This window comes from Culex pipiens, chromosome 2 (assembly GCF_016801865.2).
Source record: "Culex pipiens pallens isolate TS chromosome 2, TS_CPP_V2, whole genome shotgun sequence".
Lineage (NCBI taxonomy): Eukaryota > Metazoa > Arthropoda > Insecta > Diptera > Culicidae > Culex > Culex pipiens.
In genome coordinates this window covers 106,565,791-106,854,148 of record NC_068938.1, presented here as the reverse complement: position 1 = coordinate 106,854,148, position 288,358 = coordinate 106,565,791, and the positions used below count along the sequence as shown (strand labels likewise).

Sequence of the window (288,358 nt, the reverse complement as noted above, 5' to 3'; positions counted from 1 at the left end):
CAGACATAAAAAAGTTGCATCAGAATTCCAAAAGTTTGTTCACCTAAAGTACACCCTTAACTTCATTTGTATTCACCGGGTATTCCCGACAAGTTCTCCATCCCCACCTAATATAGACCTGGAGCGTGTGGAACTTTTGGCTTGCGTGTGTAGGAGTCCTCCCCTAATTGGCTGGTTGATGATTTTATCGGGCTCTCCATCAATCTCAGGAACGATTGCGTTACCATGCCGAAGGAAGGAGGTAGAACAACTATTTCGGAACTCGTAACTCAATTCCGGACCCGGTAGTCCATGAACAACATGAAACATTCATGCAGCGTCGGTGTTGCCGGACATATTGAAATTTAGAACCTCGACTAGGCAAAAGTACCCCAATTCGCACACATCCTTGCATCATTTACTCGGGGCTATTTATAAATACGGTACCCATCATATAGCACGAGACGGACACCCCGGTAGAAATGACCGGAGGCAGCAACGTAACAAGGAAAATTGGAATTTCTAGCCGGGATCCGGTGGAACTGACTTTTTGCCACCACCCGGTTGCTCGGTGTGAACGGTGCCAGTGTGATGGAACTCTTGGGCTCGCCAAACTGGGGAGGATGATGGACGCACCTTCACCAAGGACATCGAACCTGGTGGGGGAGGAGTAAGTCACTTGAAATGTTTAAAACTTTCTAATAAAACGTTGGGAACATAATTAAACAGTTATCAATGCACAGAAAAAAAAAACATGGTAATATTACATCTGGAAAGGGGTACATCTTTTATGTCAGAAAAAATGTGTAATTTTACCTCTGAAAATTTTGTAATTTTACCACTATTCTGGTATAATGTCGCATTTTCAGTCTAAATTCGAGGAAAAATTACTTTATAAAAGAGGTAATATTCAATAAAATTACACCTTCCAAATTTATACTTTTTTTTTGCTTTGTGTACAATAGGGTGCCCAGAAAAAATGACCCCCTGCTTCACAAGCGGAAAACAGTTTTTTGGGTTATTTTAAGCATCTGTGCCAATTTTGAGCGAAATTGGTTGAGATTAATCCATTGGTACCCGAGCCTAAAGTTGGTTAAAAAAATGTTTTTTATGCAAAAATGACTTTTTTAAATCACTAATAACTTTTCAGAATCAAGTTTTACAGCTTTGGTATGTTCTACAAAGTTGTAGAATCTCACTTTTGGGAATATTTTGATGGAAAAAGCGCACCGTGCAGACCAAACCGTAAGAAAATTGGGTTTTCCATACATTTTTTCGATTTTTCCCATACAAACTTCACCTTCGAGTATCAATGGGTAAATGTTGACCGATTTTGCTCATATTTGGCCCAGAGTCCTAAAATAGCTCAAGGAACAATATTCACCTTGTGGAGCGAGGTTTTGAGAAAAGTCCCATATTCTGGGCACCCTAGTGTACACCCAAAACTGGGTAGCGCTAGTGGTACCATTTACGGACACAGAGAACTCAGCTCGAGATGAGTGAAAGAATTATTCTCGCGAGGTTCATTTGCAAAAAAAGTTCATCCGTCAAGCAAAAAACCAAAAGTGTCAAATACGGAAATCGAACCCAAGATCTTTGGCAGACTAACCCAATGACTTAACTGCCTCGGCCACCACAGCTTGGCCAAAAAGGAGTGGTCAGTTGTCGTTGTATGACACTTGTTGGAGATTTATTGTTCTAATTAACGAATGAACTAAATTGTTATGGTGGTGTGAGTTGGGAGCATTATTCTCTCGATTTTGGCGCTGAGCCCTCAATAAATTTTGAGGGAACGATTCTCTCGACTCGGAATTTTGGGTGTAGAATGTATCATTCACCTTTCCAAAAAAAACCCGTCCAACTCCAAGCGAAACTTAATTTAAGATACCGTGGAGATTTTTCCTTATCCTTGTTGAAAAAGTGTAGCATCAACAATTCCCGTCTTCCAAATCTCCTATCCTTGTCCCTGGTGAAGATGGGAGCGGCCGCCAATGGACGGATGTCATGGTGTTCAGAATCTGGTTCAGGTGCACTCAAAATTCCGAGTTGAGAGAATCGTTCCCTCAAAATTTATTGAGGGCTAAGCGCCAAATAACAAATGAGTTCATTCGTTAATTAAAACAAGAAAAATCCAACAAGTGTCATACATCGACAACTGACAACTCCTTTTTGGCCAAGCTGTGGTGGCCGAGGTAGAGGGTGACGAGCCGGAAATGCCGGGAAAATTTTCCTGGGAAATCGACTATTTTTGGACCTCTCGATTCCCGGGAAATTCGTTCGAGACTCCCGGGAAATTTTATACTTATAAATATCTCAGATGGATTTTCGGCTTGCAGTCGTTCAAAGCAGCTCAAACACTTATTTGTGTACTTTATCCAACGTTTCGATTTTTATTAAATCATCTTCAGGGAAACTAAAAATTTGGTTTTTGATTTTTCCGTTAATTTTTGTGTGTTATTGTGTGCTCCGAACAACAACGACCAAAAATAGTTAGAAACGACATCTAGGCGAAAAAGAGAATCCCCAAAAGCATTACCAAACCAATACAGTAAGTCTCCACAACACAAATCCTCACACTCCCGATCAAAAATATCGACCAATGAACAAACATTCAATTTTTATAGTTTTCTCGACGCCACAAAACCGACATTTTACAAATTTTACAAAACTGAACCAAGACAACCGAACACCTACGTACGAGTAAGTACACAAACAAACACACAAAAATTAACGGAAAAACCAAAAACCAAATTTTTAGTTTCCCTGAAGATGATTTATTAAAAATCGAAACGTTGGATAAAGTACACAAATAAGTGTTTGAGCTGCTTTGAACGACTGCAAGCCGAAAATCCATCTAAAATTAATAAACACAGTCGAAAAAGTCACATTTTCTTATAAATATCGAAGCAAAATTATATAAACTAATCATAAAATAATTAAAAAAAAATATATTTAAAACATTGGAAGTTAATGTTCGCTGTCCAAGTTCGTATAAACCAATGCATTGCAATGCTTTTCTGATCTTCTTATTCAGAAAGTTTAAAATTTAACTAGGCAAAAATTCCAAAAACTATAATTTAGGGAAGCCAAACAAATTGGACCCCAAAATTTATCTTGATGCATACTTAGCAGTTAAACCCCAGAAATGAAATCTAAAGTTTTTTAAAATTATTTTTATTTATTATTTCTTTTTCAAAATAAGTTCAATTTTCATATCCTCTATCGAGCATACTGCCCATAATTGAAAATTCGGCTATTATGCCAAATCAAGTATTCCGAGAAAAACGCGTTTTAGTGTTTGTCACCAAATCTCCTTCAAGGCAATTTCCCATAAGATTGGCATATTAGCCGTTTGGTTTTTCGCATCGGCAGCCAAGTCTAAACACTATTTCAGTGAAATTCATGTTTCAGAAGATGTGTTGGAACATCCTCTACCACCTTGTGCTAATAACTCGTTTTTGCCAAAAGTGGATATTAGCCGTTTTTTCAATGGTGGGCAGCATAGCGACCCTCATAATCTGTTTTTTTAAAGTCCCTTGGGTAATTTCGCTGTATCAAGGTAATTTTCTTTTTTGATGACAATAAGTCATTTTGTGTTTCAATTATATTTTGGAAAAAAACACTCTGTCAAATTCTCTCGTTTCGAGGCCATTTTTCTCTCGGACTAGCGCTGCCCAGATTTGGGTGTGGAGTTGGTTCTACCCAAATCATCAATTATCAGGCAATTTGAACTTGCATAATCATCGCATAAACATGACGAAATTCAGTATGCAATTCGCTTAAATCACCGTCTCCAAGCGAATTCTTTGCTCTCAATATATCTTTCTGTACAGCAAATAGATAACACCACTTATCCATCCCCGCCTTAATAGAGAATTGAGTTTTCCTGAAATTAAGTCCAGCTGATTTGCTCCCACACTGGTTTGGAGGGGAAACCCCATCACACGCCCGCAGGACTATGTTTGCTTTACCGTTCAACGTGGCTTTCAACGGCTTCAACTCGTCGTTCGTCCGCAGGGTACACAAAACACATCTCGGCTGATCCTTCTGGCTTCTGAAAGGTCGGTCGGTGTTGGTCGGTCTAACCCCTAACCTAACCGGGCCCCCCATTTTTTGCGAGCTAAAATTAGCAGCGTTGTTCTTGGCTGAGACTCACAGTATGGGATGAGTCGAAAGGGAGGAAAACACCACACTTCCAAGTGGAGCTGCCGTTTCGTTGTTTTCTGTGTTTAATTAAGGGATTATTTGGTATTTTTGCTTCACGTTCCCTTCGGGAACAGACAGCTTCAATTTTGGAGCTTTTCAAGAAGCAGCTATTTTTTTCTTGTGGGGGGAGCTTTCGCGTTAAGACTTTTCCTGTTGGTTTGTGGCATGCTATAACAAGCAATTTTGGAAACGATTTCTTTTCGACAACGGAGGGATAGGACGAAACGAAATATGGAGCTTCAAGTCCTGACTAGACACGCTGCGAGATGGACGTGTCGAATGGGGTGGAAAATGGTTGCGAAAATTATGCGAGCAATGTTGTGATTGGTTCCTTAAGTGAGCCACTTTTTAGGGAAAAGGAAGGGATCGTGCCGGCACGCAGCTGAGAGAAAAAAAAGTTGCATGAATTATGATGAAGGAATTTCGATAGAAGACGAGATCCTTCGCAGAATTGGCCGCGCACTGCGTGATTAATCGGTTGAGGCAACATTAATAAAGCTCGGCTAAGGATACTTTTTTGCGTTTCAGGTTACTCTTTTTTGTAGTCCTTTTATCAACGTTTGATAGACTGTGTTGATTAACATTAATTATTTCCTACTTTCTGGGATCTGATATATATTTTCTTGAAATATTGAGATTTGTGATTAATAAATTGGTAAATTTCTTATACTTTGCCATCCCAATCAATAATTTCCTAACATAAAAAATAAGAAGCTGCTTTTTTCTGGTGTCATCAAGTATCCTTGGAAACGAATTTAATTTTCAATAAGGCCGTTGCAAATATTTTTCAAAGTTTATGGGTCTCGTGGCGCAGGGGTAGCGGCTTCGGCTGCCGATCCCGATGATGCTATGAGACGCGGGTTCGATTCCCGCCTTATCCACTGAGCTTCTATCGGATGGTGAAGTAAAACGTCGGTCCCGGTTTCTCCTGTCTCGTCAGAGGCGCTGGAGCAGAAATCCCACGTTAGAGGAAGGCCATGCCCCGGGGGGCGTAGTGCCAATAGTTTCGTTTAGTTTCGTTTTTCGTCGCCCCCCCTTCAAAATTGGTCTGAAAAATCAGGGGGCAAAAAAAATATTTTTCCAAAAAACTTCAAAATTTTCATGAAAATAGAAGTCTAATCAACTGAAAACAATCTAAAATGCATTTTTCTGCATTGATAATCATATTTAGCATGTTTGGGCTTGTTTAAAAATGTTTTGAATTTTTATGAAATTCCAATGAAGAGCACCGCAAAAATTTTATTTTTCGCAAAAAATAAAATTTTCGTCAATACTTAGATATTTTGGAAACTAATGATGGCAAAACATATGAACAGGTGTATAATGCATTTTAAAACACTTTTTTCATTAAAATGTTGAAACCATGGCTCGTAATTTAAATTTTTATACTTTTTAATTTTTTTGCCCCCCCCCTCGACTTTGGTCAGAGTCGAGGGACATAAACTTCAAAAAATATTTGCAACTGCCTAAATGTGAATCTTTCATTTTTTAAAGGGTGAAAATGGATGAAAATAAACATTTTAGTGCACGTTTCTACTGTGAAATTGCCTCAGGAATACGAATATGATAAAATTAACACCAGAAAATGGGATATAAGGGGTCTCCCGAGCAAAAATTTACAACCAAAAAATTCACTAAAAGTAAAAGTGTCTATTTAATATGTTGAACTGCCTTACCCAAATCGTTCTCAGTCTCAGATGGTAGTCCCAGATGTCCCCTACAAGCTGCTGGTCGAATCGAGTTGATATCTGGATGGAACACTTTTTTTATTTGAGTTTGAAAATTATGCTATTTATTCACTAAAATGCCAATAACTCCCTTTAGATTTAACCAATTGGGATGCTTCTCCCTGCATTTTGTTGCATTTTTAAGCCCTTTCAGATGCATTTTGAATTTTGAAATTAAATTAAATTTTGCTTGAGTTACAGCCTTTTTAAGATTTTTGACGTTTTTGAATCATACAACTTTGTGTCTCGATTTGTCCCACTTCCCGTTGACCTAGAGTGCTCATATTTTGGCCAGATGCTAGTTTTAAATGTAAAAACAACCCCTGAATACTTCAGGTAGATTGGTGAGATCCAAACGAAGTCCCATACAAAGGGGTATGCCCTGTTCGTGGATTCACTCTTAATTATTTACTACTTTTTGGGATCTTATATATATTTTCTAGTGACTTTAAATATTGAGGTTTGTGATGAATAAATTGATAAATTTTTTATACTTTGCCATCACCAATCAAGAGTTGCCTAACATTTGCTGTTTCAAGAAGTTGATTTGCATTACGATCTTTCATCAAGATCGAGTAAGATTTAAAATGCATTTTGATTGCTAGATTTCCGAACTCCGTAGAATCGATTTCTACAAATTCTCTGAAATTACCTGGCATATCCTTTAAGAAGATTTGAATCTTTACGATTTTTTTTAGTTTTTGCATAAGAAATGTTAATATATTTATTAGGGTGGTTCAATTTGCATTTACACCTTCCATTACAGGTGCTATCTAATCCATTTTCATGTGATATTGTATGGGAGCAATTCTCCACCAAAACCGGAAATAGTTTTTAATTTTTTTTTATTTGGTTTGCGGTGTTTTTTTTCCATTTTTTTATCTTTAAATTTTTTTTGATGTATTTTAGGGGACAAAACCCGCAACTTTTGAGCCAAAGGGAAGTTTGGACGAAATTTGACCGCCGAGTTATGATTTTTTGAGTTTTTTGGAAAAAATAAAAATGCAGTTAAAAAAAAATACTGTAGTATTAGGGTGCCCAGAAAAAATGACCCCCTGCTTCACACGTGGAAAACGGTTTTTTGGGTTATTTTAAGCCTCTGGCAAATTTTGAGCGTAATTGGTTGAGATTAACCCATTGATACCCGAGCCTAAATATGGTGAAATTTTTTTTTCATACAAAAATGACTTTTTTTTTAATCGTTAACAACTTTTCAGGATCGAGTTTTACAGCTTTAATATGTTTTACAAAGTTGTAGAGCATTAAATTTCCAATGAGAATCTCACTTTTGGGAAAATTTGGATGGAATATCGCACCGTGCAGACCAAACCGTAAGCAAATTGGGTTTTCCATACATTTTTTCGATTTTTCCCATACAAACACCTTCGAGTATCAATGGGTAAATGTTGACCGATTTTGCTCATATTTGGCCCAGAGTCCTAAATTAGGTCATGGAACAATATTCAGCTTGTGGATCGAGGTTTTGAAAAAAGTCCCATATTCTGGACACCCTACTTTAGTATTTGATGTAAAATCAAATTGGCAATCGAAAAGTACTTAGGGAGCGTTCTTTTATTACGTAACGCAAAACTCGGGATTTTGGACCCACCACATTACCATATTTTTTTAAATTTTGTATGGAGCGTAGCACAGCACGACCACCCCCCCCCCTTACCACCAAAGTGCGTTACGTAATAAAAGAACGCTCCATTTACAGATTTTTTGATAAACTGCGCTGTTTTCAAGATATAGCCACTTAAAGCTTTATTGTAACTGAAAATTTCCCATTTTTCGATTTTTTTAAAATAGTGTCCATGATTGTCCTTTCGTGAAAATATTCTTTTTGGAATAGTTTATTTCCAATGAATTGGACCTCTGGTTGCTGAAAAACAGCGAATAAAAGAAAAAGAAACAAGCTAATTGAAGTTTTTGAAGTCTCATCCAAACATTCCCACATTTTCTAATGCCAATGTCTCAGCAACGAATGGTCCAATTTTCAATGTTGACAAATGAAAAATTTGTGAAATTGTATGATCTTTTCGAAAAAAATGTTTTGAAAATTTTGGAATTAAGACTAACATTTCAAATGGGCCTTATTTTGAATTTTTGGCCCTTATGAAATTAAGGACCAAATTTGGGATGGTCTCTTGAAATTTGATCTTTGAAAATGAACAAACATTTATGCGAACATTGAATGCAAAGTAATTGATAAATATCTGCAAATCAATTTTCAAGTTATGTTTTAACATTTTCTTCAAATTACTGTTTTATCAATTTACAAACTTGGTCAATACAATTTCTTTACTGCACAAATCCAAAGTTGGCAGTTCTTGTTCGTAATGAAAAATCTAAGATGATCAAGTGTGTCCAAAAAAAGAAATTATTGATGATAACTTGAAGTGTTTGTATTCATTGAAATTCATATGAAGTGTAATATTTTCATTCAAAATCATCATTACCATAATTTGAAACTAATTATGTCGTTTTCATAAAGTTTTTCACTTCAAATTCTAGAAGTAATAAAATATATGTTAAGAAAAGCTTAATCACGTTTACTTCAATACTAGGACAGCGCTCAACTTTTCTCGTAAAGTTCACACTTTCACTTTCAATCGGCTGTGTGCTCATGCATAAGTAAGTCGTTATTCTTCCCCCATCCAAAGACATCAGTCAAAGTTGGGAGCTGATAAAAAAAAGACTCGAAAGTTGTTTCGAAGTTCACACGTGTGCTCTTTTAGGGTGGTGCTTCATTGAAATTTGTTTTTTTAATACAGTTATTTTTTTTCAAATCAAAAGTCTGTTAAAAACAATCAAAATAGTTGACTGAAAGATAAAAAGATTTTTTTTCTGAAATCCTTTGGAAAGGTTCACCACCCTATCATTTATAACACGAATCATTGACGCGATGACGTGCGTCCGCCAGTAGGTATAAGCTACTACCGGCCGTAGGAAAGAAATGTAAAAGATCCATTTGATTTATGGTCCCACTTGTCCCGAGAGCAGTCAGTATCGTGAGACGCGCGTGAGACTCTTTTGGCCGGATTGGGTCGTGCGAGAAATCATCTGCTGCCACGAGGAAAAGCCAGGTGGATGGGGGGAAAACTTCTCGTGCTCAGAAAGGGGGGAGGTCGGTTGTAATCGAAACGTGCGACGGTGGCACACAATTCGAGTGGGATTCCGAGTTGTTGGGGTTGGGAGCTTACGGGATCTAAGTGGAGAATGTAATCAGACTGGAATTGTGACGGATTTTGAATCGTGATGTGACCTTGAAGGAATGTCGAAAAAAGGAAAGAAAAATGTTACAATAAAGAACTCCTTAAAATAAAAAGGAGTTTCAGCAAAAGTTTTTTATTTCTATAGAACAGGAATACAATACATGAACATGTCGAATTTCAAGTTTCAAACACATCCAGAAATGACAAGCTTCCGTATACTCAACAAAAAAGCTTAAGGTTCCTCCCACGGAAAAGAGCAGGGAACGCTGAAGCGCTTCCCTAATTAAGGAAATATTCATAAGGCGACGGCATATGACGACGGTCCTACAGCAACATCAGACAGTTGAGGCTTTTCTCCGGCGTTGTGGGTGCTGAAGTCGGGGGTTGATCGACCTTTATTCGATCAGTTTGCTTCAATTTGGACATTGTTTGCAAATAAAAAGGTTCGTGGAAAACTTTTTTATTGAACGCAAAATTGCAATTTTCCTTATCATCTCTGGTACATAACCCACGTTATGTGCTTTATGAAATTCTCCGCCGAACGCCCCAAAAAAGGACGAAAACTCCTGGTGTATTAACATTTTCCCGCTTTTCCTCCGCGCGGCCGTCAAGTGTGGTGGGGGGTTTTGCTGAGAATTGAGAGTGATGGTGCTATTTTTAGCATCCTCGTATATTTTGCCCTGAAGAGGAGCTAGTCAGTTTCATACTCACACAAGAAGACCAAAAAATGTGAGTATCTGGTTTGAAAAAAAAGAAAAGAGAAACACTACCACAAAGGGGCAGGAAAAAAAGTTGAGGAAAAGTTGTTCCAAGAGGGATAAATTCTCCAACTGCAGATCCTTCTTTACCTTACCCCATTTTGTTAAAGCTGTGTTGTTGTGGCTTCGAGTATAGGAGTTTTGTGAAAGTATGTTATTTTATCCAAAAATTACTGTAAAAACTGACTCTGAAAAATGTTTAATCTCAAAGTACAATTAAATGCACCATGAGAAATAATAGTGGCCCAAAATTGGCACCTTTCCCCCTCCATTTGTGTATCTTTTACAAGAGTACCCTTCACGTGCCAGTCGGTATCAGCTGGTTGTGGGCTCGTCCTTACACAGAAGGATTTACTCGAGGCAAATACCAGCTATTACTCTTGAGAAATGTAAAGAGAGACGTGAAAATCTTGAAGGGACGGATGCTCGCAAGTAACGCAAAAAAAAAAAATCAGGAATCTGATCACAAAATATTCAAATGACAACAACAAAAATATACAATTAGTTATTTGTGGTATAAATAAAAATAAAGTTTTTTTTTGTAGCTCATATCCACAATGTTTTGAAATTTCACATGAGCAATTCCATGCCAAAAACTTTTTTTTTAACTAGTCCCGTGGTATGATAAAGACCGATTTTCAAAAAGCTTGTTAAAAAAAAGATAAAAATATTGTTATAGTTTTTCATATAAAAAAAAACAATATATATTATAAAAAATAAAATTTCAAAATCGGGCTTCGGGATATGTCTTGAGAGTCTTCACTCCAAATTTCAGGCAATTTGGTCCATCCAATCACGAGATATCGTGGCACCCGTAAATCAACCTAGTGTTTCGAGAAAACGCTCAGAAAGTTGTCAGTTCGCTTTGCGCATGGCAAAAATTCAAGCTTAAATTGTCTGTTACTTACTTTCATCATGAAATATCTTCATGAAACTTTCAGGATTGATTGGAAATCGAATGTTAGTGGATCTGATAAATTAAGTGTAAAATTAAATTTTGTGAGTTTCTTTATGTATGTAACCTCTTAAAGTTATCTTGCAACCTCTTAAAGTTATCTTGCAAAATTTGGCTGAAATTATCTTGCAGAAAGTTATCTAACAAAAACTGACCTGAATATAATATGAAGAAATCAAACTGAAGTTATCTTGCAAAAAAATGACGTGAAGGTATCTTGCCGAAATTGAGCTGAAGTTAGCTTTCAAGAATTTATGTCGAGAAAACGAACTGAAATTATCCTGCAGAAAGTTATGTTACAAAAACTGACTTAAAGTTATCTTGCAATAATTGAGTTGAAGTTATCTCAAAAAGGGTTATCTGACAAACACTGACAATCGAGCTGAAGTTATCTTGCAAGAAGCTATTTCTCAGAAATCGAGCTGAAGTAATCTTGTAGATTCGATGATTTTAGAAAAAAACATCGTTGCAAGATAACTTTTTTTTTATTTACTAAATAGTTATGTTTTTTAAGTACTTGCAAGATAACTTTTTAGAACATTGCCATATAACTTCGAAAGATCGTCAAGTTGTCAAATCGACAAATCGCCAATCGTCAAGTCGAAGCTTAAACGCGCTTGCGTGATTTGCTGGCTTATTGTCAGGTGACGGCAATATTTTTCATTGATGGATTGTAATGGTTTTAGTGAATCATAGATTTGCAATATAGACGCTACACTCTTTTATGATCACCAAAAAATGGGATTAATTCACTCAAACTTTATTTGTCCTTCTCAAATATATTTAACAGCTGTAAGAAAAGTTGTTTTTCCAAGATAGGTTCAACAAAGGATTACAGTACAAGTTTTCAAAAAATAATCATTTGTTCATCTTAATTTACTTTCCATTTTGTAAGAAGGGCTCTTTCTCACTTGAAGGTGTATTCATTCAGTTTCCAGTCCCCTAAAGCATAAAAACAAATAATGTTTTTGGGAATTTGAATCTTTTCATTTTTATAAAATTAAGATAATGGGTAAATTTCGATTTAATCTATCACCAAATTGATCAGAAAATTCTTTCCGAAGATAATGATTTTTGAATATTTTTTAGACCCACCAAGTTTTAGCCAAATAAAAAAAAGTGTAGAATAGTTCCGAATTTGGGGAGGGTTGTTCTATGTCAAAATAATAACGACCGAGATGGCTTGGAATCATATTAAACTTGAGAGATAACTTAAGTTTATCAAAAAGAAGTGTTATTTTTTAAATGTTGAAAATTTTGTTAGCTAGAATTACGAAAGATTTTTAAAGAATATTAATACGAGTACATTTTTACCTCACAATTTTTTTGTAAATATATCTTTTGAACTGGATAGTTCCCATTTTTCGGTCTAAATTGAGGCAATCTTACACTATAAAAGAGGTAATATTACACCTTCCAAAAAATGCCAAAAATAGAAATCTTAATTGTGACAAAGTGGAGTTTTACTGGTTTATAACACATACTTAGAATGCATTCGCAATAAAAAGTTTATTGAATAATTTTCACATACTTTTTTCTATCCAGGAAATCTTTCACTCCCAATTACGCTTGCACAGATCATAAATTTGCCAAAAATATCCTCCCGAAATGGCACATTGCACACGTGTGAAATGAAAGTTGAAAATGAGCCAAACATCGATTTGGCATCAGAAAAAAAAAATATACACCATTCCACCAACAAATGACGCACTTAGTCCAAGGCGCTAACATTGTCTTTTTTTTCGCTCTCGTGCTGCTGCTGCTAATCATACAAGGGTGAATTTGTCAAGAAATTTGCTTCGAGTCGCGGTTCAATCGAGAGGTGTTGAAAGATGACTTTTGACTAATATTTGTTGGGTGATGGAAGTGGCAGATGGTTGGTTTGAGGATTTTTGGGAAACCGGTTTGTCAGATTTATGTAAAATTGGTAGAAGAATAAACATAAAAAATGTCAAGTCTCAATTAGCAATTATTCAGTGCAAAGTGTCGCAATTCCACAGCAAGTGCCCCTAATTGTTGGTCACAACAAGTCAGCTGAAACGAAAGTCAGGCCCAGACCCGTAATTGCGGGAGTAGCGACTCGGAAAAAGACATCATCCTGGAAGCAACAACTCGGAAAACTTCCATTAGGCTTACCCAACCCGCCCACCCACACGCGTCTTCGAACTCACGGCCCTTGTTTATAATATCTTCGTTTATACACATAGTCCCACAGAAACACATGCACCCTTCACATGCCAGAATCTGTTAGAGTTTGTACTGTTTATAGGGTAGGTGACCCCATTGTTGGAACACTTGTTTTGATTGCTATCATTTTCAGACTTTTGCAAACTCATTCAAGAAAGAAAAAGAGAAAATCTCACAATGAACTTAATTTAAATCAGAAAATAAGACGCCTTGGCGAACTTTACAAGAGTTCACATCCAGAGCAGCCGGGAGTTTGTGGTGCGTGGGTGGCTTTTCCCTTACCCGTTCATGGTTGAGCTTCTTCGGGTCTGGTCTACTACAGTCTGGACCGGATGATGTCGCAAGTCCCGAGCAGGGGTAAATAACACGGGAATTTTTGAATTACTTGGGCAAATAACAGGGACCAAAATGTGCCCTTGGTTGCCCAGTAATAGATGGTAAAATACCATGAAATCATACCAAAGTCTTGTATGTGGAAGGGCACAACAATACCAAACCATGTTATTCCAAGGGTAAAATAATACCTCAAAATAAAACCATTTCAATACCAAGTTGAGGTCTTCTGGATTTTTGAACATTGCTTGAATACCAAAACTTGGTATTGCCATGGTTTTATAATTAGGTATTCCCCGCACCCTTGGAAAATCAGATTTTGGAAATTTTCCTTAAATACCATTACCTTAAATTGGTATGATACCACATTTTGCTCTTGCATAATCCTTAAGACAAATTTTAAAGGGTCCAGGAATACCAAAATTTGGTATTGATACCAGAGAAAGGTATTATTACGCATTTCCCTTGTTATTTACCCATGCTCGGGGTGAGCTTTTCCGCTTTCTGTTGCCGCGGTGAGCGAGCTGTCGTGGAAAGTTCTGCTTCGGTGCGTTGATTTGCACAAATTGACGATGTCAGCGACACTGCTGCAGTGCTTTATTTTTGAACAAATCGGGGTTGGAACTTGTAACTTTCAAACGAAATGGTGCACCGATTGGTCTTCTTTAAGGGTTTATTGAATTCCTTATGATGAAGATTTTATGAGTTTGGAGAAAAACATAGTTATGTGGCATCCCCTTTCTGGCAACATGAAGTGATTTTTATGTTCCCAAAACAGGAATGTTTCCGCAATCGTGATTTTTTTTAAATTTTTTTCGAAAATTTTTTTTTTATACTTGTGTGAGAAACATCCATAAACAACGTAAAAAATCAGAATGGTGGCTAAGCGTATGCAAAATGATGATTTTTCCACAAACAAAAAAAAATTGAATGAAGTGTATTTTTCTTGAGTTTCAATTTTTTTAAATTTATAATATTGCTAAATGTTTCATGAAAGTTAAGTTTTTAATTTTGAAAATCGAACCAATAGTTTCCGATATATCGCAAGTTGAATACTGAGATTTTTTTTAAATAACTTTAAGAGCCCAGCAGTCTGATCAACAAAGTCATAAAAACTAAAATTGGAGGAAAATTTCCCAGTTTTGAAAAAAATAGTTTTTTAAATTACTATTGAGGCCGTTGCAAATCTGTTTCACAGTTTATGCCCCCCCAGAGCATACACGTGTTCACCGTCTGCCATGTGGCGTCGTGGTTTTCACCTAGCCGTCATAGCATACCAAGGACAATGCGATGCTTTTGAAGGATGAATCGTTGATTTTGGAGACACCGGACGTCGATCCAATGCGCGCTTTGGGGACAGAACGGACAACCCTAATTCCTTCTGAAATGTGTTCATTGGACCATCCCCTACACACCTGTCTTTATTCCGAGTGAATCCATGTTGTCCCCAGACATGTAGGAACGATTGAACGAAAAGCACAAAAATCCCATAGTAAATTCCATGTAAAATTTAAACCGCTGGGGACAGGCCAATTCTCAACCAAATGAGCTTATATTTGGCATGAGAGTCCCTATGGGCCCGCCCGTGTGGATCAATCGGACCGCGCACTGGACTCACAATCCAGAGATCGACGGTTCGAATCCCGCGGCGGGCGCTCTAAAATTCTTTGTGTAAATATATGGGTATTCGGCGCCGTCGCTCCGTGCCATACTTTCATACACTTAGGAGCCCAGGGCGGCGAAGTCCTTGTTATCTATAAAAAAAGGAAGACACTAGTGGTTGGTACTAGCAATGGTGGCCGACAGCTATAAAGTCAACTTCGTTTTTTTTTAAACACCCTATTATAAAATATGCAAAACATTGAAAAAAATATTATAAGATCATAAGAAGCAAAATCCTTAATTTTCTCTAAATGCATGTTCTTTGAAATGCTGAAATTGTATAGATCATATTTGTTTTCTTTTAAAAAGTCGCGAATATTTAAGTTTCAGAATTTTCATTTTTCGCCAACCTATATTGTAATTTTGCAAAATTTTATATTTCAAATAAACCGCAATTTGTAAAACAAATAGGTACTTTGTACACATTTGTCTTATCAACCCTTTTTAACCCCTCCAAAATTGTTTCATTATCATGACTGTTGAACAACTAAATTAAATGTTACAATATTCAATACCAATCCATGAGACCTAAAACTGAACCGAATGAAACAAATTCGGTCAAATTTCGTTCAACCATAGCCGAGAAAATCAAGTGCATAGAATTGATCACACCCCACGCAATTGATTCTGAGTCGATACGTATACGTGAAATCAAGTTTAGGAGGAGTTCATTTCTACGGTTTTTTTTTTGAAAAGGTCCTATAAGCTATGGGATTTGCTATGTTTATAGAATCTTTTCTAATAAAACTCTTTTTTTTCGGATATTTTATAGAAAGGTGAGGAAGGCAGTTAAATACCAAAAATTTCGTTTTTTTAAAATAGGATATTCTGCGTCTTTCTAAATGACTTTTGATATCCCAATTTATGTTAAACTTGTTATGTGCTTCAAAACCTTCTTAGTCACCCACACCATATCACTCGGCTTCCCATATCAGCAGACAATTATCTCCAAAGTTTATTTTCCACTCGCAATGTAATTTGATAGATGTTCCGTTTGCTTTCATTAAACAGATCCCGTGTGTGACAAATAAATCATAACGTACGCAACACACATGAAAAGCAAGGCAGAACTCGAAGCCTACACCATCTCAAGCATGAAATTATCTTAATTAATCCCGTCACACGTGCTAAATGGAAATTTGTTCTCGGAGATGGTGCTTCGAATGTCTCCGAGCTTGAACTCCGACCAAGTGACTCACTAATTGTGTAAAGAGAGTCTGTAAGCCTTCTCATCTTGTTCGAATGACAAATGAGTGTTTAATCTATTCGCCAACCCCCTTTTGAAAACGATCTGCTCTGGTTCGACCATCAGAGGCATCAATTTGTGCGGTAAGGAATTTTAATTGGACCAACGTCGAACGTTGTGAGCAAATCCTAGATATACACCTAAAACTATTTGCAAAGCCGTCTCGGCCTGATCCATTTCAGAATTTGTCATAATAAACATTTTCAAATCATGGCACACGAAACGTGATCAAGTAAATCAACAGTCAGTTTCGTCAATAAACTACCGAGCTGACGTCAAACCGCGTCACCCCACGAGTCGCGAATAATTACGTCGTGAATTTGCGCGAATTAATAACAAACTAATTTCTAATTTTGCACAACACACCTTCCGCCAAACGCCCGATTTCATCACAGCTCAACCCGGTGATGAAAAGGCTACATCGGTACACCATATTCTTGATTTACACAACGAAATGGGGGTGTTTAATTCGAGAATCGTTTAAAAAAAGAATGTCCATGACTTAAATTGAGAATATGACTTAAATTAAGAATCTTTGGGATTTCGTAATTTGTCGGAGAATTTTCAAAATGTATCAATAGTATTTTGTTTAGTTATGTTATTAAAACATTTTAGCATGGTTTTGGAACACCTGGGATGTTCTAGTCCATCCGAAACTTCCGGAAATTTTGTGCAGCAGGCTAACCGAAGAAACAAGCTGAAACTTCAAAATTTTGACAACGGATCCTACCCAGACTGCTTCAGTGAGTGCGGTAGGCTACATTGCATTGTTGTAACAACTTATTTGGATGATCTGGGACATCCAAGGACTCCCTGGAGTAAAGATCTGTGGGTCTACCACTGTAACAAGCAAGAGGTCGACGGATTTTGACCCCGGAATATACCCGCATAGCTTCAGTGAGCATTGTAGACTACTTTGCTGATCTGTTGGGCTGTCTTGGGTCATCCAAGGACTCCCTGGAGTTAAGATCTGTGGGTCTACCACCGTAACAAGCAAGAGATCGACTTATTTTGACTCCGGGACATACCCGCATAGCTTCAGTGAGTATGGTAGACTACTTTGCTGATGTTCTAGGATGTTCTAGGTCGTCCAAGGACTACCTGATGTTAAGATCTGAGGGTCTACCGCCGTAACAAGCAAGAGGTCGTCGGTTTTTGACCTCGGGACATACCCGCATAGCTTCAGTGAGTATGGTAGACTACTTTGCTGATGTTCTAGGATGTTCTAAGTCGTCCAAGGACTCCCTGATGTTAAGATCTGAGGGTCTACCGCCGTAACAAGCAAGAGGTCGTCGGTTTTTGACCTCGGGACATACCCGCATAGCTTCAGTGAGTATGGTAGACTAATTTGCTGATGTGTTGAGATGTTCTGGGTCATCCAAGGACTCCCTGGAGTTAAGATCTGGTGGTCTATCATATCTCCAGGGAGTCCTTGAATGACCCAGAACATCTCAACACATCAGCAAAGAAGTCTACCATACTCTCTGAAGCTATGCGGGTATATTCCGGGGTAAAAATCCGACGACCTCTTGCTTGTTACGGTGGTAGACTCACAGATCTTAACTCTAGGGAGTCCTTGGATGACCCAGGACATCCCTACACATCAGCAAAGTAGTCTACCATACTCACTGAAGCTATGCGGGTATATTCTGGGGTCAATTTCCGTCGACCTCTTGCTTGTTACGGTGGTAGACCCACAGATCTTAACTCCAGGGAGTCCTTGGATGACCCAGGACATCCCTACACATCAGCAAAGTAGTCTACCATACTCACTGAAGCTATGCGGATATGTTCCGGGGTCAAAATCCGTCGACCTCTTGCTTGTTACGGCGGTAGACCCACAGATCTTAACTCCAGGGAGTCCTTGGATGTCCCAGATCATCCCAATAAGTTGTTACAACAATGCACTGTAGCCTACCGCACTCACTGAAGCAGTCTGGGTAGGATCCGTTGTCAAAATTTTGAAGTTTCAGCTTGTTTCTTCGGTTAGCCTGCTGCACAATATTTCCGGAAGTTTCGGATGGACTAGAACATCCCAGGTGTTCCAAAACCATGCTAAAATGTTTTAATAACATAACTAAACAAAATACTATTGATACATTTTGAAAATTCTCCGACAAATTACGAAATCCCAAAGATTCTTAATTTAAGTCATATTCTCAATTTAAGTCATGGACATTCTCATTTTAAGTCATGACTTAAAAAAAGTTGCGTAAATCGAGAATCGTTTAAAAAAAGGTGACTTAAAAAAAGAATATGGTGTAAAACAATTATCTTCTACTCTAATTCGACTGACTGACTGAATTGGACCTTCGCAGCGCACACAACATTGTTAGAACTGCGATGTGGTAACTCGCCGGGGAAATTAATGAAAAGCTCAATTTAAACTTTAGAACCCAAATGTGTCGGAAACAATCAGAATTGCAAAAGCTATTACTGCTGCCGGTTGTGTGTGTGTTTGGGTGTGGTTTAGAGTTCGGGATGGGGGGTCGTAATTGGATTTTGACCATTGTTGTTAATGGACAATTGCGATGAAAGAGACGTTTAGCCGTAATGAGTTTACCAATGATGGACATTTTAGAAAATCTGGTTTATTGTAAGTTGTTGGGACTTGCGATACAAATCACAGAACAATAAATGGAAAGGGGTGCATTTTGACTTACAATATGGACAAAACACATATTTTAGGCTATACGGGTAATTTTCTACCAACTCACACGAAATCGGGAAAATTTACCCCGACCCTTCTTCGATTTCTTGAAATATATCTCGTGACAGAGAGGTGGTACGACCCCTTTCACTTTTGAACATTCGAAAAAAACTTTTTTTTTTCAGTTATTTGCAGCCTGAAACGGTGATGAGATGGAAATTTGCAAGAGGGTGCTGTGTCCTATCCCTCGCCTGCTCCAGACCAAAATTCATGATAGAGCTGTCAGACCAAATCTGTCAGACCAAGACTGTCAGACCAAACAGTAAAAAGTAAACAATCTTGGTTGTAGACATAGGTGCACAGAAATCAAGAAAAAATAATACGAAGCCAATTTTTTTTTAAAATTTATTAGCTGGTTTTGGGCTGCAAAATTATGTGTACGTCAGAAAATGATGAAATGATTCGGCGTCGTGTCAACAAACAATTAATTAAGCAGTTAAAAGCTTTATTCGACCACTTTAATTTATGATCGCGCTTTCGGTGTTCACCTGACTAATCTTGAAATTGGTTATGTGGATTTGTGATAGCTCCAGCTCCATAATTTCCTTGGAAATTTGGTGTCAAAACGACTTTTATGTAAAATTTGACGTCGATTTGATGGCGTACTAAAAACTCACTTAATCCACATATGTGGTTGATGCCTTCCTCACTCTTTACCAACAATTGGCGATTCGATGGGATTGGACAAAATTTTTATCTAGTTTTTTTTTAGGATTAGCAATAAAAAAGTGCATAAAATCACTTAAGTAACCAAAACTTGAGACAGGATTGCTAGGGCTCGTTGGAGAGGTCTTTTGATTACCTAACCAACGGTGGATCGGATGATGGATTCGGACATAGTTTTAATACATTTAAGGGAGATCCGGCTTCGAAAAAGTGCATAAATATCACTTAAGTGGCCATATCTTGAGACAGGGTTGCCAGATTCTCAATGTTTTGAACGCGTTGGAAAGGTCTTTCGATTACCTAACCAACCATGTATAACATGATGGTATTTGAGTTGATTTCCAATCACTTATCTAACACCCGGTAAATACAAAAAAAAAACACATTTTTATACATAACTTTTGAACTACTTATCGAAACTTTATAAAAATCAATAGGTACGTATGGGACCTCAAACCAAATCGAATGCAACTGGTTTGACCAAAATCGGATCAGCCAGTGCTGAGAAAACTCAGTGAGAATTTTGGTCACATACACACACACACACACACACATACACACACACATACATACACACAGACATTTGTTCAGTTTTCGATTCTGAGTCGATAGGTATACATGAAGGTGGGTCTAAAAGCTTTCTGAGAAAAGTTCATTTTTAGAGCAGGATTTTAGCCTTACCTCAGTGAGGAAGGCAAAATTCCGAAAAAAAAAACATATTTTTCACAAAATAAGTTTTCAAAACTTGTTACCGTAAACCGGGGTGACTTTGATAGGATTTCAATTTATTTTTGGAATATTTCCCAACTGGAAAGGTTTTTCTCAAGATTATTATTTTTAAAACATGTACTGGAGTAGGCCACACAAAGTTCATGCACTATTTCTGGAAAAAGTTATTTTTCTTTAATGCTCAGAAAAATATTTAAGTTAAAAATTCTCATTTTAAATTCCGGAGTGACTTTGATAGTCAAAGTTTTTCTTGTTAAAATCAGATTATAGGTGTTCAAACTTCATTTTTACGTTAAATGAACCATCACCAAGGTTGATGGTATAGTTTTCAAGAAAAAAAAATCAATGTTTATATTAAGTTAACTAAGTTTTAAGGCTTTTTAACAAAATACATATAAATTTTAGGTAAAGTTGCTAAAAAGTCGGAATTTTGCCTGAAATTCGTTAAATCTAGTATTGTTCATAAAATTATCGAGTTATATTACATTTTAAACTGAATTCGTAGCACGAATCACAAGTTTTCACATTTCATATGAAATTTGTTTAACTGAAATTGCCTATAAAATTTGGAGATTTTTTTGAATTATGTTTCAAAAACACATATTATTTAAGGGGTTACATACATGTAGAAAATCAAAAAATGTTATATTACAGAATATTTGTTAAATTCACTCAAAAGATGCTTATAAATCACTCCTGAAAGTTTCATGAAGATATTTCATGATTAAACTGAGTAACAGACGATTTAAGCTCAAAATTTTGCCATGCGCAAGGCGGGCTGTCAAACTTTGTTGGCGTTTTTCTCTTTTTTGAGCCAATTTGGTCAAGACAGTGTTGAGATATCGTGGCACCCGTTTTTTGAAACTGCTAACTTAAAATTGCCATATCTCGGTAATGATGCAACCAAATATCTTCACATTTGTATTGTTAGTAGGTGAAAATATGTATTTTAATGCCCTGAAAAAAGAATTTGAAAAAAAGCTGAAGTATGCGCTCATACTAACCTCTGACTTTTTTGCCGATATACATGTATGTAACCCCTTAATATTTACAAAATTAGTTTACCTTCTCCAAGTGGAAAATTGTCCAAAGAATCCGAAAATGTATTCCATTTTCCGATTCAAAATCATGTTCATGTTGAGAAAATCATGACACTTTGAGAAGTTTGAAATAATGCCTTTCATCAACATTTTCTTAATAACAGTTAACTAACTTTTTAAACCTTTCAAAATGTTATGAAAAGTTCTTCTTGAGGTACTTTGAGTACTTCTCTACCATGGTCAGTATGGTTCCAAACCATTCCGTATGTATTTAATTTGTACTCTTCATTTTGCGGAAAAATCTCAAACCTATCAAAGTCACCCCGGCTATCAAAGTCACCCCGTTTTACGGTACTTGAATGTAATTTTTTTTGAGCATGTAATTTATAGAAAACAAGCCTTACCCGGCAAACTTCGTCCTGCCCTTTTAGGTTTCTTGACGTTTTTAGCTTGTTTGCTTATTCAGCCTCCTGTGATCAAAATTTGATTTTACGTAACTTTTACCATAGAATCTGCAGATTTTCCGGAATCGGTTGCAGAGTGGCCAAAGTTGTAACTTTTGGCGTAAGAACCTTCCTTGGACTTATACGGACCCAACGCAACAAAGAGCACCTCGATCCGACATTCCGTGTTGAATTGATTCGCGTTCGTACAAAACCGTCGAAATTTTTTATATATATATATATAGAGAAGATTTAATGTTCTTTTCGAATCAACATTCTACATAATCATTTAAAACAAAAAAAATCATTTTAAAATGTTTTTTTTTCTAACTTTGCAGTGTTATTTTTTAGAGTATACACGAGTTATCGCGATTTTACGAAAAAAAAGTCCGTCACAAGATATCAAAATACTGACCTTGGATTCGTGATCAGGGGCAAAAGTTACCTCTTGAACCCAATTTTACGCATATCGAAGAGGGGTCGGGGCAACTGCTGTGTGAGTTGGCGGAATAAACGTTTTTATGGAATTTCAAACCCAAGTAGTATCAAATTGATTCTTACCCTCTAATGCTTTACGCTTCTTCAACCACCGTCCCTTCCTGCCTCCAGCAATTTCAAATGCAAATGCACAACCAAAGCACAGACCAAGGAGGGTCAGTTCCGTTCGAAAGTCCATTAAAACTCAATAATAATTCTACCCACAATAAAGTTCCATAAAACAGCACTTAGCCGAAAGGGTAAATAAAATCAAAGTGAGAGAGAAATAGAAAGACCCCCCCTCCCTCTCGTCTTTTACAACCACTCTTTCAACAGTTGTAGTACCATCTCGTAGTAGAATACCAAGAATACTATCATCAAGGGGGGCAGTGTGTGGGTGGGCACAGTTGAAAGTGCCGACGAGAGAAAGCGACCAAGAAAGGGAAAATCAGGACATCTGTTGGATGCTTGTAATGAAACTCTGCCACCAGAATCAGCTCACAGCTCAGCTCCACTTCTATCGATTTGTTTGACTGTGTGTGTGTGTGCGGTGGGGGCGTCTAAAAATAGACTCCACTTACAGGTCTATTTTAGCTTCATTTATTCAAACATTGCCCCTCTCTCGAGTACACTTGTAGAGACCAGGCTGGTTCTCGGCTGGTTTGACTCTGAAATCCATCCAGGACGTGCGAGAGCAGCATCAGGGTTGGGGTAAATTTATCAGCTTTGTGCAAAGGATGGAATTGAAAAGGGTTGAAACTGTTTAAATAAACTTTCTTTAAAATAAAATAACAAGATTTTAATGAAAATGATCTAAATTTTGAACAACTGCATCTTTTCAACAAAGTATCTTTCAGAAACCATGCACCTCCATCAAACCAACTTCATCACAACCCGCATAAAATGTCAGCAAAACCGCCCAGGTGTGTTAATTTTCAAAAGTGAAACGTTGACCACCCTGAAACCACGTGCAATCCCACGGTATGCTGTCCACAACAAAAGAGTGGCCATCATCACTCCGGTCAACGAGAGTGAACAATTTTGAAGTGCACTTCAACCTCCGGCCACCGGGGTAGGTCGGAGGGGTCCATGTACCACACTTTCTCATAAAAGATACACGTGGACGGAAATGGGACAACCCCGTGTTGTAACCGACCCTCGCTCGATGATCGCTGGATGGCGCAACATATGAGCAATTTCACCTCGGCAGGAATGTTGCTGAATGTATGTTGTGACCGGATAAAAGCTGGGGATTTCCGGGATTCCGATGGCTGGTAAAGAGGGAAGAAAAGAGGGAGTATGGGTAACTGTGGGCCATTTTGTGGTTGATGAATCTATTGGCCACTTTGTTTGGAAAACTCTGGTACATGACATGTGCTATTGGGTGGTTTGTGACCTAAAGTGATCGAAACATTCTGGTTTTTTTCTAAGGGATCAATAATTTAATACGCTTGTAACTGGCTCCATGGGTTAATGGTTGCGACTTCTATCCCACGAGCAGAAGGTTCAGAGATCAAAACCCTGCCAGAAACTTGGAATTTGGACTTTAAGAATTGATATGATGTTATCTTCTTTTTTTAGAAAACGCAGTAAATAATTTAAGACATTTATTTGTTAATTATATATTGAGTGATTGCTCAGCCATCATTTGGCAACATTTTTATTTCTTTGGAACTCTTTTGAGATATTTTGAGCCCTACAAAGTATCCTGGAAAAAAGAGCATGAGGTAACAACAACAGTTAATTGTTGACAAATCACCAAATAGACATCCTTGACTGATTATAAAAATAATTTGGGTTGAATATAAAGTTTACTAACTACTTAGTTCAAAGGTTTATATAACTCTGGAAATTCTATATAAAACTTATCTGAACTCAATTTTGCAAACTTTTAATGTATCTAAATGTCAACATATTACCATAGAATTGCTAAATAAACATTTTGGGGTAGATATAACACCGTTTTAGGGGTCTTTGTATAGATAGAGTAGATTTTTCGTTTTAATTTCGTACCAACCTGGAATTACATCGTCGGAAAATCCGCCGATATCCGACTCGATCCTCGTTACACAAGTCATGCTATATGCCTATATGCCCAAACATCTAGCTTTTCTATAAAACCCACGTTTTTAAATATAGAAATTGTTACTATTGAAAAGAGCAGACAATTTTACAAAAGTGTCATTTTTTATATTGAAAATCGAATTGATAGTTTCCGAGATATAAAGATGCCAACTCACACAGCAGTTGCCCCGACCCCTCTTCGATTTGCGTGAAACTTTGTCCTAAGGGGTAACTTTTGTCCCTGATCACGAATCCGAGGTCCGTTTTTTTATATCTCGTGACGGAGGGGCGGTACGACCCCTTCCATTTTTGAACATGCGAAAAAAGAGGTGTTTTTCAATAATTTGCAGCCTGAAACGGTGATGAGATAGAAATTTGGTGTCAAAGGGACTTTTATGTAAAATTAGACGCCCAATTTGATGGCGTACTCAGAATTTCGAAAAAACGTATTTTTCATCGAAAAAAACACTAAAAAAGTTTTAAAAATTCTCCCATTTTCCGTTACTTGACTGTAAAAATTTTTGGAACATGTCATTTTATGGAAAATTTAATGTACTTTTCGAATCTACATTGACCCAGAAGGGTCATTTTTTCATTTAGAACAAAAATTTTCATTTTAAAATTTCGTGTTTTTTCTAACTTTGCAGGGTTATTTTTTAGAGTGTAACAATGTTGTACAAAGTTGTAGAGCAGACAATTACAAAAATTTTGATATTTAGACATAAGGGGTTTGCTTATAAATATCACGAGTTATCGCGATTTTACGAAAAAAAGTTTTGAAAAAGTTGGTCGTCATCGATCATGGCCGTTCATGGCCACCCGTGACAGACACGGACGAAGAAACAAAGAGAAACGCAAAAAGTAACTTTTTCAAAACTTTTTTTCGTAAAATCGCGATAACTCGTGATGTTTATAAGCAAACCCCTTATGTCTACAAATCAAAATTTTTGTAATTGTCTGCTCTACAACTTTGTACAACATTGTTACACTCTAAAAAATAACCCTGCAAAGTTAGAAAAAACACGAAATTTTAAAATGAAAAATTTTGTTCTAAATGAAAAAATGACCCTTCTGGGTCAATGAAGATTCAAAAAGAACATTAAATTTCCCATAAAATGACATGTTCCAAAATTTTTGACAGTCGAGTAATGGAAAATGGGAGAATTTTTAAAACTTTTTTAGTGTTTTTTTGATGAAAATTACGTTTTTTCGGAATTCTGAGTCCGCCATCAAATTGGGCGTCTAATTTTACATAAAAGTCCCTTTGACATCAAATTTCTATCTCATCACCGTTTCAGGCTGCAAATTATTAAAAAACACCTCTATTTTCGCATGTTCAAAAATGGAAGGGGTCGTACCGCCCCTCCGTCACGAGATATCAAAAAACGGACCTCGGATTCGTATTCAGGGACAAAAGTTACCCCTTAGGACAAAGTTTCACGCAAATCGAAGAGGGGTCGGGGCAACTTTTCCCGATTTCGTGTGAGTTGGTAGAGAATTACCCAGATATGAAAAGTGAAGGCTTATTAAATGACACTGAGAAAAACTTTTTTTTCACAAAATATAAACTTTAAGAGGGTATTAACTCAAAAATCAAAGTTAAAAAATAATATTGTATTTAATTGTGTATTCAAACTTCCCAGTCTTTCAAAAATATGTTTTGTAATGCTTAAAAACGGTGCACTTTATCAAAAAATAGTGTGTATGTTTAATAATATTGTGATTTCAAAATCACCATTTAAAAAAAATATGTCTACAGTACTAGGTTTTGCACAAGAAGCCTTTATTAGTCCACTATTTGAAAAATTCTAAAATAAAAAAAATCTACTTTGGGGGTTCAAGTCTTAGTATTAAAAGGACAAATAAAAATTTGAAATTTTTCCGTGTACCTTTTTCTTTGAGTTTTAATCATAACCTACAACTTTGCCTTGATCTGAAAATTCCTTTCCAAGATACAGACTGCCAAATATTAACATAATTGTATGGAGCCTTGTATGGGAAAACTAACGAATCATTTTTTTTTTATTTGGAGAGGGGAGTGCAAGGACAAAATTTCATCGAAACGAAAAAAAAATCTCAGAGAAAATTGTGAAATTCTAGAGAATTACACTAATGTCAAACCTAAACTGCTGTCGAATAAACTTTGTAAACAATGGAAGAAGATGGCTGAGGCAGAGAAGAAAGGTTCAGAGTTTTCGATGCCAGGAATTTTTATTGACATTTTATGGGAATTATTAATAGATAATTTCTTGATCTTGTCTTAAAATAACACCCTTTACTTTTTTATTAAGATGTTTTTCCGATCAATCCAATTATATACAAGACGAAGGCCGATTTTCAAAAAAATTATTTGACAAAAGATAAAAATATTTATATGTTTTTCATATAAACAATCTTCAGTTTTAGTTATTTGTATTTTTTTTTATACAAAACTTCAAAATCGTTCTTCGTCATGCACACGGGATATGTCTTGAGAGTCTTCACCTCAAATTTCAGCCAATTTTATGCATCCCATCTCCAGATATCGTGGCTCGCGTAAATCAACTCGATGTTACGAGAAAAACGCTCAGAAAGTTTGACAGTTCACTTTGCGCATGGCAAAATTCCAAACTTAAATCGTCTGTTACTTACTTTAATCATGAAATATCTTCATGAAACTTTCAGGAGTGATGGAAAATCATTTATAGAGTTCTGAATTTTCTGTAATATGAAATTTTGTGATTTTCTACATGTATGTAAGTAACCCCTTAGGCAAATTAAAATATTGAATCTTTGGAGCTTCAAAAGACCCAGACATAATTTAAACTTTGAACCAGTCTAGCTCACTTATACCAGCAAAGCCATTGCTAGCTGTGTTTGTGATGGTAAACTTTCGGATGAACGAATGCAAATAGAGTCGCGCTCGTATCACACGACAATCTCTCCTGGCCGGGGAAGCTTTGTTTGCACTGATGGGACTGAAACGGAAGCTGTGGTTGAGTTTATTCGTAAGCGTGTGTATGTGTTTATGTTCATACAATCCAGAAACAACAACAACAACGATGAACGGTTTGTGGAGCTTTTCCCAGAACTCAACTCTTGTTTTTGTGAATGGGCATTGACGCGCGAGTCCCTGGCCTGGATTGTCGTGGGTTGAGTTGAATGGAACGGTATTTCCAACCTCTATCCTGCCTGCTGAACGAGGATAATAATTTTGGACCACAAGGCCACACTAATGGAGAGTGTGGTCATTAGCGATATTATGTTGCGAGGGGTTTGTGGTTGGTTTATGTGGGGCTGTTCATGGAAGATAAATGATGAAAAAGATTGTGGGCGACATTTTTGAAATAACACGATCAATGACACAATAATTGATATTTTTTTGCCTTTTTAATTGAATGTGGGATATAATCTATTAGTTTGTAAGTAAGAACTTCTAAATACCAAACAATTTGAAGAAATGTCAAAGACTGTAATTACTGCCAGTCACGGACTAGTACCCTCCAAGAAGGTGGGAACTCAAGTCTTTCGGAGACGAGGAGTCTCCACAATCCACCCACCAACTTCAAACACCTGCGTGTCGTCTTCACAGAGTACAAATCCCTCGTTGCCTTTTACGTGCGAAGCAATTATTTGGAAGCATGCAAGGAACGTAAAATTTTCGAGCACATCGCCGAGAATAATGACACTGTTTGTAGGTGCAATGCGGATCCATTTGTATGTTTTTGTGTGTTTGTAAGTGTGCGAGTGTGAATGTGTGTGTGCACTTGAATTGTTGGATCTCGTTAGAGGGTAATAAAAACAAAATTATAGCATTGTTTAATTTGCACGGTTGTTCACACTCACCCACGATTGTGGGCTAAAGTGAGACACCGTTTTGTTGCAGATTTTGAAAGATTTATCGTGTGTACACATACTAATGTCAGTGGTGCTGCCACAATAAACATGTTGTGCTAAGTGAGGGGAAATGGAACTGTTTAGCAGAATTTTATTTGAAATACCGTCAGTGGGGGTGACATTTGGTCTAAGGGGTTGAGATTGGGTCAAAGTGATTTTTTACGGATTTTAACATTTCTCAGGTTCTTTTCAATGCATCTTAAGATGACTTAGCTGAAAAATCTCGCTAATAGAACGAATTCTGCCATTTTGGCAGCTATGTGTTATTGGCCAAAAAATCAACTTTTTAATATTTTTGTGGGAATTGCTCGAAAAGAACCCAAATGTTTAAAAAAAAAAATTCAAACATTGTAGCATGTCAATTCGATTCCCTCGAACAAGAAACACTGTTGGATGTATCTTTGTATATGAGCATCATTTTAGTTTAATTTGACCCAATGTCACCCCCTCTAGGGGGTGAGATTGGGTAAATTTTTAAACGATTGGCATTTTAGGTAGAGTTCATCAAATTCCACTATGTTAGTAAATTATCTAAGAACAATTCTACGTTAAAATCTATACGTTAATTTTTCTTTTATTTTCAGGTATGCATCAAAACTGAGCCATTCTGTTATGAGTGAGTACAATATAATTATGAAACCGTAATCTGTTATAAAAAAAAAACGAAACTTAAGGCTCTGAAAGCCATCATTTCCGTTTGGCGGCCATGTTTGTTTTGGAAAAACATTCTTATCTTGATTCAGAATGTATCAATCAAAAAATGGGTTTCTTTGTGTTTGTAAAAGCATTTAACATATAGTGATTACTTTTTCACTCTTATTTACAATTTTTTTTTGCAAGTTTTTTTTTTCTTTTGCATATATTTGCAAGATAATTACAATAATGGCGTAAATTTTCCTACATTTTACATTTATTAGATCAATAAAACAAAGTTCTATTTGACGATTAAATACAACCAAACTCACCAATTTAAACTAAAAATCTTAATAGCTTCAGTTACCTTGGAATACAATTAAATTAGTTTGATTCTTCCTGACCGTTGGTTCAAAACGAATTGAATACTTTTAAATTTCAGTCAAAAAAGCTTTAAGCTAGCTGTCACTGAACACCAAATACCAAATTTTAGGTACTTCACGGAATTAAAAGCTGTTCCCAAAGTTGTCCCCTGAGATTAAATGTAGAAAAGAAATAAAAAAGTTAAAAAAGTTTATATTGGTGTTATTTATGTTCGATGCGCGTACGACATTTTCAAAAGCCACGCGCCTAAAACTTGGTTCGATCTTGGTCCGATTTCGTGTATTTTTATTTATTTTTAAGTACTTTTTGATTGTTAATTTGATTTTAGCTTTAAAACTGATGTCATACAAAATTTGACGCCATTTTTTATACTTCTGTATTGTTCAAAAGTGGCGAGTTTTTGTCCTTTAAAAAATATACTTTTTTCAAATTTAGAATACAAATTTTGGGAAATTGATTTTCCATGAAAATAAAAAAATGGGATTTTCCGTGTACTATTTTATAATTAGTTCTGATCAATACCTGCAAGTTTGCCGAAGACACCAAATCGATCAGAAAATTTCTGTACTGTACAGATTTTCGAATATTTAGTACCATTTTTGTATGGACAGCTATCAAAATTGTATTGTAATTGTACCAATGACATAAATTGGTTTGTTTGGTCACAAGGAAGGTCTTCACAAACATTTTAACCAAAAAAAAAAAAACCATTTCCGGGATCTGGGGGAAACTGCACTCATTTGAAAAGAAAAAATAATAATTATAGGGACAGCATGTTTTAGAGCAGTTGAAAGTTCCAAATTTGGATATGTATGTACAAATTTTGTAGCTCTGAATCTGGTCTAACTGAAACCGCCCAAAATTATCGACAATTTGGTTTAAAATAGCTGTCCTAATTCGCCCCATGTGTCCCGATTCACCCCAGAATACGATAAATATTTTGAAAACATCCGATTTTTAAAAATGTTCCATGAATTTCCATTGAATTTTTGTTCAAATATTACGTACAGAGATTTTCGGGATTTCATCTAATACCCCATTCACCCGAACCACTGATAGCCGGTTTTAAAATGTAAACAAGAATATAACTCATACAACTTCGACAGTTGAGGTTTTAAAAACGGTTATATCCGGATATAACTCGCCCGTGCGAATGGGGTATAAAGGAGGTATTAGACTGTGACAAACAAACAAACTCGCCATTTTTTGACAGTTTTCCTACGTTTTTCGTTTGCTTGTAAGAAACGTCAGCATGCATTCATTTTGCTTTGTTTGCGAATTTGACAAACTGTCAAACACGAAATAGGGCCACTTTCACGGTGCTCAAAATACCGTTATTATGAAAAAAAAAATGCAATCCGAGATTTTGGTGTCTATCGATTCCTTACACCATAACGCACCTCTGAGCAAAAAATGAAAACATTCGCTGATGTATTTTCGAAGTACAGCCCTTTTAAGATGTTACATCCGATTTTCAATATGAAAACCAAAACAATCTTTAAAGCACTTTAAAGATAATGCATTTCGAGATAATGATAAATTTTGCTTCATATGACTGTCAAGTATCTCTGGGCAAAGTTTCAGAAGGTTTGCTGATGTAGTTCTCGAGATACAGCCATTTTATTATTATTATTATTATTTGTTTATTTATTCATGTAATATAAGGCACGTGCCTTTTAATTCATTACATTGTGGCGGGAATTCACTTAGTGATGGAGTTATTCAATTTCACTTAACTTAAATAAATTAATGCTAATTTTCTCAAATTTACTACACATTTTCTCAAATGTATCACTGATTCGGGTTGTTGAGTTCGGCCAGGAGTTTGCGCTTGAAATAAGGTATAGACATACTTGTTTTGATATTTAAAGGTAATAGATTCCAGGTTGAAATGCCTCTAACGAATAATGATTGACTATAATAAGTAGAATAATGTTGAGGTATTAGGAATTGTTTAGATCTGGATGATCTTAGAGGAATTATATTGGAACTAAGATAATTAGGTTCACCTGTGTGCATTACTCTAAATAGTGTGAGACATGATCTGTACTTGTAAAAGTCAGAGAAACTGCAGCCAATTAAATTTTTCTGTAAATGTGATACTCGGTGATATCGAGATAAATTGTAAACATATCTGACACAGGAATTTAGAGCCACTTTGAGTTTATTTAGGGACTCAACAGTTGCGTTAGGATATATAAAATCACCAAAAATGAAGTGTGGGTATAACAGAGATTTAAACAGTTTAAGTTTAGTATGTGAATTAAGAAATCTTGTAGTTAAATTCAATTGTTTCAGAGAGCCATAAATTTTTCCAATTTGAGAATTAATTTGCTTGTCCCAATCTAGGTTATTTCTAAAGATGACGCCAAGATTACAAGCATGATCGACAAATTCGAGCAGTTCGTTTTTGAGGAAAAGCTCTGGAGGATTTGGGGGTGTTTTGAGACGACTTATTAATAAGGCTTTAGTTTTTGCGGGATTTATTGCTAACAAGTTCTTTTCTGACCAGCTCTGTACTTTTAGTAAATCGCTATTTATTTTTCTTTGCATATCAGCAATGTTAATATTTGCATCAGAACAAAGATAAATTTGCACATCATCAGCAAAGAGGTGCACAGAACAAAATTTTAAAACTGGAGGTAAATCATTTATAAACAACGAGAAAAGTAAAGGTCCGAGTACTGAACCTTGCGGAACACCGGAAAGAATATCAACAAAAGAAGAATGAAACCCATTAAGAAAAACAGATTGAGATCGATCTCTTAGATAAGATTCGATTAGCAACACGGCAGGTCGGGAAAGTCCAAATGATGTGGCCAATTTGTTTAAGAGCTTAGTGTGGGATACTCGATCAAAAGCTTTAGAAAAATCAATAAGAAGAAGAACAGCAACGCCTCGTCTATCAATACAACGTGCTACATCATTATGTACCTTAATCAAAGCAGTTTCTGTACTATGACCTTTTCTAAATCCAGACTGCAATGGATGAAGAAGATCATACCTATTAACATGTTCAGTAAGCTGATATTTAATTATCTTTTCAAATGCTTTAGAAAGTGAGCTTAACAAACTGATAGGCCTTAAATTAGTAACATCACAGGACGATGATTTTTTCTTAATTGGAATTACTTTAATCTTTTTCCAGTCCCGAGGAAAAATACAAGTTGTAATAATTGTGTTGAATAGATGTTTGACTATTGGTAGAATGAGTGGAAGCATAAGATTAATAAATCGTATTGGAATGTTGTCTAATCCAGTAGCATTAGAAGTAATTGAAGAGATTGCATTCACTATTTCATAGTCTTCAACAGCGCGGAAATGAAAACCATCCACAGCAGCTAAATTAGAGTTAAAATCACCTTGAGAAGGCGAAAAGTTTGAAGAGAAATATTGGTTAATATTTTCAACTGAGCTGTTGCAGACAACTGGAGATTTAGTTTTACTTGCTATTCCTAAGTTTTTAATATTACTCCATAGTTTTTTACTTGGAACATTTGTGTTGAGAATACGATTGCTATGATCAGATTTAGCTTTTTCGATTAAAGAGTTTACTCTATTTCTTAAAATTTTGAAATGATTTTTGTCTTCAATGGCTTTGCTACGTTTCCAGTTCCTATAGGATAGATCTCTATCAATCATGGCCTTTTCAATGACTGCATTGAACCATGGATTTTTGCGTACTTTGAACTCCTTTAAAGGAACAAATTGCGTAAATAGATTTAGCATATTTACATTGAAAAATTCTAAAAGTATATCTGGCTCAGCACAATTCAAAAAGTTTGCCCAATTTATTCTGCTGAAGGCTTCATTTAATTCAGCATAATTAATATTATTATAGTCATGATAATAAGAACGATTTTCAGGTATGGTAAAAGAAAATTCAAGTGAAGCTAGGATTAGATCATGATGAGAAATGCCTGGCATGGAGACTTGGTTGAATTTAGAAATTTGATTTGGGGAATCAGTTAATAGTAGATCAAGAAGAGAGCATCCTGTTTGATAGAAATATGTTGGTTCCCTATTAGCAAAATGAAAAGCTAGTCCACTTAAAACATCATTGAAGCGCTTTGATTTCGCGCCAGATCTATTTGGATCGGTGTTAAAATCTCCTATTAGGAAGCAAGCTTTATATTTCATTGAGTATTTTGAAATTTGTGCAGAAAGAATTTCAGAGCAATCAACAGTTGGGGGATTGTAATAGACTCCCATTAACAATTTATCATTAAGACATTCAATTTCAAGTGACATAAAATGTTATGTCCGACTTTTTCTAAGAAAATCTATAAAATCAATACAATTTCAGCATTTCAAAGAATATGCATTTTGAGATAATGATGAATTTTGCTTCATATGACATTGTTATCCGAGCATTCGTTGGAGAAGGTTGTCTGATTCAACATGACTCGTCGCGTCCCGGCGCAAAACGCCGGCAATATCGCCCTACCTGCGGCTCAAGCAGGCAAAAAAGTGGGAATTTCCAAAAGGAAGGTTGAGGCCTCAACTGATGGCCAAAAACCGGGGATTTCCAAGAGGAAGGTGCTTTTGGAAGTGACATCGAACAGCAAAAAGACGAAAAAGAGCGACGGTACTGTACCGATGGATGAGGAGGAGGAGAACTCTTCGTCGCACGAGGAGCAGCTTTTGAAGAACAACAAGTTCGCTGGACTGCCTGACGAGGACCAGGTAGCGGAAGCAAAGGAGAATGAAGTGAAACAGCGAAAGGAGAAACTGCCTCCTTTTTATGTGCGGCAATCAGCAGCAACGATCGACTTTCGAGCGGGGCTGGTTGAACTCATCAAGTCTGGGAAAGTCCAAGGCAACATTCGTCTGTGTCAGGACGGATTTAAGGTGCTGGTGCAATCCAGGCAGCACTATCAACTGGTCAAGGATTACTTGACCGAAAACGAGGCGGAGTACTTTACCCATGATGTCGCCATGGATAAGCCGTACAAAATCGTCGTCAGAGGTCTGTACGACATGCCAGTGGAGGAATTAGCTGCCGAGCTAAAAGTTTTGAAACTGGATGTGTTGGCCGTGCACAAAATGAGCCGACGCAACAAAGACATCAAGTACCGTGACCAGCTCTACCTGCTGCATTTGGCTAAGGGATCGACGACGCTTCCTGAGCTGAAGGCAATCCGAGCGGTTTTCAACATTATCGTGTCGTGGGAGCGATACCGACCAGTGCACCGTGACGTCACACAATGCTTCAACTGCCTGGGTTTCGGGCACGGAGGTAAGAACTGCCACCTAAAGCGTCGTTGCGCCAAATGTGGTACCGATGCGCACATCACATCCCAGTGCATCCAAGATTCGCTGGTTAAGTGCCTCAACTGCAACGGTGAGCACTCGTCAACCGACCGAAAGTGCCCCAAGAGAGCTGAGTTCGTGAAAATTCGGCAGCAAGCATCGACGAAGAATCAGCCTCAGCGTCGTAGAACTCCTCCAGCCCTGGTGGAGCAAAACTTTCCACCTCTTCAACCGCGACGCCAGGTCCCGAACTTGGCACCGTTGCCGTTGGATCCCAGGAAGAGAGCTGAGATGAATCAACCGCGGCCGGGTTCCAGCCAGGAGCCGAGACCGTCACCACCGGGCTTCAGCCAGGAGCCAAGACCAGCCCAAGAACCAGCAGTTGAGGAAAATGGTAATGATCTTTACACCTCAACCGAACTCCTCAATATTTTCAAACAGATGTCCACTGCACTGCGTGGATGCAAAACCAAGACCCAGCAGATTGAAGTGCTGACCTCGTTCGTCATCCAGTATGGATCGTAGGTCCCTCAAGCTGCTGAATTGGAACGCTTGCTCCATTAGGAGGAAGAACTTAGAGCTGGTGGATTTTCTTCGCGAGAAGGAGATCGACGTAGCTGCCATCACGGAAACTCATCTGAAGCCCGGTGAAAAAGTTTATCTGCAAAACTACAAGATCGCGACGCAGCTCGACAGGACCACCTCTGGAGGAGGAGGTGTGCTTGTCGCTGTTCATCGTGATCTCAAGCCACGCCGGCTGCCACACTTCAAGCTGGACATCATCGAGGCCGTTGGGGTGGAAATTCCCACTTCGGTTGGCCCAGTACTCTTCATTGCTGCATACTGCCCACGTCAGGTGAATTCCAGAGATGGTTCAGCAGCAAAACTGAAGAGCGATATCCAGAAGCTGACACGGCGGAGCGCAAAGTACATCATCGCTGGTGACCTCAACGCGAAGCATGAAGTTTGGGGCAACAGCAGGAGGAATCGGAACGGAGTGATTCTGCACAACGATCTGCAAAACGGATACTACAACGTTGTGAGTCCAGATCGTCCAACGAGGGTGGCTCGGTCTGGGAATCACTCAATCATCGACTTCTTCATTACCAATATGGCTGAGAACGTGGCTCATCCTGAGGTGTTTGAAGAGTTGAGTTCTGATCACTATCCGGTGGTTGTGGAGGTTGGAGCATCCGTTACTCCGCAGCGGCAACCAACCCGGAAAGATTACCACAACGTTGACTGGCAGCGGTTTCAGCAAGTGGTCGACAGCAACATCGACTATGATCAACACCCGGAAACTTCTGCCGATATTGATCGTTCGCTGGAGGTGATCCAGCAGGCTATCAACCAAGCAGAGGCTGCCAACGTTCGGGAGGTTCCTGTTAATTTTAAGGTAACTGATATTGACGTAGATACTAAACACTTGATAAGACTAAGGAATGTTTATAGGAGACAATATCAACGGACTGGGGACTATGACAAAAAGATTTCAGTGAACAATTTGAACAAAATCATACAAGACCGACTTGACAATATCAGAAATCAAGAATTTTCAAAACATGTAAGCCAGCTTGGGAATTATTCAAAACCATTTTGGAAACTTTCTAAAGTTCTTAAAAACAAACCAAAGCCTATTCCTCCTCTTATTGTTGAGGATTCTCCCTTGATTACATCCGAGGAAAAGGCAAATGCACTTGGGCTTCATTTTGTTAGTTCTCATAATCTTGGCGCTTCCATGACCAGCCGTAAAGAAACATCAGTTGCCAATAGTATTTCAACAATTAATAACTCTACCTTTGAATTTTCTGCAGATTCCCATGTTTCTGGTGAGGAAGTCAAAGTTGCAGTAAAACAAATGAAAAATATGAAAGCTCCTGGCTTTGATAACATTTTTAATCTAGTGTTGAAAAAACAGAGTGATCAGTTCTTTCAACATCTAGCCAATATATTCAATAAATGTTTGCAACTTGGTTACTTCCCCACCAATTGGAAACTGGGCAAAGTCATACCAATTTTGAAGCCTCAAAAAGATCCAACATCGCCAACAAGTTATCGTCCCATTAGTCTTTTGAGTAGTCTGTCCAAACTCTTTGAGAAGGTCATCTATTCAAGGCTTTTGGATTTTACCAACGATAATAATATAATTTTGAATGAGCAGTTTGGCTTCCGAAAGGGACATAATACTGCTCATCAGCTTACGAGAGTAACCAAAATCATCAAGCAGAACAAGCTTGAGTCTAAATCAACTGCTATGGCTTTGTTGGATGTTGAGAAGGCTTTTGACAATGTTTGGCATGATGGTTTGATACATAAACTGTATTTGTACGGTTTTCCAATGTATCTTATCAAAATTATCCAGCACTATCTTTCGGAGAGATCGTTCAGGGTTTTTCTGAATGGGATTGCTTCTGGATTATTCAACATTGATGCTGGGGTTCCCCAAGGAAGTATTCTTGGCCCACTTCTGTACAATATTTTTACATCTGATTTGCCTACTCTTCCTGGTAATGGTGTGTTGTCACTTTTTGCTGATGACACTGCCGTTATTTATAAGGGTAAAATAACCAGATATTTAGTTGGCCGTCTTCAGAAGGGTCTTGACGTTCTTTCCGAATACTTTAGCGACTGGAAAATTCGTATAAATGCAGCAAAAACTCAAACCATCATTTTTCCTCTTTCCAAATCGGCCAGATTTGTCCCAAAGGATGATGTTTTGATAAAAATGAATGATGTTTCGATACCCTGGTCAAAGGAAGTTGTCTACTTAGGTCTCATACTTGACTCGAAACTTTTGTTTCGGCAGCATGTAAACAAAATATTGAACAAGTGCAGCATTCTCATCAGGTGCTTGTACCCTTTAATTAACAGAAAATCAAAGCTTTCTTTGAAAAATAAGCTAGCAGTTTACAAACAAATAATTTACCCCGTTATTGAGTATGCAGTACCTGTTTGGGAGTGTTGCGCTAGAACTCATAAATTGAAGCTCCAGCGTGTCCAAAACAAGGTACTCAAAATGGTTTTGAATGTTCCTGGCTGGACAAGATCAAGTGAGGTTCATGAATTAGCAGAAGTAAAAATGTTGGATCAGAAGATTCAAGAAAAATGTTTGAAATTCAGGGAAAAATGTGCTATTTCTGAATACCCCTTGATTCAAGGATTGGTTTAGTTTATTGTAAGTTTAAGTTAGTTTGAGGTTAGGTTATGTTTTCTTAACATTTTTTTTTTCCTCATTGTACCTAGTGTTACAAAAATGATAAATCATATATTTTTAAAGTTATGAAAATGAACAGTGTTTAAATCACGAAAAGCAAATTAAAGCTGAAGAGCCACAGCTGACCACTTATTATGTAAACCAAATGTAATTATTATAAGAAAGATTCAATAAAGTAAATTTAATTCAAAAAAAAAAAAAAAAAAATGCTTCATATGACTGTCAAGTATCTCTGGGCAATGTTTCAGAAGGTTTGCTGATGTAGTTCTCGAGATACAGCCATTTTAAAATGTTGTTTCCAACCTTTTCTAAGAAAATCTGTAAAATCAATACAATTTCAGCATTTCAAAGAATATGCATTTCGAGATAATGATGAATTTTGCTTCATATGACTGTCAAGTATCTCTGGGCAAAGTTTCAGAAGGTTTGCTGATGTAGTTCTCGAGATACAGCCATTTTAAAATGTTATGTCCGACTTTTTCTAAGAAAATCTAAGAAAATATGCAATCCGAGATTTTGGTGTCTATCGATTTCTTACACCATAACGCACCTCTGAGCAAAAATTGAAAACATTCGCTGATGTAGTTTTCGAGATACAGCCCTTTTAAGATGTTACATCCGATTTTCAATATGAAAACCAAAACAATCTATACAATTTCAGCACTTTAAAGAAAATGTATTTCGAGATAATGATAAATTTTGCTTCATATGACTATCAAGTATCTCTGGGCAAAGTTTCAGAAGGTTTGCTGATGTAGTTCTCGAGATACAGCCATTTTAAAATGTTATTTCCGACTTTTTCTAAGAAAATCTATAAAATCAATACAATTTCAGCATTTCAAAGAATATGCATTTCGAGATAATGATGAATTTTGCTTCATATGACTGTCAAGTATCTCTGGGCAAAGTTTCAGAAGGTTTGCTGATGTAGTTCTCGAGATACAGCCATTTTAAAATGTTATTTCCGACTTTTTCAAAGAAAATCTATTTAATCGGCGTTAAAAGTCGGAAATAGCATCTTAATTCGGCTGTATCTCAAAAATAACATCAGCAAACCTTCTGAAACTTGGCCTAGAAATACTTGACAGTCATATAAAGCAAAATCAATCATTATCTTGAAATGCATATTCTTTGAAATGCTGAAATTGTATTGATTTTATAGATTTTCTTAGAAAAAGTCGAAAATAACATTTTAAAATGGCTATATCTCGAGAAATTCATCAGCAAACCTTCTGAAACTTTGCCCAGCGATACTTGACAGTCATATGAAGCAAAATTTATCATTATCTCGAAATGCATTGTCTTTAAAGTGCTGAAATTGTATAGATTGTTTTGGTTTTCTTATTGAAAATCGGATGTAACATCTTAAAAGGGCTGTATCTCGAAAACTACATCAGCGAATGTTTTCATTTTTTGCTCAGAGGTGCGTTATGGTGTAAGGAATCGATAGACACCAAAATCTCGGATTGCATATTTTTTTTTTTCATAATAACGGTATTTTGAGCACCGTGACTTTGTTTGTGTGTTATAGTCTAGTACATCCTTAAATAGTTTTTGTAACCTAATTTAAACGACTTTATCAAACTTTTTGATTTTCAATACCAAGTTTTATCGGCTGATGATATATTGGCTGGAGGTTGGCAATGTCCACAGCCCGTAGCTCTGCGTGGTGATTAATCGTCCCAGCTGTTTCTGGTTCATTTGGCACGAGATTCGGAATACTGACCGGACCAGTGATCCGAAACATTGTGTCCGGTCTGGCAAACCCCGGGGTGGATTTGCGTCAAAAGGCAGTCACGTACTACGTCTCAACTCTTGCCAGTGATGGAATTCTAATCGAAATGCCGAAGCTGCTGCTCGAGTTGATAGACTTATTGGGAAGTGGTTGTGAAGGATAGTACTTCTGGGAAGGATCATTAGAGTTGAACGTAGGTTAGAGCAATTCGATTGAAAGCACCAATCGAATCAAATGAAATAGTTCGGTGTTTGACAATGGATCTTGATAGCGTGTTTAAAACACATTATTGCCGCTCTGGAGAATACAGTTTTAAATTTATATTAAATTAGCATGCAAATTCATTTCCAGCCATTAACTAATTATGCATTTCATTTTACTAAAAGCTTTCACTGACCTTCGAGCAGCCACAATGCCAACAAAAAATATTCAATCCATAAGACGCTGCCCAAAGTTTTTCCGAGACCATAATTACTTTATCAAATTACAGGCTCATCATCGTCGACGTCGTCGTTAATCGGTTCCCCCTGGAGGCGGGACTCGCCCACATCTCTCCCCACCCTTAGATTGTATTGAATTAAACCGATTTTGATGAAGTCATTTCGTCTGAGACACCCACCACACCGATAAACTAATTACTTTGTAGCCGGTGAAGATGAGTTGAGGGCTTGACAGCAGCTATGGTCTGTCATTCTCGTTTGTATCCCAGAAGAAGGGGGATGAGTGAAACTTTCACCACGAAAAAGTTTCACTCATCCATCCCAAAATATTTAGCCCACGCTAAAAATAGCATCAGATCAATAATTTTCCCATTTCCGCCTGCCTGGAGGGTGGTTATTGGTCGTTTTAACCGAAACCGCTAACGCAATGTAACGAAGTTGATGAATATCATAAATGGATTATGTTCTCACTTGGCTGTATCAATATCAATATGTATTTTTTTCAAGCCTGATTTGGTCTAAAAACATCCGTGAAGGAATTTTTGTAATCTTTATTTATAAAATCAATTTGATAACAAATTGTTACTGATGAGCTCGTATTAAAGTAACAAACTAGTTCCCTTTTAAATCCCCAACGTTTGTCTTCATCAATCTACTAAGCTCGCTCTCGTGTATCACATGGAAGTTAGCCTTCCGCCAACGTTCCAAAGCACGTGGGATTGCACCAGCACCAGCAAGCTAGAGCTTAGTCCTTCCTGCAGCCTCATTTCACTTTAACAACCCACGTCGTAGTACTTAATCCCGCGTGACAAACGGTATCATCCAGATCAGTTACTCTCACTCCATCTCTCCAACGTCAAGCAAACGCTTGTTAAATCTCAACTATGATAAGCTTCCTCCCCGGCGGTGGTAGTTTCGTGTCCTGTGACAAATGGACCCGTTTGCTCCAAAAGGTCATCTGTTGAATAATTTCACTGCCCACGCGCGCTCGCTCGGGAAAATCCTGGTGGGGGTGGCAATTTCCCTCGTCCTGGGATTTTCCAGGATTCTACAACTCAGTCAACGTTTGTTCTGATGAATTGGTAAACCCCACAGCTCGGTACATAATGTTGTCACAGCTCGAGCTTAAATTCAGACAACACGTCGGGTCAACCAGGGTAGCTTTTGGATAGAGGGTGACGATTCTCGAGATTTTCAATTTCCCGGGAATCGAGAGTTGAATTTGGCTATTTCCCGGGAATTCCCGGGACCCGGGAGATTTTTTTTACTACGCCAACAGTGTCAAAAATTTTAAATGAAAAGTAATAAATTTGTTTCTTTTAAATGAATTCAGTTACTGTTAATTCTTACTAATTCTATGAAACGTTAATTTGAGCAGCCTCATTGTTTTGAGGAACTATATAAAACTTTTGATTTTTTTTTCTGAATCTGCAAAAACACAATCGTTTCTTGAGTTTTTTTTTAAGACTCAAAATTGTAGTTTAAAATATTTACGAATCTTAATTCGCACTGAGTGATTTTTCAAAAGGTTCACAAACTTGTTATTAGATTTTTGTAAAAAAAATAATTGATATAGTTTATACATAATTTCCCATTTTATCGGGAATTTTGCAATATGATAAACAACGACTCAAGACAACAAATTAAATTGTTTTTTTTTGTAATTTTTAAGTTCAACATTAAATATTCATTGAAAAATATTTACAGTTATCAGGAAAACCCAAATGTTCACAAGAAACTAAATTGGATTGCTATGTTCAAGAGAAGATATGGAAATTGAACTTAACATGAAAAAGCTTTTCCCTTTTACAAATAATTAGAAAAAATAATATTTGAAAATAAAACATTTGATTCCATATCAAGGGTGTAACTGCTTAATAATTTTTAAGGTAAATTTTGGGGTCCACCCGTGGGTCCACCTTTTTTTGGCTTCTCTAAATTATAGTTATTGGAATTTTTGACAAGTTAAAATATACACTTTCTGAATAAGAAGATTAGAGAAACATTGGTTTATTCGAACTTGAATATCGAACAATGGACATTCAATGTTCTTAACAATTTTGAATTTTTCAAATGTTTTTCTGATTAGTTTATATAATTTTGCGTCGATATTTATAAGTTTAAATTTCCCGGGAGTCTCGACCGAATTTCCCGGGAATCGAGAGGTCCAAAAATGGTCAATTTCCCGGGAAATTTTTCCCGGGAATTCCCGCTCGTCACCCTCTACTTTTGGACTAAAAATAATTTTTATTTATGGTGCCAATTAATCTTCATTTTCTCACCCCAAAACCGGCACCGAATCCATGCAAATAGGTTGCCATTTGCCATTCGAACGACTCCCTGCTCCGTTCCCGGAGGAGGAGAGAGCGAGCGTTGCAGTTTGTGGGTTTTATTCTGGGAGTTCAGTCAAGATCGGTTTGAAAGTGCAGCATGGCGTAGCACGTGGAGTTTAGTGGTCCCCCTTAACCTTTTGTGATCTGATTTAATTAAGTATACAATCATCACACAGCAGTTGCCCCAACCCCTCTTCGTTTTGCGTGAAACTTTGTCCTAAGGGTAACTTTTGTCCCTGATCACGAATCTGAGGTCCGTTTTTTGATATCTCGTGATGGAAGGGCGGTCAACCCCTTCCATTTTTGAACATGCGAAAAAAGAGGTATTTTTCAATAATTTGCAGCCTGAAACGGCGATGAGAAAGAAATTTGGTGTCAAAGGGACTTTTGAGTAAAATTGTACGCCCGATTTGATGGCGTAAAAAAAAATTAAAAAAAAGCTATTTTTCATTGAAAAAAACTTTAAAAAAGTTTTAAAAACTCGGCAATTTCCCGTTACTCAGCTGTAATTTTTTTGGAACATGTCATTTTAAGGAAAATTTATTGTACTTTTCGAATCTACGTCAACCTTGAAGAGTTATTTTTTCATTTAGAACAACAATTTTCATTTTAAAATTTCGTGTTTTTTTCTAACTTTGCAGGGTTATTTTTTAGAGTGTAACAATGTTCTACAAAGTTGTAGAGCGGACAATTACAAAAAAAAAGAAATTTATACATAAAGGGTTTGCGTATGAACATCACGAGTTATCGTGATTTTAGGAAAAAATAGTTTTGAAAAAGTAACTTTTTGCGTTTCTTTTTGTTTCGTCGTCCGTATCTGTCACGGGTGACCTTGAACGGCCATGATCATCGACGACCAACTTCCAACAATCGCGATAACTCGTGATGTTTATAAGCAAACCCCTTATGCTTATGCATCAAAATTTTTGTAATTGTCTGCTCTACAACTTTGTAGAACATTGTTACACTCTTAAAAAATAACCCTGCAAAGTTAGAAAAACACGAAATTTTAAAATGAAAAGTTTTGTTTTAAATGAAAAAAACTGAGACTTCTGGGTTAATGTAGATTCGAAAAGTACATTAAATTTAACTTAAAATGGCATGTTCCAAAATCTTTTATAGTTGAGTAACGGAAAATGGCAGAGCTTGTCTGGATGACACTATCGGTGGTTCAAGAATATACGTAAAAAACAAAAGTATTTTATTTCGTTTGAAAGTTTCACTAAACCCGATTTAATTTTCTCATCCAAAAGATTTCATATAAGTTTGATCCGGGGAATAAAATATCGCAAAGCGCTAGGAATCGGTCTCGAAAAGAGACAAGATAATTTTTGAGCACGTTTAAAAAATTTGCCAAAAAAAAAAAAACTTCAAAAAACATCCTGTATCAGTTCCTAGCACTTTCCGATATTACGTTTATTGATCAAATGGTGGCACTTGGAAGCCCTGACAATTTTGTAAATATTTTATCATTGAACGGATAAAAGTAGTTGATCATAACGAATAAAATATTTTTCTGCAAATTTTCGAAAAAAGTAATAAGATCGATGCAAATATTTTTCATTGTTTTTGAATGTTGGGGGCCGCAAATACTTTTAAAAAGATTTGTACCAGCCTAATTGGAGTTGATATATGACTTTTATTTAAATTCAATCTATAAACATCCCAAAGGGTTTAAATGCCCAAAATATGACCAAAAATTGATATTTTGATACATTGGCTCAATTTTGAGGGCAGATTCAGATTCAGCGGGCAAAATTACAAGGTAAAGCATATAGTTGAACACATTTTGAATTTTGTTAGGGTGGTCCCATACACTTTTCTCTTGAAAATTAGACATTTTCAAATGAAGATATCCCAAGTTTAAAGAATAACACCCCTGAAATTTTTTCAGTGAATGTGGTTCTGGATCTTCTCTTTCGAATGTAGTTTTAATTATGCATTTTTTTACCTGTAAATAGCTGAAGTCTAAATTGACATGTTAAAAACAAAACTGTTTGTTTTTATAGCTCTAAAAGTGCCACGAATAACAATTTTCTCTAAAGCTTTACCCTGAATTGCTACGTTCAAAAAACTGAGTTTTGATGGTTTGCTCAGATGCTTTCTCTAAATTTGGTCGTTGAAGGCGTAGATTACGCGATCAAATTTTGGCGTCTTCGACAAAGTTGTTTGGATCGACATGCCCAACAAGTTTTTAGAAGACTACAAAATTCTCAAAAATATTCCTAAAACGTTATATTTTCAAAATTACCCTAATAGTGAACCATCCTAATTTTCAACCAATCTAAAAACTACCTCTTCTCATTTGTAACAACTCTTCTAAAGACTTCAAAGCTACAGAACTTTACCATTTTTTAGAAAATCAATTTTCCACTTTATTTTGCGATCTGGACCACTGTGCAATGAGAGCATATCATTTAAAATTTATTTTTTAAGTATCTTTAATAAGCAAAATTTAATTAATTAACGAGGTTCACCGGCCGGGACCATGGTGTAACGGTAAGCGTGATTGCCTCTCACCCAGTCGGCCTGGGTTCGATCCCAGACGGTCCCGGTGGCATTTTTCGAGACGAGATTTGTCTGATCCGCCTTCCGCTGTTAGGCAGTTGGACAAACAATCCAAAGGTCGTCAGTTCGGATCCCGAGGTGGATGGAAGCTAAGGTGTAAAAAGAGGTTTGCAATTGCCTCAACAATCAAGCCTTCGAACACCTAAGGGCTTTTGTTAATTTGATTTGGTTAACCGCGGTAGATTTTCTTGAAATAATTCGAACTGTCAAAAATCCACCAAAGCATCTACCGGTGGATACTTTTCTACCACAGATTTTTGTGCGATCAATGTGGTAGATGCTTTGGTGGATTTTTGACAGTTCGAATTATTTCAAGAAAATCTACCGCAGTTAACCAAATCAAATTAACAAAAGCCCTCTAGTTTCAAGTAGGAATCTCGCAATCGAGAACGCCAAGGCAATGCTGTAGAGCGAATAATTTTATTTTTTTTTGTTCACCGAGATGCTTATATATGACGAGTGCTAAAAAAATCAAAAACTTTTTTTGGAATTCCGAAAAAAAAAAGTCATTGAAACGTATTACTTTTCGATACAAGTGCTGAAAATTTCAACACAATTCAGTGCTGAATAGTAGAAATTATAAGCCCTTGGATCGAAAAGTATTACTCTAAGTTTTTGTTATTTGAAAGGAAAATTACCGTGAACTGGGGCGAATCAAGACTACAGTCTGGAAAGGGACAGCAGTTTCAGAGCACATAAAAGCTTGAAATTTGGAAAGCGATGCACGATCGCCCCAGATGACGGTAAGTTGTTTCACGACGGAATTGCATAAAATACATTTTTGTTTCCCGCTTCCATTTTTCAGACAGATATGGGGCTAAAAAACATAAAATCATACAAAAAATACATATTTAGTGAACTGTTTTTTTTTATGTTTCTGGTCAAATGGGGCAGCTTAAAAAAAAGATTATAGGATCACAGATCGGATAAGATGAAAAACTTGCGGCAAAAGAATGTTTTCGTGATTTTTTAGATAACTTGCATTTTTATCACAGTAGCTTGTTTGCTACGTGACACGTCCTATTTTTTTTACAGTAGAATTATCTCAAGATTGCCTAAAGCATTTGGTTATTCTTTTTGTTTTAGAATGATGATATTTAACCAGAAAATTTATAATTTTAAGTCTAGAGCCAGGGAACAAAAACTTTCAACAAAACTTGTAATGGAATAATTTTAAATACCGATTAAATAAACAATCATAGCTGATTTATTTATTTCAAAATCATTGTTACAGAACATATCCAAACAAGATTGTCCGTTAAAATAGTGTATAGTTTTAAGTGCATTTAGAGGTTGACAAATCCTGAGAAGATTGAGTCAGCTTCGGCTTATTTTGAAAACATTGTTAACAGAAAAAAATAGTGGTAATACTACACACTAAAACATTGTACAGTCACAGTCGGTTTTGCACGCCTCGGTTTTGCACTGACCCGGTTTTGCACCGTTCAGCTGCCTCGGTTAAGCACGGCCCAGTGCTTAACTGAAGCACAGAGCTTATGGGTTTTTGGCTATATGGGAGACATTGGCTTTAATCGTATGAAAAATCATGCAAATATCAAAAAAATATAGTGTTTTGGAATCGGGATGATGTCAGTTATCCATTCAAATTATTATTTCATGAAAATTTTCGCAAAAATACGTATTTTTCCTGTATTTTGAAAATGCATTTTTTTTTCTCTAAAGAAACCAAAAATATATTGTTATTACAATATGGGTATCAAATGATCAGATTTTTTTCATACATTTTGGATGTAATAACAACATTTTTAGAAAATACTCAAAATTTTCACAAAACTACGTCTTTTTGAAAAAAAAAACTCCAAATTTCAATTTTTACAATATGGGTATCAAACGATCGGGATTTTTTCATACATTTCGAATGTAATAACAACATTTTTAGAAAATACTCAAAATTTTCACAAAACTACGTATTTTCGAATAAAATTGACACCCACATCGTAAAACGGAAATTTTGAGTATTTTTTTTAGAAAATACGTAGTTTTGTGAAAATTTGGAGTATTTTCAAAAAATGTTGTTATTACATTCGAAATGTATGAAAAAATCCCGATCGTTTGATACCAACATTGTAAAAACGGAAATTTTGAGTATTTTTTTTCGGAAATACGTAGTTTTGTGAAAATTTGGAGTATTTTCAAAAAATATTGTTATTACATTCGAAATGTATGAAAAAATCCCGATCGTTCGATACCCACATTGTAAAAACGGAAATTTTGAGTATTTTATTCGAAAATACGTAGTTTTGTGAAAATTTTGAGTAATTCTAAAAATGTTGTTATTACATTTGAAATGTATGAAAAAATCCCGATCGTTCGTTACCCACATTGTAAAAATTGAAATGTGAAGTTTTTTTTTTCAAAAAGACGTAGTTTTGTGAAAATTTTGAGTATTTTCTAAAAAAATTGTTATTACATCCAAAATGTATGAAAAAAACCTGATCATTTGATACCCATATTTCAATATCAATGTATTTTTGGTTTCTTTAGAGAAAAAAGAATGCATTTTCGAAATATAGGAAAAATACGTATTTTTGTGAAAATTTTCATAAAATAATAATTTTAATGGATAGCTGACATCATCCCGATTCCAAAACACTATATTTTTTTTGATGTTTGCATGATTTTTCATACGATTAAAGCCAATGTCTCCCATATAGCCAAAATCCCATAAGCTCTGTGCCTCGGTTATGCACGCCTCGGTTTTGCATCCCCCATATGCGGTGCTAAACCGAGGCATGACTGTACAAAGTTTGGAAGCTGTAAATTTGAAAGGTTGAATATTACCTCTTTAATATTGTAATTTTACTTCAAATAAGACTGAAAAAATGACATAACACAAAAAAGTGGTTGAATTACACATTTTCAAAGGTAAAATTGTACATTTTTTCTAACATAAAAATGTACCCATTCCCAGATGTAATATTACCAAGATGTTTTTTTAACTGTGTACATTATTGAATATTGGCAAAATGTTTCAATGTTTAACCGTAAACAACAAAATAGAAACAAAGCAAGAAAACCGACAAATTTGTACATAAAAGTTGCGTTCTCACAAGACAGTCGAGTGACGTGCCCTTTACCCAAATCGAAAACATCCCCATCACCGTTCTGTCCCGTTGCTACTATTCCACTTGCAGAAGGAGAAAAGTGGAACCACGGTTGGCACCGGCACTCGCGTCTTCAAGGGATTTAGTGTAAATCAATCAAAAATAATTCCATCTGACACGGCTCGTCTGTTTTGTGTTACACAGTTTCCATACACACAAACACACATGCAACTATTAGATTTTCTGCAAATAGATCCAAGTTTCGCGCCGTTTCTTCACCGTTTCAATTGGCGAATGTCCACTGTCTGGTGAAATCTTTTTATTTATTTTTTGTTATATTCGGATTTGTATAACGTTTGAAGTTTTTAGAAATCAAGTAAGTCATCCAGTGCAATTTTTTAATAAGTTTATACGTCATTTTTGAATAACCCTCCAACACGCTCGCCAAATGTGCTAATTGACACACAAGGGTGACAGGAAAATCGACTTGAAAAACTTTTAAATAAAATCCTATAAAACCACAGCTACAACCACACATTCACTTTCCACTTTCCTTGGCAAATTCGGCGCTGGTCGTGTGTGTGGCGAAAATGTGTTCCGCTGGCTGGAGTGAATTTGACCACGACGCGAGATCATTTTTCACGCATTGGTGACAGATTTTCCATCAGACACGATGACTCAGAGGATATTTTTTGCTCGTCTCCACTTCGTGTTTTTTTTTAAAGAGATCTTTGATGAGATGGAACGATTCACAAGTGCGCGGAGAATGTTGGGAGATTTTTTACATCAAGATTTTTCAGGGCATTTGAAACATTTTAACATTTTTTAAATCTAAAATTAGAGAAAGCAATAAAATACGATCAAATTAAACGGAACTATATGTTGCACAGCAATCAATCTTTCAATAAATCCCTCCAACTTATTCAACACATGCTTCCTTCAAAACTTCCAAGTGACACCAGGTGCGTGAAGAATCCTTCATCCTTAACCTTCCTTTTCGGGCTTCCTTTTTATACACCCACCACTGTCAAAGTTTACCCACGCGTCACATAATTCATCCTTTCTAAAGGACTCATTTCACTTGGGGGAAGTGCGACCCGAAACGTTTATCCTCCCACGCGTGTCGTGCTTCAAAGTGAAACTGCTAGAACCTAGACCAAGTGCAGATCTGAAGCATACTAAATCACACCGAAAGAGTGAAACTGAGTTCTTTTTTTCTCTTTCCAATGACTAACTGCCTATTTGTCTGTTTAGGGTAGAGTTTTGATGGTTTGGATTGTACATTGCTTGCAGTCCCACCATGACCAACCTACCCTTTAACGTAGTGCTAAATTTACGACTTTCCAAATGGTTTACTCTGGGCGCAATAAAATCCGCTGTTTGCAACGAAAATAAATTGCAGCGAATTTTATTGGGCCGTAATCGGATCAAAACTCAATTAATTTTGGATAAACAATAAATTATTATTAGATCCACACCCACGGGATTTCGCTGCACGTGGGTTAAACCAATTCCACTTTTATAACTTTAGTAGGTGCGGTTTGAATATCAAACTAACTTTCGATTAAAATAGGATTTTGATTTGTTTGGGCAATGCCATGCGTTTACTCGTCTATAAATATTTCCATTCATTTGCAAGGAAGGCAAATAATATCAGCGATTATTTTTGGAGCAAAGAAGCTTAAACTGCTGGTATCATTAATGGCATGATGTTCTGCTCCTGTTTCTGTTACCCTGGAAATGACGGAACCAAATTGTGTTGACATATTTTATGAAATGCCATCCAACTTGAAACGGTTTCTGTGGCAACGAAACCTTGTAATTGAGATAGGAAAATATCGTTACTATTTGAAGAAATCGCGCTGTAAGACGTTGGAATTTTCGCTAATAAGCTTAAGTATCTCTGCACCAAGAATAGATAATAAATCAATGTATGACAAATGTAAAATCTGAATAACTTGAGACTTGAAGATTTGATGAACTGTAAAAAAATAAATACATCAATTAAATTTTGAATTTTGTCACGTTCGTCCAACGAACCTGATCCATATCACTGTAAACATCCCAAAAAAAAACAAGGAAGTCCACCACATTCTTTTTTGTTAAATTGTAGCAATTTCCCGGTGTCACCACGAGAATCTCTCGCCGTCCATCATTCAACCACCCCGCCAAACTGCCCTCATCTTGGTCAGCCGGTTGAATGCACGTGAGACAACCTCGAAATCCTCCCGCGGCTTCCCCCCACCTGGGGCACAACACTGTCCAAGAGTGGCACTCTGGACGATTGGCCGCGACGCGACCGACCGACCGGCCAGTGGTGTTTGTTACCCTTGACAGCGAACCGGTGACGTCAATGCGCGACTTGGTGGGAAATCTGCGCCAGATAGTGGGAAAAGGTCTTTGCGTTGAAGATCTGGCATTATTTTTGTAAGTAATAAGCACTTAATCAAACTGTTAAAACTTACCAGTCTGATTTTTTTTCATTTATTTACTATTTTTAAACAAATTGATAAAATAATCCTGCACATCAATAAATCGTCTGTTGTGTGCTATCTTGTGACAACGACCATTTAGTACTTTTCGAGAAAATCGATTTTTAAAGTTTGATGGTAAATAATTTCAAAACTATCAATGAAGAAGTCAAACTTTTTGAATCAGTCCGGGAAACTTAACTTTACTCATTTTCGATCAAATTGGTCGTTGTCACAAGATAGCACACAGCCAGTGTTGCGATCCTCACGCGCTCACGCGCTCGTGAGCGCTCATTTTTCGCTCATTCGTGAGGAGGAGCGCTGCGCGAGCTAGCTCACGTTTGCCCGCGCTCACGTTTGCTCCGATTTTTTCAGCTCGCGTTTGCCCCACGCTCGCGCTCGCGCTCATTTTTCGCTCACGGAGCGCTCACTTTGGTAGTATCGCGAATCGTTTTACGTTTTTGAGAATGTTTTTGTTTTTCAATCCTAGTTAGATTTTTTGCTTAAGGCGCAGCATGTCAGTGGAAACATCACTTAGGAACAATTTTTATATATTAATTGGAATAGCTTATTTTCATTGACTATGTTTTTGAATAATAAATTGGATTCGCAAGGGTCAAATCATATTGGAGACCTACAGTCAGAGTTGAAAATTTAAATATTTTCGAATTAATCGGGCTTACCTTAAAAATAGTTAAGGTAAGCAGAGACAATTGCTGGGGCAAGGGTATGAGCACGTGAACAAAAAAGACTGAAACCCTTAGAAAAACTTACAAAACAATGAATTAATTCAAGATGATTTAGGCTGTGGTTAGTTCGATTCAATTTCATAAGCTTGGTTGATTAAAATATAACATTAAACTGTTTTATGTACCTAAACAGTTTGTTGACTACTTTTCCAGCGTGCGGGTCAGAATGAGCAGCCATTAAAAAAAGTCATTCCGTTTAATAAATCATTCAGTGCTTGGAAACGACTGATCATTTTTATAAAGTTAATCTTTCTCATTTTAGAAAATGAGGTAAAATTGATGAAACAGTTCTCTTTTTACATTAAAGCCTCCAAATTGCTAGTGTTTGAAATAACCCATTTGAATGAAATAATATAAATTGTCATTATTTTGTTTTACCACATAAAGGGTGGCTCCTCTTCCCCCAAGTTAATTATATTTAACACTTCCGCTACCAAGCTCCTGATAATGTTCATTTATAGATTCAATAAATGATTTTTTTGAAAATGGACATTCTGTAAAATGTTCCAAATATGGGAGATGATTATAACTTTTATAAAACTTACTGCTGAGTTTTTATAAACAATTTTTTTTTGTGTTTTTAAAACCGCCTTGAGTCAAAACTCCACATTCTAGAAACTTAAAATAAACATAATCGATTATTTCCTTCCTTGGTTTATTTGAAATCATCTGACCCGGTGGTCTCAATGAAGTTTGGTTGCTTAAAACTAATAAGAACTTTACAAACATAAATATAGTCAAGTTATCAAAACATAAATTTAAACAAAACATGATTTAACGGCTAGATCTTCTTGTTCTTGATGCACGTTGTTGCGGGTTTTCAGCAGGACGAGATGAACGAGAACGATCTCGGAGTTCAGTTCGAAGTCTTTCCAAAAATCGGCTCACAGGTTCGTGGAAGTCGAACAGATGGTAGAACTCGTTGAAAGCTGTGGCCAGCGTACGAATAGGGGAGTTTTCCGCATAAACCGTACGGACCAACGGGCGTGAGAGGAATCCAGGGGTTGGGCGTAGATTCCTTGGCTGCACTCTGGCATTTAACTGGAAAAGAAGATTAGGGGAGTCGATTTCAGAGGTAATAACTTTCGCAGCGAATACAGCCCTTGAGATTGTTCGCCGGTTTTGGAGCGTCTCTATTCCAAGCAGGTTGCACCGAGTTTCGTAGCTTGGTAACTGAGCAGGATTATTCCACTGGAGGCGTCTCAGAGCAAACCAGACGAATTTCCTTTGTACACGTTCAATGAGATCGATCCAATTCTGGTGATAGGGTGCCCAGACAACTGCTGACGTCTCAAGGTGCGATCTCACAAGAGCACAGTACAATGTCCTAAGACATAACGGATCGTCAAATTCTTGAGCAGCCTTGAACATAAAACCAAGTTTCCGGTTGGCTTTGTCAATTACGGAAGATAGTTGCAGGTGAAAATCCAATTTCAGGTCAAGAAGTACACCCAAATCTTTGACAACTTCTAGGCGTTCCAGCACGTGAGAACCGAGATGGTAATCGAATGTGAACAATTCTCGACTTTGTTTCCGGTTGAAGGATATGACGTAGCATTTTGCGGAGCTGAGTTCCAGGCGGTTGTGCCCGCACCACTCCGAGAATTTGTCCAGCCTTGATTGTAGCACGTAACAGTCGGCCAACGAGTCGATAGGGATGAACAGCTTGAAGTCGTCAGCGTAGGATAGCTTACAGTTTCCGCTAAACAGGAAATTGGCGTCGTTGAAGAACCCGGAAAAAAACTAACTAAAAAACAAACCGTACGTACATTTGGTGTTATGCTTTTTTTAAATAAACATAATTTGTCAATTAATTCAATTGTTTGTACATATCAATGCATCTCTTTACGTCAATATATTTTTACATTAAGAATGAGTTAGCTTTTTGTTAGCTCACTCAAAAGTGAATCATTCTGCCCCTTGGCTAATTCTGAATTTAAAATAGTACGTTTATTTCAGTTCGCCGACTAAATCCATTTCATTGCTTACTTTTGTTCATTTGACCACTTTCTTGTTTGTTTTTGCTGCCTGTTCTGAGATAGTTGTAGAAACTTCGTTTCAAACAGGCAGATGCTTAAACAGGGGAAAACAACTACCTTCTTTGGCTCACCAGCTCACGTGAGCGCAAAACGCTCCGGTGAGCGTGAGCGAGCACGAGCTACCTGATAAAAACTTACGCTCCAGCTGCCTTCCGTGAGCGCTCGCGCATTCGCAACCCTGCACACAGCAGACGAGATGATATTTGGAAAATTCAGAGGAGCTGGCAACACTATTCCTTGTATTATAAGTAGAAAATGTTATAAAATAAACTCCAGTTGGATGTTGTTGGTTTAGATGAAAGTTCAGAATTCTCCATTTTGTACATCACTGGATCGGTATTTCGGTAAGGTGGGACAAATTTGCCTTTTTAAGTATTTTTGAATATTCTATTTTCAGGGGAAGGGGGGGGGGGGGGGTGGGTGGTGGTGTTTCAGAGCTCAGAGTTCTGTTGTTTATAAATTCAATTTTATTCTCAGGATAGTTATTTTAAGTCGACGAAAGTATATGAATATCAAATAACCTGCAAAATTGTATGAGTAAAATAAGACATTATGCAGGGTATTTTACTTCAATTAAAGAAAACTCACTTTTATTTGAAAAGAAACTTATTGTTCATGCAACGCTTGCGTCTAAACAATGGTTCGAAATCAACGTTATTATTTTTTTTGATATTTTTGATTAAACATGTTTTCAAAACATTGAACATGTTTTCGAAATATGTCATTGTTTGTCGTTTAGAAATCTAATCTAATCTAATCTAATCAGACCCTAGCGCAGCCAATCTTTCGAAGGGATCCTGGAGAGTGCCTTAGGTTAGATGACGCCTTGCACTCTTCTTGTCATTTATTAACATTTGTAGTGCGCCATTGCATTAGAATGCATTGAAACATCACAAGCGTTAAACCGGCCAGGCCTACTGCGTAAAGCCGTATCGCAGAGATGACTCGTAATTGGGTTGAGTTTGAACACAGAGTGTTCGAACAACAACACAATTCTGAATCGACAGGGGAGGAAGAAGCGTGGGGACACACCACCATACGCTCCGAGATTTTGGTTGTATTCGTTGGGAGCGCCATGCTAAGAAGGTTTGGTTCTCCGGGACCCTCTGGGATGGGACATTGTATTTCCACGAATGCCCTGGACACTATTTGCCGTGGTTATAGCGCCACAACTCGCTCTCTGTAACAGTATTCCTAATTCCAGTCCACGCTCACCAAGTCGTCATGGCCTAGTGGTTAGCATTTTTGCTTACCAATCCAAAGGATCGAACCCCGCCTCGAGCGACTCATTGTTTGTCGTTTAGAAAAAGTAAAAAAGTAAATGTAACGAATTTGGAAATTTTCTGTTTTATTTTATAGTAAAATTATCATGTTGCTAAGCAACGTTTATTCATTACAGTTGAGTTTTTGTCTTCTCCAAAACAAGTAGAAAAAATAGAGATTTTCTGCATAAACACAAAAACACATACTTTTTAAAGCAATGTTTCGATCTAACCCAGTGTTTCTCAACCGGTGAGGAATTCTCCCTTGGAGGGGGGGGGGGGGGGGGGGAATTTGGCCATTCTTGAGGGGGAATGACGATGCAATAGAAATCCAATGCGTTTTTGTAAAAATATATATCTTTATAGGGCAGCGAATGACCAAGAAGGTTAAAGCTGCCAGAAATAAATGAATTAACAACAACAACATATATCTTTATTTGTATGTTTTTTTTTTAAATATATTTGAAATATATGTGAATTTCTTTGATAAGATAACACATCACATATTTACTTATACACTAAATCCCCTAAATACGCTCCCCCCGATTGCGCCTCCCCCGTTTTGCGCCCCCCGAATTGCGCTCAAACCCCGAAATAACGCTCCCCCCAAATAACGCTCTAATTGGCGCAAATCGGGGGAGCGTTATTGCGGGGTTTTGGCGTAAAATGGGGTTTTCTTTTTAAATGTACTTTATTTATATATAAATGAAACATTTGTATAAGGGGTCATCCACAAAACATGGATAAGGGGCCATCCACAAATCTGGGTATCCAAGAACTCCCGGAAGTCATGCCCTAGATATCTACTTGATCAACGAGGGTCTTTATGGTGAACTTACCATCGGTATAGCTTCAGGTAGCTTCAGTGAACCACGATGGGTATTCTGGGTTACGTTGGATTGTTATGGGTCCTCCAGGAACTCCCGGGAGTTATGACCTAATGATCTACCTGATCAACGGGGGTCTATATGGGTGTATTATCCATCGGTATAGCTTCCGGTAGCTTCAGTGAACCACGATGGATATTCTGGGTTACGTTGGATTGTTATGGGTCCTCCAGGAACTCCCGGAAGTTATGACCTGATGATCTACCTGATCAACGGGGGTCAATATGGGTGTATTATCCATCGGTATAGCTTCCGGTAGCTTCAGTGAACCACGATGGATACCCTTCGCCATGTTGGATTGTTATGGGTCCTCCAGGAACTCCAGGGAGTTATGACCTGATGATCTACCTGATCAACGGGGGTCTATATGGGTGTATTAACCATCGGTATAGCTTCCGGTAGCTTCAGTGAACCACGATGGATATTCTGGGTTACGTTGGATTGTTATGGGTCCTCCAGGAACTCCAGGGAGTTATGACCTGATGATCTACCTGATCAACGGGGGTCTATATGGGTGTATTATCCATCGGTATAGCTTCCGGTTACTTAAGTGAACCACGATGGATATTCTGGGGTACTTTGGATTGTTATGGGTCCTCCAGGAACTCTTCACTGAAGTTACCTGAAGCTATACCGATGATCAATTCATCCATATGAACCTCCATTCATCTGGTAGATTTCCTATAACAATCCAACGTACCTCAGAGTATCCTTCGTGGTTCAGTGAAGCTACCTGAAACTATACCGATGGTTAATACACCCATATAGACTCTCGTTGATCAGGTAGATCATTAAGTCATCACTTTCGGGAGTTCTTGGATGACTCATAACAATCCAACGTACCCCAGAGTTTCCATCGTGGTTCAGTGAAGCTACCTGAAGCTATACTGATGGTTAATGTATCCATATAGACCCCCGTCGGTCAGGTAGATCATTAGGTCATAACTCCCGGGAGTTCCTGGAGGACCCATAACAATCCAAAGTACCCCAGAATATCCATCGTGGTTCACTTAAGTAACCGGAAGCTATACCGATGGTTAATACACCCATATAGACCCCCGTTGATCAGGTAGATCATCAGGTCATAACTCCCTGGAGTTCCTGGAGGACCCATAACAATCCAACATGGCGAAGGGTATCCATCGTGGTTCACTGAAGCTACCTGAAGCTATACCGATGGATAATACACCCGTATAGACCCCCGTTGATCAGGTAGATCATCAGGTCATAACTCCCGGGAGTTCCTGGAGGACTCATAACAATCCAACGTAACCCAGAATATCCATCGTGGTTCACTGAAGCTACCGGAAGCTATACCGATGGATAATACACCCATATAGACCCCCGTTGATCAGGTAGATCATCAGGTCATAACTTCCTGGAGTTCCTGGAGGACCCATAACAATCCAACATGACGAAGGGTATCCATCGTGGTTCACTGAAGCTACCGGAAGCTATACCGATGGATAATACACCCATATAGACCCCCGTTGATCAGGTAGATCATCAGGTCATAACTTCCGGGAGTTCCTGGAGGACCAATAACAATCCAACGTATCCCAGAATATCCATCGTGGTTCACTGAAGCTACCGGAAGCTATACCGATGGATAATACACCCATATAGACCCCCGTTGATCAGGTAGATCATCAGGTCATAACTCCCTGGAGTTCCTGGAGGACCCATAACAATCCAACATGGCGAAGGGTATCCATCGTGGTTCACTGAAGCTACCGGAAGCTATACCGATGGATAATACACCCATATAGACCCCCGTTGATCAGGTAGATCATCAGGTCATAACTTCCGGGAGTTCCTGGAGGACCAATAACAATCCAACGTATCCCAGAATATCCATCGTGGTTCACTGAAGCTACCGGAAGCTATACCGATGGATAATACACCCATATTGACCCCCGTTGATCAGGTAGATCATCAGGTCATAACTCCCGGGAGTTCCTGGAGGACCCATAACAATAAAACATGGCGAAGGGTATCCATCGTGATTCACTGGAGCTACCTGAAGCTATACCGATGGTTAGTTCACCCGTATAGACCCCCGTTGATCAAGTAGATATCTAGGGCATGACTTCCGGGAGTTCTTGGATACCCAGATTTGTGGATGGCCCCTTATCCGTGTTTTGTGGATGACCCCTTATACAAATGTTTCATTTACACTAAATCCCCTAAATACGCTCCCCCCGATTGCGCATCCCCCGTTTTGCGCCCCCCGATTTGCGCTCAAACCCCGAAATAACGCTCCCCCCAAATAACGCTCTAATTGGCGCAAATCGGGGGAGCGTTATTGCGGGGTTTGGGCGTAAAATGGGGTTTTCTTTTTAAGTGTACTTTATTTACATATAAATGAAACATTTGTATAAGGGGTTGCCACAAAATACGGATAAGGGGCCATCCACAAATCTGGGTATCCAAGAACTCCCGGAAGTCATGCCCTAGATATCTACCTGATCCTTGGGGGTCTATATGGGTGTATTAACCATCGGTATAGCTTCAGGTAGCTTCAGTGAACCACGATGGATTATCTGGGTTACGTTGGATTGTTATGGGTCCTTCAGGAACTCCCAGAAGTTATGACCTGACGATCTACCTGATCAACGGGGGTCTATATGGGTATATAAACCATCGGTATAGCTTGAGGTAACTTCAGTGAACCACGATGGATATTCTGAGTTACGTTGGATTGTTATGGGTCCTCCAGAAACTCCCAGGAGTTATGACCTGATGATCTACCTGATCAACGGGGGTCTATATGGCTGTACTAACCATCGGTATTGCTTCAGGAAGCTCCAGTGAACCACGATGGATATTCTGGGTAACGTTGGATTGTTATGGGTCCTCCAGGAACTCCCGGGAGTTATGACCTGGTGATCTACCTGATCAACGGGGGTCTATATGGGTGTATTAACCATCGGTATAGCTTCAGGTACCTTCAATAAACCACGATGGATACCCTTCAACATGTTGGATTGTTATGGGTCCTCTAGGAACTCCCGGGAGTTATGACGTGATGATCTACCTGATCAACGGGGGTCTATATGGATACATTAACCGTAGGTATAGCTTCCGTTAGCTTCACTGAGCCACGATGGATACTCTGAAGTATGTTGGATTGTTATGAGTCATCCAAGAACTCCCGAAAGTGATGACCTAATGATCTACCTGATCAACGAGAGTCTATATGGGTGTATTAACCATCGGTATAGCTTCAGGTAGCTTCACTGAACCACGAAGGATACTCTGAGGTACGTTGGATTGTTATAGCTCGTCCAGGAACTCCTGGCAGTCATGACCTGGATATCTACCAGATCAACGGAGGTTTATATGGATGAATTTATCATCGGTATAGCTTCAGGTAACTTCATTGAACTACGATGGATACCCTGCGCCATGTTGAATTGTTCTAGGTCATCCAGAAAGTCCTTTAAGGCATAGTCTGGTTTAAGTAGACACCCAGGCCATGACTTCCTGAATTTCTGGAAACCCCTAAACATTCCAACAAGCTGCAGAGTTTACATCGTTGTCCACTAAAGTTACCTTAAGCTATACCGATGGTAATACACCCATGTAGACCCCCGTCAATCATGTAGATCATCTGGTCATCACTTCCAGGAGTTCTTGGATGACCTATAACATTCCAACGAACTCCAGAGCATCCATCGTGGTTCAGTGGAGCTACCTGAAGCTATACCGATTTTTAATACAACCATATAGACCCCGGTTGATCAGGTAGATCATCAGGTCATAACTCCCGGGAGTTCCTGGAGGACCCATAACAATCCAAAATGGCGAAGGGTATCCATCGTGGTTTACTGAAGCTACCTGAAGCTATACCGATGGTTAATACACCCATATAGACCCCCGTTGATCAGGTAGATCATCAGGTCATAACTCCCGGGAGTTCTTGGAGGACCCATAACAATCCAACGTAACCCAGAATATCCATTGTGGTTTACTGAAGCTACCTGAAGCTATACAGATGGTTAATACACCCATATAGACCCCCGTTGATCAGGTAGAACAGCAGGTCATAACTCCCGGGAGTTCCTGGAGGACCCATAACAATCCAAAATGGCGAAGGATATCCATCGTGGTTCATTGAAGCTACCTGAAGCTATACCGATGGTCATTACACCCATATAGACCCCCGTTGATCAGGTAGATCATCAGGTCATAACTCCCGGGAGTTCCTGGAGGACCCATAACAATCCAAAATTGCGAAGGGTATCCATCGTGGTTTACTGAAGCTACCGGAAGCTATACCGATGGTCAATACACCCATATAGACCCCCGTTGATCAGGTAGAACATCAGGTCATAACTCCCGGGAGTTCCTGGAGGACCCATAACAATCCAACGTAACCCAGAATATCCACCGTGGTTCACTGAAGCTACCTGAAGCTACACCGATGGTTAGTTCACCTATATAGACCCCCGTTGATCAAGTAGATATCTAGGGCAAAACTTCTGGGAGTTCTTGGATACCCAGATTTGTTTATGGTACCTTACCCGTGTTTTGTGAATGACCCCTGATATAAATATTTCATTTATATGTAAAAAAAGTACATTATAAAATAAAACCCCATTTTACGCCAAAAACCCGCAATAACGCTCCCCCGATTTGCGCTCAAACCCCGAAATAACGCTCCCCCCGTTTGCGCTCAAACCCCGAAATAACGCTCCCCCGAATTGCGCTCTCACCCGGTGTGCGCCCCCCCAAAAAGAGCGCACATGGGGGATTTAGTGTATATGTAAATAAAGTACACTAAATCCCCCAAGTGCGCTCTTTTTGGGGGGGCGCACACCGGGGGAGAGCGCAATTCGGGGGAGCGTTATTTCGGGGTTTGAGCGCAAACGGGGGGAGCGTTATTTCGGGGTTTGAGCGCAAACGGGGGGAGCGTTATTTCGGGATTTTGGCGTAAAATGGGGTTTTCTTTTTTAATGTACTTTATTTACAAATAAATTAAATAATTATATAAGGGGTCATCCACAAAACACGGGTAAGGGACCATCCACAAATCTGGGTATCCAAGAACTCCCGGAAGTCATGCCCTAGATATCTACTTGATCATCGAGGGTCTATATGGTTGAACTAACCATCGGTATAGCTTCAGGTAGCTTCAGTGAACCACGATGGATACCCTTCGCAATGTTGGATTGTTATGGGTCCTTCAGGAACTCTATTGAGTTATGACCTGATGATCTACCTGATCAACGGGGGTCTATATTGGTATATTAACCATCGGTATAGCTTCAGGTAGCTTCAGTGAACCACCATGGATATTCTGGGCTACGTTGGATTGTTATGGGTCCTCCAGGAACTCCCGGGAGTTATGACCTGATGATCTACCTGATCAACGGGTGTCTATATTGGTATATTAACCATCGGTATAACTTCCGGTAGCTCCAGTGAACCACGATGGATATTCTGCGTTACGTTGGATTGTTATGGGCCCTCCAGGAACTCCCGGGAGTTATGACCTGATGATCTACCTGATCAACGGGGGTCTATATGGATGTATTAACCATCGGTATAGCTTCAGGTAGCTTCAGTGAACCACGATGGATATCCTTGGCCATGTTGGATTGATATGGGTCCTCAAGGAACTCCCGGGAGTTATGACCTGATGATCTACCTGATCAACGGGTGTCTATATTGGTATATTAACCATCGGTATAGCTTCCGGTAGCTCCAGTGAACCACGATGGATATTCTGCGTTACGTTGGATTGTTATGGGCCCTCCAGGAACTCCCGGTAGTTATGACCTGGTGATCTACCTGATCAACGGGGGTCTATATGGATGTATTAACCATCGGTATAGCTTCAGGTAGCTTCAGTGAACCACGATGGATACCCTTCGCCATGTTGGATTGATATGGGTCCTCCAGGAACTCTATTGAGTTATGACCTGATGTCCTACCTGATCAACGGGGGTCTATATTGGTATATTAACCATCGGTATAGCTTCAGGTAGCTTCAGTGAACCACCATGGATATTCTGGGCTACGTTGGATTGTTATGGGTCCTCCAGGAACTCCCGGGAGTTATGACCTGATGATCTACCTGATCAACGGAGTCTATATGGGTGTATAAATCATCGGTATAGCTTCAGGTAGCTTCACTGCACCACGATGGATGCTCTGGAGTTCGTTGGATTGTTGGACCCATATAGACCAACCCTCGTTGATCAGGTAGATCATCAGGTCATAACTCCCGGGAGTTCCTGGAGGACCCATAACAATCCAACGTACCTCAGAATGTCCAAGGTGGTTCACTGAAGCTACCTGAAGCTATACCGATGGTTAATATACCAATATAGACCCCCGTTGATCAGGTAGATCATCAGGTCATAACTCCTTGGAATTCCTGGAGGACCGATAACGATCCAACGTACCCCAGAGTATCCATCGTAGTTTACTGAAGCTACCTGAAGCTATACCGATGGTTAATAGACCCATATAGACCCTCGATGATCAGGTAGATATCTAGGGCATGACTTCCGGGAGTTCTTGGATACTCAGATTTGTGGATGGCCTTTTATCCGTGTTTTGTGGATGACCCCTTATACAAATGTTTCATTTATATGTAAATAAAGTACATTAAAAAAGAAAACCCCATTTTACGCCAAAACCCCGAAATAACGCTCCCCCGATTTGCGCCAATTAGAGCGTTATTTGGGGGGAGCGTTATTTCGGGGTTTGAGCGCAATTCGGGGGGCGCAAAACGGGGGAGGCGCAATCGGGGGGAGCGTATTTAGGGGATTTAGTGTACATTTAAAAAGAAAACCCCATTTTACGCCAAAACCCCGCAATAACGCTCCCCCGATTTGCGCTCAAACCCCGAAATAACGCTCCCCCCGTTTGCGCTCAAACCCCGAAATAACGCTCCCCCGAATTGCGCTCTCCCCCGGTGTGCGCCCCCCCCCAAAAAGAGCGCACATGGGGGATTTAGTGTATTTCATTTTGCAGGTGTTTTAAAAATATAGCTGACAAAAACTAATATTCAAAAATGTTATTAAAAAGAATGGAAAGGTCCGTGATTTTTTTCTGAATAATACCATAAAATAAAAAAAAAGTTATGGACATATTTGCGTTCTCTCAAACATACGCAGTTTTTGAAGAATAGATTTTCATAAATCAATTTCAGTGAATTTTCACATTATTGAAACATGGACATATTTTGTTACAATTTATTTGCTGTACTTATTATTTCTTTATATAAATTCAAGCTAGGTTTATTTTTTTAAATGATCAGTTTTCGAAAAAAAATTATTTTATATCAGTTTTTTTTTTGGTTTTTTAGAGTTAGGTAATTTGAGAAAATAAAACTAAATCTTAATTCATTTAAAACTGGACAACCTTTGAAAAAATATATTTGTGACGTTTTGCGTTGATTCGGTTTTTTGCGAAAATTATTAATTTCTGGGAGTTTGCGCATCTTTTTGAGCAAAGTCCTATTAGTTTGAAAAATATCCGAGTATCAAATAATACTTTTTGTAAAAGATTTTTCATAACTTTTTTGAAAAAATATCAGTCAAGATTTTTCATGAGGTTTTGCATTCCATTGAATATAAGCAGGTAATGAAAATTCTAAAAAATGCTGCAAGTCCTTGTAAATTGTTGCGAGCGAAGAAAAAAAATATTGGTATGAAAAATTTAAACTTTCTAAAAACATTGATGCCAAAGCTATGATATTTGTGCAATGATACATATTAGTTGGATATTAAAGGGGGGGAATGAAGTTCTTGAAATTCAGCCAAGGGGGGAATGGATCAATAAAGGTTGAGAAACACTGATCTAACCGATGTAGAATAGAGAGCCTATATAATGTTACTCTCCGGATTCCAATCGAGCGACAAGACCTTGCTAGACTCAGGTTGGGATCACTTTGAAAAGAACAAAAGAAGTCTTGCATCCAGGGTTGCCAGATAAATCTGGAAATACCAGATTTTTCAAATTTCAGCCAGAATAAAGATTCATCCTTCTCTGTGCCAGACATTGACAGATTTTGCAAGATTTTTCACTTTATGCCAATTTTGAACAAATTTTTTATTAAAAAAAAATGTTGGAAAATTTCAAAAATATCTTACGTATTTCGTAAAGAAAATTTAAATTCAATATTTTAAGGCCACAACATCAGTTAAGCAATCTGAATTTTACAAACTTTTAAATTGTTTCATATCGTCTCTTCCCTTCATCATGCAGAATTGTTAGATTTTCGTCTGCCAGATTTCCCCAGATTTTTATTCGATATTTTGCCAGATTTTTCATATTTTGACCTAGTAACCCTGGATGTAGGTATTGCTTAGAACTTCTAAGAAAAAATGAATACACTCATAAAAATAACGCGTTTTTTATTCAACTTTTCTTAAAGTCTTAAAAAATTGGTGACACTTAAAAATGATTCAAGCTTAAAACCCTCTGAAAATAGGGGAACTATACCCTTTCTCAGCCTATTTCTATTATCGGCCTATCAGCACTTTGATCATGAATTACAGCTTTCAAAAAAGTGTTTTCGACTGTTCCAAAGTAATAAATAGCTCAAACAAAAGCGAGCAAGCAACTCTTCATTGTTGATACATCTGAAAATGTTGATTTAATAGCGGAAAACGGCAAAAGTGATGAGAATTGGTCGAACGGCTTAGAGTGATTAAAATGGGCATATTTCCCCTATGTAGGTTTGATTTGAAAATTTTCAAAAAATTGTAAATGAAAGTTTGTAAAATTTCACGATGTTTTCATTTTTAACATTGCAAATCAGACGCACAGTAGCTGAGTTATCGTTCTCAAAATTTGACGAATTTTCTGTTCCTGTGGAAAACAATATTTTCTGATGTGGTCATCCTTGGTTTTGACCACTGTAGGCAGCGATGAAAGAATCTTCACCAAAAGAAAATATTTTGACACTCATCAAGAGAAAAAATCTGTTCCCTTCCGATTTTTTCTCTTGATGGCACGAAAAGTCGATTTGTTGTTGAAGCCTTGAAATCAAGTGTATTGTAGTGTATATAAAAGTGCTAGTTAGTGATTCAGACTTTTGTTTAGTGTTTAGTGTTATTAAAATATAGAATTGTACTCCGGATTCATGATCAGGATCCAATCAAGAACTGGGTTTTTTCAGACCATTTGTTTTGTTTTGACCACAATTCAGCCTTCAAAATCTCCCACTGTGCACTTCAAACCGTACTCCAATACGATGCGGTCTGGCTTTGACTGCAAAACATATGAGCGTGTACCTTTCTCCACCTCCTCGGTCACTGCGGGTGTGACCGCGCGCGGAGGAGAGAGGTATCTGTTCTTAAAATAACACACCCCAAACCCAGAGTTGTAACCTCCACTTCAAAATCACTAGCGATGCTGTTCTCCATCCAACGACGCGTTGACTGGCAGACTTTGGTGATTGGTCGCTCTGAGAGAAAGAGTCGAAGTCGGAAGATGAACTTTAGATCCCTTTGGGGTGAGACGTTTTTTCTTGGCATGTTTTCCTCAAACATAACAAGATTTTGATACATGGAATATTAATTAACTTTCTCGACTTGGGCGCACGTCACCAGGCCAAGGTTGCCAGTGACGGATGGATTTGAGGTTAGATTTTAATTTATTAGTTTATTGGTTAAATGTTTGATGTAAGTTTTTCGAGCTTCATTAAGGCCGTTACGCTAATGAACTCGTAAACGTTTTCAAAGTATCAAGTGGCGATGAACTTGATTGGGATGAAGTTGTTGTGTGCCACTTTGCAAGTTAAAGTTTTTTTTTCTCTCCAGGCCAGATGCTGATCATCCCACAGCGTGTAACCAAAATAGAAGTCTGTGGCATACTAAAATAGTACCGCGCCGCGGGAGGGAAATTCTATTATTAGTGTCTGTTGAAGTACACGCACCAACGCGCCACGCGTCCCGCACGTGTGTCACGCACGAGAGTTTACGAGGTCACCTGCCAAGCCAGGCCAGGACAGGCCAGGCCAGTGTTGTTTGTACTTGACAGCTGTAAATTAACCCACCGCGCGGAAAGATTTTCGGGATGATGATTTGTGGTGAGCCCTTCGCCGTTGCTGACGTCAAAGGAGGGAGTACGGACAGATATTGATGGGTTTCTGACAGCACACGAGAGTTGGTGTGTTTACACGTCCTTGCGGTAGACAACTACCTGAATCTGTGTGGATAGTATTCAAGCTGAAGCTCCTTCCGATTAACGTCATCGTTGAAAGACATAATTTAATCTACCTGTATTAAAAAAAAACTTTGAAATTTGATAATGATGATGGCCCCTAATGTAAAGTTTCACATTCACTTTTGACACAGTAGTTATGTTTGGACAATATCTATTGATTAGGTTATCGAATTCTAAAGCAACGCATCAAAAGACACAATCACAAGGAAATGGGTTTATCGAGCAATAACCGTCAGATAATCGCACAAAAGGTGTTCAAAGTGATTGAAATCTGCTCGAGATTATCTCGTCACAGCAAAACCATTTTATTAATAGCAAAACCCCTCACACACCCACACCCAAAATAAACCAGATTGTTCCAATACATCACCAGCGCAACATAATCTAATCCAACCCACGGCTTCGAGACCCGGACCGCAAAAGCGCCAGGTCAGGTCAATAAAATCCGAACTCGTGGCCAGCTGACCAAGGTTTCTGCTGCTGCTGTTACTTCTGGCTGGGGCGGCATCGTAAATCTTCATCGACGTATTAACAGATTTTATGGTGGTGCCATTCTTCATTTGTTGCTGTTGCTGAGCGCCGAGGACGATTTTTAGCTCAGCGCAGCTGGCGTTAACCTCACACCCCCCATTGGTGGTGGAGGCGCCTGGTTTGGGAGTGTCTTGGGGTCGTGAACACTCCTACTTGAGTTATTTCTACCAGAATAAAAAATCTTTATTTTCTTTTTGAGTGCAGATTTTTTGGTTAAGGTCGTGTGGGGTGTCATTCACTCTTTGAGCAATTACTGTTAATGATGGTTCTGAATTCTGGGTCCAGAACGCAATCAATCGCATTATAGCCGGCAAAAAAATCTTGTTGAAAATTGGAAATGTCCAAGTATCATCAAGATGTAATAAAATTAATTAATTTTAAGAGAATGCATGCAGCATATATTTTTCTAACACATTTTTACCAGAATTTTAAAGTTAAAATGACTTGTTATGCTTCGAATTCCGGACACTCGTTTTAGTTTATAAATCGCTCATATTTGGAATAATATTTTAGTGAACGGAATTTTTAGGGCAACAAAACAATGGATAAGTTTCTGCTTTGCTTTCCCGTTGTTTAGGACGCCTATTAAAAGTTCCAGTAAATATTTTACGTATTAAGCACACTCATTTAATTTTATTTTTTGAATGTTTTTGGCCTTGACTATAGCCTCAAAGTAAATTTGTAATGAAAGTTAATGTAAAATTTCAACAAATAACATAGTTATGACAATTTTTATGCGAAGTAATGTCAAATGATTGTTAAAACTAGATGGGGCGTCCAGGAATTCTAAGCAAGACGTTAGTAAATTGAAATTATCGATTCGTTAAATTATTCTACAAACAACATGAAGAGAACTATTTTTTGATTGATGCATTAGGGTAGAATCAAAATAGCACCATATTTTTTTGTTTTTTTTTTCAGGGATTCAAAACAACCTCCCAAAATTTGGTACTTTATAGAGTTTTTGATATAGTGCACCGTTTTCAAGATATGGCCACTTACAGTTTAATTTGAACTTAAAACTTGCAGTTTTCCATTTTTTTAACAGTTCTCATGAGTGTCCAATGGCCAAATCGTCGAATGTACCATCGGCTAAGGTAGCTGATATAGTTATTAATCACTCTTCATATTTAGTTAACTAACTAGTGGAAATTTGTCCGAACAATCCGAAAATGCATTCCGTTTTCCGATTTGAAGTCTTGTTCATTGAGAAAATCATGACACTTTGAGAATATGAAAATAATGCTATTCATCAACGTTTTTTAAATTATAGTAAACTCACTTTTAAAACTTTTCAAAATTTAATGAAAACTTCTTCTAGAAGTACCTTGAACCTTTCTCTACCCCGGTCAATATGATTCCATACAATTCCGTACGTATTTTATTTGTACTCTTCATTTTGTGAAAAAATTTCAAACCTATCAAAGTCACCCCGTTTTATAGTAAAAGAAATGTAAAACATCTCGAAACACTACATATAATTAGGCTTTTTAACAAATAATTAGAATATACTTGAGCCACCATGCGCCTCCTCCCATGGTATTTTATATCGGAAAACATTTTTTCTGAAAAGCGCAATTTTCACCGATAAAATATTTTCAATCGAACATATTCTTGATCAGGAAGGTAAAACACATCTTTCTACGTATAAATCTTCCATGGGTGTTCTCGGTTTATAATATTTTGTTACCTCCTTACAGTGACAGCGGATAAAATACAAACATACAGGAAAATTTAAGTGTTTAAAGTCTCTCCATATCAGCAAGCAACCAATTTTCCAAATAAACAATTGTGCAACTTTCTAATCTGCTCGAAAAAAAAATATTTCGAATATTTTGGAATCAAGATTATCATTTTTAAAGGACGAAATATTTAAAAAATAATAAAAAAGTTACACTTTAAAATGCTGTTTTTATTACAGATGAGTTCATTCATAGTTTTGATATTATTTATCACAAAACATGAGCTTTCAAAAATAATTATTTTGCAATTATTTTTTTTGTATAACAAAGTGACATTAAAATGAGTAAATTGTTTACGATCTGCATTTGTTAAAATGAGTAAGTTAAGCAAAATCTAACTTATTCTCCATAAATTCTTGTCACGAATACAGTCCAGAAGGTTTTTGCATACCGTAAACCGGGGTGACTTTGATAGGATTTCAATTTGTTTTTAGAATATTTTCCAACAGGTAAGGTTTTTCTCAAGATTATTATTTTTAAAACATGTACTGGGGTAGACCACACAAAGTCCATGTACTATTTCGGAAAAAAAGTTTTTTCAATAATGTTTAGAAAAATAGTTACGTTAAAAATTCTTAGTTTGAATTCCGGGGTGACTTTGATAGTCATAGTTTTTCTTGTTAAATCATATTTAAGATGTTCAAACTTCATTTGTACGTTAAATGTACCATCACTAAAGTAGCTGATATAGTTTTTTAGAAAAAAAAAATCAATGTTTATATTTAGTTAACTAAGTGTACAAGTTTTTAAGCAAAATACATATAAATTTTAGGTAAAATTGTTAAAAAGTCGGAGTTTTGCCTGAAATTTGTTAAAACTAGTTTTGTTTATAAAATTATCGATTTATATTGCATTTTATACTGAATTCGAAGCACGAATCACAAGTTTTCACATTTTACATGAAATTTGTTCAACTTAAATTGCCTATAAATTTAGAAAGTTTCTATAATTGTGTTTCAAAAACACATATTATTTATTTTTTACAATTTTTTTTAACCTTCTCCTAGTGGAAAATTGTCCAAGGAATCCGAGGAATTCCAATTAAAAATCATGTTCATTGAGAAAATCATGACACTTTGAGAAGTTTAAAATAATGACTTTCATCAACATTTTCTTAACTATAGTTAACTAACTTTTTAAACTTGTCAAATTGAAATACTTGATTGCCTATTAAATTACGGAACGTCATTTTGACCGCCATCTCGGATCTAAAAAAATAAATCTGTTTAGAGTATTTTAGGTGTGCTTAAAAGCTCTACAATAAAATATAAGACAACAACAGCAGTTATTTTAACCCTTTTTATGAATGTTGTAAATGTTTTAATTCTGTCTGTGTCAAATTTACCAACGGAATGTCCAAACTTAGCTTTAAAAGTAGAATTAAGGGTATAGATTAAATTCAGTCTGTGGATATTTTTTGTATCAAAGACGGTGTGACTAAATAAATAAATAAACAAATATTTTTTCTCGTGATTCGATTTTCCGTAGGTTCTATTATCCGTGATTTTTTTCCAGGGCCTTCGGACAATCGAGAATAAAATTCAACAATAACTTTTCAACTGTTAAAAATTCAACTTATTTTTGCTGTTTATACCAACTTCGTCCGTTCAAGAGATTTTCACGTTATGTAGAACCTTTTACCTAAAAAACTTTCTATTAAACAATTTTAAGTATTAGTTTCACACTTGTGACATAGACCATTTTATCATCAAAATGATCTTGCACATTTGATTTATGTTTCAATGCATTCCGATGCAATGGCGCACTACTAATGTTAGTAAATGACAAGAAGAGTGCTAGGCGTCATCTAGCCTAAGGCACTCTCCAGGATCCCTTCAAAAGATTGGCTGCGTTAAGGTCTGGTTTGATTAGATTAGATCAGATGATCGTGCACACTTGATTTGGTACTTATTTTTTTAAAAGTTGTTGCTTATTTTTTTAAAGCAATTCCATCTTTTGTTTTTGAAAATATACTAATTAAGACGATTGAACCATTGAGTTGAGCTTATTTTAGTTTGTATGAGAACTCTGTGCACACTTGTCACACGTACACTCAAAAAAATGAGTTCGTGTAAACGTGAACAGATTTCATGCCAACGGGAACCAGGAAGAAAACTGTTCACTTTCATGGTGCAATGCACTACAAAAGTTGAACAGTTTTCTTCCTGGTTGCCGGTGGCATGAACTCTGTTCACGTTTACGCGAACAAATTTTCTTGAGTGTAGTACAATTTTACTTTCAAAAAACTCTTGTGACACGTGCTTTTCAGTTTTTTGTTTACATAATTTATTGTATCTTTTAACTGGTGTAACCAAATAAATTGAAACTAGGAGCATTTGTTTAGCGATAGTATACGAACCGATTGCTTTAAATAGTTTGACTCCATCATTCCTAGTTTTGATATTATTTACCATCAAACTTTAAAAATCGATTTTCTCGAAAAGTACTAAATGGTCGTTGTCACAAGATAGCACACAACAGACGAAATGTTTACAGTAGTCTAGCTTGTACATGCGTCAAACGCATTCTGACACGAAATCCCTTTTGACGCACTTACAATTTTCATATGAAAAATGACAACAATGCACCGAGTTCTTTCTAGTATTATTGAATATCTCAGGGCTGAAATCGAATTTTGAAGATCTGTAAAGGCCAAAAGGTGAGGCATTGTGATCTGCACAAAATGGCGTTCTTAAATCAATTTGGCCCGAAATGCACGTGCGACATGTTAGCACGATAGCGACAAAGAGCCATTCTATCGTTTTATTTGGATATTTTTGTTAACTTCTGAATAAAACAAACTTGACTGAATCATTATATAAAACTAAAAAAATCTCTCTAATCTCTAGAGAGTCTCACCATTCTACATCGACTCAAAAACCAATAATTCTCCTAAACATTTTATGTTCCTCGCATCCAGTGCTGCCAGCGAAGCGCGAAATTGTAAGCCAAATCCGAACAGTCTCGAAAAGTTTCTCGATGCGGCCCATTTGTTACCGCCAAACAGCAGCCAGCAGCGATCAGCCGGCAGGATTCCATGAAGGCAAGCGGCAAAAAAAAAAACCGCAAAAGTAGCGGCGGCGGCTGCGGCAAAGGTCGTCCGAGAGAGAGAGCGAGTCTATTTTAACGGGCGCTATTATTAAACAAGTCTAGAGTTTTTTTTGATTAGGTCCTATAAACATATGAAAGACAATAGTTTATTGGTCCTTTTCAAAAAAAACTCTGGAAGTGCTTTATTTTTAAAATGTGCGCGTTCTTTTTTCTTCTTGGCTTCTTCTTGAAGAAGTGAGGGGTTGCACCCTTTCGACACTTGGCCGATGATGCTGCGGCGGCAGTGGTGTGGCGATGGATAGTTATGATCCGACAAAATTTGAACGCCTATTTTTAGCGCGTGCCAGCCTTCGGGCAATCCATTGGTAAACAAATGAGGAAAATCGATTTTTCGCACCTTTGCCAGCGCAAATGAAATTCGGTCAATTTGCCCATCATCTGGCACATCGTCTCGTGTGGGGTGAACGCAGTGATGCCAAACTTTAAGAAAGCGATTCTTGAAATTGTAGAAACGCTGGCAACACTGGACCAGCTCACAAATGGCCACCCACGTGTCAATCAGCGTCCAGACGCAACAGGTTTACACAAGGTAGTTAGGTCTCGGGTTTCAAGGAGTGTACACAGAACACACCTTCAAGGTAGGGTAAACTTGGGTGGATGCTTCTTGAAGAGAGGAAGGGTTATAATTTCCGTCATGTTTTTGTTTGTTTTGCTAGATTTTGATTTTGTTGATACAGATTTTAAGCTGCAGGTGTTCCCAAGCCACCCAACTGTAAATACAAAAATGGTATCTAAATTTTCCAGAATCTGAATCTTGAGAACGGAATTTCTGGTGAAATAGGTGTCTCCGGCAAAATAGTTGGTATAGGAAAGGAGTTTAGGAAAATGTTTATCTCAGCCCTCTAATTCCTTTTTTTCTCCTGTGAAGAAAGTCATTTTGAGCAACTTTTGTTCTACGAAAAACTTTACTTCTGTTCCATTTTTACTTTTTTTATTTGTGTTTATCTTGTTTAGTTTACGTTTGTTTCTGATAGAATTTGGCTTGTTCTACCATCTCTTATAATTACTTTCCTAGTTTTCAATGTATTTACAGTCACTTTTTTTATTTTTTTTTTTTTGCTGTTTTCACACTTTCTACTAATGAATGGTATGGCATTCAAATGGTAAAAAAAAAGGCGTAAAGGCATAGCCTGGGACAAAACAAAATTTACTGCATACCGTCAGGGTGACTATGGGTCAAAAAACGATACACCTCTCGTAATCGTAATTTCTTAATAACAAAAACAATTTAAATAACATCGAAAATCTTTCAACGTAGATTTGTTTTTAGATAGTTTACAAACATTTTCCCAAAATAAGGTGGATTTTGATACCTGGGTGAAGTTATCCTGGACGGTTATCCTACGGCCGCTAACGGTAGCCATCTTTATGGCATCCAGGATAACTTCTGGTTATCCTACGGCCGATTTTGAAAATAAAAATGATTAAAGGAAGTAAACATTATTTAAACAATTGCAAGGTTCAGTGTTAAAAAAATATAAAAATGAAAAATGAATAAAAATTAATGATGCAAAATTCAAATTTACAAAAAAAAATCTGAAAAACCTAAACGCTCCCAAAAAGAAAAATGAATGAATGAAAATAAAAATTCAAATCCTCGTTGGGCCAGCTATAAGGGGTTAATACAATTATTTTAATAATGCAGAACATTATTACCTAGTTCTAGAAGCATGTTTTTCAATTCGGCATGCTGGCCAAGTAATTTTAAAAATGTTTTCTGAACATATTATAATAAAATTTGGAATAAATTCAAAGAAATTCTCAAAGAACCTCGTAGGGCCAGCCATGGGGAGTTGATAAAATTATTTCCAAGTCCTACAAGCATGTTTTTCAATTCGGCATGCTTGCCAAGTAATTTTAAAAATGTTTTCAGAACATATTATAATAAAATTTGGAATAAATTCAAAGAAATTCTCAAAGAACCTCGTAGGGCCAGCCATGGGGAGTTGATAAAATTATTCTAAGAATGTAGAACATTATTTCCAAGTCCTACAAGCATGTTTTTCAATTCGGCATGCTTGCCAAGTAATTTTAAAAATGTTTTCAGAACATATTATAATAAAATTTGGAATTAATTCAAAGAAATTCTCAAAGAACCTCGTAGGGCCAGCCATGGGAAGTTGATAAAATTATTCTAAAAATGTAGAACATTATTTCCAAGTCCTACAAGCATGTTTTTCAATTCAGCATGCTTGCCAAGTAATTTTAAAAATGTTTTCAGAACATATTATAGGTAATAAAATTTGGAATAAATTCAAAGAAATTCTCAAAGAACCTCGTAGGGCCAGCCATGGGGAGTTGATAATATTATTCTAAAAATGTAGAACAACTCCCCATAGCTGGCCCTACGAGGTTCTTTGAGAATTTGTTTGAATTTATTCCAAATTTTATTATAATATGTTCAGGAAACATTTTTAAAATTACATGGCAAGCATTCCGAATTGAAAAACATGCTTGTAGGACTTGGAAATAATGTTCTACATTTTTAGAATAATGTTATCAACTCCCGATAGCTGACCCTAGGAGGTTTTGACTGTTTAGTTAAATCCTTTCATTTATTTCTGAGGAGCCTTGGGATTTTTTCAGAATGTTTGAATTTATTTAATTTTGAATCCGTTATTCAAATTATTCACCTTTTATAAGATTTTGGAAAACCAATCTATGTTATTGTTTAAACAGTGCTTAATTTCTTGAATCATACTTATTTTTCATAATCTGCCGTAGGATGACCTAAAGTTATCCTTGATGCCATAAAGATGGCCGCCGTTTTTAGCCGTAGGATACACAGTAAAAAAAAACATGGTAAAATTACATCTAAAAAGGAGTACATCTTTTATGTCAGAAAATAGCTTTAATTTTACCTCTTATAATGTGTAAATTTACATCTGGCAGACGCTAGGAAAAAATATCTGCAATCCTAAAAAAATATCAAACCGGCGATAGTTATATCTAGCTTACTAAGTCCGCGCCCCAACCCGCACGGCTAACTCGCCGCTGTGAAAACTGGACGATCAAAGCCAATATAGCTCTATGTGCTCCGTACATTGTATACTGTATTTACTGCATATACGGTACATAGAGGTACATTGGCTTTGATCGTTCAGTTTTAACAGCGGCGAGTTAGCCGTGCGGGTTGGGGCGCGGACTTAGTAAGCTAGATATAACTATCGCCGGTTTGATATTTTTTTAGGATTACAGATATTTTTTCCTAGCGTCTGCCAGATGTAAATTTACACATTATAAGAGGTAAAATTAAAGCTTTTTTCTGACATAAAAGATGTACTCCTTTTTAGATGTAATTTTACCATGTTTTTTTTTACTGTGTAACCTCCCAGGATAACTTCCCATCTAAGAGGAAGATGGGAAGTTATCCTTTGACAGTTATCCTACGGCCTGCGGCCGCCATCTTTATGGCGTCCAGGATAACTTCTCCGGGATAACTTCCATGATCTGATTTTGATGAACACTACCTTAAATGCCAATTGTTTGAAAATTGACCCAATCTCACCCCTTAGAGGGGGTGACATTGGGTCAAATGAAACTAAAATGATGCTCAAATACAACGATATGGTAAAAACAAGTCATCCAACAGTATTTCTTGTTCGACGGAATCGTATTGACACGCTACAATGTTTGAAGTGGAGATTTTCAAACATTTGGGTAGTTTTCGAGCATATCTAGCAAAAATATTAGAAAAAAATATTTTTCGAGAGGTAATTTTTGGCCAAAAATGTACCTCAACTTTAGACAGCTGCCAAAATAACAGGATTTGTTCTAGGAACGAGATATTTTCAGCGAAGTCATCTTAAGATGTCCCCTACACAACCCTTTTAACAGAATTCAGTTTCATTGAGAAGAACCTGAGAAATGGTAAAATCCGTAAAAAATCACTTTGACCCAATCTCACCCCCAGACCCAATGTCACCCCCACGGATGGTTCTTGTTTTCACATAAAAAAAAGAATATTTTTGTAAAAAACACAGTCATTTGACATTTTTCAAAACATTGGCAAAATCATATAAAACAAGTCAAACTTCCACAAATTTTCGTAAATTTTTCTTAAATTATCGAAGTTCCATGGTTTTTCAAAGATCAAAAAAATGAAACCCGCCTAGAGGTTGGGTTGTATAGGGGTATAAAACACAGCAAGGGCCTGATATATTTGGCGTAGCAATTTAAAAAAAAAAAAAATCTTATGTTTTGGAATACCTTGAAAAAAAAAATATCGCAAGATAGTTTTGATTCATTTTAAGATGCAAAATTGAATTTTATATCAATATGTACTTTACAGAAATTGTTTTATCTGACAAGCATTGAAGATTTAGTTGCTCTACAGCCACACATATAAAAGCAACAGGAAATTTTTGGTTTGTTATTACTAAAATAGCACTTAATTTCCGAATGCAGATATCTCAGCACCTATTGATTAATTTTTCAATGTCAGAAAATGAATTATGCGTCAAACTTCCTGATAATTCCGATAAAAATGTAATTTTAAACTCAAGACTAGGAATTTAAAAGGGTTTAAAAGATGTAAAATAAAGCATGATTTTTCTATAAACTAGAAAATAGAAAACTTTATGGTTCAAACAATCCAACTTCCAAAATTGACCAATGGTACAACTTCCGCTAAATTTGAATCAGGCCTAATAATTGATCCAAATCGAAAAGCACTGATTTTTGTCATATTTTCAGGATTATGTGGGTTAAAATGATTATGCGACATCAAGCCAGAGGACGTAGGTTCGAATCTCGTGACGGACGCAAAAATGCGAAGTGTTGAACCCCAAGAGTCTTGGGAGAAGATTTTTTTAACTTTGTGTGTCCTTTTTATCTATGACAAATTAGTCATTATGCACATTTTTTTCGTGCATACAAATCTCTATACAATTTTGGTATTTATTTGTATTTATTTAATTTATCTTATACGGAGTTAGACTTTAGACTCAATCTTCCTCCAACTACCACTGCTTCCCAATATCATTACTAGAACGCTGACCTCCACCGCCTTTTTGTGGCCCAAACATCGCAAAATGTGTGAACCGAATTCGAACGAGGTAAATGGCGTTTACTCTCATAATAGTTCGATAAACTGCGACGTAGTATAGCACCTACTATAACGTCCAGTATATAACCGACCGGTATTTAAGAGCCGCTCCACCAAGTGACCATCACCATTGGTGAGCTGAACTGAACCATTGAATGGAAAATCAATTTCGCTTCCGAATTACGACGTCGTCAGCGTCAGCGTATCGTCGTCTTTGGTTGTTTATTTTTGGCGGTAGGAAGGAAGGACTTTTTCTGCCGGAATAATCGTGGGCGGTTGGAGGTGAAAGCAGCTTCCGGATGATGGAGCGTAAATATTAAATGAATCGTTTTTTGGTTGAGATGTTTTGCAGAAGTTTTTGGATGGATAGTTTTGAATTTTCTCTCTTTTGAAGTAATTTCAATCAATTCTCGCTAATTAATATCACTTTGTCTGCCATCTTTATCCATAAAGTTGCACAAAGTCAACCTGTTTCTAGCTTCCTTTGAAAAGTTCTTACAAACTCCCATTGCTGGAAAAGTTTTCAGCTTTATTACACGCAAGACGGAAAGTCCCCTTCTTAACGTCTAATCTCCCGGCACAAGGCGCGCTCGCGCTCAAAGTTTCTCCTTGGGAAAATCCAATTTTCAGCTTGAATAGACTGCACCAACTTTTGCACTCTCTAGTTGATTCTGCACAAGCATGTAAACTTGTGCTGACTAACTATCCCCTAATGGATTGCAAAGCTTTCTTTAATCTGTTTCAGCCAGCGTGCACTCAACCTTTGATGCATAACGAGACTTGAGAATTTGTGGCGGTTGTTCGGTCAAGAAGCAGGTAGGTGAAGTTTAATTGCATGGTCCGGACACGACGACGATGCTGGCATGGCAAGATATTGAATTATAATCACGGCAGCGTGAAGGATTCAATTGCACGTGGATGCTTCAGGTGTTGGTAAGGTTTCTATCTGAGCAATAAGGGAGATTGGGGATTGTGGGTCAGTTTTAGAACAGAACTTATAAACTTATGATTATCTGGTCTTACTCGGGACTGTTCACAGAAAAGTGATATGAAAACACTCCAAAATCTGTATCTCGAGAAGGGATTTTCTTTGACAAAAGTGTTGGTAACGATTAAAACTATTCAGAAGAAAATAGTCCTTGAGGGACTATTTACTTTTTTTTTAATAACTATTTACCACAAAAACTGAATTTGACTAAATTCACCCCCTTCGATGAGTGTTTATTTAAAAGTATCGATGATGCACACAAAAAAAATAATCAAATAATCATTTAAAAATTTTAAATTGATTTCTAAATCAGAGCTGTTCTAAAGATTTTTCAAACCACGACATATATTTCAATAGGGCCAAAAAATATGCCAAAAATATGACCTTTTTGAAATGTAGTCGTGATTTCAAAAATCTAAAAATATTTTCTCCTGAAATTTTCAGAAAAAAATTGCACAAGGTTACTAATCAATATCATCTTTTGAATATTGTAGAGAATTATCTCAGTTATTTGAATATATTGTTTTCAAAAATGGAAAAGGGTGGGAACTGTTTTTAAAAATCAAAAAACTAAATTAGGTTGATTAAATTTATCCCTAAATTTTCTATAACTCAAAAACAGTGCACTTTGTCAAAATTTTACTAAAAGTACTTTTCGATTTAAACCTCATCTACAATCAAACTTACGCAAACTCTTGTGTAAAGAATCTTCAAGTTGATCCGGATGTCAGTCGAGTATCGTGAGATTGGGTCAAAAGGTTCTCAGGTCCTTCTCAATAAAACTAAATTCTGTTAAAAGGGTTGTGATGACTTATCTGAAAAAATCTCGTTGCCTAAAAAAATCCTGTCATCTTGGTAGCTGTCCAAAGTTGACCTACGTTATTGGGCAAAAATGACCCCAAATGTTTGAAAATTTCTACTTCAACCATTGTAGCATGTCAATACGATATCCTCGAATAAGAAACACTGTTGGATGACTCGTTTTTACCATAACTTTTAGTTTCAATTGACCCAATGTCACCCCCTCTAAGGGGTGAGATTGGGTCAATTTTCAAACGATTGGCATTTAAGGTAGAGTTCATCAAATTCCACCATATTTTGGGAAAATGTTAGTAAACTTTCTAAGAACAATTCTACGTTAAAAGATTTTTGATGTTTTTTGCCTTTCTTACTAAAGCAAGGTATAGGTTTTACTTTAAGGCTGGACGTCATTTCCATCTTCGTAATTATGTCGATTCACCTTGACAGAACTCGTCTATCTCCAATCCTCGAATTTTGAGAAAATAAATTCCGTGGAGGTCGAGTGATGTTCGTATGTGGTAAAATTTTGCAAAATTTTGTGTCGCGTCGTTCTCAGCTCCCATATATCCGATTTCGATTCTTCTGAATGCAGAAGAAAGCTAGTGTGCTGAACCTGGGCGAGTTGCCGCAAAATTTCGAAATATCCATCTGTTTTCGGATGCGGCCAGACTTTTCAACAAAATACACAGTTTTCAAATGAAAATATGGTAAATTTTTTTCATTTTCATATCTTTTATTAATCTCAAAAATTGCATTTTTCGAGCTCTACAACCTCCAAAATTTTCATCCAGATTCATAATACGGTTCTGGAGTTAGAGCCGTTTGATTAACCTACCAAAAGAAAAAAAATCCCTAAAAAAAGGTAAAAGCCCTCCTGGTGACCTTCGCCAACATTTTTCATTTCTGATTTTATTCGAAATTTCTTCCTACATTCATAGTACAGACCATGAGTGAGCATCTGAAACAAATTCGACATCTATCGGCAATCCGGATCAATTTTTAGAACGATTTACTTTTTGCCTTTCTTACTAAAGAAAGGTATAGGTTTTACTTTAAGACAGGACGTCATTTCCATCTTCGTAAATATGTCGATTCTGCATGAATTTTAATCGGAAAAATCGACAAAAATCACACTGTATCGATTTTTGACGCTTCGTCGCCATGTCGACAAGTTGTCAAGTTGAGCTTCGAATACTGGCGCGAGAATGCTGGCGCATATTTTTTGTGGTTCGACTTATACTCATTTTGTAGTAGCTTGTCTACCGATGTTTCCTTCAATATGTAAGATATCGTAGCTTTTCGGTTTCTTTTGCCCTGTCCGTTTTTGCATAACTGTCCAATGTTTATGCAAAAAGCTTTGTGACATAGGACATTCATCCGGCTACAATCAATTTGTTTCCCGTGCGCTCCTAAAATCGCCTAAATGTAGACTTCATTTTCGTAAGTTTATTTAACAGGGTTCATTGGATTCCAATAGGAGCTTTCTAAGCTTTTCATCGTTTATATCGTTTTCAAAGTTATCAATGCTGGCGACGCCAATGGCTTTCTACCTAAGGTTCTCGCGATTGAGTGTGTAGTGGTGCGGTTGTTAAAAATAGCTATCTCTGACTCTGTCACTTTCGTAGAAACTGAATGGCTAGCTTCCCTGCACCGTCCGGCACACGCGGTTCACTTGTACCTCGGTTTTGCTTGGCTTGGTGCGCTGGAACGATGATTCAAAATATTGCGCGTATTCCTGTCAAAGACACGCGGCATACCAGCCTCGACGCGCCGCACTTTCGGCAAATGCGCGCTGTCAAATCCCATACTGCGCGTTTTGTTTTTGTTGATCTTCTTCTTCGATTTACATGGCATTGTTGCCGGGTATGTTTTTTATTGCACCAAAAGTGCAAAAAATCGCTGGCAACAGTGTCTGCGGCACATTCTGAAATGCCGCGCGGCATGTACCTTTGAAAGAAACGAACAATACCAACTCACAAAAGGGCTCGTACCGAAGCTAAAAACCCAAAACCGCGGTGTGCGTTTTTATTGTTTTTGTTATTAAGAAATTATGAGAGGTGTATCGTTTTTTGACCCATAGTGGGGGCTGTCCAAAAAAAAAACAATATTAAAAAATATCGGAAAGCCGTTGCAAATATTTTTCAAAATCTATGTCATATTAATTGCACCTCCTGCCTACAGCGGAAAAACGATTTTTTGGGTTGTTTTAATCTCCTGCGCCAATTTTTGGTCAAGATTAACCCATTGATACCCGAGCCTAAAGTTATTGAAAAAAATATTTTTTATTTATGCAAAAATGACTTTTTTTGAATAGTTAATAACTTTTCAAGATAGAGTTTAACAGCTTTGACATGTTAGACAAAGTTGTAGAGCATTAAATTTACAAGTGAAATCTCACTTTTGAGAGTTACGGGGTGGATGTAGCGCAGCCTGCAAGCGTAAGCTAAAATAATTTGGGGTTTCATTCATTTTTTTCTGGTTTTGCCTTCCTCACTGAGGCAAGGCTAAAGTCCTTCTCTAAAAATGAACTTTTTTCATTGAATTCTCGTAGACCCGGAATCATATATACCTATCGACTCAGAATCGAAAACTGAACAAATGTCTGTGTGTTGTGTGTGTGTGTATACGTACCTATTGATTTTTGTAAAGTTAAGATAAATAATTAGTTCAAAAGTTTTATACACGCAGAAAAATAAGGCATATTTGAATCAACAAAACGTTTTGTTGATTTGAAAATCAAGATTTTTGTTGAATCAACGCTAAACGTCAAAGCAACTTTTTCAAAACAACAAGAGATTTTTGTGGAATTGAGAAAATCAAGGTTTGTTTCAACGCAAAATCGGCGTTGATTATATTCAATAAAAATTTTGTTGAATTTAACCTCGTACAGGCTGATTCTACAAAATATTTTTCTGCGTGTATAAAAATGTATGTTGGCCAATATTCGGGTGTTAGATAAATGACCAGAAATTGATTCAAATACCATCATGTTATACATCTCTGGATAGGTAATCGAAATACCTTCCAAGCGAGTCCAATTGTTCGAAGATCTGGCAACTTTGTCTCAAGTTATGTCCACTTGATAGTAATATTTAGGTTCTTTTTTGAAGCCGGATCACTCCTATTTTTATGTAAATGCATCATTCAACCTGTTGTTGAATGGGTATTCGAATCTTCGCAAATCTGGCGACCCTGTCTCAAGTTATGACCACTTAAGTGATATGAATGTACTTTTTTGATGCCGGAACTCACTTATCTGTATGTTAACTTTATCAGGATCCCTCATTCTACCTATTGTTGTATTCTTTAATCACCAAACACAAGGGTGGGTTAAACTAGTTTTTCTCATACAAGCTTCATCTTTGAGTATGGGTAAATGTTGACCGATTTTGCTCATATTTGGATTAGAGTCCTAAAATAGCTCAAGAAACAATAATCAGCTTGTGATGCGAGGTTTTGAAAAAACTATCATATTCTGTGTACCCTAATATGCACATAGCATTAATTGCGTCGGAATTTTACGAGCAATTATTTTAGTGAAATCGAAATTTCTGCCTAAATCTTGAAACTCAATCGTTAATCTTTCTAAAAAGAATGAAAAATGACGGAGTTTCAATTATATTCTCTTGATAAAGGTATTTCCTTCCGTTTTTAATGTTACGGGTTTCGCCCACTCACTGGGAATTCTGACCGGTAGGAGATGGGTTTCAACTTGCGGCGTACTGGATTTCCAATCCAGAGTCGTGAGTTCGATTCTCGTACCGGGATGATGAAAATTAAAAAAAAAATGTAAAAATAGAAATTCAGAAGTATTATTCGGCATATTTGTTCGCTATGTTAAACATTTAATATATATTTCCAGAACTATACAAAAGTTTGTTAAAACAAGCCAAATATTTATCTCATTGTCTCTAACCTTCCCTACAAAGATGCGACGACAGTCACTCAATGCACTTGTTCAAAAAGGCAAGATAAAAATAAAGATTTCTGCAAAGAGACCGTCGTCGCACGTTTCAGAGGCGAATCAATAAGCGTTTAAGGGCAAACAGCAGCAGCAGCAGCCGGTAGAGCATACCCACTTCCGGACACGATATGGCCCGTCCTGTCCTCGTGTGCACGAAGAAGATAATTCAATATCGTACTACCGGGATGTTGTACGCCATTGAACCTTTTGCATTAAGTGAAGTTCACATCACAGACAAGGGGAGCTAACAAGATGAAGTTTATTGCTCAATTAAGCCGATTAGATAAAGTTAATTTGCTTGTGTGATTGATTTCACTTTAAACTTCTTATCTAATGAAAACTCACTTTATCCATTGGGTCCAGGGAAGAAAGGAATGGGATCCTCTCCGTCTTTATAATACATTGAATAAGCACTTGAGGGTGGAACGAGCGTGCTTTCTTTCTTCTTCAGTTCAGACCTGCGAATATGTACTGCCATGACCATGGTGGGCAGGGTGATTATGCCGCACCGGGTACGACACGGTGGCGATGATGATGATGAGGCGAGATTTTCTCTGCATTCACTCGAATTAGCATTTTTATTCAATAGGACAGGAAGGCCCTTGAGCTATAAATGGGAGGCGCTAGCTTTTTTCAGTCTCTCGCTCGTTGAAGAACAGGAAGTGTGATCGGGACTTGCGTTGGAGACTTATCAGTCAAGGTTTTTATAGAGTGCAGAAATGGCCTTTAAAATAAGGAGTTTTCTTATCAAATTCTGATCATACAATATAGGGTTTGAGTAGTTCAATACATTGAAGCAAAATGATTCTATTTTTTTCCATTTTCTTTTAATGTGAAGTTTAATAACTATTCTAAAAGAATTCCTACGAAAAGTTAATAAGTTTTTTTTTTCTCTTTTTCCTCTTACAGATGAGAAATATACCGAAAAGCATCGCGATGAAGCTATCCGAGAGCAAGTCCGACACGTCGATCATTGCCAACCTGTACAAATCGATCAACAACAACTACCGGCGGCTGTCGAACACGAGCAGTCTGCTGCACCGGATCCCGGACATGGAGATCCCGGCGATGAACATCGCGGACGAGTACGACATCGAGAAGACGATCGCGGAGGGTTGCTTCGCGAAGATCTTCCTGGCGCACCACCGGCCGACGGGGACGACGGTCGTGCTAAAGGCAATACACACCGAGTTGACCACGTTGAAGGAGTTTATCAAGGAGTTTCACTACAACTACCAGCTCAGCCACCATCCGAACATTCTCAGCTGCTACCAGGTCAAGTTCCAGACGAGCGAGTATTACGTGTACGCGCAGGAGCACGCACCGTTTGGCGATTTGGCGGCGAACGTGGGCGCGAACGGACTGCAGGAGTCGAGCTGTAAGAAGATCGCGGAGCAGTTGAGTTCGGCGTTAGGGTTCATGCACCTGAAGGGACTGGTTCACAGGGATCTGAAGCTGGAGAACATTCTGGTGTTTACGCCGGACTTTTCGCGGATAAAGCTGTGCGACTTTGGGACGACCACCCGGGAGGGCATTTTAGTGAGTAAGAACAACAAAACGTGGATATCATTCCTACCGCCAGAAGTATTAGAGGTTGTGAAGAACGAACGGTTCATCTGCAAGGCGTCGTCCGACTCGTGGCAGTTCGGGATGGTGCTGTACGTGTGCTTGATCGGATCTACGCCGTGGAAGTCGGCGGACTGGGTGCGGGACGCCAAGTACGCTGCCTTCATGAAGTACCAGAAGCGGGAAACGACCAAAATTCCGGACAACTTCCGACGGTTCTCGCCGCGCCTGTTGCGAGCATTCCGGCGATTCTTCGACCACATCGAGGAAGATCGGGCCAAAGTGAGTGATATCAACAAGTACATGAAGAATCGGTGGGTCGACACGAAGATAACCACGTCCAAGTCCACGTCAAACATCGCGACCAACCTCCAACCCCAGGCGTACTCCGACCAGGACTCGGTCAAGTACATCAACCACCGCGAGAGTCGGAACTCGTTCGACGGCCGACTCCGTGCCCGGCGGATGACCAGCGTCGGCGGCCTCACCCCCGAACCAACGCCCGTGTTCACCGGTGTCGACCCGGAAACGGCACGGAACAAGGTGTGGGATTGGCTCGAGTCCAACGATCTGAACCGCCACGACAGCCAGGACGACGTGGTCGATTTCTCGTTCTGGAGCAAAAGTGAGTCCAAGACGTACCAGTACGCCAAGCGGGAATCGATAATCGGAGCGACCTCGACGACGACGGCCAGTTTGGCGGTCACGAGGGAAGCCAGCAACGCCAGCAGTGTCCAGCGGTATAAATAAATCCCGAAGAAGCTCCAATTACAGTCCCAACCGCGTTTCCCCAAAGAACCACGCTGATCCAGTAACCTCGAAACGTACCTCGTGTCGTGTCGTGTAGACCAACTAGCATCACCTCCATCATCATAATCACCACCACCAAGAGAGGCAGAGATGTCGATACCTCTGTATCTGTTCCTCAACTATACACACCCACAGAACAAGAAAGAAAAAAACAGGTCCCACTTCAGTCGTCTTCGTCGTCGTCGTCCGGTAGAACATAGGTAGTACATGTGATTATATTAATTATATGTGTGATAAAAGTGAGATGAACAAAAAATAAAAGTTATGTCTGCGCGAGAGGAAGAAAAAAGAAGCGAAAGTATCAGCCGAGTAGATTAGAGAAGAGGGAGAAAGTGATGATGGTACAACCAGAGATAATATAGTTTGTTAGTCTTTTAGCAGGTGATAAAACAAGTGTTTAGGAGAGGTACACATATATACATATATTTATAGACTCACACACACAAACTCAAATCGTAGTCGGAAGTGGAGGGGAAGAGAAAAAAAAACGGCAAAAAGATTGAAGAAGGAACGCAACGTTCGACGTGTAATAATTGTTTCCATTAAATGTTACGTTGGTATACATGTGGCGAAAGGATAATACAATGTTATGTAAACTAGAGATATTATTATTATTTGTAAACGTCTTTGAATTATACAGAGAACTAGATTTTTGATGCGCATTAGAATTGTTTATAATAAAATGAGAAAAATTAGTACTTGAATATAAAACCGTCTTTTAATGAGATTTGAAAGAAATAAACCTTATCCCAACCAATCCTAGTGCAATTTGTATAAGAAAGATATAACTCGATGTCTCCCCATCCTGTTTACTCCCCAGCAACAATACATCTTCAAAGAAACCCCTATTTATCCCCGGTCATCCGTGAAAAGAGTTGTTGAACCTCCCCCAAACAATGTCCCAAGCAGTATCCCGACCCGGAGATAACTCTCAATCGTTTGATCCGAAGGTATACCGTCATCAGTCTTCCACGTGCGTCATCCAGCAAACAAACAACTCCACATCTTCAAATTCCAATCAAACTTTCACGAAACGCACTCTCGACTCTGTGCGGATTGGCGATTTGATTGTTGTTTAACTGCACGTATAATTTTATTTCGCTTCGCTTGGGTCGAGATCGAGTCCCACCTCCCACCCAAGCACAAACACAAGCGTTTGAATAGAATGTGGAAGCTGTTCGGGAGAAGAAAGGAGTGGACTCTTGAACAGTTTTGCAAATATTGATTTCGTTTATTCCTGTTCGGTGGACCCAGTGAGCTGTTGTTGGCTTTGATGTGTCCTGAGAGGGTGGAAGCGAATAAATTGATACAATTTCAAATCTCTACACGGAGAAAAATCGGATCCCAAAATCTTAAAAAAGCCTCAAATTCCATGGCACGTTTTTCAAAAAATCTATTTCAAATTTTGAGGACTGATTTCAATGCTCTTCACGACAGTCAAGAACAGAAAACTAATAAAGTCGGAAAGCGTTAGGTATCTGTTAAGGTTTTAAACCTTAAGGTTATAGCGGAATAAGGCTTTCTAGCCTTATTTTAATATACAAATTTCGGATTCGGGCATTACAAGCTTTCGGGCTATTGAACAAATTTCTCTAAACTAATGTGGGGTCCCCAGAAACACGTGCACTTTGAATTTTTCAAAAATATTTAGACAGTGTCGAATGGTTTTTCTCCAAAGTTTGTATGGGGAATTAGTGCTGTTCGCTACTCCCACATATTGCTTGCAATTTTTGGGTTGTATGCAAGAGTGACGAACTGCCCTAATTGTCCATACAAACTTTGGAGAAAAACCATTCGGCCCTGTCTAAATTTTTATGAAAGATTCAAAGTGCGCGTGTTTCTGGGGACCCCAAAACTTCATGCTTCCCCTCGAGTTGAGCCTGCGTAGTCATTTTTGTAATTTTTTGTAGGTGAGCAGTTCTCTACGGAATTGGTCTTTTTTCTTTAATTTTAATTTATTTATTTTTTAATACGGCTGAAACTTTTTTGGTGCCTTCGGTATGCCTAAAGAAGCCATTTTGCATCATTAGTTTGTCCATATAATTTTCCATACAAATTTGGCAGCTGTCCATACAAAAATGATATGTGGAAATTCAAAAATCTGTATCATTTGAATGAACTTTTTGATCGATTTGGTGTCTTCGGCAAAAATGTAGGTATGGATATGGACTACACTGAAAAAAAATGATACACGGTAAAAAAAATAGTGATTTTTTATTTAACTTTTTTTCACTAAAACTTGATTTGCAAAAAAACGCTATTTTTAATTTTTTTATTTTTTGATATGTTTTAAAGGACATCAAATGCCAACTTTTCAGAAATTTCCAGAACGGGCAAAAAATCTTTGACCGAGTTATGATTTTCTTTATCAATACACTTTTTTTCAAAAAATCGAAAAATTGGTCGCAATTTTTTTTCAATTTCATTTTTTGATGTAAAATTGAATTTGCTGTCAAAAAGTACTTTGTGAAATTTTGATAAAGTGCACCGTTTTCAAGTTATAGCCATTTTTATGTAACTTTTTTCAAAATAGTCACAGTTATTGATTTTTTAACAATAGTGCCCATGTTTGCCCACTTTTGAAAAAATATTTTTGAAAAGCTGAGAAAATTCTCTATATTTTGCTTTTTCGGACTTAGTTGATACGACCCTTAGTTGCTGAGATATTGCCATGCAAAGGTTAAAAAACAGGAAAATTGATGTTTTCTAAGTCTCACCCAAACAACCCACCATTTTCTAATGTCGATATCTCAGCAACTAATGGTCCGATTTACAATGTTAAAATATGAAACATTCGTGAAATTTTCTTATCTTTTCGAAAAAAATATTTTCAAAAATTTTAAATCAAGTGTTATTTATACAATTTTCAGAGGCCGGATCTCAGATATTTTAATGAAAACGTTGTTCGGATCTGTCATGCGACCCATCGTTGAATGGAAAATCAAAAGACCTTTCCAACGCGTCCAAAAGATTGAAGATCTGACAACCATATCAAAAGTTATATGCACATAAGTGTTCATTATACAATATTTTTGAAGTCGAATCTCAGATATTTTTATGAATATGATGTTCTTATCAATCATGCGGCCCATCGTTAGGTGTGTAATCAAAAGACCTTTCCAATGAGTGCAATAGGGTGAAAATCTGACAACCCTATCAAGAGTTTATTAATGTGAGTAAGGCATAAACCACCTTAAGGGGGATTAGGCAAGGTTTTTTTTCATAAATTATTTTTATCAGGTCCTTTTCGGTACTGGGACCTGGTTAGGGCCGAGTCGGCTTTTGTAATTACATTTTTGTTCAAGCTAAGAGTAATTACAGAGTATCATGTACCAGCAAAATCTTTGCTGAATAGCTGAATGGATCCTGGATCCGTGAATATTCATTCAATTATACACATAAATCTATTTTTCTTCGATTTCTCTACAAGTAATTGCAACCCATTAGCCAAACAAAAGTCCCGCGCTTTTCTTCAGATCTTGACTTCAAACAAATATGGCGCATTTAGTGCAAACAAAAGCAAGGAAAATGACGCTTCCCAACGACGACGATCATTGCCAGAGACGTATTATGACTGGGTTGGCTCAATAGCTCGGCCAGCCCCTGTGACGCACTCTGAAAGAAAAACAATGAAAAAAAGAACAAAGCTGGCAACAATCGCCCCCAACAACAACAACCCAGTCAGTGCCGCCCACCGAAAGGAAAAGCTCCCTTTAGAAAAAAAAATCGTTGCTCGCGGTTTGGGGGGAAAAATATCGCCAATAATAAGTTATGGCCCGTCTGATGGTGACTCGAAAATAAACAAACCGGTGCCAAAACAAACGCCAAACAATTTGTTTTCCCCGCTGCCCGAACAGCGTTTCTTTTTTTTCACCAACTTTGAAAAGCGCCAAAAAGAGTACAACTTGTTCCCAGAGCCCCGATGGGGCGGGGGCAGGGGAAATCGGTGAAAAATCTGTACGTAATAGTTGTTTATGCTAGCCTGACTGGGCGGCTTATTTTGCTCAGCACACAACACATTGCACATCACACACAACAACCGACCGACTGCTAAATTTTCCTACTCTTGATTCGGCCAATCAGTCTTACCACTCTAGAAGCTATCTCGTTCTTGCTTTCTACGGTGAATGGTGCACCCCGATCGTCATCGAAGAGTATTGATATTTTTAAATAAGAGATATAGAAAAGTTGATCACTTTTGAATAAGCAACAAGAGGGGGTTTGGCTGGGTAAAAATAAGTTTGAGCACATTTCCATGTGCGGATATTTCGCTCGATGCGGTAACAAGTTTTGGGAAGCTCGTGATTAGGCGAGTTTTCGTCAAACTATGAGGTTTTGTTTATTTTTAATTCATATTAAATTTGTAACTCCACTAATACGCAGAATGTTAGGAGGAAGACAATATTTTTTTCAATTTCTCAGATTCAAATCTCTTAAACATAACTCTGTTCAAAATGTTGGTTTGTAGCATGTCAATACGATTCCCTTGAATAAGTTACACTGCCGGATGACTTGTTGCGACCCTACCTTTGTATTTGAGCATCATTTAAGTTTCACTCGACCCAATTTCACTCCCTCTATGAGATGAGACTGGGTAAATTTTCAAGTTTCACCACACGTTGCCAAATTTTGGGTAGACAGCATAGCACAGCATAGCATTGGTGTCAACCCGCAGTTGCTACTCCGTTATTGACCAGGACTTCCAAAAATTGATCCATGGACCATTAGGGTGTAATAACAAAATCGATTTTCCAGCACAGCAATTTTTCAGTTCATTTTGAGGTCCTAAACAACTTCCCAAAGTTTGAGAACGATTGGTTCAGTCCTCACTTTGCGCAAAGCGATTCAATTTTCGATATAAATTTGTATGGGAAATATTCGGATGCTCTGGAATGTGATCTACAACTTTCCCGAAGAGAGTATGGTGCTAACTTGCTCCTGAAAGAAGATACAGCGTCCTCACAACTCGTCTAAAACGTGTATTTCGAGCAAAACACATGTTAGACGAGTTTTGAACACGCTGTATCTTTTTATAGGAGCAAGTTAGCTTCATACTCTCTTGGGGAAAGTTGTAGAGCCACTTTCAGAGTATTCGAATATGAATCCGGTTTAAGTACAGCGTGATGCGAGAAATTTATAAATATCAAAATCCAAAAAAAAAATGGTTTTCCCCATACAAAATCCCATAGAAAATTGAATCGCTTTGCGCAAAGTGAGGGCTAAACCAATCGGTCCCAAACTTTGGGGAGTTGTTTAGGACCCCAAAAGGAACTAAAAAGTTGCTGTGCTCATTAGATTTAGACAATTTTACGTTTTTCCATACAACCATATTACACCCTAATGGACCATAGGTTAAAAGGAAGAACCAATCATCTACACTTCACAACTTTAAAAAAGCCCCTATCATGCTGATCAATAACGGCGACGGCCACGACCAGTGGTAAGACACGGGAAAGTGGATGGGAATGTTAGTCCGACACTTTAGCAACCGCGAGGTCCCGCTACTAGCAATCTAATCCGAGAGCGTTACAAAATAAATAAAAGAAACGAAAATGAGCATTCAAAAATGAGACTTCTCGTCCTCGTGGCCAGCGAACGAAGTTGACTTTAAAGCTGTCGGCCACCGTTGCTAGTACCAACCACTAGTGTCTTCCTTTTAACTACAAGGACTTTGCCGCCCTGGGCTCCTAAGTGTTTGAGTACGGCACGGAGCGACGGCGCCGGATACCCATATTTACACAAAGAATTTTAGAGCGCCCGTTACACACAACCCTCGATGGTTAATCACTTTTTCGTTTGACATTTTCTGATTTGTACCCCGTTGTATTGACAAAGTTAAACTAAAAAGTGACGAAACGTCACTTTTTATGCCCAGGAGCTTTGTGTAAAGAGAGTATCAATTTAAAAAGTGACTCCGTTTCCGTTTGTTTCACATCAAACATCGGAGTTTCAGTGTATTGAAAAGTAAATCCTCCGTGTAAGCACGAGAGCAAGCAGCAGTCAAGTGCTCAGTGCTCCATCGTTTTTTCGATTTTTTTTTCGCCGTAAATTACCGTGATTACCCGCGAGTTTGCTCCTGCAGCATGCCAAAGGCCGGCCGTGGCCGTGGCAGTTCGAGTGCGGCCTCGAAAAACCCGCGAAGTTCGTCTACCGGCCGTGTGCAAAAAGGTAAACAAACCAACGCCGTGTCGACCGCCATCGCGCAGGGGAGCGTGAGCGCAGAAGGCATCGACAAAAAGTTACTACATCCCGGATATGTTCCGAGATCACCAGTGCGAGCCCGTTCAGGTACTTCCGGTGCCACGACCAACACGTCAACATCCGCCAACATTCCCATCAGGAACGAGTTCCAGATGCTGAGCGACGACGAAGAAAACAACAACAACAACACCGACGGTAGCAGCACTACCGACGACGAACGACGACGATCGTCGTGCACGGAAAAAAGTGCCGACGCCAAAAACGAACAATTCTCCAAAGGAACGTAGACCACCTCCAATTTTTGTTTTGGACACGATGGTGGACGATATTGACGAGTTGCTGGAAGGCCTCGGATATTGTCTGAAAATCGGTAAGTCGTCAGTGCAAGTCTACACATTTGACAACAAGAACTTCGACCTGGTTGTGGAGAAATTGAAGAGTAAAAACTTCAAGTTCTACACATTCGACCCCGTGCAGAAGACAGCCGTTAAGGTCGTCTTGCAGGGGTACCAAGACCGCCCGATCTCCGACCTCAAGAAGGACCTCTCGGGTGCTGGAATAACGCCACGTGACATAAAAGTCCTCTCGCGGAAGACAACAGTCACAGGTACACACACACTGTACCTGTTGTACTTCGACCGCGGCACCGTCAAGATTCAAGACCTGCGACGAACTAAGGCGTTGGACGGGTTTTGGGTAAACTGGCGGTTCTACTCAAAGAACCCGTCGGACGCAGCATAATGCCACCGTTGCCAGAAATTCGGCCATGGCTCGCGGAACTGCAACCTCCCGCCCCGCTGTGTGAAGTGCGGTGAAACACACCTCTCTGAGGCGTGTGCACTGCCGTGCAAGGCGGACCTGGGGAACAAGGCAGAGCAAACCAAGGCGCGCATCAAGTGCGCCAACTGTGGAGGTAACCATACCAGCAACTACCGTGGATGCAGTGCACGAAAAAATTACCTCGAGGAGCAGGAAAAGAGGAAGAAGAAAGCAGCAGCGTCCCACCCTCCTTAGCGAAGTACGAGCGTAACCGTGCCGGCTGCTGGGCAGCGTACGGTTCCCGCGGACAACTCAGCATTCCCCCCTGGCTGGGGGCGATCGTTTGCCAGCGTGGTTGCTGCCGGTAGCGGCAATGCGGCCCAGCAAGAAGTCACCGGGGAAGATCTCTTCACTCTGCCAGAGTTCTTTGCTCTCGCGGGGGAGATGATGTCGAGGTTTCGGACCTGCCGTAACAAGGCGGAGCAATTTCTAGCCCTTGGGGAGCTGATGATCAAGGACATCTACAAAGGATAAAATACTGTGATTTAGTTGTAAGATTTTTCTCTTTCTTTCCCCTTTCCTTTGCAATTTTAGCAAGTTTTTTTTTTAATTTTTCTTGCTATTGTTAGTGCCATAGTTATGGAAATAATTGTTCCAAAATGGATTATGATGCAACACACAGCTGAAAGGAACTCCAAAACTCTGTTATGAATTGCAAAAGAACTGATTGTATCTTGATTATTCACCAATAAAACCGAATTGAATTGAATTGGAATTGAAAAGTAAAACCATTTTCATAGAATTCTTCTCATGAATACTTTTCCGTACAAAAAAAAAGTCAAAGTAGTTATGTCACAGACATAACCGGAATGGCGTAGACTACGTAAAGTTTTGAGATGTGGACATAGAGTTTTCCATAACTTAATTTTGAAGAATTAGCTAGATACTTGAAATACATTAACGGAATAAAATCGTAAATGGGAGATGGACCCCCCAACAAGACAGAACTTACACACTCCAGTCAACTCAATCGGACCGCAACTGCCATGTTACCATACTTTGAATGTGTTGGTAAATCTTTGACTAGAAAGCCTTATTTAAACAATGGAAACATCGAATGGAGGAGAGAAGAACGAAAAACGATTTTTTCGCGAACCGAATGAAAGTTTGGTAGCATAATGTGGGGGTGAGAGGGGTTGGGGGGGAGCAGCCTCAGAAAGCTGTGCAATCCGTCACCCCCGAAGACCAACACTAGTTCCTGAAAGACATTTCACCGACTCATCACGGGTTGGACGAGGGACGGGGGGTGAGGCAACTCAGAAGAGTTGGGAAATCCTCACCCCCTACCACGAAAGATCCAAACGGTCCGGCCATCGAGAGGCAACTGGCTGACGGTGACGACGAGAAGGCGATGCGCGCTTCTTTTGCAGTTCTGGTCCCTCTCTCTCCTTTTGTTCCTGTTGCTCTGGTCTCTCTCCTGCTGCTGCTGCTCTGGTCTCTCTCCTGCTGCTGCTGCTCTGGGCTGAACTTTCCTGCTGCTGCTGCCGGTCCGACGTCTGAGACGTGAATGATGGTCTGAAATCTGGCGCAGTTTCTTATATATGTTTTCGGCCCGCTACTTCCCCTCCTTTTTAGCGACCGGTACCGGTCGCGCTGCTTGTGTGATTTTCCCCTCAAAATAGGTATTTGACCTTCCCGTCCGTGAACGGGAAGCGCTCATTTTGCTTGCAAAATCTCTGAATTTTGAAAACATTTTAAAACATTGAGTTGTTACAATAGTAAAACTATTTTGCCAACATTGAAAATATAATAGCAAATTGCTGAATAATTTTCGAATCGAATGGAACCAAAATCGTGCCGATTTGATTTGAGGGAAGGAAGATATAAGCGATTGACGGATGACGCAATATTCCAGGGCCTTCGGCCCGGGTTTTTTGGAATGGCACCCCAGTACCTTCGACAAAGACGTAAGTCTACGTCAATACGTCCATGAAAAGGGGGAGGGAGGGGGGTCTGAGGTTTGTGAGAGCCCATGTTAAAGGTATAGGAAAAGTGCGTGACAGGGGTGAGGGGAGTGGGGGTCTGAAATCCCGAAAATCTCTGGACGTAATATTTGAACAAACCCAAACCACAAAATCATTCAGAAAACCATACCTCAAGATACTGTTTTTTGAACATTTTGATCGCATTTATAAATTTATTTGCTAGCCAAAAGCACCATGCTCCTCCAAAAAAAATGATACAAAATTTACTTTGATGAGTACGCTTTGTGTTTTAAGTTCGATAAAAGTGGAGTAATTCTCCGGAATTTCAGCATCCTGTTTTATCCGGCCTAATGTATGTGGATGCCTTCTTTGTGTCCAAAGAAGCCATTTTGCATAATTAAATCGTCCATCGAAGTCACAAATTTTAAAGCTGACTTGTTGCATAAATAATGAAAAATTGGTCTTATCTGTCATCAGAGTTTTAAATCAATTTGGTGTCTGTTAAATAATAATTGAAAAAAGCATGTTTTGCTTAAAACAACACAAATATGTCTTTAGCATGTTATTTTCAAAGATATATGTTGTTCAGGCATAGCCCTTAAAATGGTCACTTAATTTCCCACGAAACCGTTAATTACGGTGAAAAAAAGAACTGCTCATTCTGCTTGCCACATTGGCTAGGTATTTTATGAACAACTCTTTCACCAGCATGATTTGTGTGCTTTCGTTCGCACGCCGAACTGTTTGTTTTGATTTTGATTTTTCCCTCTTCCATTTCCCGACACAATATGAATTTTTCCTACATACTCATAAACGCACCGACAGCTGGCCTGGTCTTATAACAGTCAGCTCTCTTTGAGTGCATGTTATTAAAAATTTTATCAAGGATTGAATTTTCTAGTACAAAATTTATTATTTTTGACTACAAACCTGTCAAAGATAATGTAACAGTAACAATAGAAAATTATTATTCCTCATTTAAAAAGTTCCACTGTCACTCTCGAACCCAATACGTTTGTTCAAGCTGCGACTTGTCGATGATGCAAATATAGAAAATCTGCTTTCATCTTGAGTGTGAGTGTGTGTGTTTCTATTTTTCACCGAAGCATATAATTGCCGATGCGGTGTTACCCGCGTTGAAAAAGTGGACTATTATTAGCCACCCACACTCCCTACCCCCTCGTGTAAATCGTATCGTTTCCAGCTGTTTCCGAAGGGGCTCATAAATCAATCGCGGTGTTTTCTGTCCTGAAGTTGTTGCTGTTTCTGGATTTGCGCGCTTTCTTTCATTATTTTTATTATTCTAGCAAATATTATTGCTCCGCGAGAAATATGTTACGCCAGGAGAGATAAACACCGTCCAACCAGAACCATGGGAGATAGAGGGAGAGGTAGGGTGGGGTGGTAGAACATGAGCCGACAGCTCGTCAAACGATTTTATACTTTTTGTACGGCGGCAGAAAGTGGTTGTACTTTTGCTGCTTTACGCTACATAAACGATTGGATTTGTTTTTTAGCTTCCTCAAGTCATGTGATGAGGACCACCTTTTCGTCACTCATCTGTTGATTATTGCAAATTTTGATGGTTTTTTCCTAATGATTAAGGCCGTTGCAAATATTTTTGAAGTTTATGTCCCTCGACTCTGGCCCTTCTCAAATTTTATATTATAAACCATGGTGAATAAAAAAGTGTAAAAAAAAACAAAATTTTACTCTAGTCCACTAGTTTTATCGACGTTTTTTGTGTTATAAACGCCGGAAAATGCATTTAAAACTGATTTCAGTTAATTTCACTTATTTTTTCATTTTTTTTTCAAGTTTTTCGGACATTTTTTACGCTCTCTGGATTTTAAGCGAATTAGGTCTTTGTATTTTTGTATTTTTGTATTTTTGTATTTTTGTATTTTTGTATTTTTGTATTTTTGTATTTTTGTATTTTTGTATTTTTGTATTTTTGTATTTTTGTATTTTTGTATTTTTGTATTTTTGTATTTTTGTATTTTTGTATTTTTGTATTTTTGTATTTTTGCATTTTTGTATTTTTGTATTTTTGTATTTTTGTATTTTTGTATTTTTGTATTTTTGTATTTTTGTATTTTTGTATTTTTGTATTTTTGTATTTTTGTATTTTTGTATTTTTGTATTTTTGTATTTTTGTATTTTTGTATTTTTGAATTTTTGTATTTTTGTATTTTTGTATTTTTGTATTTTTGTATTTTTGTATTTTTGTATTTTTGTATTTTTGTATTTTTGTATTTTTGTATTTTTGTATTTTTGTATTTTTGTATTTTTGTATTTTTGTATTTTTGTATTTTTGTATTTTTGTATTTTTGTATTTTTGTATTTTTGTATTTTTGTATTTTTGTATTTTTGTATTTTTGTATTTTTGTATTTTTGTATTTTTGTATTTTTGTATTTTTGTATTTTTGTATTTTTGTATTTTTGTATTTTTGTATTTTTGTATTTTTGTATTTTTGTATTTTTGTATTTTTGTATTTTTGTATTTTTGTATTTTTGTATTTTTGTTTTTTTGTATTTTTGTATTTTACTACTATTTCAGAACTTAATTTCCCCTTTTTAATAAGTGGCTGTTTTGTTGCTCCAGAAAGACATGGAAAGTAGGTCAATACAAAACAGATTGCCAAATCAAAATTTGGTATTAAGATTTATTATTATTACAGAGATGAAGTGAGAATGTGAGCAATTTTTTGTTCAACGGATGTTAAAGTATTTAAAAGTTAAAATAAATTTGTTCGCTCATCGTATCGCAATTCAAGTAGCCAACAAAAAATGTTCCAATTTTCTGATAAATGGTCTGACGTGCATAGAAAGCATAATAATTAATTTATCACATCTTCGTCTCGCCATAACGATAACCATCTTCACTGAATTGATAGACTGTATTTTTCTAGCACTACTTCGATTGATTAGTCTGTTGGAGCAAAAAGCAGCTTCCAGCTATGTGATACCGCTTGATTGAACGTGCTTCCCAGCCGGTTTCATCGAATCCACCCACGCACGTTTTTCGCCAATAGTTAACTTATGTTTTGCCTTACTCACGACATTTCCATTGAAAAGGGAAGCCGTTGACAACAAAGGATAGGCAAAAATATAGTCTATCAATGAAAGACAATTGAAACACAATGATCATATTCGTTGATTTTAATCATAATTATTTGTCGCAACAAATAAAATTTCAAAATGCCATGCGTCTCCATAATTTTGGTGTGCAGCAATCTCAATCCCGAGATATTCAAAGTAGCCATGCTGCCGATCAATCAGCTTTCCTCCCATTTACTAACGGCCATTGATTACGAGCAATTTGCACAGCAAAACTGCGTGGGAAAAGGATCAATTTACACGTGATTTTGCTTTGTCTGGGGCGTCACAACTGCCGTCATCATCAACGTGCTTTTCCTTTCCTTTTGCAAGATTTAGCTTCTTTTGTAGCCATGCTGTTACTGCAAATGAGCAGCCATCAGGAGAAGAGAGAAAAAAATATCCAGAAAAAAGCCATTAATATCGATACATTCACGGCCGTGACTGGGTTATGACGCACTAGCGAGCCACCTGTTGTCTTTTTGGGGGGAGTTTAGGCACGTTTAAACATAGCAACGCTTTTTCTGTATTGGAAATTTCATTGAACTTGAAATGCATTCAAAATTTTATACCTACTAATATTTTATCAGTTTAATCTGCTAAAATCTAGAGAAATATACTCTTCTTATACATTGTAGTATTAATGGAGACACCTGGTATTAGCCGTTAGAATAAACCTTAAGCCAATCGCATTGGTTTATGTTCGAGGAGGAATGCAGGCCGAAGCACTATTTATTGTTTTGGATATTTCTTGGATCAGAGGAAAAACAAATAAAGCACTCTTAGGTATTTGGAAACCGACAAATGAAAAAAAAAATCCCCGTACGATACAACTCACATGTGCTCACTAAACCCTTCCGAACATTTCTTTAATTAATGCTTACAATTTAATCAACTGCCCTCGTGCAAGTAGTGCGCACAAACTCCACCTCCCCCGACATCCGCTCAATTTACGGCGATAAATTACGCATGCAATTAGATTAAATCTTAATCTTGCATAATTTCACATCCCCGGAGCCGGAGCTCACTTTGAAAGAGCGGCAATTATGATGGAACAGCAGCTGCTACTAGAGTTGAACTAAAATCATCTCCTGCCACTTTGCTAGTTGCAGTCACTAACGGATGGGGTCTCCGCTGGCCCTGGACTCTTCGGTTGGTCTGCCGGTGGTGGTGCTGGTGGTCATTAATAATAAACTTTTTGCCTTAATTAAATTTTGCATCGGCTTTGGGGCCTGCTGGTTCACTTCACCATTATCATCGGTTCAGTGCTAAGTTAGGCACAGCTAACAGTTTTAATCTTTTCTGGGTGGTGTTTGATGTATCATAATTTCTGATAATTTGATTAACTATATATAAACCAAACAATACATTTAATTGAACATAATCATGTTGAGTTTGTTCATTTAGTATTTTTTCAGAGCAATTTAAAAAAAAGTTCCAGAAATTTAAGAAAAAGTATACTTCCGCTTGAATTTCGGGAGTTCTTGGGAAATTTACAAATTTCCCGGGAAACGTGAAATATTTTTTTTCGGGGAATCCCGAGAATTCGGGAAATTTGACGCTTCAGTCGACAAGTAGATAATTTTTCCTCATTTCAGAGCTCAGACCAAATTTTAATATTTTAAAATAATTTTTATTGAAAAAAAATCAAATTTAACAAAAGCTTATTTTTTTTTGAAAATCGAATCAATTGTTTTTGAGATATCTTGGAGGTATCGTCAGTTGAAAATTACTGGCATAGAAATCGTTTTTTTTTCCTCAAAGGTGTTATTCGGAACGGTATATGTTTTGACAAACAAATTGTAAAGTACTTTTAGATCTGGCAATTTATTTTTGAATACAAAAATTGAAATTACAAGACATACTTTCAACATTTTAATGAAAAACGTGTTTAAAATGCATTATACACCAGTCCCGTTTTTTTGAAAGTTTTCAAAAAAATCTAAGTGTTGACGATTTTTTTTCGCGGAAATTTTTTTTTGTGTGGTTCTGTACATTGGAATTCTACAAAAATTCCAAATATTTTTAAACGTGCCCAAACATTCTAAATATGACTATAAACGCAAGAAAAGTTGTTAAAGTTGTTTACATTGGATCAGACTTTTATTTCCTTAAAAAAAATCAGCTCCTAAAAAAAGGGAGGAGGGTGACATACACTTCGAAAAATATTTGCAACGGCCTTTTTGTGACAAAAAGTAAATAAAAAAAATGCAGGCCAAGGGTGAATGATACTGATGATACCTCTTCAGTTGACGCTCAGGCGAGGAACATCCTGGAAGGAGCGTCACTGACTATGTCCGTAGTCCTGTTAGATCATTCTTGATCAGGACAGTATAGCTCTGGTTCCTTGCAAGTGTCCTATTTTCTTACCTCCACGTTGGCTTGGTTTTCATGATGACCTAGCTGGTGGCCTGCGGAAACGGATCGTAAACCTTTGACCAGCGAGGGTCAAAGTCGAGACGGCTAAAAGAAAGGGGCGCGACAATGTGTGAAAGGGAAGTAATTTGTGATTGTAGACGGTATTGTTTTGATTCGCAGTATGTTGAGTCAACTGCTGTGGATGTACCTGAAACATCGCACAACGGGGTTTCTCTCCTTTCCATTTCCAGCTACCATCTATCTCCTGTTTTCATTTGCTCTACTGATTCGTACTTCTTCACTAATTCTTCTGTTTACCATTTGGTTTTGATTTTATTAACTCTTGATTCTCGTATCTCTCAATGCTTGTCACTCTTTTTTTTCCAAATAATGCTGCTTTAACAAACTGTGTGTTTTCTTTAAAATAAACCTTCCCCTAATGTACTAGTAATACCAAGTCTATTTATCATTTGCTTATTCTTTGTTGATTTACTTCTTTATTTATTTATTTGAATATTTGTTTTATCTTGCCCATCATAACACTAATCTAAGCTTATTTGTTATCTCTATTAATTAACTTATGCCTATTTCTACATCTACTACATCAAGCTTATACTTTTTATTTTTTAACATACAATTATGATTCTTTTGCTATTGATTCTTTATAAAGTATATTCTCCTTTACTGTCTATTGTTTTCTAACAAGTGAGGTTCGAGCCCTTACTCAATTTATGGAATGATTGAAGGATTAACACAAATACTACTAATACTTTTGGTAAACTTTTGAATAACATGCTTAGGTCCAAAAAAATGTAACAAAACACCGCGACATAAGAAATATCAACAGATAAACACGACTTAACATTAGGGAATATTTCAGGAGAAAACAATACACAGTAAAATAACAATTAGTTTTTGAATTCAAACTAAAATAAAACAGTTTTTGCTTTAATGAAAATTGATAGGCACACTATAAATGGTTAGGCGCTTATACTTACATCAAACCCTACGCAATGTACCACCCCCGGCCGAGTTAAAATGCGTAACCGGAAAAGAAGGTGTGCATGCCTGGCACGAACACTCAAAGCGTGTTCTAGCGTGCTGCTCGTACTGACTCAGAGCAAGGGTGAGATGTAGGTGTAAGGGCAGTGCGTGTTCGTCGGGAACCTGGTGCATAAGATCGGTCAAGGCCCGTTCTTACACTGAAAATTGCGAATTGCGAAAAAGTAAATAAAAAAAATCGGCAATTTTTATCCATGTACCTTTTTTCCAAAATGTCCTAATCATAACCTATAACTTTGCCGAAGACACCAAATCGATCAGAAACTCTCCTTCCCAGAAATTCTTCTATTTACACACCCATTTAGTATGACAAGCCCCAATAATCACTCCAAATCATAATGAGGGGTCCAACAAATAATGTTCTGTATTAATATTGAGCCGGGACCGTGGTGTAGGGGTAAGCGTGGTTGCCTCTCACCCAGTCGGCCTGGGTTCGATCCCAGACGGTCCCGGTAGCATTTTTCGAGACGAGATTTGTCTGATCACGCCTTCCGTCGGACGGGAAGTAAATGTTGGCCCGGTCTAACCTAAAATAAAGGTTAGGTCGTTAGCTCAGTCCAGGTGTAGGAGTCGTCTCCCTGGGTCCTGCCTCGGTGGAGTCGCTGGTAGGCAGTTGGACTAATAATCCAAAGGTCGTCAGTTCGAATCCCGGGGTGGATGGAAGCTAAGTGTAAAAAGAGGTTTGCAATTGCCTCAACAATCAAGCCTTCGGACACCTAGTTTCGAGTAGGAATCTCGCAATCGAGAACGCCAAGGCAATGCTGTAAAACGAATAATTTGATTTTGAGTTTTGATTCATATTGATCCGAGAAGTCGTAATTTTTCATTGGCAGTATGTTAAAGTTAGAAAAATGAAATTTTATGGCTGAAATTTGAACAAATTTCTCAAAAAAAAAAACATTTAAAACATTGTTTTATAACAGCAACAGCGAAGATTTTGGTTATAAATTGTTGGTTTAAAACAATGCATTTTTTGTAATCGAAAGACGCATTTTTTAGTACCCAAACCTGTATAGGTCATCGCTCAAACTTAAAAGTTATCGCAGTTTTAGTTAAAATAGTGGATTTTTTCGTGTTTTCATCATTTTACCGTTTTCACGCGCGGCGCGTCGAAAAAACGGTTTTTGTTTTCAAATTTCGGAATATTGAAAACATAACTTCACCTTTTTTTGATAAGTTATGTAACATTTTTCAGAAAACCCGATAAAAAATCATTCGACCTTTTCAAATGTTAGGCTAGATACAGTCCACACTCGATTATCCGAATCCTCGATAATCCGAAGTATCGATTATCCGAATTTCGATTATCCGAAGGTTTGTAAGGGACTTCGGATAATCGAATCACGAACAAAAAAATGTTTGTTTCGTTTTCGTATTTTTTTAATTTTCTTGTTTTCAACATAAGTCAAATAGTCAAATTTGAGTTATTGATTGCCTATTAAAAAATAAAATGCATTTTTTCAATGTTGCATCACCACCATTTTGGCCGCATCTTGGATTTGAAAATTCTAAATCATATTAGCGTAGTTTAGGGGTCATACCTACACAGCAAACTCTGATGTTCGTTTTCAGTTAATATTTTCTGAAAACTGCACTACTGAAATTTTCAGTTAGTTTTTCGCTGAACTTCAGTTGAAATTTGTATGGAGCTGTCGAAGTTTGCTGAAAATTCAGCAAGTTTTCATTTACTGAAAATTTCAGTAGTGCAGATTTCAGTAAATTTAACTGAATTCAGTAATGAAAAATTGGTGTGTAGGCTCTACAATCAAAAATATGACAGCGAAATTTTTTTTTGTGATTTTTCGAGACCATCGGATAATTCGTTTGTGTCCAAGGTAGCTAAAATCGGTTGAAATGACGGAGAGTTATGATTTTTTGAGAAAATCGACGAAAATTGCCATTTTTCGAACCACACTAACACGGCGTAGGTCATTCAAATGGCCAATCAAAAAATACGGGTCTTATTACTTCGGCCAAGGAACCCACAGAAAACCCCCAAAAAAACCCTCAGAAAACATTTTTTTTTTCGGATCATGCAGTTTTCGTGGGGAATTGCTGTATATATGTGTAAAGATCACCTACTATACTGCCGTTCTACGCATAATTGTCCCATGTCAGTTTTGGACGATTTTGACTTTATGGCATTTTTAAGTTTAGTCTGATGTGTACTTTAAGAAAAACACATAAAATCTGGTACTTTGTTCGGAAACTCATTAAAAACAACACCAAGTCTGTTTGTCCCATCGTTACACTTCTACTCATAATTGTCCCACCAAGTATTTTCTCATACGGAATCAATAGTTTTATGAAGCATTATGTCTTGCTTACCTGTTGTATAACAAGAGAATAACAAATAAGAGTGATAAACTGCTAACTGGGGCGATTAGGGACACATAGGGTGATTAGGGACCCACGGGACAATTATGTGTCGAAACACAGAAATCGGTCGAAAAATTTCAATCGCGTTTTTCTCAGTTGGACTTTTTTGAACATGGGACAATTATGCGTAGAACGGCAGTATACTGCTTGTTCTTTTCCACCACCCAAAATTAGATTTCCACAAAAAATCTCCACCAAAGTGCAAAAATTTAACAATATACTGAAAGCTTCCAAGTGAACACAATCGACGCCATTCTCGACGACTCCATCAACCCGGAGAATGCTTGTGTCCAGTGTTCACCCGAAAACGGTGGTGGTGCAATGAAAGCCCATCACTGCACATAATAGGCTGCTGTCTGCCACTTGTTATGCTGTTGCTGCTTCTCCTCTTGCACCATCAGAATTGTGTTGAAACAGTGTAAAGTCAGTTGACAAGCGTTGACAAAATCGGATTCCAAAAGGACGTCGTTCCAGGACGATCCAATTGTTGCTCTCGTCCAAGCTGTACCTATATCGGCGGTAAAGTGAGTTTCATTTATGAATTGAATTTCCTCCATTTCCCTTGTCAGTGAGAAAAGCTAGCTTAGCTCTGCTCGTGCTGGCAACATCACACTTCCTGGCACTACTGGAAGTGCTGATGGAAGTGACAGCAGGATGAGGAGAGTCTTGCTGGACTCTGCACCGGTTTGTACGGGAATGGAAATTTCATGCACTTTTGTTTGCCAGTTGCTATTTTGGTTTCTTTATACGATTTGATGGCATCAGGATGAGAGAGAGTGACTAAAGCCGGATGCTGAGCATGATTCCATTTAAGTATTTGATTCAGGGAAGTGATGAGTGCAAAATTGATCTGTGAGGTCTGATATTATTTAGTAGAGGTTTGATAAATTATTATCTACATTTATTTATGAAGGGACAAACATTTTGCGGTCTAACTGCCATTTAAAAATAAAACTTGATTCGCTCACATCGTCATGCCCTTTGAAATTTTCTCCGTCCCCATCATCAGACTTTCCCCAAACTTTCCTCCAAGAATCAATACAGTCCCTTCACTGCAGCCCTCTAATTAACGCGATTCAGCAGCCATAAATCGCCGATTGGCGTTTCCGATGGGTATTGATTTTGGCTTCGTGCTCGAGTCAAGAAATTAGAAAAAAAATCGACCAGACAAAATGTCACACCAAAGTGATGTAAAGTTCTCGAGTGCGCTCGATTGCTTAATTTTAGCAATTTTCGGGTTGATTTATGTAACCGGTTCTCCGTGAATCGCGGTGTGACCAGGCCAATCGCGCAATTAAACGTCAGATTGACCGCGAATTGGCGCTGCTCAACCGACGCGCAACGGTCATTACGAAGCTCTGACCTTTGATATTAGCGTGCTGGCCAGAATTTGGTGGACCAACGTCAGTGCGATTGTCCCGAATTAGGCCGAATGACGAATTCTAGTTGCATCATTTAAAAACTTTTGATTCATGTTGTCGAACAATCTCCAAAAATAGTTAATTTTTCAGCAAATTGCATTACAAAACACCAAATTATCATTCTGCGGAAACATGTCCTCGTGCAAAGCGCCAGTCCCGGAAAAGTCCATTTCAACAACCCACCCTCGGTGAACGGACGAACTCAATCGGCTCGATCGAGCTGCGAATAGATTTTCTATTATAAACTCATAAACACCAGCCAGCCAGGCCAGGCCAGCGTCCGTGATTCGTCATGATGGGAAAAGGGTAAACAATCGCAGGAGCAGCGTGGCCGTACCCACCCACACACGTGGTGCGTTTTTCGTACGGTTGTTTGTAAACTGCATCGATGATTTCGGTTTATTCAGTGCAAATAAATACTATCAAATGCAGAGCTGTGGTTCTGATATAAATTGTATTGTTCACTTAAATGAAATATAATCTGTTGTTTAATTGGTAAGGGTTTATCCATGGGTGGGTCTCGTGGCGCAGGGGTAGCGGCTTCGGCTGCCGATCCCGATGATGCTATGAGACGCGGGTTCGATTCCCGCCTTATCCACTGAGCTTCTATCGGATGGTGAAGTAAAACGTCGGTCCCGGTTTCTCCTGTCTCGTCAGAGGCGCTGGAGCAGAAATCCCACGTTAGAGGAAGGCCATGCCCCGGGGGGCGTAGTGCCAATAGTTTCGTTTTTTTCCATAAACCACGTGGACACCCCCCTTCCCCTCTCGTGGACAATTTCCATATAAAAACAAACTTTTTTGGTGATAAGTTTGTGTTTCAAGGAAAAATAATTTGAAGCCTGAATAAACCAGCCAAACTTTGAAAAAGTCGAATGAAAAATTAAAATGGCGATTTGAGCGTGTCTGGATCAAAGAGTCATGTCAGGAAATATTTTTATCGAAAAATTTCACATTTTGTCAAATAATTGGAGATGTTGACCCGTACATTCGAGAGATATAATTTTTTTTTTTCAATATAAACTGAGTTTTTTTACGCTCCACGTGCAAAACAGGCGCAAACAAAAAAAACGACGTTTTCCACTGAAACTGCGATAACTCGAAAATTTCAGCGATGATGTTTGGATACCAAAAGTTGCGTATTTTAATTACAAAACAATTGGTAATCAAACACACGGCGTGGCTGAAGCAAAGAGCCTATATCTGAAAATATTTTTAACGGATTCCTCGGACAAGCTCTTTGGTCCAAACACCGTCACAACGGCATTTGAAGTTTTCATAAGACTTTTTCAAATGTTAGGCTAGATTTATGACACTTTAAACAATATTTTCTTGAAAGTCAAACTTATCATCTGTCATTTGCTTCGAAAACAGCTAAAATCAATTAAAATGGAGCAAAGTTATGTTTTTTGAAAAAAGCGGTTTTTGTGAAAATCGACAAAATTTGCCATTTTACGGACCATCCTAACTCGTTCCGAGACCGAGCCACGTAGCCTAGTTGTAACGCTTCCGCCTTGTAAGCGGTAGATCGGGGTTCAAATCCCGGCTCGGACCAACACAACTGGTAATCTTTTCCCTTCTGGATTCGATTGCTTAGTAAAGGGAAGGTAGTGTATCGTCACAAACTGGACCTTATCAAGACACCTTAGGAAGACAACCTATGGAATGTTAACATTAACCCAAACATGTTAACATTAAGTTGATTAATGAACTGTCACTGAATCCGCTTTGTAAATGCCGGCCCCGATACTCTTCATGGGTGTTCCCCTCAGGAACAGGGAAAGATTTTTTTGTTTTACTAACTCGTTCTAGCTCATCCTTAAGGCCAAACAAAACACAAAAAAAGGCTCAACTCGAGGGGAAGCATGATATTGAAAAGGCTGCGATTCTGCTCTGTCAATCACCATAAACTAGACTTTTTCATGTTTTTTAAATTAATATCGACTGCTGAATTTAACACCATTAATATTGGTTTTTGAAAAAAGTAAAGCTGTTTTTTTGTACTCGCACTACATTTCTTGACGTTACAACGTAGACTTTTACAAAAATGTTTGTTTCCCTGCGTTTTAACGTCACGAAAATTCTCAATACTGTATCTTTGCAAAAAAATTGACCAATTTCGACCTGCCCAATCGCATGCGACGGATTTTTTTTTTAGAATATGATTAGCTTTTGAAAAATGGATCCTGGCCACCGAATATTTTGTAGAAATTGGAAAAAAACTATACTTGCGCAAAATGTGGAGATAATAATTCTTTTAAAGTTTGTTCAAGTTGGATTTAAAAGCCATTAACTATGTAAAATCCAGGGCTGTGGAGTCGGAGCTGGAGTCGGTGGAGTCGGGTCTTTTTGGGGACCTGGAGTCGGAGTCATCAAAACTTGGAGTCGGAATCGGAGCCGAAAATTTCTGATAACCCGGAGTTGGAGTCGGAGTCGGAGTTATCCTAAATTCAACAAAAATTATGTTTTTTTTTTATATTTTTCAGTATTTGTTATAATGCAGGTTAATTCATAAAACTTCTTCTAAAAACAATATTAGTTTTGTAGTCAGAATTAATTGATTCTTGACTGCTTCCTGTTGCCTATATTATAAAGCTAAAAATTAATAATCACTATTTATGGAAATCGGAAAAAAAATCACTGACAGTATAACTCTTCCAACAAATAATCAACGATTATTACAATCTATTACTTGGAACTCAACATGCACAATTTTTTTATATTAATTTATTTAATTCATTATTTCTTATGATTTTTTATTTATTTATTATTATTTTTTTATAATTAATCATTGGGTATGTTAAATATATCGATTATTTTAATGTTAACTATTTCTCTACTAAAAACTGAGAATGTTGATTCTTTGGCAAAATATTTCGATTTTGTCGCATATTATCGTTGAACAAATCTTAAGATTTCAGGATAGGATAGAATTTCAAGATAAAAAAATGTTTAGAAAAATGATAGGATTTTAATTTATGTTTCAAATATTATTCAAAATAATCAAATTCAAAATATTATTCAACCAGTAAGAATTTTTTCATAATATTTGTCCCACGTCCATATCACGGAAAGTGATTATCATTGCAACTAAATGCACCTTAATTTTTTTTTCTTGGAATGGTAGTTTAAGGATCTTTTTGTAATATCCGTGAAAATATTTTACTTGTGGATTTTGTTTATCCAATTTTTAGTTTTTTTCATATATTTTGATGGAGGCGCGACCATTTTTTTGTTAAAAATAAATGTAGCTTTACAAAATAGTTTCGTTTAAAATTGTTATTTAAAAAAACAAAACAAGGTGCAAGGTGACTTTGATTGTCACTGTGCTTTTTATAAATGTCAACCTAAAAGTGAGCAAATTAAATTTATATGTTAAATTGATCATTATAAAGGCCAGCATTCTTTTAATGATCATTCAGAAAATAACAATTTAATATTTTAGCTTTTAATAAATTTAACGAAAATTTGAGGTTAAGTAAATAAATTCAAATTTACTTACCAAACTTGTTTTATGAAAATACCTTCAAAACTGGAACGATTTCTGTTTGAATAACGTATAACACTAATAGAACTAGAAACTTTTTTTCCGTGTTTTTTTTCCACTACGAGAGTTTTTAAATAATTTTATTTATCAATGTTTTCGAAATAATAGTTAACTACCCGGGCAGACGGTAATAACAAAATCAATAATATTTCAATAACAAATCCTGTTAAAATAACAAAAAGTGTTATTATTTTATCCTGAAGTTCAACATAAAGAAGAACAAATAATAACAGTTTCTGATAAAATAACAAAATTTGGTATTGAAGTGATATTATATTGAAAATGTTTAATAACACGCTAATAAGAGGAAATGTTATACATTTCAAAAAATCTCCTAATAACAAAATTTGTTATTCGTTCGGTATACTGACTTAGGAATTAAATTACCATAAATCGCACAAATGGAAAAGTTTCTAAGTGTCCATAACACAATCTGTTATTATTTTTTCTTTTGTTAAAAATGTTTAGATCTTTGGGATAATTTTGTCTAATTTCGTCGGGGTCATTATCTTGGCCATGAAATGGGGTCCTAAGCTAAAATTATTCTAAAAAGTTGAAATTTTGAAAGTTGATTTTTTTAATTATTTGATATACCCCCTAAAGGACTTTGTTTAAAATGGTTAGAACTATGGGATAATTTTGACAAATTTCGTCAGGGCCATTATTTTGGCCATGAAATGGGGTCCTTAAGCTAAAATTATTCTAAAAAGTTGAAATTTTGAGAGTTGATTTTTTTATTTATTTGATATACCCCCTAAGGGACTTTGCTAAAATTGGCTAGAACTATGAAATAATTTTGACCAATTTCATCGGGGTCATTTATTTCACCATGAAATGGGGTTTCAAGCTAAAATTAATCCGATAAAATTAACTTTTGAGAGTTAATTTTTTTTTAAATTTTGTTATATTCCCTAACGGAATTGATTTATTTATTGAGAATTTTTGAAGTGTGAACAACAAAAACTGTTATTATTTTCACAGAGCCAGGAAGTCGGAGCTGACGTTGAAGTTCGAGCTGGAGTGAGACCTCGGAGACTGCATCGGATTCAGCAAATTTTCAGCAACTTTTACTTGGAGTCGGAGTCTCTGAAGTCGGGTATTTTTGGAGAGCTGAAGTCGTCGTTGACGTCATATCCTGCATCCAGAGTCGGAGTTGTCTTCAAGTATGGATTCAAAGTCGCTTGGAGGTACCCAACTCTGCAGCCCTGACTAGTACAGAGGAGTTATGGCAACTGCAGGTTTATTTGCAAATTACAAATAAACCAAAACAATAACTTTTTTTGTTATGGAGACAAACCAGTTCAATAACATTTTTTGTTATTATGCTGCTCCACCTCTCCGCACAAAATAACAAATCTTGTTATTCCTTCATGATTCCTTCTGTGTTATTGGTTTGTTATTGCAATAACAACATAATAACAGTTTAAGTTATTCTTCGAACAAATCTTTGTTATTGATTTTTGTTATTTTAACAACTAATCCGATCATCCCAATAACATATTTCGATCTTCTCACAATATCAAAAACTGACCTTCCCAAGTTATTTCCGTCTGCTCGGGATAACTTTTGAAACATTTAAAAATATGTGGAGTCGGAGTCGGAGTCGGAGTCGAAGCCAACCATTTTTTGAAAGCTGGAGTCGGAGTCGGAGTCGGCTAGAGCTGGTAGGCCGGAGTTGGAGTCGGAGTCGGAGTCGGTTGGAGCTGAAAGCCGGAGCCGGAGTCAGAGTCGGAGTCTGCTAATCTCAGAAAGCCGGAGTCGGAGTCGCTTGAAATATGACCCGACTCCACAGCCCTGGTAAAATCCAATCAGAACACCCATTTTGCCATGAAATTTAGTTTTAAAATTATCCTGCTGGTATACCAGCCCGGAGAATGTGCCCTATCCGTTTAATTTCTAAATTGAAAAGTTGGCACACTAAATTTTACTTTAGAAATTGACATGGGCAAAATTAAAGTAATTTAAAAACATTAATTCACATAGAAAACATTTAAATTTAGTTCTTGGAAAAAATATCGAAGCTAAACCGTCTGATGATTGTTCAAAACATGAAATAACTGAATGTAACTTTCAGAAATAATAAAAATTCCATTTTACAGTCAAGAACGACGAATTCAAAACAAATTTCAATCAATTATATAACACAAAATTAGTTCTGAAAGTTAAATGGCAAAGAACAGTTTGTCGCTGTCGTGCTAACTTGTCGCAGTGCATTTTGGGACAAATTGAATTAAGAACGCCATTTAGTGCAGCTCACAATGCCTCACCTTTTGACCTTCATAGATAAAAATTCGATTTCCCGACTAAGATATTCAATAAAAACCGCAAAAACTCCGTGCATTGTTGTCATTCTTCATATGAAAGAAGATTCAATCTTTTCGTGCCATCTTGATACACCTTGAAGATTGATGTTAGTGCGACAACTGGCCAAAGGGATTTCAGGGCAGAACGCGTTTGACACAAGTACGAGCTCGACTACCGTAAACATTTGTGATTATAACTCGGGACTCCAGCAACCAAATTCTATCAAACTTCGGGACAATGCACAGAATGGTCAACCAAACAAAACGTGTTTGTTGTTGTTTACATTTCGTGTTCTCGTTTTTGTTTATTTAAGGTTACACATTAAAACGCATTTTTCTCGGAACGTCAAAAATCGACAAACGATAGCACGATAGTGTCGATTTACTAGTTTGTCTGTACAAGCAGTCATGGGAGACCCTACACGACAGTCCAATTAAACCGTCAATCATGGGCACAATGCATCTGGTCCTTTTCTGTCTCTAACAATATTCATTCCTACTTTTCTTAGATTTTAATGGCAAATGCCACACACATTCCTGCACATTCCTAAACCTCGCCTTTGAAAAATGAAGGAACTGCCCCATTCCAACACCGAACAAACAATTTAAATGAGCAAAACTATTCCCATAAATACTTTCACTCGTGATGACACATCGACGTCAAAAGGGGGGTGGTCTTCTTCTTCTTTCTCATTAACCCTCACCAGCCAGTAGTGCCAATTTGTACCATGACGGCGGTGGTGCTTGCATTGCAGCTCTGGACCAGCTCAGCAATGTCCATTTTCTGCCAACATTTATTTATAAAATGTTCGCAATTTGCCTCACCACATTTGGTCGCTTCTGTCGATGGCCTGGTCACAGACAATAAGGGCAAATCATTTCTGGGATGTTCAATTTATTTATCTTTAAGAGTTTCGAGTCCACTTGTCTCGGGCTTGGCGGTTGTCCCTTTTTTGAGGTGTTCTGGGGCAGGGCAGGAGGGACGCTCACTGGTGACAACGATGAGTTGTTGATGGTGGTCGAAGTGGCTGTGTCGATGCTTAGTGATCAGATTTGTTAAATCCAGTCCAATTAAATTAATTGCCAGTGATGGGCTTGGCTATGGCTGTAATGGTGGCGGCCACAACGGCCACAAGTGTGATGGCGAAAGAGCCGACCCCCAGAATCACCGTTGCACCATAACCGTGAATTATGGAATAGTTTAGGGGGAGGAATTTCACTGTGGTAATTCCGTCAGAAATGTCCGGGTTTGGTAAATACTTTCACTTTATGTGTTTAATGGTAAACAATGTTTTAAATCAAATTAATTGAAAATGATCCCGCGAGAAATACCATACAGGAAAATTTAAAAATAGCAAATCGAGAGGAAGCATTATTGTTGGAACAATCCCGTCATAAAACAGAAGTTTGTTTGTTTGCATTTCAATTTACTACTTTGTCTGCGCATGATTATTAGGATGTAACCAAAATGAGCATTCAGGTGCTTGTTCCGGTGGGCGTACAGAGCCCAAATCTCAAATATGAACATGATTGGACGTAACAGGCGCTTCGCATTTGAATTTTAAATGGGATTTGACCTCTAAAAATATTTTTATTTTTTTCAAAAATGCCATTTTTAAGGCACTTTGGTCACACTGACCTACAAAATTTGACAAAAATGACTGCGCAGGCTCAACTCGAGGGGAAGCATGAACTTCGACATATTTAAACCGATTTAAACTATTTTCAAAAATGTTTGTTTTGTTAAGTGAAATTTTCATAAAAGTGATCAAACTTCATGGCTGCCTAAGATTTAAAATTTTCAACCGATAAACAAAATGCTCATGGTCACATCAATGCCACTCGTGAATTCTGACCTCATACCCATCTACTAACCCCCTCAAAACTCATGTGATACTTTGTCGGAGAAGCAGTCGATTGGGCGGTCTCTATCACTCAAGTATCGGACTAACATTCCCATCCACTTCCCCGTGACCCTACCACTGGTCGTGGCCGGCGCCGGTATTGATCAGCATTATAGGGGCCTTTGAGAAGTTGCGAAGCGAGGAAAGATAGCACTCACTCATCTTCCACGGCTCGTGAATGTAACTTCTGGAGGTCCTGGTCAATAACGGAGTAGCAACTGCGGGTGGGCACCTATGCTTATGCTCATGGAAACTATGTTGGAAAGGTCCTTCAAGTCATTTCTTATCATCCATTAACGTTGTATTAGACGAAATGGCTTGTTTTCTAAGGTGGCCCATTCTGCCCCGCAGGGTGGTTCATCCTGCCCCGCACCCTGGAAAGGTAGTCGAAAAAACAGTTTTTTAAAAGTGGCTCAAAAACAGTTTTAAGAAAAAAAATTCATCAACCACGTATACAACATTAAAGGGAACATTCCAAAGCAGAAGCCTACTACACTGAATTCATAAATGTGTATGTATTTCTATGGTTTTTGGCGCATTTTACTTAGGCGGGCCATTCTGCCCCCCATGCCCTTATGGAACATTAACCCTCTACAACCTAACCCCGCCTTTAGACGGGCTTCGATATAAAAAATAGTCAAAAATCAATTATCCAACCGATTTTTGATCTTTAAAAAGCATTGGAAAGAAGAACTCTCAAAATTTTAGAAAATTTCAGGGTTGGAAGTTTAACTTGTTTTATGTGACGTTGCCAGTGTTTTTAAAAATGTCATTTTTTTAGGGGTCAACTTTGGCTGTATTTTTTATTAACGTTTCCTATATTGTCAGTAAGGCCGTTGCAAATAAATTCCCGGACGCTTTGAAACCCAGACACCTCATCTTGTTTTATCAATTATTTGGATATAAGTTCGCATTATGAATGTCAACACTGTGTTATTTGATGGATTCTGACATCAACTTTCATTTAAAGTTTGTTTGAACGCTATAGTTAATGTCAAAACAATTAGATAAAATAAAATTATAAGATTACCAAAAATGCGAAACATTTCACGCGAAATATTTCATAGGCGTTCGAAGCACCAGGAAGGCAAAGCAGAAATTTATGGTTTTGATTTCCATAAATTCAAGCAATTTTTTATATAAAAAATCAATTGTTTTGATGTTAACAGCTTATTTGAGACCTAAAGAATGCCATTCACTTACATTTCAGTCCAAATTTGTGCGATTCATTAGCAAAAACGAGTGTCCGGAATTCGAAGCAAAAGTGTCCGGATTTCAAATCAGCTTTTATCAGTGTCCGGGATTCGAAGCACAACAAGTCATAGTTATTTTAAAATTCTGATGAAAAATTGTTAGAAAAGACATATTTTGCATGCATTCTCTTAAAACTGACTGTTAAAACTACATCCTGATGATATTTCTTCATTTCCAACTTATAACATGATTTTTTGTCAGCTATAACAAAAATGATATGCTACTAAGTGTCCGGATTTCGAATCATGACGTTATTGACGAAAATTTTATTTTTTGCGAAAAATATTTTTTTTGCGGTGCTGTACATTGGAATTTTATAAAAATTCAAAACATTTTTAAACAAGCCCAAACTTGCTTAATATGATTATGAATGCAGAAAAATGCATTTTAGATTGTTTTCAGTTGATTAGACTTCTATTTTCATGGAAATTTTGAAGTTTTTCGGAAAAATATTTTTTTTGCCCCCTGACTTTTCAGACCTATTTTGAAGGGGGGGCGACATAAACTTTGAAAAATATTTGCAACGGCCTAAAAAGAAGTATGCAGTAATTTTTGTAGTGTCCCAGACTATGCCTCTATGCATTTTTTTGCAATTTAAATGATGACCATCAATAGCAGAAAATGTGAAAAACATGCAAAAAATTGAAAAAGTGACTGTAAAAACGTGAAAAAATTAGATAGGCAAAATGTAATTAAATTAGGTGGTAGAATAGGTCAAATACTACCAAAAACAAACATAAACTGAACAAGATAAATGCAAATCAAAATACTAAAAATAAAACAAGAAAAACATAAAACAAGAGAAGTCAAGTTTTTCGTAGAACAAAAGTGGCTCAAAATGACCTCCTGAACAAGGGAAAAATATTTTTTTCGAAAAAAAAATTTGGGCAGTAGAGGGTTAATCAATTTACAATGGTGAATTGTAACTTTTTACATCTTCTTATATAAAATTTCAAAAAACTCTGTCAAATTTTCCTATTCTTAATCTTGTTATATGTTTTGATCCTGGGAACAATTTTGTAGAACATCGCAAAGCGCTAGGAATTGATTTCGAAAAGATACAGGATGTTTTTTGGAGTTTACTTTTTTTCGGGAAAATTTCAAAACATTTTCAGAAAATCAACCTGTATCTTTTCTCGATCAATTCCTAGCGCTTTGCGATGTTCTACAAAGTTGTTCCCCGGATAAAAAATTATAAGAAATCTTTTAAATGATAAAATTTTATCGAGTTGAGGAAATCTTTCTAGAAGAAGAGTTAAAAGGTGAAAAATAAATCAATTAAATTGATTGATATTCCATTCTAACTTCAGATCAAAACTGGAGCAACTAAACCTTAAGAGCGAGTTTTTCACCAATGTGTAACAGGTCGTATCGAGATGGTCCGATTTCGATGAAACTTTCAGCGTTTGTTTGTCTATACATGAGATAAACTCATGCCAAATATGAGCCCTCTACGACAAAGGGAAGTGGGGTAAAACGGGCTTTGAAGTTTGAGGTCAAAAAAACATAAAAAATCTTAAAATTACTCGCATTTCCGTAAAACTTCATCAATTCCAACTCTCTTAGATGCATTCGAAAGGTCTTTTGAAGCCCTTTAAAATGTGCCATAGACATCCAGGATTGGTTTGACTTTTTCTCTTAGCTTTTGCAAATTACTGTCAAAAATTAATTTTTTTAAAACCTTAATATCTTTTTGCAACAGCCTCCAACACCCATACTCCTACAGGTCAAAAGATAGGTAATTTCATGGACTATAAGCCTATGGTATTATCTTTTTGGCCAATCGCAGTTTTTCTCATAGTTTTTAGGTTTTTCTATAACAAACATTTTACAACATTAGTTTTTGCCTTGTAGTCCGCCATAGCGGCACTTTGTTGTCTCAATTTTGTCATATTCGGAATCCTCGGACAATTTCACGTAAGTTAGAGGTCACGAGTTATCGCGATTTTTTTGAAAAAGTTACTTTTTGCGTTTCTCTTTGTTTCGTCGTCCGTGTCTGTTGCGGGTGACCATGAACGGCCATGATAGATGACGACCAACTTTTTCAAAACGTAAAATCGCGATAAATCGTGATGTTTATCAGCAATCGCCTTATGTCTATATATCATTTTTTTTGTAATTGTCTGCTCTACAACTTTGTAGAACATTGTTACACTCTAAAAAATAACCCTGCAAAGTTAGAAAAAACACGAAATTTTAAAATGAAAATTACCCTTCTGGGTCAATGTAGATTCGAAATGTACATTAAATTTCCCATAAAATTACATGTTCCAAAAAATTTTACAGTCGAGTAACGGAAAATGGGAGAATTTTTAAAACTTTTTTAGTGTTTTTTTCGATGAAAAATACGTTTTTTCGGAATTCTGAGTACGCCATCAAATAGGGCGTCTAATTTTACATAAAAGTCCCTTTGACACCAAATTTCTATCTCATCACCGTTTCAGGCTGCAAATTATTGAAAAACACCTCTTTTTTCGCATGTTCAAAAATGGAAGGGGTCGTACCGCCCCTCCATCACGAGATATCAAAAAACGGACCTCGGATTCGTGATCAGGGACAAAAGTTACCCCTTAGGACAAAGTTTCACGCAAATCGAAGAGGGATCGGGGCAACTGCTGTGTGAGTTGGCGGAGAATTACCCATTAAGGTTTTAAAAAAAATCCATTTTTGAAAGTAATTTGCAAAAGCTAAGAGAAAAAGTCAGACCAATCCTGGATGTCTATGGCACATTTTAAAGGGCTTCTAAAGACCTTTCGAATGCATCTAAGAGAGTTGGAATTGATGAAGTTTTACGGAAATGCGAGCAATTTTAAGATATTTTATGTTTTTAAACCTCAAACTTCAAAGCCCGTTTTACCCCACTTCCCTTTGTCGTATAGGGCTCATATTTGGCATGAGTTCATCTCATGTATAGACAAAAAAAACGCTGAAAGTTTCATTCAAATCGGAGCACCTCGATACGACCTCTAGAACAAACCGAGCAATATTTACAAATACTGCCTCTTAACCAAATAAGCTCAAATTTTCAGGCTAGCTTCTGGGGTCATAGTACTTTAAAATTCCATTTGATGCAAACGAAATTGAACACATTTGTCTTTTTCATATAACCGTTAACACCCTAATGCACATTGGTCCGAAACGGAAATCTAGCATGACAAAATTGATAGCTGCACCAGGTTCGGAACTAGCGCTTTGATGTCTTCGGAACACATGATCAGGGTTGATAGAAGCATCTTTTGGTATGATGGACTTTAGGGTGGTCTAATTTTTAGGGTGTTTCAGATTTTTTATCTCCGCGGGATGGCGAGATTGCCTTTCGATGTCTTCTAAAAGGTGTAGGGCATGCCATTTTGAGCAACTTTGCAAAAGCAAGCAAAGCACACTTCCCCTCCCTTCAACCACATACAGCCTTCAACCTCGATCATGTCCGAGGGACAAATGCTATAAATTGAATTAGTGATTGCCAATAATAAGCCTTAGAAATTACAAATATTGTCATCATCACATCCATATAAAGCTAACAAAAATAATTCAATTCAATTCATGTTTATTTCTTGTACTAAGCATAATACATTTTGTTCTAACATATAAACTAGTTTAGAGTTATGGAGATCCTTGCAGCTACAGCATTATCAATAATCATTGGATTAAATTAATTTGTTATACTTGGTGAGATTTAACGAAAGCAGAAAAATTCAATTACAAAAAAAAACTGCTAAAATTGCTAATAGGTGGATAGAGGAAGAAAACTTAAAACTATATCACAAAGGGATAAATGTCAGATTTATTCTGACGTCGAAAAGCTAATTCACATCGTGGTTTTCAGACCTAGGCAGTCCCCAGGTACTTCGCCATCAGCTCTTGCAGCGCACAGAACTGCTCAAGCTTAGATTGGCAGGAACTGAGACGGCTAAACATATCCCTCGCCAGCGAGAGAAATTCTGTGAGGGTGAAGAGGCCACCATCACTCGTGTTGTCCGGAGCCGGACCGTTTCCGTTGGCCGCCACGCTGGCGTAAGTGCGGCTAAATCCTGGCGGGTTCGGGTTACCGGTCGAGGGACGACCAGTCGAAGTCCTAGGAGGCTGATGCGTCGCTGGGGTTTTCCGCTTCTCCAGCGCCTCAAGGTACGTCTTCCGCGCGGTGCACCCGCGGTAGTTTGCCGTGTGGTTGCCATCGCAGTTCGCAAACTTTACTTTTTCCTTCTGCTGCTCAGCGGTCTTATCTTGTCCAGAAACTCCTTACGGGGAAGCGCACAGCTCGCCGTGAGGTGAGCGTCACCGCACTTGACGCATTTTGGCGCCAAGGTACAAAACCGGGACCCGTGTCCGAAGCGTTGACACCGGTGGCATTGTGCTGCGTCAGTCGGCCGCTTGGTGAAGTACCTCCACCCGACCAGAAAACCTTCAACAGCCTTCACTTTGCGGAGATCTTGGATTTTCACCGATCCCCGGTCGAAGTACAACAGCCACAGGAAATGATTCCCTGTGACAGTTTTCTTGCGCGAGAGCACCTTGGCCTCTCGAGGGTTAACGTTTTGCTCTTTGAGGGACTTTTTGAGCTCCTCCGGCGTGCTTGGTATGTTGTACCCGCTAAGCACTACTTTGACTGCCGATTGGTCAGCCGGCTCGTGCGTGTAGTAAGGAATGCCAGCTTTCGCCAACGCTTCCATCGATTTCTCAAACATTGGTCGACCAAAAGTGTAAACCTTGACCGACGTTCTGAGAATTCGCATCGCAAATTCGCAATCACCATCCATCAAAACTTTATCAATTTTTGCAGCAGGAAGGTCGAGAACACTGATGGGTGGGTTACGCTTTAGCTTCGGCGTGGTTTTACCTTGCGCTGGTATTGGTGTGTTAGTTGACGATTGTTTATCATCGTCTCCTTCATCGTCGTCATCGTTGTCGGACAATAGCTCGAAATCGTTTGAGGTTGGAACTGTTAACGTGGAAGTTCCCGGGTTGCTGGTGGATTGACCACCTCCAGATTGCTGCTGCTGCTTGTTCCGGTTGGCCATCTGCCTGGTCACGATCGAGCTCGGAACGGTGACGCTCGAAGTTGACTTACTCGAATCAACTGCCGCAGTAAGTACGATGCTGGGGCGTCTTGGGTCGGGCGAGGAGGACTTCTTGGTGCGGTGTAAAGAACCATTTTGGCCGCGTCCCCGAAGTGAACTCGAGTTGCCACGGCCACGACCGTTCTTTCCCATCGCGGGGAAGTTAACTCGCGGGTAATTTGTTGCACTTTAACCGTGAAAACGAACGATATCCGCGGAGCACCAAAACACTTGCTGTTGGTGGCTGCAGTGTTACCAGCTCGATGCAAACAAAAATAACCGCACAATTTTTTTTACAATCAAACGACCGGCTAAAAATCCGCACAGAGGGCATACTAATCTATTCGATAAGGATCCGTACAGTTGGTAACCTCTTGAAACATGCGTAGTGGGTACATTTTCAACCGATATGGAAAATGCTTGAAAACTCTTGACTTTATATCTGACAAACCATGCGTCTCCATCAAACGACATTCCAACGCACGAACAAACGACCTTGCGTCTCCACCAAAACCAAAGCCACAGGTTGCTAAGATTTCCATCATGCAAGAGGGGTAGAAGAAGGGAAAGTTTCTTTCGTCGCAAATAAATCACTCCCGAGCAAACATTTTTCATTAACATTCCTTCATCAGATTTTATTCTAAATCAGCTGTGTTGCGCCAGTGTTATTTTTCTTCTTTCTTCTTACTCAAAGCTCTCCCCCGCGAGAGAGAGTATCGTCACCACCTTCGGAAAGTCACTTTCTGGCTGCTGGTTCTTATCTATAAATCTCTCTGTTTTTCGGACAGCCCGGGACAGCCCAAAGCTTCTCCCATTCCTCCCCTCAAAGTTCCTAAGCACGACGATGACGTCTTAGGGGTTGTTCTTCTAGCCAAAACGTGACGGTATGTGCGCCCTTTACGAAGTGGAGAGTTCTGCTATTAACTTTTTTCTTCTTTTTACTTTTGTGTGTTTGTGATTTATTATTTACATGGCAAGCAGCAAGTTGGGTGGCGAAAAATAAGTTTTTGCTTCCCTCTCCACGCGAGTACGTGTTTGTGCGCGAGCTTTTGTTGGTAAATTTATTTCCTGTCGTGCTATTTTCATAACTCTTTAGGGGGAGGGAAGGATTGTCCTTATCTTATCATCTCTCGGGGAGGGTGTCGCTCGGATCGTAAACAAAAATCTCGTTAGCTGGTGTTTGTTTGTGGTTTTACGTAAAGAGCTTATCGTAACTACATTAAAACTGAAAAAGGTGAAACTCTTTCGGCGTGTGACCCTTCGCGGTAATCCCTACTTACAAATGTTGGCACTTTAGAATCCTCATAGAATCAAAAAAAAGCTTCTATAGAGTGTGTGAGTTGATTATGATTATGTGTTTGTGAGTGTGTATAATTTGTGTGTTTGTGTTGGTGGTTTTCCTTACTCGAATAATCAGTTTGTGAAGAGTTTCTTCCCTTAATCCGTAAAAAGTTAGAACCGTAACTAGTACACTTACATCAGTCATAGTACTTTAAATCCTTGCATTAACTTATTTTTGTGGTTGTTGCATTTAATACACACACCGCGTCGATAGATCTCTAACAGTTATAATATTAATAATAATATGGTAAATATATAAGGGCTTAATCCTTGTGGGTGTATGCAGAAAAAAAAACTTACAAACTACGATAAAACCTAAAACAAATGCTATCGTTGAAAGCTTAAGCGATTAAAGGTGTGTGCTTACGTTTAATAACCTGTGGTTGAAGTTGCTTCATGTGTGTATTTGTGTGTGTGTATGTGTTTTTCAAATGGAAGACCTGTAGCACGTGCATTAACGGATTGCGATTAAAATTGTGGTTGGAACATCATTGTAGTATAGTGAAATTATTTGCAAGTTAAATGAAGTTATTGTTTAAGTTATTCCTTTAAATTTATCCTACAGAAATGAACTATTTGTTGAGTACGCTTTAAATATTCTAGAAATAGAAATATTCCCCGGTATACAACAGTTAACGCAAGTTAACAAGTTAACGGAGAACAACAGTTAACGCGAATTAATTTTTGAGATCCCTTCTGCATAAGATTGTTTCGAGAAAAAAAGCACCCTACAAGAATAAATTGTATACTTTGCCCTGAGAGTATCATAAATACTCTGCAGGACACTTTTAAAAATTACTTCTCAAGGTCTAAAACATTCAAAATAAAACTAACACAATCTCTTTTACAGGACTCAAAAACAATAGAGACAAACAATAATCAAGACAACCCATGAAAGGGCCCACCGAGGCATTGATGAGAATCATACCAGCATCATCCGAAAATTCTATTTTCCTCAAATGAAGAAAATGATTACATCTCACATAAATCTTTGTGAAACTTGTCTTGAAAACAAGTATGAGAGAAACCCGTACAAGATCAAGTTCGCCAATACTTTATTCCCAAAAAAACTCTCGATATAGTTCATATTGATGTTTTTGAAGCTAGACCAAACCTTTTCCTATCCGCCGTAGATAAACTATCCAGATTTGCTATCATTATCCCAAAAGAATCCCGGATCTTAAAAAAGCTATCTTGAAGCTTATCACATCGTACAGAATTTCATGCATGTTAGTTAGCGATAACGAACCTGCATTGAGATCTACGGAGATCAGAGGCCTTCTGCAACGGTTAAATTGTGAAACACACCCAGTGACAAGTAAATGGGATTGTCGAAATTTCCATAGAACACTTTCAGAAATATTCCTCTGTATGAAACAGAAATCTGAAGATCTCTCAGATAAAGAGATCTACAAATTAGCAACATCATTATACAACACAACGATTTATTCCGTAACAAAACTTAAACCGATGAGGTTTTTTTTTGGAATTAAAGAAAAGGAAGAGGAACCCCTGAATTTAGAAAGAATATTAGAAAATAGGAATGCAATTTTTGATGAGTTGATTTTGAAACTAGAACAACAACAAAAGAAAACTAACGTTTATCGCAATAAAAGTAGAGAGCATGAACCACATTTAGACACAAATGAATCAGTGTACAACAAACTTAAAGGGATTAGAAACAAAAAACGCCAAAAATACAAAAATAGACTATAGACACATAAAACTTCATAAATCCAAATTATAAAGGAAGCAAAAACCCTAATAATACCCTGTTTTACAGATGTACTACCCAATCTCGATTTTCATCAACTTCACTCTCATCGTGGTTCTTGTCACTACTTCTCATTTGACGATAAGAAAATTGAATGTGGATCCGATTCTCTTAACGGAACATAGAAATTGCAAAATACAAAGTGGCACTTTAAAAATTGGACACCCCATCAATCTCTCAGCTATCCAAGAATCAGTGGATTATCTAGCTACAACATTTTAAAGCAGTTCAGCTACCAGGAACCCTTTATGGAAAATAGCTAAACAAAAATTTAAAATATTATACAACAACTTAATGCAAATCAAACCTGTAGGAAAGCACAGGCAAAAGAGATGGGACAGCTTAGGTACGGCATGGAAATGGCTCACTGGCTCACCGGACGCCCAGGATCTTCGCATTATCAACAGCACCATGAACGAGCTGATTACTGAAAACAATACCAAGTCGACGTTAGCAACCGATTCAACAAAAAGATTGCTGAAAAATCACATCCAGCATCTCCCAAATCATTGATACACTGGCAACAAACGAAGTAGAGAACGAGATTTCTCGTCACCATCACAAATATCGACATGATGAACAAAGTACTGGAGGACATTCAGGATGCATAATTCTTTAAAAGATTTTCTATAATCGCAAACAGACTGTTAAACCCCCAAGAGTTAACATTTATCCGATCCTTACTGATAGAAGAGGGTATCAACTCGGACCTTCCAGATGAAGCCCTCCAGCATGTGACCCCGAAATTTGCTGTCAACAAGGAATTGTTGCTATACATCCTTCACGTTCCCCGACTATTCAGCAAACTCAATAATTCAAGTCTACCCATTGGCCCACAAAAACCAAATCATCTTTGGATACCCAGAATTTTTCATCAAAGACGGCTCCACACTATACACAACAAACCATCCAGACGAGTTTGTTCAAAAACTAACGTATCTTGAAAAAATACAAGACACTTGCATTTATCCGCTGATATTTGGAACACAGTCCAGATGTAATGCGACATGTTTCAATGATACAACAAATTTGACGGCAATAAAAAACAGCACAACGCATGGCTTTCGAATGTCGAAACAACACTTCAGCAACCTTGGGGATCATCAAGATCTAACATTTTACAAATGTCAGTTATGGCAACATGTGAAAACACAGAATACAACGTTATACAGCCATTATAATAATATCAAAGAGACAATTCAAATAATTAAGAATTTATCACAGCAAGACCCCGAATATAGAGCGGCTTGGAACGCGATGAACAAATCCATAGAACAGGATGCTCTTGGTGCATTTTTAGCAGGGCTACCGAAAGATATGTTTGGCCATGCTATAGCAGCCAAACCGGTAAATATAGAGGAAGCTTACGCTTTTGTTTGTTAGTTCAGAAGTTCTGAGAACCTTGCTAACAACATAAATAACAAATCATTTCAGAAAACTGAGGTAAAAGTTGAACCTAAACCACAAAAATATAAGAAAAACGCGCAATATCAGCAAAACAACAATCAAGCTCAGCAGATTAAAAATGATGCACAAGTAAATGAACCGATGGAAATCGGGTCAACTAATAGCACTAAATCGGAGACAATTTAACAATAACGAACTCCCCGACGACAACTCTTCTGAATCTTAAGAAGAAGGCGTGGATTTGAATTTTTGCTGGGTAATAGAAACTCAGGTAAAAACCTTTTTTTAACATATATAAAAGGTATAAATAATTTGAAGTTTTTAATTGATACAGGTGCAAATAAAAATGTAATTAAACCTGGTATACTATGCAATAGACAGGACACCAAAGAGACAATCATTAGAAATCTTTCTGGTGATCACACAATTAAACTTAAAGGACAAGAAAATTTAATTAAACTTAAAGGACAAGAAAATTTAATAGGATTTGATCTTAAGCCTCAGCCTAAAATTCCACGATTTTTTCGATGTAATCATTGGTTCTGAATTTTTAGCCAAAAACAATGCCGAAATTGATTACGGCAAAAACTGTATTAAATTTGGCACAATTCAAATAAGTTTTGATAAATATTTTCCTGCAAAACGAATTTTTCATACTGTCCAGATAAAAACCACAAAAATGGCGACTGGTATGTGGGTAATTCTCCGCCAACTCACACAGCAGTTACCCCGACCCCTCTTCGATTTGCGTGAAACTTTGTCATAAGGGGTAACTTTTGTCCCTGATCACGAATCCGAGGTCCGTTTTTTGATATCTCGTGACTTCCATTTTTGAACATGCGAAAAAAGAGGTGTTTTTCAATAATTTGCAGCCTGAAACGGGGATGAGATAGAAATTTGGTGTCAAAGGGACTTTTATGTAAAATTAGACGCCCGATTTGATGGCGTACTCAGAATTCCGAAAAAACGTATTTTTCATCGAAAAAAACACTAAAAAAGTTTTAAAAATTCTCCCATTTTCCGTTACTCGACTGTAAAATTTTTTGGAACATGTCATTTTATGGGAAATTTAATGTACTTTTCGAATCTACATTGACCCAGAAGGGTCATTTTTCCATTTAGAACAAAATTTTTCATTTTAAAATATCGTGTTTTTTCTAACTTTGCAGGGTTATTTTTAAGAGTGTAACAATGTTCTACAAAGTTGTAGAGCAAACAATTACTAAAATTTTGATATATAGACATATGGGGTTTGCTTATAAACATCACGAGTTATCACGATTTTACGAATTTTTTTTTTGAAAAAGTAGCTTTTTGCGTTTCTCTTTGATTCGTCGTCCGTGTCTGTCGCGGGTGACCATGAACGGCCATGATCGATGACGACCAACTTTTTCAAAACTTTTTTTCGTAAAATCGTGATAACTCGTGATGTTTATAAGGGTCGTACCGCCCCTCCGTCACGAGATATCAAAAAACGGACATCGGATTCATGATCAGGGACAAAAGTTACCCCTTGGGACAAAGTTTCACGCAAATCGAAGAGGGGTCGGGGCAACTTTTCCCGATTTCGTGTGAGTTGGTAGAGAATTACCCATGTGCCAAAGCACAAAAAGTTTTCGAAAAATTCAATAATTGAGCCTGGACTTTACAGATCACAAAATAATTCAACCACAGTACGGCTTTTGTCCCTACACAACAAACCTCCAGTAATTACAAACCAACTTAAACTAAAAGTAAACAACTTCGAAACGATCACACCGACAGATACTTTCACAGCTGATAAGAACTAATCACCTCTCGAGGATGGAGAAAGAAACTCTCCTTGAAACTTTACTTAATCACCAAGGAGTTCTCCTTAAATCCAACGAAAAATTAACAGCTACTTCAGCTATTCAACACCAAATTAAAACAACTGATGAGCAGCCTGTTTACACTAAATCATATAGATACTCGCAGGCATTTAAAATAGATGTCGAAGAACAAGTTAAAGAACTTTTGGAAAACGATATCATATATCATTCTACCAGTCCATACTCTTCTCCCATATGGGTTGTGGCAAAAAAGGCAGACGCTTCTGGAAAGAAGAAAGTACGTGTAGTCATAGACTACACGATAATGATAAAACCATCAATGACAAATTTCCGATCCCGCAAATTGAAGAAATTTTGGACAGTCTTGGAAAATCAGTCTGCTTTACTACATTAGATCTGAAATCTGGATTTCATCGAATAGGGATGGATTCAGAACATAAATTAAAGACAGCGTTTTCAACCGCACTGGGTCACTTCGAATTTAACAGAATGCCCTTCGGCTTGAAAAATGCCCCGGCTACATTTCAAAGAGGAATGAACAACATCCTCGGAGAATTCATTGGCACAATTTGTTTCGTCTATTTAGATGATATAATAATTGTGAGGAAAATTTGAAAAACCACACGGAAAACCTGAGTAAAGTTTTACAAAGGTTAGAAAAGTACAACTTAAAAATTCAGCTAGACAAGTGTGAATTCATGAAGAGAGAAACACAAGACGGCATAAAACCAGATCCAGGTAAAATTGAAAAAAATCTGGACTGGAAATTACCTGAAACAAAAAAAGAAATTAAACAATTTTTGGGCCTTTCTGGCTATTACCGACGGTTTATAAAAGATTACTCAAAAATCACAAAATCGATGACTAAATACTTACATAAATCTGAAAAATCGATCGATCTTAAAGACGCAAGTTATAAATCAGCATTCGAGAAACTGAAAAAAAAAAATTGCCTCAGACCAAGTCTTGGCATACCCAGATTTTGATAAGCCTTTCATCTTAACTACTGACGCAAGCAACTTCGCTTTGGGAGCAGTTCAAACCAATTGCATTTGCAAGCAGAACACTTACCAAATGTGAAACAAGATACAGTACAATTGAGAAGGAAGCACCGGCCGTGGGCGGTTCAAAAATTCAGACCCTACATCTATGGTAATGAGTGTACATTGTACACTGATCATAAACCACTTCAATACATCAAAACATGTAACAAAAATCAAAGAATTTTAGCATGGCGAGATGAATTGGAGAATTACAAATTAAACTTCCTCTATAAACCAGGAAAGGCTAACGTCGTCGCCGACGCGCTTTGTAGAAAAATAGAGACAAAGGATGATGAAGATAACTTTGAAGTAAACGCTAATGACATTCTTTCAATTTCAGAGCACTCGTCAGATGATTTAGATTTATCAACACAATCAGATGATGACACAATCCACTCCGCGGAGGACTCAGCGGAAGACTATATTCACTTTGTGAGTCGACCTGTTGATTATTACAGGAACCAAATTGTTTTTAAAATTGCACACGAATCTTCCACGAATCTCCCTTCACAGACTACCATAGACACACTATCATTCAACCGAATTTTTCGAAGAATGAAGTGATAGATTTCTTTAAAAAGTATCACAATGGAAACCAAACAGCAATCATTGCCCCTGAAAATATAATACAAATAATTCAAGACGAATACAAAGAAAATTTTAATAACAAAGGACATTTCGTTCTTACCCAACTTATCGTGGAAGATGTTTGTAACCACGACAGACAAAATGTAATAATTTCCAAAGAACACGAAAGAGCCCATCGTGGAATTAACGAGGTAGAAGCCCAAATTAAAAAAAGCATACTTCTTACCGGAGATGAGAAATTTGATCAAAATGCATATTAATTCATGCCATATTTGTTACACCCATAAATATGAAAGGAAACCTTACAACATAAAAATTTCTCCAAGACCAGTGACAGAAAAACCATTCACAAGAGTTCACATGGACATTTTCATTACCCAAGTAACCACAAGCACTAAATTGAAGTATTTATTCAGTACTAAATCAGCACTCGAATGCTTTGAAGTAGTAAATAAGCTTTGCGAATGCCTCAAAGTACCAAAACTTTGCAGCATTACAACTGGCATTAAATCACCATTAACGACCTTGAAAATGTGCTTCAAAGCATTTGATGTTTATCAACAAAGTAACCCATCCATACGGGAAACATTTCAGCCAGTCACGCTCTTATTGACTTTTATCCTTCTCCCGTCATACTGTTCCAATAAGCGTGCGGGCTAAGGCGCATTTCCCTCAGTGTGCAACAGTTTTATTTTTGCGTGAACTGGGTTCAATTCCCGCTGACTGAAGTGTTTTTTTTTGTTTATTTTTTTTTTGTGGAAAACTGCAGCCTGTAATTAAGCCAAATTTTTCAAAACATATGCCCATAGCACAAAGGACAAAAGTTCTCTGGTAAATTGAATGACTTTTCTCGCAAGCAAAAAGCTGCTTTCCGGAAGTCTGATACACTTTGTGAAATTTTGCCAACCGTGGACCAAGCACTCCTCGGAAAAACAGTTTAGGTTAGCCGTTAGCCATTACTTGTCCCTATTAACCCCAAGCCTTCCGTAATTGATTGCACTTCACTTGACTGGCTGGCCGCAATTTGCTGAGTGACTCGTCTTTAATTTCCGTCCAACGAAATGACAACGAGTTTTTCTCATGAACCAGAAACTCGAAACAGCAGAAAGAAAGTCTTCATTAATGTTCGATGCATCAACCACATCGATTAAAACTTTCAAAACAAACACTCATTTCAGAATACATCAGTTGGCTGGTGCGCATCCTGGAGATCGACGAGAAAAATGCAAGAATAACATCAAAGTGTCACACAAAAAGGTGGCCCACCACCAAGTGTGTGGAGCAGCTAGCTGTCCTTTTTTTCCCCCAGCCTTGACGTCGATAAAGCAGTTTTTTTGTTCGAGCTTTCGGTGAGGCATTAAATCGGCATCACTGTGCGCCACTTGAAATATTTCTCAAGGGAAAAGTGCTGATTTAATGTTTTGAAGCATTATTTGCTGGTATTAAATGCCAATATAATGCTGATTTAATGCCGCTATTTAGTGCCTCGCGGTTACCCAAGTAACCGCGAGGCACTAAATAGCGGCATTAAATCAGCATTATATTGGCATTTAATACCAGCAAATAATGCTTCAAAACATTAAATCAGCACTTTTCCCTTGAGAAATATTTCAAGTGGCGCACAGTGATGCCGATTTAATGCCTCACCGAAAGCTCGAACAAAAAAACTGCTTTATCGACGTCAAGGCTGGGGGAAAAAAAGGACAGCTAGCTGCTCCACACACTTGGTGGTGGGCCTCCTTTGTTTTTTTTTCTCCTGTTGCGTTTCATGTGTGAGTGTGACACTTTGATGTTATTCTTGCATTTTTCTCGTCGATCTCCAGGATGCGCGCCAGCCAACTGATGTATTCTGAAATTAGTGTTTGTTTTGAAAGTTTTAATCGATGTGGTTGATGCATCGAACATTAAGGAAGACTTTTTTTCTGCTGTTTCGAGTTTCTGGTTCATGAGAAAAACTCGTTGTCATTTCGTTGGACGGAAATTAAAGACGAGTCACTCAGCAAATTGCGGCCAGCCAGTCAAGTGAAGTGCAATCAATTACGGAAGGCTTGGGGTTAATAGGGACAAGTAATGGCTAACGGCTAACCTAAACTGTTTTTCCGAGGAGTGCTTGGTCCACGGTTGGCAAAATTTCACAAAGTGTATCAGACTTCCGGAAAGCAGCTTTTTGCTTGCGAGAAAAGTCATTCAATTTACCAGAGAACTTTTGTCCTTTGTGCTATGGGCATATGTTTTGAAAAATTTGGCTTAATTACAGGCTGCAGTTTTCCACAAAAAAAAAATAAACAAAAAAAAACACTTCAGTCAGCGGGAATTGAACCCAGTTCACGCAAAAATAAAACTGTTGCACACTGAGGGAAATGCGCCTTAGCCCGCACGCTTATTGGAACAGTATGACGGGAGAAGGATAAAAGTCAATAAGAGCGTGACTGGCTGAAATGTTTCCCGTATGGATGGGTTACTTTGTTGATAAACATCAAATGCTTTGAAGCACATTTTCAAGGTCGTTAATGGTGATTTAATGCCAGTTGTAATGCTGCAAAGTTTTGGTACTTTGAGGCATTCGCAAAGCTTATTTACTACTTCAAAGCATTCGAGTGCTGATTTAGTACTGAATAAATACTTCAATTTAGTGCTTGTGGTTACTTGGGTACTTGGGTATCAATAACAATAGTTTTCTTTCATTAGTGGATAGTTTTTCGAAACATCTACAAATGTATTTCATCAAACACAAAAATTTAGTACAAGTGCAAAAGGCACTAGCCAAATATTTCACTTCATTTGGATTCCCAAACGAAATTGTCACTGATCACGAAACTACTTTTCGATCTATACAACTTAAAAATTATTTGGCACAGTTAGGCGTCGAATTTGAATATGCATCTTCTTCGGAATCGAATGGCCAAGTAGAAAGGACCCATCTTTCCATAGCAGAAATCTTCAACACCAACAAACACAAATTTGTAGGTATGCAAACTAAATCGATTATCAAATTATCAGTAGCCCTGTATAATGATACAATTCACTCTGCAACAAAATTCACCCCTAACGAAATCATTTTTAACCAAAACAACATTGTTAACCCTGGCGCACTTTTTGAAAAAGCGCAAAAAATGTTTTTAGAAGCAAGAGTTCATTTGGTTTTGTGAAACTGTTGATAGAAACTTGCTTGCTCACTTCCAATTGAGCTATTTATCACTCAATTTCAGTTAAAACGCTTTTAATGAGCTGTAATCGAACGTCAAAGTGATGATATGGCAACATTAGAGGCACGATGGAGTTTGATGCTGCTCCCTTGTTGTTTTTTCTTGTGTTTGCTTGACCAGAAAATTTAAAACTGGTTTAATTATAGTTTTTCCGGAATACAAATTTTGAAGCCAGCGAAAAAGTTGATATCGAGGTAAAAAGCTCCAAGTCATAAAAAAGAATTCCAGCGAGGGTTATGTTTTCATTTTTTTACATTTGCGTAGATGCCTCCCATGTGGTGGATACCGCCCTAGTAAGAACGACAGTTGCTACAATGTTGCAACTGTTCGTTCTGAGAACGCGTCAGCAGAATGCTGCGATCCAATGACCGACGATCGGATCGCACCCATTCTGCTGACCAAGTATTTTAGGTCACGTAGGCCCTCGGCTGTGAGGGCCTGCGTCTACTTGAGTAGAAAATAAAGTTTAGTTATAAACCGGAGTTCACCAGAGTATGTTTAATGCAGGGCTGCGGAGTCGGGTCATGTTGTAGACGACTCCGACTTCGACTCCGACTCCGGCTTTCTGAGTTAAGCCGACTCCGACTCCGGCTTTCTGAGTTAAGCCGACTCCGACTCCGACTCCGGCTCCGGCTTTCAGGTTCATACGACTCCGACTCCGACTCCGGCCTGCCAACTCTAGCCGACTCCGACTCCGACTCCGACTCCAGCTTTTAACAAATTGTTGACTCCGACTCCAGCACTAACTCAGTATTAAGAATATCTAAAAAATGTTTAAATAAAATCTCCATTCCTCTAACTATCCCTACTATTTTGAAGGTTATTTTGTAACTTCGATTCTTTATGCACCCTCAAACTCTGTTTTCAACTTTGAATTAATCAGCTGTTCAAAGGTATTCCACATCTCAGCTTAAAATAACATCACACAAGTAATGCTTAAACAACGAAATAAATTAATTGAAATGAAAAGTATTAATAACATCACTCACATGTTCAGCTCACACTTGCGCGTATACCTGTAAACCGGGGTGACATTGATAAGTTGAAGTTTTTTTTTACAAAATTATTTTGCAAAATCAGAGTACCTCAAGAAGTAAAATTTAATTACCCTGAAATTTGCACTACTTTTATTTAAAAGTTTGTAAACTAGTTAAACAAATATTTAATTGTTATTTAAAAAAATAAAAATAAAAGAGACCTAGCTTTCATAATCGATTTGATATGATATATAAAATAGTTTTGCTTACATTCAGGCTGAAATTTGTAAGAAACAAAGTAACTAACATCAAAGTCACCATGGTATTGAAATAAACAGTTTACGTAACTATATTGCAAAGCTCTACTGATTTTATTTGAAAATACATACATACATGGACATGTTGTGATTCAGCCCAGTACATGGTTTAAACATATAAATCATGATAAAATCCTTACCGGTTGGATAATATTTGAAAAAATCAAGTGTTATCAATGCTACCCCGGCTTATGACATTTAAAAAGAAATATTTGTTAGATTTGTTCAACAATATTTTTATGGATCCACACTTTCAGATTTTTGTAGAGAAATAGTAAACATTAAGGAAATCGATATATTTAATACATTCAATGATGATTTCAAAATTAGTTGCTGTTCCGACAACACTGCCGCCAAGTCGACATAGGTCGCGAAGACACGGCAGGGTCACGGCACACGCAGCGCTACACAAAACACAACACAAATATAAACATAAACAAATTATAGTAAAGTAGAATCAAGAGAGGAGGAAGTAAACAGGAGTAAAAGTAGGGACGAGGACAAACAGAAAACGCGTTGAACGAAGAAGTTGGAGGTTTCCACGAGCAGGAGAGTGTTTTAGTGATTGTGGCTAACGAAGGACAGTTTTAGTGCACAACAGTTAGAACGGGGCATGCAGACGTGTTCACGAGTTGGTTAGACGATCACAAATAAATCCAGGTGAGACGTAAACAAACACTCCAGCGAAGGGGAACAGATTAAAAACTCCTAAATCTACTAGTACGAACTTCGAAACGGGTCGGCCAGGACGAGACAGTTCGGACAGGACGGATCGAACAGTACAGTACAGTGGAGAATAGGTAACACATAATTTACTACCAAAGTGAACAATGACAATTAACACTCATTGAAACACAGAACCGCGCGACAGGGAACATAAACTAAAAGCGCTCGGCAAAGAGGTGCAGTCGTCACCGCTGGGGTAATTTGTGAGTTGTTACACAGATTAAAACTTAGAACTATTTGTAAATAAATATTAAAATTATCGATAGGTTGCCAGTGTCGAAGGCGGAGCGAGAAGGTTTCGGTACAAAACGGTACAAAAACAAACCAATCAATGTAAGACAATTTTCAAACAAAAACAAAACAACGAACTAAAATTGAATTCTAAAATATAATTACAGTTTGATCTGCATTAGCTGATACAAAATCTGGTTTTATTTGCCACCGTCCGAACAGTTGCTACTTATTTTTGATATTTTCTGTCAGTTTCAAATATCTACAATACGACCCTTTGATTTTTTTTTATTTATATACAAAACGAGCATTTTTAGTTCCAAGTAATAGATTGATTTACCTAATAGATTGATTTACCAATGTTTAAAAAATGTTATAATTTTAGTTAAGTACTGATAGTGATCCTTTGTTTTTAAATTTTGTGAAATTTTATTTGAAAGAAGCAAAAGGAGGGAGTCAAGCATTTACTAAATATTAATTAAAATGCCTGCACAACCAAAATTGTTTATAATTTTATGAGTTATGAAACTACAAACATGGGTAAATGAGGGGAAATTTATCCAATCAAACTGAAAATGTTACAAAAACATAATGGCATCTGATAAATCTCTGAAAAAAAAAATCAATACGAGGCATTTAAAAGTTTTGTAAATAATTTGCATTATAACAAAAAACTGAACGATAAAAAAGTTCATAAATTTTATTGAATTTAAGTTAACTCCGACTCCAGCTCCGACTCCAAGTTTATCAGAAATTGTCGACTCCGGCTCCGACTCCGACTCCAGCTCATAAAATTTAGCTGACTCCGACTCCAGCTATTCGAGTTTTGACGACTCCGACTCCAGGTCCCCAAAAAGACCCGACTCCACCGACTCCGGCTCTGACTCCGACTCCGACTCCACAGCCCTGGTTGAATGTTCAACCATAGATGACATCCATCGTAGATTATTGGAGAGGATTGTAAAGGACTTTACAGAGTATGCACGGACATTACATGGCGATCCAGCCAGGAGCTGTTTCGGTGCGCGATTCCCGTTTGTGTAAGACGTCGTCGTGCCCGCCCTGGAAGCAGTGATTTTTCGGTTTCGGCGAACCCGAGTTGGCCACTGTGTAGTAAAAATTCAAAGTGAAAAACCCTCGACAGTATGACTGTGTGAAAACCCAAAAAACAGTTTCAACAAGATGAACGTGATGAAAGTGTAAAAAAAAAAATTAAAAACCAAAATGGGAAAACCCCAAAGTAAATCAACAAACGTCGCGGGCGACCCGCAAGTGGAAATTATTAACAATATGGAGCAGCACACTACCTATCATGAAGAAAATCAATTGCTCCTGATTGTGATTGTGGTTTTGGTCGCCAGTAGTATGGGCTACGCGGTGCTGAAAAAATTTGTGGCATGGCAAAAAAGAGAAGCGGTGCGTGCAGCGCGTTCCCTTGCTAACTTAAACGCTGTTTAGCAATGAAATATAGCAACGAGCAAACGAAAACAATTTAAAGTGCCAGTAAAAAAAAAAAAATTAAAACGAAGAAAATATGAAGTGCCAGTGATCAACAGACGAAAAGAATTCAAAATGGCAAGGTTGGCGAATGACCTACTTTTTTCACTGTGTTTTTCACAACTTGTGGACATTAGAGATAAACTGAAAAAGCGAAATAAGATCATCAAGGAAGAGGTTAATGCACAATTTAAGATAGTGGACTCATAGTTCGACCTAGCTGCTGGTGCGGCAGTGGAAAACCAGATGCCGTCGCTCCAGACGACTGCCCTCAAAAACCTGCGCAGTGAATTGTGCATCCTAATGAAGAGCAAAATGGTGAACCGATACTGGTTATCCTACCCGGAGTAAAGCAACAAGTTCGGCCAGCAGGAACAGCAGCAGCAGCAGGAGCTCTGCCAGCGGGAACAAGCAGCGGCAGCGATGTACAAGTGCCCACCCGAGTTCGTCGCAACGGGAGCATCTCAACTGCCGTCGGCAAAACAGCAAGTATAAGGATTTGCCGAGCAATCGTTCAGAATTTTTTTTTTATTTTATGTGAAATAATATCAATATCAGTGCTTGAAAGCAGTAAAAAAAAGATGAATCCAATCTCTCCTTCTCTTTTTTTTTGTTGCGTAGAATGATCTCACTTAATAAATTTACTTGGATTTAGATCACAAACTTTCATAAAAAAAGTGCTTAGATTGCCCTAATGGAATCTTTCTTACAAAAAGAAGAAACCATTAGGCTAACATTAAATTTTCTGCTACAAAAAGTGCAAACTCGAAAATCACTCGAGTCTGCACAAATTAAGATAAACAAGATTTTGGATAAGCTCCAGCAATCCATTATCCGGGAAAAGAATTTTGAAAATCAAAAAACATTAGCCAAAAGGCTTAAAGAATTAAAAATCTTCATAAAGGAAAGTCTTAACAAGTGTGTCAAACCTTGATTTGGACTTGTCCCACTTGTTTGTGGAACTCGGCCAAACCATGGCAAATCGATTGGACTTAGGACTCGCCATCAAAATGGTGGAAAAGTTTACCGGATCAGCGGAAACGTTAGAGTCCTGGATCTCGGACGTAACAGTCCTAAGGGATCATGAGGCCGATGTCCCGGAGGGAGATTTTTTACGGTTTATGCGCTCTCGATTAACAGGAGCAGCGCGAGGATCAATTGAGGAAGCGGCAACCATTGAAGGCGCATTTGCAGAATTGCGCCGAAAGTTTGCCATTCGGTTGACACCAATTGCAGTGGAAGCTGAATTGCGACAAACGAAACAGAAAAATAACAAGACCATAACGGAATTTGGTCAAGAGGTAGAAAAGTTAGCTACCAAACTGGCTGCTGCCCACGTCTCCTCAGGAACTTTCCCGACGGAGGCAGCGTCAAACCCCATAGTACAACCCATCGCGGTTAGTACTTTTATTCGCGGTCTAAAAGACCAAAACACAGCGTTTCTAACGCTGAGCAGAAATCCACAAACACTACCATCAGCAATTTCGCATGCCTTGGAATCACAGAACAACCCTGACCAGGAATCTGTCTTGTGGGCGCAAGCAGCGACCACAGGACAGTATTCCGGTCGAGGAAAAGGACGCGGTCAAAACAGAGGTAACAACCGTGGAAATCGAGGTAACAACCACGGGAACCGCGGTAATGGAAATCGACAACAACGCGGAGGAAATCGCGGAGGCCATGGTGCACAAAATGCACACGTTGCCCAAGAAGCGACTCCTGAGCCTCCAAATGCCTCCCAAAAATCTTTTATCTTCATGCCAGGAAAAAAATAATGAAACATACTTTAACCAACCCAAATAACAATCGCAATCAATCAATACACGGTTGAAAATAGTTCACTTAAACCTAACCATATCGTCCCGCAATAACAATACCCTTTTCCGCCTCAGATATTCACCGCTCCCGCGTTGGTGGAAGCCGGTGGCGACGGCGATCCGGAGGTACTGTTCTTGACCAGCTCCATGTACTGGAACGGCACGTGCAAACTGATCCCGTTGTGCTCGACGATCAGGTGGCCGCGCCGATGGGACGCACCGGTAACCGTGACCGCTTCGCCCTTGCGCAGCTGCTCTCCGACGGTGGCCGCCGCCGAGTCCTCGGGGAAGTTCATCTTCATGAGGCGCGTCTGGGGGTAGCCGAGCTTGGAGTTGCCCGTGACGGTGTACGACCGGGAGGGGGGAACTGGCGGGGGGCGTTCCTGGGGAAAGAGTTTGAATGAACAACCCGCGACGATTCCGGTTGAGCGCGTCTTTGAACTTACCAGGTCCAGCCCGAACAGGGTACACGTTTGGGCGATTATCTTCGAGTCGCACTTTTCGTTTGGATCGGGCGGTGGCGTTCCGGCGATTGGCTGGGGTCGTGGCCGGGTGGCCGTACCGGTATTGGTGGCGTTCGCGTTTGCGTTTGAGGTGGGGTTGTTCGCGTTCGGTCGAGTGGCTAAAATAGAAGAGTAGAAATTATGTTAGTTTATAAAATTTCTTAATTTAGTCAGCAACAACTCACCCGAACTCTTGTTCAGCGTCAGCATTCCTCCGCCAACCATCTTGATATCGTGCGACCTCCGGATCGTTCCCAGCCGCTTGCGTAGATTCCACCCACGCCACGTGGCCTGAATCAGCGTTGCACTCTTCATGCGCACCTCCGTCCTCAAATTCTCCAAATGTTGCCGAATGCCCTCACTCAAAAAGATGTGCCTCTTGCCCGGTGCCCACGACAGCGTCACCGATCCGTCCAACTCGGGTGGGTTCTCCAGCGCAAAGTCCAGAATGAGCTTGCAGTCCTCGAGGGCTTTCTCCTCGCATCGCCGCAGCAGTCGGAACGGAGCCAACATCCGGTAGCGCGCGGTGAACTGCTTAAACCGCAAACGATGTGGGAATCCACTGGCCATTAAATTCACGGTTTCCAGCACCTGTAGGGCACGGATTTGTCGGACGACCGTTCCACGGTCAAACACCCCCGCCTTTTCAGCGGTGTTACTCCGGATGCACCGGACAAAGTGTGGCCGCGCGTGCACCAGCGTCCGCAGCAAGTTGTCCAGTCGGGTGTGGAAGTCTTGGGTAAGCGTTGAAACTGGTTCATCTCCGTTCAGTAGATCTGTGTGCGACGTCGGCGCGATTCTAAAGCTCAACCCACGTGGCACGTTCTCCTGGGCGTACAACGCCTTCAACTCCGTCCCAAACAGGTGCGTCGCAAAACCAAAGTTGCACGTGTGCTTGTAAAACACCGACACCAAATCATCCGGAACCACATCCCTATTCGTGTCCAAAAAGTCAGTCGTGTCGTACTCAACCCTACCAGCAAAGTGCCTAATCGCAAAGATCCTCGGATCGTACGGCTCAAGCGTGCGCTGCTCCAACCGAGCCGAATTCCGGTGCTGAACCTTAATCTTCGACACATAAGTCTCGGCCGTGCCACGCACGGAACATTCCGCGTCCAGCATGCTCAACAGTCCCGTCCGCAGCGAAGAGATCAGATCAATACAGGGCACGTTGTCCACGTAATCGACCTCGGTATCGCAGATGATACCCTCCTCGCGGCATGACTCGACGGAGCTCTTGAAGATGTGTGTGTTGTAAAAGTGTTGCATCGTTTCGGCGCACAGATTTATGCACAGGTGTTCAAGCTGGGCGGGTCGAGGTTCCTCGAAGCCGAACATGTCCAGGATTCCTGTTGTAGAACGAGAGAAACATGTGAGTATTAGTTGATGGTGTGAGATTGAGGTGGCAGCACCAGTAGGAGGCGTTACGGTGTCGATAGTGTAGAGTGGTTGGTGTTCTTGCTAAGGTAGAGGTTCACTTTATTGACATTCAAATTTTGTAACATTTATTTCAAAGCGAATACTGCAATTCGAATGAAACTGTATTCAAATTCACTTATTTGAATACCTGACACATGTTTTTTGTCCGTTGTTTTGTTCGTTTGGGAAAATAAATGTTCAAAACCAATTTTGAAATGGGAATTTTTGAATAATTTAAATATTCAAAACTGCTAAATTTATAAAATCAACTGCTGACTGTTGAGTTTAGTTTTTATGTATATTTTTTCGTACAATAATATATTAATTTTTAAGTTGATTAACAGCTTTAACTTTGAATTTTTAACATTTCGGAATCATGAAATCATGAACTTTTTTTCAATTGCTATTTACTGAGAAAGGGGAAATGCATATATTTTCAATTGGCACTTATCGTTAGCATATCAACAAGTAATACAGAGAAACCTCTTTTTACGCGGTGGCGTTACGCTTTTTGTTTCGTCGATTCCTCTTAAACCATACAATATTTTTGTAAGCTTCAAAAAGTAATTTGTAGATCTGAACAAATCCTACAAATTGCTTTCAAAAGGTTGCAAAAATGTTGCGTCGTTCCAGAGAAATCGACAACTTAGAAAAACATAACGCACCGCGTAAAAAGAGGTTTGACTGTAGTAGCTTATGCATTAAATCAAGTTTAAATGTAAGTTGATTGCAACTGTTTTTGCCTTTCTTACAAAAGAAAGGTTTAAGGTTTGCTTTTGGAAAAACGCTTTTTTCAGAAATCTAAAAAAAATCGTGCACGGCGAGGATTCATCCCAGGAAAAAATCCTATTACTGAATTGAAGGTTTAGATGCGCTCATTCGATTGAATTTTCGCCCGAAACCCGGAACTCAAAGTCTGATTTTTGAGAGCTCTTTTTCTGAAATACATGGCCGATGTCTGTATCCGCTCTCAAAAATTTGTGTCTTCCATCACTCGAAAACCGCTCGTAAAACCCACAATTTTTAAAAGCCAGATCTGTAGCCGTGGGGTCGGAGACGAACATTTTATTTTTCGATTCACAATTTTCGACCAGTAAATGTGGTCAAAGCCATTTTTAGAGGTATTTTTTGGACTATTTTACAGATAACACTATCAAATTTAAAGATTTCAGTTTCAAACAAAAAGCCATTCGAAAACATGCGCCATAAACTGTTTGGGCCCAAAATTTGAAGCTTTTTCAAAATGTATTTCCAGAGATATAGCGATTTTAGTGTTTTTCGTCTTATTTTTACCCTATTTATTCCTATTAAATTTTTGGATTTATACAAAATCATATACTGAACATCAAATTCAAAGTCCCAGCCCATTCTCGATCGAAAGCATTTGGTATGAATTGTATTCGAGTAAATTTTGGTATTGATCAGACGGTTGGTTCAAAAGTTATAGCTGTATGATTTTTCTTTATATACAGAGTAAATTTCTCAAAAAAGGTAAGGGGTCATTCAGAATAATTCTCCCCAAGGATTTATTTGTAATTTCACTTAAATTTATCTTTCTAACTGAGTGTTCACGACTCGATCAAACTTCTCAGCAAATTTTACATCGATTGGATTCCGCACTTTTATTTGAGAGCGTTTGACTTTTTGCCTTTCTTACAAAAGAAAGGTTTAAGGTTTGCTTTTGGAAAAACGCTTTTTTCAGAAATCTAAAAAAAATCGTGCACGGCGAGGATTCATCCCAGGAAAAAATCCTATTACTGAATTGAAGGTTTAGATGCGCTCATTCGATTGAATTTTCGCCCGAAACCCGGAACTCAAAGTCTGATTTTTGAGAGCTCTTTTTCTGAAATACATGGCCGATGTCTGTATCCGCTCTCAAAAATTTGTGTCTTCCATCACTCGAAAACCGCTCGTAAAACCCACAATTTTTAAAAGCCAGATCTGTAGCCGTGGGGTCGGAGACGAACATTTTATTTTTCGATTCACAATTTTCGACCAGTAAATGTGGTCAAAGCCATTTTTAGAGGTATTTTTTGGACTATTTTACAGATAACACTATCAAATTTAAAGATTTCAGTTTCAAACAAAAAGCCATTCGAAAACATGCGCCATAAACTGTTTGGGCCCAAAATTTGAAGCTTTTTCAAAATGTATTTCCAGAGATATAGCGATTTTAGTGTTTTTCGTCTTATTTTTACCCTATTTATTCCTATTAAATTTTTGGATTTATACAAAATCATATACTGAACATCAAATTCAAAGTCCCAGCCCATTCTCGATCGAAAGCATTTGGTATGAATTGTATTCGAGTAAATTTTGGTATTGATCAGACGGTTGGTTCAAAAGTTATAGCTGTATGATTTTTCTTTATATACAGAGTAAATTTCTCAAAAAAGGTAAGGGGTCATTCAGAATAATTCTCCCCAAGGATTTATTTGTAATTTCACTTAAATTTATCTTTCTAACTGAGTGTTCACGACTCGATCAAACTTCTCAGCAAATTTTACATCGATTGGATTCCGCACTTTTATTTGAGAGCGTTTGACTTTTTGCCTTTCTTACAAAAGAAAGGTTTAAGGTTTGCTTTTGGAAAAACGCTTTTTTCAGAAATCTAAAAAAAATCGTGCACGGCGAGGATTCATCCCAGGAAAAAATCCTATTACTGAATTGAAGGTTTAGATGCGCTCATTCGATTGAATTTTCGCCCGAAACCCGGAACTCAAAGTCTGATTTTTGAGAGCTCTTTTTCTGAAATACATGGCCGATGTCTGTATCCGCTCTCAAAAATTTGTGTCTTCCATCACTCGAAAACCGCTCGTAAAACCCACAATTTTTAAAAGCCAGATCTGTAGCCGTGGGGTCGGAGACGAACATTTTATTTTTCGATTCACAATTTTCGACCAGTAAATGTGGTCAAAGCCATTTTTAGAGGTATTTTTTGGACTATTTTACAGATAACACTATCAAATTTAAAGATTTCAGTTTCAAACAAAAAGCCATTCGAAAACATGCGCCATAAACTGTTTGGGCCCAAAATTTGAAGCTTTTTCAAAATGTATTTCCAGAGATATAGCGATTTTAGTGTTTTTCGTCTTATTTTTACCCTATTTATTCCTATTAAATTTTTGGATTTATACAAAATCATATACTGAACATCAAATTCAAAGTCCCAGCCCATTCTCGATCGAAAGCATTTGGTATGAATTGTATTCGAGTAAATTTTGGTATTGATCAGACGGTTGGTTCAAAAGTTATAGCTGTATGATTTTTCTTTATATACAGAGTAAATTTCTCAAAAAAGGTAAGGGGTCATTCAGAATAATTCTCCCCAAGGATTTATTTGTAATTTCACTTAAATTTATCTTTCTAACTGAGTGTTCACGACTCGATCAAACTTCTCAGCAAATTTTACATCGATTGGATTCCGCACTTTTATTTGAGAGCGTTTGACTTTTTGCCTTTCTTACAAAAGAAAGGTTTAAGGTTTGCTTTTGGAAAAACGCTTTTTTCAGAAATCTAAAAAAAATCGTGCACGGCGAGGATTCATCCCAGGAAAAAATCCTATTACTGAATTGAAGGTTTAGATGCGCTCATTCGATTGAATTTTCGCCCGAAACCCGGAACTCAAAGTCTGATTTTTGAGAGCTCTTTTTCTGAAATACATGGCCGATGTCTGTATCCGCTCTCAAAAATTTGTGTCTTCCATCACTCGAAAACCGCTCGTAAAATCCACAATTTTTAAAAGCCAGATCTGTAGCCGTGGGGTCGGAGACGAACATTTTATTTTTCGATTCACAATTTTCGACCAGTAAATGTGGTCAAAGCCATTTTTAGAGGTATTTTTTGGACTATTTTACAGATAACACTATCAAATTTAAAGATTTCAGTTTCAAACAAAAAGCCATTCGAAAACATGCGCCATAAACTGTTTGGGCCCAAAATTTGAAGCTTTTTCAAAATGTATTTCCAGAGATATAGCGATTTTAGTGTTTTTCGTCTTATTTTTACCCTATTTATTCCTATTAAATTTTTGGATTTATACAAAATCATATACTGAACATCAAATTCAAAGTCCCAGCCCATTCTCGATCGAAAGCATTTGGTATGAATTGTATTCGAGTAAATTTTGGTATTGATCAGACGGTTGGTTCAAAAGTTATAGCTGTATGATTTTTCTTTATATACAGAGTAAATTTTTCAAAAAAGGTAAGGGGTCATTCAGAATAATTCTCCCCAAGGATTTATTTGTAATTTCACTTAAATTTATCTTTCTAACTGAATGTTCACGACTCGATCAAACTTCTCAGCAAATTTTACATCGATTGGATTCCGCACTTTTATTTGAGAGCGTTTGACTTTTTGCCTTTCTTACAAAAGAAAGGTTTAAGGTTTGCTTTTGGAAAAACGCTTTTTTTCAGAAATCTAAAAAAATTCGTGCACGGCGAGGATTCATCCCAGGAAAAAATCCTATTACTGAATTGAAGGTTTAGATGCGCTCTTTCGATTGAATTTTCGCCCGAAACCCGGAACTCAAAGTCTGATTTTTGAGAGCTCTTTTTCTGAAATACATGGCCGATGTCTGTATCCGCTCTTAAAAATTTGTGTCTTCCATCACTCGAAAACCGCTCGTAAAATCCACAATTTTTAAAAGCCAGATCTGTAGCCGTGGGGTCGGAGACGAACATTTTATTTTTCGATTCACAATTTTCGACCAGTAAATGTGGTCAAAGCCATTTTTAGAGGTATTTTTTGGACTATTTTACAGATAACACTATCAAATTTAAAGATTTCAGTTTCAAACAAAAAGCCATTCGAAAACATGCGCCATAAACTGTTTGGGCCCAAAATTTGAAGCTTTTTCAAAATGTATTTCCAGAGATATAGCGATTTTAGTGTTTTTCGTCTTATTTTTACCCTATTTATTCCTATTAAATTTTTGGATTTATACAAAATCATATACTGAACATCAAATTCAAAGTCCCAGCCCATTCTCGATCGAAAGCATTTGGTATGAATTGTATTCGAGTAAATTTTGGTATTGATCAGACGGTTGGTTCAAAAGTTATAGCTGTATGATTTTTCTTTATATACAGAGTAAATTTCTCAAAAAAGGTAAGGGGTCATTCAGAATAATTCTCCCCAAGGATTTATTTGTAATTTCACTTAAATTTATCTTTCTAACTGAGTGTTCACGACTCGATCAAACTTCTCAGCAAATTTTACATCGATTGGATTCCGCACTTTTATTTGAGAGCGTTTGACTTTTTGCCTTTCTTACAAAAGAAAGGTTTAAGGTTTGCTTTTGGAAAAACGCTTTTTTCAGAAATCTAAAAAAAATCGTGCACGGCGAGGATTCATCCCAGGAAAAAATCCTATTACTGAATTGAAGGTTTAGATGCGCTCATTCGATTGAATTTTCGCCCGAAACCCGGAACTCAAAGTCTGATTTTTGAGAGCTCTTTTTCTGAAATACATGGCCGATGTCTGTATCCGCTCTCAAAAATTTGTGTCTTCCATCACTCGAAAACCGCTCGTAAAATCCACAATTTTTAAAAGCCAGATCTGTAGCCGTGGGGTCGGAGACGAACATTTTATTTTTCGATTCACAATTTTCGACCAGTAAATGTGGTCAAAGCCATTTTTAGAGGTATTTTTTGGACTATTTTACAGATAACACTATCAAATTTAAAGATTTCAGTTTCAAACAAAAAGCCATTCGAAAACATGCGCCATAAACTGTTTGGGCCCAAAATTTGAAGCTTTTTCAAAATGTATTTCCAGAGATATAGCGATTTTAGTGTTTTTCGTCTTATTTTTACCCTATTTATTCCTATTAAATTTTTGGATTTATACAAAATCATATACTGAACATCAAATTCAAAGTCCCAGCCCATTCTCGATCGAAAGCATTTGGTATGAATTGTATTCGAGTAAATTTTGGTATTGATCAGACGGTTGGTTCAAAAGTTATAGCTGTATGATTTTTCTTTATATACAGAGTAAATTTCTCAAAAAAGGTAAGGGGTCATTCAGAATAATTCTCCCCAAGGATTTATTTGTAATTTCACTTAAATTTATCTTTCTAACTGAGTGTTCACGACTCGATCAAACTTCTCAGCAAATTTTACATCGATTGGATTCCGCACTTTTATTTGAGAGCGTTTGACTTTTTGCCTTTCTTACAAAAGAAAGGTTTAAGGTTTGCTTTTGGAAAAACGCTTTTTTCAGAAATCTAAAAAAAATCGTGCACGGCGAGGATTCATCCCAGGAAAAAATCCTATTACTGAATTGAAGGTTTAGATGCGCTCATTCGATTGAATTTTCGCCCGAAACCCGGAACTCAAAGTCTGATTTTTGAGAGCTCTTTTTCTGAAATACATGGCCGATGTCTGTATCCGCTCTCAAAAATTTGTGTCTTCCATCACTCGAAAACCGCTCGTAAAACCCACAATTTTTAAAAGCCAGATCTGTAGCCGTGGGGTCGGAGACGAACATTTTATTTTTCGATTCACAATTTTCGACCAGTAAATGTGGTCAAAGCCATTTTTAGAGGTATTTTTTGGACTATTTTACAGATAACACTATCAAATTTAAAGATTTCAGTTTCAAACAAAAAGCCATTCGAAAACATGCGCCATAAACTGTTTGGGCCCAAAATTTGAAGCTTTTTCAAAATGTATTTCCAGAGATATAGCGATTTTAGTGTTTTTCGTCTTATTTTTACCCTATTTATTCCTATTAAATTTTTGGATTTATACAAAATCATATACTGAACATCAAATTCAAAGTCCCAGCCCATTCTCGATCGAAAGCATTTGGTATGAATTGTATTCGAGTAAATTTTGGTATTGATCAGACGGTTGGTTCAAAAGTTATAGCTGTATGATTTTTCTTTATATACAGAGTAAATTTCTCAAAAAAGGTAAGGGGTCATTCAGAATAATTCTCCCCAAGGATTTATTTGTAATTTCACTTAAATTTATCTTTCTAACTGAGTGTTCACGACTCGATCAAACTTCTCAGCAAATTTTACATCGATTGGATTCCGCACTTTTATTTGAGAGCGTTTGACTTTTTGCCTTTCTTACAAAAGAAAGGTTTAAGGTTTGCTTTTGGAAAAACGCTTTTTTCAGAAATCTAAAAAAAATCGTGCACGGCGAGGATTCATCCCAGGAAAAAATCCTATTACTGAATTGAAGGTTTAGATGCGCTCATTCGATTGAATTTTCGCCCGAAACCCGGAACTCAAAGTCTGATTTTTGAGAGCTCTTTTTCTGAAATACATGGCCGATGTCTGTATCCGCTCTCAAAAATTTGTGTCTTCCATCACTCGAAAACCGCTCGTAAAACCCACAATTTTTAAAAGCCAGATCTGTAGCCGTGGGGTCGGAGACGAACATTTTATTTTTCGATTCACAATTTTCGACCAGTAAATGTGGTCAAAGCCATTTTTAGAGGTATTTTTTGGACTATTTTACAGATAACACTATCAAATTTAAAGATTTCAGTTTCAAACAAAAAGCCATTCGAAAACATGCGCCATAAACTGTTTGGGCCCAAAATTTGAAGCTTTTTCAAAATGTATTTCCAGAGATATAGCGATTTTAGTGTTTTTCGTCTTATTTTTACCCTATTTATTCCTATTAAATTTTTGGATTTATACAAAATCATATACTGAACATCAAATTCAAAGTCCCAGCCCATTCTCTATCGAAAGCATTTGGTATGAATTGTATTCGAGTAAATTTTGGTATTGATCAGACGGTTGGTTCAAAAGTTATAGCTGTATGATTTTTCTTTATATACAGAGTAAATTTCTCAAAAAAGGTAAGGGGTCATTCAGAATAATTCTCCCCAAGGATTTATTTGTAATTTCACTTAAATTTATCTTTCTAACTGAGTGTTCACGACTCGATCAAACTTCTCAGCAAATTTTACATCGATTGGATTCCGCACTTTTATTTGAGAGCGTTTGACTTTTTGCCTTTCTTACAAAAGAAAGGTTTAAGGTTTGCTTTTGGAAAAACGCTTTTTTCAGAAATCTAAAAAAAATCGTGCACGGCGAGGATTCATCCCAGGAAAAAATCCTATTACTGAATTGAAGGTTTAGATGCGCTCATTCGATTGAATTTTCGCCCGAAACCCGGAACTCAAAGTCTGATTTTTGAGAGCTCTTTTTCTGAAATACATGGCCGATGTCTGTATCCGCTCTCAAAAATTTGTGTCTTCCATCACTCGAAAACCGCTCGTAAAACCCACAATTTTTAAAAGCCAGATCTGTAGCCGTGGGGTCGGAGACGAACATTTTATTTTTCGATTCACAATTTTCGACCAGTAAATGTGGTCAAAGCCATTTTTAGAGGTATTTTTTGGACTATTTTACAGATAACACTATCAAATTTAAAGATTTCAGTTTCAAACAAAAAGCCATTCGAAAACATGCGCCATAAACTGTTTGGGCCCAAAATTTGAAGCTTTTTCAAAATGTATTTCCAGAGATATAGCGATTTTAGTGTTTTTCGTCTTATTTTTACCCTATTTATTCCTATTAAATTTTTGGATTTATACAAAATCATATACTGAACATCAAATTCAAAGTCCCAGCCCATTCTCGATCGAAAGCATTTGGTATGAATTGTATTCGAGTAAATTTTGGTATTGATCAGACGGTTGGTTCAAAAGTTATAGCTGTATGATTTTTCTTTATATACAGAGTAAATTTCTCAAAAAAGGTAAGGGGTCATTCAGAATAATTCTCCCCAAGGATTTATTTGTAATTTCACTTAAATTTATCTTTCTAACTGAGTGTTCACGACTCGATCAAACTTCTCAGCAAATTTTACATCGATTGGATTCCGCACTTTTATTTGAGAGCGTTTGACTTTTTGCCTTTCTTACAAAAGAAAGGTTTAAGGTTTGCTTTTGGAAAAACGCTTTTTTCAGAAATCTAAAAAAAATCGTGCACGGCGAGGATTCATCCCAGGAAAAAATCCTATTACTGAATTGAAGGTTTAGATGCGCTCATTCGATTGAATTTTCGCCCGAAACCCGGAACTCAAAGTCTGATTTTTGAGAGCTCTTTTTCTGAAATACATGGCCGATGTCTGTATCCGCTCTCAAAAATTTGTGTCTTCCATCACTCGAAAACCGCTCGTAAAACCCACAATTTTTAAAAGCCAGATCTGTAGCCGTGGGGTCGGAGACGAACATTTTATTTTTCGATTCACAATTTTCGACCAGTAAATGTGGTCAAAGCCATTTTTAGAGGTATTTTTTGGACTATTTTACAGATAACACTATCAAATTTAAAGATTTCAGTTTCAAACAAAAAGCCATTCGAAAACATGCGCCATAAACTGTTTGGGCCCAAAATTTGAAGCTTTTTCAAAATGTATTTCCAGAGATATAGCGATTTTAGTGTTTTTCGTCTTATTTTTACCCTATTTATTCCTATTAAATTTTTGGATTTATACAAAATCATATACTGAACATCAAATTCAAAGTCCCAGCCCATTCTCGATCGAAAGCATTTGGTATGAATTGTATTCGAGTAAATTTTGGTATTGATCAGACGGTTGGTTCAAAAGTTATAGCTGTATGATTTTTCTTTATATACAGAGTAAATTTCTCAAAAAAGGTAAGGGGTCATTCAGAATAATTCTCCCCAAGGATTTATTTGTAATTTCACTTAAATTTATCTTTCTAACTGAGTGTTCACGACTCGATCAAACTTCTCAGCAAATTTTACATCGATTGGATTCCGCACTTTTATTTGAGAGCGTTTGACTTTTTGCCTTTCTTACAAAAGAAAGGTTTAAGGTTTGCTTTTGGAAAAACGCTTTTTTCAGAAATCTAAAAAAAATCGTGCACGGCGAGGATTCATCCCAGGAAAAAATCCTATTACTGAATTGAAGGTTTAGATGCGCTCATTCGATTGAATTTTCGCCCGAAACCCGGAACTCAAAGTCTGATTTTTGAGAGCTCTTTTTCTGAAATACATGGCCGATGTCTGTATCCGCTCTCAAAAATTTGTGTCTTCCATCACTCGAAAACCGCTCGTAAAACCCACAATTTTTAAAAGCCAGATCTGTAGCCGTGGGGTCGGAGACGAACATTTTATTTTTCGATTCACAATTTTCGACCAGTAAATGTGGTCAAAGCCATTTTTAGAGGTATTTTTTGGACTATTTTACAGATAACACTATCAAATTTAAAGATTTCAGTTTCAAACAAAAAGCCATTCGAAAACATGCGCCATAAACTGTTTGGGCCCAAAATTTGAAGCTTTTTCAAAATGTATTTCCAGAGATATAGCGATTTTAGTGTTTTTCGTCTTATTTTTACCCTATTTATTCCTATTAAATTTTTGGATTTATACAAAATCATATACTGAACATCAAATTCAAAGTCCCAGCCCATTCTCTATCGAAAGCATTTGGTATGAATTGTATTCGAGTAAATTTTGGTATTGATCAGACGGTTGGTTCAAAAGTTATAGCTGTATGATTTTTCTTTATATACAGAGTAAATTTCTCAAAAAAGGTAAGGGGTCATTCAGAATAATTCTCCCCAAGGATTTATTTGTAATTTCACTTAAATTTATCTTTCTAACTGAGTGTTCACGACTCGATCAAACTTCTCAGCAAATTTTACATCGATTGGATTCCGCACTTTTATTTGAGAGCGTTTGACTTTTTGCCTTTCTTACAAAAGAAAGGTTTAAGGTTTGCTTTTGGAAAAACGCTTTTTTCAGAAATCTAAAAAAAATCGTGCACGGCGAGGATTCATCCCAGGAAAAAATCCTATTACTGAATTGAAGGTTTAGATGCGCTCATTCGATTGAATTTTCGCCCGAAACCCGGAACTCAAAGTCTGATTTTTGAGAGCTCTTTTTCTGAAATACATGGCCGATGTCTGTATCCGCTCTCAAAAATTTGTGTCTTCCATCACTCGAAAACCGCTCGTAAAACCCACAATTTTTAAAAGCCAGATCTGTAGCCGTGGGGTCGGAGACGAACATTTTATTTTTCGATTCACAATTTTCGACCAGTAAATGTGGTCAAAGCCATTTTTAGAGGTATTTTTTGGACTATTTTACAGATAACACTATCAAATTTAAAGATTTCAGTTTCAAACAAAAAGCCATTCGAAAACATGCGCCATAAACTGTTTGGGCCCAAAATTTGAAGCTTTTTCAAAATGTATTTCCAGAGATATAGCGATTTTAGTGTTTTTCGTCTTATTTTTACCCTATTTATTCCTATTAAATTTTTGGATTTATACAAAATCATATACTGAACATCAAATTCAAAGTCCCAGCCCATTCTCGATCGAAAGCATTTGGTATGAATTGTATTCGAGTAAATTTTGGTATTGATCAGACGGTTGGTTCAAAAGTTATAGCTGTATGATTTTTCTTTATATACAGAGTAAATTTCTCAAAAAAGGTAAGGGGTCATTCAGAATAATTCTCCCCAAGGATTTATTTGTAATTTCACTTAAATTTATCTTTCTAACTGAGTGTTCACGACTCGATCAAACTTCTCAGCAAATTTTACATCGATTGGATTCCGCACTTTTATTTGAGAGCGTTTGACTTTTTGCCTTTCTTACAAAAGAAAGGTTTAAGGTTTGCTTTTGGAAAAACGCTTTTTTCAGAAATCTAAAAAAAATCGTGCACGGCGAGGATTCGTCCCAGGAAAAAATCCTATTACTGAATTGAAGGTTTAGATGCGCACTTCGATTGAATTTTGGCCCGAAACCCGGAACTCAAAGTCTGATTTTTGAGAGCTCTTTTTCTGAAATACATGGCCGATGTCTGTATCCGCTCTTAAAAATTTGTGTCTTCCATCACTGGAAAACCGCTCGTAAAACCCACAATTTTTAAAAGCCAGATCTGTAGCCGTGGGGTCGGAGACGAACATTTTATTTTTCGATTCACAATTTTCGACCAGTAAATGTGGTCAAAGCCATTTTTAGAGGTATTTTTTGGACTATTTTACAGATAACACTATCAAATTTAAAGAATTCAGTTTCAAACAAAAAGCCATTCGAAAACATGCGCCATAAACTGTTTGGGCCCAAAATTTGAAGCTTTTCCAAAATGTATTTCCAGAGATATAGCGATTTTAGTGTTTTTCGTCTTATTTTTACCCTATTTTTTCCTATTAAATTTTTGGATTTATACAAAATCATATACTGAACATCAAATTCAAAGTCCCAGCCCATTCTCGATCGAAAGCATTTGGTATGAATTGTATTCGAGTAAATTTTGGTATTGATCAGACGGTTGGTTCAAAAGTTATAGCTGTATGATTTTTCTTTATATACAGAGTAAATTTCTCAAAAAAGGTAAGGGGTCATTCAGAATAATTCTCCCCAAGGATTTATTTGTAATTTCACTTAAATTTATCTTTCTAACTGAGTGTTCACGACTCGATCAAACTTCTCAGCAAATTTTACATCGATTGGATTCCGCACTTTTATTTGAGAGCGTTTGACTTTTTGCCTTTCTTACAAAAGAAAGGTTTAAGGTTTGCTTTTGGAAAAACGCTTTTTTCAGAAATCTAAAAAAAATCGTGCACGGCGAGGATTCGTCCCAGGAAAAAATCCTATTACTAAATTGAAGGTTTAGATGCGCACTTCGATTGAATTTTGGCCCGAAACCCGGAACTCAAAGTCTGATTTTTGAGAGCTCTTTTTCTGAAATACATGGCCGATGTCTGTATCCGCTCTTAAAAATTTGTGTCTTCCATCACTGGAAAACCGCTCGTAAAACCCACAATTTTTAAAAGCCAGATCTGTAGCCGTGGGGTCGGAGACGAACATTTTATTTTTCGATTCACAATTTTCGACCAGTAAATGTGGTCAAAGCCATTTTTAGAGGTATTTTTTGGACTATTTTACAGATAACACTATCAAATTTAAAGAATTCAGTTTCAAACAAAAAGCCATTCGAAAACATGCGCCATAAACTGTTTGGGCCCAAAATTTGAAGCTTTTCCAAAATGTATTTCCAGAGATATAGCGATTTTAGTGTTTTTCGTCTTATTTTTACCCTATTTTTTCCTATTAAATTTTTGGATTTATACAAAATCATATACTGAACATCAAATTCAAAGTCCCAGCCCATTCTCGATCGAAAGCATTTGGTATGAATTGTATTCGAGTAAATTTTGGTATTGATCAGACGGTTGGTTCAAAAGTTATAGCTGTATGATTTTTCTTTATATACAGAGTAAATTTCTCAAAAAAGGTAAGGGGTCATTCAGAATAATTCTCCCCAAGGATTTATTTGTAATTTCACTTAAATTTATCTTTCTAACTGAGTGTTCACGACTCGATCAAACTTCTCAGCAAATTTTACATCGATTGGATTCCGCACTTTTATTTGAGAGCGTTTGACTTTTTGCCTTTCTTACAAAAGAAAGGTTTAAGGTTTGCTTTTGGAAAAACGCTTTTTTCAGAAATCTAAAAAAAATCGTGCACGGCGAGGATTCGTCCCAGGAAAAAATCCTATTACTGAATTGAAGGTTTAGATGCGCTCATTCGATTGAATTTTCGCCCGAAACCCGGAACTCAAAGTCTGATTTTTGAGAGCTCTTTTTCTGAAATACATGGCCGATGTCTGTATCCGCTCTCAAAAATTTGTGTCTTCCATCACTCGAAAACCGCTCGTAAAACCCACAATTTTTAAAAGCCAGATCTGTAGCCGTGGGGTCGGAGACGAACATTTTATTTTTCGATTCACAATTTTCGACCAGTAAATGTGGTCAAAGCCATTTTTAGAGGTATTTTTTGGACTATTTTACAGATAACACTATCAAATTTAAAGAATTCAGTTTCAAACAAAAAGCCATTCGAAAACATGCGCCATAAACTGTTTGGGCCCAAAATTTGAAGCTTTTTCAAAATGTATTTCCAGAGATATAGCGATTTTAGTGTTTTTCGTCTTATTTTTACCCTATTTATTCCTATTAAATTTTTGGATTTATACAAAATCATATACTGAACATCAAATTCAAAGTCCCAGCCCATTCTCGATCGAAAGCATTTGGTATGAATTGTATTCGAGTAAATTTTGGTATTGATCAGACGGTTGGTTCAAAAGTTATAGCTGTATGATTTTTCTTTATATACAGAGTAAATTTCTCAAAAAAGGTAAGGGGTCATTCAGAATAATTCTCCCCAAGGATTTATTTGTAATTTCACTTAAATTTATCTTTCTAACTGAGTGTTCACGACTCGATCAAACTTCTCAGCAAATTTTACATCGATTGGATTCCGCACTTTTATTTGAGAGCGTTTGACTTTTTGCCTTTCTTACAAAAGAAAGGTTTAAGGTTTGCTTTTGGAAAAAACGCTTTTTTCAGAAATCTAAAAAAAATCGTGCACGGCGAGGATTCGTCCCAGGAAAAAATCCTATTACTAAATTGAAGGTTTAGATGCGCTCTTTCGATTGAATTTTCGCCCGAAACCCGGAACTCAAAGTCTGATTTTTGAGAGCTCTTTTTCTGAAATACATGGCCGATGTCTGTATCCGCTCTTAAAAATTTGTGTCTTCCATCACTGGAAAACCGCTCGTAAAACCCACAATTTTTAAAAGCCAGATCTGTAGCCGTGGGGTCGGAGACGAACATTTTATTTTTCGATTCACAATTTTCGACCAGTAAATGTGGTCAAAGCCATTTTTAGAGGTATTTTTTGGACTATTTTACAGATAACACTATCAAATTTAAAGAATTCAGTTTCAAACAAAAAGCCATTCGAAAACATGCGCCATAAACTGTTTGGGCCCAAAATTTGAAGCTTTTTCAAAATGTATTTCCAGAGATATAGCGATTTTAGTGTTTTTCGTCTTATTTTTACCCTATTTTTTCCTATTAAATTTTTGGATTTATACAAAATCATATACTGAACATCAAATTCAAAGTCCCAGCCCATTCTCGATCGAAAGCATTTGGTATGAATTGTATTCGAGTAAATTTTGGTATTGATCAGACGGTTGGTTCAAAAGTTATAGCTGTATGATTTTTCTTTATATACAGAGTAAATTTCTCAAAAAAGGTAAGGGGTCATTCAGAATAATTCTCCCCAAGGATTTATTTGTAATTTCACTTAAATTTATCTTTCTAACTGAGTGTTCACGACTCGATCAAACTTCTCAGCAAATTTTACATCGATTGGATTCCGCACTTTTATTTGAGAGCGTTTGACTTTTTGCCTTTCTTACAAAAGAAAGGTTTAAGGTTTGCTTTTGGAAAAACGCTTTTTTCAGAAATCTAAAAAAAATCGTGCACGGCGAGGATTCATCCCAGGAAAAAATCCTATTACTGAATTGAAGGTTTAGATGCGCTCATTCGATTTGGCCCGAAACCCGGAACTCAAAGTCTGATTTTTGAGAGCTCTTTTTCTGAAATACATGGCCGATGTCTGTATCCGCTCTCAAAAATTTGTGTCTTCCATCACTCGAAAACCGCTCGTAAAACCCACAATTTTTAAAAGCCAGATCTGTAGCCGTGGGGTCGGAGACGAACATTTTATTTTTCGATTCACAATTTTCGACCAGTAAATGTGGTCAAAGCCATTTTTAGAGGTATTTTTTGGACTATTTTACAGATAACACTATCAAATTTAAAGATTTCAGTTTCAAACAAAAAGCCATTCGAAAACATGCGCCATAAACTGTTTGGGCCCAAAATTTGAAGCTTTTTCAAAATGTATTTCCAGAGATATAGCGATTTTAGTGTTTTTCGTCTTATTTTTACCCTATTTATTCCTATTAAATTTTTGGATTTATACAAAATCATATACTGAACATCAAATTCAAAGTCCCAGCCCATTCTCGATCGAAAGCATTTGGTATGAATTGTATTCGAGTAAATTTTGGTATTGATCAGACGGTTGGTTCAAAAGTTATAGCTGTATGATTTTTCTTTATATACAGAGTAAATTTCTCAAAAAAGGTAAGGGGTCATTCAGAATAATTCTCCCCAAGGATTTATTTGTAATTTCACTTAAATTTATCTTTCTAACTGAGTGTTCACGACTCGATCAAACTTCTCAGCAAATTTTACATCGATTGGATTCCGCACTTTTATTTGAGAGCGTTTGACTTTTTGCCTTTCTTACAAAAGAAAGGTTTAAGGTTTGCTTTTGGAAAAACGCTTTTTTCAGAAATCTAAAAAAAATCGTGCACGGCGAGGATTCATCCCAGGAAAAAATCCTATTACTGAATTGAAGGTTTAGATGCGCTCATTCGATTGAATTTTCGCCCGAAACCCGGAACTCAAAGTCTGATTTTTGAGAGCTCTTTTTCTGAAATACATGGCCGATGTCTGTATCCGCTCTCAAAAATTTGTGTCTTCCATCACTCGAAAACCGCTCGTAAAACCCACAATTTTTAAAAGCCAGATCTGTAGCCGTGGGGTCGGAGACGAACATTTTATTTTTCGATTCACAATTTTCGACCAGTAAATGTGGTCAAAGCCATTTTTAGAGGTATTTTTTGGACTATTTTACAGATAACACTATCAAATTTAAAGATTTCAGTTTCAAACAAAAAGCCATTCGAAAACATGCGCCATAAACTGTTTGGGCCCAAAATTTGAAGCTTTTTCAAAATGTATTTCCAGAGATATAGCGATTTTAGTGTTTTTCGTCTTATTTTTACCCTATTTATTCCTATTAAATTTTTGGATTTATACAAAATCATATACTGAACATCAAATTCAAAGTCCCAGCCCATTCTCGATCGAAAGCATTTGGTATGAATTGTATTCGAGTAAATTTTGGTATTGATCAGACGGTTGGTTCAAAAGTTATAGCTGTATGATTTTTCTTTATATACAGAGTAAATTTCTCAAAAAAGGTAAGGGGTCATTCAGAATAATTCTCCCCAAGGATTTATTTGTAATTTCACTTAAATTTATCTTTCTAACTGAGTGTTCACGACTCGATCAAACTTCTCAGCAAATTTTACATCGATTGGATTCCGCACTTTTATTTGAGAGCGTTTGACTTTTTGCCTTTCTTACAAAAGAAAGGTTTAAGGTTTGCTTTTGGAAAAACGCTTTTTTCAGAAATCTAAAAAAAATCGTGCACGGCGAGGATTCATCCCAGGAAAAAATCCTATTACTGAATTGAAGGTTTAGATGCGCTCATTCGATTGAATTTTCGCCCGAAACCCGGAACTCAAAGTCTGATTTTTGAGAGCTCTTTTTCTGAAATACATGGCCGATGTCTGTATCCGCTCTCAAAAATTTGTGTCTTCCATCACTCGAAAACCGCTCGTAAAACCCACAATTTTTAAAAGCCAGATCTGTAGCCGTGGGGTCGGAGACGAACATTTTATTTTTCGATTCACAATTTTCGACCAGTAAATGTGGTCAAAGCCATTTTTAGAGGTATTTTTTGGACTATTTTACAGATAACACTATCAAATTTAAAGATTTCAGTTTCAAACAAAAAGCCATTCGAAAACATGCGCCATAAACTGTTTGGGCCCAAAATTTGAAGCTTTTTCAAAATGTATTTCCAGAGATATAGCGATTTTAGTGTTTTTCGTCTTATTTTTACCCTATTTATTCCTATTAAATTTTTGGATTTATACAAAATCATATACTGAACATCAAATTCAAAGTCCCAGCCCATTCTCGATCGAAAGCATTTGGTATGAATTGTATTCGAGTAAATTTTGGTATTGATCAGACGGTTGGTTCAAAAGTTATAGCTGTATGATTTTTCTTTATATACAGAGTAAATTTCTCAAAAAAGGTAAGGGGTCATTCAGAATAATTCTCCCCAAGGATTTATTTGTAATTTCACTTAAATTTATCTTTCTAACTGAGTGTTCACGACTCGATCAAACTTCTCAGCAAATTTTACATCGATTGGATTCCGCACTTTTATTTGAGAGCGTTTGACTTTTTGCCTTTCTTACAAAAGAAAGGTTTAAGGTTTGCTTTTGGAAAAACGCTTTTTTCAGAAATCTAAAAAAAATCGTGCACGGCGAGGATTCATCCCAGGAAAAAATCCTATTACTGAATTGAAGGTTTAGATGCGCTCATTCGATTGAATTTTCGCCCGAAACCCGGAACTCAAAGTCTGATTTTTGAGAGCTCTTTTTCTGAAATACATGGCCGATGTCTGTATCCGCTCTCAAAAATTTGTGTCTTCCATCACTCGAAAACCGCTCGTAAAACCCACAATTTTTAAAAGCCAGATCTGTAGCCGTGGGGTCGGAGACGAACATTTTATTTTTCGATTCACAATTTTCGACCAGTAAATGTGGTCAAAGCCATTTTTAGAGGTATTTTTTGGACTATTTTACAGATAACACTATCAAATTTAAAGATTTCAGTTTCAAACAAAAAGCCATTCGAAAACATGCGCCATAAACTGTTTGGGCCCAAAATTTGAAGCTTTTTCAAAATGTATTTCCAGAGATATAGCGATTTTAGTGTTTTTCGTCTTATTTTTACCCTATTTATTCCTATTAAATTTTTGGATTTATACAAAATCATATACTGAACATCAAATTCAAAGTCCCAGCCCATTCTCGATCGAAAGCATTTGGTATGAATTGTATTCGAGTAAATTTTGGTATTGATCAGACGGTTGGTTCAAAAGTTATAGCTGTATGATTTTTCTTTATATACAGAGTAAATTTCTCAAAAAAGGTAAGGGGTCATTCAGAATAATTCTCCCCAAGGATTTATTTGTAATTTCACTTAAATTTATCTTTCTAACTGAGTGTTCACGACTCGATCAAACTTCTCAGCAAATTTTACATCGATTGGATTCCGCACTTTTATTTGAGAGCGTTTGACTTTTTGCCTTTCTTACAAAAGAAAGGTTTAAGGTTTGCTTTTGGAAAAACGCTTTTTTCAGAAATCTAAAAAAAATCGTGCACGGCGAGGATTCATCCCAGGAAAAAATCCTATTACTGAATTGAAGGTTTAGATGCGCTCATTCGATTGAATTTTCGCCCGAAACCCGGAACTCAAAGTCTGATTTTTGAGAGCTCTTTTTCTGAAATACATGGCCGATGTCTGTATCCGCTCTCAAAAATTTGTGTCTTCCATCACTCGAAAACCGCTCGTAAAACCCACAATTTTTAAAAGCCAGATCTGTAGCCGTGGGGTCGGAGACGAACATTTTATTTTTCGATTCACAATTTTCGACCAGTAAATGTGGTCAAAGCCATTTTTAGAGGTATTTTTTGGACTATTTTACAGATAACACTATCAAATTTAAAGATTTCAGTTTCAAACAAAAAGCCATTCGAAAACATGCGCCATAAACTGTTTGGGCCCAAAATTTGAAGCTTTTTCAAAATGTATTTCCAGAGATATAGCGATTTTAGTGTTTTTCGTCTTATTTTTACCCTATTTATTCCTATTAAATTTTTGGATTTATACAAAATCATATACTGAACATCAAATTCAAAGTCCCAGCCCATTCTCGATCGAAAGCATTTGGTATGAATTGTATTCGAGTAAATTTTGGTATTGATCAGACGGTTGGTTCAAAAGTTATAGCTGTATGATTTTTCTTTATATACAGAGTAAATTTCTCAAAAAAGGTAAGGGGTCATTCAGAATAATTCTCCCCAAGGATTTATTTGTAATTTCACTTAAATTTATCTTTCTAACTGAGTGTTCACGACTCGATCAAACTTCTCAGCAAATTTTACATCGATTGGATTCCGCACTTTTATTTGAGAGCGTTTGACTTTTTGCCTTTCTTACAAAAGAAAGGTTTAAGGTTTGCTTTTGGAAAAACGCTTTTTTCAGAAATCTAAAAAAAATCGTGCACGGCGAGGATTCATCCCAGGAAAAAATCCTATTACTGAATTGAAGGTTTAGATGCGCTCATTCGATTGAATTTTCGCCCGAAACCCGGAACTCAAAGTCTGATTTTTGAGAGCTCTTTTTCTGAAATACATGGCCGATGTCTGTATCCGCTCTCAAAAATTTGTGTCTTCCATCACTCGAAAACCGCTCGTAAAACCCACAATTTTTAAAAGCCAGATCTGTAGCCGTGGGGTCGGAGACGAACATTTTATTTTTCGATTCACAATTTTCGACCAGTAAATGTGGTCAAAGCCATTTTTAGAGGTATTTTTTGGACTATTTTACAGATAACACTATCAAATTTAAAGATTTCAGTTTCAAACAAAAAGCCATTCGAAAACATGCGCCATAAACTGTTTGGGCCCAAAATTTGAAGCTTTTTCAAAATGTATTTCCAGAGATATAGCGATTTTAGTGTTTTTCGTCTTATTTTTACCCTATTTATTCCTATTAAATTTTTGGATTTATACAAAATCATATACTGAACATCAAATTCAAAGTCCCAGCCCATTCTCTATCGAAAGCATTTGGTATGAATTGTATTCGAGTAAATTTTGGTATTGATCAGACGGTTGGTTCAAAAGTTATAGCTGTATGATTTTTCTTTATATACAGAGTAAATTTCTCAAAAAAGGTAAGGGGTCATTCAGAATAATTCTCCCCAAGGATTTATTTGTAATTTCACTTAAATTTATCTTTCTAACTGAGTGTTCACGACTCGATCAAACTTCTCAGCAAATTTTACATCGATTGGATTCCGCACTTTTATTTGAGAGCGTTTGACTTTTTGCCTTTCTTACAAAAGAAAGGTTTAAGGTTTGCTTTTGGAAAAACGCTTTTTTCAGAAATCTAAAAAAAATCGTGCACGGCGAGGATTCATCCCAGGAAAAAATCCTATTACTGAATTGAAGGTTTAGATGCGCTCATTCGATTGAATTTTCGCCCGAAACCCGGAACTCAAAGTCTGATTTTTGAGAGCTCTTTTTCTGAAATACATGGCCGATGTCTGTATCCGCTCTCAAAAATTTGTGTCTTCCATCACTCGAAAACCGCTCGTAAAACCCACAATTTTTAAAAGCCAGATCTGTAGCCGTGGGGTCGGAGACGAACATTTTATTTTTCGATTCACAATTTTCGACCAGTAAATGTGGTCAAAGCCATTTTTAGAGGTATTTTTTGGACTATTTTACAGATAACACTATCAAATTTAAAGATTTCAGTTTCAAACAAAAAGCCATTCGAAAACATGCGCCATAAACTGTTTGGGCCCAAAATTTGAAGCTTTTTCAAAATGTATTTCCAGAGATATAGCGATTTTAGTGTTTTTCGTCTTATTTTTACCCTATTTATTCCTATTAAATTTTTGGATTTATACAAAATCATATACTGAACATCAAATTCAAAGTCCCAGCCCATTCTCTATCGAAAGCATTTGGTATGAATTGTATTCGAGTAAATTTTGGTATTGATCAGACGGTTGGTTCAAAAGTTATAGCTGTATGATTTTTCTTTATATACAGAGTAAATTTCTCAAAAAAGGTAAGGGGTCATTCAGAATAATTCTCCCCAAGGATTTATTTGTAATTTCACTTAAATTTATCTTTCTAACTGAGTGTTCACGACTCGATCAAACTTCTCAGCAAATTTTACATCGATTGGATTCCGCACTTTTATTTGAGAGCGTTTGACTTTTTGCCTTTCTTACAAAAGAAAGGTTTAAGGTTTGCTTTTGGAAAAACGCTTTTTTCAGAAATCTAAAAAAAATCGTGCACGGCGAGGATTCATCCCAGGAAAAAATCCTATTACTGAATTGAAGGTTTAGATGCGCTCATTCGATTGAATTTTCGCCCGAAACCCGGAACTCAAAGTCTGATTTTTGAGAGCTCTTTTTCTGAAATACATGGCCGATGTCTGTATCCGCTCTCAAAAATTTGTGTCTTCTATCACTCGAAAACCGCTCGTAAAACCCACAATTTTTAAAAGCCAGATCTGTAGCCGTGGGGTCGGAGACGAACATTTTATTTTTCGATTCACAATTTTCGACCAGTAAATGTGGTCAAAGCCATTTTTAGAGGTATTTTTTGGACTATTTTACAGATAACACTATCAAATTTAAAGATTTCAGTTTCAAACAAAAAGCCATTCGAAAACATGCGCCATAAACTGTTTGGGCCCAAAATTTGAAGCTTTTTCAAAATGTATTTCCAGAGATATAGCGATTTTAGTGTTTTTCGTCTTATTTTTACCCTATTTATTCCTATTAAATTTTTGGATTTATACAAAATCATATACTGAACATCAAATTCGAAGTCCCGGCTCGTTCTCGCTCGAAAGCTCGACAAGTCGTCAAGTCGAAGCTTCAACGCCAGCGCCTTTACGCTTGCGCGTTTTACGCTGCGCGTGAAAGTGTTCTTTCTGGCTCCTCATAATTGATTGACAAAGTGCAATAGCGATACATATTTTTTTAAGGTAATCATAGACTTACATTATAGACTGAGTACTTGGATGTAACAAAAATGACTTTTTGGCGGGCATTCAAGGGTTTGTTCCGGTGGGCATACTAAGCCCAAATCCAAAATATGAGCTTGATTGGATGTAACAGGAGCTGGCGCTCCGCCCTTCAATTTTAAATGGGATTTAACCCGTAAAAAAAGATTTTTTCAAAAATGTCACTTTTTGAAGCATTTTGGCCCCTGAAGCGTTTATTTTCAACATCATTGGTGTGTAGGCCAGATCCTTGCGCATCTTTTGGTATATATAACATTGAAGTTTGGAGCACCCTGGAGCTCGGTACAGGCCTTCAAAGTTAGGCATTTTTTCGAAAAATCGGTCCCGGCAAAAAAGATATGCGTCGCGCCTCGCGACGCCCTAGACGCCATTTGATTTTGCCGGGGCCGATTTTTCGAAAAAATGCCTAACTTTGAAGGCCTGTACCGAGCTCCAGGGTGCTCCAAATTTCAATGTTATATACACCAAAAGATGCGCAAGGATCTGGCCTACACGCCAATGATGTTGAAAATAAACGCTTCAGTGGCCAAAATGCCTCAAAAAGTGTCATTTTTGAAAAAATCTTTTTTTACGGGTTAAATCCCATTTAAAATTGAAGGGCGGAGCGCCAGCTCCTGTTTCGTCCAATCAAGCTCATATTTTGGATTTAGGCTTAGTATGCCCACCGGAACAAACCCTTGAATGCCCGCCAAAAAGTCATTTTTGTTACATCCTACTGAGTACCCTTTATTTTTTTCTAATAATGTCAATCCAATAAGTTTTTCTTAATTAAATTTAAATGTTTTGCGACAAATAATGTACTTCTGAAATTAAAAAAAATGGCATTTGAGGTTCAGCCTTAAAAGATTCGAAGCTTTAGGTAAAATTCTCACTGGATGGTATCATTTTGTTTTTGAAAAAATAATTGCACCAATATATTTCTCGGAGTTTCATCATTTTGTAAGAAAGGCTCTATTTCACCTCTGGTGATATTAAATCGGGTTTTTTTTGTAATTCCTAAAAACATCCTTTGAAATGATTTTTTTTCAGAGAATCGTTTGTCTCCTTGCTTGAATGTTGTTTGCCGTCAAGATAACTGTCAAAACTTAAACTTTTCAGTACTTTTGCGAAGAAATGTAGGCCGTTTCGTTATGGGAGAATGACATGAAAATTGAGTAGGTTCACAATTTAGTTGCGAAAAAATGCGCTTGTTGCATAATCTAATGCACTTGTTGCATAATCTACTATTTGAAATATTAGTCTTGATTTATAAAATGTGATAATATTGTTTTCGAAAAGATTGGAAAATTTACCGAATGTTTCATTTTTTAATAACGAAAATCGAACTTTTAGTTGCTGAGACATCGGCATTAGAAAATTGAGGGTTGTTTAGGTTAGATTTCTTTTCCTATTTCTTTTTCTTGAAACCACTGTATCTCCGCAACCAGAGGTCCAATCCGTAATGTCTCTTAGACAATTTTATAGCAAATTTTGTGAATTAGAAAAATATATTTTCAGAAATAACGATTTCTGGTCGTCATTATTTTTAAAAATCAAAAAACTGCAACAGGCATGTATCAACAATGGAGAGTTGTTTGCTCACTTTTATTTGAGCTATTTATTACTTTGGACCAGTCAAAAACACTTTATGAAAGCTCTAATTCATGAGCAAAGTGCTGATAGGCCGATAATAGAAATAGGCTGAAAAAGGGTATAGTTCCCCTACCACTGATTATAAACAGCTCATTTGCCAGTAAGAAAAAGCCATGCTTGTGCTTGAACAGCCTCCTTCTTTGTAAATGTAAACAAAGTGGGATCATTAGAAAATCACATTACGCATCCTCTCTATTTATCACCCAGGTAAAAATATCCTTTTTTTCCAAAAATCACATTTTTTTCAAAAATGCATAGCTTGACGGCAATATTTCTGAGCATACTTTTCAATGGTTCAAAAGTTGCGGATTCCCTAAAAATTAAAAAAAAACTTTTTTATGAAAAAAATAAGTTTATTAAAAAATTGGCATATTTTTCAGTGTACCTTTTTTAAACAGTCCTCATCAATACCTACAACTTTGCTGAAGACACCAAATTAATCAGGAATGCTTTCAAAAGTTACAGATTTTCGAATGTTTACGTGCCATTTTTGTATGGACAGCTGCCAACATTTTATGGGTAAACCGATGACACAAAATGGCTTCTTTGGTTATAGGGAAGGCCCCCACAAAGTTTGAGCCAAATCAGAAAATACAAAAAATAGAAATGGTCATAATCGGCCGATTTCGCAGAAAATTGCTCATAATTGAAAAATAAACGTTGCGCTTTATGTTGACATTCAATTTATCTTTAAGAAGATTTGGATAATGACCAAATTGATAATGGTATACCATTTTAATATATATTCAATGCGAATTATAGCAATAAAATACTATTTAGTATAATTTTGCAGCTGTTACCTCGTTCAACTCGTGTAATATTGAATGATTCTTAATTTAAGTCGGGGAAATAGACCCATTTTCGTCCAACAAATATGTTTGACCTAATCTCCTCACTTTTGTAGTTTGCCGGTATTCAAACAATATTTTTAAGTACATAAATAGTAAAATGCTCATTTTATGAAAACTGCAATTCATGATCACAGTTCTGATAAGCCGATAAAGAGAATGTGCCGACAAAGGGTATATTCCCCTACTTACAATCAACTTGCTACAGAAAAATATATCATATAGGTTTTTTGTTAAATGGCTCAATAAACCGAATTATTACTTTTCGCATTTTAAGTGTTTAAAAAATCGTATTTAGGGGGACTCAAAAGGATAAAAACTCTAAAAACGTTACTTTATTGTTTTTTTGCCACCTACCAGCGCTTAGTGGAATAGCATCTACAGTTCAAAAGATTGTTTTATTTTTTGAATAAAAAGAAAAACATGTTTGAAATTAAAAAAAAAAAAATAATGCATCAGAAAAAATCTTCATCAATCAATAATTGGGTCGCCTACCCTACGGTGCATGTCTCCGCTAACCGTAACGCCTGAAACTGACTATGCCAACGCGTTATATCGATAACGAAGCTCCGTGAATTTATTTTTAGCTCTCCTTTCACCACTCTTGCTTCTTTGCGCAAGCGCACGGCGAGTATTGTAGGTTTTACTTACCAATGAATCCATCCGTCGCGTGCCGCACCGCATTGTTGAGTGCGGCCATCGACTTGGAGCCGGCATTCCCTCCGATCGTGGACGCGTGCTGGCTGGCCACCTCCGCTTGGTTGTGCACCGATTCGTTACTATCGGAGCTAAGCGTTCCGAGCGTCGAACCCAACCTGGAATTTGTGAAAAGAAGTACAAGTTATAGAAATCTACAACTTTGAGCAAGTCATGCATGCGCACCTTTTGAGACTGTTTGCTCGCCGCACGATGGTCGCGACTGTTCGGCAGTAAAGCGCCTTCGCCAGCGAATCGCGCGTCATGTTGGACATGTTGGCATCGCACTTGGACTTGATGAGCTGGCCGCGGGCGTTGTGCGTCCGGATGGTTAGGCCACGGAACAGCTGCGCAGGTGGCACTCCAAGGAGGTTCGCTACGGCGTTCAGTTCGGTGTCGTCTGTCACCTCGACTTCGAGGCCCTGATGAAGAAGTGGGTGATTAAGGTTAACTATTGATAAACAAGGCATAATGGCCTATTGTTAAAAAGTTTTATGTTTGCTCAGACATTTATAAGTTTAACTATCATTGTAATCAGACGTAAATTACCCATATAAAGTAGTCATCATAGCAAGATTCGAACCCAGAACCTCCTGATCGGTAGGTCCTCGACTTACACACTAAGCCACGTGTACAGTAAAGATGTTGAACTAACCTGTCCATCAACGAACTGCACGTTGCCTAGCAACAAAACCGCTGCCAGAACTCGGACCACGTCCAAAAACGGAATGCCCAAAATTCCGAGACATGCCTTCCACGCCTGAAACCGGGCCGCGTCCTCGTGCTCGTCCTGCCGGATGTCCCCGTTCTGCAGGTACCTCAGATTCGCCGGGGAGTATCCTTCCAGGTTAAGCCGGGCGCACTCTTCAGCGTTCAACCCGGCGAGCATCTGGTAAAAGATGTGGTAATTCTTCTCGTTCGGTAACGGCCGGATGACCCGGGTTTGGTCCAGGAAGTAACAGTGGATCTTCGTCCGGTACAGCGCACCGTCCGTCACCTGCACCTCGATGAACTGGCCCTGTGAGAAGAGACACAAATCAGTTCAATCTTAAATTCTTGAAGAAAAGAACCCAAAGTCCTTACAATTCTACTCGACTCGGAGTTGGTGGACGTTTTGGCCGATCCGAGCGACCGGAGTACGGTAAAGGACGCGGCCAGATGCTTGAAGGCGTCCGTTTCGGGACCACCGCCGGCCACGGCAAACAGTTGCCGAAGGAGCAGCATCGAGCAGTGCGTTTTGCCGGAACCGGAAGTTCCTGAAATATAAATAAATTTATGTTCCAATTTTTAAAGATGAAAGATCAAAACCAACCTGATAGGATGATGGCCTGGGGGTAGCCCGTTTCGGCCTGTTGCCGCACGGCTTCTTGTACTATTTTGCGGAGTTGAGGTGCTAGTGGGACGGAGCGGGTTGAAGAAAGGGTGAGGGGGTTGCCCACATCGTGGTACGGATTCGCCGAGAGCAGGATCGGGCCGACGTTGGTCTGGAACGAAAAAATATTACAAATTATATTAGCGATAGACATTCCAGTAACCACAATTTGAAGGAGAAAATCTTGCATTCTGGCAGGTGCTGATTGAACAAATTATATTGCGTATTTTAAAAAGACGTTTGCTTGCTTCTTTTAAGATTGATTGATGAATTCTCGAGTAAATTTTCAAAACAACATATGTGCTTTGGTATTCCTATGCAGATAGGATTTTTGAAAAAATTGAATTTAATCTAGAATTTAAGTTGAAAATGTTTTTAAAAGGTATAGTCGATCTAAAACACCTACAAGCTCTTTCCTCTTTAAATATTCTCAAGGATAAAGCTGAGGAATTGTGGACTGTCATTGTAAGCTAAAATTAGTTTCTGAGTTGAAAACTGTATAAAAAAGGAAACAGGAATTAAAAGAAATTAGTTGAACAAATTTTGCTATAAAAGAATGTTGCAATTAAATTTATTTAAAAAAAATATATTTTCAATGAGCAACAAAAAGAAAAAGCTCACTACCAATAAGTTAAATAAATTTGGAAATTCGCAATATTCATTAACCAATGAATTAAATAAAATTTAAAATCTAGTATTTTCTCAAAGTAAGCCAATATCTTAGTAAAAGTCTATTTTATAAAGTTTGTCTTCTCGTTTCTATGATAGAGCAAAACACAGGAGAGTAAAATCAAGGTTTTTTTTGCGCCAAAAAAAAAAACAGCAAGTTACCGTCAACAGGGATGAGATTGGGTCATACAATCACGGCGTGTTTTCTAGAACAACCTTATCAGGAAAAAATAGTCATCGCTACTTTCAAATGTGTCTTATAGGAAATTTTCTCAGCTTTCCAATGCTTCTAAGAGCGAAATGTTTCATCGGGAAATTCCTGAGATATCTCTATTTTATTGTTTTTGGTTTTAAATTCCTTTATTATTTATTGGAAACTTTTAAATAACAGTCCAGGAAACTTGTCAATTGATTTGTTTCATGTGTCTTTTACTCATCAAAATGTGCAGAATAAGACAAAAAAAACTTTGTAGAAGGTTGCAAACCGCTAAACATTTTGCAAATCATGTTTTGTCTATGTTTTTGAATATATGGGATTTATTCAGAAATTAAAATCATAAAACAGTGAAAAATATATTTTGTACAAGAATTATTTGATAATTAGATATTTTTTGTGTACAAATAACACGTGTCTACTCTGATTTAGCTTGTTCAACCGAAACTATGGCAGGTTTGTGATTGTTAATGGTATTATTGAATTTTAATGAATAAATTTGATATTTTCTTAAGCAAACATTAACCTGGAACATAAATACAAATATGATTTGAAATCGAAAATATACTACATATTACTGTAGCAAGCTTCAAAAGTAATATTTTCATCAGTATAAAATAAAAATTAAGTTTTATAAAATGTTTTCAGTTGAAAATGCACTTAATAGTAGCACTTAAACTCGAGTCTTCCAATTCAGAATGCTGAAAACACCGTCACAAACATTTTTTTTGTTTGAACAAAAATTAAATAATATTTTAACAAAAAAAAAAAAAAAACGAACAGAAACTTTCTTATCAAACTATTTGAAAAAAATCAAGAAATATATATATTTTTTATAGATGAGATTGAAGATGAAGATAAACTTCTAAAATATTGCTAATCATTTAATCATTTAATACAAAAAAACTAAAATAATCATTTCATACTAATGAAAAGTATTTCTCCTAAAGCTCGCAACAGTAATTTGCAGTTTAATTTCTAGTATTAAACATGTTTTGTATCCATACAACTGTTTAGTGTTTGATTAAGGAAATATTATATTTATTCATAAAAATCTTGTAATACCCTATCAATCTCAAACCTGTAGAAATTTCGGTTGTATCAGCTAATTCCAAGCTGGATCAGAGCAGACCGGTGTTATTTGTACACATCAATTATGTAATAATCTATTTGTTCTTTTAAAAATAATATTTCAATACGATTTTATTATTTTAATATTTGAATAAATCCCACATATCCAAAAATTCGGTTAAAACTTAATTTTCAAAATGTTTAGCGGTTTGCAACCTTCTACAAAGTTGTTTCTTGTCTTATTCTGCACATTTTGATGAGTAAAAGACACATGAAACACATGATTTGACAAGTTTCCTGGACTGTTATTTAAAAGTGGCCAATTAATAATCAAGGATTTTAAAAGAAAAAACTTAAAATAGAGATATCTCAGAAATTTCCCGATGAAACATTTCGCTCTTAGAAGCATTGGAAAGCTGAGAAAATTTCCTATAAGACACATTTGAAAGTAGTGATGACTATTTTTTCTCCTAAAGGTTGCCCAGAAAATACGCCGTGACAAAAATGTTTAAATGTGTATGACCCAATTTCACCCCTCATCCCCAATGTCACCCCTGGTGACGGTATTTTAAAATTTGGACTTCTCAATGTCAAAAATGAAGCTAGAATTTCTCATTTTTTGAAAAAAGAGTTTGTCTTGGCCAACTATTTAAAACATGGAAAAAGTGTGTAATTTAAACATAAAAAAAACAAAACAATTAATTTTTTTTTCCGAACATTTTGCAAAGTTTTAAGATGCATTATTTTATGAATTGGACCAATAAAAATTTCATTCTAGTTTTGATCTCCCAACTACCGATTATTTTTGAATTTATAATAAAATTATGCACTTTTTTGAGGTTTTTGCAAGTTGGATAATATATGAAGTTTACAAAATAGGGTATTCAAAAAATCAGGTTCATGAAATCTTTGAAATCTGTTTACTATAGTTCAGCCTATCCAATTACTTTGCATACAATTTCGGATTTTTTTGAATTTGCGCATTTGAAGATGCACACTTTTTGTGAGACTACGGCATAACGTCAGAATAAATAACTGGAATAACCAGTCTTCCCGAAACGCGCGCACGCCGTAAACGCCGTACAAGTTTCCAGTGCAGATGAACCTCAAACACACCAGGCTACCATGTTCGAGTTCTCCCCGCACGGCGCACTCAAGTTTACACGCGGTGTAAACACGGGGTGCACACCTCGGGTACAACGCCGTGCGAGCGAAGAGCGTATAAAGAGACGAAAAAAATGACTGCTTCTCACTCCCTCTGTGGCAAACACTGTAGTGTGACAGCAGCGGAGAATAAAACACCACTTTACAGCAGAGGGAGCGTGAGGGAAATATTTTTGTCTCTTTTCTGCGTCGTCGGCCTGCACGGTGTTTGTACCCGAGGTGCAAGGTTCGGTTTAAACTTGAGGTTCGTGTACGGGTACAGCCTGTACACGGCAGAGTTTAGGTTTTCTTGTACACGTGCACACGCGGTGCTGGTGTTTGACCGAGTACAGAAAACAGAGAACGCGTTTGAACGCGGTGCACGGGGATCACTGGGAATAACTGAAACGTTCAAATTCTGTTATTGTCAGGAGGTCAGAACTTTTTATTAAAACCCCTCAGATTAGCTGTTAACATAAAAAATAACAGAGATTTGTTCGAAAAATTACACACTCTGTTATCAAAAAATATTACAAGAAAATTCGATAACAGAGAAAAAAAAGTGTTTGATAACTCAATTTGGTATTGGTTGGTAAAAATTTTCTCATTATTAGCTGAGTATAAAACTATAATTTTATTGCCTGGTTCCAATTAAAAATTACATATTTTTAAATGCTTAATAAAATCAGTAAACATTGGCTGACGGCTTACAAATTTGGTTAAACATTTGAATTAATGTAAAATTTAACAGAGACCAGGCAAAAGCAAAGCAAATAACCAAAATGTTTGAAAGTTCTTGCGATAAAAAAATATAAAAATATTTCGTTATGCACAACATTTTTGATCAAACTGTTGGATTTTTAAAATTATTGATCCATTATTATGTTCATTATCCGAAAGCCTTGGCAAAATTTCACTTCGGATAATCGAATCAAAAAAAAAAATCAAATTATTCGCTCTACAGCATTGCCTTGGCGTTCTCGATTGCGAGATTCCTACTCGAAACTAGGTGTTCGAAGGCTTGATTGTTGAGGCAATTGCAAACCTCTTTTTACACCTAAGCTTCCATCCACCCCGGGATTCGAACTGATGACCTTTGGATTGTGAGTCCAACTGCCTACCAGCAACTCCACCGAGGCAGGACCCAGGGAGATGACTCCTACACCTGGACTGAGCTAACGACCTAACCTTTTTAGGTTAGTCCGGGGCCAACATTTACTTCCCGTCCGACGGAAGGCGTGATCAGACAAATCTCGTCTCGAAAAATGCCACCGGGACCGTCTGGGATCGAACCCAGGCCGACTGGGTGAGAGGCAATCACGCTTACCCCTACACCACGGTCCCGGTACCCGAATCACCACGGTCCCGGTCCCGAATCACGAAAAACATTTTTTTTTCGTTGTCTTATTTTTAATTGTTGAGTTCAATTATGACCCCTGAACTACTCTAAAGTTATTTAGAATTTCCAAGAGGGCGGCCAAAATGGCGGTGATGAAATGTTGAAAAAATGCATTTTTTGATTTTATTGACAATCAACAAATAAAATAATAATAAAAGAAAATAATGGGGTCGCAGAACTCAAATTTCATTTTTTAAAGTAAAAAAGTAAAAAAAACGAAAAAAAAACATTTTTTTGATCTTGATTCGATTATCCGAAATCCCATACAAACCTTCAGATAATCGAACTTCGGATAATCGAGTCTAGACTGTAATGAAAAAATGCATTTTGTCATTTAATGTGCTATTAACTTTTTATAATACTCAAATAGGCTCGCAGAACTCAAATTTGATGTTTAAAGTAATTTTTTTTTCGTGATTCGATTATTTGAAGTCCCATACAAATAATATATTCGGATAATCGAGTCTCGACTGTATCTCAACTGTATCTTATTATTTTTTCTGATACTGTTGTTTTTCATCACAATTTGAAAATAAAAATAAAATTGCATCACACTTCAATATAACCCTGAATTTGAACAAGCAGCTCATCCCGCTTACACTAGAGTGAGCTGAGCGTGATAAACTGTTGGTAAGAAATTGGCTTAGATATAAATTTTCATAAGCTTTTAATGTTCAGGTCATCATTACACCATATCGTGTAAAGAAACCTCATAAAAGTGAAACCAACTACGATGAAGTGCATGGATTACAGGAAAATTGCATTTAAATCCCTCACCATCCGGTGTGGCTCAACTTTGCTTGGCGAACGCATTCAATCAACCGAGCAGCGGATGTTGATTAGCCGGGTGCGCGATGATGCGATGGCGATCGCGGTGGCTAGGCGAAAAACAATCACTTTCATTTGACCCGCTTTGTTCATTTCACTTTTCATCTTCACTTTCCCTCTTCGTTGACCATTTCTTCTGCACTTTTTTTTTCTCTCTTCTCACTCCTCACCAATTTGTGCACTGTCTGTGGGCGGTTTTATTGTTTTTCTTTCGATTCATTACTTTTCCCACCTCTCCAACGCACATATGTGATTCACGGGCTGCAATTTTCGTTAATTATAAATTTTCGCCAATTACCGCACGTTTATCCGTCGGAACGAATCAATCGCAAAAGGAGCTGCCCCCGTCGTCAATCGTCCGAAAAATCAAAAGGGGCGGTCTAAGCTTTGAAACTGCGACCGAACAATCGATTTGATTAAGCTCGTCGTGAGTCGCCCAGGTGGTGGCGCGGCACTAATTGAAACAAGTGGAGCAATCGCCCGGGGTGCCGCCACCAGTGCCAAGTTGTTCGATTTTTGAGCATATACTAAATTGGGCACTTCCCACCTTGGGTACTAAAAGGCACCCTTAAAATACACGTGGGGTTGACTTGAGCGGGTGAGTTGAACTATGACACAATAACGCAAATACAAAGGGGTTGTTGTTGAAGTGTTTTTCGATTTTATATGTCGATGGTAATGAGTTATGTTTCGGTTTAAAATCAATAAACTCTAATGCAAAAAAGCAAAATCTTCGGACTTTTTTCAATTTTCCATTTTTTGAAGTTGGAGTTTCTGGAATTATTGAAAGACTTCGTCCAATCGAGCTAATAGTTGGAATTTGGCTAAGTACACCGATACAATCCATCCCTGCAATGGAAGGCCAAAAGACTAATTTGAACCACTGATTGGAGATGTTGTATTAAGCAAGATTTGCATCCAAATAGCTTCAAAATGAAAGAAAACAAAATATTCAAAGTGAAACAAATTTTATTAGATAATTTCTATGTTTAGCAAATGAAATTCAATTGAGATTCAATTAAGTTGAATTTGCTACAAAAATCCCCGTCGAGAAGTCCCTCAAGAAGCCATTGATCTGTCCCTTTCACTAAGTAGTACCCTTTTTGTTGTGCAAAAGTTGAATCCCTTTCAACCTAAGCAATTTCTGCCCGAGTGGAACCCAAAGAAGCAAAAACAAAACCTCCTCAGCAAAATACATTCCAAGAAGTTGGCTCGCTGCTCGTGACATGCCACCACTTTAAGAGTTTGCAGATTTAGTTCGAAGTTTTTTTTTTGCCTCCACAGACTGAGGTTAAGCCATTAGTGGTACTCTACACCCTCAGGTAGACTATGCGCGACACCAGAATTGCATAACTTTGCTCGAGTGTATCTTGTGTGTCCCACAACTCCCTTCGGACGAAGACTGTTAGATAGCCTGTCCCATTTTGAGGTCATGTCGAGGAATTTCAGGTGCTCACTTCTTAAATGATAGATTATGATGTTAGGAACAATGTTTTCTTAGACAAGAAAAAATAATAAAATACTTTCTCGCACCCCCTAGTCGATTTACTGAAAATTGTCACTTTTTTGAACAAATTTTCTAAAATCGCTTGGAATCAATACAAAAACTGATTCAATCTGGTGAGTATTATCTTCAAACGATAGGTTTTTGTCTATAGATTAAGATGCACTATCAATATTGGACCAAAATCTAAGTTTTTGAACTCTCCCAGGCGGATTTATGTCGAAAAAATCGCATTTTTTTGAAACTTTTTTCAGAATTTCTCATTTAATTTAGGGTAGCCTATTTTTCCCTGTAAAACCAATACATGCAGCTTGTAGGAAATTTCATGGTGAACATTTTTCCCTCTGAGAAAATGCAATTTCGACACTCCAGAGCCGAGATATTTGAGTTTTAGTGAGGAAAAAAGTGCCAATTTTCAAAATTTCTCAGAATTCAGAAGCAAGGCCTATTAATTACCCGATGTTGCAAGCATGTGTCGCAAAGGTCAGGGTATGCTTTCTTATAGTAATTTTGGCCGCTGAATCCGAATCTGAAATCAAATTTCGTGTAAACAGTAATGTTTTGTAGCTACACCCTTTTGGAATGTTATTTGCGTGATTAAATCGCTGCCATTCAAATTGCTTGCAAGTTCGGTCATACTTTTCTCGGTTTTCGTTCCACTTTGATTGATTTTTTACTTACAGATCTGTTAAATGTTTTTTACGTTTTGATTATCTTAAGCAATTCGAAAAATCGCATATTGTTATTTGGTGGTGGCTTAGGGACTATCCATAAACCACGTGGACACTTTTTTTTTAATCGCTGACCCCCTCCTCCCCAATTTCCATACAAAACAAATCTTTTTGATATGGAGAGTGGAAAATCGCTGAATCAAAGTGGTATTTACGAAAACCGAAAAAAGTATGATCGAACTTGCAAGCAATTTGAATGGCAGCGATTTTATCACGCAAATAACATTCCAAAAGGGTGTAGTTACATAACATCACTGTTTACACGAATTTTGATTTCAGATTCGGATTCAGCGGCCAAAATTACTATAAGAAAGCATACCCTGACCTTTGCGACACATGCTTGCAACATCGGGTAATTAGTAGGCCTTGCTTCTGAATTCTGAGAAATTTTGAAAATTGGCACATTTTTCCTCACTAAAACTCAAATATCTCGGCTCTGGAGTGTCGAAATTGCATTTTCTCAGAGGGAAAAATGTTCGCCATGAAATTTCCTACAAGCTGCATGTATTGGTTTTACTGGGAAAAATAGGCTACCCTAAATTAAATGAGCATTTCTGAAAAAAGTTTCAAAAAAATGCGATTTTTTCGACATAAATCCGCCAGGGAGAGTCCAAAAACTTAGATTTTGGTCCAATATTGATAGTGCATCTTAATCTATGGACAAAAACCTATCGTTTGAAGATAATACTCACCAGATCGAATCAGTTTTTGTATTGATTCCAAGCGATTTTAGAAAATTTGTTCAAAAAAGTGACATTTTTCAGTAAATCGAGTAGGGGGTGCGAGAAAGTATTTTATTATTTTTTCTTGTCTAAGAAAACATTGTTCCTAACATCATAATCTATCATTTAAGAAGTGAGCACCTGAAATTCCTCGACATGACCTCAAAATGGGACAGGCTACTGTTAGATCTTGCCCTGCTGCAGTGTTACAACTAAAGCGCCTGCACGGAGTACCCAACATAAATCCGCGTAATCTATCTCTGTCGTCGAAGGTATTATTTTCCGCGCACGTGCAGCTTTTTCCCAGGGTCTCTCAACGCGGCGCGGCGCTCAACAAAAAACAATATCTCGAATAAATAAATAATTTATCCGACTCGGTCGGAGTTGTTTCTTGCACCATAGAGAGCCCAACTCCGCACAGGACTACCGGACTCACACAAGTCGACTCTTTTCGAGACCGCCACTTGAAAACCAAAGTCTGCGCCGTGACTCATGGAGCCCGGAATTGGCAAGGTTCTACTGACCAAACCTTCAAACTACATCAACACTGCGTTCGGCTCAACTGACCACGTTGAGGTTAGGTCACGCTACCATGACCACCGATGTCAAGGATTCCAAGAAGTGACTCCTTCACTTTGCCACTTTGGCAGAACCTTCACGGAGATCTTCACGTTGGTATAATTAGCTTTCAGGCTTTCGCTGAAATTATACCGATGGCTCATGGTCAACACCAGCGAGCTGGCGAGGTGGGCTTCTGGGTGAAATTTTACACCAAGGTGCTGAAAGTTGGATCGCCATGCGATGGGAATTGATTTACGGCGTTCGATTTGAAAACGGACAAGAATGGTGGTTGAGGTCAGGCCGTTGTATGGATTCGGTTGGAACTTCTGGAGTGGAGTCGAGGTACTAAATATGAATAATGCTGTAGGAATGCTAGGGAAAGAGTAAAATTGAAAAAGGTGTGCAATATGGAGCAATTCTCACCCGGTTGTTAATTTTCACAGAAAACGAAGCTTGCATCAGGAGCAGAAAAAATAAGGTAAAATGTTATCGGCTATCATAGTTAAAGATATTTTATTAATTTCTCAAAACATACAATTTAATTTTGAGCATGAGCATGAGCATGAGAGACCACCCATGGTTGTCCTTCTCCGTTGCTGAACAGGACCGTAATATCCTATCAATACAACCGACCATACGCTTAAACGATCTAATGGTGTTTCCCTTATCAACAGCATGTATGAATGCGCTGAAAAGATAAAACATCAAGATCATTAAAACTAGTTCTGGAGCAAATAGGTAACAGTCATTGGCCACCAACGGCGCCAGCCATGTCAGTTTGTAGATCTCGGGGGATTGGGACGGGAATGTTAGTTAGCACAGGTTGCTACAAAGGGTGGGTTCTATACGATATCCACACCCCCACGTGTGCCGGAAAACTACTTCTACTTGGGATTTTGTTAGTGGGTAAGGGTAATGGCCAGGATTCAACATAGAGGATGATGATGCGACCCAATAATCAATAAATTTTGTTTAATGATGTGATGTATTATGCATTCTCAAGGCAAACAGTCGGAGGATGCGGATGAGATTATTCCCGGTTATCTGGTGTTAAGTTTAGCATAAATGATTCAATCTTAGACAGCCGGCTGTGGAAAGATAAAAACAAATAAAACGCGAAACCGCAAGGACCGAAAAACACACACAATCGGGGGGAAAACAAAGACGGAAACGGCATCGAAAATCCTGCGTGATAACCGCGACGCGCACCGTTCAAATTCTCCAAGGTAATTTAATTTTCACACCATTACTAGTTATGCTACTATCGAAAATGTGCAAATGTTAATAAATTTATAAAAATATGTTGTTTCCTACACATTAATGTTATGTACCATTTTGTGGTCTCAAACATTTTTTTAGGATTACTAAGTCTTTATTTGATTTAAAATGCTAAAACACAGAGAACAGATGTACATCTAGGCTCTAACTTGTGTGTAAACACTGTTGCACTAAAAAAGTGCGTTGCATACAATCTTGCATCAAAGAAATTAGAGTGTGCAGGATACGCTTGACGGCGCCACCGTCGCGGCTGAGAATACTTGACTTAACAATGAAAAAGGCTCAATAATTCCGAAAGAAAATAAATGTTAACCTCGTTTAAATAGAAAATTCCCTTCTGTATAATTCCAGTTGACTAAAAATAATGCAAAAATGCATAAACATTAACGAAAACCTAACAGAAATTTCATTCAAAAATGATTTTTCAAGCGACAACTTAAAATAGTCCCTTTACACATGTTATGTCCGATTTCGTTTTGTTTACCTTCTTTGGCGCGTAAAATTGCAACCCTCTGATGAAGGACAGTCAGACATTGGTCTGATGTCGTTCGTACGGAATGTTTTATGTAGTGATTAGATGGTCCAACGTTCTGCTACTGTAGGCCATCATGATTTTGGAAGTGGCGCTATCTAGGCGGATGGTGCACACCCTAGCTCTTTTCAACGTATTTTGGTTTGAATTTTTACACACGTTTTTCAATGCTGTTTGTTCAATGATATACATCTGTTCTCTGTGGCTAAAATAAGCGTTATCGAGGTTTTTAAGCGAAGATGGCGATCGAATGGTGAACGCCCGAAATGTCAAAATCACGCAGTGGTACCAACATTACGGAACAAGTGTGCCTAGCATGACAGCCACATTTTTTTTTCTAATGTTGGTGCTACTGCGCGATTTTGACATTTCGGGCGTTCACCATTCGAACGCCATCTTCGCTTAAAAACCTGGATACAGTCCAGACTCGACTATCCGAATACCTTGGAAACATTACGCTTCAGATAATTAAATTTTCGGATAATCTTATCACGGAAAAAATCTTTCCGTTGTCATATGTTTGGTTGTCGAACTTAAGTATATGGTGTTGTTGAAATAATGAGAAATTGCATTTGGTAATTTCATAGGCAATCAACTATTCAATTTGACTAAAATGGGGTCGAAGAACTAGAATTTGTTGATAAAACAATTTAAAATACGTTAAACAAAATAATTTGTTCTTGATTCGATTCGATTCGATTATCCGAAGTCCCATACAAATCATAGAGGGGTCGGGGCAACTGCTGTGTGAGTTAGCGGAGAATTAAGAATGTCAAGTGTTTAGAGAAAAAATCCATTGGTTGTTCAGCGTTTGCAGTTTTAGATCTCCTCTTTCAAATGCAAATCTTTTATGAATAAAGTTTCATCAAAACAAAAATAATACCAATAAGACATCTTGTTAAGATATAGAGAAAATCTATATTTCATTAATCAATTAAGATAAAATTGGTGACGAACACCATAACACGTATTTTACGGAATACACGAATTGTTCTAAGAGTCGATTTTTCAATTATGGGCAATATCTGTAGGATATTGCATAATCACTCTTAACCAAGCAGTAAACATTAGGTAAGTATCCGATGATCGCTCCAATCAAGAGACATTACAGCTGCAAAACATTACATCCACAAATTAATTCGCAAAACCACGAACAAACTAATGAGCATAATGATCCCAAAACGCTCGTGTGAATTTCGGAATCATCCACAATCATCGCGTAGCTTACGCGCGGAAATTTTCTTTTGCAACCACCTTCACCTTTCCACGTAAAAATCCAATCCTTCCTTTCCGAAATTCATCTCCTCTGCAATGAATTGCAAGAGGCTTGGCTAATTCCCAGCACCATCACCGTCGGCAGCCTCTTTAATCGCACCCAAAATCTTTCCATCATCATCCTCCAACATCTGGTGGCGATTATTTGTTGTTTGTTTGCTGCTCCTCCACTCAAAGTTTTCCCCCCGAAAATTTTGCCGAAAACCCGATGACAGCCAACAACTTCCGAGAAAGAAAAAACCCAAAAATGACGACGGCGAGAAAATTGGCCATGTTTTCACTATTGTTTCAAAATTGCCTCCCCGTGGAGTCTGTTGCAAAATTAATGCAATTAATAAAAAGCAAAAGCTTGTGCGGCGAAAAAGTGAAATATGATAGTTTTTGGGCGGGAGCAAACTTGATGAGCTTGAAGAGGCATAACCGTTTCGGTTAGGATGTTGAATTATTCAACTACTTAGAAGCGAAACTAAACTGTTTATCGGTCGAAAGCTCAATAAAAAAACGCAATACTGGACAGCACTTTCAGTGGTAATTGCATTTTAATCGCTTGAAAAAGTGCGCACTCCTTGGAAAACTATTCCAAGCATCAGGCCAATGTGACTCAGTCCATTAAATTGCCATAAAGTTTACGCGCATGCCGCAAACATTCCAGCCGCTTCCGGTGGCCCCAAAGAGACCCCTCTTATAATCGATGACCAAGATGGCGGAAATGCCTTCTCGCGGTGGGATTCGAACCAGGGATGTTCAAATCGGCAATTATCTGATGCAACTAACTAACATTTAGCTAATGTTTTAAGCTGCAATAACTGCAATTTGTTGTGTGCAATTTCATAAGCCCACTTTAGCTCGAGATTCCCTACAATTTAAAATTGATCACAAAAAAATAATAAATGCTTAGCATATCTGCATAAAGCTAACCATCTCTGTTTACAAAGCGCGCACAATATTTACCTCGTGAATTGCATTTCTTCTTTACCGGCGTAAAAAAAAACAACTAAAAACCGGTTTCGAGCCACCTCGTACTCATACTATATTTTTTATGCTTCTTAGCAGATCGTACTAAAGTGATGGGGCAAAAAAGAGCTAGCCACAAGAAGTAGAAGTAATGCGTATAAACGGACTGGACCGACAAACGTAGCGCGGTTGGGGCTCAAGAAAGCTTAAACCCTTAATGTTATAAATGGCCGTGCATTAGTGGAAGTACAACCGGTCAGTCAGTGCAGTGTAAATATATGCAATTCAGATTGCAGTTCCGATGGGATGAGTTTAGCGATGGGAGCGTGCAACTCGATCCTGCGCCCAGCTGGGTTGATCTTGAATGAACTGTTAGGATGGATGATCTGATTTGCGATTTCAGACTTATGAGCATTCAAGTTGACGGTTTTCCATGTCGATGTTATTTTTGCCAGCCTCATTGTGAAAAAGGTATAAAATCGCTCAAAAAATGAACATTGAACCGTTATGGTGAAATCTACAGAGTTTAATGTAGTAAATTCGATTGGGCCGAGATTGAAATACAGTCCGAATAGGGACAGTAGTTTTTAAGACAATTTTAACATATTTCAGGAGTTTTTAGAGGTCATAAAAGTATAAGGGAATTAGCCAATATCACAACTTGTCATTGCCTGCATTTGATGTCAGTAAACGCTTCAGTTCAGTCAAGGTATGATAGATTTGGGCTCCCTGAACATTCCTGAACTCCCTGCCAATAAATAATATTTTAAATTGCTGAAATAAATGGTATGGAATCATCTTATGCTACCAAATCTATCAAACCTTGACGAAAGTTAAGCGTTTACTGACATCAACTTCAAAATTGTCGAGTTTTGTATTTGAACACCAATAAAAGTTTATAAACCCAAATTTCCCAATTTTCTAACATTCTATGAAATTACCCTTAAAATCAAGTCATGGTTAGACAAGTAAAAATATGTCTGTGTACAAATGATTATAATGGTTTATTTAAATACAGACAGAATATAAATTTGATGAATCTAAATGCTAAATTTGGAGTACTTCTCAGCAAAACTGTGAAATATCCCATGATATTTGCAATATATATTTTTAAATCCAGACATTATTAATCAGATTGTAAAAAACGGTCAACACATTTTAATTTACAATGTCAGCTTTTGTTCAATATAAGCTGAGATATGCGCAATTTTGCAAAATTAATAGCGACTTTCTTCAAATTTTCTGGATATTATTTATTTTTTTATTACGAGCAACTCCTCCTCAAAGAATTAAAACCACTCATACCAAAAAGAAAAATAAAAACAAAATAAAGAAGACGGTGTCAATCTGTGAAAATTAGATAGATGAGATAGAGATCGAAAATTTTGAACAATGTCACTATTTATTTTACAAAACTGCGCTTATCTAACCTATCATTGAATAAGAGCTAAAATTGTATTATGCAAACAATATCTTTTGGAAACTTTATGGGGTTTTTCGCAGTTTAACGGTAGGATACTTCAAGTTTAGTATTTCCAATGATATAATCAAGCTTTTGTTGGGGTTAACATTTTTGTAAAATATTTAGTTTAGAGTCTTTCAAGACATATTGATAAGAGATTCGACAAATATATTTATGTATTTTAATCAATTTTATTTGACTTTTCTATAAAACATATCTTATATAAAAAGTATTATTTATCTTCAAGTACCTACTCGGAAAATAAACCGTGGTGATCACTGTGTATTTAACAAATTTCAAATTAAAATTGTGTTATTTGAATTGATTGCGCCAAATTAACAATAAATGAGGTTGCTTCCATTGTCATATTCGTAAAAACATAGTAATTGAAAGACGCAACTTTTGGTACCGTAACCTGGGGCAATCGGGACACATGGTGCGAAACGGGACAGCAGTTTTAACCATGTTGGAGCACAATATTTTGTTTTTTCTGGTTGGTTTCATTTAGAACATACTCAGGCCAACAAAATGTGTTCCAAGGCCAACAAATCGAGCTCCAAATTTAAAAGCTATCAGTGCTCTAAAAACTGCTGTCCCTATAAAGACTGTTGTCCCGATTCACCCCAGATTACGGTTTCCAAAATAGTATAGAATTTTAAAATTATCGCAGTTTTAATGGAAAAAGTTGATTTTTTTCCGTTTTCGTCATTTTTCGAAAAATCTGGTTTTTATTTTCAAAATATCATATTTCAGAATCCTGTTGATGAATTCCTCCAATTTTTAGGTACCGTCAACTGGGGCGAATCGGGACACATGGGGCGAATTGGGACAGCAGTTTTAACCATGTTGGAGCACAATATTTTGATTTTTCTGATTGGTTTCGATTAGAATAGACTCAGACCAACAAAATGTGTACATCTGTTTCCAAATTTAAAAGCTTTAGGTGCTCTGAAAACTGCTGTCCCCATTCAGACTGTAGTCCCGATTCGCCACAGATGACGGTATTTTACATAAAATTCCAGAGAAATCCGATAAAAATATTTCCAGCTATAGGCTGTTTGGTTAAGACACCGTCAAAACGGAATTTTAAAGTTTCATATGACCTTTTCAAATGTTAGGCTGCTAGGCTGGAAAAAGTAAATTCTCGAAATCGTGAATTTTGTTCATGAATTTGAGAACAACAAGGGAATATATTCACGTTTATAGTGCAAATGCACTATACTCATGAATTAATTCCTTCGTGGTTCTCAAATTCATGAACACAAATTTACGATTACGGGAATTGATTTTTTTTCTGTGTGTTTGCAACATTTATGAAGGTGGTTGTGTCATAACTTTGAAAAACGGTCTTTATAAGAACAACTTTTGAATATTGAAATTGCAATATCTATGTCCAAGGAAAAAATTGAGAATTTTGCTAGCTTAGCTTGTTTTTTTCAATAAGCTGAATATTGGATTACCCAATGATATATTTCGCTTTTACTGAGCAGTTTAAACGATTTTTACATTCGTTTATTTACCTTACAATGATTTAAACAGCTGAGTTTATAAGATCCATGAAGCCATCATCTAATGCTTCTCCAGCGAAGCAATGGAATTCAACGACCTCCTAGTTCCATTAAAGCAAGCACGTACGTCTTATCAAAGCTCGGAATTACCCCACATACTTGAAGATAGTAAAATAAACGCAAAACCACACCCCACAACTCCGTTCAAATAGAGTTGTATTTTTATGGTCAGCACACAGACTGCGCTGAAGTCTCTATTGCATTGCACTCGGAAATAAAACTAAACCCATAAAAAAAGCTGACCGCGCCTTCCCGCGTACTTACAAAGAATTTCCCCTCGTTGAATCTGGTTTGGAGTGTCCGCATTACGGCGTCCTCGGTTAGCGGTCCGGGCAGGTGTATCAGGTCCTCCATGTTGGACGCGGTTTTCCGCTGGCCACCGGTCACTCCACCGTCACTGTTGCCACCGATTCCGCCACCACTGTTGCTGTTCCCATTGCCATTGCCGTTGGTTCCTCCAACACCGTTGAACCCACTCCCGATACCATGCCCGTGACCCGTTCCGTTGAATCCCGGGCCACCACGACCACCAAGCGGTCCGGAACTCCCAGTTCCTGTCCCCCCTACCCCTCCTCCACCACCGGCCCCGTGTGCCAAGGTACACCCGACGATGGTGGCACCGGTGCCGCCACCGCCGCCGAGGCCGCCATTACTGTGAAGCGTTCCGGACTGCAGCACCGGATGGAGCAGACCCGACGAGGACAGCCCCTGGACGCCGCCGTGCTGTTGGTGTGTCTTGCCGCCGAATCCCACGGATGTCCGCCGGGGAAGGGTTCCGCCACCGGTTAGGCCGGCCTGGCCCCCACCTCCACTCAGGGCAGTGTCTGTGCAAAACGAGAAAGAAAAACAAATTAAGCTGTTAGAAGCGAGTTGGGAAAGCCAATTAAACGGAGGTCGTTTGAGAAGTTGGAAGAAACCCGTTGAGTTAGAGCGTTACAAAGTAGAGTTCTGTCAGCGCCGATTACAGTCACTAGTCACGTGACGTGACGTTGGGGGGAATTTGCGCGCCAAACGAAACGGTTGTGGGTTGTCGGTGGTTGCGAGCCCACGGGTCTTGAGTTGGATCAACTCGAACTGCAGGAGGTCTTGTCGTCTTGCGCAAAGAGACGACGCCGGTGCGGATTATAACGGTGCAAATTAATGTTCTTCCATTTGTAATCTTAACAAGTGGGCATTTATCAGGCACGATTCGGTGGGTTCGGCGTACGGCGGTTTCATGTTGCAGTTGTTTGTTACAAAGGGCAAACATATGTACTTTTGCGATTTTGGGTCAAGGAGGAATAATGTTTGTAATAAAAGAAAAAAAATCGCATCAAAAATATCTGGACATTGTTTATATGAAAGAAAATAATCGAAGATCTAAAACCATTTGACTTTTTTACTTGAATTTAGATGTAAAATTCACCGATTTCAAGTTATAGCCACCTATAACTGATTTTTCGATGATAATTTGACATATTTTATCTGTAGGAACCATGAGAAATCTGAAAATTCCCTATACAATTTGCTTCAAAGACATGAATGTGCAGTCCAGAATCAATTGTTCGAAGGCCTCGGAAAAATTTTACTTCGGATAATCGAATCTTTGGATAATCGAAACACGAAAAATAAAGTTTTTTTCTTGTCTTATTTTTGATGGTCGAGCTTAAGTATGAACCATAAACTACTCTAAAATGATGTGGAATTATAAAATCAAAGATGGCGGTAAAAACATATTGAAAAAATGCAGGCAATCAAATATTCAAATTTGACTAAAATAAGGTCGCAGAACTCAAATTTGATGTAAAAAGTAAGAAAATTAAAAAAATTTTTTGCTTAATTCGACTATCCGAAGTCCCATACAAACCTTCGGATAATCGAAACTTCGGATTATCGAGTCTGGACTGTATGAGTAATGGTTGCTGAGAAATCGCCTCTGAAAGAAAAATATAAGGAAATATGAGGTTTTCTCAACATCCCCAAAAAAGCGTAATTTTTTCAAGAGGCAATAACTCAGCAAATTAATTCCAGCAGAACAGAGCAAAGTGGCATCGAAATATGCGACCAAATTTCAATGTAAAAAATTAAAGTACCATGAATAACCTCAACATTTTAAAAGACCCGCAACAAACGATAAAAGAATCTTCATCAAAAGAAAAACTTTCGACAGTCATGAAGAGAAAAATTCGAAAGGGAACACGGCTCTCCTCTCCCGCGCACGAAAGATCAGTAAAATGAAACCGAAAAATTCATCATCTGGATTACCCGGCGGAACACCGATTTCACTACAACACTTGTCGGTGTAAAGTCACAAGTCGTAAATGGCTTTCGTATATGATCAATGTAGGTATGTAAACAAAACGAAAAAAAATCGCATGCGAAATAGTAGTTAATGCAACAAGTTGCAAAAGAGAATTTTTTCAGCACGAGTCGTACATTTATCCAACGAGGTTCACCGAGTTGGATAAATACGAAGAGTGCTGAAAAAATCAAGTTTTGCAACAAGTTCCAAACAACATTTTTTGCAATTCCGAAAAACACCCATTGAGTGAAATTTTAAGTCAAATTTTCATGTATTTTGTCAATAAATCGTTTAAATCAAAAAAATGTTGAAAAGTGTTACTTTTCGAAACAAGTGCTGAAAAGTTCAACTTTTCAACCCATTTCAGTGCTTTTTTGCAATTTCGTTGTAAAACTACTTACATTTTCTGTCATTCTTGAACGACGAAATAGCCTACTTTTCTGTACCAAAAATAACAGAATCGAATAGCAACACTTCTCAAAATAAATGCTGAAAAGTTCTATTTAAGCGATTTATTGACAAAATACATGAAAATTTGACTTAAAATTTTACTCAATGGGTGTTTTTCGGAATTGCAAAAAATGTTGTATGGAACTCGTTGCAAAACTTGATTTTTTCAGCACTCGTCGTATTTATCCAACTCGGTGAACCTCGTTGGATAAATGTACGACTCGTGCTGAAAAAATCCTCTTTTTGCAACTTGTTGCATAAACTACTATTTTAGATATTTTTGACCTTATCAAATCGATGCCTGTGTGCTCTTTTGTACTAAACTTGCTGGGATTCATATCTAGGTATCTAGATTTTAAGATTAATGATTTTAAATTTTTTTTCAACGTTTTCAAAAATCTTAATTTTCAAAAATAATCAACACTGCCTTAAATGATTCTTGATAATATGTTACTAAAGTGCTGGTACATAAACTACGTAGTCTCCATAATGTGAATTTAAAGAATAGCACTTTTCCAAATAAATACCCTTAATTGACATTCATAAGGTGCACCGGTTGTAAATGGCTGTTTTTTTACCAGACAGAGCTGCTAAAGAACGAAAACAACAAAGCCACGATCATCGGTTGTTGATGAACCAGCGAACTTACCCGTACTACTGGACTCCTGCCAAGTGCGCGCAATCCATCATATTCGCCACCGGAGACCCTCCACGTGCAAACCTCAAAGGTGGCTACTCCTGGCATGTAGTCACGTCGCAACATGTGCACGGAATGCTAATTTTTATGTTCGCGAATCTGCCGATATTTTGTTCGCTTAAAGGTTTTGGGGTGAGGTGTAAATTGTTGCACACAGTTCAGGCAAAACAGTGGTTGGAAGCATACCCTTCTTGTGCTATTTTGTTTCAAGATTGTTTTTTCAAGGCAGTTTACAAAGTAGTTGTTCCAAATCGACAGCACGTCTCTATTATTGACCCATTGCGTAATTTGTTTTTTTTTGTGCTCTTTCCTTTTAAAGCAGAGATTTTTACTTTCATTCAGATTCACAACTGCAAAAACGTTCAAATTTATGTTTGCTTCATTTCGAGCAGTACAAATCTGAGCTTCACATGTACCACAATGGCAAGTCAACCAAAGTTCCCACACACTTCAAACCTGGGGAGTTTTGTAGGTGTCAACGGTTCTTTTATAACCTTACACACATGTATTTTTTTAATGCCAAAGCTTTGACCTGGCCCGCTACCGAGTTGACTTTCCAGGCTGAAGTCGTTCTGAAATTACCATAATCAAAATCATGGGAACACCACAGACGAGCCGCTTTTCACGCGTGTGATGGTGTGAGCTTTTTGGTTTTATTTTGTTGGGATAATAAAATGCTTGTGATTCGCATTTTGATGACACGCCTCGCGTTTCCGATGGTGGCGTTTTTGCTAATCATAAAGCGAAGAAAAGTTTTGAGGTGAAATGGAAAGAGAGTTTCAAGACTGATTGAATATTTTTTAGGATCCCCAAACTACCAAAATTCGAACTAGTTGTGTTTATTCTCGTTAGGGTGTTTCATCCAAACAAAAAAGTTCTCAGAATCAGGCAAACCGAGGTTCCCCTACCCATAGGGACTCTCATGCCAAATATCAGCCCATTTGGTTGAGAATTGGCCTGTCCCCTACACACCTGTCTTTATTCCGAGTGAATCCATGTTGTCCCTAGACCTGTAGGAACGATTGAACGGAATGCATAAAAATCCCATAGTAATTTACATGTAAACTTTGAACCGCAGGGGACAGGCCAATTCTCAACCAAATGGCTGATATTTGGCATGAGAGTCCCTATGGGTATCCTCTACTAGGGGAACCTCGGTTTGCCTGATTCTGAGAACTTTTTTGTTTGGATGAAACACCCTAATCCTCATACTAGGCAAAACTAGTTCAGCTCGAAAGCTTCACACGGTTCATGGTCTAACCTCAAAAATCAATCCAAACCCCTTTTATTTCTGCGTAATCCAGTGCCGCTCCGATAACCCGCGCCCAAAATCATTAATCATGCTCCAATGCGTTTTCGTTCAATTTCACGCATAGTTAGAGACTGAAGAGACCCTCGAACCCTTCTTTCTTTGAGGGTAAAACCCCCTGGAAGCTCCCGTTTCGACGGCAGCAAGCAATTTGCACCCGTTTGCTGAAGTGGTGAGCCAAGAAATTATAAAAATTGCTCCCGCGTTCATTGAGAAAAACAACTTCTGAGGCAGCAGTCTAATCAATGAAGATATACCTTTTTGCAGCGGGACTGGTTTGTAATAGTCCAACATTTCAACTACGGCGTTTATGGTTACCCCCCTCTTCCCCTTTCACATTACACCCTAACCTTAGCCGCGGCTTAAGTAGATTTTGTAGATGTGCGTTTGTTAAAGTGATGAAGAAGGAACTCCACGAAGCTCGTTTCACCGCCGCGCTCTCGGGAACTCTGGACGAGCAGAAGAGGAACGTGTCGGGCGTTATTTCCGAAGAAGGAAATCTAAAAGTAACTGTTGTTGTTGGGTTGCTCAAGTTGGAGCTGGGGCCCAACTCAAGATGAAAGCCAACTCTCCTCAACTTCAGTGATCCAACGATGATGCTGTGAAACAAATTGGTGGCTGATGATGCTTTTACCACATCACCCAACCCGGGCGTGTGTTGTTTTTTTGTTGTTGCCTTTCTTTCTCGCGACTAAGCCTAATCTCCTAGGAGACGGCATCTTTCCACTTTTTTAGTGATCACTTAATAGTAGAGGACTTGACCGACCAAACAGAAAGTCGTTGGCGCGCGGTGAAATGGTTTCACCCAAAAAAGGAGTCCCCCCCTCTTCCGAGATTAGCATATTTCCAGATGGATGTGGCCTATCGCGATAACGGACGAATTGATCGCCGTGGTCTTCATCTGCGGCGCACAGTCATTAGACATTCCAAGAAGCTACAAACTTAATTACTGAGGCTGCATCACATCACACCAGCTCTGGCACCTGTCCTCTGTGATGGCAGACTTTATGGGGGCTTCTTTTTGTGACAACCCCAGGTTAGCATCAGTTGATTGGGCCACAAAACCTAATCATTACAACGCAACAACGGCGGTGGTGACGACTTATGGCTTGGAAATGCGTCTCTCTCGGCATTGATCCCATAAAAAGTTTACGATGGCCCTGTAGGCGCACGATGATGACTCGACAGGTTGGAGGATGGAGCTGCATGCGTCGTTTGGCTTGGTCTGGAATCTTTGATTAATCTGAAGTTGGGCCTTAAAGTGTAGGTTTTTACATCCTACATCAACGAGAATAAAACGAGACTTGATATCTATTGCTGATTGTATTTGACTAGGTTATTCAACTTCCTGGTGCCTTTTAGGTCACAAAAACGTAACGAGAGCGTTTTTAATTGGACGACAACGACTTATTCAACTAAACATTATATTTTACACAAGTGTTTGTAACAATATCATAAAATATCTTCAGATCTTCAGGTGATTTTTGCGTGTTAGGCGTTGCAAATATTTTTCAAAGTTTATTATATGGGGCATTTTATGCTTAAATGACATTATTCCAAGATAACAATCGTATCATCAAAAAGAGGACATCCCAAGCTTTCATCTGCGTCCCAAAGAATGAAATTGGCCAGTATTTTTATTTTATTTTATCAAGGCTGGGGTAAAAACGACCCAATTATCTCTAAATTAACTTTTTTATGGACGCACCCCTACGGGTCCCCTAAGGTTCATTTTCTGTTTTTAGAACCAAACTTATGTTTAAAAAATGCTGCCTAAGCCAGAAAATGATCCTTAGAGGACCCCTAGGGGAGCTCCCATGAAAAATTGTTAATTAAATAATAATTGGGTGATTTTTTACACCCAATCTGAATAAAAAAAATGTTTTGCAAAATTTTCATTCCTTTGGACGTAGATCAAAGCTTCTAACATTTTCAAAAAGGATGGAAAGATATCACAATTGTGTCAGATCGAAAAACTTACTTCAATGAAATTTGTTAAATTTAACTAAATTCTGGGTAAGAGCAATTCCAGCTCAAATCAGGAATTTTTCTGGAACTTTTGTACCCGACCCTCTTCGATTTCAATGAAACTTTGTAGACATGTTATCCTAGGCCTATATAAGCCATTTTTGTGTATATGGAGCCAATAGTACTCGAAAATAACATTTGAGAAGGGCGTAAGGTTTTTAAATATTTTTGTATTTTGCAATTCAAAAATTACTGTATCTCGAAGCCGTTGCATCGTATCAAGAAGTGGTCAAAGACAAACTTGTAGGAAATTGGACGGGCTTTCTGAAAAAAATACACTGAAACAAAAATACACGCCGATTCTTTGAGATTTTTTGATTTTTAAGTTAAAAGTTGAATTTCAAGGTGATGTCACGATTTTTTTTCGCTCAAAATTTTTGAGGAAATACCCTAAGATGTTACAAAAAGACTCACGAAAAATGCAGGATGGTATGTCTCTCCTATTCAGGTTTCTACCACACTGAAAAAAATGTTCTATTTACAGTTATGAGCAATGTAATTAAACTTATATCTGTAAGGCCATACATCCAATTGAAAAAAAAAATCTTTAAACCTGATGGTATAAAATTACAGCACGATCCAAAATTTTAAGTCATAATCAGACCTGTATTTCGACGTTATCAGCAAAATGAAGTCGATAAAGTAGTCGGTTTCGATGAGAAAAAGTGGAAAACGTGGTCTAAAAATAGTGACGCCATCCCCCTATTGTCCCGAAGTTTGGTTGCCGGAGTCCCAAGTTATAATTAAAAATGTTTACGGTAGTCGGGAATGTACGTGTGTCAAACGCGTTGTGACCTGAAATCTCTTTGGCCAGTTGCCGTACTTACACCAATTTTAAGTGTGTCAAGATAGCACGACAAAATTGAAACTTCTTTCATATGAAAAAAGACAACAATGCACGGATTTTTTCGGTTTTATCGAATATCTCAGGATTGAAATTGATTTTTGACAAAGTTGTAAAGCAATCAGTGTTGCAAATGAGTGATAGAAATGCTGTCAATTGATTATCTCTGCACCAAAAATATCCGAGAGTATGGCGGCACAAGAAGAGCCGCTTCATAAGTTGTAAAGCAATTATTTTTTTTATAAAAACCTCAGTTTGGAGACTTAATGAACGGCAACAGTGCACCCTGCTGGTAAAATCATAGAAAAACAAGTTTCTCCTTTCATTTTTCGAGAAAAAAAATACCGTCGAGTATCAATCGGTAAACATCCCTCACTAGCAAAGTGAGCAAAGTGAGCACTCATCCCTTTTATTGCAAGGGGGTTGAAAACTCGGGTGATCTTTCATCGTGCACGCACCGAAACCCGCCAAGATCTACCCGCCGATCATCTACTAGGCGGTGTCGCTTTTCACGAGGGAAAATTTATGCTCATACTTATTATGCTCGCAAATATGTTTGGGCTTCCTATGGGAGATTGCATGAAGTTAAGCGCCAGACTTACCTCCGAGCAGTATCGTTCCGGTGCTGTTGTGGTGGGGCAGCGGGTACGGGATGGAGGTGTTTCGTGGCGAAACCAACGGCATCACATTATTGGAGTGCTGTTGGCTCGCCTGGTGGTTGCCAAGCGTCGCGGCGCCATTGCCCGTGGCCGGTATGCACTGCGCCGACGCCACTATCATGTGACTCTGGAAGGGATAGACAGTGAGAGGATAAAATTAAGAGTGACTCCATGGTAAGTAGTAAGATTTCCCGCAATTCGTTAGCGCAATCGATTGCGACCAACTCAACGCAGAAATGGGACGGCAATCCAAAGTCGAGCAATTTTCAAATAAATCAAACACAGCTCGAACCTCCCCCTAATAACAGTCATTTGGCCCCGTTGAACGCCACACCGGGAGAGTGATTGATTCTGAAGTTTTTTTTTCCGTACCTTGCCATTAGTGTTGCAGCTGTTGCCGTTGGTACCGTTCAGGTGTGACAGAATGTTGATCGCACCTCCGCCGACGGCCGCGGCCACCAGGCCCGCTCCGGTCGTTCCGTGGCCACCGAGCGTTTGTGGGTTTGGATTTGGCGTTGCTGTACTGTTGTTTGAGTTGTTGACTGCGTTGTTGACCGCGTTGTTGACTGCTGTGGCCACGGTTGGGCCACCGGCCGCCGTGGCCGCCGGTGCCGTCTGGCCAGCACCCGTGTGAAGTCGATTCCGCAGCGTTACCAGTTCCGAGCTGAGGCTCTTCAGTCGCTGCTGCAGGTGGACGGCTTCGTTCGAGGAGGATGCATCTGGAAATGGGATAAAAGGGAAAGAAAAATTAATTTAGTTAAAAAACGGGTAAAAAGATTAAAAATCTTGAGATACTGTAGGATAATCAAATAAGGAAATATGCAAGCTGTGTTTAATTAAAAAAATATTCAAATAAATGGAAGTGATTTTTTTTACTAAAATAACTCCATTACACTAAGACATGAAGACTTGTTGGAAAATTGTTGGATTGTTATTGTTTCAGTAGAACTTTTAAAAAGGTCAAAATTAAGCATTTTAGAACCTTTGAAATGTAGGGCTAGATATTATTACTTTTGTAATGTTATGGACCATTAGTTTCTGAGATATCAGTATTTGAATCAACAATTTGACGATATTTACTCAAAAACTGCATTTTTTTCTTTTTGTTTTATTTCATATGCGAATCTCAGCAAATATTGGTCCAATCATTAATGTCTGTGAAGAAAAAATGTTTGAAATTTGAAAATTTGCATTTATTCGAGAAAATTTACCTGAATGTGACTAAAACTTGAAAAAAGTGCAAAAAGTATTGTAAAGTGCTTTTTGATTGCAAATTCGAATTTATATATAAAAAAACCTCTTTTACCGTGATTTGCGGATTTTGGAACTTTGGAAATAAATTCTACTTTTCATTACTTTTTGAAGTCCAAAAGTTGGTTTGAATATTGATTTTTGACGATTTTTTTTAGTTCGAAGCTTGTCTAGAGACAGGGTTTAGTGTAGAGGTTTTAATTCAAAAATATGAAATGCTGTAAAATATTGGCGTTAAATGAAGTGATATTTCGATTTAGATTTTCATAATATTACAGTTGAGGGAATAAATTGCTGATTTCTTTCTTTTTGCAATATATTTTATACTTAAATTCAGAACGTAAATTTTGTATGACTTTTTTAAATGTCAATGTTTTCTACTTAAGAGGTTACATACATGTAGAAAATCACAAAATTTCATATTACAGAAAAATTATTAAATCCACTTAAAAGTTGATTTCAATCACTCCTGAAAGTTTCATGAAGATATTTTATGATTAAAGTAAGTTAGGGTAAGGTAGTCATCAACGAGACACTTTTGGTTTTCAACATTCAACGATTTTTCTAATTTTTTCATCAGCATGTTTTAATGAGCTTTCTGTTGCATTTTCTTTCGTTTAATGTGTTCTAATATTGACCAAAATATGAGATCGATCCGACATCTACAGCCAGAGTTATTCAACTGTCTCATTGTAGACGCACTTGGCAGGAACAATGAGACAGCTGGGGAACAATGAGACACACTACGAAAATCAAGATTTTTCTAGTAAATCATCATGTTTTTGTATTGTTCCATTGCAAGTAACTTGCTTTGAACATTTTAGAGCAATTTTGCCAACATGAAACTTCAGTTAACAAAAGTTATACTTAAAAGTATTAAAATTTTGTTAAATCCATATATTCATACCAAATAACTTTGTATTTTTGGTTAAATGAAGTTAAAACTCTATAAATATGCCAAAAATCACTTTTAATTCATGTTTTGAAAGATTTCCATAGATTTTGAAAAGTTTAATGAAGAAAAATGAAAGTGTCTCATTGTTACCCATAAGCTGAAATAAGTGGGGAACAATGAGATAGCCCTGGATTATGGGTAACTTCTTAATTCTGGTCAAACCTAATGAAAGGACATTGTAGCCCAACTCAATCCCTATGGAACGTCGAAAGAAATTTGAAGAAATATTAGTGTTGGTGTTAATGGCAGCCTTCGAGCGAAAAAGTAATTTTTGTCCATAATTTACTTTTACACCCCAGAATCAAACATGTTTGAATAACTTTCCAAGGGAGCGTCCATAACCAAAGCCACTATTATGGCAGACGTGTATCTAGTAGACACACCTTTCCCCCAAATATGAGCCTGATTGGTTGAAAATACGACTTGTGAGAGCCATTTTATCATTGTTCCCCGTGTCTCATTGATGACTACTCTACCCTACAGACGATTTAAGCTGAACATTTTGCCATGCGCAAAGCGAACTGTCAAACTTTATGAGCGTTTTTCTCTGAACACCGAGACACCGAGTTGATTTACGGGTGCCACGATATCTCAAGATGGGATAGACCAAATTGGCTGAAATTTGGGGTGAAGACTTTCAAGACATATCCCGTGTGCATGACGAAGCCCAATTTTAAAATTATGCATTTTTGAAAAATACAAAATTCAAAAACATTCGATTTTTTTATATGAAAAACAGAAAAATATGTTTATCTTTTTTAAAAATAAACTTTTTGAAAATCGGCCTTCGTCATGCACACGGGACCGGTTTAACGAGTCTTCACCAACATTTTGAGCCGATTTGGTCAAGGCAATGTTGAGATATCGTGGCACCCGTTTTTTGAAACTGCTGACTTAATATAGCTATATCTCGGCAATGATACAACCAAATGTCTTCAAATTTATTTTGTTAATAGTTGAAAATGTATATTTTAATGTCCTGAAAACAGATTTAAAAAAAAGTTTATGTTTGTGCTCAAATCAACCTCTGACATTTTTGCCGATTTACATGTATGTAACCCCTTAAAACACAAACTATATTTCACAACAAACCGTTGTTTTTGAGGTATGGTTGTCAAACCAAACTAAATTTTGCATGAAATCTTTTTGATTTGTTCAACAAGTTCATTTTAATTTTTTATCAAAAACCTTAAACTTGGAAAAGATTGATAGCTCAGATTAATTGATCAAAACATTCATCCGTCAATTTTTGTTTAAAATAACAATTCGAGTGATATGCATTGCTTTACAGAATGTTAATTTGTTTGTTGACCCTCCTCACCAGTAAATGCTGTTATATCGTAAAATTATGCATTATTGTTCAATAACATATTAAATGCACAAAAAGGCAATGCTCTTTAATCAAATTACAGTTCCCGCTCACGATTATCATGTGCGAAGCATATTTTACTTTTTATAAATTAATAAAACATTCACCTAATAACTATAATTTTCTCAGCCCCTCGATCAATACTGCACCCTTCAATGAGCATTCCCCGCCAGCCAGCCAGGAAAAGTGCCACTTTCACAAAAGAACCTGTCCTCTCCGCGTTCGTGTTCCTTCGCCCAAGGAATCCCTCAAAGCATCAATTTTGTTTGACCTCGAAAAGCCAGCCAGCCAGCGCACAAAGCTAGCATTTTAGGGCTGCCTCCCAATCATATGATATCACCGTGGGACAGGTTCGTCGCTTGCTGGGCCACCCCAAAAAAGGAATCCCAAAAACCAAAACACCGACTTTGGCGGCGGCCCCTCAACAATTATTTCGTAATTTTTGCCAATCCCACCTATGACTGGTCCACTTGAGAGCGCGAGAGAGGATTTTGAGGTCCTCCCCGAGGGCACCTTCCGGACCAAACGATGTGATTATTATAACGGGAAAGTGGCTTGGTTTTTGGCCTCCGGGAGGGGGGAGACCCGAAACCGAAACCGAAAAGGGACCGCTGCCTCCCAGCTTTGGGTTGTTTATTATTTTGTTTTTGTTTTCACCGCGGCGTCGAAAATGTGTCACTCACGACGACCGGGAAACCTGTCCCAACCTGTTGACGTGGTGTGTTTTTTTCTCTCTTACGGGCAGATGAGACAGTTTGACGGAGATGAAATCCTTTCCAATTTGCGCGGGAAAGCTCCCGAGGACAGCTCGAACCCGAAAACGGAACGTAACATTCCGGCCCGTCCCGCCGTCATCGCCGATGGTGTTATTTGAGAATTTTAATGATATAATAAGATTAAGATCAACGTCAGCGTCGCGAACATCGGCGTAATTGCCGGGGCCTGGGATGTCGCGGCACCTGGTAATTATCTGCGTGTGTATGTTTTATTTACTGGGCCCAGCAAGTGGCCTGAGTTCGCCACACTGAAGGAGGCTGAGTTCTGGACGTCAACCGGCGAACGATGCCAGGCGAATTGGAACGAATTTACGTGAGGAGCACGTGAAATGGGGGGTTAATTTTTTAAATCCCTTCTTCCTTAGTTGGTCGAGGGATTTTTTTGCATGAGGGGTAATGGGAGCAGATAATTCTTTATGACAAGTTTGGGAAAAGAGAAAACGAATGTGAGATAAAGGGTAGATGTGGGTTGACACTGAAATAATCCGTGACTTCAATTAAGGAGTCCGAATATGTTTAACTTCAGTTATCAGTAGTGGAGCAATTCCATGTCAAATAGGGAATCGGTTGTACCCGACCATCTCCGATTCCAATGAAACTTTGTAGACATGTTATCCTATGCTTATATAAGACATTTTTGTGTATATGGAGCCAGTTCCACTCGATAATGGCATTTGGAAGGGTGTAAGTGTTTTAAATATTTTTGTAATTCGGAATTTAAAAATGTCTGTATCTCGAAGCCGTTGCATCGTATCAAAAAGTGGTCAAAGACAAACTTGTAGGAAATTTGACGGGCTTTTCGAAAAAAATACACTGAAACAAAAAAACACTCCACTTTTATGAGATTTTTTGATTTTTAAGTTTAAAAGTCAAATTTGAGGGTGAGCCCACGATTTTTTTTCGCTCAAATTTTTTGTGAAAATAGCCTAAGATGTTACAAAAAGACTCATGAAAAATGCAGGATGGAGCAACTCACCTGAAAAAATACTAAAATCATTTACTGAAACTGTTTTTTTCAAAAGTGCTCTAAACATCAAAATTTTCAAAATCCGAAAACGTGAGTCGATTCTCCAGACAGTTTTACATAAAAGTCTCCATATTGACCATTGTCCTAAGTCCAATCCTTGTGAAGTTACAGCGGTTTTAAAAATAAAAATGTTGAAAAAATAGGTTTTTTGATGGTTTTTCGCAATTTCTATATGACAGACTTGATTTTTCAGTCTCGAAAATATTTTTACCGGAAAGCTCGTCCAATTTCCCATAAGTTTGTCTTTGACCACATTTCAATTGGATGTATGGGCTTACAGATATAAGCTAATTACATTGCTCATAACTGAAAACATAATATTTTTTCAGTGTAGTATAGTAACCTGGATAGTAAATTAGCTTATATCTGTAAGCCCATACATCCAATTGAAATGTGGTCAAAGACAAACTTATGGGAAATTGGACGAGCTTTCCGGTAAAAATATTTTCGAGACTGAAAAATCAAGTCTGTCATATAGAAATTGCGAAAAACCATCAAAAAACCTATTTTTTCAACATTTTTATTTTTAAAACCGCTGTAACTTCACAAGGATTGGACTTAGGACAATGGTCAATATGGAGACTTTTATGTAAAATTGTCTGGAGAATCGACTCTCGTGTTCGGATTTTGAAAATTTTGATGTTTAGAGCACTTTTGAAAAAAACAGTTTCAGTAAATGATTTTTGTATTTTTTTAGGTGAGTTGCTCCATCCTGCATTTTTCGTGAGTCTTTTTGTAACATCTTAGGCTATTTTCACAAAAAATTTGAGCGAAAAAAAATCGTGGGCTCACCCTCAAATTTGACTTTTAAACTTAAAAATCAAAAAATCTCATAAAAGTGGAGTGTTTTTTTGTTTCAGTGTATTTTTTTCGAAAAGCCCGTCAAATTTCCTACAAGTTTGTCTTTGACCACTTTTTGATACAATGCAACGGCTTCGAGATACAAACATTTTTAAATTCCGAATTACAAAAATATTTCAAACACTTACGCCCTTCTCAAATGTCATTATCGAGTGTAACTGGCTCCATATACACAAAAATGGCTTATATAAGCGTAGGATAACATGTCTACAAAGTTTCATTGAAATCGGAGAGGGTCGAGAAAAAAGTACCTAAAAAATTCCTGTTTTGGGCTGGAATTGCTCAGTGACAAAAGAGAAGATGATTTTGAAATCATCAATATTTTAACTGCGCTTCTTCTGAATTGAAAATGTAGCGTGGCGGGGCATTATCGTAAAACTGGACTTTTAAAAGGCACACCACAAAAATCGCTACAGTTTTGCCAGTTTTTTTTGTATTAACTTTTGATCTTCTACACATTAGGAACCATCCATAAACCACGTGAACCTCGACGTGGACACTTTTTTGAAATCTAAGAACCCCCTCCCTTCCCCCCCCCCCCTCGTGGACAATTTCCATACAAAACAAATCTTTTTTGTATGAAGCGTGAACAATCGCTGAACCCACCTCTCCCAAGGTGTCCACGTGGTTTATGGATGGTTCCTTATCACAAATTGAATAACGAATCTTTGTTGTCAGCCATTTCTTTACGTAGCCATTGGTGAAGTTATGTTTTCGATACTCTGAGATACGATTTTTTGAAAATAAAAACTGGATTTTTCGACGCGCCACGCGCAAAAATGGAAAAATGACGAAAACGGGAAAAAATCGACTTTTTCACTAAAACTGCGATAACATTAAAATTTCAGCGATGACCTATAGATGTTATGGTACCAAAAGTTGCGTCTTTTAATTACGAAAATTTTAGTGGAAAAAGGCGGTTTTTTCCCGTTTTCGTCATTTTCCAATTTTTCGCGTGGCGCGTCGAAAAACCCAGTTTTTATTTTCAAAAAATCGTATCTCAGAGTATCGAAAACATAACTTCACTATTTTTTTATACGTTATGTGAAATTATTCGAGGAATCCTATAAAAATATTTTCAGACATAGGCTCTTTGGTCCCGAGACCTTCAAAACAGCATTTTATGTTTTCATTCAATCTTTTCAAATGTTAAGCTAGATTTTTGAAACTTCTTACTATTTTTTCCAAATAGCCAAACTAATCACCTTTCTTTTGCGTCTAGGACAGCTAAAATCGGATGAAATGGCGCGGAGATATGATTTTTTGAAAAAAGTGGTTTTTGCGAAAATCGACGAAAATTGCCATTTTTCGAACCACCCTAACACGGCGTAGGTCACCCTAATGGCCAAACAAAAAAATACGGGTCTAATTATTTCGGCCAAGGATCCCCCAGAAAAATGTTGAGCTCGATCGGAGAACTTTTTTTCGAATCATGCTGTTTTCGTGGGGAATTGCTGTATAGTTATGTAAGTGTTTTAGTCTATATTAGCATACCAAAATAATTAAATAAATAAATACATAAATAAATATTCTGTTATAAAGTAATGAAACCTGCACAAAAAAAAAATAAAATAAAATCATCAGTTGAAATCAATTTCAAATGCATTCCTTGAGAATAGAATCATTTTTAGCATGTTTAGGTTTATTCAAAAACCTATTGAATTTTAAAAAATTATCGATGTACAGTACCGCAAAAAGTTTTTTTCGCTTAAGTTCTAGTTTTCATCAAATCATTTTTTTTTTTGAAAACTAATGATTGCAAAACAACTGAACTAGTGTAAAATGCATTTTGAAACTCTTTTTCATTCAAAAATTGACAGCATGGCATGTTATTTCATTTTTGCCTTCCTCACTGAAGAAAAGCTATAATCCTACTCTAAAAATTAACTTTCCACATAAAGCTCGTAGACCCACCTTCATGTATACCTATCGACTCAGAATCGAAAACTGAACAAATGTCTGTCTGGCTGTGTGTCTGTGTGTTACCAAAATTGTCACTCAGTTTTCTCAGCACTGGCTGAACCGATTTAGACCAAATCGGTTGCATTTGACTCAGTATAGGGTCCCATAGATTGAGTTTCAACTATATTTGAGTTTCGATTAGTAGTTCAAAAGTTATGAATAAAAATGTGTTTTCGCATATATCCTGAAAAAAAATCGTACCAAATATCATCATTACCGTGGTTCCAGAATTTTAAAGTCCTAGGACCCCAAAAGCTAGCCTAAAAATTGAGCTTATTTGGTTATGGTTTAGTTGCTCCAGTTTTGATCTGAAGTTAGTATGAAACATTAATCTATGGAGAATTGTAACTTTTTACATCTTCTTATAGAACATTTCCCAAAACCCTTTCAAATTTTCATATTTTTATGTTTCTAATAGGTTTCGATCCGGGGAACAACTTTGTAAAACATCGCAATGTGCTGGGAATTGATCCCGAAAAGATTCAGGATGTTTTTAGGAGTTTACTTTTTTCGGCAAAAATTCAAAACATGCTCAAAAAATTTACCTGTATCTTTTTGGAATCAATTCCTAGCGCTCTGAGATGTTCTACAAAGTTTTTCCCCGGATCAAACCCTACAAGAAATCTCTTAGATGATACTATTTTATCGGGTTGAGGAAAACTTTCTAGAAGAAGAGTTAAAAGTTAAAAATAAATCAATTAATTTTATTGAAATTCCATTCTAACTTCCGATCAAAACTGTAGCAACTAAACCTTAACCATGTAAGCTCAAATTTTTTAGGCTAGCTTCTGGGGTCATAGTACTTTAAAATTCCGGTTGATGCAAACGAAATTGAACATTTTTGTCATTTTCATATATCCGTGAACCACCCTAATCATCATGTTATATATCGTATAAAAATATTTTTATACATAAGCAACTTGGTCCAGACACCGTTTCTTAGAAGAACAACGTATCACCTTTCATTTGCGTCCAAGACAACTAAAATGGGTTTAAATGGCGTAGAGTTATGATTTAAATAAATGGTTTTTGCGAAAATTTACAAAAAGTGTTTTTTTAAAGATCCCCCTCTAATGGCCAATAAAAAAATACGAGTCTAATTATTTTGGCCATGGAACACCCAGAAAAATGTTGAGCCGGATCGAAGAACTTTTTTTTCGGTTTATGCTCTTCTCAAATGGAATTGCTGTATAGACAAGAAAAACCTGGGAAAGTATTTTGCGCGTGTTTTAATGTTGTTATTGTTAAACGTATGTAATTATTTGATTTGTCCCCAGAACTTTGCATTTATAATCTTGACATCAAAGCACAATTAATATCACATTACCGAGTTCATTGCCAAGAAGCAGCATAACTCCTCGTCAACTTTACTAAACCGGATGAGCCCCGTCATCCCCACTTTGCCCCATTATCCACACACGCCAAAATGAGACATTTAATCGAGGATAATGAAAGAACGGGGCAATTATCCTCATCGTCGTCGTCGCCGCGCTGCTGATCTGCTCTCGTGTGGCTTAAATTACACCGAACATAATGCAGCATAACTGGGAATGAATGAATGGGAGGCCCAAAAATAAGCACTTGGCCGGGGCATGCAAGCCCTGGTTCTGAACCTTCACCGTCACCGCCAGGGGCAAATCAGAATTCTTTTCGAGATTCGAAAGAAAGAAACAACAAGAAAATCTTCCAAAAACAATCGCCAATTTCTTCACCTCCCCTCGTCGTGCTGCAAAGCGCCCCATATAATTATTGAAAGCTTTAGAGCATTATTAATAGCTCCCCAAGGGGGAGGCAGAGAAGCAAAGACCCAAACTCAGACCACAGTCGTCGAAGACGAAGCCGTTACGAACTTCCCCCCGCCGAACCAACCCGCGCTAATTCCATTGTTCCCGAAGAGCGGACGGGGGGCCACAACAAATCCGAATTAGTCGAGGAAAGCTCAACAAAAGCCGCGCCAAGTCCGGGTCGGGTCGTAGAGAGGGACCTCCACCAAATGGGCCTCACCTGGTCCGGGAAAAAAAAGGTGGCATAAATTACGAATTGGAAAGCTTGTTTCACATGTCAAAACTGGCCGCCGTCAGAGACACAAGTTGATGCCTCGGGGCTCAAATCCTTCTGCGCGACTCAGCAACAGGTCAGGTCAAGTCAGGCGAAGGTTTGGTGCTGGATCTACGGTGGGAGCCCCTGAGGGGTTGAGCAAGGTTTTTGGACGGCGGGTTGTGACAAGTGTTGTCATTGTGGTCTACGAGGGATTTGGGCTGGGCCCGTTGGATAACCGGTAGTGGGTCACATTTTGGCGATAGGTTAAGAATTGCTGGTGTGATTCTTACGCTAAGGTTGTTTCCCGAGGGTATAGTTTAAATTGGTCATTAGAAGACTAATGTGTTGTGTCTGTGTGCTTCCAATCCAATATCCGATGGCCGGCAGCGAAATTATGGTAAAGAATAACTTGTATTATTTACTTGTACTCCTTGAAGTTCTTAGAGAACCTTTTGCCTTTTTACGAATTTCAAAACAGTAAGTTCATGAACCCTGAGAACGCACTACCCTGAACTCACCACTCTCCCCAGATAATCTTCAAGACCACCACCTCTTAAGAGCTGAGAACCTTCTCCGTTGGTCCATGACCGCCGCGGCTTCACCAGAGATGCCGAGATGGCGAGGAGCCACCTCTCCCGTAACTTCACAACCCAACAAGAAGGAAGACCCGTGCGTTCGATAGCGCATCGAATGGAAATGAGGTGCGGTAATGGGCATCGTACGTCCGACGGTATCGACCCTCGTCACGAAGACCTCTTACGGTTTGTTTTGGGCCTCCTCGCGCAAACGGAGCCGTGGTACATGATTTGTGTTTATAGATTCACTTGCGCTCAGGCTGTGGGGGTCAAACCAGGGTAGTCGAGGGCAAGAAGTGGTAAATTTCTCTCGCTTTATGACCCCGGAGGACGGTACAGCGGAAAGATGCGCGATTACCGAGGTTCAGCGTGCGTGCGCGTTGAACCGTTTGAAGACCAAAAGGTTCGACCTTTTGAGCGTTAGTGACGCACATTCGGGGGGAGATCTTCAAAAGACGCGGTAATTGCGCGCAGCAATTTGGAGCGTGTACGAAGAAGCTCCGAGATATCCCGAGGATCAGATTGAATTCTCTCACGCTTGGTTGGTTGGTCCATCGGACTCGCGATCGCGATAGCGCACGCTGCAAATTCCTATTAACAACTCTGCACATACTTGGCTATCACCTGGTGCTGGGTCGGACGCTGTCAACGGCGATTGGTCATCTTGTGCGTTGACGTTCCATCGGAATGCACTGATCATCTCGCCCGATCTCCGCGGCGCGAACTTCAACGTGGCGTGCATCGCTATGCGATCTTTTTGCGCTGAAGATCCACGATAAGCAGGTTCGGTATGCCGAGCTGTCTCGTGCGTTCGGACCCCATGCAAGAATCTCCGAGCTATGCTCGAGTCCGCTCAACCGGTAGTAATCTGCACCGCGATCGATTCTGGGGAGCAGATCCTTCAATCAAGTGCCAACCACGATTGAGGCTGCCACTTCTGGCAAGATTAATGATATAGAGACCCGCGGGTCCAACATTTGAACCACTTTTCTATACGTCAAACTACCTACCCGTGTCCTACGCAACAGATCGGGGTGAAAGTTGGCCCAAGCGGTTCAGCGAAATCAATCAGATGAAGAGGGAGGGATCCCAAAATGCGAATAATTGGAGCTTGAAGAACTCGAATACAAGCCGGGCTAGGGCGGGTCTACAAGTGGACCATTTCATCCCAATTAACTCTAGCCGCGCGTTTATAGTCTGTCCCACACCCGGGTCTCATCAAAATTCCAGCGGACCGCGTTGATGGGGCCCCGATCAGGTTTTGGGGTTTTGTGTGTGTGTTCGGATTTCTTTTCGCACTGGTCGGGGGGAGGTCTTTATTTCTAGCTGGTTCGCAGCTTGACGCGCAGGTATCTCTCGAAAGGTGTCGAATTTCGAGCAAAGGTCGATACTGTTGATCGCTTTGGGAAATGGGGGTTGATTTGGGGAATCTGTTTTTGAACGCCACTTTATTGTAGGTCGTCGATTTTCGACCCCGCATCAAACCCGTAAAGCTTTAGTGAGCACGTTAGGCCACTTTTCTTATGTGCTGGGATGTCTGGGGTCATGTTCTGTGTCATCTAAGGACCACATAGAGTTAAGATCTTTAAGTCTACCGCCGTAACAAGCAAGAGATCGGTGGTTCCTGACCCTGGATCATATCCGCAAAGCTTCAGTGAGTACGGTAGACTATTTTGCTGATGTGTTGGGATGTCTATGGTCATCCAAGGTCTCCCTGGAGTTAAGTTCTGCGATTCTACCGCCTTAACAAGCAAGAGGTTGGTGTTTCTTGACCCTGGATCATACCCGCTAAACTACAGTGAGTATGGTAGACTACTATGCAATTGTATTGTGACGTCCTGGGTCATCCAAAGACTCCCTAGAGTAAAGATCTGCAAGTCTACCGCCGTAACAAGCAAGAGGTCGGTGGTTCTTGATCTCGGATCATACCCGCAAAACTTCAGTAAGTACGGTAGGCTACTTTGCTAATGTATTGTGACCTCTTGGGTCATCCAAGGACCACATGTAGTTAAAATCTGCGAGTCCACCGCCGTAACAAGCAAGAAATTGGTGATTCTTGATCCGGGATCATACCGGCTATGTTACAGTGAGTATGGTAGACTACTTTGCAATTGTGTTATGACGTCCTGGGTCATCCAAAGGCTCCCTGGAGTTAAGATCTACGAATCTACCGCCGTAACAAGCAAAAGGTAGGTGGTTCTTGACCCTGGATCAAACCCTCAAAGCTTATGTGAGTATGACAGAATACTTTTTCAATGTGTTGGGATGTCCTGGGTCATCCAAGGACTCCCTAGAGTTAAGATCTGCGATTCTACCGCCTTAACAAGCAAGAGGTTGGTGTTTCTTGACCCTGGATCATACCCGCTAAACTACAGTGAGTATGGTAGACTACTATGCAATTGTATTGTGACGTCCTGGATCATCCAAAGACTCCCTAGAGTAAAGATCTGCAAGTCTACCGCCGTAACAAGCAAGAGGTCGGAGGTTCTTGATCTCGGATCATACCCGCAAAACTTCAGTAAGTACGGTAGGCTACTTTGCTAATGTATTGTGACCTCTTGGGTCATCCAAGGACCACATGTAGTTAAAATCTGCGAGTCCACCGCCGTAATAAGCAAGAAATTGGTGATTCTTGATCCGGGATCATACCCGCTATGTTACAGTGAGTATGGTAGACTACTTTGCAATTGTGTTATGACGTCCTGGGTCATCCAAAGGCTCCCTGGAGTTAAGATCTACGAATCTACCGCCGTAACAAGCAAGAGGTAGGTGGTTCTTGACCCTGGATCAAACCCTCAAAGCTTATGTGAGTATGACAGAATACTTTTTCAATGTGTTGGGATGTCCTGGGTCATCCAAGAACTGACTGGAGTTTCAATCTACGAATCTACAACCGAAACAAGCAAGAGGTTAGCTCTGATCAAACCCGCAAAGCTTAAGTGAGTATGGTAGAACATGACCTGGGTCATCCAAGGATAGCTTGGAGTTAAGATCTGCGAATCTACCACCGATACAAACAAAAGGTAGGCAAGTACCTCCTATAAGGTTCTTCTAATGATCGACCGCCATAACCTGCCCGAAGTAATTGATTAATTCTCTCATTTCTAACCAATCAAGCAAATAAATGCTACGCACCTTCTTGGAAACAGAAAACCTTCCAAGCGATTCAAGATCCTATCGTCCACATCAGCAGGGGTCAAATTCCCCCTTCCGGTTGGCACACTTATCCCTGCACCTAACCTTCTCTCCCTCCAACTATCCAACCCCTCAAACCAGCTGCTCATCTGAACTAAGCCTTAGCCGCCAACGAGCTTAGTCAAACAGAGATAGCGGTATGTGGTCGGACCTCTTCCCCATCGACTGCTATCAACTCGTATAAGGCCACCGCCGCCGAGCCTAATTGAACTTTCTTCGCTTTCCCATTTGTGTCCGCAGCGGCTTAGCGGGCCGAAGATCGCCATGACTTGCCACATTTGCCTGCCAACTAATGCTGCGCTAATCATGGTACCGCCAGATCCGTTGACATTGGCGTTGCGCAGTTTGAGGTTCTGTTTTCATCAAAAACATGCCCTCTCGTAAAAAAAAACGACCTTTCTTATCGCTTGAACCTCCCAACCAGTTATTAGTTCTTTCACAACTGCGCACCGTATTATTGTGACTCGGGACTTGACATCTCTCATCGCTCTCTCTCTGTTTTTAAAACCTTCTCCTTTCCAGAAAACTTCAGACTTCGTCACGTGAAAACCCACAATTACAGCGCTACTTCCTGCCCTGTCGAGAACAACCTCCCGCGGGGAAACAGGTGAACGCCACCGACCGAACCCGGAGACAACCGAGCAACCGTATCATTAGCAGATCCAGAAAAAAACATGTAAATTTAATTAATTCAATTGTTTTAACGATATTTTAATAAATACTTGTTTGCACACCCTGTGCCCAACAGTTGCGGCTGCAAAAACAGCAGGTTTGACGGTTTTGAAGGGGTCTCGAGAGAGTGACGGGAAATCGAGTCGTCCGGGGCCGAAAGCTGTGATTATGTTGAGGAGGACGGACTTTCAAGCTGGTGCCGATGGCTTGGCTCTGGCATTACAATACTTTTTGGGGGCTGCTGTAAATCTCTACACGCCTCCCGCTGAGGCTGTCGGACTGACTCAGTCAGACTGAGCGGGTAAAAAATAGCGGACTTTAGTGGCTCGTAATTTACATAAATATATGGCTGAAAGTTTAGGTTGGATTTCTGGAAGGGTTGATGGCAAGAGGAGGTTTAGGGTAGCTACATAAGTATGATTTTCATACGACTCACTTTCCATTTAAATCTTAAAAGCTAACATTGACATAGTTATTACAATTACATTACATATTTTAAACCAATTCATGGTTTGAATATGCATTTGAATAAAGAACTCTTTACATTCTAGAATGTTATGAGTTCCGTTGCTTAAAGGGACTAAGGCAATGATTGAACGTAATTAGATTTAACTTAGACAAGCTGATTTACTCAGCTTAAACAATAAATTGAATTGATTAAAATCACATTTAATTTTTGATTTTTGTTTTTATTGCCGTCATTTTAAAAATGGGCTAAAAATTTAAGAAAATGAAATTTCGGCAATTCCAGGGAAATTTTCAAATTTCCCGTGAAATATTTTTGACCGGAAATCCCGGAAATTACTTACGTATTAGAATATCTATTTTATCGTTGTCATTACCTGCAAAGAAAAGAAAAAAAAAGTTTTAGTTTTACAACCGGAAAATCCTAAATTACCGAATTAAAAAAAAAAATAAGCAAAACCAAATCCAAACCGATACTACACGCTTAAAACTTCAATCAACTGGCCGTTGAACCCATTCCTTCTCGCCAATCCAATAGACACCCTGAAAGCGGTTCGCGAATTTCGCCAAATGGTCCGCGTGCGCGAAAGGAGCAGTGCCGAAAAATTCGTGATAGCCAATTTGATAAATTGATAAATTTATGCAAATGAGAGCATTAATATGCAATCGACCGCTTCGGCGGTGTTGGTGGTGGCAAGTTAATTTTGTGCATAACTTCGATAGTCGCAGACTGATAAGCGCGCGACTCATTTTTTTTTTTTGCTACGAGAAAAGACATGTCTGGCGACTGGTTAAGTTTTTTTGTTTAGCATTTATTTGTTTGGGAAATCAAATTGGACAGCCTTCAAAGGTCACACAGTTTGGGCAGTTTCCCCCTCAAGTTTGACTTTCTTCTTGGCAAGAATTAATACCAGGCCGGTCCAACTTTCTCGGCCCTGCCTCCTGCCCAGCGGGGTCACTCGTTGGGGAGTCCAGCGAGTTATTTGGGGAGGTTGTTATCCGTTGGGTTTCGGACAACAGGTTTTTTTTCGAAAATTGACCACTCCTAGGTTGCGGAGAAAGACTCTCCTGAAACAGGTTGAAGAAATGTGCGTCAACGCACCACTTCGACTTGAGGAGGGCCCTCAAATCTGTCCGGCCAGATCTTCACGGCGGGGGGACCCACAGAGCCACCATTAAATTATTAAGGTCTACCTCTGCGTGAGGCAACAACTACGGATGGATTGAGCGGTTTTAACGATCGGTTTTGTGGAACCGGTTGACCGTTACATCGGATTTTGTTTGTTTTTCGGGCTTTGGAAGAAATGTGTGTATCAAGTCCTGACCGATCGATGATACGCGCTAGCAGGTTAAGGTCCTTCAGCACGCGAGAGTGGCTCGTGCTGAGCGATTCGATCAGCGATTGATGGACTTAAGGGCCCACTAAAAGCGTTTATGTGCTACCATTTGGAAAGGGTCGATGGACTTGGCGATAAGCTGCGAGCATTAGGTTAATACATTGATCAAGGTAGTTCAGAACCATGACTCAAACAGTTATATTTAATCTTAAAATACAAAACTCAGGGTGGTCCAAAATGGTAAAATCCACTCTTAAAGCAATCATTTCCTGCCAATATGCCCAAGGACCCCATCCACGACATTCACCATTTACCCAGAATTTACGCCTTGAGCACGACTTCAATTTTGTCTCAATTAGTGTCCAAAGCGAACTGCCGAAATTTCCGCCAGTAAAATCGCACAGCCCCAATTGACCCCGATTTGGCCGGGTAAATTATGACCGCAAAACGTTGCCGAAAACAATAAATCAGGCAATTAAAATTTAATTTTCCTCATTTATTCTGCATCGGAACCCCGCGAGTGGGTTCTAACCGGGCTGCGGGTCAAACAAGGGGGGACCGTTAAAGCAAAATTAAGTTAAGCTCGCCAACCACATATTTTGGCCAATTTTCGGTAAAATTTATTTTTATTGTCACTCTCTCTCGCAACGTACACAAGTCCACGCTGCGTGGACGGTTGAATGGAAGTGAACCAGGCCGCCAAGTTGTGATTTCGTTCGTCGGTTCCGTTTTTCTAGAGAAGGTATTGGAAATGTCGTAAAATCAATATACCCTTTTCAAAAGTTCTTCCAGATTTTACGTGAGTGTTACGCGATATGCTCGTCTCATTCCTCCAGAGTAGCTTTATGAAGGAAGGTATAGACGGAATGTGAGTCGAAGAGACAGGTTTCAATGCCACAACCCGAAGAAATGAAAAACAAAGCCATTTTTTCCCTCCGCTTGACAGCCAATTTATATACGAACGAGCGTCGTTGTTTGGCTGCTGAGATGGAGAAGTTCAATGTTTCAGGGGTTCTACGCCAGTTCATCCGACCTAGAAAAGTTCAATAAGTTCTACTTAGGTGACGTTGTCTGAGGACAGTATTGTTAGAAACTAAGCCATCTACTGCACATTTTTGTTCGTGTTCAGTGGAACATCGCCCGCCCGTGTGGATCAATCGGACCGCGCACTGGACTCACAATCCAGAGGTTGCTGGTTCGAATTCCGCGGCGGGCGCTCTAAAATTCTATGTGTAAATATGGGTATCCGGCGCCGTCGCTCCGTGCCGTACTCAAAAACTTAGGAGACCAGGGCGGCGAAGTCCTTGTAGTTAAAAGGAAGACACTAGTGGTTGGTACTAGCAATGGTGGCCGAAAGCTATAAAAGTCAACTTCGTTTCGTTTTTTCAGTGGAACAAAAATTACTGCATACTTATTTTGACATACAAAGTAGGGGATATGTGTTTAAAATATGGCCAAAGTCGACCATAGACAAATAGATTAGTCGTCGTCGATGATGGCCGTTCATCGTCACCTGCGACAGACACGGACTACGAAACAAAGAGAAACGCAAAAAGTAACTTTTTCAAAACTTGTTTTCGTAAAATTGCAATAACTCGTGTTGCTTATGAGCAAACCCCTCATGTTTGTACAGTCATCCAACATATTCGGAACACCCACAAATTCGGAACATTTTTGTGGTAATTTGTCAATAACATGCCTAATGCGGCTTTTCTGTCGACCCTCCTATTTTTAGGACCTTCATTTGGACATTCTCTTGCTATTTCACTAGTGAAAGTAGTACTTTTTGAACAACAAACCTCATTTCAAGACTATTTTATCAAGAGCAGCAAAACTCTGCCTCCAAATTGCCCGTTCCATGATTGTGGGATGTTATTGTGCCTCTCACAATTGTGGAACACCTGAATTTAACTGATATTTTTACAATCAAAGTTATCAGACCATTCATAAAACATTACCATTATTATTTTGTTACAAATATGTACTCCTGGAGAGATCCAAAGTTTGTTTACATCCGTAAGAAAAAAGTGTTCCGAATTTGTGGATTTCAAGGGTCAAAGGTTTTTTTCAAAAACTTAATATGAAAGTTAAAATTTACAGTTGCTCGATACAGCATTCGAAAGATCACAAGAAAAGCTTTCAAATGAAGGTAAAAGCGGATCATTAAGTTCAATTATCGATTTTCTATGAGTTTCTGAACATTGGCCGATCTGTAAACTGTTCCGAATACGAGGGATGACTGCATATCAATTTTTTGTAATTGTCTGCTCTACAACTTTGTAGAACATTATAACACTCTAAAAAATAACCCTGCAAAGTTAGAAAAAACACGAAATTTTAAAATGAAAAATTTTGTTCTAAATGAAAAAATGACCCTTCTGGGTCAATGAAGATTCGAAAAGTACATTAAATTTCCCTTAAAATAACATGTTCCAAAAATTTTTACAGTCGAGTAACAGAAAATGGGAGAAGTACACCATCAAATCGGGCGTCTAATTTTACATAAAAGTCCCTTTGACACCAAATTTCTATCTCATCACCATTTCAGGCTGTAAATTATTGAAAAACACCTCTTTTTTCGCATGCTCAAAAAAAAAGGGGTCGTACCGCCCCTCCGTCACGAGATATCAAAAAACGGACCTCGGATTCGTGATTAGGGACAAAAGTTACCCCTTAGGACAAAGTTTCACGCAAATCGAAGAGGTTGGTGGCCGACAGCTTTTCCCGATTTCGTGTGAGTTGGTAGAGAATTACCTCATTGAAAATATAATGCTTCACACTAAAAAAATTGGAATATTTCATTTGACGTAATCTTTGATAAAACCTATTATTAAATCATGTAAACGTATTTTCACTGTAAAATTAGGTTTATTTTGACGTAAATCGATGAAATTCCTATTGGTATTCTATTTCATCTCGTGAAACCCAACATTACATCAAATATAATCTAATTTTACGCCTTATCTGATGCACATAATTGGAGCGTCAAATTTAATATAATGTTACATCAAATAACACCCGATTTCACGCGCCTTGGCCGCTACACGTTTGTCAGAATGAGGAAACGTCAAAACGTCAGCCAGGGTTTACGTCGCTGAGAATATAATTTGTGTCCAGATTTTGTTCAATTTTTCCTCCTTACTGATCGGAATCTGCTACAGTTGTGGATAAAAGCAATCACATTTCCGATAGAGGTACGTTAAATCTTTCTTAGACACAGCTAGAGGGGGCTTTTGTCCACCTCCAATAAAGAAAAAATAACAAAAATTAAGGTGATGTGAAACAGATCGCAAATATTGTTCGTCATTTTCTGTTTTGTTTTTGTTTAGGTTCGTCCCGCCCGTGTGGATCAATCGGACCGCGCACTGGATTCACAATCCAGAGGTCGCCGGTTCGAATCCCGCGGCGGGCGCTCTAAAATCCTTTGTGTAAATATGGGTATTCGGCGCCGTCGCTCCGTGCCATACTTTCATACACTTAGGAGCCCAGGGCGGCGAAGTCCTTGTACATGCATAAAAGGAAGACACTAGTGGTTGGTACTAGCAATGGTGGCCGACAGCTATAAAGTCAACTTCGTTTTTATTTGTTTAGGTAGCGGACATCATGGAACGCGAGGCAAAATACGGTTCAAGCCGCTTCGATGTAGCTGGCTGGACGCTTTCTTAAAATGTTTGAGATGAAAATTTTTGAAATTAAATATGTCTTTATTGAACTTTCTTATAATAATTACATTTCATTTACATTCTAAGTGGTATGGCTACATGCTCTTCATCTTTGTTATATTTTTCGTTTTCTTATTAACTGTTCACATTCATTTATTTACTTCAAATTGTTTTACATTTTTGCATTGAATCGAATACATTTGGGTAAAAAAGAAAAAAAATCACTTTAACAACTAATCCTAACTTAAAACTAAAAAAGTAAATTCATTGAAATATTCAAAATCATCAGAACGAGTAAACTACGAACTGTATTTTAAGATAAATCCTCCAAGCGTTCTTACTTGTTCCGCACGAGTTTTGCAACCACGCAGTGTTGTTGTCATTTCGATGAAAATGTTCAGAAGTTCTTGTGGTGAAAACAGGTCACTACTGCCTTCATCCGTTGATGCTGGTTGGTTTTCCTTCGGTTGCTGACTGAAACCAGGAGGTGTTGTATTCTCTGCAACTTTTTGCCGCTGATTCAACGGCAATGGCTGCAGATTTGGAACCACTCGAACAGATCCCGCTCCAGGTGACGCCAAAGCAGGAAAATCCACGTCCGTGTAAGTTGGTGGTGTTTTGCGACGATTTGGTTGGTGCCTCGTCGTCGCTTGCTGCCGAATTTTCACAAACTCAGCTCGTTTTGGGCAGCTTCGATTCTTGGTCGAATGGTCGCCGCCGCAATTGAAGCATTTGGCTTCAATGTTCTCGTTGATTGTTTCGCAAGCTTGAGTTTTGTGCTCACCTCCGCAGGTTGCACAACGACTCTTGATGAAACAGTTCCTTCCACCATGTCCAAACTGCAAACAGTTCGAACACTGCGTCACGTCACGGTGCACTGGACGATAACGTTCCCAAGTCACGATGATGTTGAAAATTGCCCGAACTGCTTTCAGCTCAGACGGCGTTGTCGATCCTTTCTCGAGATGAACCAGGTACAGTTGATCACGATACTTGATGTCCTTGTTGTGTCTCGTCATCTTGAAGACTTCGATCACGTTCAACTTAAGAGTTTTGAGCTCTTCTTTCAGCACACTCACATCCATGTCGTACAGGCCACGGAGGACCTGTTTCATGGGGCGTTTACCTGGATCGTCATGGCTGTAGTATTCAATCTTTGTGTTGTTCAGGAAATCCCGAACGTAGTTGTAATCCTTTCTGGTAGGTAGCAGAATTTTGAGTCCATCAGCACACAAGCGAATGGAAGCTCGTAAAGCACCAGATTTGATAAACCCGGTCAGCCACTTTCGCACCGAATCCGATGACGATGTTTTCACAAAAATGGGTGGCAACTTTTCCCGTCGTTCAAATTCTTCCTTCTCGCTCACGTCCACGGGGAGGGTAGCGAACTGGTTTCCAGACAATTTTTGAGCGTCCTTGCTCAAACTGCCTGGCTTTGCAGGTAGCGCTTCGGCATTCTTCAGCTTCTTCAAATCTGCCGATCCTGCTGGTGAGGACCGCCTCTTTTTCTTGCCGTGAGGCATTTTTGCACTTTTTAAGCACTTTTTTGGTTTGTGAGGGACGCACGTCTGACTCGCTTCTCTGCTGATCGCAGACTCGAGTTTGAGATGAGATATTCCCGGAGTGAACCGAACCGGCCATCTTCAGCGGGATGGCAAACACGGAACAAATTGCATGCCGGAAGATTGCTCGTGGAATACAAAGGCTGGGAGGGTAATGGAGCAATTTCGGTGAAAATCGTAGAAAAGCTACAAGGAAGACAATTTTGGACCATTAGTAAATATTTAGTGATTAATTATGAAGTGATGCAATAAAAACGTATTGATTTAAAAAAATATAAACACGTTTTATGTCGGCCAATAAGAATGTTATGATTCCAATTAGAATGATTTCCCACCAACATTACGATTAATGTAGTTTTACACGACCATCGATATTGATTGAGTCGTGTAACATTACGTTTAATTTGATGCTCCAGTTATGTGCATCTATTTTGACCCAAAATTACACGTTTTTTCGTAGTGTGTAAAGTTGCAGAAAATACTTAGCATATGTTTTATATTATTTTCATTCAACTTTAATTTTTCTCCAGCAATTTCACCAGTCTTTGCAAAGGCCGTTGCAAATATTCAAAATTGGTCTGCAAAGCCAAGGGGCAAAAAAATTCAAAGACTTCAAAATTTTAATGGAAATAAAAGTCAAATCAACTGAAAACAATCTTAAAATGCATTTTCTGCATTGACAATCATATTTAGCATGTTTGGGCTGGATTAAAATATTTTGAATTTTGATGAAATTCCAATGTACAGCACCGCAAAAACTTTTTTTTACCCAAAAAAAAAATAAAGTTTCGTCAATGCTTAGATTTTTTGGAAATTAATGATTGCAAAACAACTGGACAGGTGTATAATGCAATTCGTAAATTCAATTTTTAAACTTTTTTAATTTTTTTGCCTTTGATTTTGGTCATAGTTGAGGGACATAAACTTCAAACATATTTTCAACGGTCTAAATTTCTTTGTTTTTTCATCTTTAAGAAATTGATTATTTTAAATTTTGTTGAGCATAATTCACAATCATGTCATGATCTTCTAAAATATGGCTACTCTGTCTGAGATGTGTTCACGTCAGAGTAATTGAAATACAGTTTTTGGTTGGATGATATAACCCGTTAACTAAGTGGAAGGAAGTTGATCGTCCTGGAAATGTGGAAACACTGACACTGATATATTTTTGCATAAAAAAATGTGAGGTAGTCAACAACAGCCTACAGATGATGAAGTAACTTTTCTCCACAAAGTCAAATTGATGTATGACTTATTCAAGTCACTCGATAACTTAAAAAAAAAAATTTATATATCCAACTTTTCTCGAGAACCCCTGCCATCCCTGGAAGTGGCAGCCTGCGCTCGGAAGATCCGTACATGCCCCGGCCAGGTATACGGAATTGAAGAACGGATGCTGCAGCCACTTCAGCGTATGCTTCTGCACCACCGTGGCTCGGGAGAATGCACCGCGCTATGAAGGTTACGCCATCACACGCCGTGTCTCGAGGGACTGCTGCACGAGAAAAACATGTAATCATCATAAAAACAACACACAACGCTACGACGAAGACTCGACGACGACGACGTCCTGAATGGAGAGGAGACCCCGAAATACGTTGAAAAACCAGTCCCAACCCTCTAGAGGTCGCTGCTGCAGGTTTCGACGGGGCTGATGGAATGATGATGTGTCTGGTTTCTTTGGCGCGGGACCTTTCGAGCATGATGATGAAAAATGAGGCAAGAATTCCGGCAGAAGAAAGCCAGCTCCCAGCTTTTGGGCCGTCCCGAAATCAAGTTCAAGGCAACACAATGTGGCTAGTTTTGGGTGGAACAAGTGCATCTCATTTTTTGCGCGACGTCCACGTCTTCAGCTCAAGTGTTTTCGAAAAGAAGCCCGTTGAACCGTTGAGAAGTTCTTCACCAGACTCGCGGCGCGACCCCCGGCCTGTCGGCACTACTGGAAGTGACCTAGAAAGCGCTGACCACGGCGTAGTAAATTTCCATTCCAACTGTGCGAGCGTTGCTAATACCAGCAATTTGCCTGCTGGACAACCTCCAACCGCAGATATCCGAGCCGTCAGCAAAACTTGATAGCCGCTGAGTGGGGTCAGAATTGTACGCCAGCAACCGTGCGCGGTTGGCCCAAATACACAAAGCGACTTCTACGAGACCCACGAAAATAGAAATCCCCGTTACAAAGTGGTGGAACTCCACACCCTGCCCGACTGCTGTCGGTGTGTCGAAGATCTACAAAAAGCGAAATCTCCAGAGCATCCAATTTTTCATGGTAGTTTCTAATCGCTTTGTGGGTAGGTGGGGAGGAAGGTGACTTGGACAAACATATGTTTCAACGTATGGTGTGACGGCGCGTTTTGAGCAGAGATGTTGATCGATCGATCAGGGATTTCGATGGGTTTAGATAGGTTGGAAAGTTTGGTGAAAATTGAATGCAGTGGGAGGGATTGATGAGGAGGTTTGAATTAGTTTGAATCTATTTCTGAGAAATCAAGAAAGTTGTACTACCAAAACGCGTTATATTTTGTTGAAACTGATATTAACATTGTAACAGTAAAATCCCTGAAGAAAGCATCCTTCCAACTAAATGACATCATTCAATTGTTCCCCAGAAACCCTTCTTCCTTTCAGCACCAGCACCATTTGAGGGCACCAGCAGCGAGTACCTGTCCGCGCTGGTACTTCCCAACGTGGTGGCTCGCGGGCGATAAATAATTCCGTGTTTGATTGATTGTAAATAAAAGCTGTGCGTCCTCGATTGGCCCCGGCCCCGTCCAGCGACGACAGCCTTTTCTACTTTCGTCTTCGAGCAGCGGCTCGGAGAAAAATTATATTTTAATTTTATGTTTCGTGCGACTGCCATCGTCATCTACCCCGATGATAATACCTTAGGAATGTGTGCCCGTGGCTTTTGGCTTCCACGACCACGATGACTTGAACGAGTGGAAGGCTTGTCTCCATTAGGGTGGTTGTGAGTTATTCAATTTGTGTTTAATTTAACTTAATCGATCTTTAAATTTTAACAAAAATAATGCCAATAAGCCTAATTAAACATTTTAACTGAAGTCAATGCTGCCACCCTACCCTCCAAAGCGTTGACAGTTGACGTACCCGACTGATGGGTATTTATTGCGTTGAGATATGGCCCCAGCCAACCAGCAGCGTTGCGTATCTCTCTTTCTTTTTTCATGATTTGGCTGTTGTAAACTTTTCCATGTCTCTCCGATTTCTTCATCTCTTACCTCCTCTGATGAGTATTATTAATTTCACTCAATCCACTCGATGTCATTTTGATAAGCCAAAAATTTCAGGTAAATTTTAAAGACAAAATGGCCCATTTTTGGGAAAAATTCGTTTTGCAAAATCGTCTAATTAGCACTGATTTCTACGAAAATTTCTTCAGGGTCATATTTTGACCTTAAAAGAATCCTACTATGATTTAAAACAAAAAACTCGTAACAAATATTTTTATTTATTTTTATGCAAGGCCAAAAACTCATAACTCCCATTTAAAATTTTACCAAAGTCAAAGCCTTCTTTGATTGAAATCTAAAGACCCAGAAAAATATTGTTAGTCATACAGAAACTTTTAATTGACCTTCTTGAATATTGATGCAACTTTTTAACATTTTACCTTAGGCTTATTTGATCCATGCACTCGAAAATGTTTTTTTTAAGGGTGTAGGTTTTTTTTGTTGTTGTATCTCGTAATTTAGATATTGCTGTATCTCTAAGCCGTTGCATCTTACACACTTAGATTTTTTTTACCGGATTCGGTAGTTGAAAAATCGGTAAAGTTTGGATCGATAAACCATCTGTCAAAATGTACAAAATTTTACCGAAATCGGTTGTAAGGTGGACAATAATGAACTTCATTAAAAAAATAAAATTGAAAATACAAGCCATGGTTTCAACATTTGGATGAAAAAAGTGCACTCAATTAAAATGCACTTTACACCAGTCCAGATGTTTTGTAATCAATGGTTTTCAAAATATCTTAATATTAAAGAAAAGTTTTTTTTTCGCGAAAAAAAATCTTTTTTGCGATATTGTACATTGGAATCTCATGAAACTTCAAAATATTTTAAAACGATCCTAAACATGCTTAATATGATTATCATAGCAGGGAACCGATTTCAAATTGTTTCTAGTTGATAACTCTACCATTTATATAGAAATGTTGAAGTTTTTCGAAAACAAAATTTTTGCCCCCTTATTTTTCAGGCCGATGAAAATCTCGAGAGTTTTAATTTATATATTTATGAATTGGCTTATTGAACAATTACACGCAAAACTAAATCAGAGAATTATTTATCTCAAAAATGCAAAATAAAAAGAATAGCACGGTGCAACATGAACTCAATTGAATGTTAATAAAATAACATAAGTTGTTAAAATACAACTTAAAAGACATGTCAGCAAACTATTTTTGATCTCTTTTTGATTTTCAAGCAAAATCATAAAAAAATGATAAATAAAACCTATGGAACGAATATACTTTTGTACTGGTACTAAGTCCCATCTCAAGTAAGTTTTTATTTTTTTATCTATGTTTTGTATACTGAAATCAGTAATCTAAACTTAATTCCAGTTCCCTAATGCTGAAAACACTTTTATGTTCAATTCCATTAGCAATCTCTTGCCAATGCCTGAGCAAAACAAAACGGGTCTCCCTTCTTTTGAACCCTTTCAACTGAAACCTTTGCCAGCATCGTCAAGCCCAACCTCCTGGAACACCTGGAGAGACAGAGAGACCAAAAGGAAGCTGGATATAAACAGCCAATAAAACAATTTTCATTGCGCTAGGTAATTGCGCGCTAGCTTAGCGCTCCGGGCCAAAAGCAAAGAATGGAAAGTATTATGAGTAATGGCGAAGACCCGTACAGAGGTCATACCGTTCAGCGGAGGGCAGAAGACTTGGGGGTATGGAAATTTGAACCCCCTTCAAAACCCATTTCACCTAAACAACGCTTCGGCGACGCGCAAAACACTCACCACACCAACCATAAGAAGGAAGAAAAGAATTCCAAAAACGGCGACGTCCAAGACGAGAAAAACATCGCCGGGTTCGTCGTCCGCTCGCCACACAACACGCGTTCAAGTCTTTTCCCCGTGTGGTTTGCCCCCGGTGAATTCTGGTGCCTCCGCGGGCCAAACCAAACACGAACGTTTTCGTTTCGAGGAATCTCGGCGCGGAAGGTCTCTTCGCAACGAGGTGGAGATCGTTCGCGTGTGCATTCAAAGAGACTTGGTTTGCGCAGAAGAGGAACCCGAAACATTGCGGGAAGTGGCCTGCCAGTAACACTAAAAAACGAACGAACGAACGCTGGCACGATGGAAAATGAGCATACAAAAACATTAAAAATAACAAAATCCAGTTTTGCAGGGCGGGCCTGGGTCGGTCGGGGCCGCTTGGCAGAACCAGCAGAGCAGTGCAAGGGTAAACAACATCGACGATCGTCTAAAGTGCAGTCGACTGCGGCGCAAGTGTGCATGGAGGCTCTGGTTTGTGGAATGGTGCATAAAATAGAATTGGATTTTGTTTTAAAGGTTTTTACTGGTTGGGCGAGCGGCGGCTAATGCTACTGAACTAGATTCGCGAATTGGATGCATAAATATTATGAGCGTGGTATTAAAAGAGGCATGTTGAGTGGAGGCATGCGATGTTGAACTCCGGGCGAGAAGCGATGGCCAGGGTTAGTTGGTAGTCGATGGTCAACGGGTTTCGGTAATGCGAAAGAATTAAGTCAATTTAAAAATGAGAATATTGTTCAAAGCATCACATAAGTGACATAAGTTCTAGAATAAGGAAATGCTATTTTTAAACTTATCATACATACACTTACATCATACATATTATCAATGTTAATCATTTCTTCATTAGGGTCATTCCATCTGAAGCGGAACAGCATTTGAAAATTACCCTCTCCGATCCTGCTTAAATTTGGCAGGGCTGTTGGTACTATCAAAACATGCAAGAATCCCGAATTTCATCCAAATCGGACCACCCCCTCCATTTTTGTACCTCCCCAAAAAATCGACTTTTTGGCGATTTTGGAGCGAACCTCCTAGTTTCAAACGGCGATAGCTCAGAAACCACAAATCTTAGAAGGTCGGTCTTAGACTAAATTTTGAAGGAAATTGGACGTAGAATCCATTTCCGTGATCATCCCGCCTGTGTGCTTCTAGCAGATGCGGCGAATGAAGCTGATGTAGGTAATCTCGAAAACACAAAACTTTAAAATTTGATATCTCTGGAACGAAACATATTAATTTCTGTCGATAAGTGATTCTTATGTAAAATTGTCCGGGGAATACGATGGTGAGGTCAAATAAAAAAAATAAGTTGGGGTGTTTTGAGATACGGCCGTTTAAAGTTTTCAGTTGCGTAATACAGGTAGACAAAATAAATTAATCATAATTTGGATCGCGGAAATGGATTCTACGTCCAATTTCCTTCAAAATTTAGTCTAAGACCGACCTTCTAAGATTTGTGGTTCCTGAGCTATCGCCGTTTGAAACTAGGAGGTTCGCTCCAAAATCGCCAAAAAGTCGATTTGTTTGGGGAGGTACAAAAATGGAGGGGGTGGTCCGATTTGGATGAAATTCGGGATTCTTGCATGTTTTGATAGTACCAACAGCCCTGCCAAATTTGAGCAGGATCGGAGAGGGTAATTTTCGAATTTGCACTTTTTCGTGCACAGTTGAAATGGAATGACCCATTATGCATTTCTGAAAATAATGTGTACTACTTAGGTCATTGCAAATATTTTTCATATTTTATGCCGAGATTTTCGCAATCAGATAACTGCCCATGTTCGCATAATTGTCCCATATGCAAAAACAGCAAGCTGAGAAAAACGCATTTAAAGTTTGTCCCATACATAAGGCTACGTGTTAAGTTTTCGCGAAAATACTCGATTTCCTTCTAATTTCTAGAACAAAGTACTGGATGTTATATGCTCTTTTGAAAGAGCACACGATTTTAAACCAAACTGCATCAATAACTCCAAATCGATGAAAATGCATACATTTATGCGATCTGGGGCAGATAAGTATATTTAAAATAAACCGTTTTTTTGTTCTTTATTATAGAGTTATTCAGCCGGCGGCTAGTTCAACTCTTCATTGAATCATCTTAATCATAGCATAATTCCATGTAAAAAGCATCATTTACTAAGACGGAATATGGTAACGGATTAAAATATTTTCTGTTCCGTTTTCGTCTAAATATCAATACTAAATAATGACAGTTTTGAGAAATCTATTAATTTTTTTACGAAAGGAACAAACATTTGTTATGAAATAAATAATACTATTTTTTTGTCATATTTAAAATTTCAAATTTGTTTTAAATTTGTATCTTGATATTGATGTAACATTTTTTTTTTGTAATTGATTCCCTAAAATTGAAAAAGAATATTTTCCCGTTAGTTTTTGTTAATTTTTTATATTAGAAGAAACAATCATTTAAATGCTTGGGTTTTTTTTAAACTTAGCAAATTGTATTAAATTTGTTGTCCCTTAACTTTAGTCATGGTCAAGAGGGACGGGTGAAGGTGCAGTGGGGGCTTTTCTTGTCTAAAAAACAAATTTGAAATTTCTAATCGTATTTGCCCCATATTGATACAAAAAAATCGAATTATTTTGTGATGTTTCACTAAGATTTTAGAAGCTTTTTGGAATTTTAGCTAGAATATTAAAAAAAAAATTAACCGATAGAAGGTTTTTTGATAAGGTTTTATTTAAAAAAAAAACGTAGGAATAGCTATAAAAGGCCATGGAGTCACAATATCTTAAATGCTGAAGTCAGTTCTTTTTGAATTGCAGGAAAAGCAGTTGAAGTCTCTAAATCTTCAAAAGCCGGATTCGGAGTCTGAGTCCTTGTTTTAGAGAACGTGGTCGTTCAAGAAAATTGATTGTTCGGGGAAATAATATTTAAGTAAATGACAATTAATAGATCTTTTCAACCATATTTTTGCAATTTTTGGGGCCTGATGTCAGTTTTGATGGCATTATTTCATATTAAAAGATGAAATTTTAACAGCCATCTGAAAATTTGGGAATACTGTCGTAAGATGGCGTCTAATTTTAGATAAAAATAGATATATTTAAACAAAAACTCAGTTTAAATTCCCCAAAATTTATATAATATTTCATTTTATTTAAAATAAAGAAATTTGATTATGAGCAACCTGTCGCTTCATCCACACAACCTTTAACCTTCGGGAGGTCGCGCTAGTGTACTTTGTACACAACTTTTGAAAATTGTTGAAAAACAATGTTTTTTCTTTATTCAAAATGCGTGAAACCCAGGTGTATGCTCAAGTTACACATTTTTCTATAAGAAAACATATGAAAAGTCAAATTTCTGGAGTAAAACATATTTTTAATGATTTTTTGAAAAAAAAATTTTTGGATGTGTGTACAAAGTACACCGGCGCGACTGCTCGTGTGAGCTGCTTTTGTGCAAATATAAAATATTTGCAGTAATTTGAAAATAATTCCAAAACTAATGCTCTAAGAAGCAAACAATGTCCAACAAAATTGTAGGAGAGGTCTTATAGAATACCATGAATAACCTGGCGAATCTACGGACAGTCCCGGTGGCCCCCGGGGATGTTCCGGAGGAGGGACAATTCCGGAATTGTGGTCCACCGGACATGATGGGTATCAAACTTCAAGATTTTCAAAGATAAACCAGAATATTGACATTTTGAGGACCATGAGTGACCTGACCACCCTCCAGATTGTCCCGGTTACCCCCGGGGATGTTCCGTAGGAGGGACAATTCCGGAATTGTGGTCCACCGGACATGATGGGTATCAAACTTCAAGATTTTCAAAGATAAACAAGAATATTGACATTTTGAGGACCATGAGTGACCTGACCACCCTCCAGATTGTCCCGGTTACCCCCGGGGATGTTCCGGAGGAGGGACAATTCCGGAATTGTGGTCCACCGGACATGATGGGTATCAAACTTCAAGATTTTCAAAGATAAACAAGACTATTGACATTTGGAGGTCCATGAGTTACCTGACCACCCTCCCGATTGTCCCGGTTACCCCCGGGGATGTTCCGTAGGAGGGACAATTCCGGAATTGTGGTCCACCGGACATGATGGGTATCAAACTTCAAGATTTTCAAAGATAAACAAGAATATTGACATTTTGAGGACCATGAGTGACCTGACCACCCTCCAGATTGTCCCGGTTACCCCCGGGGATGTTCCGTAGGAGGGACAATCCCGGAATTGTGGTCCACCGGACATGATGGGTATCAGACTTCAAGATTTTCAAAGATAAACAAGAATATTGACATTTTGAGGACCATGACTGACCTGACCACCCTCCAGATTGTCCCGGTTACCCCCGGGGATGTTCCGGAGGAGGGACAATTCCGGAATTGTGGTCCACCGGACATGATGGGTATCAAACTTCAAGATTTTCAAAGATAAACAAGACTATTGACATTTTGAGGACCATGAGTGACCTGACCACCCTCCAGATTGTCCCGGTTACCCCCGGGGATGTTCCGGAGGAGGGACAATTCCGGAATTGTGGTCCACCGGACATGAAGGGTATCAAACTTCATGGTTTTCAAAGATAAACAAGAATATGTACATTTTAAGGTCCATGGGTGGCCTGACCACTCTCCAGATTGTCCTCGTAACTCCCGGGGATGTTCCGGAGGAGGCACAATTCCGGAATTGTGGTCCACAATTTGGTTGAGCGAAAACTGCGCCACCTGCTCCCAAAATCCTGAAGCGATGTTTTTCCCCATACATTTTCGCGATTTTCCCCATACAAACTTCAACAATAAAAAGCGACCCCTAAATGTTAACCGATTTGGCTCAAAATTGGCACAGTTACTTATTACTAAAGAATCGAGCCAGGGGGTAACTCTTAAGATTTTACATATTTTTTATTTTTTTCTTGTCACCCTTCTACCCAACCATATCTCGAACAACGCAAAATTATACGGTCAGCAGATGGGGGAGAGGGTGGGGGTTAGAAAATTGAAATTACAGGCTACGGTTTCAACATTTCAATGAAAAAACTGTTTTGAAATGCATTATACACCTGTTCAATGGTTTTGCAATCATAAGTTTCCAATATTTCTTAGTACTGACGAAAATTTTATTCAACAAGCCCAAATAAGCTAAATATGATAATCAGTGCAGAAAAGGCGTTTCAGATTGTTTTGAGTAGATTTGACTTCTATTTCCATTGAGATTTTCCAGTTTCATGAAAAAAAATTGTCCCCTGATTATTCGAACCATTTTTGAAGGTAAAAGAGGCGGGGCGACATAAACTTTGAAAAATATTTGCAACGGCCTAACTTGTTGAAAGCAAATTAACTCACTTCGTTTCGGACAACAGAACTCAACGCGTCGGCGTTATTTATTTGAGAAATACTCAAGAATAGATTTCCAGATATTCTAGAATTATTTTTGATCAAACAATATAAACACCTAAACTCCCAAGCTAGACAAAAGAGGGGGAATTTGTATGGAAATTCCCCCTTTTTCTCGAGCTTGGGAGTTTAGGTGTTAATGTCAAAGCTCACCATTTTCAACATCAAGTACACTCATAATGTCCAAAATCAGTTTTTGACCGACCTGGCCACTTTGGAACCGGGTCCAGTATCCCCGGTGAAACCAGGAATGTGGCCAACCACGCAGATATTCCAGAATTATTTTTGATTAGGCGATATTTATGATAAAGTTCACAATTTTCAACATAAAGTACATTTATGATATCCGAAATCATTTTTGAGTTGACCTAGCCATTTTGGAACCGGATCTTGGTACTCTGATATTTCAGATTACACCGGAGTACCTGGAATCAGTCTCAAAGTGGCCAGATTAGTCCAAAAATGATTTTGGACATCATGAATGATCTTTATGTTGAAAATGGTATTAGTAAATTCATAACTGTAGCAACATCTAAACACGACACATAAGCATTTGGACAGCTTGATCTATTTTGCAATTTCTGAAACAAAAGGTAACAACTTATGAAACCCCGAGTTGCTGAAAGGCCAAATATTGCTTTACGCTTCGAGTTTTGTGAAAACGTAACGTAATGCTTGAGAATAAGCAAACTTCAATGATTACCAGCACTTTTCTTCTAAGGATCCGAATAATATATAAGAACAGTGTTTTATAATCAATAGTTTCACAAAAATATAATATTGATGAGACATATTTTTGACTAAGTTATACTAATATTGAAAATATTTCTAATGGAGCCCAAACATGTAAAAGATAATTATCAAAGCAGGAAAATGCACTTTAAATTAGTGCTTCCATCCCGGGAATTCCCGGGATTTTTCCAAAACCGGGAATTCATGAATCCCAGGATTTTTGTATTTTGTCCCGAAATTGGAAAAAATTTCAAATTTTGGTCTGAAAATTCAGATTTTGTTGTGGAAATATATGAACAACGATAAAAAAAATTAAACATATATTCAGAGTTTTTATCAGCATTGACTTGACTTATAAAGCAAAATTGTTGAAAAGACTACGTATATTCATGAGCATGAGCATGAGAGACCACCCATGGTTGCCCCTCCGTTGCTGAACAGAACCGCAATATCCTTTCAGCACTACTGATCATAGTTTCCTTTATCAACAGCATGTATGAATGCGCCGAAAAGATAAAACACGCGAATAGGTAACAGTCATTGGCCACCAACGGCGCCCGCCATGTCAGTTTGTAGATCCCGATTTTAAGGGACAGGAATGTTAGTTAGCGCAGGTTGCTACTAGGGCAGCTGATTTACTCTGTGCTTACACCCCACAAGCGCCAGGAACCTGAAAATTTGTTAGTAGGATAGGGTGCTTGGTCAGGATTCATCATAGAAGATGATGATGCGACCCAAATTCATAGTGTTTGTTGAAAGGTTTTTTATATTATTCTCAAGGCAAACAATCGGATGCTGCGGATGAGACATTTCCCGTTTAACTGTTGTTAAATTTTAAATGAAAAGGTCTAATCTTAGACAGCCGGCTGTGGAAAGATAAATCCAAATAATGTTTATTTATAGAATGAGGTGTTAAACGCAATGCTGCAAATGCCTTCCGATCTTCTTTCTGTTAGCTAGATAAGATATTGATTTTCGTTGCCTCTCGAGCTACGATGCTATGGAGAGGGCTTAACACACAAACAACCGACGTCGAGCCCTCCGAGCTACGGAGCAATGGGAAGGTCTTTTCAACACAAAAAAGACTCGCACACCACACAACGTTCTTGATGAATAAAAATATTTTTTTACGCGATAAAACTGACGAACTCAACCGTCAAATTGCCTTCCAACCAGGGATGATGAAGAAAGGGCTTAAAGCACATAATAACTCACCGATTAATATAAATAAATTCCAAGATCTATCTTGTTTTATAGCAACAGCGCAACTCCTGTTGAAAAGACTACGTATATTCATGATTTTAAATTAAAAAAATAATATAATTTTAAATTATTTTTCATGAAACATTTTTGGAAAATAAAGGCGAATGTATCGAATAAAGACAGCTGTTTTTGTCAATTTTTTGCATAACGTTTTGATTTTTTTATTGATTTCAGTTAAAACAAAACAGAACAGAACAATTAGTACACCGCTCTCCAAATTAATTGGTCTAAAATCTCCTGTACGTACTGAGACGTAGTCCCGATTTTCTCTAGTTGGCGGTAGCGACTTAAGATATTTTGTAAAATATTTTTTTATGTAAAACATGAATGTCTAAACTTATCTAAGTAGATTCTGTGAAATGTGATCCGTTCTCAGAATCCTCTCTGCGGTAAACACAACGCAGTAGGGCTGGCCGCTTTAATTTTTGTAATACATTTTCGGGTGTTCTCGATTGTACTGCAATTATTAATAATGACAAGAAAAGTGCTTGGGGCGTTATCTAATCACAAGACTTTCCAGCATGCTTTCATCGGACTGGCTGCGTTTGTGTTAGATTAGATTAGATTAGATTAGATAAAACATGAATGTCTAAACTTATCTAAAATTTTATTGGCTGGTTAAATTTATTGTTGTATTTTTATTTGTTATTTTAGGCATTTAAAAAGATTGTTTAAGACTTTTCTAGTCATGCCATACCAAAAAAAAAATATTTAAGGGACTAATTTAATTTGAATCACATTGTATTAGAAATTAGATTAGAAACTAAAGCACAACAAAGAACAAAACAAATCTTTCAAGTTATCTAAAAACTGCTATTCTTGTTTAGATTGAAGTGTAGATTATTACCAATGAATAGTATTGTGCTAATTCTATGATTTTAAGCTTTAAAAACATGACAAATATTTGAAATCATAAATTTAATTACAGTCTTAAAAATTTCCCTGGATCCCAGAAATTCCCGGGATTTCAAAAATATTTTTCCCGTTTCCCGGAAAATTCAAAACCCGGGAAAATTGGACGCCCTACTTTGAATTGATTTTAGTTGGAGGCACTTCTATTTCATTGAAGATTTTTCAATCAATTGATGGCGATTGCTACGCAGATTTTTTTATATGGAAAATTGTTCAAAAGGGAGGGAGGGATGGGGGGGGGGAGTGTCTCTGGAACAATCCGGTGGTTGGTCAATTTACCAATGGATTCTAAATATTAATGTTTTTGTTTATCTTTGAAAATCTCGAAGTTTGATACCCATCATGCCCGGAGGACCGGAATTCCGGATTTTCCTCCTACGGAACATCCCCGGGGGTCACCGGGACAATCTGAAGGGTGGTCAGGTCACTCGTGGTCCTCAAAAGGTCAATAATCTGTTTAATCTTTGAAAATCTTAAAGTTTAAAACCCATCATGCCCGGAGGACCACAATTCCGGAATTGTCCCTCCTCCGGAACATCCCCGGGGGTCGCCGGGACAATCTGGAGGGTGGTCAGGTCACTCATGGTCCTCAAAATGTAAATAGTCTTGTTTATCTTTGAAAGTTTTAAAGTTTAAAACCCATCATGCCCGGAGGACCATAATTCCGGAATTGTCCGTTCTCAGGAACATCCCCGGGGGTCGCCGGGACAATCTGGAGGGTGGTCAGGTCACTCATGGTCCTCAAAATGTCAATAGTCTTGTTTATCTTTGGAAATCTTAAAGTTTAAAACCCATCATGCCCGGAGGACCACAATTCCGGAATTGTCCCTCCTCCGGAACATCCCCGGGGGTAACCGGGACAATCTGGAGGGTGGTCAGGTCACTCATGGTCCTCAAAATGTCAATAGTCTTGTTTATCTTTGAAAATCTTGAAGTTTGATACCCATCATGTCCGGTGGACCACAATTCCGGAATTGTCCCTCCTCCGGAATACTCCGGGGGTCGCCGGGACAATCTGGAGGGTGGTCAGGTCACTCGTGGACCTCAAAATGTAAATAGTCTTGTTTATCTTTGAAAATCTTAAAGTTTAAAACCCATCATGCCCGGAGGACCACAATTCCGGAATTGTCCCTCCTCCGGAACATCCCCGGGGGTCACCGGGACAATCTGGAAGGTGGTCAGGTCACTCATGGTCCTCAAAATCTTAATAGTCTTGTTTATCTTTGAAAATCTTGAAGTTTGATACCCATCATGTCCGGTGGACCACAATTCCGGAATTGTCCCTCCTCCGGAACATCCCCGGGGGCCACCGGGACAATCTGGAAGTTGGTCTGGTCACTCGTGGCATTCTATAAGACCTACCCTACAACTTTGCAGAACACTGTTTGGTTCTAAGGACAGTAGTTTTCGAATTATTTTGAAATTTCTGAAATGTGTACAAAGTACACGACGCGACTGCTCGTGTATTTTTTTTTGACGCGACTTCCGAAAGGTTAATTTCCAGAAAATTCTCTCTATCGTATTCACCATTTCCCCGCTTGAAACCCATTAAACTGGAACTCTGCCTGTTCCGCTCAAGTTGGAGTTAGGCATCTCACTCTTCAATAAACACTCCGTTAAGGTATCCCAACTCCTCCCGGTTTCCCTCAATCCACAACCCCCAATACTTCGAGATGATCATCATTTGCCGGTCGTGGTGCCTCTTACTCGGAGGAACTTCACCAGCACCGAACAACAAAAGGGCTCTCCGAACCGGGCAGAGCCCCGGAGGCTCATTTCTGCAGCAACTCTGCGCGCTCGAGCTTTTGCGCCAAATAATTCATCTAACGCCGCAATCGTTCGCCGTGTTGTGCCATTTACATGCTTCGTGTCGGGGCAGAACTGGTGGAAGATCTGCGCGCGCTGGCGATGCTGGGGTCGGGTCAATCGGCAGAAAACCGATCGGCAGAATGCCGAATGGCAGAATGCCAAATGGCAGAAAATCACATGGCAGAAAGGACAAATAGCAGAATAGGTCAAATGGCAGAATATTAAATGGCGGAAAAGGTCAATCAGCAGAAAATTAAAAAGCAGAAAATTAATTGGCAGAATAAGTCAAAGAGCCGAAAAATCCAAAGGCAGAAAAATCAAAAGGCAGAAAAATTAAAAAGCAGAAAAGTTAAATGGCAGAACGTTAATAAGCAGAAAAATTAATTGGCAGAAAATTAATTAGCAGAAAATTAAATGGCAGAAAGTTGATCTGCAGAAAAAATAAATAGCAGAAAATTAAATGGCAGAAAATTAAACGGCAGAATAGTTAGTTGGCAGAATAGTTAAATGGCAGAATAGTCAAATAGCAGAACAGCCAAATGGCAGAATAATCAAATGGCGGAATAATTAATTAGCAGAAGAGTTGAATGGCAGAATAGTTAAATGGCAGAATGTCAAATGGCAGAATAAATAATTCACAGGAGAGTTGAATGGCAGAATAGTCCAATGGCAGAACAGTCAAATGGCAGAATAGTCAAACGGCAGAATAGTCCAATGGCAGAACAGTCAAATGGCAGAATAGTCAAATGGCAGAATTCACTTGATTTAATATTAATAGTACGTTCATTTGAAGTGCCGGTGCGGCACTGAGTGCCTCACTCGTCAGTGCCAGTTTTGATTCAATCGAACGTCATTTGTCAGTGTGCGTGAAACTCGCATTAAACTGAAAAAATATCGAGTGCGGCACTAGAGTTTCAGTTCCAAGATGGCAGCGAAACTCGTGCGGAACTAGCGCGAGTTTTTTCCAAAGAAACACTTTGCTTATATTGTAACTTCAGTGTTTATTCAACATAAACAGTTTATCAAACAGTTCATGCAATAAAAGTAATAATTTTTAATAAATTGTACTGTTTAACATTTAGAGTCTTTTGAATAGGTCCTTTAAACATATGAAACACAATAGCTTAGACTGGTTGCAACGCGGCTCTACTTTGTTCTAGCTGTTTCATTTTTCAAATAGAACTGAAACAGACCACCCGCAACGCGGAGTTGCAGTTTTATTTTTCGAGCAGTATTTTGAAACAGGAATAAAACTGCTCGACGAGTTTGTTTCAAACGTGAGACGATTTGGAACTGGAATAGAACTCAGTTTCAAAAAAAATCAGATATATAGAGATATCCACGTATTCTTACACACACACTATGATGCTGTGTTGATAATCATACGCACACAATTAAAAGCATTTTTTGAAACAACATTTAGATCAGCGCGTTGCGAGCACCGTGTTCTAGTTTCATTTCCGCCAGTTCTAAAAAATTAAAACTGCTCGCAATTTGAAACAATTATAAAATTTCGCGCTGCAGACGGTCTTATAGGACCTTTTTTTTTAAAAAAAAAACTATGAACCGATGGAGGTTATGTTACACATGACCAGTCTGCCCAAAAACTATGCAAGAAGCATGTTGAAATGGTGGCAAATTTTCGATTCGGACAGTACATGTGTTTAAATGGGGAGAAAGACCGCAATGTAGTACCGCCCCTTTCAAATGTTGCTCCAGCCAGCCCAGTCAGGAAATATTCCAGCAGAGCTGGTTCTGCTAAAACCCTGCTAGAACGGTGGAGCATTTCTGCTAGAATGCTGTAAGAATTTCCAGCTTTGTTAGAACTGTGCTAGATCGTCGTAACTGGGAGATTTCAACCACTTGAAGCAGTGTATGCACTTGGTAAGAAACCAGTCAAGGAAAATTTCAAATGGGCAACAACAGCAGCGAAAGCAAGCCAGAGATGGTGTAGAAAACCCCCCAAAAAATCGCTTCGTTGTTCTGCTGTTCGTAAAAATGTTTTTTGACTCCTTTCCCTTTCGAGCTGCGTACTGGCCCTGTGTCCTAAATAGTTCCTTAGTAACTTTTTTAAAATGGCGTAACCATTAATGTAAACAAACAGTCTATCCCACTTGCTCTGGTGACAGTTATGGTTGTGTTAGAGTGAGATAGAGTTATCTACGTGCGCATGTATTGCGTGTTTGAACACGAAGGGTTTTTAGGTTAAAATTTGTACCCGCCAGCAAAAACAAATGGTACGTTCGTTTGATGGCTAGTTCGGCACTGAGTGCCGCACTCAGAGCTGTCAAAGTGTTTGTTTGAAGAAACTCGCGCTAGTTCCGCACGAGTTTCGCCGCCATCTTGGAACAGAAACTCTAGTGCCGCACTCGATATATTTTCAGTTTCATGCGAGTTCCACGCACACTGACAAATGACGTTCGATTGAACCAAAACTGGCACCGACGAGTGCGGCACTCAGTCCCGCACCGGCTCTTCAAACGAACGTACCAAAAGTGTGCGTGAGATCGGGCTTAGATAGCTTAGATTTTGATTATACTATTTTCGAGTAGATAAATCGCCTGTAAAAACCAACTGTTTACCACGTGCACCACCACAGCTGATTTTGACAGACGAATCATTCTATAGATTTGCCTAAGTATGCGTGTCAATTTTGTTACGAACTAACACACTCTCGCGCGTGAGAGAAACCGTGGAGATCTCTATAGAGCTTTCTAAGCCCGATCTCACACACACTAGCGCACCATTTGTTTTGCTGGCTGGTACAACAAAATTTTTCGTGTACGTACACGCAATACATGCGCACGTAGATAACTCTTTATTACGCGTTCGCACATTAGGGTACCATTTCATTTTGCTTTTGTGAGAGTGTGTGCGTGCAACATGGAGTTAAACTTTTTGAAAAGCCTTGGTAAGCTTCACAGCAACTGCACAGAAAGTTTAACTCCATGTTAAGATTTGACAGCTCGATAGAGATATCCACGCGCGAGAGTGTTTTAGTTCGTAACAAAATTGACACGCATACTTAGGCAAATCGAGTAGAATGATTCGTCTGTCAAAATCAGCTGTGGTGGTGCACGTGGTAAACAGCTGGTTTTTACAGGCGATTGATCTACTCGAAAATAGTATAATCAAAATCTAAGCTATCTTAGCCCGATCTCACGCACACTTTGTTTTTGCTGGCGGGTACAAATTTTAACCTAAAAACCCTTCGTGTTCAAACACGCAATACATGCGCACGTATATAACTCTATCTCACTCTTACACAACCATAACTGTCACCAGAGCAAGTGGGATAGACTGTTTGTTTACATTAATGGTTACGCCATTTTAAAAAGTTACTAAGGAACTTTTTAGGACACAAGGCCAGTACGCAGCTCGAAAGGGAAAGGAGTCAAAAAACATTTTTACGAACAGCAGAACAACGAAGCGATTTTTTGGGGGGTTTTCTACACCATCTCTGGCTTGCTTTCGCTGCTGTTGTTGCCCATTTGAAATTTTCCTTGACTGGTTTCTTACCAAGTGCATACACTGCCTCAAGTGGTAGAAATCTCCCAGTTACGACGATCTAGCACAGTTCTAACAAAGCTGGAAATTCTTACAGCATTCTAGCAGAAATGCTCCACCGTTCTAGCAGGGTTTTAGCAGAACCAGCTCTGCTGAAATATTTCGTGACTGGGCTGGCTGGAGCAACATTTGAAAGGGGCGGTACTACATTGCGGTCTTTCTCCCCATTTAAACACATGCACTGTCCGAATCGAAAATTTGCCACCATTTCAACATGCTTCTTGCATAGTTCTTGGGCAGACTGGTCATGTGTAACATAACCTCCATCGGTTCATAGTTTTTTTTAAAAAAAAAAAAAGGTCCTATAAGCTATTGTGTTTCATATGTTTAAAGGACCTATTCAAAAGACTCTAAATGTTAAACAGTACAATTTATTAAAAATTATTACTTTTATTGCATGAACTGTTTGATAAACTGTTTATGTTGAATAAACACTGAAGTTACAATATAAGCAAAGTGTATCTTTGGAAAAACTCGCGCTAGTTCCGCACGAGTTTCGCTGCCATCTTGGAACTGAAACTCTAGTGCCGCACTCGATATTTTTTCAGTTTAATGCGAGTTCCACGCACACTGACAAATGACGTTCGATTGAATTAAAACTGGCACCGACGAGTGCGGCACTCAGTGCCGTACCGGCACTTCCAATGAACGTACTATTAATATTAAATCAAGTGAATTCTGCCGTTTGACTATTCTGCCATTTGACTATTCTGCCATTGGACTATTCTGCCGTTTGACTATTCTGCCATTTGACTGTTCTGCCATTGGACGATTCTGCCATTCAACTCTCCTGTGAATTATTTATTCTGCCATTTGACATTCTGCCATTTAACTATTCTGCCATTCAACTCTTCTGCTAATTAATTATTCCGCCATTTGATTATTCTGCCATTTGGCTGTTCTGCCATTTGAATATTCTGCCATTTAACTATTCTGCCAACTAACTATTCTGCCGTTTAATTTTCTGCCATTTAATTTTCTGCTATTTATTTTTTCTGCTGATCAACTTTCTGCCATTTAATTTTCTGCTAATTAATTTTCTGCCAATTAATTTTTCTGCTTATTAACGTTTTGCCATTTAACTTTTCTGCTTTTTAATTTTTCTGCCTTTTGATTTTTCTGCCATTTGATTTTTCGGCTTCTTAATTTTCTGCTCATTGACCCTTTCTGCCGATTGACCTTTTCTGCCATATTATATTCTGCCATTTGACCTTTTCTGCCATTTATCATTCGGCCATTTATTTTTCTGCCGATTGAAATTTCTGCCATTTGGCATTCTGCCATTCGGCATTCTGCCGTTCGGTTTTCTGCCGATTGACCCGACCCCGGCGATGCTGGAGTTGGAGTCTTTCACCGCCGCATAAAATAAAATTGTCTGTCACGATTTTCCATTATTACCCTTTCCGCTCTGGGTTGGTTGGTTGCGATGAAGTTGCGACCAAGAGTTGTGGAGTTGGAGGGACATCGGGGACGACCGCAGAGTTGGCATTTGGCGGAGTTCTTATTATTGGCTCCGTGTGCTCTTGTGATGTGGCCCAACGTTAGCTGCAGTAGTCGGTCCTGGTTGGGGGGGATTGTTGTTTGTGAATTGTGCTGTTGAGGGTCACGAGAACAGAAATGGGGCGTTTTGGAACAGGAATGCTCGAAATGGGGACGATTCGATGTGGTAGCAGCTGAGTCGGTGAATAGACTAGTGTTCCCAGTTGGATACCATGTTGAGATAAATATAGGACGAGGTTTATGAATGAAATTTGATCGTTCAAGTTTTCTTCAACACATAATGTTTAAGTTAAAAGCTAGGCAAGCACAACATTATAAAACATGTAATTAAATAAATCCAGGTAATGTTTATCCATTCTGAGTAGTGTTTCAGAAAATTGCTAAAATTCTGTAAAGGGACATTTACGACACTCGCGCTCATCATCACAGACTTTAAATGTCAAATCCATTTACGAAAATCACTCCAAGCTCGTTCCCTTCCCCTAGCCGGCTCATTAAACCCACTTTTAATTGGGCAATGTTCTACACCAAAACACCATCTCGAGAAAAATTCCAACTAGAGCGTCTGCAAGACGCAGACACGAGCAAGTGAGAAATAAAAACCGAAAACAACAAAATTGGCTTAAATTAGTTGACCAAACAAAGGCACCATTTTCCGAAAACAACCTGCTGCTCGCTTGAGATCCCAAGTTCAGTGGTGAGCTTTAAGCACCAAACCTACACACGCACACAGCAGCCTGCAAGCAGCATGCTTTCGAGAAGATGGTATCGCGGTCCATTTCTCTGTGGGCTCACAGCATTTCGTTGTTGTTGTTGTTGTGGCTCTTGTGGTGGTGAGACCCCCGAAAATTGTCCGCCTTAATGATACACGCCATTAATTTTCAAATAAAATTATCCTATTTATATCATTACTCATAGAGAGACAGCGAAAGAGAGACCTCAGGGCCTTTGGGGTTTGAGGTAGACATTTTCGTACCTTGTGCCAGCGCAATTATGCCCGATAGACCTTTTCGGGGGGTAGCGGCCAGCAGCTGCCAGCTAGGACATTCAGCAATACGGCAGCAGCAGTTAATGGTAACGACGTCGACGGCAGACCAGAAGTGCGCACAACTCTGTACTGTAGAATGAAGTGGCATTAATAGGCGCTAGTAAATATTGTTTGACTTGTAAGCTCTTGTAAGAGACCATCCACAAAACACGTGGACACTTTTTTGGAAATCTGAACCTGTCAAATCTCAACGTGGACAATTTCCATACAAATAAAATCTTTTTTGTATGGAGCGTGGACAAGTCTCCACGTGATTTATGGATGGTCCCTAAGATTTATCGCAGAAACATGTACTTGAAAAAAGTGTTCAAATTTGTTTTTTAGCCAAATATTTTTTAACATCTTGATGTAGAACGAATTTCAATGACTACACCCAAACAAGTGCGACCACAACTCTGACAATTTTGTAAGAGGTTTTTGCAAATGTATGTTAAAAACTAAATCATTCCCAGTTCGCATAAGGCAGCGGTTCTTAATCCGGGGTACATGTACCCCTGTGGGTGCAACGTGCAGTCTCAGGGGTTGCCGAAACAAACCCTGTAATGACGGACATTTGAAAAATATCCTAAACAAAACATTCTCGTAAATCAACTTTTCATTATTTTTTTTATTTGTATGAAATTATGTCTATCGATCGATGTCTTATGCCCAAAAGATATTTAGCATCATTGCTTTCTACACACAATAGATGCCAGGAAAACGATTCGTTGTTTTTCTTTAAATAATATTTTGACTATTTTTTTACTTGCATAGCAATGCAATGGCACCCTACAGATCGTCAGCTGTGTGCTATCTTGTGACATAGACCATTTTGGTCGAAAATGATGACGTTTTGCTATACTTAACAAACACTACAAGATGCTTTAACCCGATTTTGGAAACTCTCTTCCGTTTCCCGAATATCGCAATACACACTTGTGACATAGACCAATGTATTATCAAAATGATCGTGCACACTTGTGACACGTCATAGGGGAAATATACCCTTTCTCAGCCTATTTCTATTATCAGCCTATCAGCACTTTGATCATGAATTACAGCTTTTATAAAGTGTTTTTGACTATCCAAAGTAATAAATAGCTCAACTAAAAGTGAGCAAGCAACTCTCCATTGTTGATACATCTGAAAATGTTGATTTAATAGCCAAAAATGGCAAAAGTGATGAGAATTGGTCGAACGGCTTAGAGTGATTAAAATGGGTATATTTCCCCTACTTGTTGTTGGAAAATGTTGAATTTTTTTCTTGTTTTTCACAAATTTATGTTGATACACATTTTCTGAAGGCAATGCAATCTTTTGTTTTTGAAAATATACAGATTAAGTCGGTTAAACTATTGATTTAAGTCTATTTTAGTTTGTATGGAAATTCTGTGCACACTTGTGACACGTAGTACAATTTTACTTTCGAAACAAACTTGTGACACGTGCTTTTCAGATTTTTGATTACATAATTTACTGTATCTTTTAACTGGTGTAACCAAATTTGTTGAACCTTGGAGCGTTTGTTAAGCGATAGTATACGAACCGATTGCTTCAAAAGTTTGGCTCTACCATTCATAGTTTTGAAAATATTTATCATCAAACTTTAAAAATCGATTTTCTCGAAAAGTACTAAATGGTCGTTGTCACAAGATAGCACACAGCTGAAGAGATGTTAATAAATGACAAGAAGAGTGCTAGGTGTAATCCAACCCAAGGCACTCTCCAGGATCTCTTCGAAAGAATGGCTGCCATAGGGTTTGATTAGATTAGATAAGACTTGTATAAATGGGTTGAAAACGCAAACGTTTTAGAAAATTACGATTAAAAAACGATTTTTAGAACTACATAGGAAAACCAGCAAGCTTAACACAAGAAAGCACAGAGGCATCGACTTGTTGACAAAACACTCAGAAAAAAAATATATTAGGTTTTTCAATTTGTAAACAGCGTCAACTAATCATCTCTCCAACGAAATTTTCAAAGGGTTGGTAAAACTTTATTTTTTTTTTGAAGGTTTCATTTTTAAAAATTGACCTTTTGTTGCTTAATGGTTAAATAAAACATTTGAACAAATATTAACCGATTTTTTTTTCAAATACCATGAATACTAAGGGGTACCAACAGCTAAAGTAGAGTGAAAAGAAGTACTTAGCCAAGTAAAGATTAAGAACCACTGCTTCACAGAAATAATTGATTTGGTTACAGAATTCAAGTTCAAAATTTCACCTTAAAACAAATTTAAACTAAAAAAAATTTCATATTTTTAACCACATCTAATGTAAGTCAACTAAAGTGTTTTAAACAGTTCACTGCTGGATCAAACACTGATGAAATCAAATCAAAGTTTTGCACCAAATCAAAAAAAATCAAAATGACTTTCCTACAGCGGCTATATTTCAACCAATTTTGATATTTAGTTTAGAACTCATTTCATGCCTGAAATCATGGAGATGTTCTCTATAAAAAATAGAAAAATTGTAATAATTCCAGAACTAAAGCATCAAAAAGCATTCAAAGATTGAAAAGGTTCAAATCAAGCAATAATGTTTTTTGGCATTACATCGCGAAACTACTTACTGATCCGTCGCCGGATCCGGATATCCGCGAAGCATGAAAGTTTTGTTCAATTTAGCATTGGAAACTGCTATTCTGGTTATTTTAAATAATTTCATGTTGTTATAACCAATCAAAAAATTATCCGGATATCCGAACCCGCATCTCCTGTCACATTCTCAATGGCAAAATGGCATTCTTTTCATCGCCAAAAAAAAGGGAACTGAAATAGTAGTTTATGCAACAAGTTGCAAAAAGAGGATTTTTTCAGCACGAGTCGTACATTTATCCAACGAGGTTCACCGAGTTGGATAAATACGAAGAGCGCTGAAAAAATCAAGTTTTGCAACGAGTTCCATACAACATTTTTTGCAATTCCGAAAAACACCCATTGAGTGAAATTTTATGTCAAATTTTCATGTATTTTGTCAATAAATCGTTTGAATCAAAAAAATGTTGAAAAGTGTTACTTTTCGAAAAAAAATGCTGAAAAGTTCAACTTTTCAGCACCCATTTCAGTGCTGAAAAGTAGAACTTTTCAGCATTTATTTTCAAAAGTGTTGCTATTCGATTCTGTTATTTTTGGTACAGAAAAGTAGGCTATTTCGTCGTTCAAGAATGACAGGAAAAGTAAGTAGTTTCACGACGGAATTGCAAAAAGTACTTTTTAGCATCCATTTGAGGTTTAGTTTTTTGTATTTCGGTATTTTGGAGTTTTAAATTTATCTTCACGGCAAATAACATTCAAGCGGGAAAACGACCGTTTTACTGAAAAAAAACAAATTCGAAGGGCATTTTTCGAAATTGCAAAAAAAGTACACTCAAACCCCGATGGTTTGACACCAACAGTTGACAAACGAACGGGGTCACATTTTAGATTGACACCCCTTTTACACGGAGTTCACACACACTACCAAACGTTTGTTTAGATAGTGTGCGTGAGTTCATCATTTTTTAGTTTGACTTTGGCCAACCAACGGGGTACAAACTAAAAAAGTATCAAACGAAAAAGTGACCAACCAGTGTAGTTTTAAACTTCTTCGTGAATTGTGTTCATGAATTTAAGAACCACGAAGGAATTTATTCATGAGTATGGTACATTTTCACTATAATCGTGAATATAGATAATAGTTCGTCATTCTCAAATTTATGATTTTGGGAATTATGTTTTTTTTTCGTGCATAATATGCGCTAAATAAATAACATATAACATAGCTTCGTGAATATCAACATATCAACGGTGCATGACATTAAACTATGGTTATATTCAGATTAAAATTATACGAAATAACGAAATGAAGAAACCAACTTCCCTTTGTATGATTTTATAGAATTAAAAAAATCAAACCGTAATGGCATCGTTTTGTAGCAAAAAATGTGAAAATTAAATAAAAAACGTTACTTTAAACCACCTCAGTGATTGATGCCTTGATTTGATTTGATTTGATTTGATGAGTTAACCAACAGGGCCACAAGGATGACCTATGTAGCGGTTGCCTAGAATTACAGTGGCTCAGACTTAAAGGGAGCATCTTCAAATTACTGCCGTATGAAGGGCCAAAAGGGAATGGTTGGACGCGAACAAGCAAAATCACTCACGGTGTCCTCAGGGGAAGAGAATCTCCTTCCGACAGTAACCTCCAATAACTCCGAAAAAAGTCTGACAAAGCTGAAAAACAGGGCTCGCACCCTGTTGGGGGTCTAAAAGGGCGCGGCAGACAGCCTCAGTGATTGATGCCTTCCTCCTAAAATCAATTGAAAACAAATTGCTATAAAAGCGTTACTTACGTTTCTGCCATAAAAAGCCATAATAAGAAGAAAGCCTGGGCTAACGAGACCGATTCCATAAAGCTTAGTGCTGCCTCAGCTGGATCTTTTACAGTGATCACCCTTTTTTGTATTACCCTTTTTAAAATTATGTTTTAGCACAATTGCTCATAACTTTTGATAGCGTTGACAGATCTTCAATCTTTTGGGCTCGTTGGAAGGGTTGATTACCTATCTAGCGATAGGACGTATGATAGATCCAGACAACCTTTTCATCCATATTTTTTAGATCCGGCCTTAAAAAAGTGCATAAAAATACTTAAGTGACCATAACTTTTGATAGGGCTGTCAGATCTTCAACATTTTGGACGCGTTGGAAAGGTCTTTCAAATACCTTTTTATATATAACATGACGGATTTCCTTACAAAAAACACCTTTTTTACAATCTTCCGGACTTTAGTCAAAATCGTTTTTAAGCAAAACTGAAAAAGGTTCTTAAAGTGAGCTCCTGAACACGGGAAATTTCAAAATTTCCCAAAAAATGTGTGGGTTTAAAAAAGTTTCGTTCAATATTACTTCAATACACGGTACACCACTCACTTCTTCTAACTCTTTTGGCCTCAGACTCTGCGAGGACCAAAACGCGTCGGCCTGTGGCCTGGCGAATTCGAAAGGCTCTCCGTCAATCAAATGGCCGTTTTTTTCTGCGCGCGCGCACGCGGCTCACACACGCTATGGTCAGTCAACGAGGGGTTCGTCGCCTCGCCATTACCGAAAGCCGTCCAAGTCACTGTCAGGCTGGAGCTCGTTTCGAACGGTGGGGGTTGTCGAGGAGGGGCTGGTATGGGAGGTGGTTTTTATTGGGCGATATAAAGTGTGTGTGTGTGTGCCTTTCTTTTGCGAGCAAATTTGCTGTTCTTTTGCGGTCTGGACAGTTTTGCGCGCAGAAAAAAAACAGCCCCGGCACGAATTGAAATGGCCGGCCACGCACACACCCTGGTCCTGTATAATCATGCCGTAATCATATGCGCTTCCAGGGCTGGAGCAGCAGCATGTTGTGTTTGACGACCGCGGGCACATGCTCGCCGGACGAAACGATTCATTAGGGGTATTGTTTCTGGAATGCACAATTGATGGCTTGGACTCCTCGCTGGGGAAGCGAAATTTGTTATTCAAGCTCGTCGAAGGAACTAAAGCAGGAAGGCAGGTGAATTTAAAGAGTAGCGATGACATGATGTCTACGGAACTTCGGAACAAATTGTACACCTTTTGTAGTTGAGTTAATAACAACTTATCATGCAAAGAATTCGTTGAAAAATGTTTTGAAATTTGGCTGTACCGTCAAGGGGGTGAATTAGGTCTAAAGACTGAACACAGGATGTAACAAAACTGACTTTTTGGCGGGCATTCAGGGGCTTGTTCCGGTGGCATACTGAACCCAAATTCCATATATGAGCTTGATTGGACTCATCAGGAGCTGGTTATTTGCATTTGAATTTTAAATGGTATTTAACTTAATTTTGCAGAATTTAAATTCAACTGAACGGTTATATATTACCATAGAATTGCCAAATAAACAGTTTAAAATGGATATAAAAATGTTTTGAGAGCCTTTGGGTGGATAGAATTGGTTTTCCGTTGAAATGCTCCCATGCTCGAGGAAAAGGTGGAACTCCAACAGCTATATCTCGGCTCTCTGTGGACGAATTTTTGATATCTAAACAGCAAAAGATGCGGACAGATCTTTAGATAATGTTGCTTTTTTGAAAAGTCAAAAATAGAGGCCTCCTAATCCTAAGTTATTCGCGAAATCATAGAAGCAACTTTTTTCAGGCCTCTTTTGCCTTCCTCACTGAGGTAAGGCTATAATCCTGCTCAAAAAATGAACTTTTGAAAAACAGCTCGTAGACCTATATTCATGTATACTTATCGACTCAGAATCGAAAACTGAACAAATGTCTGTGTGTGTATGTGTGTGTGTGTGTATGTGTGTGTGTGTATGTGTGTGTGTGTATGTGTGTGTGAGTAGTATGTATGTGTCCAAAATTCTTGCCAAGTTTTCTCAGCACTGGCTGGTCCGATTTTGATCAAACCAGTTGCATTCGACTTGGTTTAGGGTCCCATACATCGCTATTGAATTGTTTGAAGTTTCGATAAGTAGTTCAAAAGTTATATATAAAAATGTGTTTTCACATATATCCGGATCTCACTTAAATGTATGTTAACTATGTCCGGATCCACCATCCGACCCATCGTTGATTAGGTTTTCAAAAAACCTTTCCAACAAGTCCAAAAAATTGAAGATCTGGAAACCCTGTCTCGAGATATGGCCACTTAAATGATATTTATGTACATTTTTATTCCACTCTAAAAAATAGCTGAAATATGTTTCCAAACCACTCATATCACCCATTGTTGATAATGAGTGAGGAAGGCTCCAGCCACATAGGTGGATTAAGTTAGTTTTTACTACATATTTTACATGCAGTTATAAATATTCAATGATAATCTATGTCAAATCCCTGCCAGAATAATGATAAAGCTCATTTATAATACTCAAGACCCTTTTTGGTCCAATGTGGACACTTTGAAACCGGTCCCGGGTTCTCCGGTGAAACCCGGAATATGGCAAATTACGGGATTTTTGGAGGACAATTTTTGACAGGGCAATATGGATGTCAAAGATCATCATTTGCAAAATCAAGCTTATCCATGATCCACAAAACCACTTTTGGACTGATCTGGCCACTTTGGGACCGATTTCCGGTACCCCGGTAAAACCCGGAATATGGCAAATTACGGGATTATTTCTGATTTTTTTTTTTTGACAGGGCAATATGGATTTCAAAGTTTATCCTGTTCAAAATTTTGCTTATCCATGAACCCCAAAACCACTTTTGTACCAATCTCATTACCTTTATTGTTTTGCTTTGTACTTTATCGTCTTATCTTATCGTTTTGTGTCATATAGATTAAATATGTTTTATTTTAAACTCCTCGGCAGTTAATAATCAACATTGAGCCACCAAATGATTTTCAAATAAATGCAAACTGCTGATCCGTCCAGTATTTCTAACGCAACTTCTCTGATATCCGATATCTCGTTTATTTACATTCCAGCTATGGTTTCCCTCTAACTCCGATGCTTTCTCCGCATCGCTTCGCGCAACCATAAACATCTCAAATTGATTGTTTAGTCTACGCGGGACGACGGCCCACCAAACTCGCCGGCCCGCAATCCCGGTCCCGGAATCAAGTTATCATCAAGTTCGAAAAACCAACTCCTCACTCTCATCAGCTCTCGCTCGTGTATTCAAGTGGAGAGTTTTAAGGTTGGTACACAACAACAGCAATAACCACTTGTGGTATCATAACGGTTCTGTGCCATAATTCGAGTTTTGTCTTCTCAACGGAGCCGGTCCAGTCCAGGTGTGGCCGCTGCCACTGACTGTTTTGAATCCCCCCAACGAAAAAAAAAACGAAGTTGACTTTATAGCTGTCGGCCACCATTGCTAGTACCGACCACTAGTGTCTTCCTTTTTATCTACAAGGACTTCGCCGCCCTGGGCTCCTAAGTGTATGAAAGTATGGCACGGAGCGACGGCGCCGAATACCCATATTTACACAAAGAATTTTAGAGCGCCCGCCGCGGGATTCGAACCGGCGACCTCTGGATTGGAGTCCAGTGCGCGGTCCGATTGATCCACACGGGCGGGATCCCCCCAACTCCTTTCGGAAATACCCGTTTTGTTGCGCGCGCGTACTCACCTTGCAACTTCTTCTCGGTTTCCCAAAACTTTTGCAGCTCGGTAAAGTACTTGTCCAGGATGAACACCTTCGAGAGGCCCAGGGTGGCCATGTTTGCGGGCGCGTTCTAATTTATGAGCATGTGCGACGGCGGGATTCGAACCGAGAACGAAGATTTGGGGAGCGACGCCCGTGCGGAGGAGGCTGCGCGCAAATTTAGCGAAACGCGCCACACGCACACAAGTGACGACCAATTAAACAGTGTTTTCAGTGGGCAAAAAAAGAGCGCGCCGAGGAGAGTATAAATTTTAATCAACTTTTTAATCGCCTCTTTTTCTTATTTTGTTTTGTTTTGAAGCGCGCTGTTTTTTATTCTCTTCTCTTCTTCTCTTTATCTTGCAGACACTTTACACTGCTTGTAATTATCGGTTAGTCGATTCTGCTCCTCCGTGGCTTTCGGGCTCTGCCTTAAAGTATGTGAATTCATTCCACTTCCACACCTTCTTGGCTCACGCTCTCTCTCTCTCACTTTGACGCCGAGGTATTCTCAGATTTTGTTTTGTTTTCTTCGTCGTCACGACTTTTTTTTTCGCTTCTTCCTTCTCCTCTCCTTGACGGTTTTTCGCTCCAACTCTTCACTTCTCTTTGCTGGTTGCTTGGATGGTTGTACCTGAGTAATTCTCGCTGAAAGTGGACCACTATTTACACAAGGTGCTCAAAAATCAAATGCAATGTACTTTTCCAATAGCCCCCACCAAGTTATGAACGAAACCATGTTTGGTTGGTTGAATTTGACCTCACCTCGGCGCCACGAAGCTAAAACATTTTTTTTAATTGGTAATTTTTTGACTTATGGCCTATCTACAATCACTTAGCTTAGAACATCTAAGTAAAGTAGTTACTTAGGAAAGTACGCAACTTACGTTCGTCATCCACAATCAACTTAGAAAACTTGCTGGGCTGATATACGTTGCTATGCAGTTGTTTGTTTACCTTTGATATTGAAACGTCAACTTACCGTAGATTTTGAAATTTTTCAAACCATACGTCAGTTTCTAATTTGATTACTTTTCCATTGTAGAAGCTCGGCTTCATTTCCATTGATTCAAATTCCTAAGCTAAGTGAAATTTTCTAAGCTAAGTGATTGTAGATAGGCCATTAGGCGCACCTACAAAATTGCTAATCACTTTGCAAAACTTCAACGAACCCTTGATGTTTAGGGGTGTTTTGGAAAGGAAATGAGCAGAGCTTTCGAATGCACTTGTCAGAAAAATACCGTTCCATACATTTTTTAGCCACAAAACACCAATGTATTTTTAAAAGTCATTTTTGAAGGCCGGCGCCCCGCTTTATCGAAAAACTGACAAATCCATTCGAAAGCTGAGACGATTTCTCATAAAAGAACCAATAAATCTAAGGTGTATGTTCCTCCTATCTTTTTTAATCTAATTTTGATTCTGCGAACACAGCGCTCCGTTCGCATTTCGGGCACCCAAAATGTTGCAATTTGCTTGCCCCATTTTAAGGTTTTGTCAAAAAATATAGGTGCTCACTTTTTAAATGATCGTTTATTGTCCAAGGATCAAACTGCACTTTCGATAATTGACCAATATTTATGTTTTTGGGTTCTTCCAGGCAATTTAATGTCGAAAAATGTTTTTTTACTTTTTTTTTGTAAAATGCTCACTTACAATTGGGTGGACTTTTTTTCAGTAGAACTAATGAATGTAGCATGTAGGAAATTTCACTACGAACATTTTTCTCTAAAAGAAAACGTAATATCGATACTCCAGTGCCAAGATATTTTAGATTTAGTGAGAAAAAAAAGTGCCAATTTTTCAAATTTCTCGGAATCAACAAGAACGGCCTATTATTTACATGCGGCATATGTTTTGGAGGCCAGAGTATGGTTGCTTAAAGTTATTTTGGTCGCTGAATTCAGATCTGGAATCAAATTTCAGATTAACAGTTAAATTTGTAGCCACGCCCAAATGTTATTTGCGGTAATATGCTGTAATTTTAATCGCTAGTGAATTCGGTCATATTTCAACTTTCGCTAACCTTTAATTGATATTTTACTCACGGATTTTTTTATGGAGATTGTTTTTTTCAACTTCTGATTGTTTTAAGAGGCCTCGTGGCGCGGTGGTTAGCGGCTTCGGCTGCCGATCCCTAAGTGGCTATGGGGAATACACGCAAATAATATTTGAGCGTGGCTAAAATATCACGGTTCACTGTTAATCTGAAATTTGATTCCAGATCCGAATTCAGCGACCAAATTAACTATAAGCAACCATACTCTGGCTTCCAAAACATATGCCGCATGTAAATAATAGGCCGTTCTTGTTGATTCCGAGAAATTTGAAAAATTGGCACTTTTTTTCTCACTAAATCTAAAATATCTTGGCACTGGAGTATCGAAATTACGTTTTCTTTTAGAGAAAAATGTTCGTAGTAAAATTTCCTACATGCTACATTCATTAGTTCTACTGAAAAAAAGTCCACCCAATTGTAAGTGAGCATTTTACAAAAAAAAAGTAAAAAAACATTTTTCGACATTAAATTGCCTGGAAGAACCCAAAAACATAAATATTGGTCAATTATCGAAAGTGCAGTTTGATCCTTGGACAATAAACGATCATTTAAAAAGTGAGCACCTATATTTTTTGACAAAACCTTAAAATGGGGCAAGCAAATTGCAACATTTTGGGTGCCCGAAATGCGAACGGAGCGCTGCGCTTGCAGAATCAAAATTAGATTAAAAAAGATAGGAGGAACATACACCTTAGATTTATTGGTCCTTTATGAGAAATCGTCTCAGCTTTCGAATGGATTTGTCAGTTTTTCGATAAAGCGGGGCGCCGGCCTTCAAAAAAGACTTTTAAAAATACATTGTTGTTTTATGGCTAAAAAATGTATGGGACGGTATTTTTCTGACAAGTGCATTCGAAAGCTCTGCTCATTTCCTTTCCAAAACACCCCTAAACATCAAGGGTTCGTTGAAGTTTTGCAAAGTTATTAGCAATTTTGTAGGCGCGCCTAAGTCAAAAAATTACCAATTAAAAAAAATGTTTTAGCTTCGTGGCGCCGAGGTGAGGTCAAATTCAACCAACCAAACATGGTTTCGTTCATAACTTGGTGGGGGCTATTGGAAAAGTACATTGCATTTGATTTTTGAGCACCTTGTGTAAATAGTGGTCCACTTTCAGCGAGAATTACTCACCTGTATCTGCCTTGTTTTGTTAGCCAGCCTGCTTGAAGCTTCTTTCCCTTTTTCTTCCTTCTCCTTCACTGTTGTTGTTGTTCTTCCCTTGCGCGAGATTCACCTCACAATTCCTAATTTATTTTCATTTCTTTCTGCCGCCTATGATTTATAGTGGCTTCTTCCCTTCTTTCTTCTTGTTTCAGAGCGCTTTTCACGAGGGCTCCTGCTGTTTTTTCTTCCTGTGTTGTGCTAAGGTGTTGTTGTTCCCTATTGGACCTATCTCCCACAAATCAGTGAGTTCGAGCTCGCGGATCGAGGTAATCCAATCTCGCTCTACCGATCAACACCCGACATCGCTAGGCCATTCTTCTGACCTGCTCGAGGTCCCAACACACCTCCAATCACAATCACAAAACAATTCCAAGCTAATTACACCGATTTCCCGAAATCAACCAATTAACACATAGACAAAAACACTAAAAAAACGAACCAAAAAGAGCTTTTCATTCACAAATCCTGCAACAACAACAAAAACCTCAGAGACCGCGCGACGTGGAGTCACCTCCGGATCGGACGAAAACTTTCTCAAAACTGAAGCCAAGAAAGCGCCGATCGTGGCGAGGAACCTGGCAGTCCTGATGATCGTGCGAGAGCGGAGCGCCACCGGCCATGGGAGAGCGGGAGCAAGATCAAGTTGCACAAACACTAACAGAAACAAGAAGGAGCTTTGCGGGAGCGAAACAGGTAAAAGCTCTGAAGAGAACGTGATCGTGAGGAGGTTGGTTGAGATCGTGGAAGGAGATGAAGGGAAAAAAAATAAGGGAAAAATATGGCTCTTGCGCGAAGGAAACTCTTGCACGCGCGAGTAAGGGAATGGATGTTTTGTGTGTTTCGGATGGAGTGGGGTCACTTATCAGTGTGAAGATTAAAATTGAAGATAAGTAACAAATTAATATAAAAAAGTCAAATATGCTTTTATATATGTCTTTAATGCATTATCTCTTAAACTCATGGAAAAGTCGATAATTTGAAAGAGAGTAGTAGTGCCATGTGGATCTGTCGAATTGAAATCGCATGATCCATAGCTTTACTTGATCCATGCTTTTTAAATTTTTTATTTTTTGCTTAAGGCCATTGCAAATATTGTTTGAAGTTTATGCCACGCCCCTTCAAAATTGATCCAATAAATCAAGAGACAAAAAAAAAGTTCTTCAGCAAACTTCAAATTTTTTATGAAAATAGAAGTCTAATCAACTGGAAACTATCAATAATGCATTTTTCCACATTGATAATCTTATTTAGCATGTTTGGGCTTGTTTAAAAATATTTTGATTTTTTATAAAATTCTGAGGTACAACACCGTGAAAACTTTTTTTGCCTGCTAATGGAAACTAATGATTGCAAAACAACTGGAATGGTGTATAATGCATTTTAAAACACTTTCCTCATTGAAATGTTGAAACCATGGCTTGTATATTAATTTTGTTCCCCCTCTCGACTTTGGTCAGAGTCGAGAGACATAAACTTCAAAAAATATTTGCAACGGCCCACCTACCGTCAATTTTTGAATGTTTTTTTTTTTTTGGACATCATTCACAAAATTTTCTCGAAAAGTGCCATTTTCAGAGGAAAAATAAAAAAAAATGCAACCCGGGCAAGGTGGGAAAAGTTATCCCACAGAATGTTATCCCGGGAATAATTTATAGCGCTATGGCGGCCATCTTTATGGCATGTAGGATAACTTGTCATGGTTATCCCAGGAACAATTTTTAAGAGAGATTCCAAAACTTTAAAAAAACGAACAATTAACATTACCTGGACCTGTTTCTTGGCAAATCTTGTTGCCCTACATTCCTGGAGCATAAAAATACAACTTGGCATAAGACCATGTGGATGAAAAAAATTCCAGAAATATTTAAACATCAGTTATTGTAATTCAAACATTGAATAAATTTAAAAATCCTTCTAGGATGGGACTCTGAGTCATTTCCTGGACATGTATCTTGACAAAACTTGTTGCCCTACATTCCTGTAAAGTAAGTAAATCTTTCCCAGTTCCTGAAGGGAACACCCGTGAAGAGTATCGGGGCCGGCATTTACAAAGCGGATTCAGTGGCAGTTTTTCACTCAACTAATGTTAACATGTTTCAGGTTAATGTTAACATTCCATAGGTCGCCTCCCTAAGGTGTCGTGATAAGGTCCAGTTTGTGACGACACACTACCTTCCCTTTACTAAGCAATCAAATCCAGAAGGGAAAAGATCACCAGTTGTGTTGGTCCGAGCCGGGATTTGAACCCCGATCTACCGCTTACGAGGCGGAAGCGTTACCACTAGGCTACGTGGCTCGGAGCATAACATTCCTGGAGCATAAAAATACAACTTGGCATAAGGCCATGTGGATGAAAAAAATTCCAGAAATATTTAAACAACAGTTATTTTAATTCAAATATTTAATAAATTTAAAAATCCTTCTAGGATGGGACTCTGAGTCATTTCCTGGACATGTATCTTGACAAAACTTGTTGCCCTACATTCCTCCAGGAATGTAACTGATGTTTAAATATTTCTGGATTTTTTTTCATCCACATGGCCTTTTGCCAAGTTGTATTTTTATGCTCCAAGAATGTAGGGCAACAAGTTTTGTCAAGATACATGTCCAGGAAATGACTCAGAGTCCCATCCTAGAAGGATTTTTAAATTTATTCAATGTTTGAATTAAAATAACTGATGTTTAAATATTTCTGGAATTTTTTTCATCCACATGGCCTTATGCCAAGTTGTAGTTTTATGCTCCAGGAATGTAGGGCAAAAAGATTTGCCAAGAAACAGGTCCAGGTAATGTTAAATGTTCGTTTTTTTTAAGTTTTGGAATCTCTCTTAAAAATTGTTCCCGGGATAACCATGACAAGTTATCCTACATGCCATAAAGATGGCCGCCATAGCGCTATAAATTATTCCCGGGATAACCATCTGTGGGATAACTTTTCCCACCTACCCGGGCAGACAGTAATAACAAAATTCGTGCATTTCCGATAACAAACACTGTTAAAATAACGAAAAATGTTAAGGAATCTTCTTGAAAAATCAATTATTGCATAAGAGTGTAATAACAATTTTTTTATCATAACAAAATTTGTTATTGGTCTTTTATTGGTTAAAAACCAAAAAAAAACTTGGGAATAACATTTTTGGTAAAGGAAGAATAACTCCAACTGTTATTAGGATGAAAGGATTAGTTGTTAAAATAACAAAAAATAATAACAAAGATTTTTTCGAAGAATAACTAATCATTTTATTAATAATCCAATAAAAAAAAAGCAAAAAAAAACGAATAACAAATCCTGTTATAAACAACATAATATGTTATCCACCTCCGTGTACGCACGAGTGCAAGCAGCAGTCAAGTGCTCAGTGCTCCATCGTTTTTTTCGAAATTTTTCGCCGTAATTTACCGGGATTAGCCGCGAGTTTGCTCCACCAGCATGCCAAGGGCCGGCCGTGGCCGTGGCAGTTCGAGTGCGGCCTCGAAAAACCCGCGAAGTTCGTCTACCGGCCGTGTGCAAAAAGGTAAACAAACCAACGCCGCGTCGACCGCCATCGCGCCGGGGAGTGTGTGCGCCAAAGGATTTGACCCTAAGTTATTACACCCTAATTACCGTGTCCAGGGCCGCAGCCCTATAAGGCTCCGTTCAGCTACTTCCGGCAATCCGTCGACCGATGGCGCTTCAACATCCGCCAACATTCCCACCAGTAACAAGTTCGCGAGACTGAGTGACGAGGAAAGCAACAACAACAACACCGACGGTAGCACTACCGACGACGACGATGACGATGGACGTGCACGAAGAAAAGTGATTTCGCCAAAAAAAGTAATTACTCCAAAGGAACGACGACCACCACCAATTTTTGTTTTGGATACGTTGGCGGACGATGTTGACGAGCAGCTGGAAGGCCTCGTGTACTGCCTCAAAATAGGTAAATCGTCAGTGCAAGTGTTCACATTTGACCAAAAGAACTTCGACCTGGTTGTGGAGAAATTGAAGCGTAAAAACTTCAAGTTCTACACATTCGACCCCGTGCAGAAGACCGCTGTTAAGATCGTCTTGCAGGGATATCAAGACCGCCCGATCTCCGTCCTCAAGGAGCACCTCTCGGGTGTCGGAATAACGCCGCGAGACATAAAAGTCCTCTCGCGGAAGACAACCGTCACAGGTACACACACACTGTACCTGTTGTACTTCGACCGCGGCACCGTCAAAATTCAAGACCTGCGGCGGACTAAGGCGTTGGACGGTTTTTGGGTAAACTGGCGGTTTTACTCCAAAAATCCGACGGACGCAGCGCAATGTCACCGTTGCCAGAAATTCGGCCACGGCTCGCGGAACTGCAACCTCCGGCCCCGCTGCGTGAAGTGCGGTGAGTCACACCTCTCGGAGGTGTGCGCACTGCCACGAAAGGCGGACTTGGGGGAAAATGCAGAACAAACCAAGCCGCGCGTAAAGTGCGCGAACTGCGGCGGTAACCATACCGGTAATTACCGCGGATGCGTTGCGCGGAAGTCCTACCTCGAGGAGCAGGAAAAGAGGAAGAAGAAAGCAGCAGCATCCCATCCTCCTCAGCGAAGTACGAGCGCAGCCGTTCCTGCAGCTGGCCAGCGTACGGTTCCAGCGGACAACCCAGCGTTCCCTCCTGGATGGGGGCGGTCGTTTGCGAGCGTGGTCGCTGCCGGTAGCGGCGATGCGACCCAGCAAGGAGTCACCGGGGAAGACCTCTTCACCCTGCCGGAGTTCTTTGCTCTCGCGGGGGAGATGATGACGCGGTTTCGGACCTGCCGTAACAAGGCGGAGCAATTTCTGGCCCTCGGGGAGCTGATGATCAAGCACATCTATAAAGGATAAAAAATTGTGATCTAGTTTTAAGCTTTCTCTATTTCTATCCCCTTTCCCTTGCAATTTTAGTAAGTTTTTTTCCTTATCTTTTTCTTACTTTCGGTAACCCCTTAACTACAAGCAACAATTGTCCCAAAATGGATTATGATGTAACACACAGCTGAAAGGAACTCCAAAACTCTGTTATGTATTCCAAAAGAACTTATTGTATATTGATAATTCACCAATAAAACCGAATTGAATTGAAAATATGTTATCCAGGTTTTTAAGCGAAAATGGCGTTCGAAAGGTGAACGCCCGTAATGTCAAAATCACGCAGTGGTACCAACATTACGAAAAAAGTGTGCCATGGCATGACAGACAATTTTTTTTTCTATTGTTGGTGCTACAGCGCGATTTTGACATTTCAGACGTTCACCATTCGAACGCCATCTTCGCTTAAAAACCTGGATTGGCTTAGTATTTTCAAATATCATAAAATGTTATTCCCAAGTTATTTCCGTCTGCTCGGGAAGTTGCTATGTTACACATGACCAATATAATAAAGAACTTTGCACTTGAAATTAAATCATTTTCAAATTTTAAACATTTTATTTATTTTTTGTTTGTCTTGTAATTTTTATGGTGGGTATAATAACCATGAAGTTTGATAGTGTTAGCAACGAAATTACCAACTTCATGTTCGTCTTTGTTAAACACGTCTTGTCTTTTTATAACCATGGTGGGTTCGTCAGAAATTTTAGAGAAAGGATAACGTAGTTTATGGATCATGATGGTCTGAGTGAATATAATTGGTGTGTAACCAAAATGTATTTAAAGATGTTTATCAAACGAATTTAATAAAATAACAGAAAAAAAATAAACACCTCTTGCATCAACTTCAAATTATTTATTTCGAAACAGAAACAAAACTCAGTAATATTTAACCTCAAAAGTGCTCCAAGTATCTAAGTAGGCCTCCAAAATTGTAGCAATGAAATATTTAAGATATGCATTTTGTACTGTAACAGCCCGCTCAAGATTGACTTTAATTGGGTCACAAAACTCAAATTGGATGTTAAAAAAAGAAGAAAAAAAGAGAAAATGAAAAAAAAATATCAGGCCGTGGATTCAACATTTCAACAACAAACAGTATTTATATTGCATTATACAACAGAACAGTTGTTAGGCAATAATTTTATTAAACTGAATTTTCGATGAATCATTTGTATGCCAAAAAACACTTTTAGCGATACTTTATATTGAAATTTGAATTTAAAATTTTTTTGGGCTGGTTCAATGATGCTTAAAAAGGATTACCAACGTAGGGAAATACACTTAAATGCACACTAAAAAAATGGAATATTACATTTGACGTAATCTTTTATAAAACCTATTATTAAATCATGTAAACGTATTTTCAATGAAAAATTGGGTTTATTTTGACGTAAATCTATGAAATTCCCATTGGTATTCTATTTCATCGCGCGAAACCCAACATTACATAAAAAATAGTCTAATTTGGAGCGTAAAATTTAATGTAATGTTATATCAAATAATACCCGATTTCACGCACCTTGGCCGCTACACGTTTGTAAGAATGAGTAAACATCAAAACGTCAGCCAGGTTTTACGTCGCTGAGAAAATAATGTTTGTCCAGATTTTGTTCAATTTTTTCTCCTTACTGATCGGAATCTGCTACGGTTTTGGATAAAATCAATCACATTTTATAAAGAGGTAAGTTTAACCTTTCTTAAGGTGATGTGAAACAGATCGCAAATATTGTTTGTCATTTTCCGTTTTGTTTTTGTTTAGGTAGCGGACATCATGGAACGTGAGGCAAAATACGGTTCAAGCCGCTTCGATGTAGCTGGTTGGACGCTTTTTGAAAATGTTGAAATGAGATGTTCCCGGAGTGAACCGAACCGACCATCTTCAGCGGGATGGCAAACACGGAACAAATTGCATGCCGGAAGATTACTCGTGGAACAACAAAGGCTGTGAGGGTAATGGAGCAATTTCGGTGAAAATCATAGAAAAGCTACTACACTGAAATAAAAAAAGTACCAAATTCCTAGATTCTAGGAATTTTGCCTCCTTTTCTTATTAAGTAATCCAAAAAACCCGATTACTAAATAAGGAAAGGAGCCAAAATTCCTAGAATTCAGGAATCTGGAACTTTTTTTATTTCAGTGTAGGAAGACAATTTTGAACCATTAGTGAAAATTTAGTGATTAATTATAAAGTGATGCAATAAAAACGTATTGATTTAAAAAAATATAAACACGTTTTATGTCGTCCAATAAGAATGGTATGATTCCAATTAGAATATTTTGCCACCAAAATTACGATTAATGTAATTTTGAACGACCATCTACCATTTAATTTGACCCAGCTTTACGTCTAATTTGATGCTCCAGTTATGTGAATCTAATTTAACCCAAAATTACACGTTTTTTTTTTCGTAGTGTGTGGTTGTCAGTTGAATAGTCGATAGATGAACGTTTTCTCTAAGTTTGGTCCAAATCGGCGAAGGTCGAGTCCAAAAGTATACCCAGCTGACCTGGAATGACCCGTAAGCAAATACGGAAACTCAATGATGTAGACTTTGTCAACATTGAAATTATTCCAAAATCGTTTTTTTCGATTTTGATGTAAATGTTTTCAAAATCGATAATAAAAAAAAAATCAAATTCTTTGCTCTACTGCATTGCCTTGGCGTCCTTTATTGCGAGATTCCTATTCGAAACTAGGTATCCGAAGGCTTTAATTCAATTTCAATTGCAAACCACTTTTTACACCTAAGCTTCCATCCACCGACCGAGCCACGTAGTCCAGTGGTAACGCTTCCGCCTCGTAAGCGGTAGATCGGGGTTCAAATCCCGGCTCGGACCAACACAACTGGTGATCTTTTCCCTTTTGGAATCGATTGCTTAATAAAGGGAAGGTAGTGTATCGTCACAAACTGGACCTTATCACGACACCTTAGGGAGGCGACCTATGGAATGTTAACATTAACCTTAACATGTTAACATTAAGTTGAGAATGAAACTGCCACTGAATCCGCTTTGTAAATGCCGGCCCCGATACTCTTCAAGGGTGTTCCCCTCAGGAACTGGGAAAGATTTACTTTTTTTTACTTCCATCCACCCCAGGATTCGAACTGACGACCTTTGGATTATCAGTCCAACTGCCTAACAGCGACTCCAAAGAGACAGGACTTAGGGAGACGACTCCTACACCTGGATTGAGCTATCGACCTAACCTCTTGGTTAGACCGGGGCCAACATTTACTTCCCCGTCTGACGGAAGGCGTGGTCAGACAAATCTCGTCTCGAAAAATGCCACCGGGGCCGACTGGGATATAACAATATATTTTTTATTAATTCCCTGAAGTACTGTCTACAATGTTATTTACAACAAAGTTTGACTATTTTTGCAATCAGATTGTTGCATTATTGAGTCCGTAAGTTTGACCATTTTGGAAACAGAAGACAACAACTTCCTAGGTTGCTGTGCATGCTTAAGTTGCTTATTACTGACAGAACAATTGCGCAGCAGGATCGCACTTGTTACAATATTTATTGTGCTATTTCATTATTATAATACTGATTCATCTCACCATTTAAGATCAGTAACCCAAAAGCTTAAATTTATTCATGCTTCTCACTCCTCAATCACATCTCTCTTCCACCATTCACTTGTTCCAGCCTTGCAGAGTCACGTCAGAGCCACTTTCGTGCACGGACCTCTGGAGTTGCTCTCCGCTCCACTCTTGCTGACGCAAAAGTCGGTGCCTTCTAAAGAGCCCTCAAACGGCCACAGCATGCCACAAACACACCTTCATCACACCAGCTCAAACCACTTGAGATGAGAGACCTCGCGGTTTGCTCTCCCGTTCTTCGGGAACTCCGGCCGACGATGGCGTTTGCGTAACCACCTTAAAAGAACTGGTGGACCTTAAGAGAAAAAAAACAATAACAACCTGGTCCTAGCCTCGAGGGAGCAATTCAGACCAGCTAAAGTTTTTTTTGCTTCGTGCGCACCGACTGATTTTGGCAAGGGTTTTTCGGTCACGACTTAATGGTTTTGAATAATGTAACGTTTTTTTGAGGGCAATCTTCATCCACGATCAGCAGGTCGTGAATGGAGCCGTTCCAGGATGGACGGTGGAACGTGGTGAGAGACGTTGACCAACATTCGTGGCTCTACCGTAAACCTGATCTCGTGATGGCACTGCCACGCACACACTGCCAAATGTGTGGAGGAGCTTTCGCTCCTAAAAGCTCTTCCGTACTGGAGCGTTGAATGATGGCAGGAGTAACGAACCTTGGGCAGCAGTCTGCAGTTGCAGCCCATGCACCAAATTTTATGCAAATGGCTGAGTCATTCTGAATTGAGGGTTTCGAACAAAAACTTGTTACAATGTTGCACAATGATGGTGATAACAAATAATATGTACAAAAGGGTGAGAAGAACTGCAAATAATGCAAAAGGACTTGGATAATGTAAGCGATGAACCTGATTTTCCACAAAAATGATAATTTTCATTTTCTTGCCAAAAAATGATATAATTGTTTATCTAATGACTATTTTAAATGCACACACAATTCTATCAAGATACATATTTTGTAAAACTATTTCAATTTAATACTTCTAAGAAATATTATGCATCAAAAATCCGATCACAAGAAATATTTCGCCTGGCTAGGTACAGGTGATTTATCTATTACACAGAAATGCCAAAACAATTCTTCAATCATTTTGATGTTCAAGATAATACATAGAATGATTTACCACAACAATCCGTTCAGGCTGCAACATTAAAGCTTCAAAAATGCTTAAGCTAAGAAAGCTTGTCGTGCAACATAGGAAAAGCTCAACTCGTATGCGTGATATGTTTCGTTCGTTCAAGCTTTCTTAAAAGCTTCAGTGATGGGTTAGCTCAAAAGCTCGTGGTTTTTGAAATGGTTGGTAAAATATTTCAATGAACTTGATTTTCACAACGTTAGTTCTAGCTAACGTAATGCATACATATAGGAGTTTTCGTCAAAAAGTATCAAGAAATGGCATGGGAGCGTTCTTTCATTACGTAACGCAAAAAAACGGATTTTAGACCCCCTTCCCCCCCCCCCCCTCGTAACAAAATTTCCATACAAATTTAAAAAAAAAATGTTTGGAGCGTAACACGGCCTCCGACCCCCCCCTCCCACTCCCCCCTACTGCGAAACGTAATAAAAGAACGCTCCCCATGACACTGCGAAATTTAAAAATTTTAGCTGTTTAGGAAATCTAAGAAAGGGTTTGTTCAAATATTACGTCCAGAGATTATCAGGATTTCAGACCCCCCCCCTCCCCCTGTCACGCACTTTTCCTATACCTTTAACATGGGCTGTCACAAACCTCAGACCCCCCTCCCCCTATTCATGGATGTAATTTTTGAACGAACCCAAAACTCACAAATCGAATATTACAGTTAAAAGTAGTTTTTTGGAAGGTGTTCAATATAATGATGTTACAACATTGTACAGTAAAAAAAATGTGTAAATTTGGACGGTGTAGTTTTAGAAGGTTACCTCTTTAATTTCATTTATTTAAATCAAATTTATTAAATCAAAACTAACATTTAAAAAGGGCGTAATATGAAATGTTTGGCCCTTTTGAAATGTTAGTCTTGATTTATTTATTTTTTGAAAATATTGTTTTCGAAAAGATTGGAAAATTTCACGGATGTTTCATATTTTAAAATTGAAAATCGGACCATTAGTTGCTGAGACATCGAAATTAGAAAATTGTGGGTTGTTTGTGTGAGACTTAGAATAGAAAACATTCATTTTCCTATTTTTAAATCATTGCATGGCAATTTCTCAACAACGATGGGTCGTATCAACAAAGTTCAGACAAGCAAAATATAGAGAATTTCCTCAGCTTTCCAAAAATATTTTGGGCATGGGCACTAATTAAAAAAAATGATTAACTGCGACTAATTAAAAAAAACACACCTGAAAATGGTTTAAACTTGAAAACGATGCACTTCATCACAATTTCACAAAAGTACTTTTTGATTGCAAATTCGATTTTACATCAAAATGATATTGGTTAAAAAAAATCAAAACTCGGTCATAGATTTTTTGCCTATTCTGGAAATTTTGAAAAGTTGGCATTTGATGTCCCCTAAAACATATCAGAAAATATAAAAAAAATAAAAATAGTTTTTTTTTGCAAATCAAGTTTTTGTGACAAAAAGTGAAATAAAAAATCAGCAATTTTATTTACCGTGTATCATTTTATCTTCACTGTAGTCCATATATACAATTTTGCCGAATCAAATAAAAAAAATCCTTCAAAAGTACAGATTTTTGAATTTTCATACATCATTTTTGTATGGACAGCTGCCAAATTTGTATGGAAAATTATATGGACAAACTTATGATGCGAAATGGCTTTTTTTGGCATACCAAAGGCACCAAAAAAGTTTCAGCTTTTTAATCCAGCTACATGAATTAAAATTAAAAAAAAAGACCATTTTCGTAGAGAATTGTTCAGAAGCCATTTTGTGTCATTGGTTCACCCCGTACAAGCTTTCATACAATTTTGGCAGCCGTCCATACAAAAATGTTACGTAAATAATCAAAAATCTGTATCTTTTATAAGAATTTTCTGGTAGATTTTGTGCCTCTTAAAAAAAAAAAAAAAAGATATAAGGACTTTTAACAAAAAAGGTGCAGGTGGTTATGTTCTACATGACCAATATGATAAAGAACTTTGTACAAAACTCTAAAAATCATGCTATTTTTATTTATATTTTTTAATTCTTTGCCTATTTATTTAATCCTGAATAATTAATTCTAATTAAATTGATTCAATCAATGGCACCGGTAGAACCTTCCCTCAGGGCCATGGCCACTCCGGGTGTGGCCAATCCTGTCAAAATGGCCATTTTCATCGACGAAAATGACTTTATAGCTGTCGGCCACCATTGCTAGTACCAACCACTAGTGTCTTCCTTTTTATCTACAAGGACTTCGCCGCCCTGGGCTCCTAAGTGTATGAAAGTATGGCACGGAGCGACGGCGCCGAATACCCATATTTACACAAAGAATTTTAGAGCGCCCGCCGTGGGATTCGAACCAGCGACCTCTGGATTGTTAGTCCAGTGCGCGGTCCGATTGATCCACACGGGCGGGACCATTTTCATCACCAGTATCAAAAACTATGAATTTTGATACCCATATTGTCCCAAGTCGTATGGTTCGATAAATGTCCCCCGGTAGAACCTTCCCTCAGGGCCATGGCCACTCCGAGTGTGGCCAATCCTGTCAAAATGGCCATTTTCATCACCAGTATCAAAAACCATGAATTTTGATACCCATATTGTCCCAAGTCGTATGGTTCGATAAATGTCCCCCCGGTAGAACCTTCCCTCAGGGCCATGGCCACTCCGAGTGTGGCCAATCCTGTCAAAATGGCAATTTTCATCACCAGTATCAAAAACCATGAATTTTGATACCCATATTGCCCCAAGTCGTATGGTTCGATAAATGTCCCCCCGGTAGAACCTTCCCTCAGGGCCATGGCCACTCCGGGTGTGGCCAATCCTGTCAAAATGGCCATTTTCATCACCAGTATCAAAAACCATGAATTTTGATACCCATATTGTCCCAAGTCGTATGGTTCGATAAATGTCCCCCCGGTAGAACCTTCCCTCAGGGCCATGGCCACTCCGGGTGTGGCCAATCCTGTCAAAATGGCCATTTTCATCACCAGTATCAAAAATCATGAATTTTGATACCCATATTGCCCCAAGTCGTATGGTTCGATAAATGTCCCCCCGGTAGAATCTTCCCTCAGGGCCATGGCCACTCCGGGTGTGGCCAATCCTGTCAAAATGGCCATTTTCATCACCAGTATCAAAAACTATGAATTTTGATACCCATATTGTCCCCTTCAGTCGCGACTCAGACACGGTCGAAAGCGGTTGAGTTTCTCTCTAAGCTCCGTGAAAGCGTGCGCGTTAAGTAGAAGAAGAAGAAGAGTGCGAAAGTTTTCCAGTGTTTCGCGAGTGTATTCCAGGTCGGTGGTTCCGGAAGGGTTTGCACCGGTGGGAGTCCGGTTCCAGCTTGGCCGAGACCACGCCGGGAGTGACATCGGAGACGCGGCCAGTGACGGATTCATCAAATTCGGGGAGGTCCTCCTTGGTGTTTTGACAGTTCGACCTCAAGGCGGAGGATTTTTCGTGCCAAGAAGTGAGTGAGACAACTACCCACATAGAAAAATGGGCGGAAAACGGCCAAAAAGCGGGGACGTTTTGCCTGAAAGCGGGCCCGATTTTCAGCACGCTTTTTCCCCTCGTTGTGGCCTTTTTCGTGCCAGAATGCAACAATTAGGCGGGCGTTACGCATTTTGGCCGAGCGGTTACGCCCGACTGTGGCACGCTTCTGGGCACATTCTGACCACGATAACGGGCAAAAAAACGGTGGCGGAACGGGGCGCATTTTGGGGGTGCTTCTTCTTCTTTAGTATTTCCGGATTCAGTTTAGAGCGGTTAGGGTGATCAATACAAAAAGGGTGACAAAAAAAACAAAACAGATTAAAATGTTTATTCAAAGAGTTCCTAAAATTACAATAAAAGCCACTAAACCTATTTAAAACTAGCTTATATAAATAAAAGTTGAATTAATATGTTTAAATAAATTTAAACTGGTCCTATTGGTTTAAATAACTGAATTTGATGAAATTATTTTACTAAACTAACCAAAATAGTTTCAATAACTTTAATTTAGTAATACTTAATAAAATTTAGTTGAAGTAAGGTAAATTTTGTTAAATTAAGGTAAATATAGATTAATTGAGTTAAATGTCAAGTTTAGTTTAATGTAGTTAAATACAGTTGAATTTAGTATATTTCAGTTAAATTTAGTTTAATTAAGTTGAATTGAGTTAAATTGATGTGAATTAAGTAAAATCTAGTTAAATTTGATTAAATTTAGTTAATTTAGATAAATTTAGTTGAATTTATATGAATTATGCTAACTCAAGTTAAATAAAGTCAAATAAAATCAAATCAAGTTTAATTAAGTTAAATAGATAAATAAAATAAATATAGTTAAATAAATTCAGATGAATTTAGTTAATTTATGAAAAATTTAGTTAAAATAAGTTAAATTAAGTAAAATTTTAAAAAAATAGAGCTAAATAAAGTTAAATGAAGTTTAATTCAGTTAAATTTAATTAAATTCTGTTAAATTTAGTTAAATTCAGTTAATTTTAGCTAAAATTTGTGAATTTTGGTTAAATTTAGTTAATTTTAGATAACTTCATTTATAGTAAACTAATTTAAGTTGAATTTAGTTAAACTAAGACAAATATAAATAAATTTGTTAAATCTGTCAAAATATAGTAAGATAAGGTTAAATTTTGTAAAATTTAGTTAAATATAACTAAACAAAGTTAAATTTAGTCAAATTTAGATAATTTTAGTTAAATTTAGTAAAATTCAGTAAAATTTAATAATATTTAGTAAAATTTAGCAAAATTTAGTAAAATTTAGTAACATTTAGTAAAACATAGTAAAATTTAATAAAATTTAGTGAAATTTAGTAAAATTTAGTAAAATTAAGTAAAATTTAGTAACATTTAGTAAAATTTATAACATTTAGTAAAATTTAGTAAAATGTAGTAAAATTTAGTAAAATTTAGTTCAATAGTTCAATTTAGTTGAATTTTGGTAAATTAAATTAAATAGAGTTTGCTAAGATCAGTTAAAATAAGTTAAATTCAGTTAAACTTAGATAAATTTAGTAAAATTTAGATAAATTAAGTAAAATTTGGCTAAATTAAGTTAAATATTGTTTAATTTAGTTCAATAAAGTTGAATAAATTTTAATAAAGTTAAATAGAGTTAAATATTTAGATAAATTTAGGTAAACTAAGTTGAATTACGTTCAATTATGTTTAATTAACTTATATTAAGTTGAAATAAGTTTAATTTAATAAAATTTACTTAAATTTAGCTAAATTGAATTAAATAAAAATATAAATAAAAAAGTTGTTAAATTTAAATATATTTAAAAAAAATGCTAGTAGGGTAAAACAAGCAAATTTAGTTTGATTAAGTAAAAATAAGTAAACATTTAACAAAATTAATCAAAACTAGTTTTAATTTAGTTAAAGTTAGTTTAACTAGGTGAAATTTAGTTAAATTTAGAAAAATTAGCAAGCTGAATTCTACTAAATTTAGGTAAATTTAATTGAAAATGGTAAAATTTAGCGAAATATAGATGAATTTAGTTAAATTTAGTTAAATTAAGTTACATTCAGTTTAATTTAGTTATATTAAGTAAAATTAAGTTGTATTAAGTTATATGTAGTGAAATTAAGTTGAATTTAGTGAAATTAAGTTAAATTTAGCGAAATTAAGTTAAATTGAGTACATTTTAGTAGAATTTAGCTAAATTTAGTAAAATTAAGTAAAATTAAGATGAATATAGATAAATTAGGCTAAATTTATCTTTATTGGAGTAAAATTATGTAAAATTTTGTCCATTTGATTTTATTTATGTATAATTCATTGAAATTTAGTAAAATACAGTAAAATTTATAAAAAATTAGTAACAAATACTTAAATTTATCCAGGTTTTTAAGCGAAGATGGCGTTCGAATGGTGAACGTCCGAAATGTCAAAATCGCGCAGTAGCACCAACATTAGAAAAATAATGTGGCTGTCATGCCATGGCACACTTTTTTCGTAATGTTGGTACCACTGCGTGATTTTGACATTTCGGGCGTTTACCTTTCGAACGCCATTTTCGCTTAAAAACCTGGATATAAAGTTAGAAAAAAGGTAAAATTTTGTAAAATTAAGTTGATTCAAATTTAGTTATATGTTTTAATTTAGTTCAGTTTTTCATTAAGTTTAATTAATTTCAATTTTGTTTAATATAGTTAGCTTAAGTAATTTGATTTTAGTTTTTTAGTAGTAAGATTTAGTTAACAAATTTATTTAAATTTAGTTAACTTTAATTAGAGTTAGTTTAATTTAGAAATTAATGATAAAAATTTTGTACAATTGATTTTATTTCAGTTAAATTTATTGAATTTACTTTAATTAAGATAAATATAGCAAAATGCAGTTCAATTTTATAAGCTTAATTACATTTTAGTAAAATAAAGTTAAATTTGGTTAAATTTTGTTAAATTCACTTAAATTTCGATAACTTTAGAAAAATTTAGTAACATGTCAAAATTGGCTAAATTTGGTGAAGTTTAGTTGAGTTAAATTAAATTTAGTTAAATTATGTGAAACTTAGTAAAAATAGGTTTAATTAAAATAAATAAATTAAGAAAAATCAAGATAAATCAAGAAAAATTCTGTTGATTTTTTTTAAATTTTGTTGAATTTAGTCAAGTTTGGCAAAGTTTAGTAAAATTTAGTTAAGTTAAAAAAAATAGTTTAGTTAAGTTAAAATAAATTGAGTTGGGTTTAAATTAAGTTTCTTTTCATAAAATTATATAAAATTAAGTTAAAGTAGGTTAGATTAAGTTAAATTACGTAGAATAAGGAAGAATTAAGTAAAGTTAAGTTTAATTCAGTAAAATTATGTTAACTTTTGGTAAATTTGTTTTAAGTTTAATTATGTTTAATCAAGTTAAATTCAGTTAAATTTCGTAAATGCATATAAAATTTATTTAGGTAAAAAAAAATCAGTTAATAAAAAAATTACACTTAATTCAATTTAGCGTATGTTAAATTAAGTTAAATTGATTGAATTAAATTCAGATAAATTTAGTTTTATTTTGTAAAATGTACTAAAATTCAGTTAAATTTAGTTAAATTTGTAAAACTTAATCACAGATAGTAGAATTTAGTAGAATTTTTCCAAATTTAGATTAGTTTAGTTATGTTAAGTTAAATTTAGTTGAATAAAAATAAAATTAAGTTAAATTCTGTTTAATTTAGTTAAATTTAGTTAAATAAAAATACAATTCAGTTACATTTTGTAAAATTAAAATGAATTCAGTTAAATAAAGTTAGATTAATGGTTAATTTTTTTTTTTCAATTGCCTACTTTTTGTTAAAATAATGTTTAATTTAGTTATTTTTTTATAATTCGGCTAAATTTGATAAAATTCTGTTACATTTGGTTAAATTTAGGTGAATTACGATAAATTTACTTAACTTTTGTTGATTTGATTAAATATTGTTAAAATTATATATGAATTTGCTAAATCAGTCAAAGTTACTAAAATAAAAATTAGGTAAAATTAAGTTATATTGAGAAAAAAAATAGTAAAATTTGATTTAATTTTGTAAAATTTGGCTAAATTAATTTAAATTAAGTTTGATTTACATAAATTCATTTAATTTTTTTAAAGAAACTTAGTTAAAATAAGTAAAATTTAGTAAAATGAAGTAAAATTAAAAATCAAGTGAAATTAAGTAGAACTAAGTTAATTTAAGTAAAATTAAGTAGAATTTAGTAAAGTTAATTTGCATTAAGTTAAATTAGGGAAAATTAAGAAAAATCAAGCTAAATTCAATTTTATTCAGTTGAATTAGGCTAAATTTAGTTTAAGTTTAGTTAGAATCAGTTCAATTAAGATACATCGAGTTATATTAAGTTAAATTGAGTAAATTTTACTAAAATTTCACCGATTTTTTAATGAATTCAAATTTATATAAATTATGTTTAATTTAGTTGAATTAAGATAAATCAAGCTTAATTAGTTAATATTGTTAAATTTAGTCAAGATTGGCTGAGTTTAGTAAAATTTAGCTAAGTTTGAAAAAAAAACGGTTAAATTAAGTTAAATTAGGATTAATTTAAATTAAGTTGTTAAATTAAGTTGATTCAAGTTGAACAAGGTAAGATTAAATTAAGTTAAATAAGGTTAGATTTCGTTAAATTTTAATTTTATTTAATTTAGATAAATTAAGTTTGACTGGGTTTAATTAAGTTAAATTTCATAACAAAAATTAAATTGAGTTACATTTATTTCAATTTGACTAATTTCTGTTAAATTTAGTATTTATTTTTAAATTTAGTTAAATTAATTGAAATTTCGTTAAATTTTAATTAAATTCAGTAAAAATTTGGTTTAATTTTGTTAAATTAGTAAAATTTTGTTCAATTTTGTTCAGTTAAATTTGGTTATATTTAGTTAAATTAAGTTTAATTAGGTTAGGTAATTAGGTTAAGTTAAAATTCAGTTTGTCTTAGTTAAATGAAATTAAATTGCGTTAAATTAAAACTAAATTAAGTTAAATTCAGTTAATACTGTAACATTAAAATGAATTTAGTTAAATTAAGGTAGATTAATGATTAAATAAAGTATAATTTGTGTTACATTTGGATGCATTTTGTTAAAATAATGGTTAATTTAGTTATTTTTTTTTAAATTGGCCTGCTTTTGGTTAAATTTAGCTAGTTAAATAAGCTTAATTTTTTTTAATTTGATTAAATATTGTAAAATTTAGCAAAATGTAGTTAAATTAAGTTGAATTTAGTTAAATTTTGCTCAACTTAGCAGAGTTCAGTAAAATTATGATAATTTAAGTTAAATTTGGAAAAAAATAGTTAAAATTGAATATAAATTTGGTAAATTAGTTAAAATTACTAAAACTTAGGTAATTTTGATTAAATGGTGTTAAATTTAGGTTCATTTGCTGCAGCTGGTATCGCTCGTTCACTGCTTCAGCTTTTGGTAGGTCTTCATTCAACTTAATTCATGGTCATGGTCGCCTCGTACTCGTGGAACTTCCAATGGGTTGCTCGTCTTCCGGCAACTCGCCGAAATCTACGCGACTGACTGCACCGGTTCTCATCGTCGATTTGTACTTGTAGCTTGTTCCTCATTTCACTTTCACGTGAGGCTGCTCGTACGACTGTCGAATTCCCCCGGAACATGTCATCGGCCTTAGCTCCGGATATCGGAGCGATCATTGCGGACGTTGACATTCGCTTGGCCGGTGAAACTGGCTGACATACAATTGCGGCTGGTGCTTCGAGCGGGAAAAGTAGAAGGTTCGCGACAGGACGCTTTCTTTTTGAACTCGGCAAGGCAACACCCCCAGGAGGGTCGAGAGGACAGATGGACTTGTGGTCATCGGCCAGGGTCGTAGTTCGATACTACTGATGAAGCTGGTCGGAAGTGGGAAACGGTTGGCAGCTGGTCGAGGTTGACGGGTCGCTGAAATAAGTGAAATAATGAGTTAGGTTAGGTTTAATTAGAAAAATCTGTAACTCACCATCGCCTCCGCTGGGCGCTTCTCTGGTCGTCCCTCAATTTCCTGCACCAGATCCAGCGGCGTCTCCGATTCCCGGCGTAACCCGCTTCCCCCGGGACGAAATTGATCTTCCTAGTCACTTTTTCTTATCTGTGGAACTTCCCGCTACCTTTCGCTTTCTCTTGCCAGCCTTCTGTGTTCAATTTCTGCTCCGCCTGGTCCTGGTCCAGAGAATAAAACGTGTGAATGTCCTGATCGACGGATTGCTTTTTTGCGGCGGTAACCGCTGGATGCTCGGTCAGAGAGAATTGCCTTTTGACCGGAACGTGGTTTAACGATTCACGTGAGACCGATTTGCTTTGTGCTGGGGGATTTTTTGACGCCGGTTGAATGAAGGACTTGCGCCGGGCCGCGCGGCTCTTGGGCACGGGTTCTTTTTGTGTTTGGCAACTTCTGGTTCGGGGAAATACGGAAGGTGGATTTCGGAACGCGTTCGGGAACTCGGCTATGGTCGGTTGGCCGTTGGCCGAGAAAGATTTTCCGCGGTTGATCGGGGAGAACTTTAATTTTTTTGCGCACAAATAAATCAAACAAAAACACCTGCAAAATGCTTTTTTTTGACAGCCGCCGGTCGCGTTACGAAATGGGAATGTGTGCATGCGCGCGGGCAAGATGATATGTTGGTGTGCGTGTGCAAACAAAAATAATTTTTTTAAGGATTGAGTCTAAACTAAATGCGTCTTAACTGGCACTGGCGATGCCCGATTCTCGCCCGCAGCCCCCCAAACGTTAGAGTGGGTAGTGTTGCAAACAGTGCTCAAAGACCAAGTTTCGGCAGGTTACCAAGTAGTCTGGACACCAACCTTCAGTGGCGACACCTTGTCATCACTAGGGAAAGGAAACCAAACTTGGTAGTTGGACAGTTCCCCAGACGGCAGAACATCTTGCGTCTGGCGGCGGCGGACGTTTGTCGGGGGTAATTCAAGACACTATTTATTTATGTTGGGTTCGTGTCCTTGGTTGGTTTGGGACCTGGATGTGTTTTTGCGGTTTTCACTTCGGCGAAAATTCGCCTCACACACACTCATGCGTTTTGGCATCTGTCAAAATCGGCCATTGCCAAAATTATTGCTGCTTGAAAAAAACCGCGTGCACGTCGTGCTCGTTCCGCGTCCGCATCCGCCCGGGAATTTTTTTTTTGTGTTGCTTGTTCCGAGTGCCGTTACCCTGTCCGTGTCCGTGTTCCGTGTTCGGAGTGTCCGTTTATGTGTTTCGACTGAAGTGGTGAAGTGTCTAGGAGTGAACTCTCGCGATAATTTTGGTGGTCTCGTTCGGGGAAAAAGGTAAGTTTTTTTTTATTCACTTTTATAGTTGAAATTCCGCATGGCCGGTTCCCTTAGAAGTTATCGTTTGGGGGACACTTTAAGAACCATACGAGCATGGATTGTGATGCGGAAATTGCTAATTGGCCGCTCTGGGAAAATGGCCACAACCCGGCATGGCCGGTTCCCTTGGGGGTGATCGTTTAGGGGACAACCCGGCATGGTCGGTTCCTTTGGGGGACATTTGAAGAATCATACTAGCAGGGATTGTGATACGAAAAATGAAAATTGCACGCTCGGGGAAAATGGCCACAACCCGGCATGGCCAGTTCCTTTGGGGGTGATCGTTTGGGGGACATTTTAAGAACCATACGAGCATGGATTGTGATGCGGAAAGTGCTGATTGGCCGCTCTGGGAAAATGGCCACAACCCGGCATGGCCGGTTCCTTTGTGGGTGATCGTTTGGGGGACAACCCGGCATGGTCGGTTCCTTTGGGGGACATTTGAAGAATCATACTAGCAGGGATTGTGATACGGAAAATGCTAATTGCACGCTCGGGGAAAATGGCCACAACCCGGCATGGCCGGTTCCCTTCGGGGTGATCGTTTGGGGGACATTTTAAGAACCATACGATTGGCATGGATTGTGATGCGGAAAATGCAAATTGGTACCATACTAGCATGAATTGTGATAAAAGAATAATTTTTTTAAAAATCAGAAATTTCAAAGCTTTTAAAAATTTATAAAATTTCAAAAACTTTAGAAACTTCAAAAATTTCAAACATTTTAAAAATTAAAAAAAAAATATTTTTTTTCAAAATTTCCAAAAATTTAAAAATTAAAAAAAAAAAACAGAAAAATGTCAAAACTTTCCAAAAATTTCAAAAGTTTTAAAAAAAATTCTAAGATTTTTCAAAGTTTACCGTCCACCTTCAATATTGTGCTCAAAAATTCTAGGGGCAAAAACAATGTTTTTCAAAAAACTTCAAAATTTCAATAAAATTACACGTGCAATCAACTGAAAACTATTCACAAAGCATTTCCCTGCGTTAATAATCACTTTGAGCATAATTGAAACACTTAAAAAAACAACTTATTTTTTTAATTTCAAAAATTTCAAAGATTTTAAAAAATTCAACATTTTTAAAAAATTTATAAAAATCAAAAATTTGACATTTTCTAAAATTTTTAAGATTTCTAAGATTGCTAAAATTTTTAAAATCTCTAAATTTTTAAAAATTTCAAAAATTTCAAAAATTTTAAAAAATTTCGGAAATTTCAAAAATTTTAAAATTTCAAAAATTTCAAAAACATCAAAAATTTCAAAAATTTCAAAAGTTTAAAAAAAAATTTCAAAAAAATCAAGAATTTTGAAGTAATTGAAATATTTTTTAATGTCTAAAATTTCTTAAATTTCTAACATTTTTAACATTTAAAATTTATAAAATTTCAAAACTTTCAAAACTTTCAATAATTTCAAAAATTTCAATAATTGCAAAAATTTCAATAATTAAATTTCAAAAATTTCAAAAGTTTCAGTAATTTCAAAATTAAAATAAAATGTAAACAATTTTCAAAATTTCAAATACCTGAAAATTCAAAAAAATTTAAGATTTCTTAAATTTCTAAAATTTGATAAGGCCGTTGCAAATATTTTTCAAAGTTTATGTCGCCAAAAACAATATTTTTTCAAAAAACTTCAAAATTTTAATGAAATTACACGTGCGGTCAACTGACAACTATATTTAAAAAACATTTCCCTAAATTTCAAAAATTTCAAAAATTTCAAAAATTTCAAAAATTTCAAAAATTTCAAAAAATTTAAAAATTTCAAAAATTTCTAAAATTTTAAAAATTTTAAAATTTTAAAATTTTTTAAAATTTCAAAAATTCCAAAAATTCCAAAAATTTCAAAAAATTTAAAAAATTCAAAAGTTTCAAAAAAAAATTTCAAAAAAATCAAGAATTTTGAAGTAATTGAAATTTTTTTTAATGTCTAAAATTTCTTAAATTTCTAACATTTTTAACATTTAAAATTTATAAAATTTCAAAACTTTCAAAACTTTCAATAATATCAAAAATTTCAATAATTGCAAAAATTTCAATAATTAAATTTCAAAAATTTCAAAATTTTCGGTAATGTCAAAATTAAAATAAAATGTAATTAATTTTAAAAATTTCAAAGACCTGAAAATTCAAAAAAATTTAAGGCCGTTGCAAATATTTTTCAAAGTTTATGTCGCCACCCCCCCCCCCCCCCCCCCCCCTCTTCAAAATTGGTATGAAAAATCAGGGGTCAAAAAAAAAATTCTAAAGAATTTATAAATTTCCATGAAAATAGAAATGCATTTTTTCTGCATTGATAATCATATTTCGCATGTTTGGGCTTGTTTAAACATGTTTTGAATTTTTATTAAATAACAATGTACAACACCGCACAAAAAATATTTTTCGCAAAAATTTTTTTTGACAATGCTTAGATATTTTGGAAACTGTCATCATTTTCAAAATATAATTTTTTTTTTAAGATTTCAATGTTTTAAAAATAAAAAAAAATCTTTTTTACATTTTTGTAGTTTTTTGAATTTAAAAAATGTAAAAATAATTTAAATTCCGAAAATTCCAAAGTTTATGTCGCCAAAAACAATATTTTTTCAAAAAACTTCAAAATTTCAATGAAATTACACGTGCGGTCAACTGAAAACTATATTTAAAAAACATTTCCCTACGTTAATGATCACGTTGAGCATTAAATTTCAAAAGATTTCAAAAATTTCAAAAATTTTAAAAAATCAAAAAATTCAAAAAATTCACAAAAATCAAAAATTTCAAAAAATTAAAAAAAATCAAAATATTAAAAAAAATCAAAAAAATCAAAAAATTTAAAAAATTTCAAAAATTCAAAAAAAAAAATTTTTTAAATCTCAAAAAATTCAAAAATTTCAAAAATTTCAAAAACTTCAAAAATTTCAAAAATTTCAAAAACTTCAAAAATTTCAAAAATTTCAAAAATTTCAAAAATTTCTAAAATTTCTAAAATTTCAAAAATTTCAAAAATTTCAAAAATTTCAAAAATTTCAAAAATTTCAAAAATTTCAAAAATTTCAAAAATTTCAAAAATTTCAAAAATTTCAAAAATTTCAAAAATTTCAAAAATTTCAAAAATTTCAAAAATTTCAAAAATTTCAAAAATTTCAAAAATTTCAAAAATTTCAAAAATTTCAAAAATTTCAAAAATTTCAAAAATTTCAAAAATTTCAAAAATTTCAAAAATTTCAAAAATTTCAAAAATTTCAAAAATTTCAAAAATTTCAAAAATTTCAAAAATTTCAAAAATTTCAAAAATTTCAAAAATTTCAAAAATTTCAAAAATTTCAAAAATTTCAAAAATTTCAAAAATTTCAAAAATTTCAAAAATTTCAAAATTTTCAAAAATTTCAAAAATTTCAAAAATTTCAAAAATTTCAAAAATTTCAAAAATTTCAGAAATTTCAAAATTTTCAAAAATTTCAAAAATTTCAAAAATTTCAAAAATTTCAAAAATTTCAGAAATTTCAAAAATTTCAAAAATTTCAAAAATTTCAAAAATTTCAAAAATTTCAAAAATTTCAAAAATTTCAAAAATTTCAAAAATTTCAAAAATTTCAAAAATTTCAAAAATTTCAAAAATTTCAAAAATTTCAAAAATTTCAAAAATTTCAAAAATTTCAAAAATTTCAGAAATTTCAAAAATTTCAAAAATTTCAAAAATTTTAAAAATTTCAAAAATTTCAAAAATTTTAAAAATTTCAAAAATTTCAAAAATTTCAAAATTTTCTAAAATTTCTAAAATTTCTAAAATTTCTAAAATTTCTAAAATTTCTAAAATTTTAAAAATTTTAAAAATTTTGAAAAATTTCGGAAATTCCAAAAATTTCAAAAATTTTAAAAATTTCAAAAATTTCAAAAATTTCAAAAATTTCAAAAATTTTAAAAATTTCAAAAATTTCAAAAATTTCAAAAGTTTCAAAAAAATCAAGAATTTTGAAGTAATTGAAATTTTTTTTAACGTCTAAAACTTCTTAAATTTCTAACATTTTTAACATTTAAAATTTATAAAATTTCAAAACTTTCAAAACTTTCAATAATTTCAAAAATTTAAATAATTGCAAAAATTTCAATAATTAAATTTCAAAAATTTCAAAAGTTTCAGTAATGTCAAAATTAAAATAAAATGTAAACAATTTTAAAAATTTCAAAGACCTGAAAATTCAAAAAAATTTAAGATTTCTTAAATTTCTAAAATTTGATAAGGCCGTTGCAAATATTTTTCAAAGTTTATGTCGCCAAAAACAATATTTTTTCAAAAACTTCAAAATTTTAATGAAATTACACGTGCGGTCAACTGACAACTATATTTAAAAAAACATTTCCCTACGTTAATGATCACGTTGAGCATTAAATTTCAAAAATTTCAAAAAATTCAAAATTTCGAAAAAATTCAAAAGATTTCAAAAAATTCAAAAATTTTAAAAAATTCTTAAATTTTAAAAAATTCAAAAATTTCAAAAATTTCTAAAATTTCAAAAATTTCAAAAATTTCAAAAAATTCAAAAATTTAAAATTTTTTAAAATTCCAAAAATTTCAAAAATTTCAAAAATTTCAAAAATTTCAAAAATTTTAAAAATTTCAAAAATTTCAAAAATTTCAAAAATTTCTAAAATTTTAAAAATTTTAAAAATTTTGAAAATTTTGAAAATTTCAAAAATTTCAAAAAAATTTAAAAATTCCAAAAATTTCAAAAATTTTAAAAATTTTAAAAATATTGAAAATTTCAAAAATTCCAAAAATTCTAAAAATTTCAAAAATTTTAAAAAATTTAAAAGTTTCAAAAAATTTTTTCAAAAAAATCAAGAATTTTGAAGTAATTGAAATTTTATTTAATGTCTAAAATTTCTTAAATTTCTAACATTTTTAACATTTAAAATTTATAAAATTTCAAAACTTTCAAAACTTTCAATAATTTCAAAAATTTCAATAATTGCAAAAATTTCAATAATTAAATTTAAAAAATTTCAAAAGTTTCAGTAATTTCAAAATTAAAATAAAATGTAAACAATTTTCAAAATTTCAAATACCTAAAAATTTAAAAAAATTAAGATTTCTTAAATTTCTAAAATTTGATAAGGCCGTTGCAAATATTTTTCAAAGTTTATGTCGCCAAAAACAATCTTTTTTCAAAAAACTTCAAAATTTTAATGAAATTACACGTGCGGTCAACTGACAACTATATTTAAAAAACATTTCCCTACGTTAATGATCACGTTGAGCATTAAATTTCAAAAATTTCAAAAAATTCAAAAATTTCAAAAAATTTCAAAAAATTCAAAAATTTCCAAAAAATCAAAAATTTTAAAAAATTCAAAAATTCAAAAAATTCAAAAAAATCAATAAATTTAAAACATTCAAAAAATTAAAAAAAATCAAAAAATTCAAAAAAAATATTTTTTTTTTTAAATCTCAAAAATTTCAAAAATATCAAAGACTTGAAAATTTAAAAAAATTTAAGATTTCTTAAATTTCTAAAATTTGATAAGGCCGTTGCAAATATTTTTCAAAGTTTATGTCGCCACCCCCTCCCCCCCCCTCTTCAAAATTGGTATGAAAAATCAGGGGGCAAAAAAAAATTCTAATGAATTTATAAATTTCCATGAAAATAGAAATGCATTTTTTCTGCATTGATAATCATATTTCGCATGTTTAAGCTTGTTTAACCCTTTCGAGCCTGATGGGTCATATATGACCCAAATATCAAAATTTCCAAAACTATCCTATAATTTTCGTATGGTCATAAGAATCATTTTCCAATCACTGACTAAAAAAATATTTTTTTGAAAATTCAGGCCTGAAAGGGTTAAACATGTTTTGAATTTTTATTAAATAACAATGTACAACACCGCAAAAAAAAATATTTTTTGCAAAATTTTTTTTTGACAATGCTTAGATATTTTGGAAACTGTCATCATTTTCAAAATATAATTTTTTTTTTAAGATTTCAATGTTTTAAAAATAAAAAAAAAATCTTTTTTACATTTTTGAAGTTTTTTGAATTTAAAAAATGTAAAAATAATTTAAATTCCGAAAATTCCAAAGTTTATGTCGCCAAAAACAATATTTTTTCAAAAAACTTCAAAATTTCAATGAAATTACACGTGCGGTCAACTGAAAACTATATTTAAAAAACATTTCCCTACGTTAATGATCACGTTGAGCATTAAATTTCAAAAAATTCAAAAATTTCAAAAAAATTCAAAAGATTTCAAAAAATTAAAATTTTTTAAAAGATTCTAAAATTTCAAATAATTAAAAAAATTCTAAAAATTCAAAAAATTCAAAAAATTCAAAAATTTCAAAAATTTTAAAAATTTCAAAAATTTCAAAAATTTCAAAAATTTCAAAAATTTCAAAAATTTCAAAAATTTCAAAAATTTCAAAAATTTCAAAAATTTCAAAAATTTCAAAAATTTCAAAAATTTCAAAAATTTCAAAAATTTCAAAAATTTCAAAAATTTCAAAAATTTCAAAAATTTCAAAAATTTCAAAAATTTCAAAAATTTCAAAAATTTCAGAAATTTCAAAAATTTCAAAAATTTCAAAAATTTTAAAAATTTCAAAAATTTCAAAAATTTCAAAAATTTTAAAAATTTCAAAAATTTCAAAAATTTCTAAAATTTCTAAAATTTCTAAAATTTCTAAAATTTTAAAAATTTTAAAAATTTTGAAAAATTTCGGAAATTCCAAAAATTTCAAAAATTTCAAAAATTTCAAAAATTTCAAAAATTTCAAAAATTTCAAAAGTTTCAAAAAAATCAAGAATTTTGAAGTAATTGAAATTTTTTTTAACGTCTAAAACTTCTTAAATTTCTAACATTTTTAACATTTAAAATTTATAAAATTTCAAAACTTTCAAAACTTTCAATAATTTCAAAAATTTAAATAATTGCAAAAATTTCAATAATTAAATTTCAAAAATTTCAAAAGTTTCAGTAATGTCAAAATTAAAATAAAATGTAAACAATTTTAAAAATTTCAAAGACCTGAAAACCTGACCTTGGCCCCCTCGAAAAGCTGAACCTGCAGGAAAAGGCGAGGAGGAGGACGGTCCGAACATCCGGGACGTTGGCCGAGTTCAAGAAAAGCTGGAGAGTCCATCGGCGACGGACGACCACCTCGGGCTGCTGTTGAACCTGCCGGAAGAGGCGAGGAGGAGGACGGTCCGAACTTCCGGGACGTTGGCACCGAGTTCAAGAAAAGCTGGAGAGTCCATCGGAGACGGATGACCACCTCGGGCTGCTGCTGAACCTGCCGGAAGAGGTGAGGAGGAGGACGGTCTGAACATCCGGGACGTTGGCCGAGTTCAAGAAAAGCTGGAGAGTCCATCGGAGACGGATGACCACCTCGGGCTGCTGCTGAACCTGCCGGAAGAGGCGAGGAGGAGGAGGACGGTCAACACAGCCGGAACCGTGGCCAAGTTCAAGAACCTGTGAGTATGATGCCTCATTTCAAAGTTATTGAACTAAAAGTTTTCTTCTCGTTCCTTTTTCACAGATTCTAAATCTGATTCCAAGAACATCTCCTTGGCCCCCTCGAAAAGCTGAACCTGCTGGAAGAGGCGAGGAGGAGGACGGTCCGAACATCCGGGACGTTGGCCGAGTTCAAGAACAGCTGGAGAATCCATCGGAGACGGACGACCACCTCGGGCTGCTGTTGAACCTGCCGGAAGAGGCGAGGAGGAGGACGGTCCGAACTTCCGGGACGTTGGCGCCGAGTTCAAGAAAAGCTGGAGAGTCCATCGGCGACGGACGACCACCTCGGGCTGCTGTTGAACCTGCCGGAAGAGGCGAGGAGGAGGACGGTCCGAACTTCCGGGACGTTGGCCGAGTTCAAGAACAGCTGGAGAATCCATCGGAGACGGACGACCACCTCGGGCTGCTGCTGAACCTGCCGGGAGAGGCGAGGAGGAGGAGGACGGTCAACACAGCCGGAACCGTGGCCAAGTTCAAGATCCTGTGAGTATGATGCCTCATTTCAAAGTTATTGAACTAAAAGTTTTCTTCCCGTTCCTTTTTCACAGATTCTAAATCCGATTCCACCCCATCCGAGACCACCTCGGGCTGCTGCTGAACCTGCCGGGAGAGGCGAGGAGGAGGACGGTCAACACAGCCGGGACGTTGGACGAGTTCAAGAACAGCTGGAGAATCCATCGGAGACGGACGACCACCTCGGGCTGCTGTTGAACATGCCGGAAGAGGTGAGGAGGAGGACGGTCTGAACATCCGGGACGTTGGCCGAGTTCAAGAAAAGCTGGAGAGTCCATCGGCGACGGATGACCACCTCGGGCTGCTGCTGAACCTGCCGGGAGAGGCGAGGAGGAGGACGGTCAACACAGCCGGGACGTTGGACGAGTTCAAGAACAGCTGGAGAATCCATCGGAGACGGACGACCACCTCGGGCTGCTGTTGAACATGCCGGAAGAGGTGAGGAGGAGGACGGTCCGAACATCCGGGACGTTGGCCGAGTTCAAGAACAGCTGGAGAATCCATCGGAGACGGACGACCACCTCGGGCTGCTGCTGAACCTGCCGGGAGAGGCGAGGAGGAGGAGGACGGTCAACACAGCCGGAACCGTGGTCAAGTTCAAGATCCTGTGAGTATGATGCCTCATTTCAAAGTTATTGAACTAAAAGTTTTCTTCCCGTTCCTTTTTCACAGATTCTAAATCCGATTCCACCCCATCCGAGACCACCTCGGGCTGCTGCTGAACCTGCCGGGAGAGGCGAGGAGGAGGAGGACGGTCAACACAGCCGGAACCGTGGTCAAGTTCAAGATCCTGTGAGTATGATGCCTCATTTCAAAGTTATTGAACTAAAAGTTTTCTTCCCGTTCCTTTTTCACAGATTCTAAATCCGATTCCACCCCATCCGAGACCACCTCGGGCTGCTGCTGAACCTGCCGGGAGAGGCGAGGAGGAGGAGGACGGTCAACACAGCCGGAACCATGGTCAAGTTCAAGATCCTGTGAGTATGATGCCTCATTTCAAAGTTATTGAACTAAAAGTTTTCTTCCCGTTCCTTTTTCACAGATTCTAAATCCGATTCCACCCCATCCGAGACCACCTCGGGCTGCTGCTGAACCTGCCGGGAGAGGCGAGGAGGAGGACGGTCAACACAGCCGGGACGTTGGACGAGTTCAAGAACAGCTGGAGAATCCATCGGAGACGGACGACCACCTCGGGCTGCTGTTGAACATGCCGGAAGAGGTGAGGAGGAGGACGGTCTGAACATCCGGGACGTTGGCCGAGTTCAAGAAAAGCTGGAGAGTCCATCGGAGACGGATGACCACCTCGGGCTGCTGCTGAACCTGCCGGAAGAGGCGAGGAGGAGGACGGTTAACACAGCCGGAACCGTGGCCAAGTTCAAGAACCTGTGAGTATGATGCCTCATTTCAAAGTTATTGAACTAAAAGTTTTCTTCTCGTTCCTTTTTCACAGATTCTAAATCTGATTCCAAGAACATCTCCTTGGCCCCCTCGAAAAGCTGAACCTGCAGGAAAAGGCGAGGAGGAGGACGGTCCGAACATCCGGGACGTTGGCCGAGTTCAAGAAAAGCTGGAGAGTCCATCGGCGACGGATGACCACCTCGGGCTGCTGCTGAACCTGCCGGAAGAGGCGAGGAGGAGGACGGTCCGAACATCCGGGACGTTGGCCGAGTTCAAGAAAAGCTGGAGAGTCCATCGGAGACGGACGACCACCTCGGGCTGCTGCTGAACCTGCCGGAAGAGGCGAGGAGGAGGACGGTCAACACAGCCGGAACCGTGGCCAAGTTCAAGATCCTGTGAGTATGATGCCTCATTTCAAAGTTATTGAACTAAAAGTTTTCTTCCCGTTCCTTTTTCACAGATTCTAAATCCGATTCCACCCCATCCGAGACCACTTCGGGCTGCTGCTGAACCTGCCGGGAGAGGCGAGGAGGAGGACGGTCAACACAGCCGGGACGTTGGACGAGTTCAAGAAAAGCTGGAGAGTCCATCGGCGACGGATGACCACCTCGGGCTGCTGCTGAACCTGCCGGAAGAGACGAGGAGGAGGACGGTCAACACAGCCGGGACGTTGGACGAGTTCAAGAACAGCTGGAGAATCCATCGGAGACGGACGACCAGCTCGGGCTGCTGTTGAACATGCCGGAAGAGGCGAGGAGGAGGAGGACGGTCAACACAGCCGGAACCGTGGCCAAGTTCAAGAACCTGTGAGTATGATGCCTCATTTCAAAGTTATTGAACTAAAGGTTTTCTTCCCGTTCCTTTTTCACAGATTCTAAATCCGATTCCACCCCATCCGAGACCACCTCGGGCTGCTGCTGAACCTGCCGGGAGAGGCGAGGAGGAGGACGGTCAACACAGCCGGGACGTTGGACGAGTTCAAGAACAGCTGGAGAATCCATCGGAGACGGACGACCACCTCGGGCTGCTGTTGAACATGCCGGAAGAGGTGAGGAGGAGGACGGTCTGAACATCCGGGACGTTGGCCGAGTTCAAGAAAAGCTGGAGAGTCCATCGGAGACGGATGACCACCTCGGGCTGCTGCTGAACCTGCCGGAAGAGGCGAGGAGGAGGACGGTTAACACAGCCGGAACCGTGGCCAAGTTCAAGAACCTGTGAGTATGATGCCTCATTTCAAAGTTATTGAACTAAAAGTTTTCTTCTCGTTCCTTTTTCACAGATTCTAAATCTGATTCCAAGAACATCTCCTTGGCCCCCTCGAAAAGCTGAACCTGCAGGAAAAGGCGAGGAGGAGGACGGTCCGAACATCCGGGACGTTGGCCGAGTTCAAGAAAAGCTGGAGAGTCCATCGGCGACGGATGACCACCTCGGGCTGCTGCTGAACCTGCCGGAAGAGGCGAGGAGGAGGACGGTCCGAACATCCGGGACGTTGGCCGAGTTCAAGAAAAGCTGGAGAGTCCATCGGAGACGGACGACCACCTCGGGCTGCTGCTGAACCTGCCGGAAGAGGCGAGGAGGAGGACGGTCAACACAGCCGGAACCGTGGCCAAGTTCAAGATCCTGTGAGTATGATGCCTCATTTCAAAGTTATTGAACTAAAAGTTTTCTTCCCGTTCCTTTTTCACAGATTCTAAATCCGATTCCACCCCATCCGAGACCACTTCGGGCTGCTGCTGAACCTGCCGGGAGAGGCGAGGAGGAGGACGGTCAACACAGCCGGGACGTTGGACGAGTTCAAGAAAAGCTGGAGAGTCCATCGGCGACGGATGACCACCTCGGGCTGCTGCTGAACCTGCCGGAAGAGACGAGGAGGAGGACGGTCAACACAGCCGGGACGTTGGACGAGTTCAAGAACAGCTGGAGAATCCATCGGAGACGGACGACCAGCTCGGGCTGCTGTTGAACATGCCGGAAGAGGCGAGGAGGAGGAGGACGGTCAACACAGCCGGAACCGTGGCCAAGTTCAAGAACCTGTGAGTATGATGCCTCATTTCAAAGTTATTGAACTAAAGGTTTTCTTCCCGTTCCTTTTTCACAGATTCTAAATCCGATTCCACCCCATCCGAGACCACCTCGGGCTGCTGAACCTGCCGGAAGAGGCGAAGAGGAGGACGGTCGACACATCCGGGACGTTGGACGAGTTCAAGAGCAGCTGGAGAGTCGATCGGAGACGGACGAGCACCTGGGGCTGCTGCTGAACCTGCCGAAAGAGGCGAGGAGAAGGACGGTTTGCACAGCCGGGATTGACAGACTTGAGACTTTTCCGGAGACGGTTGACCACTTTCGGTTGTGGTTACTGAATCCGCCGGAAAAAGCAAATTCAAAGACGGTGCGCTGCTTATTCATTAACCCTATTTTTTACGTGATATTTTTACATTAATAAACTTTAATTGTTACGCTGAGTGTATCTAAATTTGTTTTATTTTGTAGAAACTTGTTTATTACAGAAAACAGCAAAAAACAGTATAAAAAGAAGAAAACCAAGAAGAAAACCACTCCACGAAATACGTCCGATTTTTTGCCAGATTTGTGCTGCTCTATTGCCCGCAGTCGTGCGAAAATCTGGCGCAAAATCTGGCGTGTGTCTGGCAAAATCCATCTGTCAAAACGCATAACCGATTGAATCGGTTGAAACGGTTCGTTCGCCTCAATCGTGCACGACCGGTTTGTTGCATATTCGCCAGAATTCTGGCGAAAATCTTGGGCCAGTCGGGGGGAAAATCTGCCAGACGTCTTGCGCAGCGCCCAAGACAAAACGCCCGCCAGGCGCCCCCCGTTTCCGTCTGGGATCCACTGTCTAGCCGACACATAAACCAGTGAGGTGAATTTCTTTCGTGGAGTAGTACTAAAGGTGAACAGTAGAGAGCGTGTCGTGAAAAAAGGAGAAATACCTTTTCCTGGTCATCATGACCAGGAGAAAGGGCCGGCCAGGGGTTGATCCCCCGCGTTCGTCGAACGACGCCACGCTACCGGCCTACCTTGACCCCGATGGGAGTCACGGGAAGCTTTACGTGATGCTCATGAAGGCCGCTGAGGACGGAAAGGTCCTTCCGTCGAACCCCTTCACACTGGCAAAGTCGATCCAATCCTCCGTCGGCACGGTGGCCGCTGCCTACCGGGGCAAGGAGGGGAACTTTGTGCTGAAGGTGCGAGGCGACGAAAAAGTAGCCAAACTGAAGAGGATGACTGAGCTAATCGAAGGGACCAAGATCGTCGTGACGGAACACCCACGTCTCAACCAGTGCAAGGTGGTGGTGACGTGTCATACGGTCAACGACCTCAGCGACGAGGAACTGAAGGCGGAGGAGGCACTTCAAGATCAAGGGGTGCTAGACGTCAAGCGATTCCGGAAGAACGGGAAACCGATCTCGACCATGATCCTCACCATCCGGGGGACGGCGGCGCCCGAATGCATCTACTTCGGGTATGACCGATGCTCAACAAAACCCTATGCACAGGCACCGCTCCAGTGCTACAGGTGTTTCGAGTTTGGACATCCGAAGGCCCGATGCTCGGCACCTGAGGAGATCTGTCGAAACTGCTCGATGCCGCACGCCATTGTGAAGGACGAACAAGGACGCACGATCTGCCAGAAGCCAGCGTGGTGCCTGCACTGCAACGGCAATCATTCACCGACGAGCCGCCTCTGTGAACAATACCAACAGGAGGAAGAGATTGAGAAGATCCGTGGCGAGGGCAAGTCCCCGCGTGAAGCACGGCGCATTTTTGAGGAGCGCCGAACCCAGGAACAGAACAGCTACGCCGCGGTGGCCAAGAAGTCGGCGACCCAGGCGAGGCTGGAAGAACCCGCGATTGAAGTGCTGCGAAAGGAGCTAGCCAACGCCCAGAAGGCGCTCAAGGAAGCACAGGAGGAAATCGCCAAACTGAAGAAGAGAAAACCGGAACCCAAAAAACCTAACAAGGAAGAAAAGCAGACTAAGCCGGTCGAGGAAAAGCCGATCAAGCCGGTCGACGAAGACTCCGACGAACAACAGCAGGAGGAAGTAATGGAAACCGACGACGACGTCAGCAAGCGTTTCCGCACCGCCTCTGAATCAAGCACGACCAGCAACAACCACAAAAGGAGGCACTCGGAGTCGAGCGCGTCGACCCTCGTCGACAGCAGCGACAGTACCGGGACTCCAGAGGTAACAGACGCACCCATAACACAACCCCCCGAAACACCGATCCCCCCAAAGCAACCGCCCCCCAAGAAGCCGAAAGGTCCGGGGAATAAACAAAAACAAGGACAATCGAACAAACAGAACAAGCAGTGATGGCCATCGTGCCATCCACTGCGAGCTCTCAGGACGCTCCAAAAACCACCGATGACGACAACAGCCCGAACTTGAACAACAACCAGCCGGTGCCGTCCACCTCTTGCCCTGCCCTCACAGACGGGGCAGTGGATGGCACCACCACCAATCAAACACCCAAAACAACCGCCATCGCTGTTCAGTGGAACCTGCGCGGCCTCGCCGTCAGGACCAACGAGCTGCGACAACTCCTGGAGGAACACCAACCCGTGGTGGTGGCTCTTCAGGAAGTAAAAACAAAAAAGAAACAAGAAACCGACAAGCTTAACCGCTATGACTGGCGCTTCTGCTTCAAGCCCAGCGATGGGTTCTCAAACGGAGTCGCACTAGGAGTGGACAAGGCCGTGCCACACCGGTACATCGACGTCAGAGGACCGCTTCAAGTGGTTGCTGCTCGAGTTGAATGGCCAATCGTCGCAACCTTCGCATCGATCTACATCTGTAGAGAGGACGGGAAGGCGGAAATCGAGGACAAGCTGGACAAAGTGATCCCACAACTCCCAGCGCCGGTGGTGCTACTAGGCGACTTCAACGCCCACAGCCCACTTTGGGGCGGCAACCACCTGGACCAACGAGGGAAGGCCATAGAGGAACTGATAGGCAAGTACAACCTAATTATTCTTAATGACGGTAGGCACACGAGAGTTGACCCGAGGGATGGCAGATCATCGGCAATCGACCTCTCTATCGTGTCCAACTCGATCGCACCTGAGTTGGTCTGGTCCGTGGATGTTGACACGAGGGAGAGCGACCACTACCCGCTCTTCATCCACAGTGTTGACCACAAGCGGGCCAAGAAAACGCGTAGACCGAGGTGGTAATTCGAACGGGCCGACTGGACTAGGTTCTCGGACGAGGTCGGAAGGACAAGTCCGGAAAATGCCCAAGAAATGGAAAATGCGATCGTTGCGGCCGCGGAGGTCAGCATTCCGCGAACCTCGGCTAACGTGAGTCGCAAGTCAAGGAGCGACGTAAGAAGCTCCGCCGCCTACGGAAGATGGACGACAGCCACCCAAACAAGGTCCAAGCGCTAGTCGAGTTTAAAGCAGCTCGGAACGCATCGAGGAAAACCATCACGAAGGCTAGGTCAGACAGCTGGACAGCGTTTGTGACGGGCATTTCCCCCAACAGCAGTACAACCGAGATATGGCGTCGGGTCAACGTTTTCCGAAACGGCCCGAAGGCCAACATCAGTCAACTAGTGATCGACGGAAAGCTGTCTGACGAGCCTGGGGAGGTAGCTGAAACGCTGGCGGATTACTTCACCAAGGTCTCGGCTGTAAAGGTGCCAACCCACCGCCGGGCAGTCCCAGATCAACCAATACCGACTTTCGATGGAGGAGATGAGGATTACTACAACCAGGAGTTCAGTTTGGAGGAACTGGATTGGGCTATCCGGAAGTCGAAAGGGCTATCAGCCGGAGTAGACAACATCGGTTACCCGATGATTCGGAACCTCCCACTAAGAACAAAAACCCAGCTGCTAAACATCTACAACACGACCTGGAAGAACGGCACCATACCGCAACGGTGGAAGGAAGGGATTGTGGTCCCGATCCCGAAAGCCGGAAAGGATCAACTTGTCGTCGGGAATCAAAGGCCGATCACACTGGTGAGCTGCCTTGGAAAGGTCCTCGAAAGAATGGTCAACCGGCGACTGATTACAACACTGGAGGAGCTCGGAGTACTCGGAGACGACCAACACGGCTTCCGGCGGGGCAAGGGTGTGGACACATACCTTGCGGAACTGGAGGACGAAATCGAGCAGTGGATTGGGAAACGGCAACACGGAGAACTCGCACTGCTAGATCTGGCGAAGGCGTATGACACGGCCGAAAGAGCACCGATTCTCCACAACCTTCATCGGTGGGGAATCCGCGGTCGAATGGGTCGGTTCATCGCCAACTTCCTAAAAGATCGGACCTTCCGAGTAGCCATCGGAAACCTGCTGTCAACCCTCCGGATCATGGAAAGCGGGGTACCTCAGGGCACGATACTGGCGGTAACACTGTTTCTGGTTCGGATGACGGAGGTCAAGCGGTACGTTCCAAAGGGAGTCAGCCTGAAGCTTTACGCGGACGACATCTTGCTAATAGCCCATGGCAGGAGCGCGGCATACGTCCGGAAAAAGATCCAAGAAGCGGTGACCGGCGTCGAAACCTGGACCCAGTCCTCGGGGTTCGAGCTGGCATCAACCAAATCGTCCATCATTCACATCTGCCGTAGAAACCGCCACGAAGAACGAAACCAAGTGACGACGGAGGCTGGCTCCGTCGAACTCGTCAAATACGCGCGCCTGCTAGGAGCGACTTTCGACGGGCGGTTTAACTTCCGCCAACATATCGCCGACACCAAAAAGAACATCGAGTGCCGCAACCGGATCCTCCGAGTAATCGGAGGGCATCGGATTAGCGGCGCCAGAAGTACCCTTATCGATGTGCATCGGGCAATAATACAGTCCCGGCTCTTCTACGCCTGGGGAATCGTCAGCTCGGCAACACCAGCCGCCATCCGACCACTCGGACCCGCATACGTGGCTGGAATCCGGAGCGCCTCTGGGGCTTTCCGTTCCAGTCCATGCAAGGCTATCTACGCTGAGTCCGGCCAGCTGCCGTTCGAACACGCCGCAACCGCGGTAATGGTAACCAAAGCCACGAGACTCGCAGCAGGAGGGACCATCGGGCCGCACCACTCGTTGAGTAAAAGAGCTAGAGAAGAGTTCAACAGAATCACCAAATTGGAGTTGCCTGAAGTTGCGCGGAAACTCAGAATCGGAGAGCGCCCATGGCACGCCGAAAAGCCGAAGATCGACTGGGAGATGACAGCCTACGTTCGGGCTGGTGAATCTACCCAGAAGGTCATGGCCGCCTTCGGAGTAGTCAAAGAGAAGTACGCCAACTACCATCAGATCTACACCGACGGATCCAAAGACGACGATTTCACGGGCTGCGGAATCGTTGATGGCACCGAGAGGACGGCCATCCGACTGCCCGCACAGTGCAGCGTCTTCTCTGCAGAAGCTCACGCGATCGTTAAGGCACTGAAGAACCTCCCTGACGGAGGCGAAGAATCCACGGTTGTTTTTACCGACTCTGCCAGCGTGGCCGAGGCGGTGGAAAGCGGCCTATCGCAACACCCATGGATTCAAGAAATCGAAAGTGAGATGACCAGAACCAAAGCCACTCTGTGCTGGATCCCCGGCCATTGTGGAATAACCGGCAACGAGAGTGCCGACGAAACTGCGAAAGCAGCCAAACAGCTTCAAGCTATAACACTACCAGTCCCGGCCCAGGACATTCTGCTGTGGGTCAAGGATAAAATACGCCTAGCCTGGGAGAGGGAATGGCATTCCGAGAGAGATTTGTTCTTGAGGAAGGTCAAACCCAACACTCTGCCAGGCGATGACCGCGAAAACCAAGAGGAGCAACGTGCGCTCACTCGACTCCGAATCGGGCACACCCGCATCACGCACGAGGGACTGTTTCGAGGCGAACGAGCGATGTGCGACACATGCGGCGTGCCGCTAACGGTCGAACACATCCTTTGCACGTGCATGAAATTCGACCAACACCGAGACGACACGGCACAAAGTGTATATGGAGCGCTGAACAACGACCCGGAGGCTGAGAGGAAGCTCATCCTCTACCTCCGGGACACTGACCTGTTCGATAAGATATGAACCACTGTCGCGCCCGGAGGTCCCGGGGCCCCCCTGACCACACGTCATCGGCCAGTGGAACAGGGAACACCCTCCGGCTCCTCCGGGGCGCCTGGTGTAAATATCAAACGACGGAAGCATCCACTGGGAAGCTTGGGAGACCCGGGGCCCCCCTAACCACAAGTCATTTGAGGAGTGGAATAGGGACAACCCCCCGGGCTCCTGGGCTCCCAGTTGGAAGAGGACGCACAAAGGGGAATTGAACAGCCCCTGTCCCCTCGGACAAGTATTGGTGACAAGGCCCAGCAGGCCCAACGTTGGAGGCCAACAAACCAGCAAATAGCAAGTGACGACCAGCGTATGGAGAAAAACTAGTATTACACAAGTTAGAATAACAAATTAAGTTTATATTTAATACTAAGGGCAGCGAATGACCAAGAAGGTTAAAGCTGCCAGAAATAAATGAATTAACAACAACAACAACATTGTCCCAAGTCGTATGGTTCGATAAATGTCCTCCGGTAGAACCTTCCCTCAGGGCCATGGCCACTCCGGGTGTGGCCAATCCTGTCAAAATGGCCATTTTCATCACCAGTATCAAAAACCATGAATTTTGATACCCATATTGTCCCAAGTCGTATGGTTCGATAAATGTCCCCCCGGTAGAACCTTCCCTCAGGGCCATGGCCACTCCAGGTGTGGCCAATCCTGTCAAAATGGCCATTTTCATCACCAGTATCAAAAATCATGAATTTTGATACCCATATTGCCCCAAGTCGTATGGTTCGATAAATGTCCCCCGGTAGAACCTTCCCTCAGGGCCATGGCCACTCCGAGGGCCATGGCCACTCCGAGTGTGGCCAATCCTGTCAAAATGGCCATTTTCATCACCAGTATCAAAAACCATGAATTTTGATACCCATATTGCCCCAAGTCGTATGGTTCGATAAATGTCCCCCCGGTAGAACCTCCTCTCAGGGCCATGGCCACTCCGAGTGTGGCCAATCCTGTCAAAATGGCCATTTTCATCACCAGTATCAAAAACCATGAATTTTGATACTCATATTGCCCCAAGTCGTATGGTTCGATAAATGTCCCCCGGTAGAACCTTCCCTCAGGGCCATGGCCACTCCGAGTGTGGCCAATCCTGTCAAAATGGCCATTTTCATCACCAGTATCAAAAATCATGAATTTTGATACCCATATTGTCCCAAGTCGTATGGTTCGATAAATGTCCCCCCGGTAGAACCTTCCCTCAGGGCCATGGCCACTCCGAGTGTGGCCAATCCTGTCAAAATGGCCATTTTCATCACCAGTATCAAAAACCATGAATTTTGATACTCATATTGCCCCAAGTCGTATGGTTCGATAAATGTCCCCCGGTAGAACCTTCCCTCAGGGCCATGGCCACTCCGAGTGTGGCCAATCCTGTCAAAATGGCCATTTTCATCACCAGTATCAAAAATCATGAATTTTGATACCCATATTGTCCCAAGTCGTATGGTTCGATAAATGTCCCCCCGGTAGAACCTTCCCTCAGGGCCATGGCCACTCCGAGTGTGGCCAATCCTGTCAAAATGGCCATTTTCATCACCAGTATCAAAAACCATGAATTTTGATACTCATATTGCCCCAAGTCGTATGGTTCGATAAATGTCCCCCGGTAGAACCTTCCCTCAGGGCCATGGCCACTCCGAGTTTGGCCAATCCTGTCAAAATGGCCATTTTCATCACCAGTATCAAAAATCATGAATTTTGATACCCATATTGTCCCAAGTCGTATGGTTCGATAAATGTCCCCCCGGTAGAACCTTCCCTCAGGGCCATGGCCACTCCGAGTGTGGCCAATCCTGTCAAAATGGCCATTTTCATCACCAGTATCAAAAATCATGAATTTTGATACCCATATTGTCCCAAGTCGTATGGTTCGATAAATGTCCCCCGGTAGAACCTTCCCTCAGGGCCATGGCCACTCCGAGTGTGGCCAATCCTGTCAAAATGGCCATTTTCATCACCAGTATCAAAAACCATGAATTTTGATACCCATATTGTCCCAAGTCGTATGGTTCGATAAATGTCCCCCCGGTAGAACCTTCCCTCAGGGCCATGGCCACTCCGGGTGTGGCCAATCCTGTCAAAATGGCCATTTTCATCACCAGTATCAAAAATCATGAATTTTGATACCCATATTGCCCCAAGTCGTATGGTTCGATAAATGTCCCCCGGTAGAACCTTCCCTCAGGGCCATGGCCACTCCGAGTGTGGCCAATCCTGTCAAAATGGCCATTTTCATCACCAGTATCAAAAACCATGAATTTTGATACCCATATTGTCCCAAGTCGTATGGTTCGATAAATGTCCCCCCGGTAGAACCTTCCCTCAGGGCCATGGCCACTCCGAGTGTGGCCAATCCTGTCAAAATGGCCATTTTCATCACCAGTATCAAAAATCATGAATTTTGATACCCATATTGTCCCAAGTCGTATGGTTCGATAAATGTCCCCCCGGTAGAACCTTCCCTCAGGGCCATGGCCACTCCGAGTGTGGCCAATCCTGTCAAAATGGCCATTTTCATCACCAGTATCAAAAATCATGAATTTTGATACCCATATTGCCCCAAGTCGTATGGTTCGATAAATGTCCCCCGGTAGAACCTTCCCTCAGGGCCATGGCCACTCCGAGGGCCATGGCCACTCCGAGTGTGGCCAATCCTGTCAAAATGGCCATTTTCATCACCAGTATCAAAAACCATGAATTTTGATACTCATATTGCCCCAAGTCGTATGGTTCGATAAATGTCCCCCCGGTAGAACCTTCCCTCAGGGCCATGGCCACTCCGAGTGTGGCCAATCCTGTCAAAATGGCCATTTTCATCACCAGTATCAAAAACCATGAATTTTGATACCCATATTGCCCCAAGTCGTATGGTTCGATAAATGTCCCCCCGGTAGAACCTTCCCTCAGGGCCATGGCCACTCCGAGTGTGGCCAATCCTGTCAAAATGGCCATTTTCATCACCAGTATCAAAAACCATGAATTTTGATACTCATATTGCCCCAAGTCGTATGGTTCGATAAATGTCCCCCCGGTAGAACCTTCCCTCAGGGCCATGGCCACTCCGAGTGTGGCCAATCCTGTCAAAATGGCCATTTTCATCACCAGTATCAAAAACCATGAATTTTGATACCCATATTGCCCCAAGTCGTATGGTTCGATAAATGTCCCCCCGGTAGAACCTTCCTTCAGAGCCATGGCCACTCCAGGTGTGGCCAATATCCTACCAGTTTGGTCCCAACCCCATTGCCTGAAATCATTCTGGTTTTCGAGTGTCCGATCTATCAATATTCGTTTGAACAGAATTCCTCCCTAGTTGGTGCTCAATAGGGTGCCCAGATTATGAGACATTGAGCATGAGCATGAGCATGGTTGACTGCCAATGAGCTGCTACTCCGTTATTGAGAGATCAGCTGAAGTTAAACAATGAATCAAAAATGATCAGTGGGAGCCAACCATCCGTTCACTGTTTAACCTCTGAAGATCCCTATTTTATTAGTCAATACCGGCGCCCTCCCAAGAAGCCTGCAGTTCAACGAAAGGGAGGAATGTTAGTCCGATAGTTGAAGTTGCAGACTCATCAAGCACATAGTTTTTCGCTATATACTTGTTGATACCGCTTGAGACCGTTGAATCCACAGCATCTCCTTCAAGCATCACGTGATTAATATTTTTTGGGTTAGTAGGATAAGGTATTGGCTTTTCGATGCCTCCCGAGCTACGGCGCTATGGGAAGGACTTTCATAACAGACCCGTCGGCGAGCCTTCCGAGCAACGGTGCTATGGGAAGGTCTTTCTGGTTAGCACACAAAATCACTCACACTCAGTTATTTTGCTCCACTATTAACTCGACGATCCAAATTGTCAGTGCGTCTTTCGTGATGAAATATACAGTGTTCCCCTATTTCACACCACCTTGGTGCGCCGTTATTACGCCAACCTTGGTTGGCAGAGCCTTGGCGATTACCCTACCTCATTCTCTCTCCAAAGTTTACCGCGTGCGCGTCGCAGCAGAAGTTGCTCGGCAGAATAAAGTTCTTTTCGTTTGTAACCGCGAGTTCTAGTTTTCTTTTCTTGATTCCGACCGTCTCGCGATTACCGCTGCGTAAGCTCGGTGTAATTCCGACAGGTTGTGTGGCCCAGTTGTGGTTGGTTTCGGAAAAGCCCGGACGTTTCCGCGGGGAAGAAAAAGTTGCTCGCTTTGTTGACCGATCGGTGGCGGAGCACCGAACGGAAAGTGAGGTTAGTTTCGCGTGTGGCAAAGAACTGAAGTGCAAATTTCGGTAAAGATGGCGGCCGATCCGAAGACCGGAATCGCCCGGTTGAATGAAGGCAACTGGCAGGTGTGGAAGTTGCGGATGGACGCGCTGCTGGAGACAGAAGAGTTGTGGGAAGTGGTCGAGGAAGAAATCCCCGCAGCGGCAGAGCAGGAAGCAGCTTGGAAGAGGAAGGACCGGAAGGCGCGAGGGATGCTGATTGTGGCGGTGGAAGACAGTCAACTGCGGCACATCAAAGGCCAAGTTCACGCCCATGACATTTACGAAGCGCTCAAGGCCCATCACGAGAAGACGACTCGCTCTGTTCGTGTTTCCCTTCTGAAGAAGCTGTGCACCCTCAACTTGGCGGAAGGCGACGAAATCGAAGCTCATTTGCGTGAGTTTGAGGAGCTTTTTGATCGCCTGGAAGCGGCCGGAACATCGCTCGACACGGACACCCAGATTTGTATGCTGCTACGGAGCCTTCCGGTGTCGTACGATGGCGTTGTGACTGCCCTGGATTGTCTTGCGGATGACGATATCTCCCTTCAAGTCGTCAAGGCAAGATTGGAGGACGAGTACAACCGGCAGCTGGAGCGGCAGGGAGGGGATTCCAAGACGGAGAAGGCGATGCGATCTACCGAAGGTAAGCGTCGGAAGAAGCCGGCGGTGTGCTACAATTGTGGCGAACCCGGACACTTCAAAGTGAACTGTCCGGAACTTGCCGAAGATCAAAGGAAGTCCACTGGCGGTGGGAACGCGAAGGCAAAAGCTGCTCAGAGCGATGCGCGGGGCGTCGCATTCACCACTGGAGTGGAGAGGAACGCCAGATGGGTGATCGACAGTGGTGCCAGCGCGCACATGACCAACGATAGGAGTTTCTTCACGTCGCTGAGCGAATTCGACGGTGGTGGTATCACGCTGGCCAACGGCACGAAGACGGCGATTTGTGGCGTCGGAAGCGGAGAAGTGGTCGGCATCGACGGAGAAGCACAGCCGGTGAAGATTAGTATCAGTGAGGTGAAATTCGTGCCAGGACTTACTACGAGTCTGATCTCGGTCGGGAAGCTTGCCGAAAAGGACTTCAGTGTTGTGTTCGACAAGAAAGGCTGTTCCATTGTAAGTGCCGGAAGTAAAGTGGTCGCAACGGGTAGACGTCACGGAGGACTCTACTACCTGCGCCAAGAAGAAGTGACGGCGGTATCGATGGTGGCTGCGGAGCATCAACACAACGCGGATTGCCAGCACCAGTGGCACCGACGGCTCGGTCATCACGACTGGGTTTTGGCCAAGCGGATCTACGAGGAGGAGCTTGCCACGGGGATGAAGGTGACGGACTGTGGACGGCCGCTGGAGTGTGCATGCTGCAAGGAGGGTAAGTCAAACCATTTTCCTCCTCATGTGCTCGGCCGGAACTCGAAGCGTGTGCTGGACGTTGTGCACGCTAGCGTTTGTGGGCCGATGCGAACCGTCACGCCCAGCGGAAATCGGTTCGTCCTGACGATGGTCGACGACTTCAGTAGGTTCACGGTCACCTACATGCTGAAGCGGAAGTGCGAAGCGGCGAGTGGGATCAAGGAGTACGTCCGGTGGGTCGAAAGCCAGTTCGGTCGCAAGCCGCTTGTGGTGAGGTCGGATGGAGGGGGAGTGTTCAACAACACAGAACTCCGAAACTTCTACAAGGTGGAAGGGATCCAGCCTCAGTTCACCACTGCCAAGAGCGGCGTTGCTGAACAACAGAACAGGTCGTTGACGAAAATGGCCACCTGCATGCTGAACGACGCGGGACTGGACAAGCGATTTTGGGGCGAGGCCATGCTTACGGCCACGTATCTCCAGAACAGGATTCCGTCCAAGTCGAGTCAGGGAACCCCTTACGAGCTTTGGTGGGGACGAAAGCCGGATCTGCAGCATCTTCGGGCGTTCGGCAGTGAAGCGTTCGTGAACACGCCGGAGAAGAAGCTGATCTTCGTCGGGTACGCCATGGATCGGGAAGCGTACCGGTTTGTCGATCTGGAGTCGGACAAGATCACCGTTAGCTGTGACGCAAGGTTCAACGAACTCGGCGATGGCTCGACAACGGTGGAGTGGCCGGCGGAGACATCGGTGAACGAGATTGAGCTGAAGCCGTTCGTCGAGAAGAAGGAAGAACTCAAGCAAGAAGTCGGAGAAAACTCGGCTGGAGACGAAGCAACTGACAGTAACGAAGAAGAGTTCGACGAAGCAGGAGGTGACGAAGGCGGGCCGAGACCAGCGCAACCACGCTGCCTGGACGACTACGAGGTGGAACACGCTGTAGAGATCGCGGTGGCTGCAGGCGGCACAGAAGCACCAGTGATGGATGACTAGTGAAGAAGGCTCACACTGAGGGGGAGTGATGAAATATACAGTGTTCCCCTATTTCACACCACCTTGGTGCGCCGTTATTACGCCAACCTTGGTTGGCAGAGCCTTGGCGATTACACTACCTCATTCTCTCTCCAAAGTTTACCGCGTGCGCGTCGCAGCAGAATTTGCTCGGCAGAATAAAGTTCTTTTCGATTGTAACCGCGAGTTCTACTTTTCTTTTCTCGATTCCGACCGTCTCGCGATTACCGCTGCGTAAGCTCGGTGTAATTCCGACATTTCGATCATTATACAGAAATGGCTTTTTCACCGCAAATAAATAAAACCTCGGAAAATTCAAACACAATCCACCCGACGCCGTGCCTTCCGATCAACGATGATATAGGAAGGGCTTTGAAAATCACAAAACAATAAATTAAGACACACACAATTCACGACCAAAAGCACACAAAAAAATCACTTTTCACTCCGAATATTTTTTACACCACCTTAACAAATTATGCACTCACCCCATACGAATAGCGATACAAAAGCACACACAAAAAATTATCCTGAATAATCATGACTTCGCGTCCCCACTTCCAGCGCACCAATGATGCTATTATTCAATTACAACAATCACTTTCAAAAATTCAATACTCAATAGGGTGCCCAGAATATGGGACATTTTCTCAAAACCTCGCTCCACAAGCTGAATATTGTTCCTTGAAATCGAAAATATGTATGGAAAACCCAATATTCTTATGGTTTGGTCTGCACGATGCGCTACTTCCATCCTCATATTCCCAAAAGTGAGCAAAGCAAAGCAATCCACTTTAACGACTCCCGGGTCTTTTGTGGTCTCTATTGCAAGTTTCTGCTCATTTCTAGGCGTCCGAAGGTTATGTGTGGTGAGTCACCCAAAACCTCTTTTACGCAAATGGACCGACGTTTTACTTCCCCATCCGATAAAAGGCGCCAAAAGTGAGATTATTATTGAAAATTTAATGCTCTACAACTTTGTAGAACATACCAAAGCTGTAAAACTCGATTCTGAATAGTTATTAGCGATTTAAAAAAGTCATTTTTGTATGAAAATCATGTTTTTCGCCAATTTTAGGCTCGGGTATCAATGGGTTAATTTCAAAATTTGCACAGATGCTTAAAATTACCCTGAAAAGCCGTTTTCCGCTTGTGGAACAGGGGGTCATTTTTTCTGGGCACCCTAATGCTCAATCTTTAACATTCCAACTCCTAACCCCTCAATAAAGTTAGAACGGTAAATTCAACTCGCTGGTTCTCGAGCATAACTCAACCAATCGGGCCGATAATTTTTTCCAGTGATTTGTAAGGATGTCTGGACGATCCTAGAACTTTGCAGAAATCGATTTGATCAAATCTGTAATTTTTGCGATCAAAAACATCGTTCCACCATTTTTTTTTTGCACGTGTTAAAAAAACGCATACAATTCCACGGAGGCAGCGCGTCAAAAAAAGTTGGAACGATGTTTTTGATCGCAAACATTACAGATTTGATCAATTTGAGTTCTGCAATGATCTAGGATCATCTAGACATCCTTACAAATCACTTGAAAAAAGAATAGTCGTGATTGATGGAGTTCCAACTTTTTTTGGAGGCTTGGGCGTCCGTGTAAGTTTGAGGTGCATTGGGCGTTCCAGTGTTAACTGGCTCAGAACTCCTTCCATCATAAATCTACCAATCGTTCACATCAAGGTGGTTTTTATCAATCAAGCGCCAATAAATCTGCGTTGTCAAATTTTACGATTTCATCATAAACGCCTTCTGTCCAGGTCTGTCCGGTGCACCTCTTTGACGAGGTTCCCACCCCGAGGGCACTCTGTTCGTGATAATGGCATGACGCGTGTGAATCCTGATGGAGATCTGGAAACAACAACACCAACGGACAGGCATAAATTATCTTGCCGGGAGATAATTGACGTGTGACCATCGCTCGTCAAACAATCCATTATCGTCGTCGTCATCCAACAAAACGGCAACACGATCGCGATGCTTTCAAAAGGAAACAAGATGTGGAGCGAGGGGGGCTAATAAAGACATATTTTCAACACCTTAGGGCGTGACTCACGTGGTGGTGGTCCTGGCGTCGCACAGGTAGCCACCTTATCTGCGATCTTGCTCGAGCGGCGACACCTGAGATGCTGGTGATCTTGCAGAACATGCGATCTGAACTCATTGATTCTGGGCTATTCTCACACCTGCAGTGGAGAAATTTCCGCAAGGCGGCTTCAAGGCGTAATTATCGGGTGATTATATCAATTTTCAGTCGGTGTGAGGCAAGAAGAACTTTCTTCCGACGGCTTCAAGTTGACTTGTTCGGAAAAAAAGTCTGACCCGCTAGTAACGAAATTTAATTGGAGTCAGACAATTGTGCCTCGGAATTGCTGCTTGAGCTTTCATCAAAATTC

At 38.4% G+C, this 288,358-nt stretch overlaps 5 protein-coding genes and 1 long non-coding RNA gene across 6 annotated transcripts in view; 5 read left to right on the top strand and 1 right to left on the bottom strand.

Moving 5' to 3' along the window:
* Window positions 1-84,330, top strand: part of LOC120414747 (serine/threonine-protein kinase meng-po) — a 96,526-nt gene extending 12,196 nt beyond the window's left edge. Inside the window, exon 2 of the mRNA XM_039576063.2 lies at window positions 82,588-84,330. Within this exon, the coding sequence (XP_039431997.1) occupies window positions 82,588-83,994 (1,407 nt within the window). The 3' untranslated portion in view covers window positions 83,995-84,330. The remainder of the gene's footprint in view (window positions 1-82,587) is intronic.
* A 43,686-nt stretch (window positions 84,331-128,016) lies between these two features.
* On the top strand, window positions 128,017-132,020 carry LOC120414781 (uncharacterized). Its single transcript, XR_008212317.1, has 2 exons — window positions 128,017-130,504; window positions 130,566-132,020. It is a non-coding gene; the product is annotated as an uncharacterized LOC120414781 (long non-coding RNA).
* A 2,010-nt stretch (window positions 132,021-134,030) lies between these two features.
* Window positions 134,031-241,938, bottom strand: LOC120414734 (myosin-I heavy chain). Its single transcript, XM_052709203.1, is given in 12 exon segments — window positions 134,031-134,498; window positions 134,562-135,967; window positions 161,533-161,696; window positions 161,764-161,999; window positions 162,233-162,595; window positions 162,661-162,833; window positions 162,890-163,061; window positions 179,125-179,684; window positions 187,072-187,255; window positions 187,501-187,847; window positions 238,158-238,806; window positions 241,361-241,938. Coding segments are annotated over 11 exon segments (4,008 nt in total). The 5' UTR covers window positions 238,249-238,806; window positions 241,361-241,938; the 3' UTR covers window positions 134,031-134,186.
* A 12,227-nt stretch (window positions 241,939-254,165) lies between these two features.
* Window positions 254,166-275,712, top strand: LOC120414735 (uncharacterized). Its single transcript, XM_039576046.2, has 2 exons — window positions 254,166-254,459; window positions 274,145-275,712. The coding sequence occupies exon 2, from the start codon at window positions 274,208-274,210 to the stop codon at window positions 275,576-275,578; it is 1,371 nt and encodes a 456-aa protein (XP_039431980.1). The 5' UTR covers window positions 254,166-254,459; window positions 274,145-274,207; the 3' UTR covers window positions 275,579-275,712.
* LOC128092658 (uncharacterized) lies at window positions 262,243-269,981 on the top strand. The gene is made up of 3 exons (XM_052706961.1): window positions 262,243-262,368; window positions 269,353-269,813; window positions 269,879-269,981. The coding sequence occupies exons 1-3, from the start codon at window positions 262,243-262,245 to the stop codon at window positions 269,883-269,885; spliced, it is 594 nt and encodes a 197-aa protein (XP_052562921.1). The 3' UTR covers window positions 269,886-269,981.
* A 902-nt stretch (window positions 275,713-276,614) lies between the features above and the next one.
* Window positions 276,615-279,296, top strand: LOC120414751 (uncharacterized). The gene has a single exon (XM_039576067.1). The coding sequence runs from the start codon at window positions 276,615-276,617 to the stop codon at window positions 279,294-279,296; it is 2,682 nt and encodes an 893-aa protein (XP_039432001.1).
* Window positions 279,297-288,358: the final 9,062 nt, after the last annotated feature.

What these genes read in the sequence shown, in the direction of transcription:
- LOC120414751 (XM_039576067.1), top strand. Translation starts at nt 276,615, where the DNA reads ATGGACGACAGCCACCCAAACAAGGTCCAAGCGCTAGTCGAGTTTAAA.
- LOC128092658 (XM_052706961.1), top strand. Translation starts at nt 262,243, where the DNA reads ATGGTCGGTTCCTTTGGGGGACATTTGAAGAATCATACTAGCAGGGAT. An exon ending in CGGTTCCCTTCGGGGTGATC is followed by an intron (nt 262,369 to 269,352) that starts GTTTGGGGGACA and finishes CCTTTTTCACAG; the next exon opens with ATTCTAAATCTGATTCCAAG.
- LOC120414735 (XM_039576046.2), top strand. Translation starts at nt 274,208, where the DNA reads ATGACCAGGAGAAAGGGCCGGCCAGGGGTTGATCCCCCGCGTTCGTCG.